This window comes from Lepus europaeus, chromosome 20 (assembly GCF_033115175.1).
Source record: "Lepus europaeus isolate LE1 chromosome 20, mLepTim1.pri, whole genome shotgun sequence".
NCBI lineage: Eukaryota > Metazoa > Chordata > Mammalia > Lagomorpha > Leporidae > Lepus > Lepus europaeus.
The window spans coordinates 28,613,372-28,899,732 of record NC_084846.1 but is presented as its reverse complement, the minus strand read 5'-3'; the positions used below and the strand labels follow the sequence as shown (position 1 = coordinate 28,899,732).

The window sequence follows — 286,361 nt, the reverse complement described above, 5'->3', positions numbered from 1 at the left end:
GCACAGAATACCCGATGGAGCCAATACCCCTCTGGCTGGAGCCGGCTGCAAATCTCAAGTCCGGGAACAGAGCTAGGAAAGGGAAGGAAGCTTGCCTTGGGAGGGCTGTCAGGCAGCGCCAATGCATCCTTAAAGTTTTGAATAAAAAATGATTCCCATTTTTTCAAGAGCAGCATATTACCCTTCTCCTCCTAGTTCTAAGATTTTCCGTTTCTGTGTTTCCTTCTTTTGGATCTATAATGCACTACGTATGTGTGCAGAGAAGCCTGGGAACTGGGTGGCCGTCTTGTGGTGGGCTTTAGGGATGTGAAGCCTCAAGCCCACAGGCAGCAGCTGCACCTGTCGCTTGAGCTAGCAGAGCCTCCTCTGAGTAGGGACTGCCCTGGGGCATGTGAGAGTCACCCACTTTTCAGGTCCCCTTTCTGATCACACCAAGATGTCTCAGACAAGCACAGGCCCTGATGCCAGTCATGTAAGGCTCATGTGCCCTCCAGGCTCAAGGACACTCTCATTTTTTAAAAAAGGTATTCATTTAGGGGTCAGCACTGTGGTGTATAGGGTAAAGCCGCCGCCTGCGGTGCCGGCATCCCATATGGACTCCGGTTCTAGTCCTGGCTGCTCTACTTCCAGTCCAGCTCTCTGCTATGGCCTGGAAAAGCAGCGGAAGATGGCCCAAGTCTTTGGGCCCCTGCACCTGCTTGGGATACCCTGAAGAAGCTCCTGGCTCCTGGCTTCAGATCAGCTCAGCTCCAGCCATTGTGGCACTCTGGGGAGAGAACCTGCAGGTGGAAGACCTCTCTCTCTCTCTCTCTCTCTCTCTCTCTGCCTCTGCCTTTCTGTAGCTCTGCCTTTAAAATATCAGAGTTACAGAGAGGTGGGGAGAGACGGAGATGCCAGCATCACAGGAGGCAGCTTTACCCACTAGCCACAATGCCAGCCCCCTCAAACACTCTTAAAAATGGGCCACAATGGTGCCAGGGATACAAGCAATCATGAAAACGGATCTTGATATTTAAGAAGCCCGGTCTGCATATTGCAAGAGGTTGAGGGCAAGGAGGACACATAACTAAGTGCATCGATATGCATCGGTGTGTCCCCATGGGAGTCAAGTTTCAGTCTTCAACAGCTGCACCACACACATGTGTAGTTGCCGTTAGAAGTGACCAGAGTCCTGTGACTGTGAGAAAATAAAGTCCCCTCTGCCTGTGGCTGTTGGTGACAGGGATGGGTGACAACTGTCAAAGCCTGGGGGTGCAGGAGAGGGAAGGGCTGGCTGCTGTGCCCACAGCTCTAGCAGGGTTGGAATCGCTGCTCCTCCTGTTGCTGCCATTTAGTTAATTAGTTAGGTACATGCCTGGGCTCTGCAGTTAGATTACGTGTTCCATTAAGGTTTCACAAGGAAAGCCCTTCTTTCTCCGAGACTGGGACACTCCTGCTCCTTCTCGTTCTCCAGGATGATGGATTATTTGCACTTGGTCAGGGCTGAGCCAGTGAGTGGAGCCTGTTAGCTGTCCTCCAGGAAATCCGCATACTAGCCTCATTCACCTTGATGTGGTTATCAGCTTCATCCAAATGACACAAAGTTCTGTGACCTTGGCCAGTCTTTGCCAAGTATTTATGAAGAACTTCCTGTGTACCGCATATTAGTCCAAGTGCTTTAACTAGGAACCCATCCAATCTTGATAAGGACCCACATCACAGAATACAGTAAAATCACTCGCTTACGGTCACGCAGCCCAGGCTCTGAGTGCGGTGTCTGCACTGCCATATCCCATATCAGCTGTATCCCAGCCATAGCCCAGGTCAGGAGGGGCCTGGACTGTAGCAGGCACTCAGACAGCGATCCAGCCTGGCTGCCTGGCCCGGGGCTAAGCCACTGTCTGGAGCACCCGGGTTTGATGCCCGGCTCTGGCTGCTGTTTCAGACTCTGAGGGAAGCACTGATGGCTCAAGTCATTGGGCCCCTGCCACCCATATGGGAGACCTGGATCGAGTTCCTGGTTCCCAGCTCCCAGCTCCAGCTGTTGCAGGAATTTGTGTAGAGAACCAGTGGAACCAGTGGATAGGTTCGCTCGCTTGCTCTCCAATAAACAAGTTTTTCTTTTTCTTTTCTTTTAAAAGATTTATTTATTTGAGAGGCAGAGAGAGAGAGAGAGAGAGAGAGAGAGAGATCTTCTGTTTGAAGTAACCTTGACAGTAGGGACCCCATTTTGGCGCATCTGAGACTCCGTCTTGAGAAAGCACCCCACCACCCTCCACCCCCACCATGAGACTCTGGTCTGAAACCATAATCTAAAGCACTCAGACAATAGCAGTCCCCTACATCACACTTGGCAAAGCATAGAAACCCCCTAGCATGATTGCTCAAGCTTAAAAACAGATAGGCTGCACCCGGGTTAATGATAAAATTGTAATTTGTCTATGTTCCACATATGATATAGGCCAGTACCTGGATTAATGTCCAAATTATAACTGGTATTGTTAAGATTATAATTGATATTAGTTTCCCATAGGTTTTAGGTCAGCTTGACCCCAGTAACCATGTATTCCCCCCTGATCCTAGCAACCATGTATTTGCCTCCCGATTTGGTGGGTTTTGCCTTTATAAACCCTGTTGCTTTGAGCTTCGGGGTCGAGAGTTCTCTAGGGCATGAGCCCACTCTCCACCATGGGCAATAAAGGACCGTCAAATTTTACCAGTGTGTGGTGCTCCTCTGTTTGTACTCGCTCAGGTACAATATATTCAAAACTTCACCACCCCCCACCATGGCTGCATCAGGTGGGTCAGGGCCAGGCTGAAGCCGGGAGCCAGGAACTCCAGGAGTCCCACATGGGTACAAGGCCCAAGCACTTGGGCTATTTTCCACTGCTTTCTCAGGTACATTACCAGGGAGCTGGATCAAAGTTGGAGCAGCCAGGACTCAAACTGGCACTCATATGGGATGCTGGTGTTCCAGGTAGTAGCTTAACCCACTGTGCCACGACACCAGCCCCAATAAACAAATATTTAAAAATTAAAAAGAAATAAAGTACTCTGTACACAATCAGATAGCTCAATCCTTTCAACAACCCTACAAGTGTGTGTACATATATATATACAATTACAATATATATTGTATATAATTTATACAAGATACAATATATAATATATATGGGATGCTGGCACTGCAGGCAGCAGCTTTACCCGCTACACCACAGCACCGGTCCCTTAATATAGTCTTAAGCTTCTTAATATAATTATTTAATTACACAATACATACAAAATGGTTGTGTCAAATATGAATAATATATTGGTATAGTAAATATAATCAGTTAATAGGAAATATTATGTAACACACTTATAACATAGAAATCAGGTGAGGATGTTTCTCAGTATGATTTGATTTCCTCAAAAGGAGTATTTCCAGGGTCTGTGTGTGCCTTCCCAGAACAGACCATGGGATCGTTGCACCAACAAGTGCACATGGTATTGGCAATTTTCCCATTCATAATTTCCTGTAAAATACCATGCTCTGGGGCTAGCGCTGTGGTGTAGCAGGTTAAGCCTCTGCTTATCGGCACCAGTTCACGTCCTGGCTGCTTGTCTTCTGATCCAGCTCTATTCTTTGGCCTGGGAAAGCAGTGGAAGATGGCCCACGTCCTTGGGCCCCTGCACCCACACGGGAGACCTGAAGAAGTTCCTGGCTTCAGGTGGGCCCAGCTCTGGCTGTTGCAGCCATTTGAGGAGTGAACCAGCGGATAGAAGACCTTTCTCTCTCTCTTTCCCTCTTTCTGTCTGTAACTCTACCTCTCAAGTAAATAAATAAAATATATTTTTTAAAAAGCATGCAGCTTTTTTTTTTTTTTTAATATTTCTATGGGAGAAAGAAATCTGGCCCGTCCTTGTCTCCAAGAGTTATGACGGGGTCTCCTACCTGTGTCACGTGTTCTGCCCAGAGGAAAGTAACATGGCCAGAATCCTCTCCCTTGAGTGGAGCACACTGGCAGCGCGGCGACAGACCCACCTGCTCGTCACTCACCAGACAGGCCCCGGCCCTGGTGCCCTGGGCTGCATGAGTGATTGAGATTCGCACCTGCAGGCAGAGGCGGGAGCGGCAGAGATGACAGCGGAGTCAGACCTTCTCCCTTGCCTTGTGTCGGCAAGAACACACTAATAGCATCCTTTCGGCCACTCTGTCCCCGCGAGTCCAGAAACTTCCGTCTCGTCTCATAAATAACAGTAGTGATGACATCGGCAGTGAAGGGTCGGCCCCGGAGAGCAGGATCTTTTCCAATTTTGACAGATCTTAGAACAGAGGCGCAGGGGATGTGGCAGGTCCTGTTTCCCACTTCATTAATTTTATTTGCCACAGCTGTGTTCGCCCCTAAGGAACGCCTGTCATCAAAAATAAAAACAGAAACCTCGTAGCAGTCGGCTCTTGACAAGTAAGGTTTTCTGTTGTTAGCAGATTTGAACTGAGGGAAATTTTGGTGGACATCTTCACTTTGGGAGAACTCGTCCCCTTCTTCAGTAGCCAAGGGTTCCTCTTCCAGGGAAGATACGTGGCGCTCTGTATTACAGTCTCTCGGAATGTTTCGTTCTCACAGACCATCATGTCTTGTATAAAACATTATGAGCAATTAGCAGAGGGAGTTCAAGGCTGCCTGGAAAATGATACCTCCTGCTGGCATTGCGGCGTGGTGGGTTAAGCCACCACCTGGACTCTGACACCCCGTAGGAGCGCCGGTTTGAGTCCTGGCTGCTCCACTTCCCATCCAACTCCCTGCTGATGCGCCTGGGAAGGCACTGGAAGATGGCCTGACCTCCCATTGGGAGACCCAGATGGAGCTCCAGGCTCCTGACTTCAGCCTGGCCCAGCCCTCACTATTGCTGCCATTTGGGGAGTGAACTAACAGATGGGAGATATCTGTGTGTATGTGTGTGTGTGTGTCTGCCTTTCAAATAAATAAAATAAGCACACCCTTCTTTAAATGTCTCCTCCCCTCCCCCGGCCCTGCCTCTCTGATCACTCCAAGGTTTTCTCTACTGATCCCTCTTCCTCATCCCCATCACTGGGGCTTTAGGAAATCTCTAAAAATTCCCCCCTCCTTCTTCCTCTATCATGCCCAAACTCACCCTTCTGCTCCCCTACCCCTCCCATCTGACTCACTCCGAATAAACGCTCGTGATGTCTTGAGCGGGTGAGTGACCTCAAACTCTCCTGACCGACAATTTCCTCTCCTTCAGGCCCCAACTCCAAGCCCTCTGCTGCTTCACCCTCAAACACACGAGGCTTCAGCTTGAAGCTTGGGCAGCAGGAGGGGAGAACACAGCCTGCCAGACATCCGGACACTCTGAGGACTGCACCCTGGTCCACCATCCTGCACCCTGGTCCACCATCCTGCACCCGGGTCCACCACACCGCATTGCTGGGAGCCGGCTTCCTGAGGCACCTGCTGTGAGCGATTACAGGTGCGCACACAGCTCCCTGCCCTCTGCCCTCCCAGGTGTGCAGGGCCCAGGGTGGGCCCCCAGCCTTGTTCTTAACACCAGTGGCTCAGTTACAAACTGAAATAAGAGGAGAGGAAGCATTCTTCTCATTCTTTTGGATGGTAAAAGAAAGTGACTTCTCTGAGCTCTTAGGAAACCAGGTTTGTCTGCCTTGAGCTACACATGACCAAAAGCTCTGCCCGATTTCCGATGAGAGCCCCGGCCTTCCTCCTCTTGTTTCCGACTTTCTAAAACAAAGGCCATCCAAAGCAGCGTGCACCCCAGGGCTCCTGGGTCACGTTGATCACTCTGCCGTTCTTCTCTGGTTAATTCATAGTCACAGGCCGGATGGGAATTACAAGGAATTTCCTTACTGAAATTTCCCTTTCCAAAATATATTTCAATCAAGGATTGTGGTTTCCAACAGAGACAATAGGAAGAGGGCACCCCGTGCCGTCTAACCAAAGGGAGCGTGTTCTTAACGTGCCGTGTTCCAGACTCTGGAAACCACTGGCTGATGGGCGACCCAGTCGCAAACCCAGGCCCAGGCAGGCCCAACTCTGAGTTTGGGACATCGCTAAAACCCAGGATTTCCCTAGATCAGTTGTATTTTCTCAGGGATACCTCATACCATACTTTTTAAAACAGCCTATGCCTTAAGAAAATTTAAATGGCATATTTTATGTGATGTTCATTTTAGTGCAATTTTTTAAAAAAAGTCTATGAGACAGGAAGTTTTACTTCTGATCTTCCTGTTCTCATATTCATAGAATATTATAGAATGTCAGCATAGGAAAGAGCCCGAGGGACTGCCTTTGACTATTAAGTACTTGCTGTTATTTGTTTATACCCCAATCTATAAAGTGTGAGGCACCTGGAAATTTATATAGAACATAGTGAGGTGTGGGGCAAGGGTGTGGTCTAGCGGTTAGGTTGCCCATGTCCCACACTGGAGTGCCTGGGTTCGATCCCTCCCTCAGGCTCCTGATTTCAGCTTTTTGCGAATGCTGATCCTGGGAGGCAGCAGTCGTGGCTCAGGTAGTTGGGTTCCTGCCACCTTCATGGGAGACCTGAGTTGAGCTCTGTGGGTCCCAGCTTTGGCTGCTCGGCTCTTAACAGGCATTTGGGGGAGTGAACCAGAGAATGAGTGCTCTCTCTGTGTGCCTATCTGTCCCTCTGTCTCTCAAATAAATAAATTAAAAATTTCTACCTTTTTTTTTTTCTTTACAGAGTGGATAGTGAGAGAGAGAGAGAGAGAGAGAGAGAGAGGAAGGTCTTCCTTTTTGCCATTGGTTCACCCTCCAATGGCTGCTGCGGCCGGCGCATCTCGCTGATCCGAAGCCAGAGCCAGGTGCTTCTCCTGGTCTCCCATGCGGGTGCAGGGCCCAAGGACTTGGGCCATCCTCCACTGCCTTCTCGGGCCATAGCAGAGAGCTGGCCTGGAAGAGGGGCAACCGGGATAGAATCTGGCGCCCCAACTGGGACTAGAACCCGGTGTGCTGGCGCCACAAGGCGGAGGATTAGCCTGTTAAGCCATGGCGCCGGCTAAAAATTTCAAAAGCATAGTAAAGCAATATAAAGTAGTAGTAGGTAAGAACTTTTTAAAATACCAAAACTGATAATTTTCAAAAAACATTCAAAATAATTATTTTGTGGGGCCGGCACTGTGGCACAGCAGGTAAAGCCGCCACCTGCAGTACCAGCATCCCTATGGGCACCGGTTCAAGACCCGGCTGCTCCACTTCCAATCCAGCTCTCTGCTATGGCCTGGGAAAGCAGTGGAAGATGGCTCAAGTCCTTGGGCCCCTGCACCCATGTGGGAGACCTGGAAGAAGCTCCTGGCTCCTGGCTTCGGATTGGCACAACTCCGACTGTTGGAGCCATCTGGGGAGTGAACCAGCTGATGGAAGACCTCTATCTCTCTCTCTGCCTCTCCTTCTCTCTGTGTAACTCTGACTTTCAAGTAAAATAAATAAGTCTTTAAAAATAAATAAATATTTATTTTGCTAATTTAAAAAAAAGTCCATTTCCAAAAGATAATTTTCAAAATAGTGTAGAATCTAGCATAAATATAGATGTAACCATGAGAACACATTAAAGATGTTATGGGAGGCTGGCACTGTGGTGTAGTAAGCTAAGCCTCCACCTGCAGCACCAGCGTCCCATATGGGGACTGGTTCAAGTCCCAGCTATTCTTCTTCCGATCCATGGCCTGGGAAAGCAGTAAAAGACAGCCCAAGTACTTGGGCCCCTGCACTCATGTGGGCGACCCAAAGGAAACTCCCAGTTCCTGGGTTTGGATAGGCTCAGCTCCAGCCATTACAACCATTTGGGGAGTGAACCAGTGGACGGAAGACCTGTCTCTCCCTCTCTCTGTCTGTAACTCTACCTGTCAAATAAATAAATAGAATCTTTTTTAAAAATGCTATGAATACTGTCTCTCACTGTCTATAACTCTCTGTCTCTCTCTGTCTAACTCTGCCTGGCAAAAAAATAAAATTAAATTAAATTAAAAATGCTATGAATAAGGGAGCTGGGAAAGATCTTGGAACCAATTTACGTGAGAAGTTGGAAATCAGACACACCAAACAGAAATAATTCTTTTCAAAGATTTGTTTATTTATTTGAGAGGCAGAGTTACAGAGAGAGAGGGGAAGAGACAGAGAGAGGTCTTCCATCAGCTGGTTCAAATGGCTGTAATTGCTGGAGCTGTGCTGATCCAAAGCCAAGAGCCAGGAGCTTCTTCCGGATCTCCCATGTGGATGCAGGTGCCCAAGCACTTGGGTCATCTTCTACTTCTTCCCCAGGCCATAGCCTGAGAAACTGGATTGGAACTGGATTAGAAGCAGAGCAGCCAGGACTGGAACCGGCACCCATGTGGGATGCCGGCAGCACAGGTAGAAGAGGCTCAGCCTACTACATCACAGTGCCGGCCCCACCAACCAGAAATATTGACATGAATGTGAAAACGGGAGCACACTGGTGCCTTAGCCCGCTCCTGCCACTATAACAAACTACGTGAGAGCAGGTTACTTACAGAAATGAGGAATGCATTTACACAGTTCTGGAGCCTGGGACCAGCATCTGCCTGGCACTGGTAAGGGCCTCTTGCTGCATCCCAACGCATGGCGAGACAGAGCCAGCGTGCTGGAGAAAGCCCCCTTTTATAACAAAGCTGCCTCCCTTAATAACCCACTAGCCCATTAATACACAAATGGATCCGTTCCCTCACCAGGGCACAGCCCTCTGGACCCAATCACCCAAAGAGGCCTCACCTCCAAATACCATTAACACATGACTTTGGAGATTAAGATTCCAACATATGAAACCGTAGCAATGACCTCCTATGCTTTGGAAGGAGGAAGTCCATTGACTGCTAGACAGAGTTTGCCTGTCTACAGAGCGGAATTATTTTGCATTGTTATCAGCAATCTACAATTTACAAAGCTACAAGTCAGCGTCCATGTGCTTGGACTCAGATACCCCCAGGAGCTGTCCTGTAGACAGGCGATGCAGTCTCTGATGAAGCACAGGTTTCTCCTGTACATTAAACCAAGGGGAGAGTGAGGAGAATGTAAAACACATGCCACATTGGCGTAAGTAGGAAAAGAATTCTGTTTTCACAAAGAACTTGAAAAATGCAAACTGCTGCAAACCTAGACCCTTATTGGCACTTTTAGAATCCAACTGGGAAATTGATGTGCAAGTTCAACCCATGAATTGTATTTATCTTCTCTTTCTAAAAAAAAAAAAAAAAGATTTGTTTATTTGAAAGTGTGTGTGTGTGGGAGAGAGAGAGAGAGAGAGAGAGAGAGATCTTCTATCTGTTGGTTCATTCCCCAGATGCGAGGGCTGGGCTCTGCCAAAGTCCCATACAGAAGCTGGAATTCCATCTGGCTCTCCCAAGTGGGTGGCAGGAACCCGAGTTCTTGGGCCATCTTCTGCTGCCTCCCAGGTGAACTTCAGGAAGCAAGCACTCTGAGACATGCTGTGGGCATCCTAAGCCCCACAAAATTGCCTTTATTTGCCTTCTAATCTCTGTAGTGATCCCACGTGCATGAGAGAGAGCGCGCGCACGAGAGAGAATCTTCCATCCGCTGGTTCACTCCCCAGATGGCCGCAACGGCCAGAGCTGTGCCAATCTGAAGCCAGGAGCTTCTAGGTCTCCCACATGGGTGCAGGGGCCCAAGGATTCAGGCCATCTTCCACTGCTTTCCCAGGCCATAGCAGAGAGCTGGATCAGAAGTGGAGCAGCCAGGACTTGAACTGGCGCCCATATGGGATGCTGGCACTACAGGCGGCAGCTTTACCTGCTATGCCACAGCGCTGGCCCCTTAAATCTGTTTTAAAAACAGAAATTTGCTAGGGCGGGCATTTGGCACGGTGGTTAAGACTCCAGCAACTCACACCAGAGTGCCCAGGGCTCCACACGCAGCTCTGGTTCAGGAATCCGGCTTTCTGCAAGTGTCCAGCCGGTGGGCAGCAGGCGATGACTAAGTGGTTGAGTCCCTGCCACTCACGTGGAGAGGCCAGGATTGCGTTCCCAGCTCTGGTGGTTTCTGGCATTTTGGGAGTGAATCATCGGATGGGAGCTCTCTCTGCCTCTCAAAAATAAAATAAAAATTAAAAAAAAACTTTTTTAAAAAGAAATTTTCCATACAAAATCACAGCTGAAGAGATGTCTGGAACATTTTGGGAAACACGGACCTACTTGTCATATCAGAGTGGGGACACACCCAGGGCGAGAGGATCAGCTCCCCAGGCCCCTGCAGGCACCGTGATGCCGCCGTCAGGTGCCGTGTCTGTAGCAGACACCTCGCATCTGGTACCGCAGCGCCAGCAGGGCATGTCCCAGGGTGCTTTCCTCTAAGCAAAAGGAAAAGCAGCTAAAGCTTCTCTCCAAGAGAAATGAGACATCAAACACAGGTCCCTGAGGATAAAGAGTGTCTTCTGCATTTTCACTTTTTAGTTATTTGCTGAATGCTGTTATTTCTTATCTGAGATTCAGAATGACCTGCTTGAAACTTTGATACATATTAAAGTATATGATGCTAGTAAACCTGCAGCTTTTTGTAGGACCAAAAAACAAACAAAAATAACGGCTGAGCACCTGCTGTGCCCCTGACACTAACGGGATTGGGGGTTGTCACAGTTGGGGAGCTGTGGCTTCTCCAGGACCTTTTTTTTTTAAAAAAAATATTTATTTATTTGCAAGTCAGAGTTACACAGAGAGAGAGGCAGAGAGAGAGAAAGGTCTTCCATCTGCTGGTTCACTCCCCAGTTGGCCAGAGCTGCGCTCATCTGAAGCCAGGAGCCAGGAGCTTCCTCTGGGTCTCCCACATGGGTGCAGGGGCCCAAGGACTTGGGTCATCTTCTACTGCTTTCCCAGGCCACAGCAGAGAGCTGGATTGGAAGTGGAGCAGCTGGGACTCGAATCTGCACTCATATTGGTTGCTGGCACTGCAGGCAGCGGCTTTACCTGCCTCAGCGTCAGCCCCATAAAATTCATAATAATAATGAAATAATTGCACAGAACAGCAGGAGATGCTTCTTAGAAAATTCAGGTTAGAGGCGACCCCAGTCCTGGACACCACGGAAGAGAAATTAACCTCTGAAGACGAAGGGACTCTAAGTCCTATCACTCAGTTACACTGTGGCTCTGGACCCCCGTTCTCTCCTGCAGCAAAACAGCCTTCTCTGGGGACCGCCCTCTTCCAATGACTCTAGAAACCTGTAAGGATGTTTTCACGGGAAAGGGGGGTCAGCTCTGGACGTGTTAATGCCGCTGTCATCCAACAGGGCGAAAATGGAATTATTGGCTCAGGATCGCAGTACTTTTCAGCTAGGCCTATTTTCTACCACAAGGTGGCGCTATTGAAACCCGAGTTACTCCACCGGGCTGAAATGCAGTTCTTTGCCTGTTTCAGTTATTAAAAAACATCTATTCGTTCATTCATTCAGTTGAAAGGCAGAGTAGCAGAGAGAGAGAGAGAAAAAAAATCTTTCACTCATTTCACTCCCCAAATGCCTGCAATAGCTGGGGCTGGGCCAGGCCAAAGTGAGGAGCCAGGAACTTCATCCGGGTCTCCCATGTAGGTGGCAGGAACCCAAGTCATTGGACCATGATCCGCAGCCTCCTAGGGTGCACATGAGCAGGAGGCTGGCTCAGAAGCGAAGACGGGACTCCATCCCAAGCGCTCTGTGATGTGGGCTTTCCCCACAGCAGCTACACCCAGCATGTCACCACGTCCGCCTGCTGGATTGATGGGCTGAAGAATGGGAAAAAGATTGACCCTTAAACCCTGTTGCTAGGCGCTGTGAAAAAAACAAGGTAGTCATTTACCTGGGGGCATCTCAGACATCTGAGTGCAAGTGCTGACCCTTGGGCCACTGCCTGCTCCAACCTCTAACCCTCACCCACCGTGCTTTACACAGATGGGGAAGAATTTGGAGCAGGTCCTGGGACCCGGGAGCTTTGACACGCCCAGTTTGTTTTAGGATCCTGGCTGTTTTCTGCCCTGCCGAACCTCTCCCAACAGCTCCTGCGTGCAGCCAGCCCAGTCCTCCGCTGGCCCGGTGCCGCCTCCAGGTGGGGCCTCATTTCCCTGCTGCCACTCACAGGAAGGTCCAAGAGCCGACTACACTCACGGTCTCCACTCGCCGTCCTCTCATTCTTTCCTAGCAGGCTTAGGGCACCGCAGTGTCCCCTGAGAAATACGCGTGACCGGACCCTGTGTCCAACGTGACAGTGTCATAACCGTCATGGTGACGGCCTTGCTGGGCCACACCCTCCTCCCTGCTGAGTGCCCTGGGTGCACCTGCCACCTCCTTGGCCTCTGCTTACCTTTGCCTGACCCCTCCCCACCTTCAAGCTCTCGGCACACTGGCTTCCGGGTGACCTCATACAACTGTGTGGCTTTGTGTACCCTAAACACACCGTGGCTCCCAAACCCATTCTCACCCCTGACCTCCGCCCTCTGCCCCAGTCCCCGTGTCAGCCACCTGTGTGACATCTCCACCTGGTCACCTAACCGGTGTCCCAAACGCCACAAAGCAATCCAACTCTCTCTTTGCCCCCAAAACCATGTTCCGGTCGTATCTGGTCAGCACCTGGGGTTTCTGCTCACCCCGCCTCCCAGGCAGCTCATCCCCAGCTCCGCCCTCAGTCTCCACCCCCATGTCCAATCCAACAGCAACACCCACTGGCCCCAGCTTCAAAATGCACAGCCCCTCTCGCCCCCTCTCCAGGGTCACACTTCCACAGTGTGGCTGCCCACTTCTGCCCCTGGTGCTGACCCCCTGGCCCCAACCCTTGCCCGCCACTCACCCTCCATTCTTCACGCGGCAAACACAGCGGGCTCCGAGGGAAGTGAGACCGAGTCACCCCCCTGCCTCAAACATCCCACCGACTTCCATTGCCCAGCGATGAAACTGACATCCCCGTGTCTCACCATGGTCTGCCCGGGCCCCACCTGACCCTGTTCCCTCCACCGTGGCTCCCCAGGTGGTCCACGGACCCCCACTGGGCCTTCCACTGCCCCGAATCCCCCTCTCCTGCAGGGCCTAGCTCACGTATGGCAGCACGAGGGGGGCCGTGCTACTTACAGCGACATCTGCTCCTCTCTTTCTCTGCTTTCTGTCGTTACCGCGCCCGCCACGGCCTGATGTTAGCTTAGGCGTCAACACACCTCTTTGTGGTTTACTTTCTTTTGCTACAAATACACGGGTCAGGTGGATCAGGCTTTACTGAGGGCTGTGCTCCCAGCACCTAGACCCACAGCTGAGAGATAAAGCGCACTCATTAGGTATGGGAGGGCTGGCCGTGTTGTGTGGGGGCAGCTGGCTATGACTCCAGGTCACTGGAGCTGGAATCAAAGCCTTGTCGGGACACTTTGATCTGCTTTCAGTGTTGTAGGTGTTAAAGACAGCATTCGCCGCCGTAGCACTGACATTCCTGGGCCTTTCAAGCCAGCCAGTCACGTTCTGTATTTCCCACAATCCTCTCTTAGCACCAACACAAAATGCTTCTAAAATTTCAGTCTTCGTTCAGGCTGACTCTGCCAGCAACAAACCAGCACCAGTGGTTATGATGTCGTTGGACAAAAGCATTCTCAAAAAAAAGATCAATTAGGAGCCAGCATTGTGGCTCTGTGAGTTAAGTTGCCACCTGTGATGCCAGCATACCATATGAGCGCTGGTTCGAGTCCAGGCTGCTCCACTTCCAATACAGCTCCCTGCTAATACGCCAGAAAAAGCAGTCGGAGATGGCTCAAGTATTTGGGCCTTTAGCATTCATGTAGGAGACCGGGATGGAGTCCAGGCTCCTGCCTCTGGCCTTTTTGACCTGGCCTAGCCCCGGACATGGTCATTTGGGGAGAGAATCAGCAGATAGAGGATCTCTCTCTTTCTCTTTCTCTGTAACTCTACCTTTCAAATAAATACATCTTTTTAAAAGTCCATTAAACTTATTGCATTAGATATTTTGTTCCTACTAATAATCAATTGAAAACCATTCAAAATGACTTTTTTTAGGAATTCACAACAGTGTCTTTATCATTCCCAAGTTCATTAGTAATTTCTCTGAACTTTCACTCTAACCATATATTTTTTTGTATTTATTTATTTATTATTCATGTGAAAGGCAGAGCCACAGAGAAAGGAGGAAAGATGGAGTGAGTGGGAGGTCTTCCAGCTGCTGGTTCCCTCCCCAAATGTACCCAACAGCCAGGATTGGGGCAGGCCAAAGCCAGGAGCCCAGAATTCAATCCAGGTCTCCCCCATGGTGGCGTGGACCCAAGTACTTGGGCCATCGTCTTCTGTCTTCCCAGGTGCATTAGCAGGAACTAGGATCAGAAATGGAGCTAGGACAGGAACCAGGCAGTCTTGATATTCAATGCCGGCAACTTAACCCTTGTGCCAAACCCTCACCCCTGCCTCTACTTAAAGAGATGGAGTCATCCACTAACCCACGCGTTTGTAACTGTAAGGCAAGGTAGGATTTTCTCCTAGGCAGAAGGCAAGCAGCAAAAATTAACTACCGGGGCTGACATCATGGTGCAGCAGGTTGAACCACTGCCTGTGCTACCAGCATCCCAAATGGGCACCAGTTTGAGTCCTGGCTGCTCCACTTCTGACCCAACTCCCTGCTAATGGGCTGGGAAAAGCAGCCAAAGATGACCCAAGTGTCTGGGCCTCTGCCACCCATGTGAAAGACCTGAAAGAAGATCCTGGCTCCTGGCTTCAGATTGGGCCAGTGAGGCCATTTGGGGAGTGAACCAGCAGATGGAAGACCTCCCTCTCCCTTTCTCTGTGGAACTCTGACTTTCAAATAAATAAAAAAATCTTTAAAAAAATTAACTACTGAATCTGGTTTGTTCTTTTTAGAAAACAGAAAAGCCAAAATGTAGGTGGTTTTCAATCTCTTAGATTATATGCTAATTCTCACAGTTGTAAAAGAATAGGGGAAATGTATCTTGAGTCTCCTCCCAAGGGGTGAGATAATATGAGGCATGGAGGGGTCTCCCCAGGAGAAGCATGAGTCTGTGCATCGGCTAAAAGGTCAAGTAAAAAAACCAAATTCACAAAATGACTTTGTGACAGAGTTGGTGCCATGAGGCCTGACAGCTGCACCTGTGAGCAGCCTGTCCATCCACGGCTTCGAAATCTTTTTTTTTTCTTTTTGACAGAGTGGACAGTGAGAGAGAGAGAGACAGAGAGAAAGGTCTTCCTTTGCCTTTGGTTCACCCTCCAATGGCTGCCACGGCCAGCGTGCTGCAGCGGGCGCACCGCACTGATCCGAAGCCAGGAGCCAGGTGCTTCTTCCTGGTCTCCCATGGGGTGCAGGGCCCAAGCACTTGGGCCATCCTCCACTGCACTCCCTGGCCACAGCAGAGAGCTGGCCTGGAAGAGGGGCAACCGGGACAGAATCTGGCACCCCGACCGGGACTAGAACCCGGTGTGCCGGCACTGCAGGTGGAGGATTAGCCTAGTGAGCCGCGACACCGGCCAGGCTTCGAAATCTTTACCCTGCTCCTTCCAGTTGAACAAGGTAGCATTTAAAGAGGTAGAACAACAATTTAAAGGTGGAGGTGGGACTGATATTAACAGATTTATGGCAGCTCATTTATGGTGCAAGCACTTAAAACCTCCTAACACTGTTTTCCCTTAGAATCCCCCTACTGGGATTGCCTAGTCTTTAATTATTTACAAAGCACCTTGCCATCCCCCCTTGTTTGTCTTCATAGTTCCCTAATCTGATAACTTTGCATGGGATCATATATGGAAAAGAATTTTTTATATTTGAGAGGCAGAAACAGAGTTTCCATCCACTGGTTCACTCCCCAGATGCTCACAACAGTGCAGGCTCGGCTCAGCCAAAGCCAGAAGCCTGAAACTCAATACAAGTCTCACTTGGATGGCCACGACCCAAGTGCTTGGGCTATCCTCTGCTGCTTTCCCAGGCTCGTTAACAGGGAGCTGGATTGAAAGTGGAACAGCTGGGATTGGAAGCGGTGCTCTGATGTGGGAAGCTGGCATGGCAGCAGCATGTTAAACCCCTGTGCCACTACACCAGTCCTCCTGTCCCTCCTGCTCACTCTAAACATCTTCCCTGGAGAAAAGCTCTCTCCCACTGGGGTGTGTGAAGCAGGAGTTGGGAGCCTGAGCTGAGAACTGAACCCAGGTGCTCCAGTGCAGGCCCAGGCAGGCAACTTGAGTGGTGTCTTCACCTCTGAGTCGAATTCCTGTCCCAGGAAAGATCTCAAAGCACACCAAGCCAGCTGTTAGTGTGTCACTAGGTTGCTCTGCTTTACTTCTTTTCTATATCCCTGGCAGAGCTACTCATCTTTCCAGAAAACACTGGTCGGAAGCCAAACCGTCATCAGGACGCACCGCCCTTTCCAGGAAAGGCCGGGAAGTGGAGCACACAGGCACCTCTGCTGCCGCTGTCTTGACTCCACGCCTACGGCACAGGGAGACAAAGGACTTGCACGGGATCCTTGCTTTCACAGAGCACGCGTGCATCTGTGCCTGTGCCTGTGTGTGCACACCACACCTCGCTCAGCTCGCGGTGTGAGAGAAGAGAGGCAGAGGGCCTGGGAGTTTGCACCTTCCCAGGAATCTGCTGCTGGTGGCCAAGCTGTCACTCACGGGTTGGAAACTTCATCACTCCTTTCTTTGGGAGTTGCTACTACTAGCTGATGTCCTACAGCTTGAGTTCTTCATTGAAATCATCTCTCTCTCTCTCGTCACCTGTTCTGCTCTTCCAGGCAGCCGCTAATTGATGTAATTGGCTGCTGACAACTTGCTCTCCGTATGGTGACATCCCACCATGCACTGGGGCGGGGGCGGGGCCCTAGCCTCCAGGTCCATAGCTTCGTGCCGCATCAGACGCCCAGCCCCTGCCTCCCGGGGCAGTGTTTGGCAGCTGAACCACCGAGGGCTCTGGGCTGTGCTGCTGGCTGCTTCCCAGCCTCTGCTCAGTGGGGCCAATGCTGCGATAACAGGCACGTGCTCTTGCCCAGGCCTCTGACTCCCCTCTGAGCACAGCGAAGGCCTCTGGAGACACACACGAGTCTCTCCTGCAGGCACGTGCAGGCAAGCCCTTGCTGGCAGTGCTGAGGAGCCAGGAAGGGAGACAATTCTGCTTCTGGGAAGTGCGACCAATTTCTGGCCCGAGCACATGCAAGTGGTGGTGACTTTAGTGGCTGTGGCAGGGGAGAGGGGGAGACCAGCGGCGTTGGGGGTGGGGGTCCTTCATCCTCTCCTTCACACACCCCAGTGGGAGAGACCTGTTCTCCAGGGAAGATGCAAAGAGTGACAAGGAGGACAGGAGGACTGGTGTAGTGGCACAGGGGTTTACCATGCTGCTCATAAACCCAGCATCCCACATCAGAGCACCGGTTCCAATCCCAGCTGCTCCTCTTCTGATCCAGCTCCCTGCTAACGAGCCTGGGAAAGCAGCAGAGGATGGCCCAAGTGCTTGGGTCTCTGGCACCCATGTGCAAGATCCATACATAGGGAGTCCCAGGCTTCTGCCTCAGCCTGGCCCAGCCCTGGCTGTTGCAGCCATTTGGGGAGTGAACCAGTGGATGGAATCTCTCTCTCTCTCTCTCTCTCTCTCTCTCTCTCTCTCTCTCTCTCCATCTCTCTCACTCTGCCTTCCAAGCAGGTAAATGCGTTTTATTTTAAAAGGCAACTCTGAAAGAAAAAAGAAGAGGGACAGTGCCTTGGGTACCTGCTGGCTGGATACGTTAGCCTGGGTGGGAGCCCGTGCCGGGCAGCTCATCCCCAGCGCAGCACTTTCTCTCTGGATCCTTGGTGCCTGGGAAGATTTCTGGGGTGGAGAGCACAGGGCCCTCAGGGCTGAATCTGCTAGCACCTTTCTGTGGATCGCAAAGGAGCCCTCAGGACTCCCGACTGCCCTCTGGTGGAAAGTTGTTGTAATGCAATGCCCCTGTGCAGCAACCAGCTCCTGGGTGTGCCCTTGAGAGGATGCAGTGTGGAGGCAGGAGGCGAGGACTATGGTGAGGAAGGCTTTGGTGATTTCAGTGGAGACCAGGCCTGCAGGGGCCTCAGAATCTTGTGGATCCGGCATGGAGGCGGTGGTAGGAAAGGTGTTGACAGGGGTCCAGAGCAGACATCAGAAGTGGTGGCCCCAGAGCAGACTTGGCCCCCAGTGTCCCATGCATCTCTGAAGTGGCCAGTGCACTGGCCGAGGAGGGGGAAGAGTCCCAGGGCCGGGGAGCTTACTGCCTTATGAGCAGTGTGCAGTCTGCAGCAGGAGCAGCTGGTAGGGTGCCCCGACCCCACAGGAACCAGAAGACTCTGGTGGGAGTGGGGCGAGGGTGAAGGGTCCCACAGTTCTGCAGATAGAGGCCTAAGCCAGAGAAATAGTGCTTGGTTGTCCACCTTGTGCCAGTGAGAACCTGTGCCAATGTTGCCTTACATGGCAAAGGGGACTTTGTCAGTGTGGGTAGGTTAAGGACCTTGAGATGGGAAGGGTTCAAGTCCTGGCTCTGCTGCTGAGTCGTTTCCTGCTAATGTGCACCCTGGAAGACAGCAGTTTTTCCTTGGGTCCTTGGCATCCACGGGGGAGACCCAGATGGGGTTCCTGGCGCCTGGCTTCAGCTTGGCTCAGCGCTGGCTGTTGCAGGCAATGAGGGGAGTGAATCAGCAGATGAAAGGGGTCCCTGCCATTGCTGGCTCTGAAGATTGAAGGAAGCCCCCAGTCAAAGCACGCGGGAGGCCCTAGCATAGGAGAGGGCAAGGACGCACAGGACCTGCTGCCATGGCTGACCCGGCCCAGGGGGACCCCGGGAGAGGCACGGAGCTGCCGCCCTCATGGAGCTGGCCCAGGGGGACCCCCGATGGACTTGCGGCCTTGAGAATTGCAAAAATAACAAGTGCACTGCGGTTCATTTGTTAGAGCACCAACGGGAATGTATTCAACTTGTCTCCCTTTGACGGGCAAGAAAACTGAAGGTTGGAAGTTTTTTCTAAGCCAGGATTCCAGTGTCATTCCCTGTGACTTCCAAGGCCTTACTTTCCCCTATAGTCTATTTATGCCTTTTTTAAATTTTAATAACTGATGTCCTTACTGAAACCATCAAATGTCTAATTGCCACAAATACTTTAATGGGATGCCTCTGAGTGTCTTGCTGCATGTAACTTGCTGAGCGGAAAGACAGCATTGGTTGAACCTTGCCTGGAGAGCTATGAAAGGAAAACCGCCGGTGCCGTGGCTCACTAGGCTAATTCTCTGCCTTGCGGCGCCAGCACACCGGGTTCTAGTCCCGGTTGGGGCGCCAGATTCTGTCCCGGTTGCCCCTCTTCCAGGCCAGCTCTCTGCTGTGGCCAGGGAGTGCAGTGGAGGATGGCCCAAGTGCTTGGGCCCTGCACCCCATGGGAGACCAGGAGAAGCACCTGGCTCCTGGCTTCGGATCAGTGCTGTGCGCCGGCCGCAGCACGCTGGCCGTGGCAGCCATTGGAGGGTGAACCAACAGCAAAAGGAAGACCTTTCTCTCTGTCTCTCTCTCTCTCACTGTCCACTCTGCCTGTCAAAAAAAAATAATAAAATAAAAAAACAAAGAAAGGAAAACCATTTCCAATCAGAAGCACTTTAATCTAAGAGCCAAAATGTCCATCGCTGTTTACCTTGTGTGCTCATTTGGTCCAATTTACCCCTGTATACTTAACAGAACATCGGTAGTAGAAAGATGACAACTCTAGAAAATACGAGGGAAATATAAAATAAGACCACAAGGAAACAGGATTTCGTACCCACAAGAAGAGTTATGATTTGTTCATTTATTTTATTTATTTTTAAGACAAAGTTACACAGAGAGAGGAGAGATGGAGAGAGAGAGAAAGAGAGAGGGATCTTCCATCTATTCGTTCACTCCCCAAATGGCCTCAATGACTGGGACTGGGCCAGGCCAAGGCCAGGAGCCTGGAACTCCATCCAGGGTTCCCGTGTGGGTGGCAAGGCCCAAAGACTTGGGCCATCCTCTGCTGCTTTCCCAGGTGCATCAGCAGGGAGCTGGATTGGAAGTGGAGCAGCCAGGACTCGAACTGGCGCCCATCTGAAATACTGGTGCCACAGGCAGGAGTTTAACCTGTTATGCCTCAACACTGGCCCCAAAATGAAGTTTGTTTTTTTTTTATTAAACTTTTATTTAATGAATATAAATTTCCAAAGTACGGCTTATGGGTTACAATGGCTTCCCCCTCTCCCATAACTTCCCTCCCACCCGCAACCCTCCCCTTTCCTGCTCCCTCTCCCCTTCCAATCACATCAAGATTCATTTTCAGTTCTCTCCCGTTGAGCCAAAATTCTTGTACCCCTGCAATGTAGCCTTGGGCCCTTGCACCCCTGTAACCCTCTTTAACTGCCTGACACGCCCACTTTCCCAGGATGCACCGGTCACATTCGGGACCAGGGAGCATGCGCAGACCCCACACCCTTCCTTATGAAAGGAGGTGGACGGCTGGAGAGGGGATTTTGCACCACGGGATCAGCCGTTGGCAGCGCCGTCCCGGTTCACTTAGCGATGCCGTTCCCTTCTTTTTCTCTCGTTCATGGGCAACCCTTGGGCCCAGTCATGTTGGGTGATGGCGTGCGGGCTCGCCCACACTCACACGTGAATATATGTTTATTCACTCAGTGTTAAATAACTCCTGTTCCTGTCTGTGCACGACACGGGTCTCTGCGTAGACTTTGTCTCTGCGGGAGACAGCAACCCGAATTAAAAATTAATGTGTCCTTGCCCACGTCAGGATGAACCCGCGGTAGCTGGAGCAACCGGGGTGAATCTCGAATCACTGTGCCGAGCGTCAGAAGGCGCTATGGTGGGCTTCATAAAGACGGAGAGTTAGTGATGGAAAGCAGGTGCGGCTGCCTTTGGCTGGGCCGGGGCAGAAGGAATGGCCGGGTAGGAAGCCTCCAAAGAAGCCCTGTGTGCTGAACGGGGACTTGGGTGAGGCAGGCGCGTGGCGTCGGGGGAAGCAGAGGCCGCCCTCTGGTCTAGTGCCCTTGCTGGCTTGAGACCTGCAGGGCCCCACAGGATTCTCTTCGCCTCTCTGGGTCTCTGGTCTGCTCCCGCGGAATGACTGCGCTGTTTCGGTGACCTACCCCCTCGCCCCGGAAGTGGTAACGCAATGACTGGTGGAGGCAGCGCAGGTGCATCGAATCTATGACGCGGTTGGCTTTGGGCCCGTGGTTAGCAAGGTGATGCTCAGCTATTTTCCCATGGGAAGCCTGGATCCACGTGACCATATGGATTCCAGGAATACGTCTCAGGGCCTTGGCCCTCTTCAGGGGAAGCAGATATATGCATATTCACAGAGACACTGGTGGCACCAAGAACATGTTGTGTAAAAAGCTTTGAGCAGCAATACTGCAACATTGTACACGTCAATGCCAGGGGTCGTGGGGGCTGTGGCCTCCCTCACACAGCCCACTCCTAGGAGTAGAAAACAGCTGCTCACCACACTGTCTGCTTCCCCAGGGTCGTTCAAAGACGAAACGAGATCGCGTCAAATAGGTGAAAGTGCTTTCTTAACTTTCTTTCTTAAAAATGATCTATTTTTCTTTTTATTTGAAAGATATAGGAATAGAGAGATACAAAGATCTTGCAACCATGGGTTCAATCCCTAAATGCCTTTGGGTCAGGCCAAAGCCTGGAGCTAGGACCTCAAGCCAAGTCTCCTAAGCCTGTGCCAAACGCCTGCTCCCAAAGCACGTGTCCACCTGCGAAATATTAGACACATAATAAAGTGGTTCTTCATTGAGACTGGGGTGGGGAAGGGACGAGTGTCAGGGAGGGGACCATTCTACAAACGTGTTAAAGTCAGGTCAATGCCAATTCCAGGGGCTGAGAGTCGTCCCCTCTTGGACCCTGGCATCTCAGAAGCAGGGGAGAAGAGAGGGAGGCCGGATCCAGAGATGATGATAAGACCGTCCTGGGAGACCTGCTGTGTGGCGTAATGGGTTAAAACCCCAGCCTGCAGTGCCGGCATCCCATATAGGTGCCGGTTCTAGTCCCGGCTGCTCCACTTCCGATCCAGCTCTCTGCTGTGGCCTGGGAAAGCAGTAGAAGGTGGCCCAAGTCCTTGAGCCCCTGCACCCACGTGGGAGACCCAGAAGGAGCTCCTGGCACCTGGCTTCGGATTGGCCCAGCTCCGGCAGTCGCGGCTACTTGGGGAGTGAACCAGCAGATGGAAGACCTCTCTCTCTGCCTCTGCCTTTGCCTTTCAAATAAATAAATCTTTGGAGGAAGGAATGTCCTGGTTCACACTGAACTTACCCAGATCTCTGCTGCGCCCTGCAGTCTCTCAGCTGATCCTGGACGTTTTCTCCAGCAAGTCTGGTCACACTTGAGCTCCAAGTGCGCTGGGCTTTGGTTTGCCAGACCGGCTGGGGAACACGTCAGGGCAGCCACATGTCCCAGTGTGGCTGGGGACGGAACCACAGAGTGACTGCCAAAGACAAGGAGGCTGCACACTGTGGAGCCTGGGCGTCGCTGGTGATTTGGAGAGGGGACTCAGTGGGAGCGGTCAGTGGATGAGGTAGGGGGACTCGCTCGTCCACAGAGCACAGACCTTCCCGAAGAACCGCCAACACGTGACGGTGCTGCTTCCTCTGTCAGCTACGCAGCCGGCAATTAATAAATACCGCTGGAGGGGCCGGTGTTGTAGTGAAGCGGTTTAAGCTGCTGCCTGGGATACCAGCATCCTATGCGAGCGCCGATTCAGTCCTGACTGCTCCATTTCCTCCAGCTCCCCGCTCGTGTGCCTGGGACGGCAGCGCAAAATGGTCCAGGTGCTTGGGCCCTTGCACCCACATGGGAGACCCAGACGGGGACCCAGTCCTGGCTGCTGAGGCCCACTGGGGAGTGAACCAGCAGATGGAAGATCTCTTTGTCTCCCCCTCTCTCTCCTTCTCTCTGCCTTTTAGCTTTGATGTAATAAATACATACATGCTAGTTGCGTGGACTGAACGCATGCGTGAGGAATCGCAAGGGCAGCATTAGCAGTGCCCACCCCTTGCTGTGCTCAGAGGAGAGGAAGCCTGGCCCAGCTCTCAGCATGAAAGGCTGGGACAGGGAAGGATTTGGCAGCTGCCCACTGCCCACAGACCTAAGCTTCAAACCGGGCAGTGCCCCTTTCCCGACAGTCCCAACCCCGGAACATATCTTTGCCTTTCCTCCACGCTCAGTCATGGAGCGCTGCCAGCCGTGCCTTCAGAAGGGTTTGTCTTTCTGTGTTCACTGTGACCCTTACTCCAACCCTCGTCACCTCCCATCTAGATCACTGGGAAAGCCCCCCAGCCTTCCTCTTTATAGTACATAGCGAGGTATTTATTTAAATGTATATATAATTTGGGTAGCTCATGTTTTTATATGAGATTTTAATATTTATGAAGTAGTCATATAACTTTCCCATTATATACTATCAAATACTTTTATGTCAGTCATGTATATAATGTAATTTGCATGTATATTCATATATATATATATACCCTTTCTTTCTTTTAAAGATTTATTTATTTTATTTGAAAGGCAGAGTTACAGAAAGAGGGAGGGAGGGATAAAGAGATCCATCCTCTGGTTCATGTCCCAAATGGCCACAGTGGCCAAGGCTGGTCCAGGCCAAACCCAGGAGCCAGGTACTCTATCCAGGTCTCCATATGGATGGCAGGAGCCCAAGGACTTGGGCCGTCTTCTGCTGCTTTGCCAGGCGCATTAGCAGGGTGCTGGATTAGAAGTGGAGCAGCCGGGAGTTGAACTGATAGCTGGTGTCACAGGTGGTGGCTTAACTCACTGTGCCACAGCTTGGGTCCATATTTATCATTTCTATAGCCACTCCTCTGTCTGACTTCACCCGGTTGCTTCTAATTATATGTAGGACATTGTCCTGACTCTGAATTATATTAACCCTTGAAGTTCTGGGATTTTTAAAAAAATTTCATTTAGCCGGCGCCACGGCTCAATAAGCTAATCCTCCGCCTCGCGGCGCCAGCACACCGGGTTCTAGTCCCGGTCGGGGTGCCAGATTCTGTCCCGGTTGCCCCTCTTCCAGGCCAGCTCTCTGCTGTGGCCAGGGAGTGCAGTGGAGGATGGCCCAAGTGCTTGGGCCCTGCACCCCATGGGAGATCAGGATAAGTACCTGGCTCCTGCCATCGGATCAGCACGGTGCGCTGGCCGCAGCGCGCCAACCGCGGCAGCCATTGGAGGGTGAACCAACGGCAAAAGGAAGACCTTTCTCTCTGTCTCTCTCTCACTGTCCACTCTGCCTGTCAAAAAAAAAATTTCATTTAAGGTATACAAATTTCATGTATACAGATTTAGGAACATAGCGACACTTCCCACCCTACCCTCCCTCCCATCCACACTCCCACCCTTCCTCTTCCTTCCTTTCTTATTCCCGCTCTCAATTTTTACAATGACCTACTTCCAGTTTACTTTATACTCACAAGATTAACCCTGCACTAAGTAAAGACTGCAACAAAGAGTAAAAAGAAAAAAAAACCAAACCACTGTTCAGGACTGTAAACAATCATCAAAGCTTAGAATGTCAATTTCATTCCTATAGATTACATTTTTGGTCCTTTATTAGTTACCACAGGTCAGGGAAAATGTATAGTATTCGTCTTTCTGGGACTGACTGACTTCACTAAGTATAATGGTTTCCAGTTGCATCCATTTTGTTGTGAAAGACAGGATTTCATCATTTTTTGTTTTTACGGCTGAGTAGTATTCCAGAGTGTATACATAGTACATTTTCTTTATCAGTTGATGGGCATCTGGGTTGATTCCCTATCTTAGCTATTGTGTATAGATAACTCGTTCATATGCTGATTTCATTTCCCCTGGGAAAATTGCCAAGAGTGGGATGGCTGGGCCATAGGTGGATCTGTTTCCAGCTTGCCAAGGAATCTCTGGGATCTTTTCTACTTTGTCATCCTTACTCATTCCCCAGTGCAACTCTGGCCCTCTCGCTCCAGTCTTGCCAGCCCCTGTGTGCCTCAGGACCTCTACGCCCACTGTTTCTCCAGCCCCAGCTTACGTCGCTGGCTTTTTCTTGTCATCTGGCGAGAGCTTCCTAGCTAAGGTGCCTTCCCCAGTCACCCAGTGCTGCTGTCTCTTCACTTTCACAGGACTCGGCTCTGCCTGAAGACAGTTCTGATTGTGTGCTGTTTCTCTACTCTTGTCTCTTCAGGAATGTGATCCTTCCACCAGCAGGGTCAGGGATTTGTAAACTGTTTGTCTGCTACACAGTAGGCACTAAAAACAATGCTCAGTGAGTGCCTGCTCACCAAGTGACCTGAGTCTGAGTCACTTTTCCAAACAGATTGTCCAGAGAGTGCACCATCAGGAACAGGTGTCCTGCCTCCTGACCAGCTCCGTTTCTCCTAGAAATAAGCACACAGACGCTTGTGGCTGTATACTTGAGTACCTGTGCCTTTGGTTACTGCGGGTCTGTCCCCAAGAGGTGGGTTCGATGTTGGCACTACCAGGTCAGGTGTCAGCAGGCACACCGAGAGCCCTGCTCCACACTGTGGGGACAGTGATCTCAGAAAGCATTTTCCAGTACCTTCCCCGAGAAAGATCATCACCTTCACAGCCTTCCCAGGAATGTCCTCTGCCTCCTTTTTGGAGCTTTTAAAGGAATAATTGGAGAAATCCCGATAGGAATATCTCCGGGAGGTGAGGGAAAGCTGTGTAGACACAGCACAGCTCTTGCATCCTGAGCTCTTGTGCTGTGTGGAATCTTTCTGTTCCAAACACAGTCACCACATGGTGGCCTCCTTTTTCTTATTTTCTCTTCACAACCAAGCCAAGTTTATGTTTCTGACAGACAAGAGAAAGAATAAACTCATAACCACTGAGGGCTTGACTGTGTATCAAGCACTAGGAACTTCGCTGTTATCCACTCACTAAAGCAGTATCTCTAAGGGCAGTGGCTCGCAGTCCCAGAGGCTGGAAGTCCAGGCTCGAGAGGCCCGCACCTGCATGGGCCTTCTTGCTCCGCCCTCCCAGAACAGCAGGGGAAAGAGGAGGGCAGGGAGTGAAGCAGGGCAGAGCTCACTTCTGGGACGGCTCACTCTGGGGATGACGAACCCCGTCCCGCAAACAACCATGGCAAAGCATCGCTGGCCGTTGGTGAGGCACAGGCCACCCCTGGACACCTGAGTCCACCAGAGCTGCTCCCTGGGTCCTTTTCGTGCCTCATCAGGGTGCGTTCTGGCCAAACTATAACATGTAAAACCACAAAGCATGTGGTTATCGCCAAAGGGAAAAGACAATTAAAACACGCCAATCTCATGCTCGTATATAGTTATGTCATGTATGTGACATCTTTCAGGAGCCGTGTGCTATATATAAGTGCATGGATTCCAGGTGTGTGGGTCGTGGGCCATCCTACGTGGACCTGGTGGATCCTGCTACAAGGGTGTTTTCAGTAGATGTCGTGTCTCTTCCTAGGAAATACAAGTTTTCCCTTCCAGGAGGTCTGTGTTAATAAGTATACAAGAAGGTTTGACCAGGACAACTAGCGTCCTCCCTCCTCCTCCCCCTCCTCCTCCCTCTCCTCCCCCTCCTCCTTCTTCCTCTCCATCACCTTCATCTTCATCTTCATCTCCATCATCTTCTCTCTTTCCTGTGGCTTCCCAGGGAAGGAGAGACAGACCAGCTGCTAACCTTGTCCATCCTCCAGGGAACAGGTTTCCAACCCTGAGACTTCTACTGAGTGCAGTGCAGTGATGCTTCCCGGGGCCTCCCGCAGGCTTTCACCTCCCAGGACCCTGCCTCTGGCCAGGGAGAGCGAGCACAGCCGACACAGCCTCTCCTCGGGCAGCCTCTCGTCTTCCACACCTGTCTGTGCCGTCCTGTTTTGCTGCTGCAGGCATGGTGTGATATATCTCACTGTTCAGTAGATTTCCAAGGCAAGGTTGACATGGGGTTATCCTTCCGTGTGGTCCTTGATTTTTCTAACAGTGTTCATCTCTCAAGCAGCTCTCAATAGCAATGTCTGTTTCTTCTGTTCCATTGATGAGTGTTTACCAACCAGTGGAGTTAGAGTGATGGACAGTGGGAACACGCCAGTCCAGATTGTATTCGAATGTACTGAAAGCCCACCACCTACTGGGTACTGAGAATGGAAAAGGGGACTCACAGTCCATTGCGGGGAGAAAAATGTGATTATCCCCGAAATCCCCACTGCTATAGAGTCACCTTGCCTTTCCAAGCTAAATAAAAATGGCTCATAAAAAGGGACATAAAAACAGTTCTCTTCCTAATGGTGTTCTGGAACAAATTTAAAACAAACACTCTGTCCTCCTCGGCACATCAATAAATAAGTAATAGCAATAGACCGTGTTTGCTGCAATATATGCATTTATATAGAGCAGAGGGAGGAAGCAAATGGTACATTCTCATTAGCATTGTGCAAGAGTCTCAGAGGGGAGGAAGAGGTGGAGCTGGGTCAGAAGAATGCCTGGGGCTTTGTCCACTGGGGGCAGGGCATCCAAGCAGTGGACTTGCACATGCACATGGCAGAGAGATGGGAAGCAAGGATGTGTAGGCCCTGCCTATGGTATGACAGGATTAGAGTAAAGACACAGGTAAGACAGGATAAAATCTACAGTGGTTGGTGGTTGATGGGGAATGGAGAAGAGTCAAGAATTCATCTAGTGGCGGCTGGCGCTGTGGTATAGTGGGATAAGCCTCTACCTGCAGTGCTGGCGTCCCATATGGGTGCCATTTCATGTCCCAGATGCTCCACTTCTGATCCCGCACCCTGCTGTGGCCTGGGAAAGCAGGGTGGCCTGGGTGCTTAAGCCCCTGCTCCCACATGGGAGATCCGGAAGAAGCTCCTGGCTTCTGATCAGCCCAGCTCCAGCAGTTGCAGCCATTTGGGGAGTGAACCAGTGAATGGAAGAACTTTCTGTGTCTGCAACTCAAATAAGTTAAAAAAGAAAAAGTAATACCTTAAAACAATAAAGAGCTGGCGCCGTGGCTTAACAGGCTAATCCTCCGCCTTGCGGCGCCAGCACACCGGGTTCTAGTCCCGGTTGGGGTGCCGGATTCTATCTTCCAGGCCAGCTCTCTGCTATGGCCCGGGAAGGCAGTGGAGGATGGCCCAAGTTCTTGGGCCCTGCACCCGCATGGGAGACCAGGAGAAACGCCTGGCTCCTGGCTTCGGATCAGCACGATGTGCCGGCCGCAGCGGCCATTGGAGGGTGAACCAACGGCAAAAGGAAGACCTTTCTCTCTGTCTCTCTCTCACTATCCACTCTGCCTGTCCAAAAACAAACAAACAAACAAAAACAATAAAGAATTCATCTGGGAAAACTGTGGTAGCTCCTCAAAAAGGTGGGGGGAGGCTACAATAATCCAGCAATCCCACTTCTGAATTATATACAAAAGAATGAAAAGGAAGGTCTCAGGGTGGTCGGTTAGCCTAGTGGTTAAGACACTGGTTAAGACACTTATGGCTCATAGAGAGGACCTAGGTTTGATACCTGGCTCTGGCTCCTGACTCCAGCTTCCTGCCAGTGTAGACCCTAGGAAGCAGCAGTGGTGGCTCACATCACTGGGCTCTGGCCACCCATGTGGGAGAGCAGCACTGAGTTCAGAGCTCCTGGCTTCAACTCCACCCAGCCCCAGCCATGGGGAGCATCTGGGGAGTAACCCAGTGGAGGGGAGAGCACTTTGACTCTGTCTCTGCTCCTCAAATAAATAAATAAAAACAAAAGACCATAACTTGCACTCCCAAGTGCCTGAAAAATGATATCAAAATTCTTTTTAATTTTTTTTAAAGCGGAATCTGAAATAGATATTTCTGCACGGTGTTCATTGAAGCCTATTCACAGCAGCCAAGAGGTGGGAGCAGCGCTACTCTCTGGCAGTGGGTGGATGCATAAACAAAACATGAAGCACACATGCAGTGGCAGTGTTGGCCGTAAAAAGGCAGGAGATTCTGCCGCACACTGCACACACATGAACCTGGGACGTGGCATGCTAAGTGAAATACGCCAGTCACCGAAGGGGGAACACGGCCTGATGCCACTTGTATGAGGTACTTAGAGAAGACACAATCACAGAGACAGAGAGCCGAGTGGGGGCCGCCAGGGGCTGAGAAAAGGAGAAATGGGGAATCGGCATTCATGGGTACAGAGTTTCAGATTTGGAAGATGAAAAAGCTCTGGAGATCTGTCTCAAACAGCCTGACTGTCCTTGGCCCTGCTGAGCTGTGTACTTGGACAGGGTTAAGGTGGTAAACTCCATGTCATGTACATTTCACTGTAATAAAATCATCCATCAAGGGGGTCTGGGAGACCAGACAGGGTGTCCTGGAGGAACTCTGCTGTGTCCAGGAGGAAGACTGGAGAAACAGTGTGGGTGTGCACGTACGCCCAAGTAACAGGTGGGGGACGCAGGATGCACAAGAAAGGGGTGGGGGGAGCAGGATGCCCAAGAAAGAGGTTGGGAGTGTAGGACGCCCAAGTGAAGGGTCAGGGGTGCAGGGATGTGCCAAGAGCCTGCCAGGCTGCCAGGCTCTGGTCTGCTTCAGTCCCTCCCTGTCTGACCTGGGTTTATTTCCTCTTTTTTTTTTTTTTTAAAGATTTGTTTTATTTATTTGAAAGACAGAGTTACAGGGAGAGGGAGAGACAGAGAGAGAGGTCTTCCATCCGCTGGTTCACTCCCCAGATGGCCGCAACGGTTAGAGCTGCGCTGATCTGAAGCCAGGAGCCAGGAGCTTCTTCTGAGTCTCCCATGCAGGTGCAGGGGCCCAAGGACTTGGACCATCTTCTACTGGTTTCCCAGTCCATAGCAGAGAGCTGGATTGGAAGTGTAGCAGCTGGGACTAGAACCAGTGCCCATATGGGAATACTGGCGCTTCAGACCAGGGCGTTAACCCACTGCGCCACAGCACCAGCCCCTGTTTCCTCTTTAAAGTGGGGACTGTGAAAGCACCCACTTCATAAGATGCCATGAGGATCAACAAGACGTCCTTGTGGTCCACAGTAAGTACCTGGTGGCTTTAGCTGTCATTACAGTTCTGCGTCTAGCAGGCAATGGGCTCTGGAGCTCAGGAACCAGGCAGGGATTGGAAACAATTATAGATGTGGTTGTTAGCAAATGCATCAAGATTAGCCAATCAGAATCAGTTTTGAAATCTGACATTGTCATCAGCTCACCTGTCCTTGTCATGGGTAAATACAGAGTTTGCTTTTGGGCTTTGAGAAATACTGAAAAACAGCTGGAGGACACCCTCGTCTGCCTTCATGGATCCTCCAGTATCCACAATTGCTCTCCCGACCACGACTCTCGTTACACAGGCGAATGGCAGCTGCCCTGGAATAGCTTCCTCTCCTATGTCTTCCCTCTGAGTCTGGTTTCCAGGGAGACCAACCCTGAGTTATAATGAAGTCTGGCTCATACTGTTTGATGTCCATTGGCTCCTTTGAAGGAAACAAGACTGTCTTACCTAAGGTTATTAATTTCCCCATTTCTGACATAGCCTTGGAAGGTTCACAGGCTTTCAAAAAGCTTGTAGGTCAAAACCCATGGAAATAATTTTAGAAAAGCCTCTTAACTGCTAATTGACAATAATCCAGTACTTCATTCAGCAAATAGCCTAATATCCTCATAAACAACATAGCGGGATGGGCATTTAGTCTAGTGGTTAAGCTGTTGATTAGGATTCCTACATCCTATCAGAGAACCTGGCTTTGAGGCCTGGGTCTCCTCCCAATTCCAGCTTCCTACTGATGCAGACCCTGGGAGGCAGCAGATGATGGCTGAAGGCCTTGGTTCCCCACCACCCATGTGGGAGACCTGAACTGAATTTCTGACTCCTGGCTTCAGCTTTGCTCAGTCCTGGCATTCCATGCATTTGAGGAGCTATCCAGCAGATGGGAGAGTCTTTTCTCTCTCTCTCTCTCTCTCTCTCTCTCTCTCTCTCTCTCAATAAATAACATATAAATAATGTTACAGCCATTACAGCCATGAGAGACAAGAGAACACTAAGGAATTGTCACAGACTGAAAAAGATTAAGGAGACATGATAACTAAATATAATGTGAAATCTTGCACTGGTTCCTGGGACAGGAAATAGACCTTAGGGAATAGACAAGAAGAATTCAAATACTGAGTTTAAATGAACAGCATTATGCCTAGTTAATTTCTTTGGTTTTTAATTTTTAAATCTTGTTTTTTAAAATACCCATCCTGATTTGTATTGCTTAGTGAACAATGATGCCTAAGTCTCTCTTCTTTTTAAAAATTTTTTAATTTATTTTCCTTTTTTACTTGAAAGAGAGAGATTGATTTTCCTTCTGCTGGTTCACTCCCCAGGACCCACAACAGCTAAGGCTAGGCCAGGCTGAAGCCAGGAGCCCAGAACTCAATCTGAGACTCCCACATGGGTGATAGGGACACACCTACTTGAGGCATCACCGCTACTTCCCAGTGTGTGCACCGCCAAGAAGTTAGCTTGGAAACAGAAGAGTCAGAACTTGAACTAGGAACTCTGATGTGAGATCCAGGAGTCACAAGCAGCACCTTAACCACTATGCCAAACACCTGCCCCTTCTATTTTTTTTTAAAATAACACTACTACAATTATTTAGGATGTTAATATTTGTGGAAACAGGTTGAATGCTATTGGTGAACATCTCTGCAATGTTTTCGCAACTCTTCTGTATGCCTCAAAATCATTTCAAAACAAAAGTTATGGGCCAGCATTGTGATAGAGAGGGTAAGGTACCTTTTGCCACACTGGCATCCCATATCGAAGTGCCAGTTCAAGTCCTGGGTGTTCTGCTTCCTATCCAGCTCCCTGCTAATATACTTGGGAAAGCAGTGGAAGATGGCCCAAGTACTTGGACCCCTGCCACACACGTGGGGCACTCTGATGGCATTCCTGGCTGCTGGCTTCAGCCTGGCACAGACCTGATTGTTGTAGCCATGTTGTTGTCATTTGGGGAGTGAACCAGCAGATGCAGGATCTGTCTTTCTCATTCTCCCCTCTCCTGCCTTTATAAATAAATAAACAAATAAATAACATTCCTATTGACCACAACTTCATTAGGAAAAAACCCACAACATATTCCATTCTTTATGAATTAGCTCCAAATGCTTTTTGACATTTTGTTAAACATTTCTGAATGTCTGGTTATAACCACAGTGTGTATTAACCCAGTGACCTCGTTTTTTTCCTCTTGGGTAATTTCATTGATCCTTTGAATAATGTGATAAAGCTTTAGTAGCACCAGCTATGAGCAGTCCCGTGTTAGGCACAGGGAATATGAATAGTATTTAGTTTCTGCTTTTGAAAACTTCACTGAAATGTGGAGACAATAAACATGAAAAAAGAAATCAGTATGAAAATATCATAACAGATCAGCAAAGGGATATGGCATGTAGAGAAGCTACTGTTTTCCCCCTTTAAAAGAATTTAAAGTCTGATGTACTAGCAATTTGCATAATTGTGTATAAAGAGCATACAATTTTCCACAGTGAAGGACACTGCATTTAGCAGAGCTGTTCTCTAACCAGAACAGAAGTGCTGGGTTTTTCTTTTAGCTCTTCTTACTTTTTAAAAAATTATCATTACCAAGTATTGTATACTGTACCTAGTTGGGTATGCTGTACTTATATTTTTTTGAATTGTCATTGTATTTGAAAGAGAGCTTCTGTCTGCTGGGTCACTCCCCTAGATGCCTGCAACAACCAGGGCAAAGTCAGGAGCCTGGAGCTCCATCCAGGTCTCCCAGGTGGGCGGCAGCCTCCCAAGCACTTGAGCCATCACCTGCTCCCTCCCAGGATGCTCTTCAGCAGAAAGCTAGGTTGGAAGAGAAGCCAGGACTGAAACCAGGCACTCTTACCTGAGATGCTGGTGTCCAAGGGGTGACTTAACCACAGTGCCAAATGCCCCCCAGCCTCTCACTTTTTATTTTTTGTTTGAGAGACAGAGGGGGAGAGAGAGAGAGAGAGAAAGGTCTCCCATCCATCAGTTAACTCCCCAAAAATGTGCATCAGATTGGGCTGTCAGGCCAAAGCCAGCAGCCAGGAACTCAATCCAGGTCTCCCAAGAACGCCAGTACTTGAGCCATCACTGCCACCTCCCAGCATACACTTTAACAGGAAGTACAGTCAGGAGCAGAGTCAAGACTTGAACCTCGGCACTCTGACATGGGTTGTGGGCTTCGTAACCAGTAGGTTAAACACCTGCTGCCTCCTCTCATCTTTGAAGGAAGAGAACATCGCCACAAGTTGTCCTTTGGGTCAGCGAGCAAGAGCAGGGAGAGGAGGCAGGAAGACTTTGCTTTGCAGACAGAAGATGAGTCCGCGCCACCTGCCTCTGCAGTTGCAGCCTGCACATCTACTGGAGTCCAGCGTTTACAACCAGGATCAATTCTCCTGCAAGAAGGAGCCTTGTGAGATGACCCGAGCAATTAATGACAGGAGAGGTCGATCCACTGCTCGTCAAAGAGCCCAGCTCATTTGTCGCATTTGTGAGACACAGGCTCCCCTGAGTACTGACTGCCATGCCACTTTTTATAATCGCAGGTAGTTGAATAATAGGCACAATTCATTCACACACCAAGATGTCCCCTAGGTAACAATGGAAGACGGAAGACCCTACTGATGGTGGCTGCTTAAGTCTCTGCTTGCACACATCCCCACTGATGTCCCTGACAACAGCCCAGGTTTCTGTCCTGAATTTCCCAGCATCCTTGTGGAATTAACTCCGATCTCTTGAACAACAGGCAGATGGCTGGGGGCAGTAGAGAAAACATTTTGCTGTGCCCAAACAAAGGCAGTAAATAAATGACTAAATAAAAACAACTCTCCCCTCCCCCGCCACTCCCCTCTCCATCTCCATCCCTTCCCCAGTCTCTGGTATCTCAAAGTCATTTGTCTCCACACTTGTGAGCAAACAACCCACCCTCCCAAACCACAGTTTCCTTCTTTCTGTTTTAAAAAAGATTATTTATTTGAAAGAGCAGCAGAGAGAGGGCAGGAGGAGGGGAGAGGGAAAGAGATCTTCCATCTGCTTGGTTTACTCCCCAAATGGCTACAACAGCCAGGTTTAGGCCTGCCACATGGGTGGAAGAGTCCCAAGCATGTGGGTCATCTTCTGTTGTCTTTCCAGGTGCATTAGAAGGAAGCTGGATTGGAAGCAGAGTAGCTGGGACTTGACCCAGCACTCCAATGTGGATGCCGGCATTGCAAGCGGAGGCTTAACCTGCTGAGCCATGGCACCAGCGCCTCCTTCTACTTCATGATATTGGTGGGTGGCTCTTCAGTCAACCAAGTTGCCCAAGCCAGATCCTGTTGTGTGGTCTCAGCTGCTTGCCCACCTCTTGCTCCTCACATCTAGGTAGCCAGCAGTTTCTCTCAATTTTACCCTCTTAAATGCATTGTTTCCCATCAACCACCGTCCTCACCACTGCTGCCTAGCCCCGGGCTTCCTGTCTCCCCGGGGCTATTGAAGCACCACCCCTGTGTTCCCTCTGCTACTCTCTCACTCCAACTTCCTTCCATCCCCCATGAGGCTCTCTGGGTGCAGAGCTGCCCTGCAAGCCCTGGAGTGAAACAACTCAGAGCTTCCCTCAGTGAGGTTTACATGGCTTTTCTTGATCAAGCTCTTGTCAACCTCAAGTCCTCACAAGAATATGTAGCAAAAGTTTTCTTCATGCCAGAAGGTAATTTAGTGTCCACAGAAGTCCTCTGGTGGAGGTATTACTTTGTGTCTCTCCCACCCCTGACAGATAATAAAAGTGAGGTCAAGAATTGTGTTCGGGGGCTGGTGCTGTGGCACAGCCGGGTTAACGCCCTGGCCGGAAGCGCCGGCATCCCATATGGGCGCCGGTTCAAGACCTGGCTGCTCCACTTCCTATCCAGCTTTCTGCTGTGGCCTGGGAAAGCAGTAGAAGATGGCCCAAGTCCTTGGACCCCTGAACCCGCATGGGAGACCTGGAGGAGGCTCCTGGCTCCTGGCTTCGGATTGGCACAGCTCCGACCGTCCTGGCCAATGGGGGAGTGAAGCATCAGATGGAAGACTCTCTCTCTCTCTCTCTCTCTCTCTCTCTCTCTCTCTCTCTGCCTCTCCTCTCTCCGTGTAACTCTGACTCACAAATAAATAAATATAAAAAAGAAAAAAAAAAGAATTGTGTTCTGGCCGACACGGTTTATAAGCAGTAAAGCCGGAACTTGAACCCAGATGATCTGGCATCAGGGTCTACTTTTGGCCATCCTAGACGTGCAGACAGCAATGAACTTGAATGGCCGCTGTTTGCATACTCACTGAATACTGTTTCGTGACTTGGCGTGGATAAGTGCATCGTATCTTGGAATACACAGCTTCCACTTCTTTGCCTAATGGGCTTATTTAGCTTACAAAACCCTGTGCTAAATCACTGTTCCTCTGAACATTTCTATTTCCTGTCCTCTCTCCACAGACCATTATCCATGTTTGCTATTGTCTGGTTCCCTACATAGAGAGATAACACGCAATGCTAAAATCATTTAATTTTCTCTGTCATCTTTGGTTTGGGACAAGTTAACTCTCTCATTTATCCCATTTCCCAGCAATTGGAAAAGACACAACAGCCAAAAGGTGTGAGCAGTCCTCAAGTCCAACAGCAGATAAGCAACTAAAATGAGATATACACAAGCAATAGGACAGTATTCAGTCTTAAGAAGAACAGAATCTTTGGGGCTAGTGTTGCGGCATAGCAGATAAAGTCACTGCCCACAGCTCTGGCATCCCATGTGGGTAGAAGCTCTACTTCCTACCCAGCTCCCTGCTAATGGCCTAGGAAAAGCACTGGACGATAGCCCAAGTATTTGGGCCTCTGCCATCCTCATGGGAGACCTGGATGAAGCTCCTGGCTTCAGCCCGGTCCAGTGCTGGCTGTGGCAGCCATCAGGGAGACTGAACCAGCAGATGGAAGGTGTCTCTCTCTCTGTAACTCTTTCAAAATAAATAGATGTTAAAAAAAAAAAAGAATAAATCTTGATACGTGTGACAACATGGATGAACCTTGAAGAAGTTACATTAAGGGAAGTATGTTGGACACAAAGGGACAAATCTTGTCTGATGCCATTTGTGCAATGTACCTAGAACAGTATAATTCATGGAGATTGAGAAATGGAGCCATGGCTACCAGAGCTGAGCAGGGGACAGTGTGGAGTGTGTATTTAATAGGTAGAGTTTGGGTGGAGGGAAAGTTCTGGGGTTGGGTGGTGGTAATCATTGCACAATCATGTAAATGGATTTAATTCCATGAGGTGGTTAAAATGGGAAGTTTTGTGTTAAATACATTTTAAATCTTATTTTTTAAAGGAACAACAAAACAAGCAAAAAAATGATCAAGGTAATCAAAACCAAGGAAAATTGCCACAGCCAAGAGGAGCTTAAGGAGACACAAGGACTGGACACAATGTGTCATCCTGCTGGGACCCTGGCACAGAAAAAAGAATATCGGGCAAAAACTGTGAGTAACGTATCAAGACTTGTTTGTTAGTGGTAACAGATCCACTGCACAAATGTGAGAATAGTGCTACTTATTAGTGCTCATTGTAGGGAAAACTTGGTAAGGGCTATGTGAGAACTTTCATACTATCTTCATAATTTTTCTGTGAATCTGGAACTATTCTAAACTTAAAAATTTATTTGCAGTGGTTAAAATGCACCCCGCCGAGGTCATATTGGAATGCCTGGGCTTGAGTCTGGCTCCACCACTGATACACACCCTGGGGGGAGGTGGCAGGTGATGGCTTAAGTACTTGGGGGCTTGCCACACATGTGGTTTGAGTTCCTGGCTCCTGGCTTCTACCTGGCCCAGCTCTGGATATTGTAGGAGTAGACCTATGGATGGGAGAGCTCTCTGTCTCTCTCTCTCTCTCTCTCTGTTTGTCTCTCTCTGTCAAATGAAAATAAATAAACATTTGAAATCTATTAAAATAAAGAAATGAGCCCTCACCCAGAGCCGGCTGCCCTGTGTTCATCACTGGCAGTGGCTCCCTGAGCAAATCTGCCTTTGGCCTTGCTCCCCTCTGCCTTTGGGTGCCCAGGTACTGTGGTGTGATGGCAGGCAAAAGAGCTTTCACATGGAGACGGGGCCCTGGCACCCCGCTTTCTTCAGCAAGATGCATGAGGCCCCAGGAGGACCATGGTGCTGACCAAGGCCCTTGAACCTCCTGGCCGTGAGAGATGACTCAGAACACATGAGACACTTGCAATGCCTCAGCCACGCAGGGTCAGGCTGTCTCTGGATGTATTGCACCAGTGCCATCAACAGGGACTCCAGTGAGGGGGTCATCCCCTGGGGGACCCATCTACGGGGTCTTCACCTTCCTGTTTGCCTTTCTGAATTGGTCCTGGTGGATTCCAGAAAATTCAGAGAACCAGCATGGCTGTGCTGCACCACCATGACCACGCCACATCAAGGAGCTGTGGCATGCTGCACCAGACCTGGAGTGGCATGCAGCCATGGCCACGTCCTCCTTGGAGAGGGACTATCAGCTGCCCATGGCCAGATGGGCAGCGCTTCGTACACCTGTCTAGTGCCACTTTTCCAGCCCTCCTTCCTGGCGTGGGATCCTGTGCCTCCAGCTCCATCAGGGTCACATTGACTTTTAATGGCACCATCCTGGCACCTAGCACCATGAAGATAAAGATTATCGCTCCCCCAGGGTGCAGGTGCGTGGTGTCCTGGCCTCCCTGGCTGCCTTCCAGCAAGTGCGCATCCACAAGCAGGAGTAAGACCAGATGGGCCCTCCAACTCCACTGCCAGTGCTGCTGTGCAGGCTGAGCTGACGTTAGCGCTCGTTGCCAAAGTCCATTCATTTGCAGGGGTCTTCAAAAGGTTCGTGGAAAGTATAGATTACAGGAAAACTCTGTGGCTTTCAGTTTTTTTATACTTAAATAAAAATTTTAATTCCACTTTTCCAGGAACTTTCTAAAGTCCCCTTGTAGATACCACATGTCAGTCTCACTAATCTGGAAAAGCCTTTGAAAAGAAATTTGTCCTTGAAGTTCATATCTGATAAACAGCCCTACATTGTAGACCTTATTGCTGATTATGACCTTGTAGTCAAGTTAAATGTTCCCTTGGCCTATGTTTAATACCTTTTACATATCTTTGGTTAAACTGCTGGTACGGTGTCCCTGTCACTTGCAGGCTGGGGCGAGAACATGCTTGCACAGCAGTCCAGGGCTTGGTCCCTCTGTGTGACCACAGTTACATGACCTGTGCAGGACTTGATGTGTCAGAGGTGACATTCCAGGATATCTTGGCGTGAGTTCCTAAGCCAGTTGTCATCTCAGTCTTGCCTGTCTAATAGACTTGGGAAAATGTGAGCCTAGGGGCCAGTGCTATAGTGTCACAGGTAAAGCCACTGTCTGCAGTGCCAGCATCCCTTATGGGTGCTGGTTTGAGTCTGGCTGCTCCACTTCCAATCCAGCTCTCTGCTATGGACTGGGAAAGCAGTGGAAGATGGTCTAAGTCCTTGGGCCCCTGCGCCCACATAGGAGACCTGGAAGAAACTCTTGGCTCCTGGCTTTGGATTGGCCCAGCTCTGGCCATTGTGGCCATTTCGGGATTGAACCAGCAGATGGAAGACTCTCTCTCTCTCTCTCTCTCTCTCTCTCTCTCTCTCTCTCTCTCTCTCTCTGTGTGTGTGTGTGTAATTTGTCCTATCAAATAAATAAATAAATCTTAAAAAAAAATCTGAGCCTAGGGATCCAGTTTCCTTTCTTGACTGGTGTTTTCCCGCCAGAACACTGTGAGTTGTAACTTTGAGTTGCAAATGATTTGCATTGCCACTTGTCAGTGCATTCATTATAATTTATGTAAGGTTTTGTATGCAATTCTCCATCTTTAAGAGATAATGACAGCTTTTTTTTTTTAACTGTTAAATGAGAACATTAGGCCCCAACAAGACATCCTTGTGAAAGAAAAATTTTTTAAAAGATTTATTTAGGCCGGCGCCGCGACTCACTAGGCTAATCCTCCGCCTTGTGGCACTGGCACACCGGGTTCTAGTCCCAGTCAGGGCACCAGATTCTGTCCCGGTTGCTCCTCTTCCAGGCCAGCTCTCTGCTGTGGCCCGGGAAGGCAGTGGAGGATGGCCCAAGTGCTTGGGCCCTGCACCCCATGGGAGACCAGGAGAAGCACCTGGCTCCTGGCTTCGGATCAGCGTGGTGCACTGGCCACAGTGCGGCGGCCATTGGAGGATGAACCAATGGCAAAGGAAGACCTTTCTCTCTGTCTCTCTCTCTCACTGTCCACTCTGCCTGTCAAAAAAAAAGAGATTTATTTATTTGAAAGTCAGAGTTACACAGACAGAGAAGGAGAGAGAGAGAGAGAGAAAGAGAGAGAGAGAGAGAGGTCTTCTATCTGCTGGTTCACACCCCACTGGCCGCAACAGCCGGAGCTGCACCGATCCAAGGCCAGGAGCTAGGAGCTTCTTCTGGGTCTCCCACATGGGTGCAGGGGCCCAAGGACTTGGGCCATCTTCTACTGCTTTCCCAGGCCATAGCAGAGAGCTGGATTGGAAGTATAGCAGCTGGGACTCAAACCAGCGCCCATATGGGATGCCAGCACTACAGGTGGTGGCTTTACCTGCTACATCACAGCGCTGTCCCCTGGGAGAAAATTAAAGTGCTGTTGTATACCAGAGAGAGAGAGAGAGAGAATGAAATTACCCCTTTATTAAAGGAATCCAGGGAATTAAGGGAATCAAGAGCATGTAGTTCCTCTGGCTGCCCTTGTGGAAAGATGTGCTGCCCTGGGCCATGTGATCCATAGGCAGAGGAAGGGAGTGGGTTCCGTGTTCCGCGCACACGTGAAGCACCACAACGGCGCCGCTCACCTTCCTGGACTTCACTAAGAAGCTCGACTACATCAAAGATATTGTGAAGGACATCATCCACGCCCTGAGACATGGCACGCCCCTCGCTAAGGTGGTCTTCTGGGATCCATACTGAAGCGGACGGAGCTGTTTATCACCACCAAGGGTCTCCACATGGGCTGGTTCGTGTCCTGGAACAAGAAGGCTCAGCTCAGCCTTGCTAGTGTTCTTCCTTTGGGCGCCAAGCCTAAGGAGGGGACGATCGTGTGCTGCCTGGAGGAGAAGCCTGGGCACTGGGGCACGTTGGCCTGGTGTCTGGGAACTACGCCACAGTCTTCTCCCACAACCCTGAGACTGCGAAGATACATGTGAAGCTGCCCCTGGGCTCCAAGAAGGCCATCTCTTCTGCCAACAGATCTGTGGTCGGTGTGGTGGCTAGAGTTGGCTGGACTGACAAACCCATTCTGAAGGCTGGCCGTGCCTACACCTATAAGGCAAAGAGGAGCTGCTGGCCGCGTGTGCGGGCTGTGACGACCACCAGCACATCGGCAAACCCTCTATTATCCACAGGGATGCCCCTGCTGGCCGCAAAGCGGGTCTCATCACTGCCTGCAGGACTGGGCGTCTCTGTGGAACCAAGGCTGCACAGGAGAAAGAGAACTAGGGGTGATGGGCTCAGTAAACTTTGCCCTTCAACCACCCAGGCAGTGCACATCTGTGCTTGGGGAGGGAGGTCTTCTGCTGGAGCCTCTTGGGTACAAGGCTGAGAAAATGGTGTAGACCTGTGGTGAGCTGCAGAAGCTCTGAAGGGAGAGTGCTCTGGGCCAGAGGCTTCCTTCGGACAGAAGGGACGTGGCATCCTGGACTTGGTAGTTCGATGGGCATCCCGGCCCTGAGATCTATAATGTTTCCAGTTAGGAAACAGGTTCGTACCCAATCCTGAGTCTGCCGCCTTGGTGTAGAATTCAGTGTGTCAGGTTAAAAAAAAAAAAGAGCATGTAGTTAAAAACCCAAATCCCAAATTAAGTTTATGCACTATGATCAAAAAAGAAATTTAGAAAGATACCTACCCTGCAACCTTTAGCTACTGACAGCAAATATTTCATGTAAAGGACAAAATTCAAATGGAAAATGTGGAACAGTGATTTCAAAGAGCATTGGTGCTCAACGTTCTGTCTGGTTTTGGTTAAAAGCACAACCCCAAGGTCAAAAGTTTCACAGTGTGATATTCTTGAAGATTTTTTCATGTCATAAATAGCTTTTGGTACTCTCTTGTTTCAGAGGACATTTGAATAGGACAAAGAAGTGACTAATTACTCAAAATGCAACTTGGAATAATCTGAAATATTTACTGGTATTCATGTAAATATAATCATTTCCATCCATTTCCTCCTCTTTCCACCTCCTCACTCTGATCTAAGAAAATCAGGGTAGGTAATGGGGTTCGGGTAAAAAGCAAACATTAAGTAGAAGGAAACAAACAAACAAACAAAAGGTGGTGTCATTTCTTTTTGCAATCACGATTAAGCGACCACAAGTGAGCCTCTTGGGGACTTCTAGGAACGCACCACACAAATTCCCAAGAGCTGTGTCCCCGGATCTTCCCTGTGTCTTGTCAACACAGCAACAGGGTGAAAAGGTGCTACTTCTGATCAGCAGGGTGAAGTCTTGCCATAGACACAAGGTGTTGAACTTGTTTCCAGTCTGGTTGGTTGTGGGAATAAATTTCTGTTTTCTGGTGGTTACCACCCAGTGCTTTTTTTTTTTTTTTTTTTTTTTAACTGCCTCTGGTGTGAGAGAGATGGAGATAAAGAGCATTAGGCAGGGCACTGATGCATTCAACAGGTGTCTACTGAGCACCCGTTATGTGCCAGGCCACCCAAAGTTGATGACGATGACATGGCCCCTTGCTGTGAAGGAGCTCCCGATCTGTCAGGATTGACAGACAAACACTGGTGCCAGTTGTGATGAGATCAGGGAGAGAGCAGAGAAGGGAATGACTTCATCCTCCAGGCAATGCCGGGACAGATCCCCAGAAGAGAGGACTTTTTTGCTGGCTCATGAGGGAGGACTGGAATTCTACTGGAAGGGGAAGGGGGGCTTCCAGAGAAAGGGAACAGTTCATGGGCAGGTTTAGATGTGCGGAGGACTGTGGCTGGCTCTGGGAGTTGGGGGCTGTTCTCTGTGCCTGGCGCACGATGCACGTGGACTTTATGTTGGGAAGCATGGGTTTGGGCCTATGGGTCCAGGCCTTGGAGGCCATGCTAAGGAAATGGATCTGTCCTAAAAGTTCTCTGGTGTGTTTGTTGTATGTTTCCATCCCTTCTACCCCCGTGTGATCATCACAATGTGGATCCTGCCAGGTTACTACTGATGGCTGCCCAGGGCTCTCGCCCAGCCCTTCATGCTCCCCTCCAACCTTTTCCTCACCTGCAGCGTGCGGGAGCACCAAGACCCTTCCTGTGACTCTAGAACAGGCCAATCCACTCTATAGTGAAGGGAGAAGCAGAGCAGTGGCTGCCAGGGATCGGGGACAGGGGACATGGGGGTGGGTGTGCTGCCCAGCATCATACGGTGTGCTGTCTTGACTGTGGCAGTGGCTTCTCACTGACCTGCACACTCAACACGGGGCATTTTATTTTTAAATGGTAGCAAGAACATTTGCCTGCCCTGTGGCTTTCTCCTGCCTCGTTCCACACCTCACCCTCCTCACCACTCTGCCCCAGCCTGGCCAGGTTTCTGCAGTTGCAGGACTCAGGGTGCCCCTCTCATCAGGAATTGTGACCAGAACACGTGTCCGTTCCCTCCTGCAGGCTGCAGTTTAAACCTTTGACCTGTCAAGGAGCCTCTATGGCACCTCAGGCTTCTTGTCAGCCCTGCCCACACTTCTCCTGCTTGACCTCGATGGGTAGCTGTCCAACATCCCCAACCCACACTGGACAGAGTGCTTCAGAGGGGTGAGGCTCTGCCTGGCCCGTTCACCACTCTTTCCCACTGCCTGACACAGTGAGGAATTAATAACATCTGTGGAACGAATAAACCCATCCAAGGGTTTTAAGCAGGCTTGAGGAAGAGGACCATTCGAGTGTGTGTGTATCTGTGTTTTACACAGAGGTTCTCAGCTACGACGTTTGAGAATGTGTGGGGCATTTTTGTGTCTCACAGTGACTGAGACTTCTTTTTTTTTTTTGACAGGCAGAGTAGACAGTGAGAGAGAGAGACAGAGAGAAAGGTCTTCCTTTGCCGTTGGTTCACCCTCCAATGGCCGCGCTGATCCGAAGCCAGGAGCCAGGTGCTTCTCCTGGTCTCCCATGGGGTGCAGGGCCCAAGCACTTGGGCCATCCTCCACTGCACTCCCGGGCCACAGCAGAGAGCTGGCCTGGAAGAGGGGCAACCGGGACAGAATCTGGTGCCCTGACTGGGACTAGAACCTGGTTTGCCGGTGCCCCAATGTGGAGGATTAGCCTATTGAGCCATGGCGCCGGCAGTGGCTGAGACTTCTAAGGCGGGACACGCCAGATGCTACTCAAGACTCAGTGGAGTCGCCTTGAGAAGCAAACATTTCACAAAGATCACCTGCGTGGAGTTCCGTCTCTGAAGTGAGGAAGGAGAGGTTGAAAGCAGAATGACCAGCGGACGACTATTGAAGTCATCCAAAACCAGGGGAGCCCGGTGGCTGGGAGGAAGCCTGTACTGAACAAAGAAGGAAAAGAGCAAAGGGGAGACACCCAGAGGAAACCCCAGAGGAGATGGAGCCAAAAAACTTGGTGATCAATGGGATGAGAGAGAAGAGAGAAGGGCTGTGAACACCAAGATGGGCAGTCACCGATACAAGGCGTGTGACCTTGGATCTCTCTTCTAATTTCCTCATCTGTAAAAGGGAGATAAAAATAGCACCAGATCACAGGGCTGTGGTGGGGACTACATTAACTGAGCTACTGATGAAAGCACATGGGGCCCTGTCTAACTCATGGTAAGCACTAGAAAAGTCTTCAATATTATAGCGACGGATAGAGGAGTAAATAGGTACAGAGCATGTCAATAAATTAAAGCAGGAATGGAGGGGAAGAAAGGATAGATGGATGGTGAGGAGATGGCTAAATGGATATTGAATGTGGGAGATTAAGGAGAGAATGTTACTCCTGGAAACTTTTTATAGCAAACACAGATTTGAACAAATCTACTCACATTCTTTCCCTTCTTCTTCCTTTATGTCCAGTGCTCAGGGTGCCAGGTGCTGTTGGGTTTATAGGACAGATCCAGGGGACGGCTAACTCACACAGGACCTCCGCCAGCACTAGCAGGCAAGGGGTAAGGAATGTGCCATGGGTGTCCCTGCAGAGGCCCACAGAGCAGCTGTCACTCTAGAGCATGCACAGGGGCTTCCACACAACTTCAGCTTTGTTAACTTTCTCTTTTACTTTGAAACATTTTTTTAAATTAAACTTTTATTTAATGAATATAAATTTCCAAAGTACAGCTTATGGGTTACAATGGCTTCCCCCTCCCAAAACTTCCCTACCACCCACAACCCTCCCCTTTCCCGCTCCCTCTCCCCTTCCAATCACATCATGATTCATTTTCAATTCTCTTTATATACAGAAGATCAGTTTAATATATATTAGGTAACGATTTCAACAGTTTGCCCCCATATAGCAACACAAAGTGAAAAAAATACTGTTGGAGTACTAGTTATAGCATTAAATAAGAGTGTACAGCACATTAAAGACATTAAAAATATTATGTAGGATTACTTTGAAACATTTTGTCACCACTTTCTCTATTCGCCATCACATGATAAGTGTAAGAGTCCAGGTGTAGGACCTAGAAGGACACTGAAGACTTGTACTGCTGTGTGGGCTCTGAAGCTCCTGGTTGGCCTTGAACTGCTCTTTTCTCCTCTTCAGTATTTGCACATGTGACCAACGCGGGCAACCCAAGGTCACATCAGACGCACCTTGCAGCTCTGGGGTGCATGGTCTTTATTAAGCACCTGCAACCTGTTCAGCAGCTCCTCTCTTACTTTTCTTACCTCTCAACCCAACTCTTTTCTCTCTCAGCATCTGTGCCTTTTTACGGTTTCCTTGGCCTGTGTGACCTCCTCTCCTTGTTTTTCTGCTAATCTCCTACACGGCCATCAGGTTTCACTGTGATTCATTGCTTTGCTCCCTCCGGGTCAGGTGCTGGCTCCTGCATGTCCCCAGTGCACTCTGTACACACCTGAATCATAGCATTATCCGCATGAATTCGTTTACACACCTATGTCCGCTTTAATGTGGGATTTACATGTGTATCAGGGGTCAGGTTCAGAGGATGGAATGCACTCTAACATGTTTCAGCAGGAAATGATTCATCACAGACTTTAAATGGCTGCTAGGGTCATTGGGAGGAAAAAAAGAAAGGATCAAGAGTAACCTTCCAGAAACCACTGGCAGAGCCACACTGCAGAACTGGGCCAACCAGGGAGCTGCTAACTTGTTTGGTATCAGGAAGTCTCCCCTTGGACACCATACAGTACTGCCATTAGCACAGTGAACAACTAAGTTCTCTCCACATGTGTCTGTGGCCAACCTCTCAAAAAGAGCAAGAGTCCGTTTAGCTATCATCATCCCCATTTGGGTGATGTTTCATGCACCGAGCTACCCCCGCACTTTCTGAGCTCTTGGGCCAAGTGCTGAGCATAGTCCCAGGGGCTTCAGTCCATGGAAGTTCGTGTGGTATGAACATGGTTTGAACATGAGGGTGTGGCCAATAGTTTTCCTTTCCTTTGTCAGAGATGAACTTTACCCCATCAGTAGAGTTCTTGGAGGTGACTGATGGCAGGTCAGTGGACTGGCTGGATTTACATTTACACCTGCTCTTAGCCCTAATGAATCTCTTTGGCTCAATCCCAACACACAACAAAATAGACCAGCTTAATAGAATATAGAGACTAGGAAGAATTCATGAATCATAGAATCTAGTGAAAGGAGGAAACTAGGGCATTGTGATGAGTTTTATTTTATCTAAATGAACTCAGTTTAAAGATTTAGCCTTATTTCCCCCTCTTTTGGTCCTCCTCTTTCTTCAGTGATGTATGGTATTTGTAGTTCATGGTTTTTGTTTGTTTAGGTTTTCTTGGCAAATTAAGAATTAGGTTATTCTTTGTTGGTCTTCCCTTCAAGTTGCCTGTTGATTTTTAATTTTATTCTGATCCTGCTCCCGGAAGTCAACGCTGCAGCCTCCCTCCGACCTCTTGTGTTGCTGTTTCTTTGTCCTTTTCAGCCTTCATTATCTGTCATCATCGGCTGGGTTATTGACTCTCAGCTCTCAAAACTTGAACTTGTGCCTGGACAGGTAGTGACTCTCAAGACAAATAGAGTATTACTTATGTCTCTTTGTCTCTGCTCCCATCCCTTGTCACATCAAAGGAATTGTTATGTCATAGTACACTGTTACAGATGAGGCTCAGCTCATTTGTGAGAAAAAGAGGTGTAATTTGTAGTTTGTCTTGATATACTTTATTTACTTATTTTTTATTTTAATCTACTTGAGAGGCAGAGAGACAGAAGGAGGCAGCGATAAAGAGAGATGTTGTCTATCTGCAGATTCACTCCCCAAAGGCCTGCAACAATGAGGGTTGCTCCAGGCAGGAGCCAAGAGCCAAGAACTCCACCTGAGTCTCCCATGTGGTGGCAGGGCCATCATCTGCTGCCTCCCAGGTGCATTAGGAAGCTGAATTGGAAGCAGAGCAGCCAGGACTAGAACTGGTACTTCTTGGCATGCTTTATAACAAGGGTTATTTCCTTTTTTAAAAAAAAAAAAGATTTATTTTATTCATTTGAAAGACAGAGTTACAGAGAGAAGTGGAGACAGAGCGCAATGTCTTCCATCCACTGGTTCACTCCCCAAATGGCCGCAATAGCCAGAGCTGAGCCAATCCGAAGCCAAGAGTCAGGAGTCAGGAGACTTCCAGGTCTCCCATGTGGGTGTGGAAACCCTAGGACTTGGGTCATCCTCTGCTGCTTTCCCAGGCGCTTTAGCAGAATTGGAAGTGGAGTAGCCGAGACTCGAACCGGCACCCATACGGGATACCAGCGCTGCAGGCCAGGGCTTTAACCCACCACGCCACAATGCCAGCCCTGCTCTCTTTGTTTTATCATTCATTTATATGTGGTCTATTCTTAATTATCCTAATTCTGGCTTTATTCCACCCATCTTTCTCCAGTTATATGTTCCAGGACTTCTTTTTCTGGAATGCCTTCTGATGATCTGATGCTCTTAAACCCAAATTTTATAATTAAGTATAAGAATATGATTTCATATACCCATTTGCAAACAACTTACTTACTGAAAAATAAATTGTTTCACTGTAGGTTGCTTCCCTGGGCCAGTGAGTGTTCTGACTCACTTCTTGGCCTCCTCCATTCCTACTTTCTCTCCCAGGGCTCAATGGATTTTTGCAGGCTGAGGATCAAGATGAATTCTTTAATTTGAGAGAGAGAGAGAGAGAGAGAGAGAGAGAGAGAGAATGCCCCATCTACTGGTTTATCTCCAAATACCCACAATGGCCAGAGCCGGGCCAGAGTCGAAGCTGAGAGCTGGGAACTCAATTCAACCCATGACCCTGCCTCCCAGGATCTGCAGTAACAGGAAATTGAAGTCAGGAGCCAGAACCAGGAATCCAATCTGGGCACTCCAGTGTGGAATGCTGGCATATTTACTGGCGTCTTAACCATTAAGTCAAATGCTTTTTTTTTTTTAATTCATTTGAGAAGCAGAGAAAGAAGAGGGCTCCCAAATGATTCACTTCCCAAATGCCCACAAAAGATGGGGCTGGGCCAGGCTGAAGCCAGGAGGCAGAAACCCTCTTTCCACATGAGTGGCAGCAACTCAACCACTTGGACCATCACCTGCTGCCTGCCAGGGTGCACACAGAGTGAACCCAGGACTCAAACCCAGGCACTCTATATGGGAAGCTGGTGTCCCAGGTGACACCTTAGCTGCCACTCCCAAGTGGCCCCCCTGAAAGACTTCTTGACAGTGCTCAGCTCTGGGCTCTGCTATAAATACTCAGATGGCTTTCTCTTTTCCAGGTCAGTCTTGAGCTGACGTAAAGATAAGCTCTCAGAAGAGGAATTGCTGCATCATGTACTTAGGGACTCTTGAGCCGAAGTATTGAGAGACATCTTCCTGTTTTTCTCTCCCTTGAGGTCCACCTAGCACCTGTATCTCTGTGTGCTGTCAGGCCCTCCCCAACCCCCTTCTGCCATCCAAGCCTCTGGGCATTAGACTGTTCCTCTGGTCACGTTGCCTTGTTTTTTTTGTTTTGTTTTGTTTTTTTTTAATGATAAACAGATAAGGGGAAAGCCACCATTTCCTGTGAAAATTGATATCTAGGCTTTTAGAACATGCCCAGGCCAGTGGAAAGAATAAGCAATTATCTGGGTGGTTCAAGCAAACATTGACTCCCTTGTCTGCCATTAGGAGAACTGGAATTAATTATTAACATCTTAGAATTTGCGGAGAGTTACTGAACTCCCCACTTCATTTTCCATCTGGAATTTGGTGAAATAGTGTATGGGCAGCCATTTCAACTGGGCCGCCAGGTTTCGAATCTGGGTAGAGCAAGGCCAGGGTAAAGAAGTGGCATCTGCCATTCCTGGAGTTGAACGTGCTAATGACTTTGACTCCACATGCTGAATAGGAAGGCTGCAGGTGCTGCCTCCCTGGGCAGCAGAGAGGGTTGGCTGTAAATCTTCCTGCATCTTTCCATTGCATCAGACATGGCTCTTGTTATAAGCAAGGCCATCCTCAAACACAGGTAGATGTCTGCCTTCGTGTTGCAATTTATCAGACAAAAACTGCTGTCTTTCTTCCATCTACCAATGTACCATTAGCAGTTTCTGAGTTTGTAATCCTTAAAAACTGCTTATTTAGCAGTGTCATACATGCATGGAAGATTATTTGTCTTGTAAGGCATTCTTTAATGCAGAGATTGGGAGTCACTTGCAAATGGGGAGAGAGAGCCGCAATCTTGCAGTCAAGGCCTCCTGAGTTTGAGTTCTGGCCTTGCCACTCACTAGCTTAACATGCAAACTCAGTGATTCCATCATGTTGAGTTTCCTGTCAGTTAAAACTACGTGCTGTGCATGGACAGCATTGTGGCATAGTGGGTTAAGCCATTGCTTGAGATGCTGGCATCCCACATGGGTGCTGGTTCAAGACCTGGTTTCTCCACTTCTGATCCAGCTCCCTGCTAATGTGCATGGGAGAACAGCCATGCCTCCCACATGAGAGATCTGGTTGGAGCTCTTGGCTTCAGTTTGGACCAGCCCTGGCCATTGTGGTCATTTGGAGGAGTGAACCAGTGGATGGAAGATTCTCTCTCTCTCTCACTCTGCCTTTCAAAATAAATAAATCTTTAAGAAGAGAAAGCCTGCACCGGCCCCGTTGTGAAACTGAATTTAACATGAAAGAGTAACATGTAAGTTCAATAGTATTATTGGATTTTTCCAATATTGATGGTGAATTTGTGCTGAACCGCAGGCTGTTTGCATCTTTCATTAGTCCACTGTTAAGAGCAATTTCAACAACACACGTGTTAGGGTAACTGGGCAGGTGTTACTGTCCACATGGCTGCATGGAAGAACAGCAAAGCCATGGCCTCTTGGTTTGCTAGTCTGGTTTCCAAATAACACACTGACAGAGTCAGGCCTGGATGGAAGCCTTTCCCCATCTCAGTCTGTCCTTCCTGACCTCCCATAGTGCCACTCTGGTCATTCTGGGTCCCCGTCAGCTTTCCTACTGTTGTGCAGACAGGGTCCCCACTTGGGTTTACTCTAAATTCTTTCCTCTTCATGAGAGAAGAATTCAAAGCAGAGACCTAGATAAGGTGCAAGAAGGAGAGCAGAACTTATTTAAAGGGAGAGCACACATTCAGATGTGAATGTAGGCAGCCTCCATCCACTAGGAAACAGTAGTTACTTCTGTTCCTACCAGTTGAGGTATTCCTTTTATGGGAAAAGGGGGTAGTGCCCTAACTGAATATGCAAATAGGACAGACTTTGGGTGGGGCTTCAATTCAAGGAAGGGATCATGGTATCTCCACGCGGAGCTGCAGCATACACCTGGTCATTGTGGTGTCTTCCACATGATGAAAAGTGAGGCTCAGGTGCACGATGGGGGAGTGGCCATGCAGCCACGTTGGTTTGGCAAGGGAGGGGGCAGGGTTTTAGGTAGAGCAGGACCATGGTGCAGAGACTGCTGGCAGTCTCTCAGCTCCTTTGCTCACCAACTCCTTGTCTTACCCATATCACTACCAGACTATCATGGGGACAGGGTACCCTCTGCAAGCCAGAGCTTGTCTCAGGCTACTGGAGGTCAGTGAGCATGAGAAAAGTCAACAACCTTCTGCAACAGACCTAGGTGACAACATTAAGCCAGGTACAAGGTGGATGTCATTTGTGATCTGGCGTGTGGTATCAAGGGAGCAAAAGCACTTTAACGGTCACTGTAGCTTTATTGTTCCCAACCTGAGAAAATTACTAATGAGAGAATCATTAGGAATGCATTTACGTGTTTTCCAATCTGCTCTTGTAAACTCAGGATGAGAGTTGTTGCTTCCATTGCCTCCATCCCGTCAGTCCCCAAGAACATCCCGTGGTCACTCGTCTTCCCAGAGTGGTAAGGAGCCCAGTTTCACAGGTGTCCTCGAGAGATTTTTCTCCTTAATCCAGGAGGGTTTTCTGAGTGCTCCTATGGTCCTTTCATACCACGAGGGCCACAGAAAGAGCATAGACTTTGGAACCAGTTCTGAGCTTCATGAACTGATTAAAGCAAACATTTACTGGGTGCTTTCTTTTTAAAACATTTTATTTATTTATTTTAAAGATTTATTTATTTATTTGAAACACAGAGCTGCACAGAAAAAGAAGGAGTGGTAGAGAGAGAGAGAAAGAGAGAGAGAGAGAGAGGTCTTCCATCCACTAGTTCACTCCCCAATTGGCCTCAATGGCCGTAGTTACACCGATCCAAAGCCAGAAGTCAGGAGCTTCTTCCAGGGTCTCCCACGTGGGTACAAGGGCCCAAGGACTTGGGCCATCTTCCACTGCTTTCCCAGGCCATAGTAGAGAGCTGGATTGGAAGTGGAACAGCCAGGACTCGAACCGGCACCTATATGTGATGCTGGCACTGCAGGTGGCGGCTTACCCCTATGCCACAGTGCCGGCCCCCGAACATTTTTTTTATTTATTTGAAAGACAAAGAGACAGACTGAGATCCTCCATCTGCTGGTTTGCTTCCCAAATGCCCACAACAGCCAGGGCTGGGCCAGGCTGAAGCCAGGAGCCAGAACTCAATCTGGGTCTCCTACGTCCGTACTTGGCAGAGACCTAAGGACTTGAGCGATCAGGTGCTGCTTCCCACAATGCCCATTAGCAGGAAGCTGGAATCAGAAGTAGAGGCAGCGCTCAGACTGAGGCACTGCAGGACGGAATGGGGGTGTCCCCAGTAGCATCTTAACCACTGCTCCGAAGCCTGGCTCTACCGGGCGCTTTCCATGTGCCAAGGACAGTTGGTACCCTGAAAATACAACAACAAATAAGAGAAGTGATCTCAGCCCTCTAGGAGTTTATGTCCTGGTGGAGGGAGTTAGATAAACATACAAATAAACATGTAGTATAAATTCAGGTAGGGATAAGTGTTAAAATAAATAAATGAAGCCTAGAAAAGAGTTCGTGACCATTTTAGTTGGGGTTTTCAGGGTTGGTATCTCTGAATGCCATTTGTATTGAGGCTGAGGTGTGGGAGTGGTCTTAAAGGTTGTTGCTGCAGGGGAGACAGGCGCCAATAGGATGGGCATGAGCTGGGTGTGTCTGAGCAGAGTAGGGCGGGGGAGCGTGAGGAGTTGGGTTTGGACTCCAGCTCCCACCACTCACTACTCGAAGGCCTTTACTCAGCATATTTAACCTGCAGAAGCTTCCCGTTCCTTGTCATGACAGTTGTCCCTTGGTATCCACAGGGAACTGCTCCCAAGACCCCTCAGGGTACCGTGGATACTCAAGTCCCTTTTATAAAATGGTGCATTATGGGGCCGGTGCTGTGGTGTAGCAGGTAAAGCCACCCAGAGCTGGCATCCCATATGGGTGCCTGTTCGAGTCCTGGCTGTTCCTCTTCCGATCCAGCTCTCTGCTATGGCCTGGGAAAGCAGTAGAAGATGACCCAAGTCCTTGGGCCCCTGCACTCACAAGGGTGACCTAGAAGAAGCTCTAGGCTCCTAGCTTTGGATTGGCCTAGCTCTGTCTGTTGCAGCCATTTGGGGAGTGAACCAGCAGATGGAAGACCTCTCTCTGCTTCTGCAACTCTTGAAAATAAATAAGTACATCCATTTTTTTAAAAAAAAGTTATATTATTTGCATAAATCCTATGACATCTTCCTGCATATTCTGAGCCATCTCTGGGTTGCTAATTACTAACAACCTAGATAGCTGTTAGACTGCGTTGCTTAGGGAAATTTGGCAAGAAGCAAAGCGCACGCCTGTGCAGTACTGCACACTTCAGGAAATGCTCTAAGTCTGCAGTGTGGACTCCACAGTGCACACTCTGCAGGGGGTGATGCTGACTGCACTAAAGGTTTTGGGTGGCTGTGAATAAAGCCCAATTTTGAGCAAGGCTGAATTGAAAAAGAGGATGTACACTAAGTACAAAAATGGCTTGCAGAAAATAAGGGCAGGGAAGAAGCTGGACCTCACGTAAGATCTAGAACCAGGACATCACCCCTCCAAATACTCCAACAAAGCATGCACATTCTCTCTCTTTCTCTCCTCTCTCTTTCTCTCACCTTTATTTCTGTCTTCAACCAGAATTTTGCTTTCCTTGCTACAATCCAGCCTTGCATCCCTGCACACAGAGCCCTCCCACAGGCCCTGAGCTCACCCATTCAGCCCAGATCCCAGCAGTCCCCACGTTCAGCCTCACTTCCTGTCCCGCACCAGTGTTGATGCAGGGCTCAGCACTGTTCCACCAACAGCCTGCACTTGCCCAAGTCAGAACCTTGTCTGATTTCACCGAGAATTCCCTAGGACAGTGCAGGGCATGACTGCACACTGCCAGAAAATTCTGCAAGCCCCTTCTCCGCTTCCAGATCCCCCCAGCTGCACCCCTTCTGCACACCCATCACCCAACTTGCTCCTGGTGTCCCCTCCCCACTTCCATGTGGTTTCTCAGTCTCTCAGCTCTGCCATGTTGGGGGCATTCCTTCCCCCCCCCCCCCAGCCACACCTGTCCACCAAGGTAGCCAGCAAAGACCCTCCTGACACCAGGCCACTCTCTGACAGGCTTACTCCATTTGCAAGTAACAGTTTCAGCCACTGTAGCACGGCACTGCCCTTCCAAATTTTCCCCCAAGGGAACATCTGACTGGCTCACCCGTGACCTACGCACACCTCTGATCCAGTCAGCTCGGGCCGGAGAGGAAGGGGGCACTTGTGCGTGGGAGGATTTGGCAGGACTGTTCCCAGGGCACCCAGCGCTTCTGTGAGCTGGACAGATGGGCATTCCTCACACGTGAGACAGAGGCAGAGATGCACCCCCTGAGAGCTATCGTGCTGGCTAACGAGGGGCACTGCCCAGCATGGTCACTCATCAGATGCTGCGTCCCTCCTGTCTCCAAAACACAAAGCCACAAACTGCAGACCATCTTCTCCCTTGATTTTCAAAAGTCATCCCAACTTTAATAGGCTGCCCCGTTCTGGAGCTTGTCAATAGTAAGTATGGTCAGCCGGCGCCGTGGCTCACTCGGCTAATCCTCTGCCTGTGGTGCCGGCACCCCGGGTTCTAGTCCCGGTCGGGGCGCTGGATTCTGTCCCAGTTGCTCCTCTTCCATTCCAGCTCTCTGCTGTGGCCCGGGAAGGCAGTGGAGGATGGCCCAAGTGCTTGGGCCCTGCACCTGCATGGGAGACCAGGAGGAGGCACCTGGCTCCTGGCTTCAGATTGGCGCAGCGCGCTGGCCATAGTGGCCATTTGGGGGGTGAACCAATGGAAGAAAGACCTTTCTCTCTGTCTCTCTCTCTCTCTCTCTCTCTCTCTCACTGTCTAACTCTGCCTGTCAAAAAAATAGTAAGTATGGTCTCGAGGTCAGTAGAACAAGTACAAGAAATTCGGAAGGGGCCAGTGTGTGGTGCAGTGGGTTAAGCTGTCTTCTGCATGCCAGCATCCCATATCCAATTGCCAGTTGCCACTCCTGCTGCTCTGCTTCTGAGCCAGCTCCCTGCTAATGCACCTAGGAAAGCAGCTGAATATGGCCTAGGTACTTGGACCCCTGCTACCTACATGGGAGATCCAGATGGAGTTCCAGGCTCCTAGCCTTGACCTGGACCAGCCCCAACCATTGTGGCCATTTGGGGAGTGAACCAGTGGATGGAAGATTCTCTCTCTCTCTCTCTCTCTCTCTCTCTCTCTGCCCCCACCCCCGTCTCCCCTCTCCCTCTCACTCTCCCTCTCTATTGCTCTGCCTTTCAAATAAATAAGTATTAAAAAAAGAAAAGAAAGAAATTAGGAATCAGAAGTAACCAGATCTTGTTTTCATGTCTGGTGCATTCTCCCCTGGTGCCAGGTGTTGTCTTATGGGACTGTCCTCTCTCACATCCTATTCCAACTTCACTTGAACCTTGTCTCTAGGATGCGAACTATAGGTTTGGGACAATCCACTGGGAGAAGAGAGAAGCAGGAATGTGAACTGGCTTTGAAGTTTGGGAGGGCAGTGCTGTGGCATAAAAGGCTAAGCTTCCACCTGCAGTGCCAGCATCCCATATGGGCACCAGTTCAAGTCCCAGCTGTTCCACTTCCGATCCAGCTCCCTGCTAACACTCCTGGAAAGCAGTGGAGAATGGTCCCTGCACCCACGTGGGAGACCTTGATGAAGCTCCTGGCTGCTGGCTTCAGCTTGGCCCAGCCCTGGCCATTACAGCCATCTGGACAGTGAACAGCAGATGGAAGATTCTCTCTCTCTCTCTTTCTCTCTCTGTATATCTGCCTTTCAAATAAATAAATCTTAGGGGGAAAAAAGGGGAGAGAGGAGAGCAAGGAGTAGGGAGAGAGGTTTGAGGGAAGGAGCCAAGAGGAAGGAGGCAAGTGTGTTTGGAGAACTTGCTGCGGGCTTTGCATTGGATCCTCTTAACTGTATCTAGAGCTGCTGTATGATTGGAGTCCTGCTAATTACCCTTGACTGCTAGAGTCAGTGTGCAGCACCCTGCTGAGGGAGCAGGTGGGTGCCTGGAAATCTGGGAGATGCAAGTTTTAAATACTTAAGCTAATGAGGCATGAAATGATCGGAACAGAAAACAAAACATATTTAGGAATGTACAGAAATGAGTACCATCAAGGATTCGAGCTATAGCTAAGTAAGATAAGGGAGGCAAATGGGATTTATAAAAATCTTCCCAAACCACTGTTTTCTGGGCATGAAGGATATCTACAAAAATTATGGAGATTCCTTTGACATTTGGACAAATCAGCCATTCTGTGTGAAAAGCAAGCTTCCTCAGGGGAGTCTCTAGATAATCATTTTTCTTTTCCACTCTGCAAACAGGAGTCTTTGTTGATGTAGGCTTCGGTATAAGAATGCCTTCCAGATCACCAATGCGTCTTTTCACAAGCCATCTTTGATGAAAAATTAAACAGAGGCTGAAAGACTTCCTGCTTCATAGCTAATGAGCAAATAGGAACACATTCAGGAAACAGATCTAACTGAAAAATGGGAATCTAAATGCCTTCAAAATGAAATAATATTTGCTTTAAAAAAATTCTGATTATAAAAGTCACGTGTACTATCAAATACCATGTAGAAAAAAAAGAAGTCTAGACGTACTGACATGGAACTATATCGATTATTCACCGTGTATGTGTGTGTTGTGTGTATTTAGCATTTTACAATATGTTAAAGAGACACAGGCTGAAAAAGTGAAAGCATGGGGTCTAAGAAGGTATTGAAAATGTGCAAGGCAGGAATATGACCTTAGATGCTAAGCTGATTATGTGGTAGGAAATTACTGCTCGTGTAGCTATGTAGCTTTTCAAATCAAACAAAACTCTAAACAGGGAGTAACCAGCTTCCCTGTGGTTTTTTTGTTTGTTTTGTTTTTTTTTTGTAAACAATGCTTTTTAATTTTTTTATTTAGAGAAGTATTCTTAAAATTTTTTTTAAAAAATTTATTTACTTGAGAATCAGAGACAGATAAAATGCCCATTTCCTTGTTCACTCCCCAGGTGCCTACAAGCTGTTCTATGAGCCATGTGCTGGAAGTTCAGTCCTGGTCTCCCACATGAGTGGCAGGAACTCAGCTGCTTGAGCCATCACTACTGCCTCCCAGGGTCTGCATCACTGGGATGCTGGAATCAGGAGTCAGAAGCAGGCGTGGAAAATGTGGGATGTAGGCATCTAAACTGCTGGACTAAATACCCGCTCCAGCAATAATTTTTTTAAAGACTTACTTATTTATTTGAAAGTCAGAGTTACACAGAGAGAGGAGAGGCAGAGAGAGAGAGAGAGAGAGAGAGAGAGAGCACGAGAGCGAGAGCGTGCGAGAGAGAGAGGTCTTCCATCCGCTGGTTCATTCCCCAGTTGGCCACAGCAGTGGAGCTGCTCCAATCTGAAGCCAGAAGCCAGGAGCTTCTTCCAGTTCTCCCATGCAGGTGCAGGGGTTCAAGGACTTGGGCCATCTTCTACTGCTTTCTCATGTCATAGCAGAGAGCTGGATCGGAAGTTGAGCATCCGGGTCTCGAACAGGCGCCCATATGGGATGCTGGTACTGCAGGCGGCGGCTTTACCCACTACCCCACAGCGCTGGCCCCCATCCAGCAATAATTTTTTAAAAAGTCATACTCTGACTATGCCTGTTTCCTTCCATAGATTTGCATGTTTGTGTAGACAAAGTAGGAAACCTGGAAAAATATATGTGTGTTTGTGTAACAGTTATTGACGCTTATCTTTGAGAAACCAAACCCACTGAGAAGAACTGTCAGGAGAATATGTTAAAAGAGAATTTTTATGTTCTATTCTATATTTCTGTTTTGTTTTTTACAATGGGAAGGTAGTTACACAGTAATAAGTAATTAGGTCTTATAAAAATTAAAGTGAAAATCACGAAGTTTGTGAGAAATGGTGGAAAATTATGAACAGAACAAATAAAAGTTGCCCATAACCTCACAAACTCAGATGTGACTACTGTTCATTGTCACCATCTGCTTGAGCTGCTGTAGCAAAGTACCACAGACACATTGTAGCAAAATACCGCAACAAGCATTGATTTCCCACAGCTCTGGAATCCAGGAGGCAGAAGATTAGGGAGCCAGCGTTGGTCAGGTTCTAGTTCTGGTGGGGGTCCCTCCTGGGCTTCTACAGGGCCTCCTTCTTCCTGCAGCCCCACTGGGTGGAGAGGGCTCTGATGTCTAACGGACACTAATCCCATCGTAAGGGTCTTACCTCATGACCTCATTGAAACCTAAAGCCCCACTCCTTGATATCAGCACACCAGGGGGTAGGGCTCCAACTAATGAATTTGGGCCGGGGCGGGGGACACCCTTGCCAATCCTTTTTGGTATATTTTGTTCAAGCCTTTTTTTCCTAAATGTACTTAAAATAGCTTGCCTTATACTACATATGTGCATGGCTTTATCCATAGTTTTTTATCCTGCCATATTTTTTCCTTTTGTCATTTCATTGAGTGGATTATTACCTTAAGATAGATTCATGTAGGCAGAATTCAACAGCACAGACTTTGAAATATTTTTTGTGTACATTGCTAATTAGCTTTCCAGGAAGGCTGAATCCAAAAGAGTTCTGCCAATGCTAGGTAGAAGGACTTGCTATCCTGCACCCTTCCTAGCACTGACAATGAACAGTACCAACCTCATAGACACAGAGGACATCGTGCATGGGGGTGAGAGAGAGAGACACAAGCATTCACGCCTGATTGTTCTCACCCTGGCTGATCCTCAGTTCCTTGCTCTGCAGAAATTACTTGGAGATTTGTGTGGCTCATGAGAGTACTAGCATGGCACCAGTCCCTTGAGCTGATGGAGGAGCAGCCTCTGGCCTTCAGCTGCACACAGGGCCCAGCCCAGCTCTGCAGTGTGCCTCACGCAGCCACGTGCCGTGCATGCTATCCACTTGAACGTTCCAGATACACAGCTAGGATCCCCACAGCTATGCAGTTTCAGTGACTGCTCTGTAAGGAGACGGCAAGGACAGAAGGGGCAAGTAGTCAACTCCTGTGCCCAGTTTCGCAGGTCTCAGAAAGACCCTTCTCCAGATAATTCCTTCTATTCAGGGCTCTAGTTCTAAACATGCACTACTAGAAATTGATTATATATTTAAAATATTTATTTTGAGAGAGAGAGAGAGAGAGAGAGAGAGAGAGAGAGAGTGCTCCCATCCACCGGCTCCTTCCTCATATATCTGCAATGGTTGCAGTTGCAGCAGCCTAACTCCAGGATCCTGGAACTCAATCTGGGTTTCCCATGTGGGTGGCGGGGACCCAGGTACTTGAGCCATCACCTGCTGCCTCTTCAGGTGCACAGGAACAGGAAACTGGAATCAAGAGGAGGGCTAGGACTGCAACCCCAACATTGGGATGTAAGATGTAAGTATCCTGCTGGCGCCATGGCTCACTTGGCTAATCCTCCACCTCTGGTGCTGGCACCCCGGGTTCTAGTCCCGGTTGGGGCGCCAGATTCTATCCCGGTTGCCCCTCTTCCAGTCCAGCTCTCTGCTGTGGCCCGGGAAGGCAGTGGAGGATGGCCCAGGTGCTTGGGCCCTGCACCCGCATGGGAGACCAGGAGGAGGCACTTGGCTCCTGGCTTCGGATCGGTGCAGCGTGCCAGCGATAGCGGCCATTTTGGGGGTGAACCAACAGAAAAGGAAGACCTTTCTCTCTGTCTCTCTCTCTCTCTCACTGTCTAACTCTGCCTGTCAAAAAAAAAAAAAAAAAGATGCAAATATCCTAACCGGGGTCTTAACTGTCAGGCCAAACACCTGGCCAAGAAATTAATTACTTTGGGGCTAAGCAATACTATTTCTCTGCAGATATTCTTTAATATGGAAATTGTCTCTGGAGGTGTAAAGTCATTAACACCCTGCTAGGAAATAGTTTCTCAAAATTGAAGAAACTGAGAAAACCCAAATGCTCAAGCCCTGGAAGATGAGGTCCTCTAAAAAGCGTGGCGGGGGTGGGGGGTGTGGAGGAGCAGGGAGACATGGAGAAGACAGACGGACAGCTTTGTGCCTTTGCCGGGCACAGGCCTGAGCTGTGGAACCCTGACTTCACAGAAACCAGATAGATGTTTGGCGGTGTTATTTCAAGATGCTTTAAACTTTTAGTCCAGATTATGAATAGAACCCTTAAAATATTTCTTCTCCCCTTGTTTTAAATCCCTCCTACTGCAAGGATCCATTGGCTGCTATTGTAAATCCTGTATGCTTGAGAAGATTAATGTATCAGTGAGGGTTTTCCCGAGACACAGAACCTTCTGGGGATGTGTGTATATTTGGAGAAAGAGATTTATTTTAAGACACATGATTGTGGAGGCTGACAAATCCAGAATCTGTAGAGTGGGCGGGCAGCCTGGAGATGCAGGAAATGCTGATGATTCAGATCCTGTCTGAAGACCATCTGCAGGCAGAACTTCTCCACGTTGGGGTCAGTCTTTGTTCTGTTAGGACTTCCAATGAATTGGACACTATGCAGGATAATAGGCATTGTTCAAGGCCCACTAACTTGTTAATCTCATCCACATTAAACACTCTTACAGAAATATCCAGAATAACAATTGACCAAATATCTGGGCACATTGGCCCAGCCAAACTGATGCACAGAAATGAACCATCTTGGTGAATTTCCCATATACTCAAATTTCCTTCCCATATAGTCAAATTTGATATAATGCAAACATAATTCAATAAAATGTTCAAAACTTTCCCCAGTGAGGGTTGTGGTAAGGGCCAGGATCCCTCATTAACTAAAATGAACTGTTTACCCTAAGTTCAGAATCACTTGTCTCTTTAATATTAGACTAACAGTTTGCAAAGTTTTTAATCCCAGGGCCTCTTTGCAGTCTAAAAATGATTGAGAACCCCAAAAGCTTTTGTTTATGTGGGTTAAATTGCATATGACCTTTATCGAATTGGACAATAAAATTGATAGATTTATATATTTTGTCTTTATTTATCTGGGAGGCAGAGAGACAGAGAGAGAAATCTTCCATCCATTGATTGACTCCACAAATGGCTGCAATCGCTGAGGCTGGGTCAGGCTGAAGCCGGGTGCCAGGAACTCAAGCCAGGTTCCCCACGTGGGTAGCAGAGAACCAATTACATGAGCCATCACATGGTGCCTTCCAGGGTGCACATTAGCAGGAAGCTAGAACCAAAATTGGAGCCGGGTCTCCCACTGAGGCACTCAGGTATGGCATGTGGGTGTCTTAACTGCTGTGCCAAATGCTCACCCATGATACATTTTTAAATACTTACCAATTCATGTAAAAATGATAACACATTCAATAAATACTACCATAAATGTTTAATGTTAAACAATTGTATTTTCTAACACACACAGACAAGCACACTAAGCAGAGGAGCACTGTTTTGCATTTTTGGAGATTTGATTTTACAAAAGGCAACTGGATTCTCCAATCTGTTTCTACATTCAATTTACTATCTGTTGCTTTGTTTGAAATTTATGAAAACAATCTGGTCTTGAACAGATACATAGTTGGAAGAGAAGTGTTTTGTTAGCTGTTTTTGATAATTGGATATCCTTGAGTATATAGTATGTGCTGCCAAGCAACCATTGTCCCTCTGCCAGTCGTGCTTTTAAGTAAAAATAATGTGCCACGGAACAAAAGAGGATACTGAGCCCACAACGCAGCTGTACGTAGTCAGGAGACTATGCTTGGACAACCAGTGATTTGTCCTGGCCCAAAGCAGGATGCAAAACTGCGGGGAGCAGCTCTGAGGAGGCAAGGGCGTGCATGGCTCCAGCACACCGTGGGTAGAGGTCCCAGAGCTGGAGGATCAATAGGATGGGTGCACACGAGGCTGTCCTGCTGCAGGTGACCAGGTTCAGTCAGTGTCTCCTCTCCTTGACTTTGGCCCCAGAGGACTCTTTGACTCCTCTCCTGACCTTTTGGGTTCCACCAGCTGCTTTGCTTAGATTCCAAGACGTGTTTACCGGGAGTCTGTCTTTGAACTTGGCCTCATTGTCTGGGTATGGGGTTCTAAGCTCAGAGTTCTAATGCGCTGGTCTCAAGCTTGCCCAGCTTCTAACCCTCGAAATGCCTTCCTTGTGACACACTATGTTTGGGTCTAGAATTTTTTTTCTTACAGAATTTATGACTCAGTAATTTGAAGTCATATTCTTTTTTTTAAAAGATTTATTTATTTATTTGAAAGTCAGAGTTACACAGTAAGAGAAGGAGAGGCAGAGAGAGAGAGAGAGGGAGTCTTTTATCTGCTGCTTCACTCCCCAATTGGCCACAACGGCTGGAGCTGGGCTGATCTGAAACCAGGAGCCAGGAGCTTCCTCAAGGTCTCCCACGTGGGTGCAGAGGCCCAGGCCACAGCAGAGAGCTGGATCGGAAGTGGAGCAGCGGGGACTCAAACTGGTGCCCATGTGAGATTCTGGAACTGCAGGTGGTGGCTTTACCCGCTATGCCACAGTGCCGGCCCCAGTGTCTTGTGTTTTAATGGAAATCATGCACATCACTGTCATATCCTTACATGTTACCAGACTCCAGCTCTGTTACATCATCTTTGAGCCCTGTTCACTGATTTTGTAAGTCATAGGTAACTGACAGATACGTAAATTCTGTCTTGTAAAGGGGTAATTTTAATTAGCTTCCTCCCCTTGTGGGAAACCCAGTTTTGTCTTTATTTGCAGTCATTCTCATAATTCGGCTACTCTCAGCCCAAAGCTTCCTCAATACCCTACATGCTGTGAATCAGGATCCGTAATCTTGTCCTGCCCACCCCACAGGGCTGTTAGATGAAAACTGTTGGATGAAACCTATTCTGAACCACACATACAGTAGCTGGAGGTGTGACACAAGGGCCCTTAGGGGATGGGATGCTTCATATCCACCTGAGTGCAAAAGTCAGACATCAGTTCACGTATTCACACGCTAGGTTTAGCATAGCTGCAGGTGTTGGTTTTGATACTAACTTACAAAATCAGGTCTTCCTCACATGTCTGCCTTTAACTTGAAAGTGGCTGTTAGAAAAAACTGGTTGAGTAGGACAGCCTGGAGTGGTGGGATGCTAAGGACACAGTGACCAATATGACAAGGTTTATTTACTGCTGTGTTTCATCACCAGCAGGTCCTCGTGTTCGATGATCTCTGCTGCAGGAGCTCAAAGTGTGGAACTGAGTGCTGGTTTCTAGCAAAATATCTAGGACCCTCCTAGCCTCTCCATGGGATGCCTCTTAGCTACATTTTGGGCAAGCTCTTCGTACATATACAATAGACCAGTCATTAAATCCCCTTTGGAGATCACAGTCACGATGGAACCCCTCTTCAAGGTCTCCCTCCCAAATGCAGGCATTTGGAAATGAGAGTCTAAACTCTTCTGTTGGTTAAGCATGTTCTGAAAATTGGGTTTCCTTTTAGGGTAATAAGAATAATTCTGGAATTACATAGTTGTAATGATTAGAGAAAATTGTGATCATATTAAATATCACAGAATTGTAAATTTAAAGTTGTTAAAATTACAACTTTTTTAAAAAAAAAGATGTATTTATTTATTTATTTGGAAGGCAGAGTTATAGAGAGGCTGAGGCAGAGAGAGAGATCTTCCATCCATTGGTTCACTCCCCAGGTGGTCACAAGGGCCAGAGCTGCACTGATCCGAAGCCAGGATCCAGGAGCTCCCTCTGGGTCTCCCACGTGGGTACAGGGGCCCAAGGACCTGGCCATCTCCCACTGCTTTCCCAGGCCATAGCAGAGAGCTGGATCAGAAATGGAGCAGCCGGGACATGAACTGATGCCCATATGGGATGCCAGCACTGCAGGTGGCGGTTTTACCTGCTATGCCACAGTGCCAGCCCCAAAATTACAACTTTCATGTCATGTGAATTTATACCACAAAAACTGGCTTAAATGACAATCAGAAGGCTTTCCAGTAAGTTAAATATGCAGCTGGGTTTGCGAACGTCTGGGTGAGAAGTAGCAGCTACACCTAAGAAATGATCGCTGTGGCCCAAGTCCTTGGGCCCTGCACCCCATGGGAGACCAGGAGAAGCACCTGGCTCCTGCCATCGGATCAGCGCGGTGCACCGGCCGCAGCGTGCCTACCGCGGCGGCCATTGGAGGGTGAACCAACGGCAAAGGAAGACCTTTCTCTCTGTCTCTCTCTCACTGTCCACTCTGCCTGTCAAAAAAAAAAAAAAAAAGAAAGAAAAAAAAAAAAAGAAAAAAGAAATGATCGCTGTTATCCCAGTGTCCAGCAGAGGCGGATCCCAGGACCCCTCTGGGTACCAAAACCTGAGGAGGCTCAAGTTTCTTTTACAGAATGGCATATTTGCTTATAACTACACATCCTCCCACATCCTTTTTAAAAAGGTATCTCTTTTTAAATTTATTTATTTATTTATTTTAAGATTTATTTATTTATTTACTTGAAAGTCAGAGTTACACAGAGAGAGGAGAGGCTGGTTCACTCCCTAACTGGCTGCAATGGTCGGAGCTGCACCGATCTGAAGTCAGGAGCCAGCAGCCTCTTCCAGGTCTCCCACGCTGGTGCAGGGGCCCAAGGACTTGGGCCATCCTCCACTGCTTTCCCAGGCCACAGCAGAGAGCTGGATTGGAAGTGGAGCAGCCGGGTCTCAAACCGGCGCCCATATGGGATGTCGGCGCTTCAAGCCAGGACGTTAACCCACTGCACCACAGTGCTGGCCCCTAAATTTATTTTTTTTAAAAGATCATTTATTTATTTATTTATTTGAGAGGTAGAGTTTATAGACAGTGAGAGGGAAAGACAGAGAGAAAGGTCTTCTATCCACTGGTTCACTCCCCAAATGGCCAGAATGGCAGGAGCAGAGCCAATCCAAAGCCAGGAGCCAGGAGCTTCTTTTGGGTCTCCCACACGTGTACAGGGGTCCAAGTGCTTGGGCCATCTTCTACTGCTTTCCCAGGCCATAGCAGAGAGCTGGATCAAAAGAGGAGCAGCTGGGACTCAAACCTGCACTCATATGGGATGCTGGCACCACAGGCAGAGGATTAACCTACTTTGTCACAGCACCAGCCCCTTAAATTTATTTTTGAAAGCTTATTATTATTATTACTACTACTCCCTTGAAAGGCAGAGAGAGAGAGAGATCTTCTGTCTACTGATTCAATCTCCAAATGCTAGCAACAGCCAGGGCTGGAACAGACCAAAGCCAGGAGCCTTGAACTCTGTCTCCCATGTGCGTGGTAGGGACCCACGTACTGATGTGGGCTGTGGGCGTCCTCAGCCATGGCTTTCCTCACTGCACCATGATGCCCGCCCCCTCCCTTATACTTTAAATTTCATCTCTAGATTACTTATAATACCCAGTATAACACCAATGTTCAAACAAAAGGGCATTTTATTTTTTTAAACGATTTTCTACCATAGATGCAGAGGGCCGATTGCACTTCTAAGAGAAGAGAGGTACACAAGCCTGACGCAAGAACGATCCTCCTGTTCAGAGAGGAGGGTAAGCTACAGGCACACTATGCTTTCTGTCACCAGACCATTCTCTAGCCAAGCCCTGTGGGTATGAATCCTAAAGAAAGGGGCCTTCAGATAAAGAGCAAGCATAAACTGAGGGTGCAATTCAAGTAGAACCCTGAGCAGGCAGGGAATGACCTTTCTCTCCCCTGTGAGGTGACAGCCAGAGACCAAACCCAGCAACAAAAGCCAGTCAGCTGCAGGAGGGCAGATGGGCTCAGCTAGAGCTCAAGTCAGAGGGGGAGGGAGCCCAGTGTTCTCCCAGGTAACTGGAAGCCAGAGAGAAAAGAGTCACAGAAGCTGGACCTAAAGCTTATTATGCACCATCTGGAGATGGGGAAAAGGTAAAAACAGTCCACCAAAAGTTGAAAATCTAATAGCTGAGAAAATTGGTCTTCAGTTTCAGAAGGGCCCATGGAACACCAACAGAATTAGTAAAAAAATTAAACCTATTGAAAATTCAGGCCGGCGCCATGGCTTAACAGGCTAATCCTCCGCCTGCGGCGCCGGCACTCTGGGTTCTAGTCCCGGTTGGGGCGCCGGATTCTATCCCGGTTGCTCCTCTTCCAGGCCAGCTCTCTGCTATGGCCCGGGAAGGCAGTGGAGGATGGCCCAAGTCCTTGGGCCCTGAACCCGCATGGGAGACCAGGTGAAACACCTGGCTCTTGGCTTCGGATCAGCGAGATGCGCTGGCCGCAGCGGCCATTGGAGGGTGAACCAGCGGCAAAAAGGAAGACCTTTCTTTCTGTCTCTCTCTCTCTCTCACTATCCACTCTGCCTGTCAAAAAAAAAGAAAAGAAAAGAAAATGCAGAACTGCAAGAATAAATTTCCCAGGTGCTCATAGTGGGAGAAGGATTTCCTAGACTAACAACAGATTGTCAAAGAAAATGGAACTGGCCGGCGCTGTGGCTCAATAGGCTAATCCTCTGCCTGCGGTGCTGGCACACCAGGTTCTACTCCCGGTCGGGGCGCCGGATTCTGTTCCAGTTGCTCCTCTTCCAGTCCAGCTCTCTGCTATGGCCTGGGAATGCAGTGGAGGATGGCCCAAGTGCTTGGGCCCTGCACCCACATGGGAGACCAGGAGAAGCACCTGGCTCCTGCCATCAGATCAGCGTGGTGTGCCAGCCGCAGCAGCCATTGGAGGGTGAACCAACGGTAAAGGAAGACCTTTCTCTCTGTCTCTCTCACCATCCACTCTGCCTGTCAACAAAAGAAAAAAAAAGAAAAGCAAACGGAACTATTCTCTGTTAGTCAAACTATAAATCAAGGATGAGAAAAAAATAGATATTTTCAGATATGCAAGAACTTGGAAAATTTTATATGAAGAATTCTCAAGGTTCAAGTTACCAAAACAAAAAATAAATTCAAGAAAGAGAGTCCTAGGACATGAGAAAAGTGAATAGTGACAATAGTAAAACTTCTAAGTCCAAATAATTTTTGATAATGTAGATGAAAATCTTAAGACAATTGTTAATAAGCCACTCTTAAGAAAAAAAAGGATTATGTTAAAAATAGAAACTATTACAGTGGGCTGTTGCTGCGGCATAGCGGGTAAAGCCGCCGCCTGCAGTGCCGGCATCCCATATGGGTGCTGGTTCGAGTCCCGGCTGCTCCACTTCTAATCCAGCTCTCTGCTATGGCCTGGGAAAACAGTACAAGATGGCCCAAGTGCTTGGGCCCCTGCACCTGCATAGGAGACCCAGAAGAAGCTCCTTGGCTCCTGGCTTCAGATCAGCACAGCTACAGCTGTTGCAGCCATTTGGGGAGTGAACCAGTGGATGGAAGACCTCTCCTTCTCTGTGTAGCTCTGACTTTCAAAATAAATAAATCTTAAAAAAAAAAAAAAAAAAAAAACTATTACAGTAACCCACTACAGCATTGGCCAATAGAAATAATGAAAGCTACAAATTTGAACCACATATGTAATTAAAAATATTATTTGATGGGGGCCGGCGCTGTGGCGCAGTAGGTTAATCCTCCGCCTGTTGTGCTGGCATCCCATACAGGCACCGGGTTCTAGTCCCGGCTGCTCCTCTTCCCATCCATCTCTCTGCTGTGGCCTGGGAAAGCAGTAGAAGATGGCCCAAGTCCTTGGGCCCCTGCACCTGCGTGGGAGACCAAGATGGAGTTTCAAGCTCCTGACTTTGGCCTGGCCCAGCACCAGCTGCTGCACCCATTTGGGGAGTGAACCAGTGAATGGAAGATAGCTTTGTCTCTTTCACATCACTCTGCCTTTCAAATAAATAAATAAATCTTTAAAACAACAATAGCATCCCCCCATGCCCCCATGCTATATTGGAGTACCGGGGTTGGAGTGCTTCTTCTGGCTCCTGATTCTAACTTCCTGCTACCGCAGACCCTGAGAGGTAGTGGTGATGGCTCCAGTAATTGGGTTCCCTCTACGGACTTGAATCCACCACCCCCAGCTTCAGCCCTGGCCATTGTGGGCATTTGAAAAAGGAAGCAGCAGATGGGAGCTCTCTTTGCCCCAAAAACAAATAAAGAAATAGTTGAGACGTGCTTGAAAGCCAGGGGGATGTAGTGAGGCCCAGGCTGGTGTACACAGCAGTGAGCTGCAGGTTCAGGAGCAACGGGAGCAAAACAGGCACAGACAGAGGTCTGTGATTCTGCACCTGAGCCCATCAGAGCAGCTGAAAGTGCAGTGTGTGGGCTGAACAGGGACATCCTTAAGGGTTCTCAAGAGATGGGTAAAAGGATCAGACATGCTTTTAAATGCAGATCTGTGGATGGGCTGTGTTTCTTTGAATAAAACTTTTTTCGGAGACTGCTTTATGTGAATCCTGAATTACTAAGGTATAATGTATATAGGTGAACACTGCTAAGTGGATACCTGGGAAGGAAACCCTGGAGGACTGCTTTCTATTCTCTGTCCTCCCGTGTTGGAAACTTCAGTAGTAAGTCTGTGCTGATTAAAACCTGAAGGGCAGGCCGGCGCCGTGGCTCACTGGGCTAATCCTCCGCCTTGTGGCGCCGGCACACCGGGTTCTAGTCCCGGTCGGGGCGCTGGATTCTGTCCCAGTTGCCCCTCTTCCAGGCCAGCTCTTTGCTGTGGCCCGGGAGTGCAGTGGAGGATGGCCCAAGTGCTTGGGCCCTGCACCCCATGGGAGACCAGGAGAAGCACCTGGCTCCTGCCATTGGATCAGCGCGGTGCACCGGCTGCAGCGCGCCAGCCGCGGCGGCCATTGGAGGGTGAACCAACGCCAAAGGAAGACCTTTCTCTCTCTCTCTCTCTCTCACTGTCCACTCTGCCTGTCAAAAAATTTTAAAAAATTAAAAAAAAAAAAAAACTGAAGGGCAAGGCTGGATGGACAGAGATGACAGAATCTGCTCTGATAGTGATGACACAAGCAGAGACAGGGCAAGAGAAGACAATGGGGGTACCACAGGTAACTGAGGGGCAGCTGCCAGCAATGCATGCGAGACCCCCAGAACTCGCTAGCAGGAGCTTCGAGGGGTGTGAATACCTGGTGGCTGCACATGGTGGGACAGCCAGAGCCGTCCTGTTTCCTGATTGACTTCTGGCCCAGTTTGAACCCCAGGATTGTAGACCCGGGAAAATAAGAATGTTCCTTTCCTAAGACTGCTGACAACTCTAATCCTCCCACAATGCTCCCAGAACCATCAGTACCTGGGTCAGCTCCGGGGCGCACAGAAATGGAAACTCTGATACTGCTAATGCAGTACACACTGGCAAAACCAGAACAGCTTTGTGGAGGGTGGCTTGGCTGTTAAAACACTGAAAGGAAAATAATTCTCACTCTCAGTCACCCTTTGCCTATGAGAGGCGTGCAACTTCTGGCCGCACTCCCCCAGGAATTAACTTGCTCTGATGTAATAGCTATAGCTGCTGAGTGTCTCCCTGTGCCTATCACTGTGCCAGAAGCATGGGATTCGAATGGCCTACAGTACATGTCCCTGCCCGCCAGTCTTTACTGTCTGGCCAAGGAGAGAAAACACATCATCCAGTGAGCCGGCGGGGACAGTGCTGGATATACCGACACTACTGGCCATCAATGGACAAGGCTGCAGTCCAGGGAAACCTCCCATTTTCCCTCCTCTTTCCATCTATCTATTCTTTTACCACATGGTTACTGAGTACTCACTACATGCCAAGCTCTGTAAATTCTCAGGATAAGCAGGTTAGCAAAACTCAGATGTCTTGAAGTAGGTGGGGGAGATAGAGCTAATAATCATGCAAAGAAATAAAAAATGATCAGTTTCCAAAGTTAGGAAGGAAAACAACATTGTGCTATGAGACTGTATAACTTGACCATGGGATTCAGGTCCACTTCGTCTCCAAATTCCCTGTTCCTCGCTAATCACCTTTTCCACTGGCAAACTCATCTTAAAAATAATATAGCTAATTCCACTCCTAAAAGTTCCTTGTTGTCAGGACAGATCCCTGGACTTGCCACGAAGCTGTCACTCCCGTGGCTTCTTAGCAACCATGTCAGCTTCAGATTTGTACAGCCCCAGTTGCAAACTTACTTAGTTTCCATCTCTGTGACGTTGGGCAAGCTGTTAGTTAGACTGTTGTGAACCTCAGTTTCCTCAACTATAAAATGGGAATAACAGTACAGGTCAAGCGTGTAGGGCATAATACACATGCAACCCGTGGCTGCTGTTAGTGAGAATGGCATCGCCTGTAAACATAGACTCAGCCTAAATGCAGGGAACTGGGGTAGTCTGTCCAGATTTAGAGCCATATCTGACGTCTGAGTTAGATTTTTGTGCCTTATGTTTATGAAAGCTTTCTTGAGTGTTTTAGGTTTGGAGAGAGAAGAACAGTGAAAAATTCTATTGATGAAAGAAGAAGGACCTTTGGTGCTTGTCGTCATGGAGCCATCATTTTCTAAATTAAAGATATCTTTTTTGTAAGACGCTTCCAGCGAGCGCGCTTTAGCTGCATTTTGGCAGCACTTCGGGGAGTGGTGCTGGGGCGCTCACACACCCTGTGTTTCTGGAAAGCTGCAGTCAGAGCTCTTGTTCCTGGAAGAGTGACGTTAGAGTGGCCGTTCGCTTCCAGAGAGTCTATTACGCCCTGATTGCAGTGTATCCCGGCCCCTCGAGAGGCGTGAGCATCAGCTCTATTACATTCTCGGCTCCTGGCCGCCACTTTGTCTTGACACCTCAGCTGTTTCCAGTTCTGACCAGTTCTCTGGAAGGAGGCTATGGGAGTGTGAGGGGCCCGTCCACCTGAACGGTCAAGGGTATTCTATGCCCCTCAGGCTGGAGGCCTGGCGGCACATAAGGGATGGTATTTTGATTGGGTCCTAATCCAAATACCAGCTCTCACCAACCTCTCCGAACATAGCTTCTGTGTCTTGGATTCCTGAACCTGGCACACAGTAAGTGCTCTCCAAGTGTTTTATTTTATTTTATTTTTTGACAGGCAGAATTAGACAGTGAGAGAGAGAGAGAGACAGAGAGAGAAAGGTCCTCCCTCCGTTGGTTCACCCCCCAAATGGCTGCTACAGCCTGCGTGCTGCGCTGATCCGAAGCCAGGAGCCAGGTGCTTCTCCTGGTCTCTCATGCAGGTGCAGGGCCCAAGCACCTGGGCCATCCTCCACTGCCTTCCCGGGCCACAGTAGAGAGCTGGACGGGAAGGGGAGCAACCAGGATAGAATCCGGCGCCCCAACCGGGACTAGAACCTGGGGTGCTGGTGCCGCAGGTGGAGGATTAGCCTAGTGAGCCTCGGCGCCGGCCTCTGCAAGTGTTTTAGGTGTTCCCACCCTGGCATGGGTGGCGTTCTCCCTATTTTCTTACAGGAAGATTGAGTGACATTCTGAAGGGTTAAACTCAAGACTGACAACTAACCAGGGTTTCTCAGCGGTGGCACTGTTGACATTTTGCCTTAGATATTGCTGGCCTTTGCCCAGTCGAGGTCAGAAGCATCTCCCCTCCTCATTGCTCCTGCTGTGCCAACCAAAAAATATGTCCAGACATTGCTCAGTGTCCCAAGGGGGCAACACTGGTCCTCAGCCCTGGCTAGAGAATCTTTCTGGCTACAATGTCCCATGTTGAAATGGCAACATTTTGAATATACTGTATTGTGTTATTAAAAATTTTTAGAAAATGAATGCATGGACACACTAGTACTTGATTTGAGCAAGACCTTACTGGCATGTCTTTGGCATGTTTGAGCAACCCTAGGAAGGTTCCCATGGCTAACTACACACATTTCCTCAATACATTGCTTCATTGCCCTGAAAGAGGCCATGGGAGCCGTGCCTCGGCTCCGCAATCAAGACTGTAAGGAGATCCTTGACAGTGCACCTGCTCAGCTCATTTTTTTTTTTCTTTTCTTAATTTATTTTAGAGGTAGAGTTACAGACAAAGGGAGAGACAGAGATAAAGGTCTTCTGTCTGCTGGTTCACTCCCCATATGGCTGCAACGGCTGGAGCTGGACCAATCTGAAGCCAGGAGCCATGTCTCCTATGTGGATACAGGGGCCCAAGCACTTGGGCCATCTTCTACTGCTTTCTCAGGCCATAGCAGAGAGCAGGATCAGAAGAAGAGCTGCTGGGAGTAAAAACAGTGCCCATACAGAATGCCAGTGCTGCAGGTGGAAGCTTAGCCTGCTATACCACGGCTCCGGCCCCCTCAGCCCACTCCAGGGAATGAAAGAACAAAGTTCCTTATTTCAAAGGAGTTAGTGTGTCTACGAGGCACTCTTTGAATGTAGAGAAGATATGCAGAATAGAGTTGTGGTGAACCCAGAACTGCTTTTCTTAGAAAGATCTGCTTGCAAGGTTGGTTGTTGGCTGGTGTCTGGGAACTTAGATTTAGGGATCTTTTCTAAGAGTGGCCTTAAGTATTGTGCAAAGAGTGTGGTTTAGACTGTACACCTGCCTTCCTTCTGCATTTTCCAATTGAACTTCGGTTTTTCTGTCATTCAGACATGAACCCTGTGGTCTGACTCAGCATGAAGAGGCCCATGCCCTGATTCTAAGCAGTGAAACCTGATGATAGCTCAGCTAACCACTTCCGGGGGAGTCTTCCTTAGTTATAGAGGGTGGCTTGAGGAAGAGGTATTCTTTTCTGTCTCTGGACATGGCTGTTTTCTGGGCATAATGTTGTTAAGTGCTGCATCTGTGTCAGATAAGGGAGCCCTCATGGTGAACTTAGCATAGCAGGAAGACAAAGGTTCTGGGTTTCTGTGTTTGAGCTACTCAGTAAGTCAATGCTAAAGGCTCTATATCTTGAGACTTTTTTTTTTTTTTTGCTATGTAAAATAATATATCTCTTCTTGTTTGAATGGTTTAAATTTTCTTTAATTTGAAAAGTGGGGAGAGAGAAAGAGATATCCTCTCAGCTGGTTCATTCTCCAACAGCTGGGACATGGCCTGGCTGAAGCCAGCAGCCTAGAACTCAATCCAAGTCTCTCATGTGGTTGGCAGGGACCCAGGTACTTGAGCCGTCTCCTGCTACCTTCCGGGGTGCATGCTAGTGGGCAGCCTGAATCAACAGTGGAGCTGGGACTCAAACCCAGGAAGGCTGGTATGGAATGTGGGCATCCCTGTACAGCCTAACCACTGTGCCAAATGCCTGTCCCTGCTTAAGTGGTTTTTAATGGAGTTTCTCTTACTTTCAGCCAAAGTATGCTAGCAGACAGTAGGAATCTAGTTCTGTTACCTTGTCAAGTGAACTTAGATAATAGTTTTGAGGAAAATACAATTTATGGAATATCTTTCATGTGAGGGGTTGACAGCCAAGAACAATAGTTTATAATCCAGAAGGGAATAAAAATCTATATCCAAGTAATATGCTGAGGTACCCATGAGATACCACAACGTAATGCTGGTTTTTTACACAAATATTCTGAGTTCATGATCTTCAAGACGTAAGTCATTTAAAAGCCCCGGGCAGAGTCCCAGCCAAGTTTCCTAGTGCAGATCTGAGGGCGCAGAGCCGTTCACATTTGGAGCAGTCATTGAAAAAGGCCCGACTGAGTCTCTGGAAGCAATCAGGGCAGAGCTGGTTCTGTTTGGCCTGATTCCCATCCAGGGAAGGGTGTAGGCAACCAGGGACCCCCCCTGGGCTGAAGTTTGTTAAAGCGATAGCTATTGTGGCTCAAACACTTGCCAGCCTTGGGCCGTTAGGCACAAATGGTCAATTCCACGAAGACTGATCAGGCTCCCAGAGCTAGGCTCCTTGGCATGTGGACTGTCTATGGTTTTCCATTCCTCTTGGTTTGTAGAGCTTGCCCAGGGGTCACTTTAATCAAGGAAGAAGTTTGACTTACAGTAGGTAAGTAAAACAAGTAGGTTTTCTGACTTTTATTTGTTCAACATATAACACATGTCCCTTAAATATGTGCCTCTAAAGGTGTCAGAGGGTGGATGTTGCCCCCCCCCCCACCAGGGTGCACGTTAAGAGGGAAGCTGGGAGTGGGAACAGAGTTGGGACTCTGATAAGGGACACAGACCTCCCAAATGGCATCTCAACTGCTAGTCCAAACACCCCCCCCCCCCATACCTTTCAATCCAGGAACTGCACCCTAGAAATTCCTCTAAGAAGGAACTAGTGGGAAGACAACTGCTTCACTGCTGTGCAACTAAAATGAAGACCTGGTAGAGTTCTTTGGGGAAGGGAGGTTTATTAGGTGGGCAATCACACAAAATAGTTTGTGTGAGCATCTTCCTTCCCTTAAAGGTCTACTTCAGCTGATCATTGCATTACTTTCAATTCCTTTAATAACTAGGGAGCAGCTATTCTAAACCTCACTTTAAAAATGAAGAGGCAAACATGTTGAAAGGTTAAATTCCTTGCTCCAGGTATGAAAGCACTACTAAATGGAAAAGGGAGTATTTAAACCTAGTTCTTTGTTGTCAAAATTCAGCTGTTTCTGTTGCGGTAGAAGTTTAATTGATATTATGCAGATTTTTCAGGGTTTTTCATAGTCTTCACAAGGATTGTGTTAATTCTTAGTTGTTAATTATGAAATAGCAATTAGGAAGTAACATATAGTATCAAATAAAAGAATGTTAAGTGTTTATTTACCCTAAAGCTACAGTTGCATTTTTTTTTTTTTAAACAGGCAGAGTGGATAGTGAGAGAGAGACAGAGAGAAAGGTCTTCCTTTTTGCCATTGGTTCACCCTCCAATGGCCGCTGTGGCCGGCGCATCTCGCTGATCGGAAGGCAGGAGCCAGGTGCTTCTCCTGGTCTCCCATGTGGGTGCAGGGCCCCAGGACTTGAGCCATCCTCCACTGCCTTCCTGGGCCATAGCAGAGAGCTGGCCTGGAAGAGGGGCAACCGGGATAGAATCCGGCGCCCCGACCGGGACTAGAACCCGGTGTGCCGGCGCCGCAAGGCGGAGGATTAGCCTGTTAAGCCACGGCGCAGGCCTACAGTTGCATTTAAAAAGAAAAAAAAACATACACCACTAAAGGGAAATAATGAACAATGGAAACCACTTTTGGGGGAGTGGTAGTTCCTGATACGTTGTTTTCTAGGCAAGAGATGATGGTGGCTTGGAGGAGTAAGGTAGGGCTGGTGGATTCACAGCTGGGAATGTGGGGGACTCAGAGAGCACTGGGATGTCTGTGTTACTCTATAAAAAGTGACACCAAAGGGGATATAACACAGAACCTTTTCACAACAGCATGTGTGTTGGAGATTTGGAGAACAAGGGATGGTGAATGCTGTTGTTGCAGGAGTCTGTGGCTATTCCGGTTCTGTCTGCCAGGTGTGTGTCTCACGTCCTTGAAGAATGAGGAGCACAGACAAGGCAGAGTGGTTGACTGACAGAAAGTAGAGAAGATAAAACCAAAATGAAAGAGAAAGCTCCTGGCAACACTGAGAGGGGTCCCTGAAGGAGGGAGGCATTAAAGGCTGATTGTCGAGGAGTTTTTATAGGTGATAAAAACATAGTTTGGGGCCGGTGCTATGGCATAGTGGGTAAAGATGCCGTTTGCCATGCCAGCATCCCATATGGGTGCTGGTTTGAGTCCTGGCTGCTCCATTTCCAATCCAGCTTTCTGCTATAGCCTGGGAAAGCAGTAGTATATGCCTGAAGTGTGTTGGCCCCTGCACCCATGTGGGAGACCTCGAGGAAGCTCCTGGCTCCTGGCTCCAGATTGGCGCAGCTCCTGCTGTTGTGACCATCTGGGGAGTGAACCAGCGGATGGAAGACCTCTCTCTCTCTCTCTCTCTCTCTCTCTCTCTCCTTCTCTCTGTGATTCTCACTTCCAAATAAATAAATCCTCAAAAAAGTGACAGTTTGGTTACTCAACAAAGACAACAGAAAACATACAAAACTTTGTCCCTAGATGCAGAGAATTCTCGTTCCCTAGATCACTTAAAACAGCAAAGAAAGACCTCGATGACAATCACTCACACATGGCATCAGCACCTGGCACAGAAGTCACCTGCCTGACCTTTCTCAAGTCCTGAGACTCAGCCCCAGATGGTGGAGGAGGGGCCTCCATTTCCATCTACCTCACTGGGAGTCTGTCTCTCTATTACTACAGCTTGGCTCATTCAACTTCCAACTCAAGACAGAGAAAGATCTCTTCCACCCTCTGGTTCACTCCCCAAATATGCACAGTGGTCAGGACTGAGCCAAGTGAAGCCAGGAGCCAGGAACTCCATCAGGGACTCCTAAGAGGGTGGCATGGGCCCAAGCACTTGAGCCATCTTCTAGGGCTTTCTCGGTTGCACTGGTAGGAGGCTGGGTCAGAAGTGGACCAGGGGTCGGCATTGTCACATAGCAGTTAAGCTGTCACATGGGACACCTGCATCCCACATGGGCACTGGTTGGAGTCTGGGCTGCTCCACTTGTGGTCCAGCTCCCTCATAATGTGCCTGGGAAAGCAGCAGAGGATGGCCCAAGTGCTTTGGCCCCTGCACTGTGTGGAGACCTGGATGAAGCTCCTAGTTCTTGTCTTTTCCAGCCTGGCTCTTGCAGATATTTGGAGAGGGAACCAGCAAATGGAAGATCTCTATCTCTCCTCTCTCTGTAACTGCACTTTTCAAATAATTAAATCTTGGGGAAAAAAAAAAAAAAAGCAGAGCAGCTTGGGCTTGAACAGGTACTATGATCTGGGATGCCAGTGTTGCAAGCAGCAGCTTAACCCACTGTACTACAACGCTGGCCTCACTGGTAAGATTACATTTGCTGGAGCTCTTGTTGTGGGGCAGCAGCTCAGTCTGCCACCCACGAAGCTGACAGCATATAGGAGTGCGGGTTCAATTCCCGGCTGCTTCACTTCTGACCCAGTTCCTTGTTAATGTGCCTGGGAAAGCAGCAGAAGATGGCCCAAGAGCTTGGGCCCCTGCCACCCACATGGGAGACCCAGATGGAACTCCAGGCTCCTGGCTTCAGCCTGGTTCAGCTTATTGGAGAGTGAACCAGTGTACAGATCGTTCTCTGTAACTGCTTCTCAAATAAATAACGGCATCTCAGGAAAAGAACATTATATCTCCCTGCTAGCTAGATTGGCAGATGTGCCTTGATTGTACCAGTCGGGTGCATTTGTGTAAGACATGAGTTCAGGTTTGAGTTCATGTGGGAGAGAAGCAGGGTTTGGGGCTTAGGTGTTGCCGGTGTGGCTTGTAGCAGCGGGAGGTCCTTCCAGTGGTTCTACCAAATCTTTTCCATTTGTTGGGAGGCTTCCTCATAATGGCAGGAGGGGCAGCAATCTTGGCAGCTCACTTTGGCTGTGCCTGGCACACCGATGCTTACTGCCTGTGGCCCACTGCTATATTAAATATTTACAGCAGATAACAGTCGAGAGTGTCCCGGCTCTCTACAGACAGTGCTTAAAGGGTAATGCAAGGCTCGGCCTGGCTTTGGAGGTTGTTCAGTCCTGAAGGAGAAGCCCTCTCCTGGTTTAATGTACATGACATTGGTGTCCTTACACCCTTATTATGTTCCTTTTCCAAGGATGCTCCTACAGAGTAACAGCTGCCTCTCAAAGGCTTCAAAAAGCCAGAATGTGCTCCCTAGAGGTGAACAATCGCAAACATCCCAGAAATCTTACATATCTGATTAAAAAAAAAAAAAGTGACTCAGAAGTAGGTTGAACTGTGACCTTCAGGATCCACTGAAACTGAGCAGGGCCTGTGTGAGAGCCGGGAAACTGGGCAGTGTGGCTGCTTCCTCTGCGAGGGTAGCTTTCCTGTAAGAAACACGGATTTTTGATCAAAAGTTAGAAATGGCAATGAAGACATGCAGGAAATGACCGCCTGCTTCTAATTCCCCAAATATCGCTCCCTTCTCAAGTACAGTGTTGGTGCCTCCCTCAGGACATCTTCCATTTCTCAGCTCCTCTTGCAGTCTGATGAAGCTGTAGAAAGGAGGGCAGGACGCCTGCTGATTCTTCCCCTGTCTCTTAATGTGCTTGTTACGAGCAGCCAAGCAGCCATTTTTTTCAAAGGAGACAGCCGTTCCATATTTAATGAACCGTGAATTCTTGAGCAGTCCTTGCTCTTGAAAGGATGCTTCTGAGGTGTTTGCAACGGAGAACTTTGATTCAATTTCCAGACAAAAGTGAAGGAGGAGGAAGACGAATGGGTGGTTACAGACCTCCGAGGGCCGGCAGGTGTTCAATCTGCCCTCCCACTCCCACCCCCGACTCCCCACCCTGTGATGCATTTGGCCAACAGGATGGGAGACCCAGCCTCTGGCCGCTCACAGCAGTATGCTTATGGTCACGGTGCTGGAGCTTTCTGAGCCTTGGTTCACCCCACTTCCCCATGCTATTAAAGGGATTGATAGGGCCAGCACTGTGGCACAGCGGGTTGACGCCCTGGCTTGAAGCGCTGGCATCCCATATGGCATTGGTTCAAGACCTAGCTGCTTCACTTCTGATCCAGTTCTTACTGCTATGGCCTGGGAAAGCAGAAAATGGCCCAAGTCCTTGGGCCCCTGCACCCGTGTGGGAGACCTGGAAGAAGCTCCTGGCTCCTGACTTCAGATTGGCACAGCTCCGGCCGTTTTGGCCAATTGGAGAGTGAACCATTGGATGGGAGACCTGTCTCTCTCTCCCTCTCTCTCTCTGCCTCTCCTCTTTCTGTGTAACTCTGATTTTCAAATAAATAAATCTGAAAAAAAAAAAAAAGGGATTGATAAAGTGATGAACTATCCTCCACAGAAATCACCATAGCAGAAGACAGGTCCACCCCCCACCCCCCACAGTTACCTCGGAGAGAGTCAGGCCACCTGGCCCTTGTTCTCCTACAGATGGTCAGACTCTCTCTGCCTATTGCCCGACAGGTACAGCTACTGTCTGGTTGTACAGGTAAGGAAGGGTGAACTCAGGAAGACCCCTGCACCACCCTCAAACCAGGCAGCACCTGCTCACCTCCCAGGCATATCAGAAGCTGAGGACGCCCAGAGCCAGCCAGGACCCATTCCCACGTGGCCTGGCTGTCCCCGGAGATGGAGGTGCTTCTTCACGCTTGGAGACGAGAAGCTCCACAAACTCCCAGCACAGCCCCACTGAGCTGCTCTCGCAGACATTCAGATGGTGGCTTTAAAATAAAACTCTCAGGAGGAAGCTAATTTTAGGGCATTGACAAGCTTCTTTCAAGAATAATTAGCTCTGTGTGGGCTTCAACTTTGATTACCCCTCCTCCACCACCACCACCACCCCTGTCCGCTTCCGATCGTAGGAGCTGGAAAGCTTGGACGCTTCTTTCGGAACAGAAGGGGAAATGAGACTACGAGAAGGCGCGGCGCGGTCCCCCTGCTCCCGGAGGCGTGGCGCCGCCCCAATACGCACAGCTCCCACCGAGGAAGAAAACGCCAAGGCGGGGCTGCCGGGTGGGACCACCAACCCCCGCCTGTAGCGTGCGTTCGGAGCTCAGGCTCTGGTTTCTGAGAACTGCCTAGGAGAATCTAAGGAGGAAATCAGACCGCGGGAGCGCACGCAAAGCTGGGTACGCCGGCCGGTAGCTGGGGTCCGGTGCCCACCTGACAGGTGCTCCCGCGCGGTTCTCCGCGAGCCCACGCCGCGTGAGAACCCCACCGTCCCCCGGATGCTTCCGAAAGCCCAGAGCTGCGTGCATGGCACAGCTAGGCCGACAGCCTCCGGAACCTTAGTCAGGGGTCACTCTGCAGGCTGGATATGTCGTGCCGCGGAGGGGGGCGGTTGGCCCCGGGGCCGGTGCTCCGGGCGCCACAAGGGCCTCCAGGGCCGTGGACACCTGGCATTGCCGTTCCCGGGCTCAGGAATCCGGCAGGACGGCACCGCCGCCGAGAAGCCCTCAACACCCTTGTCTCGGGGGCTCCTCGCTCCCGCGTACTCGGAGCGGAGGGAGCCGGCTAGCTCGCCTAGTGCGCGCTCCGTTCCGCTGGGGACCTCGGGCCGTCCGCGGCTCGCGCTGCAGCGGGGACCCCGGGTGGCCGGGGAGCGAGCGGGCGTAGCCCTGCCCGACCACCAGGGGGCGCCGGCGGCCCCAGACCCCGAGAGCGAACCGCGCCTCCCTCCTCTCCCCGGCCCCGGGTTCTAATCCGTTGATGGCTCTCGAGGGCGCGCGGCCTCCGCGCCCCGGCCGGCTCCTCACCGGTACCGACCCCTTGGTCGCCGTCCGACTTCCTCACGAAAGTCGCGTGCCCCTGCTCGCGGGGAGACACGTGCGCCCCGACACCGCCTCCGTCCACCAGCCCCTCCCGCGGCCCGGAAACGCACACGTCGCGCAAGGCCGCCCCGGGCCCCCTCCCCAGCCCCGCAGTGGCTGTCGGCTCCCGCCACCCCTCCAACCGGTCCCAAATCCCGGGCTCCCAGCTCCCGGGATGCGTCACTGACTCCGGCGGCCTCTTCCCTGCGCATCGCCCCACCTCCTTCCCCGGGGACGACTCTTGATTGGTAAGAGTTGGGTCTCCCCGCCCCCACGCGGCCCCCGCCCCCACGCGGCCCCGCCCCCTCGTCGGGCCCCTCCCGTACTCGCCCCGCGGCGCGCGCCGAGAAGTTCTGGGCAAAGTCCTAGGAGCCCGGCTGCGCGGCGGCAGCTCCCGCGAGCCGGCCGGGGCCAGGGCACCCGAGCGCAAGGCTCCGGTCCCGCCGTCGGTGCCCGAGGGGTCGTCCGCGCCGCAGATTCTTGAGGCCGATGCAGGAAGTGGCGGCGGGAGGAGCCGGGCTTGCCTCCTCCTCCTCCCGGGCGTGTGCGCGGAGCCCGGAGCGGAGCGCCGGGGCGCTGGGCGGCGTCCCCGGCTGCGGAGCGCGCAGGTACGCGGCGGGGCGTCCGCCCCGGCGGCGCGGGCTGGGAGGGGCTGCACTGTCGGGGGGCGCCGGCAGGCTCCGCGGGCTCCGTCTGCCTGCTGTCGCCCGGGAGGAGCCGGCCAGCGCCCTCGGGGTCACCTCCAGGGTCCTGGGAGCCGGACCCGGAGTGTCGCCTGGTGCCTCGAGGACGAGCGGGCGCGGGGACCTGGGTGCCGCGGGAGTCCGGTTTCGCTGGGCGCGGCGCCGGGCTTCACCGCGGTCAGCAGGATGGGACGCTCGCTCCCGCACCCGCCCCTGCGGGCTCCCCGGCGCCCCGAAGTCTCTGCTGGCCGTGCGTTGTGGGAGCGGGAGGCGGCTGCCGAGCGGCGGCTCTCCGGTGTGCGGGATCCGCGCGGGAGCGCCGGGATGGGACGTTAGCGGATGCCCTATTTTACACTGCAGCCCAGAGATGAAGCGCCCAAAGGCGGGACTGGCTTCGGTCCCCCAGCCTGTGTCCTTTGCGGCCGAGAGAGCGCCGCGGAGCAGGCCTGGGCTGGGCTGCTCCCCGCAGGAGGAGCTGCTTCCGAAGTAATATCCTGGGGCCCTTCGCCGCCCGCCGCCTGTTAGCGCCGGAGCGGGGGGAAGCCAGGGCTGGATCCGTGCTGCCGCCAGCTGAGCCCCGGGGCCACGCGCAGCCCGACACGCGGGAGGTTCCCGTGTATGGGGCGGATGCGTGGAAACACTGCTGGTTTCCCAGCTGCTGCTGATTTTCACCTTCCTCTTCCTTTTTTTTTTTTTTTTTCCCTTCCCTTCCTGGGAAAATTCACAAGTAACAGTAACCACTACTGACTGAGCACCCGAGTCCCACAGTGTACACTAGATGCTCTGGGTAGCTTGTCTCATTAAGCATCCCCGTGGCCTCGTTAGCTGAATATTTTTAACCGGATGGGAGATGGAGGCGCTAGCAGGTTCAACCAGGTTTCCCAAGGTTCTGGAGCACTAGGATTGCCGCCCGTATTCTCTCTCTTGTGTTGAGCCACTTCCACGAATCTAAATGCTTTCCCCCTGTTGCAGCTGATACACATTTAGCGTTATTGGTAACAAAAGCTGTGGCTTAGCCAGAACCAGATTTGTTGCTTTATTATGACACAGGTTCAGCAATGGCAACAATGTTGCAGGCTGCACAGTACCAGGCTGCTTCGGGCAGTGTTCTGTCCTTTCATCTTCACAGTCTGGGACCGGCAGCCCTGTGAGGCTGTTTGCAGATTTCAGATGAAGAAACTGAAGCCTGCTTCAGCCCCTTGCCCAGACTTAGTAAACTGCTGAGTTGGATTTTGAAAATGGTCTTTCTGGCTGCAGACACGGAGGTCCTTCTGCTCTGTAAAGTCTCTTGCTCTACTGTTTAGTGAGTCCTTAACTCATTATGCAGGTGTCTGTGATACAGTATATATTAAAACCATCTGAGGCCAGCGCCGTGGCTTAACAGGATAATCCTCCGCCTTGCGGCGCCAGCACACCAGGTTCTATCTAGTCCTGGTCCGGGCGCCGGATTCTATCCCGGTTGCCCCGCTTCCAGGCCAGCTCTCTGCTATGGCCTGGGAATGCAGTGGAGGATGGCCCAAGTGCTTGGGCCCTGCACCCGCATGGGAGACCAGGAGAAGCACCTGGCTCCTGGCTTCGGATCAGCGCAATGAGCCGGCCGCAGCGGCCATTGGAGGGTGAACCAGCAGCAAAAGGAAGACCTTTCTCTCTGTCTCTCTGTCTCTCTCTCACTATCCATTCTGCCTGTCAAAAAAAAAAAAAAAAAAACCATCTGAGGCTGGGCTGTAAACTTCTCCGTGCCAGTGCCGAGCGTCTAATTGTGCTGAGTTGCCGAGGCTCTTCCTGGCATTGATTTTTGTGGCTGAGTGTGTGGTTTGTGGGCCTGGTAGACTGGGGTCGGGTTGGGGGCTGTAATAGAGGACGGAAGGAAATCCTTTCACTTAAATCTAAGGAGAAATCTCTTTGGTTTTAGCCATAGTGACAGATGAGCTCTGAACAGCGCTTCCTGTCTCTCTAGGGCAGTCTGGAAGTCTGTGTTCCCCTGCACACAAGGGAGAGTTGCAAACGCCAATTCCAAAAGCATCTTTTAGGAAAATAACTGCTTTTCTACTCTTTCTGCCCTTACATTGCAGCTGGGGGGTGAGGACAAGCCAGGGAAGCGTTGCCTGGTCACCCACAGGGGGCACTGGCACCCTGGGGCTGGGGAAAGGAGCTGGAGACCCCTGTTTCTGCTGCTTCATTCCGGTTTGGAGGGTGTTGCTGTGTTTTTCCCCACAGGAGGCTGTGGGCAAATCACAGTGTTGGTTATAATGTGCGTCTTGGCAGCAGTGCGTTTTCTCAGTCACTAATTCCATTTCAAGAGTGCTCCAGGGAGTGCCCGTGCAAGTGGAGGGGGTGTGGTACGCCAGGGAAGGTGGAGACTGTTAGCCCGAAGAACCTTCCATGCATCATGGAAAGTTGTTTACGGGCGCTCTGCAAATTCCTTCCCTATCTAAATCTCATTCATCAGTTTTCCAACTCTCTCATCTGGAAACTTTCTAATTGACTTTCCAGTTACTGCTTTGCAGACCACGTTCATATTCACCCCAATGTTTGTCTCAGTGTCTTTCGCACCGGGCGCTTCCCATTGCCCCTGTAGCATCTTGGTTCAGGGTCTTAGGGGCGTCTCTGAATTCTGCGCCAACGTTGCCTACAGGGGGGTTTCTGAACACCATGTCCTAACACAGCACACCATGCTCAGGTGCTTTCCTGAAGTACTGTCATATTGCTGAAAAGCCTCTGGTGGCTCATATCATTAATAAGTCATAATATTCCCAACAGCAGTAGTAGCTGCTCAACTTTTATGTGCTGGATGCTGTTATAAGTGCATTTGATTCTCAGAACAACATCAAAGGCAGGCACTGTTATTATACAGCCCCCCTCCCCCCCCCCCCCATGAGGCTGGGCAAAGTTCACAACTGCTTTGCAGCTAGTATCTGGTGGGGCTCAGACTCAGACCCCAAATTCTTTTTCCTGCTCATTTAAGCATAGATTTCTTCACATAAAGTCAGGCTTTGTCTGCCTGGACTCAGCCTTGGCCATCACTCCGTCATCCTCTGACCCCTGTGCTGCTTGTCTGAACTTCATTGATAAAGCATTTTGCCTTTGTCCATGCATTCCTGTAACCTAGAAAACTCCTTCACCGTCTCTCCCTGTGAAAACCTAAGTCTTTGAAGAGGACCTCGAACTATGCCTGCTAGCATCATCTCTGAACCAATTCTCAGAGCTGTTTTTTTTAAAAAGAGTGTGTCTCCAGTTTTTTTTTTTTTTTCTTAATATTTATTTATTTGAAAGGAAGAAACACATCTGCTGTTTCACCCTTCAATAGCTTGGGCTGGGCCAGGCCAAAGCCAGGAACTCAATTGGGGTTTCATTGTGGATGGCAGGGACCCAACTTCTTGCTTGGGCCATCATCTGCTGCCTCTGAGGGTGTACAGCAGCAGGAAGCTGGGATGGGGAGCAGAGCCAGGCTTGAACCCAAGCTCCATGGGGGTACCTTAACTGCACCATCAAATGGTCCCCCCTCCAGTTAAGTTCCGATCCCTGAGAATGCTTCTGATTCCTCCCCTTCCCTTGGCACTTTGTACCTCTTATTCCCCGCCCCCGCATTACCTCCCAGCCTTGTTATTTATTCAGTGTATTGCCTCCCTTCCTAGATTTTCAGTACCTCGATGGCAAGACCAGTATGTGTGCCTCGTGTTTCTGTCCCTCCCTTCGCTAAGCATGGGGTCCTTCCTGCAGTGGGTGCTCAGTTAGGAAAGGGATACCGAATCTCTGTTGTGTTGCTTACATTCTGTGAAAAATGGGAACATGGCATTTTGCGACCTGGGGTTTGGTCTGTGATGCTTTGATGCCTTCCTCAGCTTCTGCTGAAGCAGTGGGCTCTTCAGTGCACGGAAAACCCCTGTTTGGGTTGCCCTCCTCTTTGGATGCTAGAGCTACTGTTGCGAGGATATCTCAAAGTCATTCATGCAGTCAACAATATCTGCAGGATAAATGCCTTGCGTATGAAATGCACTGCTTTTACATATCTGTGGTAGTGTTATTATTAAACATGTGTTAAAACTTAGGGGATTCAAACCCAGTCTTTGGGAATATTTTATTGATCAGTAGATATTTCACAGTTTTTGAGCAGATCTATGAGATCCTGAATCAGCTCCTGCTTCCAGAGTGCTGCATCAGCAGCTCATTCCTTTTTTTATTGCTTAATAATATCCTTTTATATATCTATAGACCATATTTTATTTATCCATTTGCTAGTGGATGGAACGATTGTTTTTTTTTTTTTTTTTTTTTTTTGACAGGCAGAGTGGACAGTGAGAGAGAGAGACAGAGAGAAAGGTCTTCCTTTTGCCATTGGTTCACCCTCCAATGGCCGCCGCGGTAGGCGCGCTGCAGCCGGCGCACCGCGCTGATCCGATGGCAGGAGCCAGGTGCTTCTCCTGGTCTCCCATGGGGTGCAGGGCCCAAGGACCTGGGCCATCCTCCACTGCACTCCCTGGCCACAGCAGAGAGCTGGCCTGGAAGAGGGGCAACCGGGACAGGATCGGTGCCCTGACCGGGACTAGAACCCGGTGTGCCGGCGCCGCAAGGTGGAGGATTAGCCTAGTGAGCCGCGGCGCCGGCTCTTTTTTTTTTTTTTTTAAAGCTTCGCCAGGTGGTCCTAATGTGTAGGCAGGAACCAAAGTAACTGGAAGTTCCTTTGAGTCTTGTTCACTGTTGAGTCTTAGGGCACAAATTGTGCCTGGCACATGATAGATGTCTAATAAGCCTCTGAGCAAATGAAGCATTTTACTAAAAGTCTAGCTCCTATAATGCTGAGGTTATCGAAAAATCCTGGCATTAAAAAGAAGTCATCAAAGTTGATTGTTTAGGGTGCCAGCACCGTGGCTCACTTGGCTAATCCTCCGCCTGCGGTGCCGGCATCCCATATGGGTGCCGGGTTCTAGTCCCGGTTGCTCCTCTTCCAGTCCAGCTCTTTGTTGTGGCCCAGGAAGGCAGTGGAGGATGGCCCAAGTGCTTGGGTGCCTGCACCTGTGTGGGAGACCAGGAGGAAGCACCTGGCTTCTGGCTTCGGATTGGCGCAGCACAGGCTGTAGCGGCCATCTGGGGGGTGAACCAACGGAAGGAAGACCTGTCTCTCTGTCTCTCTCTCACTGTCTAACTCTGTCAAATTAAAAAAAAAAAAAAGTTGATTGTTTAGATCCTGATATGAACAAATCATTGTAAAAAAAAAAATCAAGGAAATTTGAATGTGGATGGGACGCTGTCATGGTTAGAATTTGTTTCAAAAGGATCTGGGGTTGAGGGAAGCTCAGAGGAGACTGGGATGTCTGTGAGTTCATGACTGCTGGAGCTGGGTGAGGAGTTCTGGGGTTTTTAATGCTCTTCTCTGTATCTGAGCAGTTACAGGGCTGCCTCTGGCTACATGCGGATGTTGAGTGCTTGAAATGTGGCCACTCCCTATCGATGTGCTGTTTGTGTAAAATAGAAACTGAGATTTGAAGGTTTGGTTTGAAAAAAGAAGATAAAAGGGGCCAGCATTGTGTTATAGCTGGTAAAGCTGCTGCCTGTGACAGCAGCATTCCATATGCACACCGGTTCGAGTCTCAGCTACTCCATTTCTGATCCAACTCGCTAATGGTCTGGGAATACAGCGGAAAATGGCAGAAGCTCTGGGCCCCAGGCTTTTGCCAGGGTGGTTGTGGCCATGGGGGGAGTGAACTAGCAGACGGAAGATAAATTCTCTCTGCCTCTGTCTTTCCTTCTAACTCTGTAACTGACATTCAGATAAATAAATCTTTTTTTAAAAAAAGATAAAAATGCCTCAATAAACTTTTATGAATTTATATAGGTAATATTTTTGGATATATTAAGGTAGTAGATAATAAATAATGAAAACTAATTGCACCTATTTCTTTTTACTCTAAAATTGACTACTTAGAAACAAATTTTTCTGTATATGACTCATAATACATTTCTTAGATGGTATTGTGCTACACTGTATATACATGAGCATTTTCATAACAAAATATTTTTAAAAATTAAAGATGTCTGATTTTATTTTTTAAATATTTATTTATTTTAAAGGCAGAGAGATCTACTTATCTTCTATCCGCTGGTTCACTCCCCAGTTGGCCACAACAGCTGGGGCTGGACCAGGTTGAAACAAGGAGCCAGGGACTCTCTGGGTCTCCCATTTAGATGGCAGGGACCTAAGTACTTGGTCCGTCTTCGGCTGCCTCCCCAGGTGCATTAACAGGAAGCTGGATCAGAAGTAGAGGCAGCTGGGACCAGAACTGGTGCTCCAATACAGGATGCTGGTGCTGTAGGTGGCAGCCTAACCTGCTGGGCCGTAGTGCCAGCCCCGTCTGAAGTTTGTAAAATTCTGGAGTAAGGTATGTTTTCTTAGAGAGTTCCTTGAGAAGATGAGGAAATAGTGACTTATTAAAAAATGCTCCTGTTCAGAAGCTGATAGGTAGGATGTACCCTTTCATTCTCATTCCTGGACTTATTTCATCTACATGAAAAATTTCTAAAAAGATTTATTTATTTATTTATTTATTTGAAAGTCAGAGTTACAGAGGGAGAAAGGAAGAGACGCACAGAGACAGAAATCTTCCATCTGCTGCTTCATTCTCCAGATGGCCAGGGCTGGGCCAAGCCAAGGCCAGGAGCCAAGAATTCCATCTGGGTCTCCCACATGGGTGCAGGGTCCCAAGCACTTGAGCTATCTTTGCTGCTTTCCCAGGCACATCAGCAAGGAGCTGGATCGGAAGTGGAGCAGCTGGGACATGAACCAGCGCCTGTATGGGATGCTGACATCCCAGGCTGCGGCTTTACCTGCTACGCTGCAGCGCTGGCCCCTTCTATATGAAAATTTTTTTCTAATAACTGGAATGGCAGCACAGGGAGTAGAAGAATTGCTCCTGTAGTTATTTTTCACCTGGTTCTTTTGTTCTGAGGTTGATAAAATCGTTCCCACACTTTGGAAGAATCTAGAAAACTCAGTGGTAATTCCATTGTTCTTAGTCACATTGTTCACACCCATGAAATTGAATCTGCCCTAGACTTGGTTTCTAACTGCCTCTACCTAATTCTGTTGCTTGGGAGCACGGATATGATTGTTTCCCGTCTCCCTAAGAGCCCTGGTGTATGAGTGTGACTCTTCAGTAAGAAGAATGTGTGGACTTAAGCCTGAGACGCAAATGGCCTTTGTAGAGTTTGTTTAGGTGAGAATTCGGTTGCTGTCTGATGTCTTTGTTTACCCACAAAACAGCAGTAAACCCAGTTCCCTGAGGCCGTGGGTGCTGGGTGACCAGGAGACAGGTGCATGGTTTCTAAGGCTGTGGAGGCTGTGCCTGAATCGACAAATGGCCCTGGGTTTAGGGCAGAAGCACGCTGCCCGGAGCAGTGCCACTGGGGATCCTCAGCAGAGGCTCACCGACTGTCAGCATCCAGTGTGCTGTGTCGTGGGCTCTGTGGCTGAAACACTAAAATCTATGTGGATCAAATACTTTTCTCAACATAAGCATTTCTCCTGGTACTAAAATGTACCAGGGCCCGGCGTTTTGCAGTGGGTTAAGCCACCACGAGCAATGCCAATGTCTCAAATTGGAGTGCTGGAGTCCTGGCTGCCCTGCGTTTGGTTCATCTCCCTGCTAACGTCCCCAGGAAGGTAGTGGAGGTGACCCAAGTGCTTGGGTCCCTGACATCCACGTGGGAGACCCACGTGGAATTCCTGGCTCCTGGCTTTGGCCTGGCCCAGCCTCCTCTGTTGCTGCCATTGGGGGAGTGAACCAATGGATGGAAGATCTCTCCCCTCTTCCTTCCTCTCTCTGTCACTCTGCCTTTCAAATACATAAATAAATCTTAAAAAAAAAAAAAAAAAAGTAGTAGGAGTGAAGATTCCCATACATGTTCCCTGGCTTTATAGCAAAATTATAATATTTACAAGAAATTGAAAATTACAGTTTGAATCTCACAAAACAAAATATTCTTCTGGAAATGATCTGTAGTAGGTAATGAACTGAAATGTTTAGGGAGCAAAAGCTAATTTTTACACACACACACACGTAATTTTCATCTCACAAGTGTTCTTGAGGTAAATGCCTCCTTCAAATTAAAACTTGCAGTAAGATTTCTGTTGCTACATTTGCTAGGAGCTCACGGAGCATATGCTGGGTGCCAGGCCCTGGCTGGTCTGGGGGCCGCGGTGATGAGTTAGACGTGCAATGTTCTTTCCAGGCTTCCAGTCCAGGAAGGGGAACAGACACAAGACAGGCGCAGAATGCTCACTAATGACAACCAGGACGCCTGGCTCAACGGGAATGAGTCTGGGTTTTGATTGGGACCCCAGAGAGAACAGTTGCATTCTACCCAGCATGGTTCAGGATGCTGGGGCTCTGAAGGAGGCAGAGAGAAGAGAGTGTGGCTGGGGAGTTCTCAGGGCAAGAGGAGGTGAACAAGGCCCTGCCTTTTGTATCTTGCTCCCAGTTGCCGGAGGCCGGGTGGACCTGAGCCAGGGAGGAAGGTGCTGCCTCCTCTTCCCAGCGTTTGAGCTTCTCACTGTGGTGCTGCATGGGGCTTTATTTATTTGCTGATGCAAAGTTAATTCTAAGTTGAGTTTTGGCCTCCCTCCTCGCTCAGCTGAAGCTGAACAGGACCCCCAACAACCTGTCCTCCAGCCCAGAGCTTCCACGTGGTGCAGCTCCCTCCAAGATGCAGCGAGCGAAGCTGGTTGAGGTCCTCAAAGCTTATAGGGAAAGCCCCCCTCCCTTGGGTTTGTCTTACAGGTGCGGAGCTGCTCCAAGCACGTTTCTGGAGTTTCTACAGAAACTCCCTGGGGAATGGGGAGTGGGCCTGCTTTTCTGGGATGTGCTGCTACTTTAGAAGAACAGTAGTGGTAGCAAGGGCTGAGCGCTGGAGAAGAGCCCATGGTCCTCGTGCCGGCATACCAGCCACCAAGCTGAAGCCGGGAGCAGTTCCTTGTTCTTTGGTTGTCCAGCATCCGTTTCCCCTTCCTGATTTCCATTTGCAAGGTCACTTGCATTTGGAGTCAAAATGAAGGGCCCCATTCTGCACAGCCTCGGGTGGTCCCGTGAGCTGGGACAGTGAGATGCCTCTTCCTGAACTCTGGGTCCAATGCCAGGGTTACAAGGACTGCGTGGAGAGGGTGCACCCTGTTCTTGCCAGAACATCGTACTCATGGTGTGGCTTTTGGTCGCAAGGAGATGCCCCAGGCTTGTCTCTCCAGCTTCCTCATTTGCCAGGTTGGTTTCTGTTGCTTCCACTCAAAAACCCTGGACTATCGCAGACCTAGAGAAAGTTGAGTAGTTTACCGGGGGCACAGAGACAGGGGTAGCCAGCTCATGCTGTCTCTTGCCTAGCCCTGGACCAGGAAGCTCTGTGTGTGTGTGGAGGGCACTAGATGAAGAGTCTGAGGGTCAGAGCGTAGCTCTGGGTCTCATAGTGCCTCTACTTGGGGGTCTGGGGCCACTGCCTCATTGGGCTGGGCTGGGTGGGTGGGGTGAAATCTACACATATCTCAATGGCACACAGTGTGATGGGACTCCTCCTCTATACGATTTTTGGGTTTCCTGTGCTATAGGTTTCCAAAGGCTTTCAGTTTGAGCTCGGAGGAATGGTTTCAGGCCATGATTGTCAAAGTGTGTGATTCCAGCAGAGGCTGTCCCAGCACCCCTGGGGACTTGAACTCTAGGGGCGGGGCCCAGCAGTCTGCTGCTGTGAGGCCTGCAGGTGACTCTGATGCACAGCAGAGCCTGAACCTTTGCATCTTCATTTTGTCGAAAACAGTGTATTATGTATGAGGGTGCTGGATTTCAAAACTTTTTAAAAAAAGTCTATTTGGAAGTCAGAGTTACAGAGAGAGGAGGAGACACAGAGAGAGATCCTCCATCCTCTGGTTTGCTCACCAAGTGACTGTTGTCAGCTGGGACTGAGCCAGGAGCTTCATCTAGGATTCCTATGTGGGTGGCAGGGACCCAAGCACTCTGGCCATTTGCTGCTGCCTTTCCCAGGCCATTAGCAGGGAGCTGGATCGTAACTAGAGCAGCTGGGACACCAGTTGGTGCCCGTATGGGATGCTGGTGTCATAGGTGGTGGCTTTACCTGCTGTGCCACAATGCCATCCCTCAAAACTTTTTAAAACTTGGCCGGCGCCGCAGCTCACTAGGCTAATCCTCCGCCTTGCGGCGCCGGCACACCGGGTTCTAGTCCCGGTCGGGGCACTGATCCTGTCCCGGTTGCCCCTCTTCCAGGCCAGCTCTCTGCTGTGGCCAGGGAGTACAGTGGAGGATGGCCCAGGTGCTTGGGCCCTGCACCCGCATGGGAGACCAGTAGAAGCACCTGGCTCCTGCCATCGGATCAGCGCGGTGCGCCGGCCGCGGCGGCCATTGGAGGGTGAACCAACGGCAAAAAGGAAGACCTTTCTCTCTGTCTGTCTCTCTCTCACTGTCCACTCTGCCTGTCAAAAAAAAAAAAAAAACAAAAAAACTTTTTAAAACTTATTTTAAAAATCCCACTTTTCCTGTACTTTTTGATGTACCTTTGCACATACCCTGTTTTGAAGTAGGGAGCAGGCAAAAGCTAATTAACCACAGCCTCTGTCCTCAGCAAGCATGCAGTCTAACTGGGGAGATGAATGCAAAAACACATGGTAACAGAGGTGCTTATAGACAAGTGTGTATATACACACAGGCATACGCATGAGCACAGGTGCACACACATACACATCCATGATATCAAGGTCCTGCAGGAGCACAGGGGGAGGGAGGGGGGGTGCTTTTGCTGGGAAGTAGACATTGGAACCAAGCCTTGAAGGACACACATGAGTGAGATGAAGGGAGGGGTGGAAGGCTTGATAGAACATTCTAGACAGAAAATGTAGGGTGAGGCCTAAGATTTTAAGGGCGGACTGTTTTAATGGGAAAGGGGACAGGCTATGTATTGGCCTGGAGAGGTATGTTGGGGACTGGCTGGGATGAGTTCTGAACCGCAAGCCCCCTAGAGGTGACTCTGTTGACAAGGAAGGGAACTCGGAGAAAAGTATCCTCGTGTTGGGAGAGGGCTCAGAGGCTGGGAGTACAGGCACAAGGTGATGACCCCTGAACTAGATGTCCCCAGTGGGAGAAGACAGGAAGGAGACGTGGAAATATTGGAAAGTAAGTAATACAGCCCCTAGGAATCTGGGGTCAGGGTCGGGGATTAAAGGGAAGGTAGAGAGGACCCCATGAGAGATCTCAATAGTGTTGGTACTATAAGGACAAAAATAGAGTTCGAATTTTATATCACATCTGCCCCCCAAGGAAATTCCACATGGGTCAAACATTTCACATTAAGACAACTAGGAAAAAATAGAATGCCATTTCAGTAATAACAGAGACGGAGAATGATGGCACACAAAATCCAGAAGCTATAAAAGATGAAGTCGTTTTATTACATATAATTTTTGCAGAGCCAAGGTTTATTTTGAAAAGCCATGTGAAGGGGCTGGCGCCATGGCTCACTTGGTTAATCCTCCACCTGTGGCACCAGCATCCCATATGGGCTCCAGGTTCTGGTCTCAGTTGCTCCTCTTCCCATCCAGCTCTCTGCTGTGGCCTGGGAAGGCAGTGGAGGATGGCCCAAGTCCTTGGGTGCCTGCACCTGTGTGGAAGACCAGGAGGAATCACCTGGCTCCTGGCTTCAGATTGGTGCAGCGCCGGCCGTAGTGGCCATTTGGGGAGTGAGCCAATGGAAGGAAGACCTCTCTCTCTCTCTCTCTCTCTCTCCCCCTCTCTCTTTCTCTCTCTCTCTGTCTATAATTCTACCTGTCCAAAAAAAAAAAAAAAAAAAAAAAAGTGCCATGTGCAACAAATTTAAAAAAAAAAAAAAAGAAAAGCTATGTTAAAAAGCAACCAATAAATTGAGGGGAAGAATTGCAATTTATGTCACAAAAATCTACTTTTATCAATATATAAAAAACTCCAACAAATTAAGAAGAGGAAGACCACTGATGCTTGAGGGCAAGGCTACGAACATGGAGTTCGCCAAATGGAATACAAATGGCTCTTAAACATGCAAACACTAACCTGACTCATAAAAAGAGAAATACAAATGAAAAATTCAGTGAGTCCTAGTTTCTGCCTATCAGATTGGCAAGTATCACAAAATTAACTATTGCTAAAAGTTTGAGGAAATAGGTGTGTGTACATTGGGAATGGAAGTATACATTGGTCCAAGCTCTGTGGAGAGTCATTGGCGGTATTTGTCAAAACTACATATGCATGCACTCTTTAAATCAACACTAACAATTTCTTGGAATATTATCATAGCGATATGCAGATACACAAGATGATGTATGTGCAGTTATTTATTGCAGTGTTTGAATAAAAGATTGCAAGTAACCATTTTTATCAGGAGGTACTGGTTAATAAATAATGGAGCCAGCTTGCGTCTGCTGATAGGCAGTGATTGTGAGATTTATGAAAAGTGTAAGATGCATAGGCATGCAGAATACATACCACAGGTACAAGGATATGGGTGGTATGCTTCCAGTTCAGCAAAACTAAGTCTATATATGGTTTACACCTTAGAAGCATTCACACACATCTGTTTATGTACATGTGGGCTAAAGCCAGCTCACACTGGTTTTGAGAACCAATTGTTTGTCTGTCTTCCCATATTCTTGGTCGGGAAGTTGGAGTTGATGGGCTGAGATCAGCAAGCCCAACACATCAGGGTGGCTTTGGCAGATGGCTGGTTGGTAAACATTTGCTGGGACTCTCTGTGTATATATGGATAAGACAAACTATCTCTTGATGGCTACAGAAGAGGTTGGTGACAGAGTCTCTTTGGAAGGGGTAGTGGGAGGCAGAAGGCAGATGTGAGAGTGACATTGACATTGTACCTTACAGATGTTCTGAGCAAATTGCATTGTTCTGAGATATATATATATATATATATATATATATAACATAAACCCAAAGTAACTGCAAAGTTCCAGGCCTATGTGACTGCATTATTTGTGGTGCCACTTGTTACTACTGGGGAATATAGAAAGAGGAGTTGATCTTTGGGGGGAAAAAAAAAAAACTAACACTCTCTCTCCCTCTCTCCCTCCCCCTCCCTCCCTCCCTCTCTCTCTGTTTTAAAGATATGCTTAGAGCATCATGGCTCTGTGAGTGAGGATTTTAAGACCCAGCTACTCTGCTTCTTATCCAGCTCCCTGCTAATGTGCCTGGGAATCAGCAAATTACGGCTTAAGTGCTTGGGTCCCTGTCACTTACATGGGAGACCTGGATGGAATTCGTGCCTCCTGGTTTCAATGTGGCCCAGCCCTAGCTACTGCAAGTGTTTGGAGGATGAACCAGAGGATGGGAGACTCCTTCTTTTTCTGTCTCTCCATTTCTCTGAGTCACTCTGCCTTTCAAATAAAATAAATCCATGCAGTTTTTTCATCATATGCATATTCATGAACTTTTAAAAAATATTTTATTTGAGAGGTAGAGTTACAGAGAGAGAGAGACAGAAAGAAAGGTCTTCCCTGTGCTGATTCACTCCCCAAATGGCCACAACAGCCAGAGCTGGGCTGATCTGAAGCCAGGAACCAGGAGCTTCTGCCAGGTCTCCCACACAGGTGCAGGGACCCAAGTACTTGGCCTATCTTCCACTGCTTTTTCAGGCCATAGCAGAGAGCTGGATTGGAAGAAGAGCAACCAGGACAGGAACCCGTGCCCATATGGGATGCCGGCACCATAGGTGCAGACTTAGCCTACTGTGCTACAGTATCAGCTCCTCATGAACCTTTTGATGATCCCTTATATGCATAGATTTCAAAAATTTTTTGCGATTTTCAATTCAATTTTCCACAAACTGTCTGAAGTCCGCTTGTACAGGCATTCAGAGTATCTGCAAATAGGTGCTGTGATGGTGCAAACTGGGTTTCTAAGTAGGTTGCTGATATAAGCTGAATTTACCTACGTGGGGTATATCATTTGTCTTCTCACCTGTCAGCAGGTTGTGGGATGGAAATGGAGAATAAGCAAGGTGGATACGTAACTGATCGTTTGTTGACATTTATTTGTAGGTTTATGATTTATGTATGTTGTGTCTGAGAAATAGTGCTCTGGCCTTAGAACGCATACCCAGGTCCTGCTCCGTTCTTTAGAGGGACTCTGTCTTTATACCAGCAGTTCTTTTACCTTGTAAACCTGCAGGTGCACAGGGTACAGTTTCACCCTCGTGAGGTTTTTCAGCTCAGGCTTTCTCCAGTCCTTTACTGTCTGAAGGTGTTGTCCGTGTGCCATTAGCGAATGACACCCACTGTAAAGTATCAGAGGAAATGGACGAAGGCTGTGGCCTTCCCAGGCATGGTTCCAGAAAAGGACTCTGCTTGCCAACCTGGGCATGCCTCCTCCTACTGAGCTGTAATTCCTGTTTTTCTAGTCTTGGATCTTACAGGCCAAAATCACATTCCACGTAGTTTGTGACTTTGCATTCTGCACCATTTGTTCTTGTTTAAGGGCCTGGAAGCCTCTTTGGTTCCCTGGCATCCGCAGGTCTCATGTTCCCAGGTGTAAGTAGTGGGTGTGCATAGAGGCTTGCATAAGATCGCATAGTTTTTCTGACCTGCAGTTTAAGACACCTTTGTGTGATGAATGCCAGGGAACAGAAGGACAGGATCTGAGAGTTTGGGTTTCCTGTGTAAGGTGTGAGCTGTGAGGTTCCAGCAGGTACCCTGGTTTTCCTTCATTGCTAAGAACTTCAGAGACTAGTTGGGCAAAACAACCATGTTCTAGGAAGCTAGCTTTGTGGGTCTTGCACAGCTGGTTACTCACTTCAGGTAGGCAGTCGTGGACTTGTCTATACTCTGTGGGCAGTGCTGTTGCTCCCTAGCCGCACGTTTATTGTTGGCGCGGGGAGTCTGGAGGAAGTGAGGGCCAGCTGCAGGGGTGATTGCGTGAACAAGATGCGTGGTGATAATGTGCCTGGGAAAGCGGCAGAAGATGACTCAAGGGCTTGGGCACCTCCCACCCATGTGGGAGACCTGGATGGAGTTCCAGGGTCCTCGCTTTGGCTTGGCCCAGCCTTAGCCACTGAGGCCATCTGGGGAGAGAACCAGCAGGTGGAAGATCTCTCTCTAACTCTACTTTTCAAATAAATGCATAAATCTTTAAATACACATGCATACACACACACACACGATTGGACCTCACCCCCAGAGTTTCGGATTGAATGGATCTCTGTTGGGACCTCAGATTCTACATTCTCCAAGGTTCTCAGGGTAACAGTACTGATGTGGCTAGTCCTGGGACCACTTTGCAAATCCAAACATTGGTTCAATAGGCAAAAAACAGATTCTTCCTCAAGTCTGTCCTGAATTATTGATTCTCGTTTGGATGATATAACCTCCTTATTTTGTGTACCGTTTCTATGTCTATGAATCACTTTACCATGCTTTGCTTAACTTTGTTGGACTACTGAGAAAGGTCAGTCTGAGGACAGGTGAGTGACTTCCCTCAGGGCAAATGGTTGTACTGAGACATATCTGGTGGGTATTGAGACATATCTGGTGGGTATTGAGACATATCTGGCGGGTATTGAGACATATCTGACAGGCACTGAGACATATTTGGATGTACTGAGACATATCTGGTAGTAATGAGACATACCTAGTGGGTACTGAGACATATATGGCAGTACTGAGACATATCTGGTAGTACTGAGACATATCTGGCAGTACTGAGACATATCTGGCAGGCACTGAGACATATCTGGTAGGTACTGAGATTTATCTGGGGGTACTGAGACATATTTGGATGTACTGAGACATATCTGGTAGTAATGAGACATATCTGGCGGTACTGAGACATATCTGGCAGGCACTGAGACATATCTGGCAGTACTGAGACATACCTAGCAGGTACTGAGACATATCTGGTTGGTACTGAGCATATTTGGTGGGTACTGAGACATATCTGGTGGGTACTGAGACATATCTGGATGTACTGAGACATATCTGGATGTACTGAGACATATCTGGCAGTACTGAGACATATCTGGCGGGTATCTAGTGTACACCTCGTGCTCCCTATCTTTGCCTTTAAAGCTGGTAAAAGCTGGCGGTTAAGGCACCCGTGTCCCACATCTGAGCCCTGGGTTTCATGCCCAGCCTCTGGCTCCTGACATCAGCTTCCTGCTCAGTACTTGGGTCCCTGCCACCTACTTGGGAGACCCAGATTGAGGTTCCTGGCTCCTGATTTCAGCCTGGCCTACCCATGGCTGTTGTGGGCATCTGGGGAGTGAACCAGCAGATGGGAGATTCTCTCTCTCTCTCTCTGCCTTTCAAGTATATAAGATCAATAAATCTTTAAAAATTTACTAGTTTTTTTTTTTAAATCATATCATCCCAACATAAAAACACCTTTATATTTTAGAACGTTTTAGAGTTCCAGACATAGAAAGCTCCTGTATGCCCTGAACCCAGTGTCCCTATTAGTAACATCCTACATCAATGTGGTGCACTTGTAACCATTAATGAGCCTGTGATGATACACTATTATTAACTGAAGCCCATACTTCATTCGGATTTCCTTAGCTCTTCCCCAATGCCTTTTTAAAAATTATTATTATTTGAAAGGTATAGTTAACAGAAAGGGATAGAGAGAGAGAGAGATAATCTATCTGCTGGTTCATTCCCCAATGACCACAATGGCCAGGGGTGGCCCAGACCAAAGCCAGGAGCTTCTTCCTCCATGTGGGTGCAGGGGACCAGGTACTTGTGCCATCTGCTGCTGCCCTCCCAGCCGCATTAGCAGGGGGGTGGATTGGATGAGGAGCAGCCAGCACTCGAACTGGCACCCATGTGGGATGTCGATGTCACAGGTGGTGGCTTTACCCACCCGCCCCTCCCCCTCCACCCCAGTTTCTTTTTGCCACGCCACCGTCTCCTCCAGCACTCCACGTCATGTTTAGTTGCCATGTCCCCTGGGGTCCTGCGGGGCTGTGAGAGTTTTCCAGATGTCTGAGTCCGCTTTGTGCTGCTGTAGCCGAATACCAGAGACTGGGTGATTTATAAAGAACAGACCGATCCTTCCCTGGAGGCACCAGGTATCTGGTGTGGCCTTCACGCTGCAGCCTCTCGTAGCAGAAGGCCGAGGGGCGAAAGCGGGTGAGCTCAGAGTTCTCACATGGAAGAGCAGAGGAGCAGGCCAGAGAACCTTCTCCTGCAAGCCCTTACGTTATTTTTTAATTTGTAAAAATTTATCCTTTGGAGAGGCAGAGAGTGAGAACGTGCACAAACAACTTTCATCTACTGATTCACTCCCCAGGTGCTGACAACAGTGCCAGGCTGGGGAACAGGAACTCAGTCCAGGTCTCCCACATGGGTGGCAGGCACCCAATTACTTGAGCCGGCACTGCTGCCTCCCTGGGTCTGTGTTAGTAGGAAACTGGAGCTGGAACTTGAACCTAGGCCCTGTGATGTGGGTTGCAGGCATGCTAAATGGTGCCTTCTTAAACTGCTAGGCCAAACATCCAACCTCCTGCCAGCCTCCCCCTCCTTTTTTTTTTAAGAGAGATTGATTTTCTTTCTTTCTTTCTTTTTTTTTTTTGAAAGGCAAAGTTACAGATAGGCAGAGGCAGAGAGAGGGAGAGGTCTTCCATCCACTGGTTCACTCCCCAAATGGCCGCAACAGCCCAGAGCTGCGCTGATCTGAAGCCAGAAGCCGGGAGCTTCCTCTGCATCTTGCACATGGGTGCAGAGGCCCAAGGACTTGGGCCATCCTCTACTGCTTTTCCCAGGCTGTAGCAGAGAGCTGGATTGGAAGTTGAGCAGCCAGGACTCGAACCGGCATCTATATGGGATGCCGGCACAGCAGAGGATTAACCCACTGCGCCGCAGTGCCAGCCCCACAAGCCCTTTTTTATAACAACATTAACCCCTTGATGAGGCAGAATGCTCATGACATAAATACCTCCTGAGATGCCCCGCCTCCCAGCACCGTTGCCCTGGGGATGAAGTTTCCAGTCCTTGAGTTCTGGTGCTGCATTGGGACCGTAGTATCATTGTTTTTGATGACCCTGGCAGTTCTGAGGATTGGTGGTCAGAGCTTTTGTAGGATGTCCCTCCCTTGGGATTTGTCTGATGTTTTTGTGAAAATAAGAATGGGCTGCAGGTTTTGGGGAAGATCACAGAGCTAAAGTGACATCACATCACATCGTGGGGATATGCTGATCACATTTTTCTGTATGTTCACGTTGAATTTAATGATCTGGATGAAGTAGTGTTTGTCAGGTTTCTGCAGTGAGAAGTTACCCTTTTTTCTGTAATGTATTCTTTGTAAGTCACCGTGCACACCACAGACCATCCCCCATCCTTGAGGGTGGAGTGTCTGTACGTAAATTACGTGGCATCCTTCTGTGTGGCAGATTCGGCCCCTCTTCCTATTTGTTCATTCAGTCAGTGTTGTCTCAGTCTGGGTTCATGGATGCTGTCTGCTTGCGCTTATAGCCCAGTAGCACTTTGCCATTCACATTCTTCCAGCCTCGGCTGCTAGGAGCTCTTTTGGTAGACTCCTGTGTCCCTTTGACATTGCCCATCAGTTTGGCTTTTCAGGAGCCTGTCCCTTCCTTTCTGGCTCTCTGAGGTGCTCCAGGCTCACCTTGTGTGAGGGTACTTCAGAAAGGACGTGGAGAAATGGAGTTGAAAGTACGAGTTTATTTTGATGCAAAAAAATGCCAGTGATGCAAAAGCTGCGCACAGATTTCAAAATCGGCTCATGTGTCTTCTCCCAGCCCCAGAGTCACTGTGGTGTTAGTGCTGCGCTTGATCCCTGAACTGATTCTGCTACATTCTATGTGGTTTACCATCCACAGTGGGGAACCCGGATCCGTTGCCACCCTTCCCAGTTAAAGATGAGAAAATTGGCACCCTGAAAGGTGAACTGGCTCATCTGGAGCCACTCCTAGTTGGTGGCAAAGCTGGGTCCAGGACCAGGTCCTCTGGTCTTCTTACCCTTTAATACTGGCACATTCTACCACTTAGACCTGGTGCAATCATTCCTACCTCTGCCAGGTCCTTGGGCCCAGGCTGTTAGTGACCTGAGCTTCAGATGCAGCCATCAGCAAACAAGGCAACGGGTGCTGGCCATGTCGCTGTGCTGGCCACGGCATGGCAGGTGTTAGCCAGCAGAGGGGGGTTTGTGGTGGCGACCTGGTGACTCACTGGCTGTGACTGCTGACATCAGAGCCATGCAGCTCTGGTTTGACCACAGGCTGGCTGGCCTGTCTTTTGTTGGGGAAGTGGGCGGCAGAGCAGTGTGTATAACCCAACACGCCCTTGTTTTGGGTTCTACTTTCCACAGGGCAGGCTGAATTTGAGAAAGAGATGACTCCAGGCAGCAAAACCTTCAAATGTCTTCATCTTGCGAACTCTGGGAACCCCTAAGACAGAATCCAACAGACAAGAGTTTTGGTGTTCAGAAATCTGCAGTTAGGCATTAGGATTAGGTATTAAGTAATCATTTATACCAAGAAGCACATTTTCTTTGATGAGAAGAAATAAGTTCATTCGTCAAAAAAGTTTCTAAGATGCAGGGAATAAGAAAGAGCAGGCTTATTTCATGTTCATTTCTGGGTGTTCCATTGCTTAGATTATTTGTTTCCATCATTGAGGCTGGGTGCTCTGGCTGCAGAATGATTCCTGTAAAGGGTTTCAGGTAAGAAGGCAGAGTGGGAGGGCACTTGTTTGCAAGTGGCAGAAATTCAGCAGAGTGAGATCAGTTGGAAAGAACATGCCTTGTCTTATGTTGCTAAAGCACTCAGGGTAGATCCAGCTTCAGGCATGGCTGGACCTAGAAGCAGAAGTCGGGTCCTCCATCGCTCTGTTTTTTGCCATCTCTTAGCTTAGCTGCTGCTGCTGCTTTTTTTTTTTTTTTTTAACTCTTGAATTGTCTTTCATTTTATTTAAAAATTTTTATTAATGTAAAGAGAATCAAGTTTCATGTATTTTGTAGGTACAATTCTAAGAAGATAACCGTACTTCCCTCCCTCAATCCCCCCTCCTTCCTTTTTTTTTTTAAATTTTTTTGCAAAAACATAATTTTACTCCACTTAATATGTACAGGCTTATTGCACAATTAACCATTATATTCAACAAGTGAGACATAGGAAGAGCCCAGTTCCACGGGAGTATAAACAAGGGCTAAGACCAACAACCGGGTCACAAGATGTCTGTTTCATTCCTGTATGTTTTTGGATTCTATACTGACTGCCGCATAGCAGAGCAAACACATACTGTTCATCTGTTTCCATTCCTGGGCAGGTTTTCTTCCCCCGAGGACCTCGTACCAGTGCAGGCTTATTTCCTGTGTGCTGAGCAGGTGCTTTTTTGATTCTGATGGTTCTTACCTGGGTTGTGCGCCTGCCCCTGAACCAGTGACTGGTGCCAGAGTTCCCAGGGCTGTCACCAGCCTGGTAGGGTCACGTGTTCCCTATGGAACCACAGAGAGACTCAAATGCGGATACTAAGAGGAGGAGTTTGCCGGGCAGGCAAACGCTCAGGTGGCCTCTACAGCTCTGGGTAAGTGTTGGTCAGTGCAGTCATGCCCAGCCCGGACTCTGTCCACGCATTTGCTTATTCTGTCCCTTACTAAGCTACTCATTTACACGGTGGCCTTTTGAGTGTTCTGGAGAACTCCTGGTCATTCCTTGACTAAGGAATGGCCAGTTTTTGTTAGGCCTGTGTTACGTGGTTTTGTCCACAGTTCCGGGCTCCTCCTAACTCCCTGCCAAGACAGGGAGGTCACCAGTCTCCCCTCACGGGACCCTAGAGGAGGGAAGCTGGGTCTCCCTGCTCGGTCTGGTGAGCAGCCATCCCGGTGCAGAGCAGTCTCCATAAAGACGCACCAGGACCCGGTTCCCTGCTGGAGCTTCCGGACAGCTGCACGTGGAGGCCCTGGCGGGTGGTGTGTGTGGGAGGGCCTGGCCGCTCCGCCCCACTCTGCTCTTGCCACACCATGTCTGATGTCTGTCTTAGCCTGTCTGGCAACCAGACGCTGGGTTTCCCTGCGCGTTCCTATGTGGGATGTGGTCAAGATTCACAGACCGTTTGGATGAGCTTTCTCATCCACTTGGATACCGCACAAGCAGGGCAGCCTTTGTATTCCGGGAGTATTTTTAGACGACTAATGAGGTGCAAGGATGCGTGTTTCATTGCCCTTGGTTTTCCTCTATCCGGACACCTGCATCTGCTGTTAATCACTGCTCCCAGGCGCTCACTCTCCCTCTCCCCGGCCCTCCCTCTCCCCCACCCCTTGGTTGTTCACTGCTTTGGTTAGGGAAGCTGGATGCTGAGGCTTGGGTCTGCATTGTTAGCTTTAAGAGTAATAGCTATTTTGGTACCATTTTAAGAAAATTCTTTTTCATTTTTTCCCCACAAACTTTGCTTATTCTCAATAGCTGATCTCCTCTGGTCATCTTGTTGGTTTTTTTTCCCCCTTAATTAGACGTTTGAGTACCGTTTATGATTCCTGCATCATTTCAGAAATAGGAAATTGCTTCCTCTGAGTCTCTTTTCAGTAGGAGCCCCTCGGGCCAAGTAGTGAAAGTCCATTGTGTTTTGCAAGTGGCTGATAATCACTGCAGTGTTTTAAGAACATGTATTCATGAACAACATTTTTTTAATGTTTATTTTCATCTGCTTGGAAGGCATTTTAAAAGGAATATGTTCTTTGGGAGGTTAACCTGTTGCTTCTCTTTTACTTTAGGGAAGCTTTTAATTGAGGTGTAACATCCATGCAGAAAGTATACAAAGCGCAAGTGTGGTTTAGTGAGTTGTCCGAGGATGAGCACACCTGTGTGCCCAGCATCCAGATGAAGACACAGGAGGTCATCAGCTCCTCAGAAGCACCCTTCCCCCCAGGGTGTAATGCCTATGTCCATGTTGAATAGCGCGAGGTTAGCTTTGTTTATTTTTGTGATTTATACAGGTGGAGTTGCATGGACTCCCTCGGACTTTGGCGTGGCGTCATACTTGTTCATTCTCATTGCTGTTAGAATTCTCTTGTCGGCCCCCTCCGTACTCTGTTTATGCAGTCTACCACTGAGAAACTGTTGGGTTATTCCTGTTCTGGCTGTTAGGATTAGTGCAGTTGTGAATCTACTCGGATGCACGTTCTGGTGAGCATACGTGTGTTTTAAGTGTATATGTGAGGTGGAATTGCTGCGTCACTGGTAGTCCTAGGTTTAGCTCTAATTGAATCTTGAGTTACAATTTTCCAAGATGGTTCTATCAGTTGGCGTTTCCTGCAGGAGGATGCGAGAGTACTACCTGCTCTGCCTCCATACTTGGCTCCTCTTTCTCATTTTATCCATTCTAAATGTCTCATGGTATCTTGTGATTTTTAAATTGCATTTCCTTGGTTAGTAAAGAAGGCAGGCAGGCAGGCATCCAGCCTGGCAGTGACGATGTCTATATCTCCGTATTGCGGTATCTGGGATTGTACCAGCTCTGACTCTGGCCTCTGGTTTCTTGCTAACGAAGACCCTGGGAGACAGCAGTGGCTCCAAGTAGCTGGATTCCTGTCTCTCCAGATTTGGAGACTGACTTCTGGCTTGGACCTTGGCTCAGCCCCCTTCGTTGTGAGCTCTCTTACCCTCTCAAATAAATGAATGAAAAAAATTAGATCATCTTTTTATAGGTCTATTGCACATTAATATTTCTTTAATAAAATACTTTGATGTTTATTATGTTCTTCAGTTATTTAAGTTGTAGCCAGGATTTCAGTTAAACAAACATTAAACCAAAAACTTAAGAGCAAAGATTTATAAGCATTAAGTAGTGATAGGAACCTCTAGGCCAAAGAACAGGTCTCTAGATTTTCACTTGATCTTGTAACTGTCCCTCCCCTACCCCCCAGCTTTAGAATGTTAACCTGGAAATTCAGGGGCACATATGCAGTTAGAAATTCAGTCTTGGGGCCTGCACTGTGGTCTAGTGGGTTAAAGCCCCAGCCTGCAGTGCCGGCATCCCATATGGGTGCTAGTTCGAGTCCCAGACGCTCCTCTTCTGACCCAGCTCTCTGCTATGGCCTGGGAAAGCAATAGAAGATGGCCCAACACCTTGGACCCCTGCACCTGCGTTTGAGACCCAGAAGAAGCTCCTGGCTTCAGATCAGCTCAGCTCTGGCCATTGCGGTCATTTGGGGAGTGAACCAGCAGAATGGAAGACCTCTCTCTCTGACTCTCTCTCTCTCTCTCTGTAACTCTGTGTTTCAAATAAATAAAATAAATCTTTAAAAAAACGAAATTTAGTCTTTCTAATTCAGTCTTGCATCCACATTCATTGAGGGAATGTTCTGCATGTCACAGGAGATGCCCAAATGAAGACTGTAGCGTCAGCCTTCCAGTGGCTCCCACTTGTGCGTCACTTGTAGCATAATGACATCATGCTGTTCTGAAGCTTTAAACATGTGCCCTGGGCATCCTGAGGAGGGAGGGCTTAAGTCTTCAGAGAGGAATGGAGCAATATGTAATCAACATCAAAATGCCTTTGAACTTGACCATCAAAAATTATGTAAGTGATGCCGTGAGAATGGCCATTTCCTAAACTGTAGCCCATTGGGATTAGCATGAAGCTTGGGGTGGCTGGATCATAGGATGTACAGAGAGTTTTAGAGGAAGAAGGTTAGAGGTGGTGAAATATGTTTTCTTAATATTCAAGGCTATCAATTAAAAAACAGGCAGGAACTCATTAGAAAAAGCAAACTAAAACACACGGAGATGCTACTATATTGGCTGAGAGTTAACAGTGTTTGGTGATAGATTCTATTAGCAAGCATATGGAGTAACAGACTCTGTGTATGGCTGGCCAGAGGGCAAATTGCTCTAGAGTACTGGGGAGGGAAATCTGGCAATCTCCAGTATGGAAAGCGTGCATACTTTTTGACCCTGTCATTCTCCTTTGAGAAATGCTCTATACAAATAGGCTTATATGTGAGCAGAAGAAAATGTGGGATATATACACAATGGAGTACTACTCAGCCATAAAAAAGAATGAGGTCCTATGCTTTGCAACAAAATGAATGCAATTGGAGACCATTATGCTTAGTGAAATAAGCTAGGCCGGCACCGTGGCTTAACAGGCTAATCCTCCACCTTGCGGTGCCGGCACACCGGGTTCTAGTCCCGGTCGGGGCGCCGGATTCTATCCCGGTTGCCCCTCTTCCAGGCCAGCTCTCTGCTATGGCCCGGGAAGGCAGTGGAGGATGGCCCAAGTGCTTGGGCCCTGCACCCGCATGGGAGACCAGGAGAAGCACCTGGCTCCTGGCTTCGGATCAGCACAATGCGCCGGCCGCAGCGGCCATTGGAGGGTGAACCAACGGCAAAAAGGAAGACCTTTCTCTCTGTCTCTCTCTCTCTCACTATCCACTCTGCCTGTCAAAAAAAAAAAAAAAAAAAAAAAGAAATAAGCTAGTCCCAAAGACAAATATTATCTTTTCCTGATTTGTGGTAGCTAATATACAGAGTACAAAAAAAGTATATGAGGAAAACTGGCCTTTTGAAATTTTAGTGTGTATAGCTCTTGTCTGTACTCCTGAGGAACACTTGTTTTTCTGCTTACTATTGTTGAATTATTTCTTTAGTGGATGGTTAAACTTGTGATTATGAAGTAAACTGAAAGGATGTCATTGTAGGTACCAGTGTTGGGCGTAGTGGGCTGGGTCTCTGCCTGCTGTCCTGGTGTCTGATATGGATTCCAGTTCAAGTCCTGGATGCTCCACTTCAAATCCAGCTCTCTGTCTGTGGCCCAGGAAAACAGTGGAGGATGGTCCAGGTGCTTGGGCCCCTGCACCCATGTGGGAGACCCAGAGGAAGCTCCTGGCTTCAGATTGGCTCAGCTCTGGCTGTTGCGGCCATTTGGGGAGTGGACCAGCAGATGGAAGACCTTTCTCTGTCTCTCCCTCTCTCCAAATCTCTGCCTCTCAAATAAACAAATATTTTTTAAAAAGTATGTCATTGTAAAAATTAAAAATGGAGGAGGAAGGAGAGTGGGAGTGAGGAAGAGAGGGTAGGGCAGGAAACATTATTATGTTCTTGAAACTGTATGTATGAAATGCATGAAATTTGTCCCCTGTACATAAATAAAAAAAAAATTTTTTTAAAGGCTCTAACAGTAAACATTTGGAAATAACCCCAGTGTGGGAGATGGCTGAATGAGTTGAGATCCATCCCTTCAGCGGCTTCCCATGCAGCCAATAAAAGGAGTGGGAGAGCTTGCCCTGCACCGACGTGTGGATACAGCGCACTTTGAGAAGTGTTCAGTGGGAAAGCACACGTAAGGCAGTGTTTCATGTGACAGCGTTTATGGAAAAAGTGGAGAGAGATGCACACGAATCTGAAAAAATATATAGAAGTATGAAATCGATGATCCCAAGCGCTTCCTGAGAGAACTTGGTGGCCGGAGGGCAGGAATGGGAGGGGGACTTTACTGCACCCCGTTGGGCAACTTCAGGGTTTTGGATCATGTCACTGTTCTGCCTGTTCACAATGAAGCTGGCCCCTGCTGCCCCACCATGCTCCCCAGAAAGGAAGGAGCTCATGGAGACTTGAGTTGTAGTCTAACAGTGACGTTTCTTTTCAGGTTTATAAAATCCACTCAAGTGCGTCCCTTCTCTAACCCCACAGTGGCCAAGGGAGAAAGCTGAGTCTCGGGTATTTTAGCAATTTGCCTTCAGGGCTGATGCTGGATTTGTTGCTTAAGAAGTAACTTTTATTGCTGTAGTCTTGTCATGAAAAGAACCAAAGGTAAAATACTAGAATATTTTTTAGCAAAATAGATATATTTGGATAATTGTAGTTAAAGCGTTGTGATTTTGGAGGTATTTATCAGCAATTTTGATCTGTATCTTTGTGAACCCAACTATGGCTCAGATCAAGTCTCAGCTGTTCTACACCAGAGCCTGATTTCAAATTCTCTATCACTGGGTGGAAAAGGTGGAAAGAAGGTGGTCAAAGACTTGATGAGTTATTATGTAATGCAACCTTGGCTGTGTTTGTTTTGAAGTTTAGAATTGTAATCCTGTCTTTGGATTGATGAGAAGGTAGGCATTGGATTTGTTTCTGACATCTTAGACTGGTGATGGCAGTGTTCTCTTTTCTGTCTGTTCGGCCATGGTTCAGCAAAGACCACGTGTGGGTTAGTGTGGCTTCAATAGGATTGAGCCGCCACTTTCGGAGCACTGAACTCCTGTTTTATCAGAAGCAGTAGGCCTATTCAAGTCTAGAGACTGGAACTTCGTAGAATCCTTTAAATAGCAGTTCTGCCTGCTTACTCTTATTTGACCCTTATAGTGCCGGGTGACGCAGGTGGAACATGACTTACTCCAGTGACACTGACGATCAGCAGAACTCAGGGACGAGACAGGGTGTTCCCCGGAACTTCCTCTTGACTTGGAACAGGCCGTGAATCCAGGCATCAGAAACTGAGTAGGACAGAGAGAACCTATTTCAAAAAGACATTTCAGCTGCCCAGAGAGTCCATGAGAAGAAAGGCTTGCTTGAAGGGCAGAAGAGAGAAAACAAAGCTAGATTTCCCCACAAAGAAACAAAACAGTATCTTTGCGTTGAAAGATAAAATGTTAATATTGAAATAAAATTGTTCAAATAGTTGACAGACAGCTGAGCAAACCACACAGTGTAGAAAGGGGCCAGATTCTCCTGGGAAAATACGGAAGACTTTCGAAGGTTTTGAGTCTAACAGTGGGATCGAGGTGATAATCACAATGAGTGCACCTTGCACACAAGGCAGTGGAAGGTGCTTGTATAGAGCTCGCGTGGGAAAAGGGCAGCAGCTGTTCTCAAGCTGCTTTGTCGGCTCCTCTCAACAACAAATACAGGGAATAGGAAGGTGGGAAATGAAACCAGAGTGGAGAAAACGAATGAAGGGTTTAAAAAAAAGCCTAGGGGCTGGCGCCGCAGCTCACTAGGCTAATCGTCCACCTGCAGCGCTGGCACCCTGGGTTCTAGTCCCAGTTGGGGTGCTGGATTCTGTCCTGGTTGCTCCTCTTCCAGTCCAGCTGTCTGCTGTGGCCCAGGAGTGCAGTGGAGGGTGGCCCAAGTGCTTGGGCCCTGCACCCCATGGGAGACCAGGAGGAAGCACCTGGCTCCTGGCTTTGGATTGGCACAGCGCGCCAGCTGTGGCGGCCATTTGAGGGGGTGAACCAATGGAAGGGAGACCTTTCTCTCTGTCTGTCTCTCTCACTGTCTAACTCTGCCTGACCAAAAAAAAAAAAAAAAAAAAAGCCTAGGGCATAGTGGTGCCAGTGCATTTGGGATGACCAGCTCCACTGCTGATTCCAGCTCCCTGCTAATGAGCACCCTGGGAGGCAGCAGGTGATAACTTAAGTAGTTGGGATCCTGCTACCCCATGTAGGAGACCTTGATTGAGTTCCTGGCTTCTGGCTTTGGCCTGGCCCTGCCCTGGCCATTGCAAACATTTGCAGTCAATAAACCAGGAGATGGGAGCTATGGGTCTCTCTCTGCTTTTCAAATACCTAAATAAATTTAAAACAGAATAGCAGTTAGTTGTATTGTTATCTGAGTGGCCTGCGCTTGTGGTGAGTGAAACCATTCTATTCTCCGGCATCTTGTGCAGATGTGAAAGTATCTCAGAAGGTCAGAAATGAATTTGCTCACTGGGAGCCAGTTTGCAGCCTGGGACAGGCCTTGCCAAACATCAGCGGCAGTGGTTTTTCTGAAGCCTTCATGACCAAGTGGGTTCAAGGGTGGTGGGAGTCAGCACTGGGTTCATCTCCAGTTGTTGGCTGTGGGTCCCTGTCCTCCTGGAAGGAGTCAGCCAGAGTTTTCCATGGAGACTGGCTGAGGACCTGGTGGAAATGAGCATTTGCATTTGTGATCTGGAATGGGAAGTGGGAATTGTACTCTTTTGGGTTGCAGGTGGTGCATCCAGTGGATAAGCTGGAGGTTGTCGGGAAATAGCCAGATCTCAGAGCCACAGACACAGGGTTTTCTCAGCAGAACCGAGAACTAGTTAGAGTGAAGACGGTCTGTAAGTCACAGTGATAAAGCAGCATGGCTGTGGCTGTGCTGAAGGAGCTGACGGTGAGACGTTTGTGAATACACTCATTCTGCAGATACTTGTTCAGTGAACATCTGCTGTGTCAGGCTCCCTTGTGGGTCCTGGGCATACAACAGTGAACCAAGTCCCTGCCCTCATGGAGTTTGTATCATAAACAGAGAGCTACATACATCAGTGGTAGTGTCGTGGAGACCATCGAGGGAGGGAGAAGGTTAGAGTGTACAGGTCGCTGGGTTGCTTACATAGAGTGATCCAAGGCTTCGCGAAGAAGGTGACATCTGCACAGAGACCTAAAGAGAGCAAGGAGGCAGGTGGCACAAAGCTGGGGAAAGAGGGATCCAGGCAGGGGAAACAGGATGTGCAAAGGCCCAGGGGCCATCCTGATGCTCCATCCTCCACCAGCAGCAAGAGTCGCTCAGTGGGAATTTTGGAGGACAGGAACTCCACCCAGCTGGTCCACCACTGTCTCAGCACCAGAAACATCCCCCACACACCGTGGGCGCTCAGGATGTCTTTGCTGGTGGAATGAATGAATCCCTTAATGACGCAGCCACACCCACTGTAGACAGATTTGTTTTTTGCCTCATTGGAGGAGAGTTAACTGCTGAATTAATCTGGTGTCCAATAATTCACAAGTGATGGAGCCATAACAATTTATTGATTAAAAATGAGTTATGGAAAGCCCCTTAGGCTCTAGATGCAGTTTGGGTGCTGCAGTGTGTGGAGCAGGGAACCAAAAGAAATCCCTGCTCCCAGGAAGCATCTGGTGGCCAAGGTCCATGAAGGGTCCTCGAGGCCCTGGTTATGGGGGGTGTGGTTCCATGTCCCTTGTGCGCCCTGCTGCCTCCCCTCCATCCCATCTTCAGGTCCATCGGTTAGTGCTGGCAGCAAGGGCCCTGGGCTGGATGGACCACTCATCAGACCCTGCATGGTGCCTGCTTCAAGTGTCTTCCTTATCATTTCTAGGTAACGCGGTGTGGTCGTCATGTTCCTGCCAAAAGTGTCCAGGCTTGAGGTGAAAAGCAGAGTGGCAGTGCAGGATGATTTTGCGGTTGTTTGCCGAGGGTGTGTCTTCGCCCCTTGTCTGCGGCTGGGTTATGCATAAAGATTAGAAGCTCATTTGGCCCAGTTGTGGAAGCTGGGAAGTGGAAGAGCTGGGCGAAGGCATCACACGGGGAGATGGAGCGAGGGTGCGCAAGTCTGCTTCCTCTCTTTATGGGGCCATTCAGGCTGCCTGTGGGCCCCACCCTCATGAGCTCATCTGATCCCAGTGACACTACTAACATAAATTTCTTCTTACTATGAGCATATAACTGTACTGTCGTGTCCAGCACCAGAAAAATCCCCAGCACACTGAAGATGCTCAGGATATCTTTGTTGGAATGAATGGATCCCATAATGACACAGTGGCACCCCGCGTCATTGTGGGTTTTTTTTTGCCTCAAGATACGATTAGCATACAAATGTCAGTTTTCAGCACATCCAAAGGGTGGCAGGATCAGAGTCTTTAATTCTCTGTGCTGTTCTTGGCCAGAATCCATGGTTCTTTGCAGGCAGGAGGGTAAGGAAGATTGCAGGCTTTGGTTTTTGCATTCCTCTCCTCTTCCCTGTTTTTCTTTTGATCTGTGTGGGATTGGCCAGGTAGCGCTGAATAATATGATTGGAATGGAAAGAGGACCATTTGTCAAGCTGCTTTCTTTGGAACAGACATGCCCAGGTTAAGTGGGTTTCTACTGGATGTGTTTATATAATTCAAGTAGTATAAATGATCCCTGGCCTGAGTAGCTGTAATGGCATTCAAAATCATAGAGAACTTTTAAAGCTGTTTTGGCTTTATGCCTTACCTTGGAACTAAAGGATTTTGATTCCTTATGGAGAAAGTATTAAAAAAAAAGACTCTCTGGGTGCAGAGAATAAACAATGACTTCATGTCTGAAGTTGTCTTAATTTGCAAAATCAAATTAATCCAAAGTGTTTGACGAGGCGGATTTCTCAGTGCTTAGGAAAGCAGCCCGATGGTTTTGGCTCGAGTGGCTGTGTGTTTAGACATGTGGCTGCTGTGTTTGCCTCCATGAAGACTGTAGCTCTTGTAGACAGTGGAAGAATGGAGTTCCATGGAGGTGGGTAGAGAAGCGCTTCACGTGGCCTGTTGGGGGCCACTGCCTCCTGGTCCCCAGACTCACTCTCAGGTGTGGCTAATGAACTGGGGATGGGCTTCAGGTTTTATCACTGTGGCCACGTTGATGAGTGTCCAGATGATTTTCTGCTAGAACACCTTTGTCTTGCAGCCCATAGCAGCAGCTAGCCATCCAGATCGCACCACTGAGCATTTACTGAAGTTTGAGATGGCATCAATTCTTTATTAAGGAGGCCTCGATTGTGCCTTGATCTAAAGGGACCTGAAGTTTTATTGTCATCCATTCATTTAGTGAGCGCCTACTCTGCTGGGGACTGAGATAGGTAGTGGGTACAGATTTGCAGCTTCTGTGTAACGTGAGCTTGCGTCCTTGGCTGTGGACCACTGGGATCAGTGATGCAGTCTGCCTGCTGCCTCACGTGCCTAACTCTCTTGTGAGCATCTATTTGGTTTTCAGACTCAGAGCCATGATGGGGGCTCAGTTGAATAAACTTTTTTTTAGACCGATATTGGAAATTTGGTCATAATTCAGCAGACATGTAATATTTTAATAAGAAATGTTTAAAGCCAACTTCTGGCCAGCGCCGTGGCTCAACAGGCCAATCCTTCGCCTTGCGGCGCTGGCACACCGGGTTCTAGTCCCGGTCAGGGCGCCGGATTCTGTCCCGGTTGCCCCTCTTCCAGGCCAGCTCTCTGCTGTGGCCTGGGAGTGCAGTGGAGGATGGCCCAAGTGCTTGGGCCCTGCACCCCCATAGGAGACCAGGAGAAACACCTGGCTCCTGCCATCGGATCAGCGCGGTGCGCCGGTCGCAGCGTGCCGGCCGCGGCGGCCATTGGAGGGTGAACCAATGGCAAAGGAAGACCTTTCTCTCTGTCTCTCTCTCTCTCACTGTCCACTCTCCTGTTCAAAAAAACAAACAAACAAACAACAACAACAAAACCAACTTCTGAGCAGCCTTTCCTGCAGGGATAGGAAATTAGAGTCTGTTGGTGTAATTTCCTCTGGAAGAAACCACAGGGGAGAGTTGCTTGGTTTGGAAGGATCTGGGCTAACTCCCTGACACAGTTGGCAAAAGTTTGGCTGTCGGTGGGCTGCTGGAGCATCCAGGCTGATGTAAGAAAGTATTCAAGTGAAGGCTTCGATTCCCCTTTTTCAAAAATTTTTTTTGTTTGAAAGGCAGAGTTAGAGAGGGAGAGACAGAGAAGTCTTCCATCTGCTGGTTCACTCCCCAAATAGCCTCAGTGGCAAGAGCTGGGCCAGGCTGAAGCCAGGAGCTTTTTCCAGGTCTCCCACATGCGTGCAGGGGCCCAAGCACTTGGGCCATCCTCTGCTACTTTTCCAGGTGCATTAGCAGGGAGATGGGTTGGAAGTGGAGCAGCTGGGACTGGAACCAGCGCCCACAGGGGATGCCAGGACTGCAGGCAAAGCCTTTACCTGCTACGCCACAGCGCTGACCCTACTTTAATCCTTTCTTTTTTTTAAGGTAGTAATGGATTTGAAAAGGCCCAGTTACTTTGGGTGAGGTGGAGGCCCAGAATTGTTGGTAGGGGATTTGGGGGTGGTATTTTAATATGGGATCCCTGATAGTGCTCTTATCTCTTATAGATTCAGCTTATGGTTTGCCTAGGTTAGGGCTTGGAAGTGTCCTGGCTCTAATCTCCATAGTGTTACTGCTATGTGCAGAATTGGGAATGTTGCAGGATTTGCCTGTGTATACACCACACAGATATGCCTGGCATGAATTACGTAGAACTACATGAAAACTTTGAGTACCTGGCCTCCTCAGGCAGCTCACAGAAGTATCTTTCCTTAAGGGTAGAGCAACACCTAAAATTTCATTTAGCATCGGGTGTTTGGCAGAGGTTAAAGATGTTGCTTGGGAGGCTTGCATCCCATTTCAGAGTGCCTGGCTCTGCTCCGATTCTAGCTTCCTGCTTATTCTTACCTTGAGAGGGAGCAGAAAATGGGCCAAGTGGTTGGGCCCCTGCCACCTATGTGGGAGACCCAAATTAAATTCCTGGCTTGTGGCTTTGGTCTGGCCCAGCTCAAGCTGTTGCAGGCATTTGTGAAGCGAACCAGCAGATGGGAGATCTCCATACGTCTTATCTCTCTTCCTCTTTCTGTTTCCTTACCTTTCAGATAAATAGAGTTACATTTAAAAAATAAAAAATGTCATCCAGTTTTGGGTTATACGTCAAGGATGTTAGAACCGTCTTTTAGAAAACAGGGAGTTTTTAGACATGGAAGATTAGATCATGCATTGTTGAGTTTGAGAGGTTTCGGTCTCCAGTGCGCCGTGTGAGGATCGAGATGCCCAGATGACCAGGTGTATGGTTAGTGACCTCAGGACTCCTGGCAGATGCTGGGTGCTGGGAGTCTTGTTTCCTAGCCCTTAGAAGCGTGGGCTTACCTATGTCTGGCTGAGCTTCTTCAGTTTCTCCTTGATCCCCTTTCTATAGCAGATCCTAATCCATGTCAAGTAGCAGCCTTGTAGAACAGAATTTTGCACAGTTCCAGAGTCTGCATAGTTCAAGTCCCTCCTGACTGCCGCACTGGTGTCTGAGCTCCTTGCCCGAGGACTGCAAGGCCGGCCACAGGAGGCCCCTCCGTGTGCAGTCTGCCTCTTCCTTGTATTGTTCAGGGATACAATCCAGTCAGTGGTATCCCAGCAAAGCGTTGCTCCTGTCAGCACTAAAGCCCTCTACAGTCTCATTCATGCTCGAAGAAAATGATTCCTTTTTATGCTAAAAAAGAAAAAAAGAAAAAAGAAAACATTCGAGGGAGGTCTCACGGCAAGTGTTTATTCATTCAAGCTGATGTCCTGTGGGTGTTCTGTCGGATTTGGGCGCACTGCTGCAGCAGGTTTATGTCCAGAGTGCTTTGTCCCTGTGTATTTGTGTTTATTTAGACTGAAATTAATACAGAGCTTTTCTTGCAAACTGTGGGGAATCATTAATACATGTTTCTCCCCCGTGGTGGGCTTTTTGTCAGCTCTCATGTGGAAGAAGAGTGAAAAGTGTAAGCGCTAAGCTTACTATATTCATCTGGAGGCTGGGAAACTTAGGAAAATAGAATCGGACAGACATCCTGAGTATGGGAGTGTGTGTGTGTGTGTGCATGCATAGGTTGGTATGAGCACAGTCTTAAAGTTTGAATTGTAAACACTGATAGTCTTCTGGCGATTATAAACCAGATTTCTTCTCTGGCCTTCCAAGTAGTTTTATCTTTTATACCAGCATTCGTAGTCATGAACTTGAACTTGACGTCTATATATTTAACAATACTCAGTGACCTTTTGGTTTGCCTTTGCTTTAAATTCTCTCCCATAGCTGTCCCTCCCCACCCCCTTTTTCTACCAGAAGGGGTATGAAATTTAAATTCTTTATGTATAATTTAAGAAGTGATTTTGATTTATTTTTTATTTGAACAGAGTTGCTTTTAGTTAAAGTTATTTTATATTGTTAAATAACTTGGGGGGAAAAAAGACCATATAGGGACCCACTTGTGTTAGACCATTTAGAACAATTTCAACCAATGTCTGTCACAGTCTTATTTCTACATCCCAGATTTCTTCATTTCTCCCCCTTTCTGCTTGCCATTTCCAGATGCTGCAGTCACAAATACTTGGAGTTGGGAAAGTCTTTGTTGTTAGCCGGGTTTCCAGTGGAGAGTGAGAGTTGACTTGGGGCTTTGGTACACTTTCAAATGAATGCAACATTAATCTGTTCATTATGATTTAAGGCTTAGACTTAGACTTTGCTCCAACCCAGGTTCAGTCTCCTCTGATTCTGTAGCTTGGCTTCCAGCTGTGGGCATAACTTACACCTTCCTTTGTGGTGACTTGAGTCCCACCACTGGCAGTTCTGCACAGATGCATTCCAAATGGCCTTCTGTCTTTCCTTCATCCTTTGCATCTTTGGCCCAGAAGCTTTACGTGTTTTGTATATTGAACAAAAGTATCTGCTTTTCCCCTTTAGGGCGTTTTGATGAGTTTAACCTTTTTCATCTTGGATTTCAAATTATAGGTACCAGTTGTAAGGATGAGTATTGATATAAACATTTTGATTCTCTAGAAATCTTACATTGATGTGTGTATTTTAAATATTTATTGATTTATAGTTAAAGTTTTTAACATTTTTCCATGTTTACATCACATGTAAATATTATATGTATACATACTATTTTTCTTAATCTCCTTACACTGATGTGTATATTTTAAATATTTATTGATTTGTATTTAAAGTTTTAACATTTTTCTGTATTTATATCATGTAAATATTATATATGTATGCATACTATTTTTCTTGGAAGATATTAATATACTTGTAATGTGGGATTTATGATCTCCAGTTCTATCCATTTTGTTGCACATGTCAGGATTTCATTCTTTTTTATGTCTCAATATATTCCACCATGTATATATAACTGATTGTGTCTATTTTGGGTTTTGATTATTTGCATTTCCCTGAAGGCTAGGGATACAGAGCATTTTTTTAAATCCAGTCATTAATTGATAGGCATCTAAGTTGATTCCTTATCTTTTTTTTTTTAAAGGTTTATGTATGTATTTGAAAGTTAGAGTTACAGAGAGACAGAGGCAGAGAGAGAGAGAGAGAGGTCTTCCATCTGCTGGTTCACTCCCCAAATGGCTGCAATGGTGGAGTTGGGCCAGTCTGAAGCCAGGAGCTTCTTCCGGGTCTCCCATGTGAGTGCAGGGTCCCAAGGACTTGGGCCATCTTTTACTGCTTTCCAGGCCACAGCAGAGAGATGGATCAGAAGTGGAGCAGCTGGGACTCAAACCAGTGCCCATATAGAATGTTGGCACTACAGGTGGCTGCTTTACCCACTACGCTACAACACCGGCCCCTGAATCCTTATCTTGCTGCAGGAAACTTGGGAGTGTAGGTATCTTTTTCATATGCTGACTTCATTTCCTTGGGATATATTCCCAAAAGTGGGAAAGATGGGACATATGGTAGATCCATTTTTACTTTATTGAGGAATTTATTATTTTGATACTGGTTGTGTTAATTTGCATTCCCATCAACAGTGTGTTGGGGTTCCTTTTTTCTCTGCATCCTTGCCAGTATTTGTTATTTTTTGACTTTTGGATAATGGCCATTCTAACTGGAATGAAATGATAGATTCTTGTGGCTTCTATTTGCAATTCCCTGATGGCTAGCGATTCTGTGCATTTTTTCATATGTTTGTTGACCACTTGTATATCTTGTTCCACAAAACATCTATTCATACCCTCTGTCCACTTCTTTACTGGATTGTTTGTTGTGGTTGAGTTACTGAGCTCCCTATGTTTTCTGGATGTTAATCCTTTATTAAATGCGTGATTTGCAGATGCTTTGTCCCATTCTGTCTGTTACCTCGTCACTATGTTCTTTACTTTGTTTGCCGTGCAGAAACTTCTTTGCTTGATGGAATAGCCTTTGTCTATTTTTGCTTTTATTGCTTGTGCTTTTGGGGCCTTATCCAAAAAGTCATTGCTCATGCCAGTGTCTTGGAGTGTTTCCATTGTGCTTCCCTCTAGTAGTTTGATAGTTTCGAGTCTTATGTTTAGTCCCTTGATCCAGTTTGAATTGATTTTTGTATAGAGTGTAAGGTAGGGATCTCGTTTCAGACTTCTGTATCTGGAAACCCAGTTTTCCCACTGCGTGTGTGTGTGTGTGTGCGTGCATGGGTGTGTCAGGATGGGTGTTGATTGAATTACTTGTGTTTTTTATGGTGAAGAAGTGCAGTGTGGCGGATTCAGGTGTTTCCTTAAGAGCTTCTATACTGGTGCTGCACACTGCTGCACAGTGAACACTTTCTGTGGCCTGGCTTGGGAACCCAATTATCTGATAGCTTTCCTGTGGGGAAAATGGATTGTACATTCCAACCAGTTGAACTACCCACATATCTCTAAAGCATGTAGCGTCACGGAATCAGAGAGTGTTTGAATAGCATGCAAAGGCTGAGGTTTAGTTTCAGTTCCCATGAACGCAGAGCCCTACAGAAGAAATTGGATGCAGTTGGTTTGTTTGGGAGGTGGCTCCTGGAGGCAGGGGTGAGGGGGCAGGGGGCAAGGCAGGGAAGAAGGAGTCTGCTCATGGAGGTTGGTGGTGCAGGCAGTCCGGGCTTGTTTCTGCCCTCAGATGCGCGCTTCTGAGAGAGAGGAGCTGGAGTGTCTACACAGCCGCCTTTGTAGTGCCCTGCGGAGACTGCCCGGGACAGTCCTGCTCCACACTTCGGGGCTGCTCTTGCCTTTAGGCTGAGCTGAGGCCCAGCTTCAAAGAAGGCCCTGGGGAGCAGCCTGGCAGCACGCTGGCAGCTTGAGGCCCTCCCTCCTCAGAACCCCACTACGGCCATGGCTGAAATCAGAGCTGGGACATCCAGGGTGTCGACTGCCCACACTCAAATGGTTGATTATATGCAGTGCAGCCATCCTATTTCATTGAACCAGACTTGATTCTAAGATCCACTAGTTTATGTACAACAAGAAAATGTACCACTGAGGTAGAAGCATGTGCTAAGTAAATTACCATGGCCGTTAAGTGTGGTTCACGGCCAATATCAGAGATAGGAAGAAGCAGGAAAAAGGGTCCTGGTGTTGATGAACCCCAACGTGTGATGAGCACCATGAAGCCAGAATCCACAGTTAAGTAAAAGCTGCAGGCTGTACAACATGCAGTAAAGCTGCATCCCAATCGTGGGGGTGAGCAGATCCACAGATTCTAGGTGGATTTACCCCAAACCACTGACGTTAGTCCTCCCCCTCTCCTAGTGAGAACCTATGTTGTGCCATGAACTCGAGCAGAAAGAAGAAAGTAGAATAGGAAAGAGAAGCAGCAGCAGGAAAGGCCCGGATTTGCCGTGAAGGTTTGCAGTCTCAGGTCGGTCGTTGTCAGATCACAGAGGCCAGATCTGGGATCTTCCCCTGGATTTTGTCCCTTTAGCTACTCTTTCTGTTGACGGGGTGATGGGGGAGCATCACTGTCGTTAGGTGCAGATGAGCCGTGTGCAGCCGGCCACACCCCGGCAACACTGTTCCCCAGGGATCTCTCCTATTTCCCCGTCCCCACCCTGAGACACAGCGCTGAGAGAGACCAGCAGCCTCCAGCGTTAGCCAAGACAGACGGACAGACAGACCCCAGGTGGAGATGCGGTGTTGAGGATCCCGTGACCTGCAGCCGATGACTCGGGGACCAGCTACACGGAGGAAGGATGGAGACCTCTTCTGGGGGGAGTGGAGAGTAGAGTCTCAGGGTTCCAAGGAAGGATCCTCAGTGCCACCCCCCAGCGCAGCCCACCCTCCACTCTGCAGGCTCAGACCCCCCTTGCTGACGCATCGTTACCCACTCCAACCAGGAGCCCTCCCGTCGTTCCGAGGGACTTTGTTTACTCGTGAGGGAAATCTGCCTACTTTGCCTTCTACCCACAAGCCTTGAGCCTACCTTCTGGAATAGAATAAATCTGATGTCTTCTGTACCTGGTCCTCTAAGAGTTTCTTTTTTAGGGTGACATTCTTGTGCTGAAACCACCAGAGTTTCCTGTCTCTCTGCGTTCGCAGCTAAGGGAGACTGTGATGTGAGACTGTGATGTGAGCCTTGCTGGCGTCAGCCCAGAGGAGTTTTTGACAGGTCTGTGGGTTTGCTCTGTGGTATTTGATAGGTTTTTAAAGTTTTTATTTCCAGTAAAAGATTCAGAAGTGAGCACTGGGGTGTTTTTTTTTTTTAAGTATTCTTTTAAAAATTATTTATTTCATAGGCAGAGAGAAAGAGAAGAAAGAACTCCCATTTACTGGCTCATTGCCCGAATACCCCCAGCGGCCCCAAGTACAGCTAAAACAGCAACCCAAGAACTCAATTCTGGTCTCTCGTGTGGGTGGCAGGAGCCCAGTCACCTGAGCCATCCCACCTGTTCTCCAGGGTGTGCATTAGCAGGAGGCTGGAGGCTCAGCAGAGCTGGGTGTTGTCAGGCAGTCGGATGCTACGTTGTTACTCTTAAAGTTGCATCTTAAAGCTGCACAGTACATGGGTGGAGCTCTTGGGGGCTGTTGCAGTGTCTGCCTCTCTACTGTCAAATCACCCACACCCATCACAGAATCTGGCACATGGATGTCACACAGTATCTATATAAAAGTCAATTTAATATGTATATATATTCACACACATATTTATTTCTTGTGTTTAGACCACAGTTTAGTTTATAGCTTATTTCTGACATTCAGATCTCAAGAAACAGTGCGCTGTTACTCAGAATAGTATCTCCTAGATATTCTTGGCGCTACTGGGTCCTTCCCCCGCTCTGTAACTGTGCTGTCAGTACGGTAAACACGTGACCAAGAGATTGACTTCTCCTAAGGGACTGTGGGATGTGCGACTGTCAGGGGCAGCTTCTGGGGGAGTGAAAGCAGCGTGGGGAAGCACTGCTCTGGGCTTCCTGGTGCCATGGGAAGCCAGCTTGTGTAGCTGCGTGGTCTGATTCCTCCTGTGGACCATGGGTTGTACCTGGAAGAGCTGTACTCGGAGGATTTCCTAGCTGCTGTTCCCTCTGTTTTAATTCAGGAAGGAAGGAAATAGTGAACAGTCACATCCCACACATTTATAGGAATTCAGTTTTGTTTTGATTTGCTAAATCCTGTTTTAAAGAATACTGGAAGTTTTTCTTAGAGAGGACCTTAGAATCTTCGAGTCTAACTTCCACCAGATGTTTTTTTTTTTTTAAACTTATTATTTATTTATTTATTTGAAAGGCAGAGAGAGAACAGAGATTGATTGATCTTGCATCTGCCGGTGCATGCCCCAGTCCAGGCTGGGGTATCCAGGCAAAAGCCAGGAGCCTGGAACCCCATCTTGGTCTCTCACCCAGAATGGCTGGGACTCAAGTAGTTGAGGCATCATTTGCCGCCTCCCAGCGTGACCATTAGCAGGAAGCTGGACCGGAGGCAGAGCAACCAGGACTGAAACCAGGCATCCTGGATGTGGGATGTGGGCATCCCATTGTGCCACAACACCTGTGCCCCACCTGATGTGTTAATCCTCACTACAACACTTTAAGTTGACTATCATCAGGGATGGGAAACAAATTTTTTTATAAAGATTTATTTATTTATTTGGAAGTCAGAATTAGAGAGAGGGAGACACAGAAAGATCTTCCATCTGCTAGTTCACTCCCCAAATGGCCACAATGGCCAGGGCTAGCCTAGGCCAAAGCCAAGAGTTTCTTCCCGGTCTTCCACCTGGGTGCAGGGGCCCAAGGACTTGAGCCATATTTGCTGCTTTACCAGGTGCATTAGTGGGGAGCTGGTTCAGAAGTGGACCAGCTGGGATTTGAACTTGCACCCATGTGGGATGCCAGTGCTGCAGCCAGTGGCTTAACCCATTGTGCCACAGCTCCCGTCCTAACTGAATGTTTTTAAATGGCTCTCAGCCTTCCTAGAATTCAGCAGTCTGGCTTGCTGTGGCCTAGGTTGTTCTCTTTGTTTTTAGCAAATTAAAGATAGGAAAGGGGTAAGACAAATGAACAGTAGCACTCATCCTTTTTACTTTGAGCACAAGCTAAACAACAACCTTCATTGGATACCTGTTGGGTACTATGAGAAATAAAAAGAATAAAGCAGTTTTTATCCTCATATAGCTAATAATGTAGACAGTCTCTCTCTGTCATATAGCTAATGATATAGATGGAGTGAGTCTCTCTCTCTCTGACACACACACTGTTACAACTCTAATGAATCTAATGAAGTGAAGTGTGCAGAGTAGGGGAGAAACCTTTGCCACCTGGAATGGGTAAGGGAGGCCTGAGCTTGCCCTTGAAAGTGGCCAGGACCCCATCATTGTGTGGCCTTTTGTTACTTAAGAGTCCAAAGTCCAAAAACTGTTCTATAATCAAATCTCTTGCTGGCGCCACGGCTCACTAGGCTAATCCTCTGCCTGTGGCTCCGGCACCCCAGGTTCTAGTCCTGGTTGGGGCACCGGTTCTGTCCTGGTTGGTCTTCTTGCGGTCCAGCTCTCTGCCGTTGCCCGGGAAGGCAGTGGAGGATGGCGCAAGTGCTTGGACACTGCACCTGCATGGGAGACCAGGAAGAAGCACCTGGCTCCTGGCTTTGGATCGGCCCAGTGCGTCAGCAGTAGCAACCATTTGGGGGGTGAACCAAAGGAAAAGGAAGACCTTTCTCTCTGTCTCTCTCTTTCACGGTCTAACTCTACCTGTTTTTTAAAAAAAAAAAAAAAAAAAAAAAAAAAAAACTCTTGCTAAGCTAATCAATTGAACTTAGCTTATTTATTAAGATATTTTTATTCAGTATAATAATAGAAAACATTTCCATCATAGTGACTCATGTGGAATGCAGTATTCTACCCAACCCCATTTTTTAACTAACTGAAACTTAACCCTTGTAAGTATCCTGTCTCTTGCAAAAACTGGTCAGAACTTCTCCCGTTGGTAAGTGGGGTTTGTGTACCTGCTCTCGAATATGAGTTGGTTTATGACTGTGTCAACCACTAGGACTTCGAACGCAAGGTTGTAAGCACCCTGCAGCTTCTGCGTGCTCCTCTGGACCTGGGGGAGCTAACGGCCATGTGGACGTACAACTGCTCTGAGATCTCTCTGCAGGAGAGGCCAGGAATCGGTGCTGCAGCCAGCAACCCCAGCCAGCACCAGCTGGTACCCTGGTGAGGGAGGAGTCCTAGATGCCCACCCAGTGGTGCCTTCAAGCAAATCCAGCCCCACCCGGTATCTGATCACAGCCATGTGGGAGACTCTGAGCCAGACCCTGAGCTCAGCTTTTGCTGAATTCAAGTATGAGCCAAATAAAGCAGTTATTTCTTTTTTGCATTTTCTTTAAAAGGCAAAGAAACAGAGAGATCCCCAAATGCCTGCAACAGCCAGACCTGGGCCAGGTCAAAGTCTGGAATCCAGACTTCAATCCAGGTCTCCTAGGTGGGTGACAGGGACACGAGTACTTGAGCCATCACCCCCTGCCTCCCATGGTGCACATTAGCAGGAAGCTGGATCAGAAGTGGAGAAACTAGGCACTCCAGTATGGGATGTGGGCATCCAAGTGGATGGAAGACAGTTCCATCTTCCATCTTAACCACTGTGCTAAATCCTTCCCTGAAACAATTATTTAAAACTACCACGTTTGGGGGTACATTGTTACTTAGCAATAGTAATTGGAACAAATACTAAGAAATGAAAGTACTTAAAAGCTACTTAAAAATCCATCCCTCTGTAATGTATTCTTTGCTGTGTTTCCTTTGGGCAGAGCCTAAATGTGGTTTGACCTCTTATGAATCAGCGTTTTACATCTTGTGATTAATGTAGTTATGCCCTCAAGCTGTAAAATGAGTTGGAAAGAGACTGTAGATTGTGTTTTTTTTTTTTTTTCTCTTTTCTTTTTAAAGATTTGTTTAATTGAAAGGCAGAGCAACAGAAGGAGAGGGAGAGGTGAGGAGAGAGAGATCTTCCATCCACTGGTCAACTCCCCACATGGCCGCAACAGCCAGGAAAGGCCAGGCTGAAGCCAGGAGGTAGGGGCTCCATCCTGGTCTCCCACATGGGTAGCAGGAGCCCAAGTATGTGGATCGTCTTCTGCTACCTTCCCCGTATGTTAGCAGGAAGCTAGGTTGGAAGTAGAGCAGCTGGGACTTGAGCCAACATTCTGATATGGCATGGCAGCCTTGTGGACACTTCTCACTGAGCCACACCATCGACCCCTAGTTCTTTCTCTTCCCTTGCTGCCAGTAATCATTTCACCCCATCTATATCTATATGTTAACCCACTTTTGGACTCTGAATTCAGCTCCAGGTACAGCAAAGTTTCTTCAAAAGTTCATAATATAGTATGAGAAAACTATCCCTGAATGTCAGGGTTTTTTGTTGTTGTTTATTTTTTGTTTTTTTGCACCAAAATAATCTTTTAGTTCCATTTTACCTTGAACTTTTTGACATACTCTTGTATGTTTTGTGCAGGATGTTTTCAACAGTGTTTAGTGAGTGCTTGCTTTGTGCTTTGCCTTGTTTTGGGTGCCAGATGAAATGCCAAACATGAAGAAAGCAGTGATTTTTCTCACCGAGGTATCCCCAGTGTTCACTAAGGTTTGTTGAATGAATAAACACAGGACACGGATTTTGGGTGTTCAGAACACATGAGTACTAAGTAGGGGATTCTGTCCCTGGAGGAGTGAAGGGGACGGAAGAGGGGCTGGGAGCCAGGTTGTGTGAGAAGTGAATTCGGTGATGTTTCCCCTGGATGTAAAATGAGTCACTTGAAAGAGGGTAAGAGAAAGGTGCCAGGTTTGAGATAAAGTGTTTCTTCTTTCTTTTCTTTTCTTTCTTCCGTCTCTTTATTGTTGAGTGCTAAAGAGCAGTCAAGTCTTGGGTGGGGTTTACCATCGGATAACCTGATAGTGGTGGTTTGGGGCTTCCTCCAATACAAGAAAGAAACCTTGGGCTTCATCAGGAACCACTGGGCCAGAACCACTGCCTCGTGTTTTGTGGCTTCTGAAACATTTTTGGACAGCACTGCGGTAGATGTGGGCTGTTCAGCCATGCACAGTGTCACCACCGAAGGAATCAGGATGGCAGCTGTTTGGTTCGGTGGTGAAGTCTCTGCTCGGAACACCTGCATCTCATATCAGAGTGCGTGGTTCGAGTCCTGGCTCCTCTGCCTCCAACACAGCTCCCTGCTGATGTGGATTCCAGGAGGCAGCAGGTCACGGCTCAGTTCTGTGGGTCCCTGCCACCTATGTGGGGGACTCAGACTGAGTTCCTGACCCTTGGTGTCAGCCTGGCCCAGTTCTTGTTGTTGTAGCCCTTTGGGGAGAAAACTAGCACATGGAAAATATCTCTCCCTCTCTGCTTTTCAAATAAAGTGAAAATAATAATAGTAATAGTTATTATTTATTTAGTTAGTTATTTTATAGGTAGAGTTATAGACACTGAGAGAGAGAGAGACAGAAAGGTCTTCCTTCTGTTGGTTCACTCCCTAAATGTCCATTACAGCCAGCGCTGCACCAATTCGAAGCCAGTAGCCAGGTGCTTCTTCCTGGTCTCCCATGCAGGTGCACCTGGGAAGTGCCTTTCCGGGCCACACCAGAGAGCTGGACTGGAAGAGGAGCAGCCGGGACTAGAACTGGCGCCTATATGGGATGCCGGCGCCGCAGGCAGAGGATTAACCTAGTGAGCCACGGTGCCGGCCCAAAAATGATAGTTAAAAAAAAAAAAGGTGCTTCATGGATGAGTGCTAGATGAGAAAAATAGGAACACAAATACCATTTTGTGGTCCCCACCTTTGGAGAGAGTAGTGCATATAGAAGTCTCTGTGACATTTCTTCTTTTTCAGGGAGAGAAGAAGCCAGTCAGGTTTCTTGAGCTTTACATTTATAAAAATATTGGGATCAGTGCTGTGGCATAGCTGGTGAAGCTGCCACCTGCAGTGCTGGCATCCCGGATGGGCACCGGTTTGAGTCCCGGTAGTATCAGAAGTGGAGCAGCTGGGAATCAAACTGGTGCCCATGCCAGCCCCTACAGCTGCTTTGGTAACCAGAATGTGATAGCTTGGGATATAAAGAATTCAGTCATCCCTCAAAATCAGATTGGTATTTTGATTTTTTTTTATTTTCTCCAATATAATTCTTTTATTAAAATTTTTTCCACTTTAGAATTGGCAAGTTTTTAATTTCTTCCTTGGTTTTCTTTGTCTATTAAAGGAAATTATTAGGATGAGCATTTGGCCTAATGGTTACAATGCCAGTCACTTGGGACACCTGCATCCCTTATCAGAGTGCCTGGGTTCAAGTCCCAGCTCTGCTCCCAACTCTAGCTTCCTGCTGATGTGCACCTTGGGAGGCAATAGTAAAGGCTCAGGTGGTGGAGTCCCTGCCACACATGTGGGCAACCAGGATGGAGTTCTAGCTCCGGGCTTTAGCCTGGCCCAGTCCTAGCTGTGCAGACATCTGGGGAGTGAAGCAGCAAATGGTGCTCTGTCCCTCAAGTAAGCAAGCAAGTAAAAAAAAAAAATTTTTTTTTTTGACAGAGTGGACAGAGAGAGAGAGAGAGAGATAGAGAGAAAGGTCTTCCTTTTTGCCGTTGGTTCACCCTCCAATGGCCACCGCGGTTGGTGCGCTGCGGCCGGCGCACCGCGCAGATCCGATGGCAGGAGCCAGGTGCTTCTCCTGGTCTCCCATGGGGTGCAGGGCCCAAGCATTTGGGCCATCCTCCACTGCACTCCCGGGCCACAGCAGAGAGCTGGCCTGGAAGAGGGGCAACCGGGACAGAATCCGGTGCCCCGACCGGGACTAGAACCCGGTGTGCCGGCGCCGCAAGGCGGAGGATTAGCCTATTGAGCCGCGGTGCTGGCCAAGCAAGTAAAAATTTAAAGGAAGTTATTAACCACTTATAGCCTTGCATACGTACTAGCAAGACTACAGGATTCTTAACTGTTTTCTAGCCTATATTTAATCTGAAACCCCAGGTAAGCATCAGAAACTGCCTTCTTTACTGATAATCGCCCAGGAGGATTCAGAATGGAGCAGCCAGGACCACATGTGTTGATGACTCCTATTGTAGGCATGTGGGCAGGGACATCCTGAGTCCACACTTAGTGGTCCTGCAGTGGGGAGCCGCAAGGCGTTTCTTAGAGCCCCATTTCCGATGTATTAAAGTCTACTTGTCTGATTTGTTTGAATGTGTTTCTTAATAGGACTCTAATATCACGTGGGTTACCTTGGAGATTTTACACACACACACAACACACACACACAGTGAGTGGCAGTCGTAGTGCTAACTCTGATCTTGCACGTCTGGAGATTCTTCTAGAAAGGTGTGTTTGTACTGAGGTCATGAAAATACTCCACAAAAGCTCGTGTAGGAGCTATGCAGGTAGGACTTGAGATGTGTTTCTGGTTGTGGATGTGGTACTTTGTGGTGGGGACGTTTTGGGGGGTAGAATGGGGATTGGGGGAGATGATGGTATTTTTCAGGAGTCATTCCGGATGGATTTTCCAAAAGCGAAGACTGACGCAGAGCCCCATCCCAATGCCGGCAATTGAAGGAATTCATGTCACCGCTGAGAGAGAGCCAGCATGTTACTGACATTTTGTGTTTATTAATAAGAGAAAAAGGATTCTGCTCTCTCACCCGTGATGCTTTGAAGACTTTAGAGAAGTGCAGAGGGAGCCTGGAGGGAATTTGTGACATCTTGTTCAGAGACGAATCGAGCCTATTTCTTTTTAAAATATTGTGCCTCATTTCCTTTTAACTGTGTCCAACACGGGTGCGCCTCGTTACACTGCAACCCAGTCTGTGAAAATGAGAACCGACATTCCTCATGCATAAATCATGGGAAAATCTGACATAAACACTTGCTAACTATTTTTGTAATCTGCGGGCTGTTTTCTTTTGTCGTGCATTTCAGCAAACGTGCCCTCCGACTGCAGCCTTCATGTCAGTGGGGGATGCGTTTGCCCTGTTTTTTTCTGCCTCGTTTTTGTTCATTTCCTTTGTGGATTTTCAGTGTCATGGCCATGAACTTGTTAAGACAGGAGCTGGACAGACAATGGCTTCCATCAGCCCTGGTTGCAGGTGGATTACATGCTGTGGTCTGGAGCTGTGGATCCTAATGTATTTAGAATTGCATGTCTAGTATAGCAGTCATCTAAAACAATATTTAGTCTTAGATAAGGTGATCCAGCTCAGGCCATATTGCATGAGTTCCATTCTTCTCAAGGATTCCCACATTTTCTTTATAAAGTTCCAAGGTTAAAAAAGAAAACCTCTTGAGATGCTACTTGGGTCGGTCGGGCCCAACACGTGTTTCTGGTGGTGCCCACGATACAAGAGCATTTATGCTGCAGTCCCAGGGAACAAAGCTTATTCCCCTCTGCTGTGTTCCCTGTGACATCAGAGAAATGGGATCCAGATACAGCCCCGTGAATTTAGAAAGACAGATAGGAATAATGGTGAGGCCAGCCAGCTTGCCTTGCATTTAGGATAAGTGGAGGGAAATGCGAGAGAGAGAGAAAGTTGGAATAAAAGGTTGGGTCAGAATTTGGAAGGGCTCTGAATTTCTCCCCTGCATAGTTGGACTTTATTTTGTACATTGTTTGTTCAACAGTTTTGCATGTAGAATTCCATGTAGTGATGTGTTCAAGTTGCTAAGTGTATTATTTCTGGCCAGATCTGATGCCTCTTCCATGGGATGCAATTACGGACAAGTGGGAGTAGGTGCCAAAAGTTAGGAGAATTTAAAGAGAGAGAATCTTAAAATGGAGAAAAAGTATCACTTACATCCCCCCCCCCTCCCTTTTTTTTTTCCTTTCTGCAACTGGAGAACAGATTGTCCTGACTTGCTTTTTTTTTTTGGGGGGGGGGGGGGCGCTGTGGCCCACTCCTTGGGATGCAGAGGCTGAAAGAGCTCAGCTGGAAAGCCATTGCTGCAGGCCAGAATGAGTCCCGGCAGGTCCTTGCACAGAGGGGAGTGCTGTGAGCAGAGAGATGCTCTAAGAAAACTAATTTGGTAACCATGGGGGTGGGGAGGTCCAGAGGTCGGCAAGCTAGGCGGGAGCTACTGCAGCCATCTCTGATGGAAACAGTGATTGCTGCCTGGACTTAGCAGGTGGTGGTGAGAATCACAGGGGAATTGCTGGAAGCGGAGGCTTCAAGGGATACCTTAGGGGGATCTGACTTATTTCCACTTTTCTCATTTCAGTCCTCAAGGGCACTTTGAAATTGGTTTACCGGGAAGATCCAACTGGAAGAAGTTGTCTGATACTAGAGTGAATTTCCTAGGATTTTCTCAGGGCTTGGGGCCACGTTTTATATATGAGGGGACTTGAAAATGTTCGTGGAAAAACGGAACTAAAAGATAAACTTATTTTGGTGCAAAAAATCTCGAAATCCAGGCATAATTTTTCATAACACACACTTTGCATGAATTTCTTGAAGATCTCTTTTCTTCAACTCCGGTTCAATGCAACAGCCTACTGCCCTCCTGTCTCTAGTCTGTTCCTCTCACGATTGCTTCCCTTACAAACTTAGGGTTTGTATATGAATACAACCTCATGATATTACCTTTGGCAGATTCAAATTATATACCTTTTCCATTTTTAAAGATGCTGTTCTGAATCTTTATTCTTTTTTAAAGATGTAACTTTCTTCCACAAGCTTGTGCTCATTGTTTGCATCTGTTTCCATTGTATCTAAAGAGAGACCTGTAAGAAGAAACTTTCCCAACTTTATTTTCAGCCCTCGGGGTTCTTGACTGGTTTTTGTTTGTTTGTTTGAACTTCCCTGTGTTGGAACTGGGCCATTCCATTCCAGTTCCTGTTGCTCAAGGCCTCCTGATGACATGCTGGCCCTGAGAGACCTTGGCTGCCCCATCAGAACGTTCCAGCTACAGCAAATGAACACCCAAGCACAAGAGGTCACATAAAGAAATCTGCAAGTGGGGTGTTCCAGAGATGCCTATGTCAGTGGTTTGACAGTGTCTCCAGGGAGCCAGTTTCCTGTCTTTTCTCCCTGCCATCCACAGCTTGTTACCCACTCCCACCTCCACGCCCACCCCCACCCCCCATCCCATTCCCATCCCCAAACTTTCTATGGAGTCTTATTGGCCAGGCTTGTATTCCACAACTTTGTCTAATCCAATCAATAGCAAGGGGAATGGAACTGCCTGTGGGCTTAGAACTGTCCAGATTGAGTGCCTGGGGCAGGGAGGTGCCCAGGCTGCCCTCAGGCACTTAGCTCCAGTAGCTGCACCAGATTGGAATTCTGTTAGCAAGGAGCTAGCACAGGGAACAGGGCAACTTCCAGAAGCTTCCACAGCTGCTGCCCCTGTCCTGAAAGACTTGATTATCTTGAATGACCAACTTTCTTCTTTGTCTGCATGTTCTCTGTGCCTTGGTTTCCTCCATTGGCTTTTCTTCAGTCTTCCTGTACCCTGGCTCTCCAGGGTACCTGTACCCTGGCTGTCCGGGTGTGCTCACCCCTCTCATCCTGCACCTGGCTGTCCCAGTGTTCTCACCTCTCTCATCCCACACCTGGCTGTCCGGGTGTGCTCACTCACCCCTCTCATCCCACACCTGGCTGTCCAGGTGTGCTCACCCCTCTCATCCCACACCTGGCTGTCCAGGTGTGCTCACCCCTCTCATCCCACACCTGGCTGTCCGGGTGTGCTCACCCCTCTCATCCCACACCTGGCTGTCCAGGTGTGCTCACCCCTCTCATCCCGCACCTGGCTGTCTGGGTGTGCTCACCCCTCTCATCCCACACCTGGCTGTCCGGGTGTGCTCACCCCTCTCATCCCACACCTGGCTGTCCGGGTGTGCTCACCCCTCTCATCTCACCTTCTCTTGCTGAATGGTGTGTCCTTGGCTTTCTTTATCATCTGGTCCCTCTGTGTTGAAAATTCTTAAATCTCTGTTTCCACCTGCAAGCTCCATTTCCTTTCTTCTCATTTATTCTTGTGGTCTGCGTCTTGCTTAACCACATCATTTACTATGGCAAATAATGTGGCTTCCCATGATGCACTTTTCCCCTAGTAACAGAATCCACCCTCCTCCCCCTCGCCAGGGCACATTAACTACAAAACAAAACACAACACAACACAGCAGCAGCAGCAGCAGCAGCAGCGGCAAAGCCTCATTGCCCGGTTTCCCTTACATGCAGATAACGGCTGTGTGGCTAAGATCTGGCCTGTGTGTGCTGTTAGGCACGTTGTATGGGACTTCCAAGATGAGTAGAAAATACAGCTGTTCACTGGGGAGGCACAACCTTACAATTAAACATTATTTTAATTGAGACAGAGAACTCCCATATATTGGTTCACTCCCCATATGCTTTCAGTGGCCAGGGCCAGAGCCAGGCAGCCCATGTGGGTGGCAGGGACCCACGTACTGGAGCCTCTCATGGTCTGCATGAGCAGGAAGCTGGAGTCGGGAGCAGGAGCTGGGATTCAACCCAGGCACTCCGATGTGGGATGGGGGGGTGTCTTAACTGCCAGGCTAAATGACTGTTCCAAGGGGTCTGGGCTGTGTTCACCCCTCTCATCCCACACCTGGCTGTCCAGGTGTGCTCACTCCTCTGATCCTACACCTGGCTGTCCTGGTGTGTTCACCCTGCTCATCCCACACCTGGCTGTCCAGGTGTGCTCACTCCTCTGATCCTACACCTGGCTGTCCAGTCCTTTTCCCCATCAGTGTTTCCTTCTGGCCTTCAACTTGGGATGATGAGTAGAATTTAGAATCCAGTTTGGGCCCTGTGGTGATTCAGAAGATGGAAGCCAAGGCGGGAGAATGCCAGGTCCTTTGTGACCGTGGAATGCCTACCTCTGGAGTTTTACAGGGCCTGTGGCTTGGGTAGTTCAGGGTGCCCTAACAAAACACCCTGAACTAGATAATTTGTACTCCCCTTCTAATCCAGCCTCCTGCCAGCGCACCTGGGAAGGCAGCAGGTGATGGCCCAAGTACTTGGGCCCCTGCCACCAAGACCAGGATGGAGTTCCCAGCTCCCAGAAGTGGCTGTTGTGGCCATGAGCTGGTGGGAAGTGAACCAGTGGATAGTAGAGCTCTTTCTGCTGCTCTGCCTATTGAACAGGTAAATATTAAAGCAGTAGAAAGGTATTTCTTTCAGTCCTGGAGGCTGAGAAGTGTGAGATCAAGGCACCAGCAGATTTGATGCCTGGTGAGGGCTCTCTGCTCCATAGATGCCCACTCCGTGTGTCCTCACGTGGCAGGAGGGCAAGACACATCTCTGGGGCCTCTCTCACATGGGATCAATCCCATGCATGATGGGGTAGGGACCCCTCGTGACCTAATCACCCCTCAAAGGCCCTACCTTCTAATGCCGTTACCTTGGTGATGAGATTTCAACATAGGAATTTTAGAGGGTGACAAACATTGAGACCATTAAGTTAGCCTTCATCCATTCATCACAGCTAACTGTAGTTCTGACATCGATTTCTGCTCTCATTACACAAGCTGCACGTGCCAGTTTTCCACTCTCATCCTCACTGTCCTCAGCCAAGTTCATGGCTTGTACTTTGGAGATCTCTCCTGATCCCGGAAACATAAGGTAAAACCAAAGCAGGAAAACAAATTTGTTCACCTGAAGTAGGTTGACCCTACAAGAACATGGGCAAGAATATGTAAAATGTAAACTCCTGCTTCATTAAGGGGGGGATGTAATTGAGAGTAATCAGCTTAGAGAGTGATTAGGCCATAAGCAGATTGCTTTATGATGTTTCCTGCGTTACACCATGAGCCTGAAGTTCAATTTTGAGATATATAGAAGTCCTGTGCACGTATGTTGGGAGGTGTGTGTGCTTTGTCCTGCACCATGTTCGCCAGGGCAAAAAAATTGTAGGCAACCTAAATGGCCATGAACAAGATGAGTGATAATCGTGGTGTTCAATGAGCTGAATTCTCTAGGGTAACGAAAGAAGGAGGACTCCGTGTATCCTGATGAGTAAATCTTGAAGGTGATGTTGTGGGTGGTATCTAGTGTGACGCCATTTGTATAGTTAACCATGCGAATAAAAATTGATTCACTGGTACCCTTCTCTGTTACTTCTGCTGCTACAGCCCCTGCCCACCGTCTTGTCTTTCACCTGTTAACAGCTCAGTCATCCATCCTCCTGTTCCATTCTGTCCATTTCAGCTCACTTGGGACACTGCTGCCCGTCTAGTTGTCCTATTAACCCTCCGGGTTTCCTACTGTGTGTAAGACACTGCAGGCAGACTTGCACCACGGGATCCAAGGTGTTCAGCATCACCTCCGGGAGCATTTTAACCTGTCCATACCTGTTCTCCAGGAAGCCTTCAGAGTCCCCGGGCCTGTGGGCAGTGTCCGTGCCCCCAGGGACTCCCTCCCTCATGCCCACTCTCTCTTTTTCAACTGGCAGAAGCCCAAATCAATGCTTTCCAGGCCCAGAGACAGGGCTTCCTTTCTCCAGAATCTGTCCCCTCTCCCATTCCTTGCCACAGTTGGTCACTGCCTCCTTAGACTCCAGAGCTTTATTTTCAGTGGTGGTTTATGAATTTGACTCATTGCATTAGATTTTTTTTTTTTTTGACAGGCAGAGTGGACAATGAGAGAGAGAGAGAGAGAGAGAAAGAGAGAGAAAGGTCTTCCTTTGCCATTGGTTCACCCTCCAATGGCCGGCGCACTGCGCTGATCCGATGGCAGGAGCCAGGTGCTTATCCAGGTCTCCCATGGGGTGCAGGGCCCAAGCACTTGGGCCATCCTCCACTGCACTCCCGGGCCACAGCAGAGAGCTGGCCTGGAAGAGGGGCAACCGAGACAGAATCCGGTGCCCTGACCGGGACTAGAACCCGGTGTGCTGGCGCCGCAAGGCGGAGGATTAGCCTGTTGAGCCACGGTGCCGGCAACTCATTGCATTAGTTCTCTAAGAAACAGAGGGGTGTGAGAGAGAGACAGACACACTGCATCTGCTGGTTCACTCCCCAGATGCCCACAGTGCGGGATTGGATCAGGGCTAAAGCCCAGGGTGGGAACTCAATCCAGGTCTCCCACATAAGTGAGGGAAACCCAGCCACGTGAGCCATCACTGCTGCCTCCCAGGGGCTGCGTTAGCGGGAAGCTGGGGTCAGGAGTTGGAGATGGTGCTGACTGCAGGGACTCCACTTTGGTACATCCGCGCCTTCACCTCCAAATACCCATCCCCGCACTGTGGATGGGCCTTGTTCAGCACAGGGGCTGTGTCTCCTGCGTTTCCTAAGTCCTGGAGGAGCTTTCCTGATTGTAACACAGCATGGTCAGTAAAGGTTATATTGGAAGCTACACCAATCCGAAGACAGGAGCCAGGAGCTTCCTCCGGGTCTCCCACACGGGTGCAGGGGCCCATGGACTTGGGCCATCTTCTTTTCTGCTTTCCCAGGCCACAGCAGAGAGCAGGATTGGAAGAAGAGCAGCTGGGACTAGAACCGGCATTCATATGGGATGCTGGTGCTTCAGGCCAGGGCATTAACCCACTGCGCTACAGCGCCGGCCCTAAAATTAACATTTCAGCCAGGAGAAATTGAAGAATGAATTAAGTGATGATTTTTTAAAACTAAATTTCTTCTGTGAGAATACACATTTTGTTTTGCATTTTTCTGCTTTATTAAGGCAATTCTTACTCATTGAAAATAAACATCAGAAAACTTGAAATAGAGTTTATAGAAGAAAATTAAATACTGTTGTCTGGGAAGGGTTTTCCAGCACAGAGAGACACATTATGTGAAAATGCAATTACTCCATAAATACTGTTTTGTAACTTTTCTTTAGCATCTCTCACATCTACCAACAGGGCTTCCTCACTGTCCTTTTTAAAATTCTGGAATAGCTTATCACCTAAACTGCACAAATCTTGAATGTCCAGCCTAAGCAGCTCTCAGATCAGGGCGGAGATCATTTCTGGTTCTGCACAAGGCTCTCAGAGCTCCTTGGTGGCCGTGGACCAGTTGTGTAAGTGCGTGGCAGTCACATGGACAGACGACCGCATTTCATACAGCGATGCCCAGTGCACGTCCATGCGCACCTTCAGGTGCACACACACTGGGTCTTGTCAAAACTGGTGATGTTCCCAGTAAGCTCTGTAGTACAGTGGTCTGAGTAAATTCTGTAGTGTCAATAGTAATTTCCTGTTTTTGACTGTAGTTGCATAGAAGTTACCATCAGTGGGGGGGCTGGAGGAAGGGTACATTGGGCTGCTCTGTACTATTTTTGCAGCATCTTATTTAATTACTTTAACTTAAGGTACTCCCTTATGCCTATCTTATTATTTTGAATGTCTTATAGGTTATTTTATAGCTGCACCATAAGCTAGTTAACCGGCTTTCTGCTGGTGGAGACACTTTCCAATTGCTTATTAGTACAACCAACGTTATGATAAGCTGCTTTGTCGTTGTCAAAGGGGGTCTTGTAAGTTGTGTTCTGTGGCTACATCCATGTTCATCCATGATGAACATCATGCATTACATGAAATGGTGCAAACCTGTAACCACAAGGATCATGAAGTCCCCCAGAAGACAGGCATTTCAGCAAAATTATAATTTCTGGCTTTTCCATCTACCTGTTGCCAAAAGCCAAGGTTATCGAACCCTGAGCCAGGGAACACAAGATGTTCGTGCAAGTTGGCCTAATTTCAACCCACATCATTACCTGCTGCTCAAGGGTGGAATATTTCTAGAAAAATTCATTCAAAGGCAAGCTGCGTGGCAAAGTCAGTTCTGCGGTCTTTGTTTAGAGGATGAAGCCATCCGAGTGGTTTTGCCGAGTTCCCTGGTGTCGTCCATCCGGTTTATGACCCGTGTGTCCTGGGCCTAGCAAACGTGCTGCGAAGATTGTTTCCCCCTGAGCACAGTGGGTCCCTTCTACTGCAGCTGCAGGTGCTTGCTCCGTCCACTTATGATCTCTTATTGAGACTGAGTCTTTTTTTTTTTTTTAAAGAGTTGCACAGAGAGGAGAGGCACAGAGAGAGAGAGAGGTCTTCCATCCGCTGGTTCACTCCCCAATTGGCTGCAATGGCCAGAGCTGCGCCGATCTGAAGTCAGAGCCAGGAGCTGCTTCTAGATCTCCCTTGTGGGTACAAGGGCCCAAGGACTTGGGCCATCTTCTACTGCTTTCCCAGGCCGTAGCAGAGACCTGGATTGGAAGTGGAGCAGCCGAGACTTGAACTGGCACCCATATGGGATGCTGGCACTGCAGGCAGTGGCTTTACCTACTACACCACAGGGCTGGTCTCTGCTGCTGTGTCTTTGAGTCAAGGACCTTCATCATTAACACTCATCACTGGGGCACGTGAAAGGATTCTGGTGAGAGATGATAGCTTCTCCAGCCTCCGTCAAGGGAGTCTTGCCTCTAGGAAGATCCATGTTGCATATGCTGTGTTCGTGTAATATCTGAATAGAGACGTGTTGAGATGACCCATCCTGGAGTTCCTCAAATGAGGCCTGTACTCACTGGTGCGGGTTGTCTTTGCACATAAAGAACTGCTCTCCTGTGACCTTTTCCATCACTTCTAGACTTTGACTCTTGGTTCCAGCCGAGAAAATGAACTCTGATTCCTGTTTTAGATATAGCACACATACGTTCTCCAGAAGCTCCAAGTCCATGCCTTCCTTCTTTCAGACTTTGCTCTTCTCGTTTTATCTGTGGAGCTATTTACAGAACAAATGGATGAAAGGCTGACAAGTCTCAGTATTTTCTACCCTTTCTATTTGTGGCCTATGTAACACTGTGTGTATCCTGTATAGGCCTGTTTTACTCTATGCTTGCTTGAAATCCCAACACTTGATGGCAAAAATAGTGATTAACTCTTTGAGTTGCCCGTTGGTTTTCTCGTCTCATAACTGTACTATTTAAGCATCAGCTGCAGCAAATGCTTGCCTCAACTGGAATGTAAGACAAATTGTGGAAAAGCAAAATGTCTTTCTTTCTTACATAACAAGCACAAAGTTCTGCTCAGCTACAAGTCTTCTGGGGTTGGAAGTCTGATCAGAAATAGCGTGAGTCACCTGTGCCCTGAAGTCTGAGGTCGGTCTAGTTCGGGTTTCACGCTGGCCTGTGACTGTCACATTGTGTCATTTTCTGGGTGGTGTTCCCGTGTTTTGCTTCCTTTTATTCATAAATGCAGATCCTGTTATGCACATGGAATTATTGTGTACATTTGGGAGAGCACGTGTGTGTATGGTGTACATTTTGGGACAGCACGTGTGGTGGGTGTGGCTTTTTTCCCTTCAGGAATCTCTTGTGGTTTTTTTTGGTGGTTCTTTCTCCTCTAGGACAGTGGTATGAATGGTGAGGCCTCCTCACGGCTCTCTTACCTGACTGTGTTTCGGGGAGTGTCCGTGTGGTCTGGATGACCTGCCCCCATGTGCACGTGTGTGGTTGGATGTCCCTGGCCTCTGTCTTCTCCACTTTGACCTTGAGCAGTCAAAGCCCCAGTCAGCGGAGCCCCGCGTCTGCAGCACCTGCTGGCTCGGCCGTGACTGCTCCGTGAGTCATCGCTGCCCTTATTAAACTATTTTGGGCCGCAGCCTTTCCATTCTCTTGCCACGAACCGTGAACCGTGAAGCTGAGAGCAGCCACAGCTGCTGTAGCCTCAGGTCCAGGGTGGAATCGGAGACAGGAGCGGCGATGCTTCACTGGTTTGTAGCAGGGCAGCCCGCCTCACAGACCCGGATGAGTCTGCCTCCTGGGGCCATTTTGAGGCTTGAAGATTTTCTTTTGTTTTAAAAAGCGAGCTCAGAAATACCATCCTTGACTGTGCAGCATTTCCGGTGCCTGACTGTAAGGTACACTGATGTTCCCCCACGTCTCGTCCGTTCTGCCTGTCGTAACAAAATGCCGTGCACGGTGTGGCTGGCTTTATGAGTGGAAATGTCTCTCTCGTAGTTCTCGAGGCTGCAAAGTTGAAGATCAAGGCCCTGGCAAATTTGGTGTTGAGAGAGAGCTTGCCTTCCCACTGTGACCTACCAGAGGAAGGTCAAGGGCGCCTGTCTTGCTTGTGAACTGTGCCTTCATAGCCCAGTTGCATCCCAGTGCCATTGGTGATGAGGTTTCGACACCTGGATTTGGGGTTCACCTTTAGACCGTAGCACCTCCCCCCTTTCCCTGCATATGCAGGGTCCCCACCTGTATTGGTGGTGGTCTCCCAGCCAGAGTCCCACAGTGTGTGAGTCTTGACCAGGAGAGATAGCACAGTGCAGTGGATCAGTGGCCTGGGCTCAGACAGGCCTGTGTGCAAATCCCAACGATGGTAGGCAAATGAAATAACTTCTGTAAGCCTCAGCTGCCAAAGCTTTAATTGATTGATTTGAGAGAGAAAGGTTGAGAAGGAGCCTCTTTCTACTGGCCCTCCAGGAGGCCCATGCCAGGAGCCAAGAGCTCAATGCAGGTCTCCCTTGTGATTGACAAGGACCAAGTGACCTGAGCCGTCAGCACTGCCTCCCAGGGTCTGCATTGACAGGAAGCTGGAGTCAGGAACTGGAGGCAGGCATTGAACTTAGACGCTCTGATGTGGGACACCTGCTCCTGCCATAGCTGTGCTGAGCTGGGGGACGTCCAGCTCACAGGCCAGCGGAATCATTTGGTCAAGGCAACCGCAGGTGGGACGTGAAATTCAGTAGGTCTACAGCAGGCTAGTGGGTTTTTTTAAGATTTTATTTATTTACTTATTTGAGAGGTAGAGTTATGGACAGAGAGAGGAAGAAACAGAGAGAAACGTCTTCTACCTACTGGTTCATTCCCCAGATGGCCACAATGGCTGGAGTTGGGTCAATCCGATGCCAAGAGCCAGGAGCTTCTTCCAGGTCTCCCACGTGGCTGCAAGAGCTCAAGCGTATAGGCCATCTTACAGTGCCTTCCCAGGCCATAAGCAGAGAGCTGAATCGGAAGTGGAGCAGCCAGGACTTGAACCTGCGCGCATAGGGGATGCTGGTGCTGCAGGCAGAGGCTTAGTTCACTACACCACCACTACAGCCCCAGTAGGCTAGTTTTTAAATCGATTGTTTTTACGATGTGCGAATGACGTTACAAATATCCAAGTGGCCCTTGGCAGAAAACAATTTGCCATCACTGCAAGTTTAAACTGAAAACTGTGCCCGGCCTCCCGGAGGGTACAAGGATTAATCATGATGAGCTGGAACTGGTTAATGGGAACTTACCCGCTGGTCAGAGCTAGCCTGCAGAGCAAGTCCTCTGGCCTTTGCCCAGCAGGTGATGGTTGCAGTTCACCTGGTCTAGATGTTTTGTTTCACAAATCAGTCCCTGAGCCGCAGGGAGGCTGTGCCTCCCCAAGGACACATCTCAGCCTGTGGAGGAGAAAGGACGGGAGCCAGAGCTTCTGACCCACCCCCCACCCCCCCCCCCCCATCACGATTTTGCACCAGACCACATAGCTTGCCCATTTCTCACTGGCTCAGGCCACGCTGAGCCATTTTCTGTCTTGTTGGTCAGAAAGTGCTTTTTCCTTTTGCTCTTTCACACTTCTCTTCATGTGCTTTCCTCCCTCCCTTCCTTGAAAGGCCAGATAAGCCATGAATTAGCTTCCTGTCGCTGCTATCCTAATTAAGTTGTTTTAGCCAGTGATACCGAAGCTTAAAACAAGGCAGCTTTGTTCCCTTGGGGTGGGGTGGAGTGGAGGTGGGGGACGTCCAGCCCACAGGCTGTATAAGGCCCAGGAAATCTTTGCTCCGGTCCTGCCAAGGTAACCACAGTCACCTGAAATTCAGAACCTATAGCAGGCTACCTTTTAAGCTGAGAATTGTGTGTGACCTGCAGATGATGTTATCAATGTCCAAATGGCTCTTGGCAGAAAACAGGTTTCCCACCTTACCTCTGCCTTGGGCTTTGGGGACCAGAAGTCCAAGGTCAGATGTCAACAGGGCTTTGCTCCTCCTAGAGGCTTGTGGAGAATCCATTTGCCTGCTTCTCCATCTTGGAAAAGCTGCTCCCTTCCTTGGTCCCCAGCCTCCTGTCCATCCTCGCTTCCATCATCATGTGTTTGCTAAGGCTCATCCCCTGCCTCCCTCGGGAGCCCTGGTGATTGGGCCTAGCCTAGAATATCCCGGATAATCTTCCCATTTCCAGGGCCTTTGCTTTAATCGTATCTGCGAAGTCCATTTCGCCACTTGACAGTTCTTGGGACTAGGACATGGGCATATTTGGGAGCCATTATTCTGCTTATCACACAGAGGCACCTGCCCATCACCCAGAAGTCCCCAGATTATCTTTGTTTCACTTTCTTACAGTTCTGAATTTTTCCAAATTAGGTCACATTTATCAGGTTGCACGTAGAAGTGCGAGCTGCTTACTCTGCTGCGCTTGGTGCCCTACAGTGAATGCCTCCTGTTAGCAGTGCCCTGTGTTGGGGCGGAAGGCACTGAACCTGCACGCCTCAGAAGCCTTTGGGCTTGTCCGTCCACGCACCCTCATGCCGGGGAATGGCCATCTGGGACCCTTCTGTCTCCCCATAGCCTGTTTTCTGCCTCTGAACATGAACTTCCTGGGCCAGTGCTCATTAATTCTTGGAATTAAAAATAAACTCTATATTCTACCTTGTATATATTTGATATTTGGATTGAGGAGAGGTTTGCTTTCTTTTGTTTTTCCACCCTTAATTTTTATTTCTTTTAATTTGAAAGGGAGAGACAGACAGACTTGCAGAAATATCTTTGATCAGTAGGTTCACTCTGCAAATGCTCATAACAGCTGGGATTGGGCCAGGCCAGAGTTAGGAGCCCAGAACTCATTCCAAGTCTCCCATGTACATAGGTGGCAGGAACCCAAGCGTTAGCAAAGATGAGTGGAATAATTTAAGCAAGGGAGCAATGTTTAATGGGGTCAGGCACCTGTCAGAGCCCACGGGCGCTTCTCCAGACAGAACCTGAGAGTGAGCGCCCAGTCTCTGACTGAGGAGAGCAAGGTTACATGGTTTAATGGAGAGAATGTGGCAGGCCAGGTGGGCAGCTCAGGAGGGACCTGGGAGCTGAGCGCACCGTCTGTATCCAGACTGGGGCTTATAAGGGTAAGGGGTCCCGGTCTCCCCACCATTCCCCTTTCCCCTCCTCTCTCTCCTGCAGGACAAAGGGTTTGCTGAGTGTGAATTAGGTGAAATTTCTCCCAGGGGTTCACTACTCTGTTAGCAGACTGGGGAGCCCGCCTGGCACCAGGGTAGGGGCGATTGCCCTGGGGTGCCTGCCCTGGAGGAAGGCGGGGAAGGTTTCATTTTCCAGTGTTCCCAGGCTGGGTAACCCATGTGGTGCTGAGCAGAGAGGATTCCCCTTGGAGCTTTCCTGGGCGGAAGGCTGAGACCACCTGTGAAGCCACCAGGGTCTGGGCACGACTTGGTAGTGTGAAATCCTGGGGAACCCCACAGGGGTGCTTCCAAGGCTCTCCCTTCCGCAGCAGCTTTGCTTTCCTTAGGCCCCTCCCCAACACAGGCTGCTTTCTCACTAACTTCCTACCTACCACAAGCATCTGAGCCATGGTCTGCTGCCTCCCAGGCTGTACGCTGGCAGGAAGCTGGACGAGAAATTGAACAGCTGGGCACTTGAACCGGGGATGCGGGCATCTCAAACAGCGACTTGACTGCTGCAGGAGCACCTGTCCCTGCCTCCGTGTTCTTGATTATAGTTCATATCTGAAGTCTCAACGGCAGAAATCTCTGGGAAATTCATTTAATCAGAGGACCTTCATCTCAACCAACACCCCCAAACCCTTAGAGGATCCATGAAGGGGCTGTCAATGAGCTGGGGCCCTTGGGGCTCTGCAGAGCCATCTGGGTCTTTTCTCGGCGAAGACTGGACCAGAACCTTGGTTTGATTTCCAAGCGGTTAAGGTTAAGGGTCAGCGAATTGATGGCAGGTGGATTCTTTCCAATCCCCCCTCCCTCCAAGGTAAAAGGTCCTTGGAAGTGCACACGGCACATAGACTTTTTTATAATGTGGTCTTTTTTTAGCTGCCACTCCTGCCTCCCCATTCATATTTAAACAGACCTCCCCAGTGTCTTTTTTTGCTGTCAGCCATCAAAGGTTGATTCTGTTTCTGCTGGCATATTGTGCGATATCTTTAGAACAAGATACCGGGAAGCCTGGTGAAGTGTAATCTGAATACGGGATAGGCAGTATGTCATTTGTTTGCTTAGACAGGAATCGGAAGACAGAAAGTGTGGGGTGCTCCCCTCCCCGCCCCCCCCCCCCCCCCACCCCACAAGCACCAGATGTTTTATTTGCCATTTTTCCCTTTCAGTACATATTTCTGTGGCACTGAAGAAAGCCATTGTAAGGAAAAGAGTGCAGATTGGTGCCTCCTCACACGGGGCACCAAAACGCAAGGAAAAGAAGCCCAGAACAGAGAGGCGGCAGGATACAAATTTACAGCCAGAGCGAATTTACCCAGAGAAAATAAATCCGCGGAGGTGGGTGACCAACCACTGGTGTGCACACAGACAGAACCCAGAACCCACGGGCAGAGGCCCCGCCCGACCCTAGCAGTCTGGGCCTTTTTATCTCTGGGGTGGGCTGGGGGTCCGGGGCAGTAGGCTGAGATGAGCTTCCCCATACAGGTTCTTGGTGTTTGGGCCGGGGGCTTCCAAACCTGAGGAAGAATGCAGGGGGTGGGGTGGGGAACAGTATAGGGCGTGAGACTGAACTGGTCTCTTGAAAGAAGACAGGGGTAGCAAAGGCCTAAAATGGCTGAGGCTTGTGTCCATGTTCCGTCAACCATCAGCCATCCCACAGCGGATGGTAGTGCACCTCTCCCTCGCCTGAGATTCCCGTGTACTCCTCCTCCCATGTCTTCAGGTTTCCTGTGCCCTGGCTTGCCCTGTGGGCATCCAGGGAGCCAAGGCCTGGCCTTCGGGGTTTGCTTATTCCCCTGCATTGCTGGATGCCTTAACAAGACTCGGGAAATACCCTGAACCATAAGGGAACACAGTTCATGGAGTCGCTCCATACAATTTAAAGCTCAGTGACTGACCAGGTGTGTTTCAATGTGCTTCTTGGTTACAAAGGTTTATCTTTATTCTTAAAAAATATTTATTCATTTGAAAGGCAGAGTTACAGAAAGAGGGTGAGATCTTCCATCTGCTGGTTCACTCCCCAAATGGCCACAACAGCCAGGGTTAGGCCAGGCTGAAGCCAGGAGCCAGGAACTCCATCTGGGTCTCCCACATGGGTGTAGGGACCCAAGCGCTTGGGCTATCATCTGCTGCCTTCCCAGGTGCATTAGCAGGGAGCTGGATTGGTAGTGGAGCAGCTGGGACTTGAACCAGTTCCTGTATGGAATGCTGACATCGCAGGCAGTGGCTAAACCCACTATGCCAATTCGCCAGCCCAGAAAGGTTTTTCAAAGCACGTATAATTTGGAATGAGGCTCAGATGGCTGTGCAAGGGAATCTCATTAAAACTCTGTGATTTAGGCCGGCACCGTGGCTTAACAGGCTAATTCTCTGCCTTGCGGTGCCGGCACACCGGGTTCTAGTCCCGGTTGGGGCGCCGGATTCTATCTCGGTTGCCCCTCTTCCAGGCCAGCTCTCTGCTATGGCCCGGGAAGGCAGTGGAGGATGGCCCAAGTGCTTGGGCCCTGCACCCCATGGGAGACCAGGAGAAGCACCTGGCTCCTGGCTTCGGATCAGCGAGATGCACCAACCACAGCGGCCATTGGAGGGTGAACCAACGGCAAAAAGGAAGACCTTTCTCTCTGTCTCTCTGTCTCTCTCTCACTATCCACTCTGCCTGTAAAAAAAAACAAACAAACAAAACAAAACAAAAAACACTCTGATTTGGCAAAGCAGCTCGGAAGCACCAGGCCGAGGGAGCCTTCCATTCAATGAACCTGCTGCTTGGCACAGAGACAGCGGACACACAGAGCTGCTGTCCAAATGCCTGTACCGGCTGGGGCTGAGCCAGGCCACCACCTAGAGCTGGGAACTCCATGCAGCTCTCCGTGTGGGTGATAGGAGCCTGATGGCTTGAGCCATCACTGCTTCTTCTCAGGGTTCACATTAGCAGGAAACCAGGACCCAGAACTAGAAATCCAACCCAGGTACTCCAGTGTGGGGTGTGCCTGTCTTCCACTGGGCTGTTACTGGAAATTGGCCTCCTTGATGATGCTTGTACTTTCTCTGATGTGTGTGTGTTGTTTTGGCATTATGTAGCGCATATACAGATTCTCTTTGAAAACTGTGGGGCATTATGCAATAAAATTCTTTTTTTTTTTTTTTTTTAATTTTTGACAGGCAGAGTGGACAGTGAGAGAGAGAGAGACAGAGAGAAAGGTCTTCCTTCCGTTGGTTCACCCCCCAAATGGCCGCTATGGCCAGCGCACTGGGCCGATCCAAAGCCAGGAGCCAGGTGCTTCCTCCTGGTCTCCCATGCGGGTGCAGGCACCCAAGCTCTTGGGCCATCCTCCACTGCACTCCCTGGCCACAGCAGAGAGCTGGCCTGGAAGAACAGCAACCGGGACAGAACTGGCGCCTCAGCCGGGACTAGAACCTGGGGTGCTGGTGCTGCAGGCGGAGGATTAGCCTAGTGAGCTGTGGCACTGGCCCGCAATAAAATTCTTAACTGATATTTTTTTTGTTACAAAACTTATTTCTGTTCATTTTTATTTAGAGCAATAATTTAAACCTCATTTGACCTGATTTAGTCATTTTATTGGTAGGGAAAAATAAAAAAGGGCAGGAAAATTATCTTTCTAACACTATACAGCTGTTTTGTGGCAGAATTGGTAATAAGATTCAAGACTCCAGACCCTGCCCTGGTGGTCTTTTCTTATACCTTTTTGTCTGCCGTAAAAGAGGAAAAGCTTGAACATTGATGAAAGCACATTTCATCCCTTATAAACTGAATTACAGTGAGGTACACATTTCTGTGTACCCACTAGCATGCCTGGTATTTATTCTTTTTTTAAAAAGATTTATTTATTTGAAAGAGTTACAGAGTGAGGTAGAGAGAAAGATCTTCCATCCGCTGATTCACTCCCCAAATGGCCACAACAGCTGGAGCTGTACCAGTCCAAAGCCAGGAACCAGGGGCTTCCTTGGGCCATCCTCAGCTGCCTTCCCATGCACATTAGCAGGGAGCTGGATTGGAAGTGGAGCAGCCAGGACTTGAATAGGTGTCCACATGGAATGCTGGCACTGCAGGCCAGGGCTTTAACCCACTGCACCACAGCACCAACCCCAAAATGCCTGGCATTTATAAGACTGGCAGTGCCAAATGTTGGCTAGATATAGAGCAACCAGAGCTGCCAGGCATGGCTGATGGGAGGTTTTAAATATTTAGCCACTTTGGAGAACAGTTTGGCAATTTTATAAAAAACAGATTGATTTACTTATTTGAAAGGCAGAATTGCAGAGAGAGAGAGGGAGGGAGGGAGGCAGGGAGAGAGAAAGAAAGAGAAAGAGAGATTCTCCATTTGCTGGTTCACTTCCAGGCATGGAAACAGGGAGCCGGAGCAGCTGGGACTCAAACTGGCACTCACGTGGGATACAAGCAGTGGCGGCTGCTCAGTCCACTGCGCCACAATGCCAGACCTGATGTTTAAAGTTAAATGTAAGTTAGGGAACAGCAGTTTCACATTTACCCTAGAAAAAGACCTGCAAACAATTGTTCATAGTAGTTTTGTTACAAAGGTTGAAACGTAGAAATGGAACCAGCATTGTGGCGTAGTGGCTTAAGCCTCAGCCTGCAATGCTGGCTTCTCATATGGGTGCCATTTCATGTCCCAGTTGTTCCACTTCCAGTCTAGCTCCCTGCTAACAGCCTGGGAAAAGCAGCGGAAGATGAGCGACCTTAGGTCTCTATCACCCATGTGGGAGATCTGGAAGAAACTCCTGGCCTCTGGCTTAGGCCTGGCTGTTGTGGCCATTTGGGGAGTGAGCTAGCAGATGGAAAGATCTCTCTCTCTCTCTCTCTCTGACTTTCAGAAAGGTAAATAAGTTAAAAAAAAATCTGAAAACAGGTCATATGTTCATCAGCTGGTGAACAGTTCAATTGTGTGTTTATTCCAAGGAATACTATTCAGCAGTGAAAAGGAAGAGTCTGCTTATACAAGAACAGTGCGACTGAAACCAAAAACATTATGTTGAGAGAGTGAACATTATGTTGACTTGAAAAGAGTATACACTGCATGATCCCATTTGTGTGACATCCTAGAGTAGGTTCTGATCAGTCATGGTAGGAGTCAGAAGGGGGAGAGAGCACAAGGGAGCTTTGTGAATGAGGAAACATTGCTGATTGAGGTGGTGCTCACATAGGAATAGATATTTTTCCAAACCCATCAGACTCTAGGATAACAAGAAAGGGAGGTGTTGAACAGCCAAGCCAAGTTGGTATAAAGATAAAATACATTGACTATGCCATTGAATTGTCTTCTGTTCCATTTTGTCTCTCAGTACGGTGGTCCTGGGCAGGTGGTTAGCCTAACATCCCATATCAGAGTATCTGAGTTTGAGTCCCAGATGTGTTCCTGATTCCAGCTTCCTGCTAATCCACACTCCGTGAGGCAACAGGCAATGGCTCGAGTACTTGGGTTCCTGCCACCCAAATGGGAGACTCGGGTTGATCTCCTGGCTCTCTGCGTTGGCCTGGCCCAGCCTTGGCTGTTGTGGGCATGAACCAGCGGGTGGGAGTCTCCATGTCTGTCTCTGTTCCTCTCAAGTAAAACAGATAAATATAAACCAGCCCCCTAACTGGTCCTTCTGTTACTGTCCCCTTGCGACTCCTCCTCTGTGAGCACGGCTATGACTAAAAGCAAGCACACCACTGTGGAGAAAAACTGAACAATCCAACATTTCCACGAGCAAGTTTCTTCTGTGCCTGAGGGATATTTTGCCAACTTGAACAGTAATCATGCGAATTATGTAAAGCTTCAGTTATTAGTGATTCTTTAGTTACCAAAATTTTACTAGCATAACTATGTATGCAAATCATATAATACCCCAAGAAATGCCAAGTGCTTTTCTGTCTCCAGGAGGAAGTTGAAAGGATTTGTAGACTGAGTAGGTTGGATTTATTGCCATATCCTCTTCTACAAAGCCTAAAAATAAAAAACGTTGGCACCCCAGTTGGTATTCTGAGTCATATTTTAAATCCTGTAAGCCAGGAGCTTAGAAAAATGCTATTCAGAAAACTTGAAACTCCACATAAAATAGATCTTCGTTTTTGCCAATTCCCCCGCCGGCTCCTTTCTTCCGAGTTTCCTTTCAGCAAAATGCAGGACTAGCGCTGGAGCCCCCGGAGTCCCCTGAAGGGAGTTCTAGATGAGTTGAAAGCAGCTTTGCTTCTAACCAAGTCAGCGATTCGCAAGAGCTTTCTCTTACAGCTTGCTTGGGGATGATGAGCTAACTCAAGGAATCCAAGACTCCCTGCTAAAGTCTCATGGAATAAAAATTAGTAATTGTATCCATTCTAGTTTTCTTTTGCCTAAGTACATCAAAATAATGCCTGCAGTGTTCTTTGCTACAGTGTTGATAGCATTGCCCTCACGCAGGTGCATCTGTTAGTTCCTGCATCAAAAATTGATGGAGCACCATTATCACAGGGCAGGTGTTTTGTAAGGCAGGATGTAAAGAGTAGGCAGCTCTGTCCTCCTGCAGCTTGCAACGGAATAAAGAGATAGACATGCAAAGATCTTTATGGTAGTGGCATTGTTACTTTATTGCTAGTAGAAGGGCTGTGTGAGGCCAGTGTGGTGTGTATCAGCCTGGGAACATTAGGGAGAAATGGATCAACCTCCTCTGAGAGCTGGCGTGGCAATTGAGAGAGCCCAGGGGGAGCGGTGAGTGGACTGGAATTACTGGAAGGTGAAATGTGAGATGACTACTGTAGTTATGGGAACCAAGGCTTGTTGTAACACAAGCTTCCTTTTGTAAGTTGGTAGTCTGGGGTCCTGAGTGTCTACATGATTTGGAAACCTTTGCTTACAAAACATCCACAGCTAGATTCCAGGACTGTTGAACTAGAGTCTTGATTCTGATTTGCCCCACGACCTATTGTTTGTAGGTAAGAAATATCCACCGAAGAAAGGAGAGGAGAGGCGTGACTGGACATGTCCAAGCTGAAGACTGGAAAGCTTGTTGCGAAAGTGTGTCCGTCTTGTAAATACTGCTGCTCTTGGCACCAACGTGTCACTTGTTTTCTTCAGTTCAGAACACCTAGGGGGTGATCGTTCTAGACATAAATTAATACCTGGGATCTTCAGAAAGCTCATGGAAAATACATATTATGAAAAAAGCTATGCATAGATTTCAAAGATTTTTGCATCAAAATAAACCTAGGTTTTAATTCCATTTCCCCGCATGCTTTTTTTTTTGGACAGGCAGAGTGGATAGTGAGAGAGAGAGAGAAAGGTCTTCCTTTTTGCCGTTGGTTCACCCTCCAATGGCTGCTGCGGCCAGCGCATCTCGCTGATCCGAAGCCAGGAGCCAGGTGCTTCTCCTGGTCTCCCATGTGGGTGCAGGGCCCAAGGACTTGGGCCATCCTCCACTGCACTCCCGGGCCATAGCAGAGAGCTGGCCTGGAAGAGGGGCAACCGGGATAGAATCCGGCGCCCCAACCGGGACTAGAACCCGGTGTGCCAGCGCCGCAAGGCAGAGGATTAGCCTGTTAAGCCACAGCGCCGGCCCCCACATGCTTTTTTAAGTCCCCTGATGGCTTCCAGCGTTCACAGCATTCCAAGCCAGTCGCAGGAGCCCCCAGAAATCCTGTCTGTGTCTCCATCACACTGTTGCAGAGCTGAAAGCTGATAAGATTTCTCTCTCCAGCTATTTAAGAATCATTTAAATTTTAAAAAATTTATTTTCATTGACTTGGAAGCCAGGGAGACAGAGATCTTTCACCTGCTGGTTCACTTCCCTGCACATCCAGGAAGGCTTTCTCCCTCTGTGTCCTTTACAAGGAAAACCTTTCAACTCCTCTGTGCCTGCCCACAGGCCGCTTGGAAGGAAGGCAGGTTTTGTTATTAAGTGAGAGATTCGGCACAGAGAGATGGGGAAACTGTGCTGGGTCTTTGGCATTGGGATGTTTCTTCTGTTCTCGAAAAGGCACCCAGCCACGTATTTAACATAGGTAGGCGTCATGCGCCATGAGAAGTAAGTGGGGGAGAGGAACACGCCCACGTCGGCCCAGCAGGCTTGCCCCCTCCCTCTGAGCATGCTTCCGGGTTCCTCTCCAAAGGGCCAGCTTGTGGGGGTGGCGGGGAGTGCCATGGCTGCAGGTCAGGAAGGAGTCTTCCCAGGATAATTTCGATTTCTACTGGGGACTTCTTTGAATCCAATACTGCTCAGACAATGCAGTACTTAACACACCCAAACCTGTGGTCCTGCTGTTTAGTCATCTCTAATAGCAGGTGTTGCATGCTCCTTCGCTGTGTAGTTCCAGGGTGATGCTAAAAGCCAGAAGACATACATGAAAATGATGCATTGCTGGGCCTCTTCCGTGCCATCCCGAAATGGGGGGGACAGCAGGACCCCCCCCCCTCCCCGACCAGGACAGGTCTGACTCGTGGGCAGAGCTCTGGGCAGCTGTGGGTCTCCGTGTCCCAGGAGAAGGGGAACCCGGTGGCTGTCACACTGCCTTCCCTTACCACTGTCAGACTGGGGAGCTGCTCCCACGGGCTCTGGACTAGCTCGTGAACTTGGAGATCATTGACGTCACTAAAATACGTAATGGAATTGGCTGCCTCAGAAAGTAGTGAGTGTCCCTCAGAGAGGGACAGCAGCAGTTGACCTTTGCACTTTGTGCACTTGGCACAGGCACTATGGAAAAGTGTACTACGTACCTGTCCCACGCGGCGTTGGGGAGGAGTTCGCCCAGGTGTCTACGGCTCTGTGTAGGGATCCACGTGGGCTCTAGCACTGGGGAAGTCACGGCTGCAGACAAGCAAGCAGAAACGTGCATAGGGGATAGACTCTTCGCTGCTTTGTGCATTTATATTTTATCTGCTTTTAAGCACAAAAGTATTATCATCCTGACTCTGTTTTCATTATAAAAATCAATGAATAAGTCTTTTAAAGTCTGTGTCTTTTAAATAAAAAATGTTAAAAAATTTGTATCCTAGGTTTCACTGGATGATGTAAGAAGTTGTTGTATGAACTCAAAAACTGAAATCCAGAAATTGAAGAAGGAATTAAGTGACCTCAGGAGACAAGTATGTTGAAATTTATTGTGTCAATAGAAATACTAAAGTTGATTATATATTGTAAGTTTTTGGATAGAGTTTCACAAAACATAACATTTTATATGTTCATTTTTAAAAAACTTTTATTTAGTAAATATAAGTTTCCAAAGTACAGTTTGTGGATTACAATGGCTTTTCCCCCATAACTTCCCTCCCACCCGCAACCCTCCCATCTCCCACTCCCTCTCCCATTCCATTCACATCAGGATTCATTTTCAATTATCTTTATATATCAATTTAGTATATATTAAGTAAAGATTTCATCAGCTTGCACCCACTCAGAACATAAAGTGTAAAATACTGTTTCAGTACTAGTTAAAGCATTAATTCACATTGAACAGCACATGAAGGACAGAGATCCTACATGAGGAGTAAGTACACAGTGACTCCTGTTGTTGACTTAACAATTTGACACTCTTGTTTGTGGTGTCAGTAATCTCCCTAGGCTGTAGTCTTGAGTTGCCAAGGCTATGGAAGCCTTTTGAGACTTATTTAAAAGACTTACAGAGAGAGACAGACAGGTCTTCTATCTCCTGATACACTCTCCAAATGACCGCAATGGCCAGGGCTGGGCCAGGCTGCAGCCAGGAGCTTCTTCTGGGTCTCCTATGTGGGTACAGGGTCCCAAGCAATTGGGCCAGCCTCTGCTACTTTCCCAGGTACATAAGGAGGGGGGCTGGATCAGAAGTGGAGAAAAATAAATAAATAAAAATCAATGAGAGAGGGAGAAAGAAACCCCTTGATTGGCTACCCAAACATAGCTTCTAGTCATCTCTTGAATACTTTATTTTCTTTTTGTGTGTGTGTATATTTTTTAATATATTTTTATATATATTATGTATATTTTTTTATATATTTTTATATATATTTTTATATTTTCTTAGATGTTTTCTGTTAATCAAATATTTTTAGAGGCACTGCTATTCACTGGGTGGAATATTTATACTGATCTGAAATTGCTTAACTTTTTTCCTACTGTTGAGCATTGAGTCAAATTTATAAAATTTTGTTAATGGTGACTAAACAGGTTTTTCAAATAATTTTACCACTTCATACAGCTCTCCACAATATGTATCAGCATGACTAACCATTTTCCTCATTAGGTATTGATATTTAAAATTTTTTTTTAAACTTCATTATTGAAACCTAGTACCTGAGCCTGGATGAGGCAAGAGATAGTTTTCTTAGGATGATGTAGGCGTGGCTCCTGTAGCTCCAGGCAGGCAAGAGGAAGCACAGCTTTGATTTGGGAGAGGCTAGGACATGGCCAGCAGGAGGTGCCACAGGGCTCTCTCCTCCCCACCAGGCCGCCCACCCCCAGGGGCCTGCCCCCTTTGCGTGTCTGTTGTTTGCTTGCCTCTGTCTTATGTGTGTTGTCTGTCTGTGTTCAGCTGGGTCAGCGCAGAGGCTGCCTTAGGTTTGGGGTCACCCCAGGGTCCAGGGAGGCACAGGGCACACCTGGATACTGGCCCACCTTGGGAGAGGCTGCTCCTGGGAGCTGGGTGCAGAGGAGGGGAGCTGCTCATCCAGGAGCCAGTGATAAGGGCGGACCTGCTAAGCCCCACTCTGCCAAGACAACCTGCAAACCCTGTGTTCCTGGAAAGGCCCAGTGCCACCCTCTCTAGAGAGCTAATCCATCACAGTTGATCAGTTGATAGAAACCATCTTCTAGAGTTAGATCTTTTTTTTTTTTTTTAATATTTGTTTATTTATTTGAAAGGCAGAGTTACAGAGAGGCAGAGAAAGAGAGAGGTCTTCCATCCGCTGGTTCACTCCCCAGATGGCCACAACTGCCAGAGCTGGGCTGATCCGAAGCCAGGAGCTTCTTCCGGGTCTCCCAAAGACTTGGGGCTCAAGGTCTTGGAGCATCTTCTTCTGCTTTCCCAGGCCACAGCAGAGAGCTGGATTGAAAATGGAGCAGCCAGGACTTGAACTGGTGCCCATATGGGATGCTGGCACTGCAGGTGGTGGCTTTACCTGCTATGCCACAACACCAGCTCCAGATCTACTGCTCTTACAGTGAGATGGGGGTGGACGATGTGACACAGCAGGGTAAGCCACCTCTCAGCACATCTGCGTCTCCTATCGGAGTGCCCCTTGGAGTCCTAGCTACTCCATTTCCGTTCCAACTTCCTGTTCATGTACCTGGGAGTCAGCAGTTGATGGCTCAAGTGCTTGGGCCCCTGTCACCCACATAGGAGACCTGGATGGAGTTCCTGGTCCCCTGGCCCAGCGCCAGCTGATGCAGACATTTGAAGAATAAATCAGTGGATGGAAGATCTCTCTCTGTTGTTCTGCCTTTCAAGTAGATAGAAATAAAGAAGCATTTTGCAATGAGGTGGGTTTTCTCACCTGGCGCATCTCTGATCCCGTGGGTGTTGGGGGTGGGGAGAGGTTGTCCTAGCAGTCATGCTTATGGTAGGTTTAGTTTTTTACTTAAATCAAACTTGCTTTTCGTTATACGTGTTGCATTGGCTCTGAGGTCAGAGGCTTGCTTTGCATTCTGAACTGACCCCTGCAGTCTCCCCAAGAAAGGGCATCCATCACTTTGACCTGGGTGCTGGGGGTTGCAGGGACCAGGGATGGGCAGCGATCCTTGACCTGAAGACCAGAAGCTTTGCTGGGAGATTCATCACAATGAAGGGAGTTGATTGCAAAGCCGTGTGGGTCAGAAGCAGGGGGTTGGGCCAGAAGGAGGTCAGAGGGTGCAGGGCAGAGAGATGGGGCAGAGGGCCCCGGGAGGGTGGCCTGGCGTTGTGTACTCATAAGCACTGCTCTGCTCCCACGTGGGGTTTCGTGTCACGATGGACCGCATGATGTATTTTCTCTCTAATTGGCTTCATGAGAGACCCGTGTTTGTGGAAACACACCCTACAAGCACCAGGGATGGACTGCCAAGGTGATTTCCCTCCCGCCCTGGTCACCCAACCACCTAACTCCCTGGGAGGGACCTGGTCCCCGTTGAGGGAATGAAGAGGCAGATTGCTGTGCTCAGGTCACACCACTGGCAAGGACATGCCTGCCTCACCGGCTCCAGAGTCTGAGCTCTGGAGATGTGAGCAGTATGGAGACTCCACGAGTACTCGGAGGCGGCGGCCATGGGGTGGGCTCTTTGCTGGGTGTAGGACATGATGGGGGTGAAAGAGGAGACTTCCCCAGCCAGAGGAGATGCTTAAAAGTTTGGCAAGTCACTGACATCCCCTGAGCTACTTGTTGCACTTCTTTCCTCTGAAAAACCCAGCAACTTGGCTTTCTCTTGAAAATCCCATCCCCGGAGCTCTTTTGTTTGCCTGCATTGCCGCATAGGCAGAAATGTACCCAACGTAGAACGTTGAGAGGATAGCAGAAGGCCTCAGTCCCTCCCAGGCTTCCGAGACCCCTGTGAAGGGTCTGTGTGTCCTGATGGGAGCAGGCGGGATGCCCCGTGAGGGCCAGGCCCTGTGCTTGCCCACCCGTGTTGGACTCCTGGGGCAGGATGGTACCGGGCAGGGCCCTGATGCTGCAGCTGGGTTGTTTGCTCCTGGAGTGGAACTCTGAAGCCATCTCCCCTAGAAGATGTGTGGTCTGCACTCTCCTTTGAGGGCGCTCATGGCTGGCCACGCGCTCACACACTTCTGTGACAAAGTGGGTGTTGCGTAGGGTCAGACAGCTGGTTTACGGTGACCGTTTGGAACACAGTCTCCCAAAAGTAGAAGTTGTGAGTGTTTTCTCTCCTTACCTTGCTCTTTGGACAGCAGGCAGTGGAGTTCAGGCCTTTTATTAGCTTGTGTTATTTTTTTGACAAGTGATGTTTGATGAGTGTATGTGATTATGGGCATACATGTGTGTGAATATTTTTCCTATCTAGTGGTATTTCTGAGAATTAGGGGTATAACTTAAAAAGATAAGGGCTGAGTCACTGCTCCGTGTAACATAGACATACAGATCAGAGACCAACCGCTGTTCTTGGAGTGTGAAGGTGGTTTTAACATCACATTCAGAATTGGCCTTTTCTGTATGGATTTTAATTAGACCCGCTGATTCCATGGATAGCCCTCAGAGAGCTAAGCTAGTGCTGCCTCCCTGGGTAGCAAAATGTCTCTGAGACTTTAAAAGACTCCAGATTTCATTTCTGGATGTGATTGTCGGCAGCCACTCACATGAGGCGTCCCCATGATGTGTGAGAGATCTGGAGACGGAATGTGGAGGCCAGGGCTGACAAGTCTGGTCGTGTTGGTATGGGTTTGCCACGTGCTGGAGTTGACTTTGACCTCTGACTTGGGCTGTTTCATTCTTTGCCTTGCATGAGCTCAGTGGATGGTGCAGATTCGGAAGCATTAAGTGCTGATCTCAGCTGACTGGCTTCTGTGCTGGGGTTCCTTTGCTCATTTGCTTGCAATTGAACGTACTATTTTAAAGCAGTCCTGATGGGGTGTTTTGAAACTTTCCTGTTGGCATTTTCAAGGGATTTTTAAAAAGTGAGATCTAATTCATACACCACATGATTTACTCTTTTAGAATGTGTACGTCAGTGATTTTTTAATATATTCACAAGATTATGCAACCATTACCACTGTCTAATTTCTATAACCCTAAAAAGAAATCCATAGCTCCTCCATTTCCTCCTGTTTCCAGGCCCTGGCAATGCTAATCTACTTTCTATCTCTGTAGATTTGCTTACTCTGGATGCTTGGTGTAAATGGAATTCCATAACCTTTTAAAATCTGGCTTCCTTTGCTTTGCTGTGTGTTTTCAAGGGTTATTTTGTCACATGACTCAGCACTTGATTACTCTTTGTAGCTGAGTAGTATTCCATTGTCTTTATATTTTACTTTTTATTTATCCATTCACCAGTCGATTTGAATTTTTCTACTTTTTGGCTATTGGTGTATGTCTAGGGTCAGAATTACTGGGTCACATGAGAACTCCAAGTTTACATTTTGAGTAACTGCTATCCTGTTTTCCCAATAAATTTGGGAAGGTTCTGGTCTCCTCACAAGCTCAGTCACAGTTGGCTATTGTCTGCTAAGTAATAAATGACTCACTACATAATTTTTTTATTGTAGCCATCCCCAAGTATGAGGTAGTATCTCACTGTGGTTTTGATTTGCATTCCTTCTGGTTTATGCTGTTGAGCATTTTGTTTTTCATGTAATTATTGACCATTTATATGTCTTCTTTAGAAAAATAACTGTTGTAGTTATTTGGTCATTTTAAAAATAGGGTTTGTTTTTGATGTTAAGTTATGAGAGTTCCTTATATATTCTAGATGCTAGATCCTTCACAAAACGTATGACCTGCAAATATTTTCTTCTGTAGGTTGTCTTTTCCTATTTTCAGTATTGTCCTTTGAAACATAAAAGTGTTGTTTTCTTTTTTTTTTTTTTTTTTTTTTTTTTGACAGGCAGAGTGGATAGTGAGAGAGAGACAGAGAGAAAGGTCTTCCTTTTGCTGTTGGTTCATCCTCCAATGGCTGCTGTGGCCGGCACATCTCGCTGATCCGAAGCCAGGAGCCAGGTGCTTCTCCTGGTCTCCAATGGGGTGCAGGGCCCAAGGGCTTGGGCCATCCTCCACTGCACTCCTGGGCCATAGCAGAGAGCTGGCCTGGAAGAGGGGCAACCGGGATAGAATCTGGCGCCCCGACCGGAACTAGAACCCCATGTGCCGGTGCCGCAAGGCGGAGGATTAGCCTGTTAAGCCACGGCGCCTGCCCTATGAAACATAAAAGTTTTTGATACTGATGAAGCCTGTTTATCTTTCCCCTTTGTGGCTTATAGTTTGGGGGTCATATCTAAGAAACCATTACTTAACCCAAGTTCAGGTGGCATTAGCCCTATTCTAAGAGTTTTACAGTTTTAGCTCTCATTCAGATTTTTCTGTCCTTCTAGGATTAGCTTTTTTTTTTTTTTTTTAAGATTATTTATTTGAAAGGCAGAGTTACAGAGAGACAGAAGCAGAGAAAGAAGTCTTCCATCTGCTGTTTCACTCCCCAGATGGCCGCAACGGCCAGAGTTGTGCCGATCTTAAGCCAAGAGCCAGGAGCTTCTTCCAAGTCTCCCATGTGGGTGTAGGGGCCCAAGCACATAGGCCATCTTCTACTGCTTTCCCAGGCCATAGCAGAGAGCTGGAGCAGAAGTGGAGTAGCCGGGACTCAGACTGGCGCCCATATGGGATGCTGGCACTGCAGGCGGCAGCTTTACCTGCCATGCCACAGTGCTGGCTCTTTGAATTAGTTTTTTTTTTTTTTTAAAGATTTATTTATTTATTTGAAAGGTAGAGTTACAGACAGTGAGAGGGAGAGACAAGAGAGAGTCTTCCTTCTGTTGGTTTACTCCCCAGATGGTCGCAATGGCTGGAGCTGCACCCATCCAAAGCCATGAGCCAGGTGCTTCTTCCTGGTCTCCCATGTGGGTGCAGGAGCCCAAGCACTTGGGCCATCTTCTACTGCTTTCCCAGGCCATGGCAGAGAGCTGGATTGGAAGAAGGGCAGCTGGGACTTGAACCGATGCCCATTTGGGATGCCGGTGCCACAGGCAGAGGATTAACCTACTGCGCCACAGAGCCGGCCCCTTGAGTTGCTTTTTATATATGGTGTGAGGTAGGCAGGCCCACCTTCACCCTGTTGCATGCAGATACCAAGTTGACCTTGTTGGGATGACTGTTCTTTTCCCCGCTGAGTTGTCTTGGCACTGTTGTCAAAAATGAGTTGACTATATTTGTGAGGGGTTAGTTCCTGTGTTCTTCTACTTGTGAGGGGTTAGTTCCTGTATTTGTCTACTTGTGAGGGGTTGATTTCCGTATTCTCATTCCTATTTTGATACCCACGCACATTGTCTTGCTTCCTACAGTTATGTTACAACTTTTGAAAAAAGCAAATTTAACAGGATTGTTTTTTGGATCTGATGTTTCTGTCCACCTTTCTGGCCTGTGTGCTTCGTGGTCCCTTTTCTCTGTCCCAGTGAGGTCGTGTTAGGAATGTTTCGGGTCTGACATCACTGTGTTTGTGTGAAAGGGGATGGACTTGGGTGCAATCGGCTGTATTCCGGAAGTTTGGTCTCTGGCTCTGTCACCAAGTCCAAGGATAATCCTGTGAATTACGTAGCGTGGGAGCGTCCAGGCTGGTGCCTGGGAAGTACATGACTTTCTTGTTGACACAGGGGCTTTCCTTGTGCCCTGTGCTACACCCCGGATTCCCCAGAGTCAGCCTTTGTGCATTTAGAAACCATTGTCTGTAAGGTGGGCACGCAGACTGGTAGTGCTGCGTTTCCCAGTGTGTTCTGAGCAAAGGTTTGTGGTGTATTGTTTTAGATGTAGCTCACTGCTCTGTCTCCAGTGTGTGGAGCCCTGCCTGGCCCAACAGGAAGTGCTCAGTGAGCAACGGTTAAATGAATACTAAATTTGAATCCCATCTTCTTGTGTTCTATGGTAAATGTAATGCTAGCTGCCTGTACTTATGTCTCTGAGTAAGCCCACATTAACAATTGTGTGAATATTTAATTACCAAGGTCTTTTCCATAAGATTTTTTGGGGTACTTTATCCAGCTAACTTAGTTTAAAATCAATTCTCATTCTCTCTCTGCATGTTTTTTACCCAGATGTTTCCTCCTGACGATAATTACAGACTGAAATAGAAAGGATCGAGTCAGAGTAGTCAACTCCAGAGAGCAGGTGGAGAGGGGACTGTGGGGAGCGGAGGAAGGCGTGACCACGGTGGGGAGGTGGCCCTCCGGGGGAGGGAGGGTGGGGTCCGACAGGAAGCAGATCCTCGTCAGTGAACTTGGCTGTGGTATTGGTGCATGGTCGCGGTTTCTCACCGCTCTGCAGACCTCTTGGGCGTGAAGCTAGCAACAGAGAGTGCCCAGGTGTTCTCACTGGCGGCTGCTGCCAGGCTGATTCATGACCCGGAAGTGGTGCCTGTGCTTGCGAAGTTCACGAGGTGCATCACAGATCAAGCAACCTCTGAGTGGAAGAGTTGAAGTCCTTTCACGGGCTCCTAGCACGGCTGAGTGTGGAAGCTGGGCGGGACAAGCTGAACGGATGTTTTCGGTGGGTGAGACTTGCCTCAGAATTTGGCGTCTGGTGTGGCGTGGCTTTGGAACGGGTTCAACAAAGCCTGCAGGTCTGGATTTTGCTGCTGCTGCTGCTGTCTAATTGCAGGATTTCTCAGCGCATTGAATGTGCTATGCGATATTGCACAGTGTTTTCCAGTGTACCCAGAGATGACAGCTCTCAGGGGTCTGGTCCCCTCCCCCCAAGCTCCTCCTGGAGCCCTGCGCCACTGGTGTTGAGCAGGACACATCTTGAGTACGTCTGCTCCAGGGCAGCACCTTTAGTTTCCGGACGTGAGATCTGGTACCTTGGACTTTGTGAGCTCTGTTTGCAGGAAGGGCCATGTCTGCAGGTGCACCACATGGAAGCTGACTGTGTCTCTTGAGTTACTAAGCAATATCACAGAAGTCAGAACTTAAATGAGGAGTTACCCCAAACGGATGGAACTCTCTGTGTGTGTATATGCTCACAAGCTTGGGCTGTAGGACGCCTGATAATCCTTGATCTCATGAACTTGCAAATCAAATTTCTGAAGGCTTTGCTCTGATATACACCTCTTACCACGGAGGACAGGAGGGGCCAGGAGGAGGACCCATATAAATCAAGACCACTGGCTGCTGCTGTGGGATACACAGACCGTGGGTAACTGGTTCTTGTGTGTAATAGGTGGAATATGTTCCTGGCATTCAATGGTCAAGCGAAGGCATCCAGTTACAATTGTGGGTGCAGCCACTCTACCCCTCGGAACTGTTCCTTCTTCCCTCCCTCCCTCCAAGTCATCTAACCAGAGTTGCTTATCTGGTTTTCTCAAAAAAGAGAAAGCAAGGTGGGGAGAAACCGGAGGGCATCTTCAGGGTGTAACCACCATCATTTCCAGCCAGTCCGATTTGTGTGGGTTGGTGCACGTCACTGTGGTGGGGGAACCACAGCACAGCCGGGATGCCCAGTGTGGGTGGGTTCCCTGCACTCCTGTAGATACTGCTGCTTTCTTGTCTGCATGGTGGGCAGTTTCCACGCCACCCTGTGTGTGAGCCTGTGGATGAGCGAAGTGAGCCAGATTCCCTTGTCCTGGAGCACAGGCTATAACGATGTTCCTCCGACACTCGAGCCACAGCTGGAGAAAGGGGGACCACTTAAAATCCAGCTCCTCAGTAGTAGCAGCCACACTTCAGGCTCCCCTGGGCACACATGACTAGAAGCTGTGGAGTCAGATGGCACCCTGGGTCCTATCGAATAGCTGTGGTCTCCATGCTACTCTTTTATTTCTGTGATCATTCAGGGCTCATTATGCCCTGATGAGTTAGTCTCTGTTTTTCCTTGTCGTTCCCTCTGATTTCACTCGTTCTTCTGCTCCAATTCAACTGCTGGAGCGCTGCTCCCTGTACTGCCCTGCTGGCATCCTCTGTGGTTTCTGGGCACCGGGAGCCCTTAGGGAATCCTGCCTGTGTTTGGGATTAGATCTTTGCACTGCAGGATTAAGACTGGACTCCCCGGGCAAGGCCCAAGAGTTCACACGTTCTCTCCGAACTGAGAGGTGCTTGGGATGTTCACTCTTTAATTAACAATAAATCTGCTCTTGTAGAAATATTTCAGAAGACACGTGGGATGGGTTATAACCGGTGTGGTCATCTTTGAAAAACAAGTCTTCCATACCTGGGTAATGATGCCTCAGGATCGGTGTCAGCTCGCTCTTAGCCACAGACAAACCTTGAGGCCCGCCACGGGTCAGAGACCGGGCACCTCTCATTTCAGGAGGTGGGGCTGCCGTTGCTCTGAGCTGGGCCTGCTGACTGTGGTGTGAGGACTGTGGAGTTGCCTTCGCGTAGCACTTGGGATCCTTTGATGAAAGACTCTTGATGTGCCAAGCGCCCTATTCTGGCTGCAGAGAATGCATAATGTGAGGGAATTCACAACGAGGGTCAAGGTTCTGGTTGTGAATTATATATATACATATTTATTTATATATAATAAACATATAATATAATATAATATATATTAATATAATATTAATATAATATATAATATATAAATATATATTTATTTACTGGTGTAAATATTTACTGGTGTATTTATTTATTTACTATGGTGTAGTGGTGTAGTGGCATCACCACCTGTGATGCCAGCATCCCATACGGGTGCCTGTTCCAGTCCTGGCTGCTCCACTTCTGATCCAGCTCCTGGCTAATGGCCTGGAAAGCAGCAGAGGATGACCCAAGTGCTTGGGCCCCTGCACCCACATGGGAGACCCGGATGAAGCTCCTGGCTCCCAACTTCAGGCTACGTCAGCCCTGGTCATTGCGACCATTTGGGAAATGAGCCAACAGATGGAAGATCTCTCTCTCTCTCTCTCTCTGTAAACTCTGCCATTCAAATAAGTTAATAAATCTTTAAAAAATTATTTATTTGAGCAAAAGACACAGACAGGTATCTTCCATCTGCTGATTCACTCCCCAGATGCCTGCAACAACCAGGGGTTGAGTCAGGCTGAAGCCAGGAGCTTAGGACTCCATCTGAGTCTCCCACTGGTGGCTGGGATCGAAGCCCTTGAGGCATCATCTGCCATGTTCTAGTTATTAGCAGGAAGCCGGATTGGAAGCAGAGCAGCCAAGGCTCAAACCCGCACTCTGATGTGGGACGCAGGCTTCCAGAGCAGCGGCTTAGGTTTGAGTTTAGACCCTCAGTTTCAGGGTTATCTTTAGTTTGGCGGGCCAATCAGCGTGAAGTGTGTCCACCTGATACACTGGCCACTGGGGTATTTAGTTTCTTGTCATTTGAGCATGTACAGCTAATGTGCTGTGGGGCACGCTTTATTGTAGGTGAATGTCTGCATTTTGGAACATAGGATAAGTCGGTTTCTTTAGGAGAGAGAGAAGCTTTAAACATTCACACCCATGCTCACATTTCAGTGTTTCCGTTGGTAGTCTTTTTAGGCAGCAATGAAGTGCTGTCTGTGGTCGCCAATTGTTGAAACTCTACCCTGCTTCCGCCAGCAGCTGTTGGTTAAGGGCGGGTAGCAAAACCCACTGAGAAAATTCAAACCACTAGATGTTATTTTAAGTTCTTGCGTGATGCTCTCTGTTCTTACCCTTTAAACTGCTAAGTCACATCCTGCTTTGCATTTTAATTTGATATAAATTAGAGGCAGCAGACAGAGGTCTGGCATTCTATACTCAAATGAAATTACAGATCACAACAAAAGAGGGCAGTTGTGTGGAATTAATCTATCAGGTCTGGATGCAGGATCATGTTAGAGCCAGACTGGCATTGTGGCATAGTGGGTAAAGCTGCTGTCTGCAATGCTGGGTTCTCATATTGCCAGTTTGAGTCCTGACTGCACTACTTGCAATCTAGCTCCCTGCTAATGGCCTGGGAAAAGCAGCAGAAGACGGCCCGAGTTCTTGGGCCCCTGCTACCCATGTGGGAGATCCAGAGGAAGCTCCTGGCTTCAGCCTGGCTCAGCCTTGGCCATTGTGGCCATCTAGGAGTGAACCAGCAGATGGAAGATATCTCTTTCTCCATCTCTCCATCTCTCTCTGTTAACTCTGACTTTCAAATAAATACCTTTTAGAAAAGTAAAGATTATGTTAGAGCCATGGCTGAACCCCCACTGTGCACCAGGGTCACCCAGGGAGCTTCTCACGCTGTCCTTGGCCCTGGCCTCCTTCCCAGCACGGCTGGAAGAGTTGCAGCCAGGTAAGCTGAAGCTGCCCAGAGTTGAGCAGTGTTGCAGCAGGTGCCCCTCCCTGCCCAGCCCGCACCTTTGCCCTCCACATTATTCTCTCTCTTTGGGTCCTACCACATCTTCAAGACTGCAGCCCCACAGAGCTCTCCCTGGATTGTGTTCTGGCTGGTTACATTTACCCACGTCTCAGCTCCTGGCTTAGAGCGGTTTCCTCCTCGGTTTGAGTTTCTGCCACTTAGTTTCTGTTGCTGAGTGTTTGGCTTGCCAGGAGACACGTGGTAGGCACCTTACAGATAGACAGACTCCTGTTGTGGCTTGGATGCTCATCCGTGTGGCCGTTCGCCTTTACTGTCCTTCTCATTGTCACTTTCTGTATCAGCCCTCATTTACCTGTAAGTCCTTCTTCCTTTCCAGACGTGGGCAGACAAGTAAGAACAGCTAAACTGCTGGATGAAGAGGAAAACAACCCATTTCTGATATTTCCACTTGGCAGTGGAGGGATTGTCATCCAACCCGTAGCTACATCCCTGTCCCATCAGAGCGTTCAGTCATCCTGATCTGTCGTGGCCCTTAGGGTCACATGGGTGACAGAGGCAGCATGCAGGGCACTGTCCTTTTGGGGAAGGTGAACATGATTGGGGCATGGCTGTCTTCCACCTGTCCTGTTTAGAGAATATGGGGTGACTTCTGAGGATGATGTACTCCTAGAACTTGAAAATATGAAACTGTTTGGCTTTCCAGGTTCTGTCCATCAATGAAACAGTTCTCGTTGCCTGGGATTCCTGCTTCTGGCTCTGGAAGCCCATCAGGAAAGAAGCACTTGGCCATTTCCCATTGAGGGGTTCAGAGGCGATGCAAGATTCCCAAGTTTCAGGCATACACTTTCTTAGGGCCTACAGTTCTGCATTCAGTCTCTGTAACAGAGATGCAGGAGTTCAGTGGCTTCAGCAAGATGGAGCTTGCTGCTCTCTCCTGTAACTGTTCATCTGCGGTTATTCCTGGATTGGTGGCACTGCCATCTTCAACTCATGGCTTTCATTTCTACATCCAGTTGTCACCATCTCCCTGCTCTCAGGAGTGGGGAAAGGATGGGGAACACATACTCATCCCTAGTTAGGATCTTATCTCAGGGAAGCTCAGCCCCCACTCCCATCTCAGCAGCAGCAAGGCCCCCACCACATTGCAAAGGAGGCTGGAAGTGAACATACACCCAACAGAAACCCCAGCGTTTGTTATTAACCAAGGAGAGAATGGATATTGGTACCACCAAAGCATGCACAATAACCTTCCAGTGCATCAAGTCTGTTCATTGTTATGCCTGTTCAGTGGTTCGGGAAAATAAGCTAAATAGCCAAAGAGGCCTCACATCTGTCCTGAATACTGTGAAGTTATGGTGGGAAACTGTAGGACTTGGGGGGAGTGTGTGTGTGTCTACTGTTCCAGGGAAGGTAGGCCATGTCGGAGCAGGATATGGGAGGTGTGCAAGTCATTGTGGTACCTGTGGAGCTTGCATGCGGGCTTGGATTGATGGGAAGGAAAAAACATTAAAACTTGATTGAATGGAGAACATGTAACAAACATAGCTAAGATAAGAAGCCCGGTACCAAAGGAGTTGTCTTCAGTAAGTCATTGAAAAAATACATGGGAGAAGGTTGGTTCCAACACCTGTAGCCACATTGCACAACCTATGAGGACTAAGTAAAGTAAACTTCGAACATTAAAACCTGGGGCCAGCATTGTGGTGCAGTGGGTTAAGTTGCCTCTTATGATGCCAATATCCCATATTGAGCTGCCAGTTTGAGTGCTGGCTTCTCTACTTTGCACCTGGGAAGGCAGCGAAAGATGGCTCAAGTGCTTGGGCCCCATGACTCATGTGGCCAACCCAAGTGGAACTCCTGGCTCCTGGATATGGCCTAGCCCAGCCCTGTCTGCTGTGGTCATCTAGAGAAGTGAACCAGTGGGAAGAAGTTCCATCTCTCTGCCTCCCCTCTTGTCCCTCCCTCTCTCTTCTCCCTTGCTTTCTCTCACCCTCCCACTATCTCTGTTGCTTAGACTTCCAAATAAATAAATAATCAAAGAAACTGGAACATTTGGTTGTCTCCCCAAGAAGGTTAGGTTGGTTTTTGTGACTAGATATGATTCTAGAAGGGAGTGTTTGCCTTTATTTAATTTTTTAAAAAGATTTTTTTTTTAATTTATTTGAAATTCAGAGTTACACACAGAGAGAAGGAGAAGTAGAGGCAGAGAGAGAGAGAGGTCTTCCATCTACTAGTTCACTCCCCAATTGGCTGTAACAGCTGGAGCTGCGCCGATTTGAAGCCAGGAGCCTCTTCCGGGTCTCCCATGCAGGTGCAGGGGCCCAAAGACTTGGGCCATCTTCTACTGCTTTCCCAGGCCATAGCAGAGAGCTGGGTCGGAAGTGGAGCAGCCGGGACTTGAACCGGCACCCAGATAGAATGCCAGCACTGCAGGTGGTGGCTTTACCTGCTATGCCCCAGCACTGGCCCGGAGTGTTTGCCTTTTAAGAAGCTGTCTTGTGGAAATCTAGACTTTTAAGAATGAATCCAAGAGTGAGGGGCTATGGGCCAAGGGTAGGAAAGAAAGACTGTAGAATCCGTATTGTGGGTGGACAGAGGCTGTGGGTGGTACTTTCTTCTGAGAGATTCTGAGTCCAGAATGCAGCCACTTGTGCTGAAAAAAAGGCGACTCAACCAATCGCCCCCTGAAGGTTTCATTCTGCTGGATTCTGATAAACTCTGGGCTTACTGTGTCGACCATTTAATTTTTTAAGAAGACTAGGGAACAAGACAGGGAATGTTCTCTCTGGCTTTCCTTCTGACCCAACAAAGAAGCTCTGGCCAGGATGTAAAGTGACAGGAGCCAGGAGATACATCCCCCAAAGAAAGATACTTCAGGCATAGCCGTGTCCTCTGGAAACATTTCAAACAAGCAGAGAAAAGCAAGGAAGGCTGTCTCTTGTGACCCAGGACTGAACATGGCAAGGAGGCCTCCAAAGGGAGGGAGAGCTGAAATATTCTGAACTACTTAGATACTCCCAAATGGTTTCAGGCCACAGGAAAGGAGGAAGGCTCCCACGGAGATAAATACATGGGCTCACACAGAGGACTTTTCCTGGTTCCCCAGTGCTCGCTGCCAGCCCACCAGTGACTTCTCTGCAGGGCATAAAGGCGAGCACAGTGCAGTCCCTGAAGGGGATGTAGCCCCAGCACCTCGCGGTCAGGTTCAGAAGAGTGAGTCAACATGACTCAGATTTTCAGATAGCGCGGAAGTAAAGTGGAGTCCGAACGAGAAGCAAAACCATGCCGGAGGGGGCAGGGGCGGGGAGGGTTGAGAAAAGGTTTTGTGGGAAAGGTGGTGCTTGCTTCTCTGGAGAGTGGAAGAAACTCCTACAGTGCGTAGAAGTCAAGTGGGTGGGGCTCTGTGTGCAGGACCAGCTGGGATGAAGGCAGAGTGGCGTGATGGCGGGAGAGTGCAGAAGGTAGGGGTGCGGATGTGAGGTTTTGGAATAACGTTTGAGTAGTTCCAGCTACCATGCAGGTGAATGAAGTCTGTAGAGGACTGTGCTGAGAGCTTCACCTGCCTTATTTCAATCCATCGTCACAAAACCCTGCGAAGTTCACGCTGTAACGTGTGCTTATGTAACCACTCAGGAGCTGAATAGCATGTGGTAAAAGACAGATGAAGCCAAAGCTGGACACCAGGTGACTGTGAGTGTGACCATATTGTGGAGGGTTTTGCATGCCAGGCCTTGCAGTTTTTTTCTTGGTTCTGTAGGCATTGGAAACACGGAGCAAGGGAGAGGGCCTGGAGGTGGGTTGTGCTAGGGCAGCGCATGGTGGATGAAGTGGTGGGGGAGGAAATGTGTAGTCAGGTGCAAGACGTAATGAGGCTCTAAGTGCAGAGAAAAATAGAAAATAAGTTGGAGAGTGATGAGTTGGGTGTCAGAGCTGGAATCTACAGTTGTAGGGGTGTCTGGGGTTGGAAGTTTGGTTGGATTAGGAGAGGGTGGATCTGTTAGGGAAGTCAGCAGCAGGTGCTGGCATGAAGGAGTGATGAGCTTGCCCTTGGAGTTGCCAGTAGCCTGGTGTCCCAGCGAGAGATCCAGGGGCTTCCCTCCGCTCCATCCAGTCTGTGAAGGCCAGCTGCCTCCCTGTGGTCATGGGTGTGGGTGAAACGGCCAGGAGCTGAAGCCGCAGGAAGACACACATGAGGGACAAACCTTGGTGAAGCCCTCTGTACCTGGGGGAGAAAATGAGGAACCAGTAAATAACACCTTCAAGTTCAGAGGATATGAACACCCCCGTGTCCTTCGCTGTACTGCCCACAGCAGCCACGCTGTGGAAACCACCTGCATGGCCATCAGTGGATGGTTGCGTGAGGACAATACAGTGCACGCCTGCAAAGGCCTGGTGTCCAGCCTTCAAACCAGGTCATCCTGCAACAGGTGTCGCTGTGTGTGACCCTAAGGGCATGAGGCTGAGTTCTGTAAGCCTGTCCCAGGGGGACAAATACTGCATGGTCCACCTCCATGAGGAATCTCAAATAGATAAGCTCATAAAAGCAGAGAGGATAATGGTGGTGGCCAGGATCCAAGGGGAGGAGGCAATGGGGAGTACAGTCTCAGCTTTCCAAGATGAGTAACTTGTTGAGATCAATGTGCAGCATTGTGCCGCTAGCTAACAAATACAGGGCTGTGTGCTGAAACTGTAAAGTTCATGCTAGGTGTTCTGACCACAGGGAGAATTCTTATAAGTGGGAATACACACAGTTAAGAGGAACTAGAACGTCTGTGTCAGGCTCATAGCTGAGCGTGAACGCAAGCATGTCACGCAGGTGCGCTAGAAGCATTATCTCCAGAACTAGCATCAGCAATGAGCTGAGGCTTGCAAAAAGCGGTTACAAGCTGGAAAACCGCTTTGCACACATGTATCCAGAGCCAGATACCCAAATCAAAGAGAAGCTTCTGGCTGTGGAGACCTCTGTTTGCAAATGACCAGGAGTGAAAGGAAGGTTCTGAGCCCGGTGGTGGTCCCTCTTGCGCCTAAAGGCGGGACAGTGCCTGGCAAGCATTGAGGAAACCTAGAGAAGGGGGCTTAAGTCCCTGGCAGCACAGGGGTGGGAAACGCGCACCTGGCTTTGTTACCTGGGTCCTGGGGACCGAACTGCTTCAGAGTCCACGGAACCTCCCCTGGTAACTGTGCCAGGCAAAGGAGATGGATATTAGAAGCCTAAAAATGGGCAGATCCAGCAGGTTCATTAGAAAGAGGATGTTTTAAGCACTGGGAACCAATTATTCGCAAAATCCTGCTACCCAGGTCAGCCCCCGGTCCCAGAGCTTGTGATGAGAGTGGAATAAGTTCCTGAGGACAGTCTTCCAGGGGTCAGAGTCACAGCTCAGTACTGAGGAGTTCTGTCCGCCTACCGCGGTGTTCCTGGATGCATTATGACCAAACGAGCACAGCTCACACTTAGGATTCACTTGAGATAAGACGTGCTGAGTTATACGAGTTCCCTTTTGTGCATAGGTTCCTGGGTCATAAAAACGCTGCCGACGGTAGATCTTATTTCTTCAAGTTTGTTCCTGAGGACTGGGGGAGGGTCACCTCCCAGTGACCCTTTAGAGCCAGTTAGAGCCAGGATGGGACGATGAGTGAAGCCTGCCACACCGAGACTGATGGAGATGAAGCATGCTTGGTGAGAATGTGGTTCTGAAGCAGAGGACACAGCCTGATGAAGCCAGTCACTGCAACAGCAGATCCACTGGCCCAAAGGAAGTCTGGTCAGGGGTGGGGGGTGAGTGCCAGGCATCAGTGCTGTGACCTGGAGCAAGGGATCCTCAAGGCAGCCAAGCCCGAGGCCTCTCGGTAGCCTGCCAGTACCGCCATAAATGCAGGTGTATGTGCAGCAAGCTCCTCCCCAATTTTTTTTTTTTTAAGATTTTTATTTATTTATTTGACAGGTAGAGTTACAGAGAGAGAGAGAGAGATAGAGAGAGAAAGGTCTTCCTTCCATTGGTTCACTCTCCAAATGGCTGCAATGGCTGGAGCTGTGCCGATCTGAAGCCAGGAGCCAGGTGTTTTTTCCTGGTCTCCCATGTGGGTGCAGGGGCCCAAGCACTTGGGCCATCTTCTATTGCTATCCCAGGCCATCACAGAGAGCTGGACTGGAAGAGGAGCAACCGGGACTAGAACTGGTGTCCATATGCTTCCCAATTTTTTGAAAGATTTATTTATTTGAAAGTCATAGTGACAGAAAGGGAGAGACAGCTATTTCATCCACTGACTGATTCATTCCCCAGATGCCTGCAACAGCTGGGGCTGGGCTAGGCTAGGCCAGGCCGAGGCCGGGAGCCTGGAACTCCATCTGCGCCTCCCATGTGGTTGGCTAAGATTCAAGTATGTGAGCTGTCACCTGCTGACTCCCAGGAACATTAGCAGGAAAAGCTGCAGCAGAGTAGCCAGAACTCGAACCCGGCTGTCTGACGTGGGGTGTTGGCATCCCAAGAGCCAGCTTAACGAGCTGCACAACTCCCACCCCTCCCTGCTCATATTTACAAGAAGTCAAACTCTGGAAACACCTATTTGAGGTGTGCATCAGCGAACCTGTGCTGTGATCTCCTTGTGAACAAGGGTGAAAATCCATGGTCTGAGCTCACAGCTCTCCTGGTGAAAGCCAGGATTCATCCAGACGTCTGACAGAGTTTTCACATTCATCATTTGGAAATGTTCTTTCCTTCTTCCCCCATGCCTGCCTGCAAGTGCACTCTCCCAGGATTCCTGCCAGCTTCAAATTTCTCTGAATCTTCCTTTTCATTACCAAGTGCCTTGCTTGTTGCTTTCAGGCTCAGTTAATAATTTGTGTCTGTCTCTCTCTTATTTCTCTCTTGCTCTGAGCATGTCTGAGGCCATTGGAACCGTCAGGCTGAGGCTAAGAGTCTTAGGACTCTCCCAAGAAGGTGGAAGGCATCCCAGGGGTCCAAGCCAAGTAGAAAATTCCTGGTTCCAGGACAACCTGTGGACAACCCCACAGCAGATTGTCTTACTTTCTAAGAACAAAAAGGCGATTTGTTTAAGTATTATCTTATTTCACAAAACATTTGAAGTAGTTTCCAAGAATGCATGTACTACACAAGGCAGTAGTTGGTATTTGGGAGAATTGGAGCCTAGTGACAATAAGGGAAACCTGTGCATCCACAGCTGTGCCTCTTCTTCCACTGAAGCTTATCAGCAGGAGCCCCGAATCCGACCTTGTCTGTCCTGGACCCCGGACACGAAGGAGCAGAAGGAGAGGCTCTCCGGTACACATTCTCAGGTCTGAAAGCAGAGAACAAGGCAATCATTTAGGAGGGGCCCGGATGCTGGTACTGTGTGCATTGATGCCTTGGTGCTGTCTGAATCATTGTGACCGTGTTGAACAGCAGTTTAGGAACTCACCAGCACAGCCTCACAAGCAGCTGACATGGGGATGTTCACTACGGCATCATTTTTCTTTAAAGATTTATTCATTTATTTGAAAGTCAGAGTTACACAGAGAGAGGAGAGGCAGAGAGAGGTCTTCCATCCACTGGTTCACTTCCCAATTGGCCGCAACAGCTGGAGCTGCGCCAATCCGAAGCCAGGAGCTTCTTCCAGGTCTCCCATGTGGGTGCAGATGCCCAAGGACTTGGGCCATCGTCTACTGTTTTCCCAGGCCATAGCATAGAGCTGGATTGGAAGTGGGAGCAGCTGGGACTTGAACCAGCACCCATATGGGATGCCGGCACTGCAGGCAGCGGCTTTATCTGCTATACCACAGCACCGGCCCCACAGCATCACTTTTAATTGCAAGGAATCAGAAACAAACTATGTAAATTCAGGCATGTTGTACCATGGGCTAGTGCTACAGGGAGGAACTGGAATGCATGTATTTTTTAATAGTTCTGAGTGATAATAAGCCAGATACAGATAGAAAATGTATGGTCTGATACCATTTATTATACAACATTACAAAAAAGCAGTGTGTGTGTGTGTGTGTGTGTAAGGAGGGAGACCCACTTGTCTTGGGTGGTGGGCACTTGGATATCTGCACATACCGTCTGTCTTTTCCTGATTGCAAGTGTGAAGCAGCCTTGTGCTGCACAGGACAGTGACCTGTGGACCCTGCCGCTGCCTGACTTGCTGTGGCGACAGCCTCTGCTGAAGGCTTATAGACAGGTTAGCTCATGAGATCGCATCCCCAGCTCCCTCCGGGAGACCCTCAAATGATTCCCATTTAACAAACGCGAAACTGAGGCTTACAGAGGCTAAACGTTTGCCTAAAGCCACTGAGTAAGGCTGCTTTGAATCCGGGGCAGGTTGAATTCAGAGCTTAGAGTCTTAATGATGATGCTACTCTACAAAGTTTCCCAGTATTTTAAGATGGCTTGGTTATTTATTTATGATAACTTCTCTCATTGTAGGCCAAGAGCATAAACCCAGAGGCAGGAAAAACAGTTTAGAGATCAGCTCAACCAGTGGGTGGTCTGGCTTGAGCTAAGTGTTCTCATCATTTGACATTTGTAGACATTTAACAGTGACTCTTAACCCTGATTCCACAGCAGAATCACCTCTGGAAGTTTAGGAATACCAAAGCCTGTCCCTACCACAGATTCCAGTGTGGTAGATCTGGGCTGGAGCTTGACCAGCAACATTTTTTTTTTTTTTTAACAGTTCCCCTTGTAATTCCAGGGTGCAGTCAGAGTTGTGACTCATTGCTCAATAAAGTCTGGGCAATTCAGAAGTCAAGGTTATAGTATTTGGTGAGAGACTAAAGGACAGATATTACTTTGTATTGAGGATCAAGGTCAGATCTGTCTGTGTTGACTCTCAAGACCAGATTGCACTTATGTCTTGGGAAGTTCAGATGCCTAATCAGGCTAAGGGAGTGCACGGATCTCCCTCCACCCCCACGCCAGTGTGGATCGCTACAGGACTGGATGTGTCTCGCTGGCTCAGTCTGTTAGTTTTCTGGAAGGCTATTCAGGAAAGGTTGCTGTGGTGGTTGTGCATGGGAATGGGGACTGGAAACACAGTGTATGTGCCACGCCCACATACAGAGTCTCCAAGCAGCAGCAGAGAATCTTCTTCAGGAAGGAGCTCAGGGTCTACTCCATTCCCTTGACAAATGGATGCTACAGGCCTCCAGATTCCATGCCATTGATAAGTATGAACCTGTGTAAATGATGGTTCCGATACTTGTGATCAGAACCACCCGCGAAGCCTGTTAAAAACACATCTTTGGGGTGGGCGTTTGGCCCAGCTGTTAAGAGGTCTGTTCAGACACCCACATCCCCACAAGTGCCTGGATTTGCGTTCCTGTTCTGGCTGTTGATTCTATCTTCCCACTAATGCAGACCCTGGGAGGCAGTGGTGATGGCTCAAGGTTGGGTTCCTGATATCCACGTGGGAGACCTGGATTGCATTCTTAGCCACAGCCATTGCAGGCATTGGGGAAGTAAACCAGTAGATGGGAGATCTCTCTGTCCATTAAATAAATAAATATTAAATAATTAAAACAGAAAGCAGCTTACTGGGCTCCACACTCAGTTCCTGATTCTGTGGGTCTGTTGTGGGATCCTACTGCTGCTGGTCTGAGGACCACTCTTTGAAAAACACAAATGGAAAAGGGTTTGGCTTCCTACCCGCTACCACCTTACACCTGCACAGATACTCCTGGAAGGATGGGATCTGAGTAGAAAAGATTTGAAGACTGCTGGCTACATCACGTGATCTCAAACTGAAATGTGCACAAAAATCCTCCCGGGAATGCGTTCAACGATGTGTTCAACATTCAGGCTTGTCCCTAGATGTTCTGCTCCAGTTCATCTGAAGTGGAATAAAATATGCATTTCTAACAAGGATCTTGGAGACACTGAAGAAGGTGGATCTAGACACTTTGAGAAGCTGGTCATGGCAGTTACAATGATGGGGATTTGTGGTGGGTTGGGCAGTATGTACCCAGCAATGCTAATTAATGATCAAGTTCATGTCGGGCCTGTGGAGAAGACTTCGGCGCCCTTGGTTTTCTTCTCCAAATATGCCAAGAACACTTGGAGATTAAAAAATCTCTAAGGACAGAATCACAGGCCTGTGCAGTCGAGGGATGCCACAGCCAAGGACATCCGCCCCCAGAAATGTCCAGACAGGGGTCAGCATCAACACAACGATGTTTAGGAGCCATTGTCAAAGAACAGTCAAGTCCTGGATTTCAGTTCCAGGAGGCAAAGGAGCCTCGCTCAGGAGGAGCAAGCCCGGCTTCTCAGCAGCCCCTGTGACCTGACAGTCCCAGTGAGCCCAAGGACGCTCAATGCTGGAAGGAGACATGAGGGTCCCCAGCGCTAGGGCACGCTCAGTGTCAGCAGGTGCAGTGTGTTCAAGGCCGGGGAGGTGACTGCTGTCCTCTCTCCTGCCTGGGCACCATTGTGAGGGAAGCACAGACAGACACAGGTTGGCACAGTTGGACACCTGGGATCCTAAGGGCTCCAGGCTGATGCAAATGTGACTGGGGATGGGGGTCGGGGCAAGTGGGCGTGGCAGTGGCTCCAATGTGCATTATGGTGAAAAAATGGCGAATCTTGTTCTCTGCACTTACAGAGGGCAAATCTAGGGTCAGTGCTAGGAAATGAGAATGAGACAAATGTCAACTCTCAATAAGGAGAAGCTGTCGAATAGACCATTTCTGAATAAACAAAACCCGAAATGGAGTTTCATTCCCATTTCTGTCATGGGAAGTGGTCGAGCGATTAGGACCTGGCAATATTATGGAAGGAATTCTTGCTTCGAGTAAGAAGTTGGGCTCGAATTCGCTCTTGGATTCCGTGATTGTGGAATGACTGGGTTTTTGCGTTTTATGTTCTCTTACTCAACGGTGGCAACTAAATGGCTCAAGTGCCAACCCACCGTCGGGTGCCACCAGGAAGCTTCAACTCTGCATGTGGGTGCATTTCTGTTGAGGGGCTGGGCTCTGAGGAATCGCCGCCATCTTCCCTGAAGAAGTGGCTTGTGCAGGGCGTGGTTGGGGCAGGAGCCAGCTGTGGATATTGTCTTTGTGTGAGAGCAAACACCTCCGTCTTCAGGCCTCTTGACTTCTGTCTTCCTAGAAAGAGAAGTTACGACACGATGTGTTGTGTCAGGGGGTCATCCGCCCTTGGAGGTGTGGGCATGGAAGTTCTTCGGACCCCGAGCCTCAGTATCTGTCCTCCAGGGGTGGTCAGATTTGGTTCCCTTGGAGCAGACCAGGGGTCCAGATCGTCCAGGCAGATCATCCAAGGCTTCATGCAGAGAGAAGTCTGGGGCCACTCACCAGTGTCTGGGGCTGTCATGGCTACAATCTGCTTCCAGCAGCTCCTGCTCTCTTCACTCTCTGGTCTGGGGCACTTCATGCCAAATAACCAAAGCCCTACTTTTGATCATATAACACTTTTTAAATTCCAGAGGGTACCATTTTTGAAAAAGACATTTATTTTGAAAATATTAGGGAAAGATGAGAGAGAGAGAGAGGGAGAGAAAAGGAGAGACTGATTTTCCATCCTCTGATTCACTCTTCAGATGGCCTCAATGGCCAGTGCTGGGCCAGGCTGGAGCCAGAAGCCAGGAGCTTCTCCAAGTCTCCCACAAGGGTGGCAGGGGCCCAAACACTTGGGCCGTCTTCTGCTGCTTTGCCCAGACCATTAGCAGGGAGCTGAATTGGAAGTGGAGCAACCAGGACATGAAACGGTGCTCATATGGGATGCCAGCATGGCATGCAATGGTTCTACCTGCTACACCACAATGCCAGCCCCTAGGGTACCATTTTTTAAAAGATGCAGTTCTAGAATTGAAATAATTTGTCTTTTACCAAAGTCCAGAAATGGGTATCTCATTATACCGTGTGTGTGTGTGGTGTGTGTGTTAATTCAGGGCTTTGTGTGCTTATCTGTTACTGGGATGTTGCAGATAAACTGAACCATATGCCATCTGGTCTCCTTGAGAGCTGTTTCCAAGTATGGGAGCAAAGCCTGCTTCTGGTCTGAGAGCGCAGCTCCTGCGCCTAATGGATTAATCAGTAGCTGTGTTGCAGGCTCCCGTTTCCAATCTACTAAGTTAACATTCAGTTGCTATTTTCGGACAGCCAAGGGTGATGAATTATGTGGCTTTTATCTTTCTGGGTTTATGTTTTCTTCCAAAGTAAGCATGCTGCTTTCATAATGGAAAAATGGTCGGTTCACACTTAGTTAGGGATTTGGGGAAATAGTCATGTGTTGAAAAGACATAGTGTTATAGTTCTGTAGACTGCTTTTCTGGCTTTGGTTGAAAGAGGCATCTAGGTTCATCTCTGGTACTGCAGTGGCCACTCTGAGGGAGCCGGGAGAGGATGCGATGGGAACTAGTCTCTGTCGGGTGTCCACTCTCTTCAAGCCAGGTGCCCTGTCTTCCCCTTCTCGCACTTCATCCTCACAATGTCCTGAGAAGTGGCTATAATTATTCCCCTTTTAAAAAAAATTGTTTACTTATTTTGAACGGCAGAGTTACAGAAGGAAAGAGAGAGGCAGATAGAGAGATCCTCCATCCATTGGTTCACTCCCCAAATGACCGCAATGACCAGGGCTGGGCCAGGCTGAAGCCAGGAGCTTCAACCGGTCTCCCGTGTGGGTGGCAGGGGCTCATACGCTTGGGCCATCTTCTGCTGCTTTTCCCAGGTGCATTAGCAGGGAACTGGATCTGAAGTGGAACAGCTAAGATCCAGCACAGATATGGGATGCCAGCGACACAGGAAGCGGCTTTACCTGCTACACCACAATGCCAGCCCCTATTATTCCTCATTTTATACAGGAAAAAAAAAAAAAAAAAAAAAAAACACCTACAGATCAGATACATTTGTCAGCATGTATAGGATACATAGTGAGGTCTGACTCCTCCCAGGGCATCCTTGGGTGTCCATGTGTCCTTTGCATTATTCCCTCAAATTGCATCTTCTTTTAAATGAAATTTTCTAAGATAAATCTTAACACCAGCCTTGGCACGCCATCAGTTATTTATTCTTCCTGTTCTTCGTTGAAATCTCTTCTGTTACTGATGGAAGCCCCAGGACGGTGTTGGTTTGCACGTCTTACACCCATCTCACTTTTAACCCAAACGTTTTCACATGGGTGTGGCCATCCCCTTCTCAAAGGTGGGTGGCAGTGGGGAAAGAGGAGCCCGCTCCCGGGCACGAGCCAGGGCGTCTTTGCATTGGCCTCGGTACACTGGCCCTTCACTCCTCTTGGATGTTGTGGCCTCCACGACTTTGAGGAAGTAGAGTTCCAGGGCCTCCTCCACCTGCTGGTTTGTTGGCCTGAAGCAGGTACCCAACTGAATCCCACCACACATCCCCAACGTGTTGTGTCGTTAGATAGAATGCACCAAAGCCATAAAACCTATAGGGTCCCTCCCGCATGTTGACAAGGATTTGTGGGAGTGATTGGCTGAGGACAGCTCCCTGCAGGAGGACCAGACCCCAGGGACCAAGTTAGCACCCTGCGGGGGAGGCTGGTTCTGGATGGGAGTTAGGGGGGCGAGCTGTTTCCTTACTTGCAGTGTAGGAGAGGGAGATGACTGGATTTGTTCAAGCCAATGGGCCCGCTGAGTCAGCAGTTTTCCATGGGTGGGGGTCTCTGGGCAGGATGAGCACCCTGGGCACTTGTCAAGTGCACAGCTGGGTCAGCGGCCAACTCCCTGGCCCTGTGGCCATCAGGGGTTTGCAGTCAGTGTCGTGCTGCAGTCCAGTGACGCTGGCTGTTGGTGTAGACAGTACCCTTTCATCGAGTTCCCCTGTCTCGGGACTCCGGCCAAGGCCTCTTCCCTCTGGTGATTGGGCTGAGCCCTGCAGAGTCCCCTAGAGCGGGACAGTGGCTGCCACCTCTGATCAGAGGCCACCTGGGCACCTGGACCACCTCCCTGGTGCATTGCTGTGGCTTCCATTCTTTCTCTTCCTGTTATAGGCATAATCTTCTCCTGCCATTCGACGGCTTTGGCCATGTAAGCCACCCGTGGTGACTTCCACTGTATTTCTGTGGAGACGAGGCAGGGGTGTCCTGGGGAGGAGGAGTGTATTTCCCAGGCACCAGTCCCAGGCTCCGCCCCCGGAGGTGGGTGTGGGAGGGGCGTGGCGGTCCTCCCTGCTTCTCTGAAGGGAGCAGTGACCCGGGTTGGGGGCTGCTGGGGGTGGTGCTGGCAGGGGCCACGCAGCGAGCACAGGTCTGGCCCCGGTGGTGCTGCCCTCTGATGTGGAATCCGGCCCGGTTAAGCCACAGAGAGCACCTTTGAGTGGCAGGGCTGTGGTGTGTTTGACTTGACACCACTTCAGAATTCCCGGGTCTCATTTTATTATCCAGGTGTTGCCGCCTCCTTCACGTTTCACACAGGCATCTTGTCCTGCACTCTCGATTGTCAGCACATTGGTGTTTGAACAAATAAATCACATGCACACATGCACACACACATGCATGTACGCTCGCGTGCACACACAGCCCATTGTTGCTATTCCCAACCCACTGTGGATCCGTTGCCATAGCAACAGCTGTCCCCCACCCCATTTCATCATTTGGGGTTCCCATCAGGTTGTTTTTCTGTCCTTTCTCAAACACTGTTATTCAACACACTATTTTTTTTTTTTTTGACAGGCAGAGTGGACAGTGAGAGAGAGACAGAGAGAAAGGTCTTCCTTTTGCCGTTGGTTCACCCTCCAATGGCCGCCGCGGTAGCGCGCTGCGGCCGGCGCACCGCGCTGTTCCGATGGCAGGAGCCAGGTGCTTCTCCTGGTCTCCCATGGGGTGCAGGACCCAAGGACTTGGGCCATCCTCCACTGCACTCCCTAGCCACAGCAGAGAGCTGGCCTGGAAGAGGGGCAACCGGGACAGGATCGGTGCCCCGACCGGGACTAGAACCCGGTGTGCCGGCGCCGCAAGGCGGAGGATTAGCCTAGTGAGCCGCGGCGCCGGCTTTTATTCAACACACTATTAATACGCCTTTATAGCTTCTCTTGGCAGCCGTGAGCTAGATCACATTCGCTCTGACTTCAGGTACACGCCCCTAGAAGTAAAGCTAACTTTCCTTCACTTGTTTTCTTAGTCTTATTTATTGTAGGGTCTAATATAAATACAGAGATTCAGGGGGCTTATAGGAGGGTCACATGGGAATTGAGTTCTATTGCTACAGAGGCCTTAATTTTATTTTCAGAGATGTGGATAGTTCCCTTCGTTGTTTTGATTTTAGTTTATGGCTTTGGCATTCATTGAAGCATTAAGAGTTAGGGAAGACATAGGAGATTTTATTGGTTTGATAATTAACCAAAAGTTTGATGCCATATCTATCTTGCTGTTTCCTGGGCAGTTAAATAACATCCTTCCTAGTAAATTAGACCATGTGAACACCACTAGCTGGGTGGATTAGAGACGATTTTTATCATCGTTGTTAACATGCCTGGGAAAGTTGTGGAATTTACTTGGACTTAGTGTTCCTAATGAAGTCCTGGCCTTCTGAAACCCAAACCAAACCCAGGACTCACCCTTCACCCAGGGCTGTGAGTCAGACAGTGAATCCAGGGCCACGTTTTCCTCTCCGAAGACTGGGGAGCTTCCATCAGGACAAGAGTCCCAGAGAGGTGCAGAGCGGCCGGGGACAGCCCAGCTGGCTCCTGGCAGGGTTTCTGCCCTGGTCACCCCCCGCCCCACCCCAGGTCCTTTGCTGTCTTGCAGACTGGCATTGTGCTACAGAAAGGAACAGCGGTTAAGTCTTCAGAGTGGGCCTGGCCTGTTTTCCCTCCCATCTTCCCAGTCAGCTCCTCACTTAGGTCTCCAAGGTGGGCCAATCGCTGCTGTTACCAGATGCAACCACTAGGGGAGTGCTGGTTTACAGCACCGCAGCTGTGGGGCTGGGGTCGGGCCCTAAGGGGGCCCCTGGCAGCCGTGTGGTTGGCAAGCTTCCAGACTTCTCAGAGACTCACTTGTCTTCTTCATAAAATAGAGATAATACTTTCCTGTCAGACCGTGGATTAAATGAGACGCTTGGAGGAACCCTTTTTTTTTTTTTAATAAAATTTTTTTTTTTTTTTTGACAGGCAGAGTAGATAGTGAGAGAGAGAGACAGAGAGAAAGGTCTTCCTTTTTGCCATTGGTTCACCCTCCAATGGCTGCTGCGGCCGGCACATCATGCTGATCTGAAGCCAGGAGCCAGGTACTTCTCCTGGTCTCCCATGCGGGTGCAGGGCCCAAGGACTTGGGCCATCCTCCACTGCCTTCCCGGGCCATAGCAGAGAGCTGGCCTGGAAGAGGGGCAACTGGGATAGAATCCGGCGCCCCAACCAGGACTAGAACCCGGTATGCCGGCGCTGCAAGGCAGAGGATTAGCCTGTTAAGCCATGGCGCCGGCCTGGAGGAACCCTTAATATAGTGCTTGGCAATAAGTGGTATACACACAGTAGATGATTTTTGTTTTAATTACTAATATGCTGATAGATGATATGGGAAACTCTGCTCTCCCTGCAGTTTTGGCCATATTATATTATAGAGGTTTTGGAAGATGTTTTCAAGAGTCTTTGGGTGAACAAATCTTTTACTCTATTCCCCCAAAACCAGAAAGGAATTTTTTTAAATTGTGGTAAAGTACACATAACATGTTCACCCTTTAGAACACTTTAAGTGTATAGTTCAGTGATATTTAGTACTCCCTCACCACTGTCTACTTCCTTGACATTTTCATCACCCCAGAAGGAAACCTCGAAGCCATTCAGCACTCACACCCCATGCCTCCCTCCTCACAGCTCTTGGAGGCCACTAATTGGCCTCCCATCTCTAGCTAGTTCATCTAAATCACAACATGTAATATGTGGTCTTTTGTGTCTGGCCTCTCACTTAGCATACTGTTTTCAGGATTTTTCCACCCTGTGGTACATATCAGTACTTCATTCACTTTAATATCTGCATAATATTCCATTGTATGGCTGTATCATATTTAGTCTGTCCATTCATCAGTCAATGGACATTTGGGTTCTTTCCACATCTGGCTATTGCAGATAACATTGCTATGAATATTGGTCTACAAGTTTTTCTTTGCATGCAGGTTTTTGATTCTTTTGGCTAAATGAGCCTACCTAGCAGTGGTATTGGTGGATCGTATGATAGTGCTATGTTTACATTTTTTGGAATCTGCCAAACTTTTCCACAATGGCTGTTCTATTTTTTGTTCCCACCAGCAATGTCCGAAGGTTCTCATTTCTCTGTACCCTTTCTGACACTAGCTCTTTTCTTTCTTTATGGAAATCTTAGCTATCATAGTGCATGCAGAGAGGTATGGGTTTTTTTTTATAGTACTGATTGGTCTGTGTCTGGACTCAGATTTCCATAATAATGTTCATAAGTTGGTCAAATCACAAAGCAATGTGAGAAACTACGTACACAAATTTCCCAACAACACAAAGATGTGAAGCATTTCTTGCTTTACAGCCCCTTGTGTGGCTGCCTGTTGTGGCTCTGTGGTCTGTAGTGGGCTAAGTGTCATGGCTCTGCGGTCTGTAGTGGACTGCACATTGTGGCTCTGTGGTCTGTAGTGGGCTGCACCTCGTGGCTCTGTGATCTGTAGTGTAGATGAGAATTGTGGCTCTGTGATCTGTAGTGTGGATGAGAGTCGTGGCTCTGTGGTCTGTGGTGTGGGTTAGAGTCGTGGCTCTATGGTGTGTAGAGTGGATGAGAGTTGTGGCTCTGTGGTCTGTAGTGGGCTGTGTGTCATGGCTCTGCGGTCTGTAGTGGACTGCACCTCATGGCTCTGTGATCTGTAGTGGGCTGCACCTCGTGGCTCTGCAGTCTATAGTGGACTACACATTGTGGATCTGTGGTCTGTAGTGGGCTGCACCTCGTGGCTCTGTGATCTGTAGTGTAGATGAGAATCGTGGCTCTGTGATCTGTAGTGTGGATGAGAGTCATGGCTCTGTGATCTGTAGTGTGGATGAGTCGTGGCTCTGTGGTGTGTAGAGTGGATGAGAGTCGTGGCTCTGTGGTCTGTGGTGTGGGTTAGAGTCATAGCTCTGTGGTCTGTAGAGTGGATGAGAGTCGTGGCTCTGTGGTCTGCAGCGTGGATGAGAGTCGTGGCTCTGGTCTGTAGTGTGGATGAGAGTTGTGGCTCTGTGGTCTGTAGCGTGGATGAGAGTCGTGGCTCTGTGATGTGTAGTGTGGATGAGAGTTGTGGCTCTGTGGGGTGTAGAGTGGATGAAAGTTGTGGTTTTGTGGTCTCTAATGTGGATGAGAGTCGTGGCTCTGTGGTCTGTAGAGTGGATGAGTGCTTCACAGACGATTCACAGCTAATTACAGATGATGGCCACTGCCTCTGACCCTCTCTCTGTTTTTCTTTTGGTTGTAGGGCTTTCCAATGGGTTGTCCAGACTGCATTTTAACGATGTCGGGTAAGAGCTGAGCTACCTGCCTGTGTGGAACTTCTGCACCCTTGGCTCCACCTCTTCTGATGGCATTTTGATGGTGTTAAGGCCACGTGACCAGCCGCTCATGATGAATGAGGAGAAGAATCTTGGCGTGTCCCAGAAATTGGTCTCACCTTCAAGAAGCACCAGCAGCTGCTCCTCCAAGCAGGGGAGCCGACAGGTAACGGATAACTCATGCAGGTGTCGAGATGCAAATGTCTGAGTCTTTAAGAAGTTAAAATGTGTACATTCACGGAAGACTTCCTCCTTCCAGGCGAGGCGTTTCCAGCCACGTGTTAATTATGGAAAGCGAGTAAATTACAGGTGTTTTAATGCAGCTTGCATGTGTGACAGGTGGGAAGAGCTATTTTTGGCCCTTTGTGTTATTTCATTCAGCCTTTGCTTTTCAGTGTAGACGGTAATAGTCCCATTCTCATGGTCAACAGCGGATCCAGAGGCCAGAGCTAAACTTTGCTTTATACCCAGCTAACCCAAATAGAAAAGCAATCACGTTTCTAGTAATTATCGTATCCATCCCTCCCTCCCTTTCTTCACCAAGCCTTTCCTGACAGCCTGTGACCACCATTGCCCTGCTGGGCACCGTGTGTTTCCCCTGCTGTATTTCTCTGATGGATGTGGGAACCGAGTCAACAGAGAAATGGTCAAAAGGAATTAAGGAGGAGCAAGAAAATCGTGAAACAAAGGACTGAGTAATTAACTCCCCAGTAACTGTCAGTTAATGATAGGTTGTATCTCAGCTTCCTTTCTGGTAAATCTCTGTTGGCAGAATTTGCTGGTTTGAGATCAGTGGCAGTAAATCCACATGAATCATTATACTTCTTCCTCCTTCAGTTAGGTGGGGAGAGAGAGGGAGAGAGGGAGAGAGAGAGCGAAAACAAACACGCAAGCTATTCAGAAGCTGGGCTTACAACCCATGGGGTTTGGGAGCCGAGGTGGCACCTGCTGGCTCTGCTGGCCTGAGAACTTGCCCAGACTCCATGGTTCCAGATTTGGAAGCAACAGTTAAGCACCCTCCCCGCTCAGGCACACGCTCACATTCATGATGCAGCGTCACGGCTCTCTGCATTTGAACTTGTCTGACACCCATGAATCAGTGATCTTAGGCAAGGCTGACACCTGGGGTCCCTCCAAGATCCCGCCCGAGGGGTTGAGAAGGAGAGTTTTGTCTTCACTTCCTTCTGGGATCTTTAAAAAAAAATACTGAATTAGTCATTGAGCAATGCATCATGTCCCCTTGGAGTTCAGTTTTCAGAGAGGTACCTGCTTGCCTCTGTCACCTCTCCAAAGGGGTGCTTTTCTCCTTACGCTGACATTCCGGCCAGGGTTAGGGCGGAGCTGAGATTTCTCCCCCGCACCTGTCTCTCCTTGGCACCTGGTAGCATCTGTGACTCCATCCTCCAGCGATACACGGCGACACCTGACTCAGCCAAGGAGCAAGTACTGATGACACCAGAGGAACAGGAGCTGTTCGGGGCATTCTCACCTTAACACTACCAGAGCCTTTCCCGTGTGCTGGCTGAGATTAATTAGTTTGGTTTACACAGAGCTTTTTTTTCTTTGAGTTTCCGTCACAAAGGGTAGGAGGAGCGTGCTCGGTGCCTCCGCTTGTCTCCTGGCTTCCTACGCTTGCTCGGGTGTTCCTTCATCCACTGGTCACCTGTCTGTGTAGGAGCTGCCTCTTTCATATGCGTGTCATGTTTAGAAATGTAAACACCTGTTTTGTCTGCAACAGAGAAGGTGGAGCTTTTCATACACTTCTTTCACCTTCAGCCTGGGTTTAGTCATAAAGCCCGTGTTTAATTTCTAGGAGACATTTGCTTAGTCCACCTGCTCTCCCACCACTGTCAGAGAAAGCTGCTGTCTCCCATGGTGGCTGAGCTCTTCCACCTGGCGCTTCCACCTTGGCTGTCCCGGGCCATTCTACCTTCACAAACCATCCCAAGATTGCCCTCAGTCTGTCAGTGCACATGGACCTCAGAAGCCCTTGCCTTACGGTGCTCGGGGGACACAGCCATCCCCAGTGGTCTCCTGGTTGCTGAGTTTAGGGGGGTGCCACTGTGTTTCCAGCCAGTCACTGGGAAGTGCTAGGTCACCCTCTCATACCTTGACAGGCATCAGCAGGGGCACACTCCCGCAGGAACGCAGTGCAGCCTGTGCCATGCTGTGTGGACTTGGAGCTCCAGAACCGTGAGCCAACATAAATCACTGGAAACTTCACCATGTACGTAGTGAGAAGTTTGAGGAGGGCTGGCACTGTGGCACAGGAGTCCTGACTGCTCCACTTCCGGTCCAGCTCCCTGCTAATGCACCTGGGAAACAGTGGAGGATGGCCCAAGTCCTTGGGCCCCTGCACCCAAGTGGGAGACCCAGAAGAAGCTCCTGGCTCCTGGCTTCAGCCTGGCCCAGCCTCGGCCATTGCAGCCATTTGGGGAGTGACCCAGCAGATAGAAGATCTCTCTCTGTCTCTCTGTCTCTCTCTCTGTCTCTGTAACTCTTTCAAACAAATAAATAGATCTTTTTTTTTTTTTTTTTTTTTTTTTTTTTTTTTTAAAGAAATCTGAGGAACGTTAGAACAGAAACAGTCTGTGCAGCTCGTTCTCCAAGCCAGCTTCAGATCGCTCTGTTCTGTTCCTTTCCCCTGGAGCAGACATGTCCGTGTTGATTTGTCGGCCATCTTTTCAGTGCTAATTGTTCTCGTGTGCTTTGGGAATATGCTTCGGAGCCTCCTCTTGAGTTGTTCCCTCGTGTTCTCCCCATGCACCCACCGTGGCCCATCAAGGGGTTGTCCCTTACTTCCTACCTATGTGGATGCTGGCCAGAGTCACGTCTCTGCAGCCAGAGTCTTCGGTCCCTGGTGGTGATGGGATATCCAAGATCTGCCACCGGGCCACACCCAGCAGGACCCCAGGCCTGCGTGAGAGGCTGTGTCTCTTCCTCCCCAGGCAGGCACGTTTTAAAGCCCCCTCCTAATGCACTGCAGGGGTCTCCCCCCCCACATTCCCTGATGCCCAGCAGTCAGCCCGGCTCCAGCCTCACAGAAGCAGGCTAACGGACGCCCATGTCTATAGTATACTTTCATTTTCATTTTGTTTCTCATCTTTTTTTTTTTTTGGTGAAAGATTCCCCCCCCTAGTTTTATTGACATATAAAAGTCACAAATAAATTATATGTATTTATAATTATGATATTTTGCTAATTTGGTGTTTGATACCTTGTGTAATAATCACCACAATTAAACTAATTAACGTGTCCATCACCTTACCTGGCTATCTTTTTGAGTGTGTGTGGTGAGACCATGTAAGATCCCCTGGTACAGCAATGTTCAAGGGCAATTGTGCCTTGGTTAGGAGATTGGTTCCAGGACCCTCCATGGATGCCAAAATCCACACTATTCACGTTCCTTAAATAGCAAGGTGTGGGATTTTTACATAACACGTGCACGTCCCCTGTAGATTACTTACAATACGTTAGACAGTGTAAATGCTAAGCAAATAGCTGTTATATTTTATCAGTGTTTAGCAAATAATAACAAAAAAAATTCTATACATGGACAGTACAGATGGGTTTTTTTTCCCCAAACTGTTTTTATTCTGTGGTTGGTCCACTCCATGGATGTGGAACCACTGGACACCGAGGCCTGACTGCATCCGACGCGGTCTTGTGGGCTGCAGTCCCCACCTGTGGGTTAGCTCTCCTGCCCGACTGGAACTTCGTGTTCCTGGGCCAGTTTCTCCCCGTTTCCCTGCCCTTCAGCCTGGTAACCGTCATTCTGCTCTTTGCCTCTGCATGTCCAGCCTTTGCAGACCCCACATGTAAGTGAGATCCTGCAGAATTGGTCTTTGTGGGCCAGGCTTATTTCACTTGGCATGATATCCTCTGGGGTCATCCATGTTTTCACAAATGACAGGATTTCCTTTTTCAAGGCTGAGTAGTATTCCTGCATGTGGATATGTACGTGTGTGTGCATATCACATTCTGTTTAGAATATTTAATCTTGGTTTTGTTTTATACAGACACAGAAGAACTCTTATTTTTATTTTAATTTTTTGATAGGCAGAGTTAGATAGTGAGAGAGAGACAGAGAGAAAGGTCTTCCTTCCATTGGTTCACCCCGCAAATGGCTGCTACTGCTGGTGCATTGCGGCTGGCACGCTGCACCAATCCAAAGCCAGGAGCCAGGTGCTTCCTCCTGGTTTCCCATGCCCAAGGACCTGGGCCATCCTCCACTGCCTTCCCTGGCCACAGCAGAGAGCTGGACTGGAAGAGGAGCAACCGGGACAGAACCCGGTGCCCAATCGGGACTAGAACCCGGGGTGCCTGCGCTGTAGGCAGAGGATCAGCCAAGTGAGCCACAGCGCTGGCCGAAGAACCCTTATTTGTGACTGTATATTTCTGCTGGATTTGGAGTGGGAGTGAGGGTGGGGAAGGGGCACTAAATGCCTAAACCTGCAACACCATCTTGCCTGGAAAGATTGGGTCTTCCAAAGTCATGGTGACATTGCCAGGTGACATTGGGAGTCTCTGTAGTCCCACACCAACTTTCTCCAAGTTCCTTGAACTGGTTTGGTGCTTACCCTTGTTTCATGAACTGAACTTGAACTTGTTCTTCCTATCCCAGAGCTACTCATATAGAATACCTAGGGCCTGTGCATTTTTGTGTGGATGCACCCCTCTCCGTGTGTATTCATAGAGCTTGCTTTCTTGGAGGACAAAATGAGAAGCAAATGAAATAGTGGGTAGGGTGCAGCCAAGATAGCACAGTCCGTAAGTGTGGGTTGGATTAGTGAATGGACCAGCGTGCATGGATCTGTTAGAGGGAAAGATTATTATTCAGAGTTCTGCAGATAACATTAAGTGGGTTGGCGTATGTCTAAGTGGAGGGAGGGATGTTATTTAAAAGCCTATAAAATATGACTAATTTTAATTTCCTCTTTTTCTCACTGCCCCATTACACTTTCTTCCTGGAACTTTCAAAATAACACATCTCAGAGCCAGTGGAGCTAGAAAAAGCTGAACGACTATGTTTTGTCTTTATTGAAAGAGTCTTTTAGCCCCAAGTCTGATTTATTCCGCCACTTTCTAGAGAGAACCAATTGCTGCAAAGCCTGGGCAGGGAGATGTGAAGCTGAGGACAGGGTAGGTACACAGACCATCACGAGGAAAAAGGCAAAGTTGGGGTTGGAAGGAGAGCACAGCCTGCAGTCTTTTTTTTTTTTTTTTTTAAGATTTATTTATTTATTTGAAAGGCACAGTTAGAGAGAGAGAGAGAGAGAGAGAGGTCTTTCATCCACTGGTTCACTCCCCAGATGGCTGCAGTGGCCGGAGCTGTGCCGATCCGAAACCAGGAGCCAGCTGCCTCTTCCAAATCTCCCATGCAGGTGCAGGAGCCCAAGGACTTGGGCCATCCTCTACTGCTTTTCCAGGCCATAGCAGAGAGCTGGATCGGAAATGGAGCAGCTGGGACTTGAACTGGTGCCCATGTGGGATGCCAGCACTGCAGGCGGCAGCTTTACCCGCTGTGCCACAGCGCCAGCCCCCAGCCTACATTCTATTATGTGTCATTAGTGTTTGGCATGAGTCAGAAATCAGAAAGTGAATCCTGCCAAAAGGATTGACAGGTGTTTTGCTCACCATTGCAGGGAATCTGAGATGGAATTTAGAACTAGGTAAGTTTCCACGCAGTTGTATTTCTCACTCTCATCACCCTGCTGTCCCCGGGCTAAGCAAAGGCAGTGTCTGTTCTCTCCTAGGGTCACCTGAAGAGAGCTTATTTGAGCAGGTGATTAGATGCTGTTGTACCCCAGAGAGCCCAGCCTGGCTGGACCTGGTGCCAGAAGCCATGGAGGGGGAGAATTTGCTGAGAGGGAAAAGTGAATCAAAGCTGTAATGTGCAGGTGTTTGTAATTTGCTTAATCCTATTTCTTTCAATTCATCATGTTTTTAATGTTTTTTTACATTTTGTTTATTTGAAAGGCAAAGTGGCAGAGAGATGGGGGAGGGGGATGACAGAAATGTCTTCCATCTGCTGGGTCACCCCCCCCCCCCCCCCCACACACACACATAATACCCGCAATAGCCAGAGCTGGGCCAGGAGCCAGAAACTTCATCCTGGTCTCCCACGTGCATGGCCGAGACCCAAGGAATTGGGAAAATTCTGCTGCCCTCTTAGGCATATTACCAGGAAGCTGGATCAGGAGCAGAAGCACTGTGGCATAGTGGGTAAAGCTGCCACCTGCAGTGCTGGCATCCCATATGGGCGCCGGTTCGAGTCCCGGCTGCTCCTCTTCCAATCCAGCTCTCTGCTATGGCCTGGGAAAGCAGTAGAGGATGGCCCAAGTCCTTGGGCCCCTGCACCCATGTGAGAGATGTGGAGGAAGCTTTGGATTGGCCCAGCTCTGGCTGTTGCAGCGAATTGGAGAGTGATCCATCGGGTGGAAGATCTTTCTTTCTCTCTGCCTCTGCCTCTTTGTAAGTCTGCCTTTCAAATAAATAAATGAATCTAAAAAAAAAGCAGAGGAGCTGGAATTCAAACTGACCCTGGTTTGGGATGTGGATGTTTCAAGCAGCAGCTTACTCTGCTGTACCCTATTACCCACCCTGTTGTACCTTTTTTTGTTTTTTTTAAGATTTATTTATTTATTTATTTGAAAGGTGGAGTTGTAGAGGCAGAGAGAGACAGAGAGAAAGAAGTCTTCCAGCTGCTGGTTCACTCCCTAAGTGGCCACAACGGCCAGAGCTGGGATGATCCAAAGCCAGGAGCTGGAGTTCCTCCACATCTCCCACATGGTGCAGGGCCCCATGGACTTGGGCCATCCTCTACTGCTTTCCCAAGCCATAGCAGAGAGCTGGATCAGAAGTGGAGCAGCCAGGACTCGAACCGGTGCCCAAATGGGATGCCAGCACTTCAGACGGTGGCTTTACCCACTACGCCACAGCACTGGCCCCAGGCGGTGTCTCTAACCAGCTGCACCACAGCGCCTACCCCCGAGTCGTGTCTTTACAGACACTTGTGAGTATGGGCTGAGCCAGCATCGTAAGATCAAAGGGGAGGGACTCAGAACATCATGGTTGTGTCACATTGTTGTATGATGGTGTTTTCTGTTGCTATAACAGAAAACCCGAGTCTGGGTAAAGAAAATCTTAGCCCTTGACATTGAGGCTGGGAGTGCGAGAGCATGGGGCTGGCACCTGCTCTGCTGACGGTGAGAGAGCCCCGTGCTGCTTCAGCTCATGGTGGGGGCGGATGGGAAGGAGGCACAGGCAGAGGAGTAGCACGAGGAGCAGCCTCACTCTTGCAGGGACTCATCCTGACCCATGCCAGTGAGAATAACTCCTGCACGGAAGGCTTCATCCCTCTTGGCCCCCTCATCACTCCTTCAAAGTCCCCTCTCCATGGCCAGCGCTGCAGCTCAATAGGCTAACCCTCCACCTGCGGCACTGGCACCCTGGGTTCTAGTCCTGGTTGGGGCGCCAGATTCTGTCCTTGTTGCTCCTCTTCCAGTCCAGCTCTCTGCTGTGGCCCGAGAAGGCAGTGGAGGATGGCCCAGGTCCTTGGGCCCTGCACCCGCATGGGAGACCCGGGGGAGTTACCTGGCTCCTGGCTTCTGATCGGTGCAGCGCGCCAGCTGTGGCGGCCATTTGGGGGGTGATGGAAGGAAGACCTCTCTCTCTCTCTCTCTCTCTCTCTCTAACTCTGCCTGTAAAAAAAAAAAAAAAGAAGAAGAAGAAGAAGTCCCCTCTCCCACCACCGCCGCAGTGGCAATGGAAATGTTCCAGTAGGCGTTTCAGAGGGGACAAGCCGTATTCAAACCAGCAGCTGTCACAGGAGATGAGAGGCAGCGAGCATCAGCTCTGGAGCCAGACAGCCTGGGTTTCAATCTCAGACTTCGTATCCCACCCTTGGGCTTTAGGCAGGTGATGTCTTACGATGTTGTGTGAATTGCTTGCCTAGCTGCTTGTAGGAAGTGCTCTGTGTTTGATAAATGAACCGCTCACCTCCCACGAGCAGTGGCTCACCTCCTCACACAGTGCCACAAGTGACTGTTTGCCTATGCCATCCGTTCAGCTGCGTGTGTTTAGGGGGCTGGGAGCACAAGGCAGAGGTGGACCCCTGGCTTCTGTCTAGGCTGCTCCCCGAGGAGGCATCAGCCAGGGACCCCGGGAGTTAAAACCATCACATTGTGTCTCTATAGCTCCTAATATCCTGTGGCACTGTCCTTTGGAGTCTTGAAACAAGCCCGTGAGGTCTGTGTTATCTGCTACACCGCAGAAAGAAAAGATCACCTGGAGATTTTCCCCAGCTCGCTGAGAGGGGCCAGGTCACTGTCTGTTTGGAGAGTCCTCAGACGTTAGTTCATGCTCTGGGTGCCTTGTGTCCAAATGAGTGTGAAACAAGCCTCCATCGGCCAGCAAACACCTCTGAGTTCAAGGTCAAGAGCACACGGATGGTTGAGGCCACTCAGGGGAGGCTGTTTGCCTGCAGCTGATTTTTTTCTAGTGGAGCCAACAGAGAAAAATAATTAGCAATACATTTCTGTCTTATTTATCTGGAGTCCCGGAGGTCTCCTTATAGCCGACCTTTTGGCTGTGCGCTGGTTGTGATGGTACATCCCGAAGGCAGGAAGAGTGGAGGAAGAGGACTCGATTCCCAGTATTTTTCTCGTCTGAGGAAGTTGGAGGGAGGCAGGGAGGAAAACAAAAAGGAAGAAAGGGAGATTTGATGTTGGAAGAGTCAGCTAAAGAGGCACATTCCGGATGTCAGGGCTTCTCGGGTCCAAGCAAGGGAGGAAGGTGTGGTATGGAAAGAGGTTGAAGAGGGCGGCTTTGTCCTCCTCCATGGCTGCAGGTGACAGGGAGGCTGCGTCTCACGTGCAGAAGCTGAACTCACAGGCGCTGGAAGTCACTGAACCAGCTGCTCTGCAGCTGCGGCCCAAGAAGCAGAGCAGACACGTCAGGGTGCACCTGAGAAAGCCCACCTGGATGAAAGCTAGCGAGGGGCCTTAAGCAAACGAGGTATTTTTTTATGGTGGGCGGTGGCCCCTGTGCAGGACCCAGGGAGACTGTACCCTGACCCAGAGGCTTTGGTTGACAGTGTGACTTCACTGTTGTGCAGTTGCTGGAATGTTCTGGAGACGCTCTGGAGGCCCAGATGAACTGAACTCAGAGCCTGTTTCCTGGAGGGGAGAAAGTCTACTTCCATCGCTTGCTGAAGTTCAGGTACCGAAGGCTCAGGCAGGACAGTGTGAGAGTAGAATAGAGGTGAACAGGAGGCTTCCCTGGAATGAGTTGATACCCCTGTAGGATCCGTCACCCCTGGCCCACCGTTGGGTCCAGCTGTGGGTCTTCTGCACCTGCACACAAGCCCGCGTCCCAGCTAAAAACACCTGCTCTCTGTTCCTCCCCCTGGGGAGCCCACACTCCTGGCTCGTTCCAGCCCGGTGGTCTTACTTGCCCCGTGTGGTGGGCTGCACCGTGGCTCACTGCAACATACATCTGCTTGCTGACCCTCAGAACCGTGTCACCTTATTCGGGAAAAGGGCCTTGGCAGGTGTCATTCATTTAATTATCCTGGGATGAGGAGACCACCCCGGATTATCCTGGGGGCCCCAAATTCTCTGTCCTTAGTCCTTATAAGAAATACACGGGGGGGGGGGGCTGTGAAGGGGGAGGCAGAGACGGCAGTGGTGCAGCTGCAAGCAGGGAAGGCCCCACGGCGCCGACAGCCCCAGAAACTGGCAGAGGCATCGCAAGTCTCCCTGGGAGCCGCTGCAGAGGGCTGGCCCTGCCAGTGCCTTCATGGTTGATTCTGGCTTTCAGAACTGTTTGCGAATCCATTTCAGTGGTTTTGAGGCATGAAGTTTGTGATAATTTATCAGGATAGCCTTGGGAAATGAACGCACTCTGCTTTCTATGCATCAATTTTTCTCTGAGTTCCAGCTGCGGCCCCTAGTCCTGGCTAAGGCAGATGGAGCCATTGGTGATGTGCCTGCCTGAGCTCCTGCCCCAGGTTTCTTTGAATAGCGCCCCCCACTTTTTTTTTTTTGCCAGGCAGTTACAGAGTTAGACAGTGAGAGAGAGAGAGAGACAGGTCTTCCTTCTGTTGGTTCACTCCCCTAATGACCGCTATGGCCGGCACTGCGCCAATCTGAAGCCAGGAGCCAGGTACTTCCTCCTGGTCTCCCATGCAGGTGCAGGGACCAAGCACTTGGGCCATCCTCCACTGCCTTCCCGGGCCACAGCAGAGAGCTGGACTGGAAGAGGAGCAACCGGGGCTAGTACCTGGCACCCCAACCGGGACCAGAACCTGGGGTGCCAACACCACAGGTGGATGATTAGCCAAGTGAGCCATGTCGCCAGCCTAAGAGATACCTTGAATAGTGCCCCCCCCCCCTTTTTAAAGATTTATTTATTTATTTGCAAGTCAGAGTTACACAGAGAGAAAGAGAGAGAGAGAGGGAAGTAGGTCTTCCCTCTGCTGGTTCACTCCCCAACTGGCCACAACAGCTGGAGCTGTGCCCAACCAAAGCCTGGAGCCAGGAGCTTCCTCTGGGTCTCCCACGGGGGTGCAATAGCACCGCCTTTTAAAAAAGACTTATTTATCTGGTAGAAAGAGATCTTCTATCCACTGGTTCATTCCCCACATGGCTGCAGCAACCAGGGCTGGATCAGGCTAAAGCCAAGAGCCAGTAGCTCCATCTGGGGCTCCCAAGTGAGTGGCAGGGGCCCAAGTACCTGGGTCATCATCTGCTGCCTTCCAAGGTGCCTTTGGCAGGAAGCTGGATCAGAAATGGAGCAGCCCCTCCAAACTGGCACTCTGATATGAGATGCCCTTGTTGCAAGCAGTGGCCTAACCCATTGCGCCACAATGCCAGCCCCTACATCTTCCATTTGGCATTTAGAAATATCTGACCTGTTGATGTCTCTTTCTCTTCGATGCATATCAACACCTTGAGGCCAGCACTTGGTTTTTCATCTTTGCACCTCCAGTGGGCTGGTACTGCCCTTCAAACGCTGAGTAAGGACAACCCTGATAAGGAGAAGTCAGTCATGACCTGGGCTGCAACAGATCCAACCCTGAGGTCGTTTCTTCTTTGACATTGGACTGAGATCCTGGGTGGCTCTCCAGCCTTAGTCCTTACTTGGGTTCCACTGTGAGGCAGTTTGATCCTGGATTAACTGCGTTGGAGTTCCCATGTTTGCAGCTACAGAATGGGTATAATAGGACTTTGAGTTTGGAATCACTTCGAGGCTCATCTGCTGTTCAGTGGCAATGGTTACTTTCACCACTGTCATCACTATGATTGAAACATGTAAATGGCCTGGCTAGGGTGGGTGACATCTGTAGTTAGGGGTTACCCTGGCGGCCACACCTGCAGAGTGGAGCACTGTGTGCAGAGAACAGTGCATAAAGAATGCTGCTCATGGCCTGCAGTTGCCTGATAGAACTGCAGGGGTGGGGACATTCTTATTTGAAAGAGTTTTGCAGAGAGAGGGAGAGACAGAGAGAGGTCTTCTATCTGCTGGTTCACTCCCCAGTTGGCTGCAACAGCCGGAGATGTGCCGATCCAAAGCCAGGAACCAGGAGCTTCTTCTAGGTCTCCCACAAGGCTACAGGGGCCCAAAGGACTTGGGTAATCTTCCACTGCTTTCCCAGGCCATAGCAGAGAGCTAGATCAGAAGTGGAGCAGTTAGGACTTGAACCAGCACCCATATGGGATGCTGGCACTGCAGACAGCGGCTTTACCCACTACGCCACAGTGCTGGCCCCATCTGGATATCGATAACATCCTTTGCAGGCCATACAAAATGATTGACTTAAAATAAGCCTGCTTAAGATTTATTGGATTTGGAGTCCCGCCTGTGATTGCCTTGGCAGGGTTAGACCTGATGATTCTGTGGGCTTTATACATCCCAAGGGTTGGGCATTCCCCACCCCTGAATTAGGAGAATATGAAGGACCTTCAAAAACTTGGTGGAAGATGCATGATAAAATTATGTGAGAGTTGCCAAATTTTTTTGCATCGGCATTGAGTATCTTTTAATACTGTTTTCCATGAAGTTTTTGAAATACCTTCATCTTCAACAAATATTAATGACCTCTGTGTATGAAGACCTTAAACCGTGCCACAGATGCCTCATGAGCCACCAACACTCCGGTGCGTTAAAGGTTTTTATTAAAATGGTTCCAACTATGCATCCATCCACGGTCAGTGCACTTGGAAAGGCACGATGGGTGTGACCTCAGGTGCAGCGGCCAACAGCTCCCATGGGGGTCATCCCCCCAACACACATACATAACCCGTCAGTGTTAACCGAGACTGGGTGTGCGTTCTACCATCGTCTTGGGCTCCAGTCGGCCGGGCTCCAGCAGTTTGGTGTATGTGGCCTGGCCAGCTAGGCAGACCTGACGAATGCAGGGGCCTGGACACCCAGATGCTGGCTTCCCCAGCCCTGGCCCGGGATTGGCAAGGCACACTGCTGTGTGTGCAGGGAGGGAAAGGACAGAGGCCACTGGCAGGCGATGACTCCTCTCCATGTAGCTTCTTTTTCTCTAATCTGCTCAGGCAGGTCTGCAAGTCAGTGGCTCCTACACTGAAGCTAATGCTCCTGTTTGGACCTGTGTTGGAAGATGTTGGGTCCACTCTTGCACAGAGCAGCCATGCCATTTTTGTCATTCTTTCCTGCACTAATCATTGACCCAGCACGGGGCCTGTGGGCAGGCCTAGAATCTAGGCCTTTTACCTCCCACGCCTTAGTCCTGGTTCTGCCTTCGATCTGTCAAATCAGATCCCGGTTCTTCCCCAAACAGCCCAGTCTTCTTGACCGTGGTTACTCTCGGTGGACTTGTGGTCCAGCAGTAGCAGGTGCAGAGTCTTGGGCCTTCCCGCCAAGGTCTGCACCTGGTTGGTATGAACATTACAGTTTGAGAAGTTTTGAATTTGACCTGCTACGTCACTGCTCCCCAACTCACTTTTTTGTTTGTTTGTTTGTAAATTGCTATTGCTATCAGACCTGCAGGAGCTCAACAAATCTTAGCTGAGAAAGAAATGTTTAACCCAAAGCAATGGCTACTACCCTCAGTGACTGAAATGAAAGTGCAGAATTGCTCCGACCCCAAGGTTGTCATTCTACTGCCTGGAAATCTGTTGATAAATATTCCCGTGTGTCCGTAGCATAATCAGGACAGGTAACAGTGAGGATCATTAGCCTTTCTTCACTTTAGGAGATCGCGGATGCCTTTGAAATCGCTAACGACAGGTTGAGTTATGCTCAGCTTAATTTCATGCTGGGTGTTGCCTGGTGATTTTTACAAGACGGTCATGAGAACAGCTCACTGCAGCCGTCCAGTTGGGGTGGCCACAGCGCTTCCTTCCGCGAGAGGAGTGAAAGCGTCAATCAGTTCCCATGTCCAGCATCACTGTCAGGACAGCGACTGAGAATTCTGCGTGTGAGAGACGTGCCTGGTGCAGACAGCTGTGCTGGAGGGAAGCGCTTCCAATGCGTGCACTCAGCAATATGGAAATGCGCTTGGCCAGCCCCCGAGGAGGAAGGGAAGAAACGCTTAGTTGCCTTTCCAACCACAAAGCAGCTTTCTATTTTGGGTACTTTTGAGACATTTAGAAAAACAGACCAAATTTAATGCCAGATGCCAGTGCCAGACGGTCTTCAATTAAACTCAAGCAAAAACCTCAGGAAGCCACTTCCCCCAGCCCCATCGTCTTTCTCTCCCCATCTCTTCCTCTCGGTGACCTTTGGTCCCATCGTGTGGGCTGAGTTGGCAGGGCCTGGGTCTCTCCAGGAGCCCAAGTCCACCTCTGCTGCGTGTGTCAGGGTCTTCAGCTCAAAGGGCTCGCCCTGCTCCCCTGTCTCCTGGTATGTGGATGGGAGCAGGGGCCACTCCCTCAGACCTGGTCCTTTGTGTCAAAAGAAACCAGCGTTCCTATTTTTCTTTTCTGTCCTGAGTGCCGTTTCATTCTCATCAAGGACACAGCATTAAAGTTCTGCCCCACGGGGCCAGTATCATGCAGCCACTTGCAATGCTGGCATCCCATATTGGAGTGTTGGTTTGAGCTCTGGTTGTACCACTTCTGACCCAGCTCCCTGCTAATGCACCTGGGAAGGCAGTGAGAGATGGCCCAAATGCCTGAGCCCTTGCCACTCATGTGGGAGACCCGGATGGATTTCCTCCCAGCTTCAGCCTGGCCTAGCCCTGACTCTTGAAGCCATTTGGGGAGCAAACCAATGGAGGGAATACCTCTCTCTTTCTCTTTCCCTCTCTCACTCTCTCTCTCTGTGTATGTGTTTGTGTGTGTGTGCTGCTGCTGCTGCTGCTCTGCCTTTTAAATAAATAAATAAAACCTTAAAAAAAGTCTACTCCCTGAGGGTTCTGTAAAGCCCCTTTTTAAAAAAATATTTTTAATTTTTTTATTTTAAAGTTTCAACAGACACATGAACTGTGCATGTGTATAGAGTACTGTATGCTATTTCATTATATGTATACATTATATAACATCCACTCAGGTTAATATATCTATCCTTTCAAGCATTTACTGCTTCTTCTTGGTGAGAACATCTAAAGATCCCATCTTCTAGTTTGTTAAAATAGGGAAGTATACAGTACCTTATTGTTATCTACCTCCACCCTACTGTGCAAGAGAATCCTTCGGAAAGCCCTGTTATACCCCTTGCTCCTCAGACTCATTGAGTAGATCCAAGGATGCTTCAAAAAGTTTGTGGAAAGTGAAACTCAAAGATAAGTTGATTCTGTACAAAAATGTCTTGAAATTCTTGCATACAAGGGATAGTCACAAAGTTCATGGAAAATGCATATTATAAAAACTCATAGGGGCCAACTCTGTGGCACAGCTGTGCTGTAAGCCACCTCTTATGATGCCAGGATCCCATGTTGGAGCATTGGTTGAGTCTCTGCTGCTCCACTTCCCATCCAGCTCCCTGCTCCTGAAACTGGGAAGGCAACAGAAAATAGTCTAAGTACTTGGGTCCCCGCCACCCACATGGGAGACCCGGATCGAGTTCTGGGCTCCTGGCTTTGGCTTGGCCAAGTCCTGGCTGGTGTGGGCATTGGGGGAGTGAACCAACAAATGGGAACTCTGTGTGTCTAGCTCTTTCTGTCTGTCTCTCTTTCTCTCCTTCTCTCTCTCAAATAAGAAAACATTGTATGTAATTTCTACTCTCAGGTGGTCTTGCCAACCAGAATCATAACATTGGGAAGTTATGTAATTCTTTTTTTAAAAAAGATTTATTTATTTATTTGAAAGTCAGAGTTACACAGAAAGAGGAGAGGCAGAGAGAGAAGTCTTCCATCTACTGATTTACTCCACAGATTGCCACAATGGCTGGAGCTGCACCTATCAGGAGCCAGGAGCTTCTTCCAGGTCTCTCATGTGGGTACAAGAGCCCAAGGACTTGGGCCATCTTCTGCTTTCCCAGGCCGTAGCAGAGAGCTGGATTGGAAGTGGAGCATCCAGGTTTCGAACCTGCTCCCATATGCAATGCCGGTGCTTCAGGCCAGGGTGTTAACCTGCTGCGCCACAGCATTGGCCCCGTTATGTAATTCTGTCTTCTTCTACTTCTGCATTCATGAAATAAGACTACTAACAAGTCCAACCATGTAGGTTTGTGCAAGGAACAAGTGTGATAATGTAAGCATAGTGTTTAGCACACTGACAGATCATCCCAAATGCTGCAGACAAGAAGTTTTCAGGGTTCTGATTTTTTTTTTTTTTTTTTTGGTTTTGGAATATCTGTTGTACATATAACTTTTTTTTTTTTTTTTTTTTTTGGACAGGCAGAGTGGATAGTGAGAGAGAGAGACACAGAGAGAAAAGTCTTTCTTTTTGCCGTTGGTTCACCCTCCAATGGCTGCTGCAGCCGGCGCATCGCACTGATCCGAAGCCAGGAGCCAGGTGCTTCTCCTGGTCTCCCATGCGGGTGCAGGGCCCAAGGACTTGGGCCATCCTCTACTGCCTTCCCGGGCAATAGCAGAGAGCTGGCCTGGAAGAGGGACAACCGGGATAGAATCCAGCGCCCCAACCGGGACTAGAACCCAGTGTGCCGGCGCTGCAAGGCGGAGGATTAGCCTGTTAAGCCACGGCGCCGGCCTGTACATATAACTTGAGATATATCAGGGATGAGACCCAACTCTGAACACGTTTCACACAGACCTTACGTGCATAGCCTGGAGGTAATTTTCAACAATATTTTTAGTGCCCCTCTGTTTTGACTGAGACCTCTTACCTATTTCAAGTGTGTGGAATTTTGCACTCGTGGCATCATGTCGGCACTCAAAAATGTTTGGATTTTGGAGCATTTCAGATCTACAGTTTCTAGACTCGCCCCGCTCAGCCTGGTTCAGGTGCTAACTGGAGAGTCGGGAAGAGCCGTGGCTCATAGACGTGTTGAAGGTAGAACACTAAAGCCCACCTGTAGGAAGATACCAAAGCTCTTGCAATTTTCAGAGTGACTTCACATGCACCGGGCCCTGAGCACGTTTTCTTTCTCCCAGTGATGCACAGCATCTGTGCCAGGTTCCTCCCTTCTTTTTTTTTTTTGACAGGCAGAGTGGACAGTGAGAGAGAGACAGAGTGAAAGGTCTTCCTTTTGCCGTTGGTTCACCCTCCAATGGCCGCCGCGGTTGGCGCGCTGCAGCCGGCGCACCGCGCTGATCCGAAGCCAGGAGCCAGGTGCTTCTCCTGGTCTCCCATGGGGTGCAGGGCCCAAGGACTTGGGCCATCCTTCACTGCACTCCCGGGCCATAGCAGAGAGCTGGCCTGAAAGAGGGGCAACCGGGACAGGATCGGTGCCCCGACCGGGACTAGAACCCGGTGTGCTGGCGCCACTAGGCGGAGGATTAGCCTAGTGAGCTGCGGCGCCGGCGGTTCCTCCCTTCTTAACCTCATCCTCCCCTTAACCAGCATCCCTTACTCTCAGCGATATTTTAAGACCCCTTTACTGTGTCTGAATGAAAGTTGATAAATTTATGTGTTTGCATACATAATTTTGAAAATATCAAACTTTAAAGGAAAATTCAAAGAATGTGGTTAACATTAAAATGTGCTGGGGGCAGGCGTTCGGTGCAGTGGCTAGAATGCAGCTTGCGATGCCTGCCTCCCTGTGGAGAGCCTGGGTTTTAGTCCTGGTTTTGCCCCCTTTCCCAGCTTCTTGCTAATGGGAATCCTGCAAGGCAGCAGTGATGGCCCAAGTACATGAGTCCCTGACCTGGGTGGAGTTCCAGGCTCCTGATTTTGTGCTGGTCCTTCTGGCTGTTGTAAACACTTGGGGAGTGAGCCAGAGGGTGGAAGATCTGTCTGTATCTGTTTCTCTCTCTCTCTCTCTCTGCATTTCTTTGCCTTTCAAATAAAAATAAGTAAATAAATATTTTAAATACACACTTTATTATGTAAAAGCCCAGACATGACTACACCAGAAGACAAAGTGGAGTAGTCGGGCAGAATGTGAGTGACAGTTACCGACCAGATGATGTAGGGCATGTTGTGTTAACTCAAGTGGCACGGCCGTCTGTGATGTTCTCTCCAGGGGTGGGTGACATTGGTGAAGTTCAAAAAAGAACAGGGTGTGTTGTCGTCTCTTAGTTATTCAATTACTTTCATTCCTGAGAACTGACAGTGTATACAAACCACACAGACATCCTCATTATACGTGTGACACCGAGGTCAGTGCCACCTTCAAGTCGTTTTAAGCAGATTTTCACTTACAAAAATGTCTGATGGCACTTTGCAAAGCCTCTCAGGGCTGTGGGACACCTGGCATTCCTGCTTCCTGTCCGTGTGATGCCAGAGGCATCCCTGTACCCCCAGCTCGGAGGGAGCAGCCCCAGCCTCAGCCCCAGCGGGAACCAGCGGCCTGGGTGACATTGGCTGTCAGGTTTGAGCCGCAGTGAGGCTGGTGACAGACATGGGAGGACCTGGATGCTGTGCCCAGGAGAGGAGCTGGCTGTATAGCTTTCTTCCAGCCAGGAGAGCCGTCGTTCTCCCAAATGGTTAGCTCTGACTTTTCCAACCTGCTCACCATTTCAAATCCTGAGCCCTGGTAGGGGATAAAATGAGAAAGACAGATAATTTATAGGGGGCAAAAAATGCAAACCCTTTTTGGCTTATTATGGTAGGGGCCAACAGATCCAGTCTACCTTGGCTCATTGATAGGCATCCATGTTCTGGGTCTGCAGTGGTTGGGAGCCATCTCGTTCTAACATGAAACAGTTCTGAAGTTTAATTCTTGTCTCCCTTTAAACTCTAGGTCTGCACGCAGCCTTTCTCCTTTCCCGGTTGGTGAAGTGCACGGTCGCATCTAATCCCTCCTGGCATTTGCCTTGTGCACAGTGGAGCGGGCCCAGCCAATGTGCCTGATTGTTCAGTATTAGCACGCTGCAGGCTGCCGTCTGCTGGGCATCCTCAAGCAAACAAACCCAAAGGCCAAGCTCCCAAACCCGAGCATCGAGCATCGAGCCTTGGACTTTTCCTTTAGTGACACCCACACACCTTCCCGTGGTTCACAGATAGGGTGTGCTGTAGCTAATTTGTCAACAGCGATTTGTGTCAGACCAGGCGCACTTCAAAGGCATGCTAGATTATACTGTCCCAAGGCCGTAATTCTGTGTGCAGCCTTAGCCTAAGACAAAGCGTCTTTGTTGGCCAGTCAGGTGCACGCTGTTAGCAGGGCAGCAGCTGGGGGCCTTGTGAGAAAATCAGAAGTAAAGCAGACCTTGTGAACTCTCAGGGAGCCTGTTGTAGGGCTGGGAATACTCATCTGTGTTACAAGTGCTGAGCGTAGAAAAGAGAGGGCGGGATGCTGATGGAGTCTCCGGGCGGCTGGCCATTTGCTCTGGGGGAGGTGGACTGGACTTTCAGGCTTGAGGACCTTAAAGATTCATTAACGCTTAGACAGGTAAACCACTTTAAATGTTGAGGACTGATTTTCTGAGGAAAGTGTCCTTCCCTCTCTTAATCACGTGCCCTCTCCAGTTCCTGCAGAGCTGACTTCGCATAGTTGTGATAATTTCCATAAAGAGATAGCATTCAGCATTGCGGCCTTTCTGGAAAAGAGCGCTCTCATTTAAAACCTGATCCTTTCTTCTAAGCTTTCCTCTCCATTGAGGAAGTCCTTTCACGTCACCATGATGTTTCAAAACTCTGAGGTGCCTTTGACTCAAGTTAAGGTGCAGTCACCCAGAAGGCAGGTCGGTTGTACAGTAGGAAAGGGTTCTTGTTCCCAGGTGAGTCCCAGGTGTTAACTTGAGGACAGCATAGGAGCCATGTCAGGGCTACCCAAGGCTCCCTGTGTGGTCTGTGCTGGCCTCATTTGACTGTGTGTGGGGACTTGGGGCTCCCTGCTGCTGGCCTAGACTAAGTATCTCCTAGCACTTCAGGTCTCTGTCTGCTCTGCCTGCCTAGAGGCTGGAGCCTTTTGGTAGAACATCTTAGTCAACGTGGAATTTTGGACAGAATGACACATTTGCAAAATTTAATGCCACGTGTTGGAAATATATCTGATCTGGATGAAGGTTCCTGGGTGCATATGTGTACATGTGTGTATATAGTTATTGAGTTGTAATTTTAAGGTGTGTACATGTCATAGATGTTATATCTCAATTAACAATGTAAAAATAATTGGGGTTGGCATTGTGGTGTAGCGGGTAAAGCCTCTGTGATGCTGGCATCCCATATGGGTGCCAGTTCAAGTCCTGGCTGCTCCACTTCTGATCCAGCTCCTTGCTAATGGGCCAGGGAAAAGCAATGAAAGATGGCCCAAATACTTGGTTCCCTGTACCCATGTGGGAGACCTGGAGGAAGCTCCTGGCTCCTGGCTTCAGGCTGGCCCAGCCCTGGCTGTTGCAGCATATGGAAACTGAACCAGTGGATGGAAGATCTCTTGTTTCTCCTTCTCTCTCTCTGTAACTCTGAGTTTCAAATAAATAAATAAATTTTTTTATTAAAAATATAAAAATAATAACAGTAAAACTCAACTATCCCAATCATGGGAGGATTGTCAATTTTGATTGATCCTGGAGGTAGTTTAGCAAGGGTTGATGCATTTTTGGACACTCTGAAGTAAATTTTCAGAATTTTAATGTTTTTCTTTTAAAACTCTTTAACAGTTGAAATGACCAAAATGGCCAATAAGGGAAGATTAATTGTAATAACTGTTTGTTTCTTTTCCAAACTGGGCACAGTTTAGTAGAATAATAGAAAAAACTTTGAACCCCAAAAAAAGGATGGGGGAAAGGAATTTTCTGGACAAAGAGGATGAAAATACTTACTGTACAACCATTCTCTGATGCTTCAAGATTTCTGAAGTTTAAATACCTAAAATGTGAAGATATTAAATTTTAGCTAACTCACTATTTTGATCTAGTTGTCATGTTTCATGTTTATTCCCTTGTATCCACTCTCATATTTTTCAGCTAATCCTTTTTTTAAAAAAAAAGATTTATTTATTTATTTGAAAAGCAGACTTACAGAGAGGCAGAGGCAGAGAGAGAAAGAGAGAGAGAGAGATCTTCCATCTGATGTTTTACTTCCCAAATGGCTACAACAGCCAAGGCTGGGCCAGATTGAAGCGAAGAGCCAGGAGCTTCATCCAGGTCTCCCATGTGGGTGGCAGGGACCCAAGCACTTGAGCTATCTCCAGTGCTTTCCCAGGTGCATTAGGAGGGAGCTGGATCAGAAGTGGAGTGGCCGGGACTTGAACCGGCACCTGTATGGGATGCTGGCACTGCAGGCAGCTGCTGACTTGCTGCACCACAGCGTCGGCCCCTCAGCTAATTCTTAAACCAACCCCCACCCTCGCACAAACACACACAACTTCTGACCTGAAACCAGTAGTGTTTGGTTAGCCTTCGGATGAAGCCCAGCGGTGCGTGAACAATGACTACATGATGGCAAAGTGAACAAAAGCAGAACTTGCAGTAGAATCTTTCCTTTCAGCATTGGTTGCCAGAGTTCAGACACTAAGGAGAGTGAAGTGCCGTTTCGGGGAGAGCTTTCAAGAAAATCAAATTTGATGTCACTCCATGATCACATTACATCTAGAAAGTGCAGAGGCTGAACGGCAATTACATTTGCATTTCCTCTCCCCAGCCAAGCCAGCCAGGCTGGCCTTCTCCCAGGCCCTTGCAGATAGCGTGGAGTGCTTCGTAACGTCATTATGTTTTCTGAAAGAGTGACATTGAGCATGAACTCTTGTGTTGCAACAGGACAGCTGGGAAGTGGTGGAAGGCCTGAGGGGGGAGATGACTTACACCCAGGAGCCGCCCATCCAGAAAGGATTTTTGCTGAAAAAGAGGAAATGGCCCTTAAAAGGCTGGCACAAGGTAAGACGTGGACCCTGGCCTCCCCTTGGCTCGTATCTACCTGCAAGGCCCCTTTGTGTACCCGGCTCAGAGACTCTGACCTGTCATTTGGAGCCGACACTTGAGACGAGAGGGACAGCATTTCAGTGCAGTGTCTTAATGAGCCATCCTTTCTTCCCCATAGAGGTTCTTCTATCTGGACAAAGGAATCTTGAAATACGCCAAGAGCCAAACCGACGTAAGTGTCCCTGTTGGTGCAGCGTGCTACGAGGAATTGTAAAGGCTGCTGTCCATCTGAGCCCTTCTGTTCCCTGAACCGAAACCTTGGTGGCTCTGTCTTCCCTGGGGGGAACAGCAGGGCTGGCTCCCCAGTGTCTTGGTGCCGAGTTCCAGAACGGCTCAGCTCACCTGCCAGGTGGAGCGCCAGGGGCTCCTCCACTACCCCACTGAGTATCCAAAGCATGTTTTGGTCCCAGGGGTTCACTAGCTGGGAGAAGGAATCTTTGCTGGCTGTGTGACCTGCTTTCTCCTTAACGCCCCCAATCCTCAGTCTTCTCATCTGTAGGATGGGGAGAGTGCTTCCTACCCCACAGATTTAGAAAGAGGGTGCAGTGTACCGGCACACACCAGGGACGTGACAGGCAGCAGCGTTTGTGTTTACTGCCGGTGGATGTGGAAGGAGAGGGGAGAGGACAGGATGGCCTGGGATGTCACTTTAACCCCGTGGTTCTCAAGCGGCCTCTTGGCACCCTGCAGGTGGAGAGGGAGAAGCTGCATGGTTGCATTGACGTGGGCCTGTCGGTGATGTCTGTGAAGAAGTCATCCAAGTGCATCGACCTGGACACCGAGGAGCACATCTACCACCTGAAGGTGAGGCTGCGGGGCTGCCGGGAGGGGTTGTCAGCGGCTGCCCGTGGGTGTTCCGCCAGCGTGAATGTGTGACGATCTTCATGGCCATCGTGTTTCTGATGGACACCACTGCTGTTTGGATGCACTAGTTCTTCATGTGCAGGATGTTGCGTGCACTGCTGGAAAGCTTAGCATCCTGCTGCCTCGTCCCTTCTCCCCAGCGACCTTTGTGTGTCCATCCCTGCCCCCCTCAGGCAGATGTACCATCTGCGGTGAAGCACCATTTACGCTAGCATAGAATGTGTGTCCTGAAATGCAATGTAACGGTTAGTCTGTGGGAACCTGTGTTACAACTTGAGCTAACTGTATGGGATTCCATTAAAGTTTCCATCTTCTAGTGAAAGGTTTTCCCCTAGGAAGTTTTCCCCCAAAGCGTGGGTCTACAGAGAGTACCTCTCACACTGTTTACTGTCTTGTGCATGCTTGCACAATCTCTCCTACAGGTGGTCTAGACGGTTAGAAGCAGGAAGAATGAGACCCAGATCTGGTTCACATCTTTTTTTTTAAAGATTGTTATTATTCATTTTAGAGATAGAGTTACAGACGGGGGGAGGGGGGGGGGGAGAAAGAGAATGGTCTTTCATTCACTGGTTTACTTTCCAAATGGCCGGAGCTAGGCTGATACAAAGCCAGAAGCTTCTTCTGGGTCTCCCATGCAGGTGCAAGGGATCAGGCATGTGGGCCATCTTCTACTGCTTTGCTTTGTCTCAGGCCATAGCAGAGAGCTGGGAAGAGGAGCAGCTGGGATATGAACCAACACCCATATGGGATGTTGGCACTGAGGTGGAGGCTTGGCCCGCTATGCCACAGCGCCAGCCCCTGGTTCACATCTTGACGTGGCTACCTGTTCACCTGAACTCTGGAAAATTATTTAATCTCTGAAAGTCTCACTTTTTTATTTTTGCCTAAAAAAAAGAAAAGTAATGACCATACTCGTCTTGTCAGACTGCATGTGGAGTCTTGACATAATGGCTGGCCCATAATACACTTGGTAAGTTTAGTCATTGTACATACACAGCGCCTGAGTGATTAGGTGGTACCCAAGTGATAGAAATTCATTGAGAAAATGCTCAAACTCTTGTCTTCCATGAGCAAACTATGTGGGATATTGAGAATGATGGCTGAAGATTAGGGAAAGGAAGGCACAAGGTCTCAAGTGTCATAACCTACCCCGTCCCCTTCATGGTGTGTGTGAGGGTGTGTGTGTGTGTGTGTGAGGACCCAGCAGCACGGGCCTGACACATGCGTGTGTGGTTGGTGGAATGGGCGATAGGGGCAAATCCACGCCGTCTGCCCCACTAACTCTGCCCCTCTGGGTGTGCTCAGTGGTGCAGAAGCCGGATTTCTCAGTCTGGGCACTGCTGATCGTGGACTCGGTAATGCCTTGTTGTGGGGACTGCCCTGGGCATCATAGGATGGTGGGGCAGTGGCCCTGGCCTCTCCCACTAGATCCTAGAGCATCCTTCCCCAGTGGTGACAACCAGAAATATCTCCAGACCGTCCCCCAGAGTCCCCTGGGGGGCCAAATCATCCTTGGCTGTGAACAGTTTGTGGGAGGCAAAGGAGGGAAGAGCTTGCGGTCTTAAGAGGAGGAATTAGGAAGCTGAACTAGCCCCGCCTCCCCTCCCCTCCCCCACCCCCCATCTCAGAGGTCAGTCTCCACCAGAATTTAGATTATTTCCTGCCTGTACTTCCAGTGGCTCTTAGTTCTGTGTTTTGACAGAGTCAGGAAATAATAGGTTCTTATCTATCTACTATTCTAGTTAATGGAATAAAAGCAATTTTGAATTCCTAGCTTTTAAAGGATCAGAGTGCCTTCACATAGGTGGCGTACTTCAGATCATGATTAGCAGAGTTTCTCGTCCGTGGGGTTCCCTTTGTGTGCTGTTTGGCGTCCTGCTCCTCTTCCTGACCGTCAGCCGTGACTGCCACTGTGGGCAAGTGCGGGTGCTCGGGGCTTGCAGTTTGGAGCCTCAGGGTCAGACAGTGTCAGTGTAAGACGTGGGCCATCCACGGCCGTTCTCTTCCAGAGATGAGTGGTGGTCTCGGCTGCACGGGAGAAAGTGGCTGTCCACCCACCGAGGCAGAGCGGCCCGAGGGGCTGGGACAGCACCCTGGTCAGTTACTCAACAAGCCCTTCCGTGCTTCCACTTTGTTTAACCAGCAGAGGGGTGTGTTCTTGGGCGCTGATCTTTAAGGGCTTCTGGAAATAGATCAGTGCCGACAAGATTCCTGACAAGTTCCTCTCCAGCACAGCTGGGAAATGCAATGCGTTCCAGGAACATAGTAGAGGGGAGGCGAATAGAAGTGAGTCTTTTCTTCCTGTAAGTGACACCTGCAGTGGCACCTGTCTTCTTGGTGTTTACCCGGTCAACACAAGGGCCCATCCAACAGTTTCTCAGTGCACGCCGCTGCTGCCATTTGCTGGCACGTCACTGTGCCGAGCTGTGGCCTTAGTAAAGCTTGACCTGGATTTCGTCCTGGAAGTCAGTTGTACGTGCATCTTTGGGGTTATTTTAAATTGCAGCTTCCTAGGGCTTTGTGGCCTAATAAACAGAGATCTATCATTTTCTCTGTGAAAGTATTAGTGCCGTAGTTCCCCCACGTATCATTTTCCATGGTGTTAGTCAGTATTGAATGCAAATATTAAAGGAAAATCCCAGAAGTAAACAGATCATCAGTTTTAAGTTGCATGCTGTTCTTAGGAGAGTGGTAAAATCTCAGGCCGTGGTGACCTGTCCCACCCGGGGCGTGAATAGCCCTCTGTCCTGTGTGCCTACACAGTGTATGGTATTCACCCGTTAGGTACTTGTAGCCATCTCATTTGTCAGATCTACTGGAGGGGTATCAGAGTGCCTGTGTTTAAGTCATCCTCATTTTACTTAAAATGGCCTCAAAATATAAGAGGAGTGATGGTGGCACTTTGTACAAGGGTATTTCAAAAAATTCACGGAAAATGAAATCAAGAAATAAGGTTATCTTAATGCAAAAGATATAAATCCATGAGTACAAACGGTCTTCAAAAAGTTTATGGAAACAGGTATTAAGAAAAAAAAGGGCACGAATTAAGTTATTTTGCACCAAAATAAACTTATCTTTTAGCTCCACTTTTCCAAACTTTTTGATGCACCTTGTATATGTCAAAGGGAAGCCCTAAAGTGAGGAGGTGAAAGTGCAGTAAGATAAGAGAAGATAAGAGAGACAGACAGACAGACACCATGCTCATTCAGCTTTTATTAAGGCATATTGTTACCATTGTCTATTTTATTGACAGTAATGGTTGTTATCCCTTACTGTGCCTGACTTACCACCTTTATCCTAAGTATCCACGCATAGAAAGAAACTGAGTACCTTGTGGGTCTAGTACTCTGCACATTGGTGGGTGTTAGTTGAGGGTCGTCCTGGGATGTAGCCTCCTTTGCATGAAAGGGGACTCTCATATGCTCTGATACACAAAAATACTGACTTTTAAGAAAAATATGTTGAGGGACTGGTGCTGCGGTATAGTAGGTTAAACCTCCACCTGTGGTGCTTGTATCCTATATGGGCGCCAGTTCAAGTCCTAGCTGCTGCTCTTCCAATCCAGCTCCCTGCTAGTGGCCTAGGAAAACAGCAGAAGATGGCCCAAGTACTTGGGCCCCTGCACCCATGTAGGGGACCTGGAGGAAGCTCCTGGCTCTTGGCTTCAGATTAGCCTAGCTCTGGCTGTTGCTGTCATTTGGGGAGTGAACCAGCAAATGGAAGACCTCTCCCTCTCTCTCTAACTCTGCCTTTCAAATAAATAAATAAATCTTTTAAAAAATAAGAAAAGTATGTGATATGTTTTATGCACTTGTTACATTTCTATTTTTATGAACATTTAAAATATTTTCTAATAAAAGTTACTCCTGATGGAAATTAGCAATTGCTAGGTACTCTCTGTGCAGAGAATGGCCAAGTGTTTGTGAGTGTAAAAACGAAGAGGTAAAACCCTGCAATGCTTGATCAGGCTTCTTTGTTCTGAGAGTGGGAGCAACGTTCTTTTACAAAACCCTCACGTTCATTGACCTACACTCCTTGGCAGGATATTCTTTGTCAGACAAGGTAGGCAAGGTTAAATGTTTTAGGAAGAATTTACTAATCCATTCCAGCTCAGAGAAGATGGATCTGAAAAGGTGGAATTGTAAAAGAATGGAGAAAGAAACATGATGCTAATCTTGTCAGAATGGTAGCAGAGGCTGGGGTTGGAGAACGTGGAAAGGCTCTAAGATTCAGATAGAAAGGGAGCGGGCATTTGGTGCAGTGGTTCCGACTCTACTTGAGATGCCTGCGTCCCACGGAGTGCCTGGTTGAAATCCTGCGTGCACTTACATTTCCCCTTCTGTTCATGCATGCCCTGGGAGAGACAGCAGTGGTGACTCAAGTGCTTGGGTCCCTGCCCTCCAAGTGAGAGACCTGGATGGAATTCTAGGCTCCTAGCTTTGGTCTGGCCCAGCCCTACCTATTGCAGGCATTTGGGGAGTGAACCACTGGACTGAAGATTTCTTTCTATTTGTCTCCCTTTCTGTCTGTGTGCCTTTGCAACAAAAGTGAGAATAAAATAAATAGGGGCTGGTGTTGTGGCGCAGCGGGTTAAAGCCCTGGCCTGAAGTGCCGGCATCCCATATGGGCGCCGGTTCAAGACCTGGCTGCTCCACTTCAAATCCAGCTCTCTGCTATGGCCTGGGATAGCAGAAGATGGCTCAAATCCTTGGGCCCCTGCACCCACATGGGAGACCTGGAGGAAGCTCCTGGCTCCTGGCTTCGGATGGGTGCAGCTCCCACCGTTGCGGCCATCTGGGGAGTGAACCAGCAAATGGAAGACCTCTCTCTCTCTCTCTGTCTCTACCTCTCTATCTGTAACTCTTTCAAATTAATAAAATAAATCCTTTTTTTAAAAAAAAGAATAAAATAAGTAAAAATATTTAAAAAGGAGATAGAATTGTAAATTTCAGTTTATTTAATGTGATTTTTTTGCTTTCTAAAAATAGCATAAAATTGGCCTCTTTCATAGAAATCCTGAATGTATACATAGTGAAAACTGTTTTTTTCTCTGCATTTCCTCCTGCAGCTGGTTTCAGTAGGCCATAGAGAGGCTGGTGCAGTGGCACAGGCAGCAAAGCCACTACCTCCAATACCAGCATCCCATTTGGGCACTGGTTCCATTCCTGGCTGCTTCTCTTCCAATCCAGCTCCCTGCTAACGTGGGTGGGAAAGCAGTAGAAGATGGCCCAAGTGCTTGGGTCTCTGCACCTAGATGGGAGACTGGCTCCTGGCTTCTTTCTAGCCCAGTCCTAGCCATTGTGGCTGTTCGGGAGTGAACCAGCAGGTGGAAGAACCCTTTCTCTCTCTGTAACTCTGCCTTCCAAATAACATAAATAAATACAAATAAAATAAAAAAGACTGAGTTGAAAAGAGAGAGAGGTCAAGAGTGAGCTCAGCTGGACAAGTACTTTCTCATTTCCGTGGGTGACCCTCTCGTTCCCTGGTGTGGACGTCGCTCTGTAGGTCAAGTCCGAGGACGTCTTCGATGAGTGGGTGTCCAGGCTGCGGCACCACCGCATGTACCGGCAGAACGAGATCGCCATGTTCCCCCGGGAAGTGAGCCACTTCCTCCCAGCATCCACAGCGACAGACCCTCCTCCTGGCGTGTTTGATCCTGTTTCCAGTAGGAAGGTAATGAGCGTTCTGCCAATTAGGAGTCGAAAAGAAGGGGGTGGCATTGTCCCAGGGGGGGACCCATCTCGGGAGCTAGTCTGAGGGCAGAGGTTTGCAGGGAGAAGCCGGGCAGTGGGGCTGGGGTTTTATTAGTCTCTGCCCAGTGAGGCCGAGCCAGGCCCAGACGGGCACCGTGAACAGAGGTACAGGGCCTGGAGAAGAGCAGAAGGAGGACTTTGGTGTCTCTGAACACTCCAGCTCGCTCTTGACCGGCTTGACATAGATCTCTCGTCTGATTACTACGTGCAGCCAGTACGTGTGCAGCCATAGTGGGTTGCAGACCGTCTCTATACATTTATATCATCGTTTTGATGTTTTACCATTGGACACAGCATGGGGGGAAGTCAGGTCTCTCCTCCAAGGCCAGATAGCCCGGGTTACCAAGCTGGGGTGACCGCCAAAGGTGGTAGGGGCTCCTGCGGAGAACGTTGCTAGAAGCTTCTCCGGTTCCTGGTACCTGGTGTCTGTCGGCGCCTGGCCCAGCCTGTGACCCCTGCCCTGGCTGAAGTGTCCCCGCTGCGTCGTCTTGCGTCATCTCCTATGCTTTTGTCTTTGCCGAACAGCGCAGCAGTATATCGAAGCAGAGCTCATTTCAAACCGGAAGCAACTTGTCGTTTTCTTGCGGTGAGACGCGGCTTCCTCTCTGGTTGCAGTCTTCGGAGGACATGGAGAAATGCTCAAAAGGTAGAGGGACCGGGAGCCCCTGCTCCTCCCTGCCCCGGCGGCCTTCTGTGATCCGGGATGGAGCTCAGCCCCGGGGGCCCTTCTGTGATCCGGGATGGAGCTCACCCCGGGGGCCGTTCCTGTCCTTCCCCTTCGCCCATCTGCACTCTTTCCCGGGCTACAGGCGTTGTCAGCAGAAAGTGTTTTCCATGTGACTTCACCTGGGTGTGCGTGCAGACAGTTTCCTCTTCTACTCCGTGAATACTGACTGCTGCTGCTTTCCCACATGGGCTTGTGACCTACACGCTCTGTAGGTCAAGTCCAAGGACCACTTTTCCATTTGGGCAGATACAGTCCTGGGGTGGGGACTGCCCAGCTCTCTCTCGCTCATTCTCGCTCGCTCTCTCTCTCTTGCTCTCTCTTTCTCTTTCTCTCTCTCCCCAAGTGCCCCAAATGATTCCAGTGCACATGCAAGATGGAGAGTAAGGATCCTGAACGTGAGCGGGTGACCACGTGGAACTCCCCACCTTGTAGGTTTTCTTTCCCCAGGCTGCATCAATCGAGCTTTTATTTGCTTGTTTATTTTTAAAGACATTTATTTATTTGAAAGGCAGAGTTACAGAGAGAGGCAGAGAAAGAGAAGTCTTCCGTCTGCTGGTTCACTCCCCAAATGGCCACAAAGGCCAGGGCTGAGCTAGACAGAAGCCAGGAGCCAGGAGCTTCTTCCAGGTCTCCCATATGAGTGCAGGAGCTCAAGGACTTAGGCCATTTTCTACTGCTATCCCAGGCCATAGCAGAGAGTTGGATAGGAAGAGGAGCAGCTGGGACTCAAACCAGTGCCCAGATAGGATGCTGGCACTGTAGACAGGGGCTTAACCTTCTATGCCACAGCACTGGCCCCCAGGAGAGCTTCTAAAATGCAGGGATGCCTATGCCCAGGCCTAGCTCCCAGAGACTCTCTTTAAATTCGCCTGGGGTGGGGCCCTGGTAGCACTGATTTTCCTGGGTGATTCTGAGCCATGGTTAGGACCCCCTTCCATAAGGAAGCTCGGCATTCTCCATTTTGATTAGCAGGGAACTAAAAGACAAAAAAATCAACAGTGGGACTGGCAGCATTCTCATTCAGTTGATGGCAGGGAGGACTTGGGCAGAGGCAATTTTCAAAATTTCTCCAATTGATCTTTAATTTTATTATTTTGGAGGTAGGAGTGGAGAGGAGAGAGAGAGAGAGAACTTCCATGTGTGAGGAGCTCTCCAAATGGCCTGCAGTGGCCAGGGCTGGGCCAGGCCAAAGGCAGGAGCAGGAAACGCAATCCTGGCCTTTTACCTGGGTGGCAGGAACCTGGTTACTTGAGCCACCGTCACTGCCTCCCAGGTTCTGCATTAGCAGGAAGCTGGAGTCAGGAACCAGATCCAGGGATTCAACCCATTCCAGTGTGGAACGCAGGTGACTCAACCACTAGGCAGAATCGCCTGTCCTGCAGTTGAGTTCTAGAAAGTAGAACCACAGTGGAGAGCCACTCATGGAGAGGCCGCCAGCTCCAGCCTTGAAGAAGGCAGGCGTTACTGCTGTCCAGTCAATGACACTCAAGGCCTTCGCTGAGTGATGTTTGGTCATGGGGTCCCTGAAGCTTGCCTCTGGGCCAGCAGCCTTGGCCTGGGACTGTACCAGAAATGCAGATTCTCAGGCTGAACCCAGATGTCCTGAATCAGAGAGCGGAAGTGGCTCCAGTGAGCTGTGTTTTTATGAGTGCTGCGCCCAACACTGGTGACACCAAGGTTTGAGAGCCCCTAGGCTCGGGCACTGGCCTCGATCCTCACCGGAGACACCCATCCACCTCCAGCACTCCCGAGTCTGTGACTGGGATGTGGCTGAGAGCACACAGGCAGCCTTGAGCTCCCTCTGCTCGGGCTCCTCCGGTCCTCGTGCAGGTCCAAGATTAACACAGTTGTTCTCAGAGACTGCTGCAGCCCTCAGTTGAGTCTCATCCATTGAGTGTGTATCGTGTCCTTATGAAAGATAACAGCAGCCTGTTATCGCAGGATTAGGGGTGATGGTGATGGTGATGATGGGCACTAATTTATCCTTGTCACATAGAAGACACTGTTCCCAGCACCCTGCATATAGCAGCTCCCTGACCTCTCGCAGTCGTATAATTATCCCCGCTGACCAGATGAGGCACGGAGAAGTTACTTCATCTGCCCAGGAGTCTCCGTTAAGTGGATTCCAACTGGGACAGCGTGGTTCTGCAGATCCACGTCCTTAGCCATTGCTGTCCACGGCCTTTTTTCTAGAAAAAGAAAGCAACATTTCCTACCACTCTAGATGAGAAGCAGTCACATAGAGGTGAATAAGGGAAGTAGCTTGGGGACTGGCATCATGCTGAGTGGGTTAAGCCAGTACCTGCAATGCCTGCATCTCATAACAGAGCACTGGTTCAAGTCCTGGCTGCTCCACTTCCAATCTGGCTCCCCGTTAACGTGCCTGGGAAAGCAATAGAAGATGGCCCAAGTGCTTATACCTCTGTCTCCCCTGTGGGAGACCAGGATGGAGTTCCTGGCTCCTGGCTTCAACCTGGCCCATCCCTGACTGTTGCAACCATTTGGGGAATGAACCAGTGGATAGAAGATCTGTGTGTGTGTGTGTGTGTGTTCATACCTCTCTCTCCGTCTCTCCTCTCTCTGTAAGTCTGCCTATCAAATAAATAAAATAAATCTTTGAAAAAAGAAAGAAAAGAAGAGTAGTTTGCACCAGCCCAGCAGTCCCCCTTGCGACTGGAGAATCCCGAGCCGTCTCCTTTTCTGCCCACAGACTTGGCACACTGCCATGCTTCTCTGGTGGAGATGAGTCAGTTGCTACAAAGCATGGACGTCCTGCATCGGACCTACTCGGCGCCAGCCATCAACGCCATCCAGGTTAGTGAGACGCCTCTCCTGCAAGCGCCCTCCCTGTCCACTCTCTCTTCTCCTCCCCAGTCTTTGACTAACAGTGGGGTGCTGTCTGGTCGGTTGCTTTAGCCAAACTCAAGGGGATGGAGGTGGCCACTTTGCTCTGTGTTTATCCCTGCTGGTTTGGTGGACCTTACTGTCTCTGCTCTCTTTCCCGTTTTGAAACAAAGGGTGGAGCTTTTGAAAGTCCCAAAAAGGAAAAGAGATCGCACAGGAGGTGGCGGTCCCGAGCTCTTGGCAAAGATGCTAAAGGAACGCTGCAGGTAACCGTTGCTTCTGCCAACAGACCGCTTGGCGCTGTGTCACCGTGTCCTGGGGCTGTTTGACTCAACCTGGAGAACACAGAAGTGAGGACTCAATAGTTGTTCTCCCCGGTCCCCCGGGCGGAGACATGGATTCAATCCTTTCCACTCTCTGGGGACTGGAATATGTGTGTTAGGAAGCCCTAGACAGGAGAGAGAAGATTTTCTAAGGGAAACGTGGCAGGAGGTTGGAGGAACTGCTTGGTTTCTCCGTGTGTTTCACCTACCTGCCCTCTTCCTGGGTTGGGTGTGTGCCTTGTTTGGTGGCTACTGTGGCCATGTGCTGTGACCCACCTCTCCTGGGGACGCTATGTGGCCTTGCCATCCCTTGGAGCCCCCAAGCCAGAGTCTCTGGGCTCAGGACCTTGTGCAGGCTCTCCTTTGCCTCTTACCACCAGTCCATCCCCTGTCCAAGCATCGCTGTGTCATGCTGGGGCCTGTCTCTCCCAATGTATCTGCTTGGCCTTTGCAAAGTAAATTGCAGCATCATCAGAATTACAGTCAATGTCAAGTGTTTAAGTGAATCATCGCATGTGCTGTTGGATATGTACTCTTTGGTTCAAGGCACTTTATGGGTTGAGGTTAAATGCTTCTAAAGTACTGAGTATCCCAATATACTGTGGGATTTAGTATATTACAGTATTTAGTATCCCTAAATACTGAGTATTGCCAGAAGTCTCAGGTGCAAATAAACGACCGCTCCCAAACTTAGCCGCTACTAACAGCCTGGGTACTGGTGGGTGCTTGCCACGGGGAAGGAATTGAGTGCAATTGAGAAAACCCATCAGCTTTAGCCGTCAGTTTCAACCCTCGGTGTTAGTGCTTCGTCAGTTCTGAAAGAACATGAGATTCCTCACCTATTTACATTTCACAAGAAGCAAGTGGCTGCAGCAAGGATCTCCCTGAGTTTTTGTTTATTTTTGTTCTTACGAGTCATGACTCGGGAGAAAGACTTACCTGTTCAGCGCTCTGGCTCAGTGCCCCAGTCCCAGAACCAAGGAAGCACTCGAAGCATTTGGGGACTGAAACGCCGTCTCTTGCTTTGGCATCGCTTTAGGTCCCTAAGCCCTTTCCTGGCCCCATAAGGCTGCACTCCTCCAATCCGAATTTGTCAACGCTGGATTTCGGAGAAGAGAAGAACTATTCTGATGGCTCGGAAACCTCATCGGAGTTTTCTAAGATGCAAGAAGATCTGTGTCATATTGCACATAAAGGTGAGTGGGCCCTGTTTCCTCCCTTTGTGTCTGATGACACTGATCCATGCGCAGCTGGACCTGGGGTGGCCGCACAGAGCACAGCGTGGTGGCTTCCTTTTCTGCGCTGTAACATTTTGGCCACCTGATTTCTATTTATTTCTTTGGTAGTGGAGACTATATTGGCAAGAGGATTCTTTTTCGTTTCTAAAGGAAGGCAGAATGTTAGAGATACAGTCAGCTCTCTAAATCTGTAGGTTCTACATCTACTGATTTAAAATACCAAAAACAAATTGTGCTGGAAATGTACAGACTTTTTTGCCTGTCCATATTCTCTAGGCAATGCAGTAATAATAAAGATTCTATAGCATTTACATTGTATTAGGTATTAAGAGTAATCTTGAGATGGTTTAAAGTATATGGAGGATATCAGGGCCAGTGCTGTGGCGCGGTCAATTAAACTACTGTTTGCGCTACTGGCATCCCATATCAGAGTGCCTGGTTCGAGCCCTGGCTACTCGACTTCTGATGCAGATCCTGGTTGATGCACGTGGTAAAGTAGCAGATGATGGCCTCAGTGCTTTGGCCCCTGCCACCCATTTGGGAAACCAGATGGAGTTCATGGCTCCTGTCTGTGAACTGGCCCAGACCTGGCTGTTGCAGCCATTTGAGGAGTGAACCAGCAGATGGAAGATCTCTCTCTCTGTCAGTCTGCCTTTCAAATAACCAACTAGATATTAAAAAAAAAAAAAAAGTATGTGGAGGGTATGATACCAAGGATGACTGTAGTTCAAGTGCTACCCAATTCCTATGATGCTATTGAGGCATCCGTTGATACTATCTAGAGGGCAGTATGACTTTATGTTCCAGCTAGTTTGTTTTTTAATTTGCCTGTCTAGTAATTACAGTTTGAAGAATCCATTTGTAGACTGTGTGGGATGGCTACATCCCATATCAGGGTGCTGGCTTGAGTCCTAGTGACTCTACTTCCAATCCAGCTCCCTGCTAATATGCCTGGGAAGCAATGGATGATGGATCATCCATTGCTTGAGTTCCTGTCACTCACATGGCAGGTCCAAATGGAGTTCCTGGCTCCTGGTACAGCTCTGGCTGTTGTGGGCATCTGGGGAGTGAACCTGTGGATAAATGATCTCTTTCTCCCTCTCCCTTGTGTGTGTGTATGTGCATGTACACTCTGCCTTTCAAATAATCTTTTTTAAAAATTAGAAATAATATCATTAGCATCTAGGGAAATGCAAATAAAAACTGGATCTCTTAGACCTTGCTTCTGGCCACATAACGTGGCATAGCCACTCTGGAAAGAGTTTGGCATTGTGTAAAACTGCTCATGTATTTACTATACAACCTAATGGTTGCATTTCTGGACATTTATCCCGCCTGAAACAATGATAAGCAAATGTTAACAGCAGGTTTATTTGCATTGGCCACAGACGGGAAACAGCTCCAGTGCCCCTCAGCAGACGAATGGTTAAACCCATACAGTAGAATACTACTCAGCAGTGCACGGGAGTGAACTGTTGATGCCTGCAGCAACCTGGATGAATCTCCGGGACATTACTCTGAGTGCAAATAGCCTGTCTCAGAGGGCTGCCTGGCAGATGGCTCCATTACCAAAGCACATTCAGCTTGACACAGGTACAGGGGTAGAGAAGAGACAGCTGTCCATCGCCTGAGTTAGGAGCAGGGGAGAAGGAAAGGGCAGGAGTTAGGGCGTGATCATAGGAGGGATCTTTGTGGTGCTGGGAAGCTCTGTGTGCTGACTGTGCATTTACATGTCCACACGTGTGGCCGAATGCACGTACACAAGTTAGTGTATTAGCATGTAAATCTGGCAAAATCTGAACAAGATCTATAATGTGAGTTTCCTAGTTTTTCAATTGTACCATTGTTAGCTGAAAGTTTCCCACTAGGAGACGCAGGCTGTAGGGTACACAAGACTTCTTTGTCCTGATTTGGCAACTTCCTGTGAGCTTATGATAATTTCAAAGTAAAAAGTTTTTTAAAAAATTAGAAGTCTGGCCCTGTGGTGCAGCAGATTAAGGCCTTGGTCTGCAGTATTGGCATCCCATGTGGGCACCAGTTCAAGTCCTGGCTGCTCCACTTCTGCTCCAGCTCTCTGCTATGGCCTGGGAAAGCAGTAGAAGATGGTCCAAGTGCTTGGGCCCCTGCATCCGCATGGGAGACCCAGAAGAAGCTCCTGGTTTCAGCCTGGCCCCTGTGGCCATCTGGAAAGTGAACCAACGGGTGGAAGACCTCTCTCTCTCTCTCTCTCTACCGCTCTGTAATTCTCTTTCAAAATAAAGAAAATAAACCTTTTTAAAAAATTAGAAATAATATAAATACCCAGTAATAGGGGATTGGGTTGTGTTAAATGCAATATAATTGTATAGTAGAATACTCAGTCCAAATAATAGTAGTAGCTGCCTTATATTGAGCATGCAACTGTGTTGGGCATTTGCTAAATTCATTAAATGCATTATTTTCTTTACTTCTGGCAGCAGTGTGTGGGGTCGATATTGTTGTAATCTCCTTGGCCTAGGTGAGAAACTGAGGCCTGGAGAAGCTAAGAACTCCCTGAGAGTCAGATGGTTTCAAAGCAGCCAGCCTGAGGCTTGAGTCCTAGCCTGCTTGATCCCGAGTCTGTACTCCTTACTTGGTTCCTCTGCTCTTGGAGATGGGCTAGCCAGGGGATGTCATTTCCATATATTCATATATATATTTATAAAAATATGAGGTTATAAAATAATGTATAGGCCCGATCCCATTTTGTGGGAAAAATAAAATATTTTTGGCATACGTAGGCATACTACAATGTCTGGAGGACCTGCACCAGTGTGTTGGTGATGGAGGCTGGGGTGATAAGGACTTTCCGTCTTTCCACTACCCTTTTTTTCTATTCAGTTTTCATATACTGGTTGTTTCCCTTAACGAGAAAAGGTGTTCAGTGGGACAAGTGCTTGCAGCCAAGGAGTTGATGCCGTCCTCTCTCTGGCCCACGTTTTTCTTCCCTCTCGTTACCGATTCCTTCAGCTCTCTCTCCCCTCAGCCTGCAGAGTCGGAGGGTGGTTAGAAGGAAAGCTTGTCGCACTTTTCACAGATTCCACCTGAGCCTCTTGTCCTCGCTGCCATGGCTTTCCTGCGATGTCGCTGTGAGATGAGAGGTGCACCCTGGCCCACACTCCACATGTGCCCCCTTGGGCCTGCTCTGGTGTGGAGTCAGGTGCAATGAGGGCTCTCTAGCTTCTGCGGGAGGAAGTTTCTATGCAGCACTGTGACTTTTAATAGCACGAGCTGGCTTGTTTGGCAATGAGGAGCCATGCCTTCCTGCAAACACAAGTGTGCTGAATGCTGCCTGCCGGGAAGGAGCAGGTGCCTCAGCAGGACACAGGTTGCTCTGTTGAGTGCATCCATGGATCCTGCCCCAGGGGAGCTCTCCGGCTTCTTGGAAGTCTAGAAGGGGCCCAGCCAGCTGTTCTGTCTTTCGGACCTTGTGTGTGTAAAACAGCTGGCGGCAGAGCTGCCACCTCCCTAGTCTCTGTCAAGGTTTGTGCTCTGAGAAATATCCAAGTACAGACAGTGACTTCCACATGGAGGCCAGCAATTCAGGCCTGTGGTTGTAGAAGGCGGATGTGCAGAGATGGGCACGTCTTCCCTCGACTAGGTCAGGGAGTGTCTTCTACAGCTGTCACTCAGGGCCACAGCTGGGCCCCGGGTCCGTGACCTTGGTGTGCTTTCTCACTTTTATATGTTCAGATTCGTTCAGATTCTGACCCTCTGCTCCTGTGTAAGCCTTGTTTGGTCACAGTGTCTGTTGTGCTTCCCCCACTGCGTCACTGTTCCATTGCTGGAACATTCCAGAACTGCTGGACACAAGGCGAGAGTGCCACAGGTGTAATATGTTCTCTGCAACCTTCGGCTTGCTAATGGCAGCTGAATTCTCCTGGTTTTGTAAATCAGGTGTGGCTGACAATCAATACTTCCCTAGTTTTTAGAGTCTTCAGTAGGGTGGGCATCGTGGTGCAGTGGGATCAGGCTGCCTCCGCCAATGCCTACATCCCATACTGGAGTGCCAATTTTTTTTTTTTTTTTGACAGGCAGAGTGGACAGTGAGAAAGAGAGACAGAGAGAAAGGTCTTCCTTTGTGCCATTGGTTCACCCTCCAATGGCCGCTGCAGCCGGCGCATCTCGCTGATCCCAAGCCAGGAGCCAGGTGCTTCTCCTGGTCTCCCATGGGGTGCAGGGCCCAAGCACTTGGGCCATCCTCCACTGCCTTCCTGGGCCATAGCAGAGAGCTGGCCTGGAAGAGGGGCAACCGGGACAGAATCCGGCGCCCCGACCGGGACTAGAACCCGGTGTGCCGGCACCGCAAGGCGGAGGATTAGCCTGTTAAGCCACAGCGCTGGCCTGGAGTGCCAATTTCGAGTCCTGGGTTGGCTCTGTTTCTGATCCAGCTCCCTGCGAATGCACCCGGGAAGCAGCAGACCGTGGCTCAACTTGAGCCCTCAGCACCCATGTGAGAAACCCATTCCAGGCGTCAGCCTGTCCCAGTCACAGCTGCTACAGCCAAGTGGATGCAATGGATGCAAAAAGATCACTCTGTCTCTCTTCTCTCTCCTCACCCTCTCTGTTCCCTGCCTCTCTGTCACTCTGCCTTTCAAATACATAAATACATCTTTAAACAATAGTAAAATTCCTTGTTAATATAGACTGTAGATTGGATTTCAATGGCAAAGCATTGAACTAATTCTTCTGGATTTGTGTTTCTGGTTTGTGTGGAACTGACTCCCACAAAAGCAAGCAATGAATGAAGTTGTAAATCCTGGAAGTTGTCAGTCATTTACGTTTCCCAAAATGTATCTTGCAGAACACTTTACCCACAAAATGCTTTAAAAAGGAACAAAGCAAGAATTTAATGCTATGACATGTTTGGAAGACACTGCTTCTGGTTCCCTTTGGATTTGCACAGGAAGCAGTAAATAGTAGAGGCTCTGAGAAGTCCTAGAGCAAAGAAACCTGTTAGTGTTGACTCAGTGATTTCCGGGGTTACTTGGGAAACCGTCCGCCCTGACAGTTAACATCCTGGACGGCAGTCACTGAGAAGCACCGTAAAGACCTGGGGAGCTGGCCGTCCACACCGGCGGGGTAACCACGCCTGCTGCTGCCCGGCTGTGGGACTCTGACTTCACTGCCGAGCTCCTCTGGTCCTCCCTTGCCTCCAGTGTCCAGTGTCCTGAGGGTCGCCCCGACTTCTGGCTCTCACATCCTGCAGTTAGCCTCCATGGCTGAGCGGTCCTGCACGGAACAGAGACTCCCTCCTGTGGCTTGTCGCTGCCAGAAGCTTTCGTGGGAATGTTCTGTCAGCGGCAGAGGCAGCAGTGAGCGGAGCTGGTGAGCAGAGTGAGGGTAGCAAAGGCAGGCAAGGGTAGGGCACAGGGTCAGAGCCCAGCTGGGACTTGAAATCAGGCACTGCAGTTGTCCCAACGGATGTCTTCACCTTCGTGCCAAATACCCTCCCCTGGGCTGGGGAATCTCCAAAGGCTGGGCTTGAGCAGAGCCTGATCAGCTCCAGAGCAGAGCTGTGATTGGTCCACAGTGCTCGTGGGCTGCCTTTGATTGGCCAGCAATAAGAGGCCACTGTGGCTTTTTTTTTTTTTTTAAGATTTATTTATTTATCTGAAAGAATTACACAGAGAGAGGGAGGGAGAGAGAGAGAGATCTTCCATCCACTGGTTGACTGCCCAAATGGCTACAGTAGCCAGAACTAGGCCTATCCTAATCTAGGAGCCAGGAACTTCTTCTGGGTCTCCCATGTGGGTGCAGGGGCCCAAGGACTTGGGCCATCTTCCACTGCTTTCTCAGGCACATTAGTAGGGAGCTGGATCAGAAGAGGAGCAGCCAGGACTCGAGCCGGCGCCCATATGGAATGCCAGCACTGTAGGCGAAGGCTTAGCCTACTACGCCACAGCGCCGGCCCTGGCCACTGTGTTTGTTTCAAGGTGCTGTGATGACAAAGTGGGCTGTGCCCCATGTGGGTTCCAGGGATAGATGGGGGGTTGCTTTGTTTGATCAGGAAGCTTCTGTGGAGAGTCTCCAGATAGAGCCTGGAGTTGGATGTTAGTTCTGGAAGTCACCACTGAACTCAATCTTGTAGAACGGGCCAACCTTGAAAGTTGGTTCATCTTCAGTAAGGAGCGGACTTGTAGTCATCAGAGGACAGAGGAACTGCAAGCCGGGGCAGGGGGCTGGGGCCTGATAAAGTCTACACCAGCGACGTGAGGGATGGGGGCTCGGCCTCACGCTGAGCACCTGGGTGCATGTGCAGTGCCGGCAGGTGAGGAGGAGCACTTGGTAAATTACCTAATGCACCTCAGCCAGTCCGGATGGAATTGGGGTTAGAAAGTATTCAAAATCAGAGACACCCTGTGAGGTTCGAAACGGGGAGCAGATTCCAGAAGATCCGATCATTCCAGGTGGTTTAGAAATGTTCAAGGGCCAGCGCTGTGGCATAGCAGGTAAAGCTGCTGCCTGCAGTGCCTGCATCCCATATGGGCGCTGGTTCGAGTCCTAGCTGCTCCACTTCCAACCCAGCTCTCTGCTATGGCCTGAGAAGGCAGTAGAAGATGGCCCAAGTCCTTGGGCCCCTGCACCCACATGGGAGATCCAAAAGAAGCTCCTGGCTCCTGGCTTCCAATCGGTGCAGCTCCAACCGTTGCGGCCAATTGGGGAGTGAACCAGTGGATGGAAGACCTCTCTCTCTCTCTCTCTCTGCCTCTCTGCCTCTCTGCCTCTCCTTCTCTCTCTGCCTCTCCTTCTCTGTGCAACTCTGACTTTCAAATAAAATAAATAAATCTTTAGAAAAGAGCATTGTAAAGAAAATGCACAGAAAATGTGTTTCCATGAGACAGGGAAGAAAAATGAGTCCTACTGTGTGTTCAGTGCCGTTTGATGGTCCACAGGGACTTCACAAAGCTCATGGAAGATGAGATGACAAGATAAGTTCAGGGCAGGCATTTGGTGCAGCAGTTAGACATCACTTGGGATGCCCACCTCCCATAGCAGAGCTCAGCTCCACTTCCAATTATAGCTTCCTGCTGATGTGCATCCAGGGTGGCAGCAGCTTGGGTCCCTGCCACCCATATGGGAGATCTGGATTGAGTTCTGGTCTCCTGGCTTTAGCTTGATTTATACTTGGCTGTTGCAGATAGAAGATTCACTCCCTCTCCCTCTCTCTCCTGCTCTCCCTCCCTCTCTAGTATTTCAATAAAATACATACATACATACATACATATGTTTTTGGAAAGAGATAAATTTGGACAACAAACAAAATTGAACCCCACGCATAGTTTGTGCATTAAAATGTTCAAAGAAAATGTGTATTTTGTGTAAACTATGCTTGAGCTTCAAAATTTTTGGAACCAAAATAAAATTTTACTCCATTTTCCATGAGCTTTTTGAAGTAGCCATGGATGTTTTCTCATTGTTTCCTGTCGACTTTATCTGTATGTGGAGATACGGAAGCAGATTTATTCCAAATCTGAATGGCAGGTCGGTGCCACGGCTCACTAGGCTAATCCTCTGCCTGCGACGCCAGCACACTGGGTTCTAGTCTCGGTCAGGGCGCCAGATTCTGTCCCGGTTGCCCCTCTTCCAGGCCAGCTCTCTGCTGTGGCCAGGGAAGGCAGTGGAGGATGGCCCAAGTCCTTGGGCCCTGCACTCACGTGGGATACCAGGAGGAAGCACCTGGCTCCTGTCTTCGGATCAGCGAGATGTGCCAGCCACAGCGGCCTTTGTGGGGTGAACCAACGGCAAAATGAAGACCTTTCTCTCTGTCTCTCTCTCTCTCTCACTGTCCACTCTGCCTGTCAAAAAAAAAAAAAAAGTTTCCAATCTGAATGGCAATGAAGTGCAGCAGCGGCAGCAGTAGGACTCCCCCTGCGGCTCTGCATCCCCAAAGGGGCAGTCCCGTGGCATTCATGGCCACGTTCCTCGAGGCCTTGACTTTGTAGATGCTGAGAAGCTGCTGAAGCCAGAGCTCAGGTCAGTTAAGAGTCCAGTGGTCCTTCAGACTTCTCTGTTGCCACCCTCCCCGTGGGTCCCCGTGACACCCTCGCTGTCCCAACTCAGCAACGGTGCATTACAGAGCCTGGAGAAAGGGGAAAGGTCGTGACCACTGAGAGTCAATCGTTTGAGGCTTGTGGTGCTCCATTCTGTGGATGCAAATTAAGGGGTTTTTTTTGTGGTCAGCCCAGGTCCCGGGCTCTCAGTGTAGCAAGAGGGTCTGCGGAGGGGCTGAGGACAGTGTGGACACGAGAGGAGTAAGCGGAGGTGCCCTCGTTGCCTTCCGATGAACATCTCATGAGAGAGGAGATGGTCCTTGTTGGCCTTGAGGGGACAGGGAGGCGGCTGATGTCTTGGCAACAGGAAAGACCGAGTTCATCCTGGGCAGAGCGTCCTGCCACGGGAGCAGGCGTGTACTGTGCTGGGAGCCTGGTGAGGGAGCCGGCCATGCCATAGAGCAGGTGCGGTGGTGCCTCTGAGGCTCTCTGTGGCTCTGAGTGTAGACGCTCATCAGACGTCCACAAGCCTGATACCCTCATCTGGATCCTGTACTTTTTAAAAAAGTTTTATTCATTTGGAAGAGAGGGAGAGAGACAGGTAGAGACAGACAGATCTTCCATCTGCTGGTTCATTCTCCAAATGCCTTCAACAGCCAGAGTGGGCCAGGCCAAAGCTGGGAGCCGGGAACTCCATCCAGGCCTCCTGTGTGGATGGCAGGCACCCAACTACTTGGGTCATAAACTGGTACCTCCCAGGGTATGCATTAGAAGAAAGCCTGAATCAGGAACAGAACAAGGAATAGAAACTGATGTGGCATGCTGGCATCCCAGGCAACATTGTAACTACTAACACCAGGTGCCCGCCCCATTGTAACTTTTGTGTCTGTCTCTGATGAACTTAGAATCATGTTAGAAAATAAGTAACACTGTTGTCACAGAGCTTACACCTAACTTCTGGAGACCTGTGCCTTTAACAATTCCTGTCTCCCCTGAGCAGCCTCTGACAGTGGCTCTGTGGGCGCTGGATCACTAGGTGGCTGGGAGTGACAGTCGTAGTGTCTGTCCTCTGTGGTCGTTGGAGAAACGTAGTGCCTGGGGAACTGGTTCTGTGACCTGTCGGCCAGATGCACAGTGGAGGCAGAGTGTTACCCTTCCAATGAAGCGTCCTCGTGCAAAAATTTCTGCTGATTTCATACTGCCTCAGTCTGATCAGCTATGCATTTTGAAAAAAACTGTATTTCCAGCCAGTTTTAAAATTTCAGTAGAAATCTTCAGTGTGGTTGAAAGCCAGAGGAATTCATCTGGGGCAACGGCGGCCAGCTGAGCACTGTGTGTATTTTATTTGGAGCAATAAACATGACAGGGAAGTAGCCGCCCCCAGAGCCCGCAGAGATGGTTGTGGTGAGCCAGTGCTGGGGGCTGGGTTTGGCCGCTGGTGCTTATCTAAAAAGCAAGTTCACTGCACTACTCGCTGCTCTCCCCGAGCCTGTTCTACTACTCAACAGATTCTGGCCAGTCCCTCATTCACGGACCCTCTGCTCTGTGTGCACTTAATTACAAGTGCAGTCCTAAAGCATTGACTCAGAGCTGGCGTCCAGATCTCCACAGACCACAGTCCCATTGCTCTCGTCCTCATGTAACTCTCACCACCCTCGTCATGAATGTGGGAATGTTCATTATGTGGTACACGCCGCACACTGGGTTCAATGCTTTCCCTGCAGCATCTTCTGGAATCCTCATCCCCATCGTGCATGAACCCTATGATCAAATAGCTCAGAAGTACACGCTCTCATCATCCTCACCTGTGACCGAGGATGCTGGGATTTAGGCAGTCACATACTTGTTCAAGGTCATGGTGTGCATAACTGATGGAGCAGGTACGAACCTGGTGCTGACGGTGGAGCCCTGAGTCAATACTTTGTCAGTCCGTTTGCTGTGCCCTCTTTGTCTTCTGTTGATTGAATCAGCACTGTGTGTGTGTGTGTGTGTGTGAGAGAGAGAGAGAGAGAGAGAGAGAGAGAGACAGATGTGTGACTTTGTGATGATGCTCTAGGTGCATCACTAAATGCCACAACCTCAGACAAGTGCAGTGACAGCGTAGAGAGGTCCAGCCAGCCATCTTCCTGGCTGTTAAGTGAAGGAAATAAGTCATTTAGTTTCTGTGCTACTACCTAGGCCACCCTGAGATACTAATGCTTCTAAAAATGAGAGCCTGTAGAATTCAGTCACATGCCAGGTCATTTGAGAAGAGGTCTGTCTCAGGCTCTTCCTTCTCCCTGTCCTTCTGAAACAAAGACCACACAGGAGACTGGAAAGAGGATATTCACACGGGATATCCATGGTCAGTAATTTAGATGGCAATATTCTCATTTCTAGCAGGTAACACATAATGCAATCAAACCCTGATGAGTTTTTGGCCTTATGTGTTAATCTGTTTTAAAATTTCCAGTTAGGCACTTGGGTGCCTGACAGTACTAAGCTCTCATTACCCCTGAATGCTCGCTCAAGGGTCAGAGCAGCTAAAATGCCAGGATAAGAAGTAGGGGATTCTTGGCCGGCGCCGCGGCTCACTAGGCTACTCCTCCGCCTTGCGGCGCCGGCACACCGGGTTCTAGTCCCGGTCGGGGCACCGATCCTGTCCCGGTTGCCCCTCTTCCAGGCCAGCTCTCTGCTGTGGCCAGGGAGTGCAGTGGAGGATGGCCCAAGTCCTTGGGCCCTGCACCCCATGGGAGACCAGGAGAAGCACCTGGCTCCTGCCATCGGAACAGGGCAGTACGCCGGCCGCAGCGCGCCTACCGCGGCGGCCATTGGAGGGTGAACCAACGGCAAAGGAAGACCTTTCTCTCTGTCTCTCTCTCACTGTCCACTCTGCCTGTAAAAAAAAAAAAAAAAAAAGAAGTAGGGGATTCTGGTTCTGCAGTTGGATGAGCTAACAAAGAGGGCAGGCAGCACCTTCTTTTGAAATAATTTCAAACTTAGAGAAAAGTTGGAGGAATAATATAAAAATTCATCACTTTTAGTATTTTACCACATGTATTTATTTGAAAGGCAGAGTTACAGAGGGAGAAAGAGAGACCTTGCATCTGGTGGCTTACTTCCCAAATGGCAGCAGCAGCCAGGTCTGGGCCTGGCCAAAGCCAGGAGCCCAGAGCTTCTTCCAGATCTCCCATGTGGGTGCAAGGGCTCAAGCACTTGGGCCATTCTCCACTGCTTTCCTGGGAGCATTAGCAGGGACCTAGATCAGAAGTGGAGCAGCTGGGTCTTGAACTGGTGCCCAGGGGATGCCAGCACTGCAAGCAGCAGCTTTATCTGCTATGCCACAACACTGGCTCCATATTTTATTTTTTAAAATTTAGTTATTTATTTGAAAGTCAGGATTACAGAGAGGGAGAGAGAGGTCTTCAATCTGCTGATTCACTCCCCACTTGGCTGCAATGGCCGGAACTGTGCCAGGAGCCAGGAGCTTCTTCTGGGTCTCCCACATGGGTGCAGGGGCCCAAGGACTTGGGCCATCCTCTACTGCTTTCCCAGGCCACAGCAGAGAGCTGGATCATAAGTAAAGCAGCCGGGACTTGAACCAGTGCCCATATGGGATGCCGGCACTACAGGTGGCGGCTTCACCCACTATGCCTCAGCATTGGCCCCGATGTCATTCTTTTTTAAAGATTTCTTTTATTTAGTTGAAAGACAAAGTTACAGAGAAAGGGGGAGAGACATGGCAAAGAGAGAGATCTTCTATCCACTGGTTCACTCCTGAAATGGCCACATCGGCCAGGGCTGGGCCCGGCCAAAGTTAGGAGTCGGGAACTCCATCTGGGTCTCCCCCACGGATTGCAGGGAACCACGTACTCAGGCCATCTTCCCCTGCTTTCCCAGGTGCGTTAGCAGGGAGCTGGATAGCAAGCGGGTAGGGATGCCATCATTGCAGGCGGCTGCTTAACCTTCTGGGCTACAACACTGGCCCCCGTCATGTCATTTCTTATGGCTTAATTCTTTATTTCTGACCAGGGATATTCTTTTATATAACACAGTATGGTTATGCAGTTCAGGAAATAATTGAAGCAATACTCTCATCTCTTCTACTTTCCACATTCCAATGTTGCCAGTGGTGCTAATAATGTCTTTAACACCCTTTCCCCTTGAGTATAGGATCTGGTCCATGACCACACCCTGCAGTGGCTGGTCATGCTTTATAGCTGCCTTTCACTGGGACCGATTCCTCGGCTGATGCTTTTGAAGAATACAGGCCAATTTAAAAAAAAACAAAACAAAACACCAGAAGGCTCCTCATCTTGGGTTGTCTGCATATCCCAGGGCAGATGTGCAGAGGAGCGACTGTGCCTTTTCCAGGGCATCACACCTGAGAGCACGCAGAGTCCATCCGACTCTCACTTGTAATTAATTCTGAGCCCCTGGTTAAGGTGCTGTGTAGGTTTCTGGCAGCATTACTATTAGCATTTGTCAGCTGATAGCCAATAATTTTATTCTTAATCATTTCCAGTCTCTGGGGACATAAAGCAAACTAAATGCTGATCATTGAGAGTGCAAAGCATATTCCAAGTATCAAACCATCTTGATGACAGGTTGTAAAATCGTGGGCTGTCAGAGTGCATGGGGGCCTTAGAATTGCCACATGTATGTGCATATGTGTGTTAACTTTAGTAGACTTTATTTTTTGAGCAGTTTTGGGTCCACAGCAGAATTGAGCAGGAAATCCAGAGGGCTTCCATCAATCCCTCAACTCCCTGCAGGTGCAGCCTCCACTACCCAGCACCTCACACCAGGGTGGTGCATCTGGTGCAGTACTTGAAGCTACAGGGACACATCTGTCCCACCCCAAGCCCATAGTTTATGTCAGGGTGAACTCTGGGTGCTGTGCCTTGCAGTGTCTTTCTGTAAGCCAATGTGGAGCGTACATTTGCTGTATTCAGAAGATTCAGGGCTGTCACTTTGCTAAATGCCATGAGAAGTGCAGTTTTCTGTGTTCTGTTATAAATTATGCCTCTTATTGCTTTTTGTAATGATTGTCTCTTTATAGTTTACTTCACTTTAAGGTCAGCTTTTAATACCATATCGGCGGAGAGAGAGAAACTGAGGCAGCTGATGGAGCACGAAGCCTCGCCCTCCCCTTCTGCTCAGGTCCTCGGTCTGAAGCACGCCCTGTCATCTGTAAGTTACATGTCTGTGTCACGCAAATGCCTGGAAATGTATCCAGCACATGAAGTTTTTATATTTTCCATGTCAGCAGTTGTGTTAAAAATGCATGAGAAACCAAACAAATGGCCCAAAGGATAGTCTAGTCTTTCATAGGATCTGGTTATCGAAAGCACCAAAACCCAGCCTACTCCGAATCTCAGTACCTAGTGTTTGGTCAATTGTTAAATTCTATACGTTTGGTTTCCTCTGATTCATCTCAGTTTTTCCATTCCTATCAGACTTGCGTGGTGTGTTTGTGTGTTTGTCTTACAGGCCTTTCTTTGTTAACATTCACAAAATCTGACAGTTGGGAAGCAGTTTTGTGGCCCTGAGACCCCACACGCCATAGACTGACCTAACAGATGCCAGGTGGCCCGGCAAAGCTCCCATTCATACTCTTAGCTGCTCTCCTGCAAAGCAGTGAGCCAGCTGAGGGCTCCTTCAAGGGCAGGACGTTATTCCATCTGATAAGACAGTGCAAAGCATCTAGAGCAGAGTCAGGCAGGTGTCTGTCGGGTTAGCCTTGTGTCTGCAACAGCAGGAAAACCACTGTCGATGCCTTCATGATCTGCACTCAGCCTTTCTCTTGCACGCTCTGTCTCCTCTTTTCATCAGCTTCGATTCGTTCATCAAAATAGTCGGGCTCCATTAAGGAGATTGTCCTACTGCTGTTGAAATAGCTGAAGTTATCTGATCATTCACTCTGTTGAGAAGCTAGAAAAGTTTAGAAGCATCATACTTCCTGTGTGTGGTCTTTGTTTATACTTTGGAATTCCTATTTTAAAAAAAGAAAGAGTGTGTGTGCATGCGAAATTGCCACCAGAAGCCAAACTGAATTTTCTATTTCAGATCAGGTAGGAGATGAGTTGTAGAATCTTGTTCCCAGAAACGAAGACAGACATGGGAGATCTAGAAAAAATGTCCATGTGTATTTTCTATTCATTATGTCACTGAGACGAGTAATTCTCTTGGTATAAAGTTAGTGGTAACTCTCTTACCAGTGGCACATATGATTGTTGTACAATATTTAAGGACTGCTCACTCAGTGAATCATTCCAAGCATGCTGCCTTTGAAAGAAAAATTAAATATAATGTTAAGAATTGAACAAGAGGGGCCGATGCCATGGTACAGTAGGTTAATCCTCCACCTGGAGCTCCAGCATCCCATGTGGGTGCGATTCTAGTCCCAGCTACTCCACTTCCGGTCCAGCTCTCTGCTGTGGCCTGGGAAGGCAGTGGAGGATAGCCCAAGTCCTTGGGTCCCTGCACCCATGTGGGAGACCAGGAGGAAGTGCCTGGCTCCTGGCTTCGGATTGGTGCAGCTCCAGCCATTACATCCATTTGGAGAGTGAACCAACGGAGGGAAGACCTTTCTCTCTGTTTTTCCCTCTCTCCCTCTCACTCTCTGTAACTCTAACTCTCAAATAAAACAAAATCTTTAAAAAAAAAAAAAAAGAATTGAACAAGATAGAGTCTTAATGTTGTCTCCTGGTCTGAGATAGAGAAATCCCTTTGCATTGTGGTAAACCGCAGGCTACACCCCGGGCACTACTTTGGTTTGAGAACAGCAAAGCGTTTGGGTTTCTAAGCTTATTTCTGGGTGGTCCAGTGCATGTCTTACTGTTCCCTTTAGGCTGGCTTTCAGTGCAATTAGGAGATGCCTCCACTGGGCTTCCCAAAGACATTCATTTCTCCATGACCGACCGTCCCCTCCCTGCCCTCTTCCCAGGGATGCGTGTGCTCACCTTGTTGATCTGCTCCTGTGCCCATTGAAGTATCTTGGGCCAGCGTTGTTCTCACCTTTGCTGAAGAACTCATTCTCACCCAGGTTGATAATTTTGGATGCATATGATGAAACAGAAGGGTCTTTCCCGCCCCCCTCTTTTTTTGGGGTGGGTCTTGGATTCCTAGTTAGATTCAACTTTGCTTTTTAAAAATAAAATGTTTAGAGTCCTCTGAGAATGATATATTGATGCTGTATTGATATAGTGACATCTTGGTGTACACACACACACACACACACCAATGATATATAGATGCTAGTGACATCATGGTGTACACACACACACACACCAATGATATATAGATGATAGTGACATCATGGTGTACACACACACACACACCAATGATATATAGATGACATATTGATATAGTGACATCTTGGTATATTTCTTTCTTCTGCCTGTGCTTTACAAAGGAAAGAGAAGCTACTAAAATAGTACAGTTTTCAAGCTCTGCTAAGATTCCAGCCCCTGTACCCATGGCATCCTGGCCATGAGTCCAGAGAGGTTGTCATGTGTGGGCTCCGTGGTCACTGTTTCCTAAGCAATCCTTGCAGGCTTTCACATAACCCCTCCTCTTTCTGTGGGTGCCCAAACCAAAACCTCCGCCACTGCTGGAGATGCAGGCGGTGGACAAAGCAAGACCCAGTGCTTCGATGGCAAAGCCTGACTTTTAGGAAGTCAGGAAGACAGACAGGGGGAACCTCCGTGCAGGCCCCGGGGGAGCTCACTCTGGGAGTGTCTGGGGGACCCCTCAGGGTACCTTGTCCCCTGGGAAGACAGACCACTGGGGGCCTGTGGGCTGTGAAGGAAACCTTTGACCTTTGAGCCAGGCCTTTCCTTGTCGAAGGGGCTGAGAAACGGGCCCTGTGCAGGGGAACACGAAGCAGGCCAGGGTAGCACCATGGATGCTCACATCTCACATCCGACCATTGCCATTGCCAGGGCTATGGTCCTTAAGTCCTTGTACAGGTAAGTGAAGTGCCATTTGTAATCTGGTTTTAAAAAGCAGTAGCCTTAATCCTAAAGAATGAGTGAAATAACCCACCACCTTTATTGGAACAAAGCAAAGCTGGTCTCCCACAAAGTTTTGCTTCTCAGGAGTTTTCTAAGGGTCTGATTCCACCTATGTGACCATTAGATCACATTGAAATTGGCCCAGTGGTAGGAGCAGGGGCCACTGTTCTCAAGAAAGAGGGAACAAAGAGAGTGGAAGTCTCAGAGGAGGAGGAGATGCTGGGAGACCCTGGGCAGGGGCCGGTATGGCCCAGGCCTGCCCTGTCTGGAGGGAGGACCCCTCTCCCTGCCCTCCACTGCCAAGTTTCCTGTCGGTTCCCTCTCGGGCAGCTCAGCCCCCACCCCTGTGCCTGCATTCAAGGGGGCGCCAGTGCATCCCCGGGAGGTTTGCTGGGCTCTCAGGGACCTCCTGGTGGGGCCCACTGCATCTCTGCAGCATCCACTCATTAATGGAGCCCACTATTTTTTTTTTTTAACATGTTCCAGGCCCTAGCACAAAACACTGAGCTTAAAGAACGCTTACGCAGAATCCATGCCGAGTCTCTGCTCCTCGAGCCCTCCGCTGGTGCCACGTCCGGTGACAGCCTGGCAGAGGTGGGTAGGTTTCCCCGGGCCGGTGACATCTCTGCCACGGCCACCCCTGCCTCCTGCCTGGCTCTCCGGATTCCAAAGCCTTCTTGAGCCCCTGCCGCCAATCGCACTTGCCAGCTGCTCTTGTCTTGCTTTGGCCTCCTTTCACCTCATGGCGTCCTAAACGTCGCCCCTCACACAGGTGTCGCTGCAGAGGGGCCTCCAGGGGGCGACAGGTGCTTTTAACCCCCACCCTCCCTGCCCTGTTCTCCGCGGCTTTTCCCTTCCCACTGGCGCCTCTCTCTGCACGCTCTCAGGGCAAGCACTGCCTTGAGACTGTAGCGGCTCGGTTGGTTCTTCTGAAGGTTGGGGGTGCGTTTCGAATGAGAAATTTGAGAGAGATACAGGTGCATGCCGCCACAAATAAATCAAAGGCACATGTGTATCTCTGGCTGCCTCCAATGCGCCAGATGTTTCACGAACCAATTTATTAGACCGAGTGCATTAAAAAACAAGGCAAGGGAGGTAAGAGACACAGCGCGTGTATGTATGGAAACTTTTTAGAGAAGCTTCCGATGTTTTGATGTTTTCTTATAATCCTTCTTCCTTTCCAGGAAAACGAGCCCCTCCCATCCTGCCTTCTTCCCACCTTGGGAAGCCGTTGAGGGGGGGCACTGACGTCAGTAGAGACCCCAGGTGGCTGCCCCAGTTGAAGTACAGACAGTGCCACCTGCTGACGGCCCTTCTGCCTGACAGTGGGGGGGGGATGGGGTGGGTCTCCCTGTCTCTGCAGGGGGTCTCTGGTTTAGTATACTTATGGGGCCAGTGGCAGTGGTGGACTAGGGAATTCTACAGACCCATTGTCCCCAGAGACAATAGAACCCAGACCCAAACAGCCACCTTGCAGGATTGAGCGCCCTAATGTGACGGGTGGCCTCTGCTTTAGACCTAGGCAAAGACACATGCTCACCAGGCAAGCCCCGCTTTGAACGTGCACCTCATGGGCCAGCACCAGGCTGGTCTCAGCCTTGAGTGGCCGTCCCTCAGGGCTGTTAGCTGCCAGGCCTTTCTCTGGTTTCATGCATATTTCCTGAGAGTGCTTGCCTTTTCAATGCCATGGCCACGTGAATCGCATTTATCCACGGAGCAAAGAGTTAGTTAGATAAGCTTTACCGGAGGCTTGTTGAATTCGTGCTCAGCGCGTATATATTTGGGGCTTTGTGTATCTTGGGAAGAAGTCCAGGATCACAGCTCTTTTAAAATGCATATGTTTAACCTGATCTCAAAAGGGACAAGGTCCCTGAGGGGTGGCAGCCACACCCCTCAAGCTCCCACCTCCCAAAGCGGCCTTCTTGAGACTTGAACCAGGGATGCAGTTGTCTCGTTCCCTCTCTGGGAGACTTTGCATCCCGTGTTTTATCCCTGTTGCCACTGAGTGACTCATGCTGACTTTCCCGGCAGAGGAAAAGCCGTTGGTGTCTCCAGGAAATGGTGCCGGAGTCAGTGGCAACGGCTGCCCACACGGAAAACTCCTGTCCGTGTTTGTGCTGACTCCCAGGCACTTTGAATAATGCTCTGCTGGGTCGTGCTAGCCCCTGCCCCTGTGGTCAGGTGAGGTCCCCGTTTTGAGGACCTCTCGCTGTCTTTGCTTACTTCCTGTTACCTCATTTTAGCTGCATTAATTACCCACCTTTGGTGTCAGGCCCTGACCACTTGAATTTTTTACAAAATGTTTTTATTTATTTATTTATTTATTTGAAAGGCAGAGTTACAGAGAAGCAGAAGCAGAGAGAGAGAGAGAGAGAGAGAGAGAGAGCGAGCGCTGCAATGGCTGGAGCTGGGCTGATCCAAAGCCAGGAGCCAGGAGCTGCTTCTGGGTCTCCCACATGGGTGCAGGGGCCCAAGGACTTGGGCCATCTTCTGCTGCTTTCCCAGGCCACAGCAGAGAGCTGGATCAGAAGTGGAACAGCCGAGACTCAAACCAGTGTCCATACGGGGATGCTGATGTTGTAGTTGGCAGCTTTACCACAGTGTCGGCCTCCACTTAAATTCCTAAACATCGGCCGGCGCCGTGGCTTAACAGGCTAATCCTCCGCCTTGCAGCGCCGGCACCCCGGGTTCTAGTCCCGGTCGGGGCGCCGGATTCTATCCTGGTTGCCCCTCTTCCAGGCCAGCTCTCTGCTATGGCCCGGGAGTGCAGTGTAGGATGGCCCAAGTGCTTGGGCCCTGCACCCGCATGGGAGACCAGGAGAAGCACCTGGCTCCTGCCATCGGATCAGCGCGATGCGCCGGCCGCAGCGCGCTGGCTGCAGCGGCCATTGGAGGGTGAACCAATGGCAAAAAGGAAGACCTTTCTCTCTGTCTCTCTCCCTCTCACCTTCCACTCTGCCTGTCAAAAAAAAAAAAAAAAAAAAAATTCCTAAACATCCCCCTTCCAGGGTGGGCATTTGAATCAGTGGTTGTAACACTGGTTGAGATGCCTGCATCCCATTTTGGAGTACTTGGGTTCAAGTTCAGGCTCCACTCCTGTTTCCAGCTTCCAGCTACCATGCACCCTTGGAGACAACCAGTGATGGCTCAAGTACTCGGGCCCCTGCTATTCATATTGGAGATCAGAACTGAGTTCCCAGCTCCCAGTTTTGGCCTAGCGTGGACTTGGTCATGGCAGTCATCTGGAGGAGGGAACCAGTGAATGGGAGCTCTCTCTCTGCCTGGCTCTGTCTCTGTGCCTCTCAGATAATAAAAAAATAATTTTTTATTAAAAAATAAAATACCCCCTTTCCTATTAGAAATCACCCCCATAACCTGTCAAGTCCTATTTTTATATTCCTGAATGTGAAGATTTACTATTATCACATTGTCAGTGCTTAGATTATTCTGTATTATTTCAGGTTTCAAATAAAGGCCAATTGATTTTCAGAAGTAGCATCCTGTAACATTTAAAGTTCATCTTTTAAAAATATATATTTTTCTGACCACTAGGAAAAGAAAATAAAGTTCATTTAAGATACCAAAACAGAAAGAACCTTAAAGAAAAATCTGAAAGAGAAAAAAAGGACCTAGTTCTTTTCTTCACCAACTGTTTTCTATATTTCTAGATTCCACAGGCATTTGAATGTATTAACTCACAACCCTAACTACTCCTTAATGTGGTAGATGGTGATAGATTCATTTAAGAGACAAGAAAAGTAAAGCCCAGAGGGTTTAAGTAGTTTGCCCAGACACATAGCATGAGAGAGAGAGAGAGAGAGAGAGAGAGAGCTGGAACTGAAATCCATGTGTAGTGAGGCCAAAGCACTGGTTTCCTCAATAGCATCACATTGCTACACAATGAAGAAAGCCACACCACGCTGGAAGACTTCCTGAAGCTCCAGGGTGAGAATCAGAGGGTAATGGTGTGAGAATGGGACAGAACAGCTACCTCACACACTGGAGCATTTTATATACAAAAGAATTAAGTATAGGAATACAAAAGGCATCAAAAACCATGAGAAAGCGATGGATAAATTAGGTCATTGCAGCCCAAAGCAATTTGAAAGGAAATTTAGATCTTTTACTTGCACACTAAAATGAATCACCAGCCAATTTGAGTTAAATATAAAAATTGACACAGAAGGATATTGATTTATTTACCAAACTTGGAGGAGAATTTCCTGAATTATGGAAAAGAAGATTACAAAAGAATTATTAATCTGAGAAAAAAATGATTGTCAAAAAATTAAGGCAAATAGTAGATTAGGAAAAATATTTTCAGAGAAATATGTCGGCAGTGAACAAATAATATCAGGAACTTATGACCTCAATAAGTAAATGGGAAAATGCCCATGGCACTGGCATCTTTTTTTTTCCTCTCTCTTTTTTTATGTTTTTAATTTTTTAATTTTTTTTTTTTGACAGGCAGAGTGGACAGTGAGAGAGAGAGAGACAGAGAGAAAGGTCTTCCTTTGCCGTTGGTTCACCCTCCAATGGCTGCCGTGGCTGGCGTGCTGCAGCTGGCGCACCGCACTGATCCGAAGCCAGGAGCCAGGTGCTTCTCCTGGTCTCCCATGGGGTGCAGGGCCCAAGCACTTGGGCCATCCTCCACTGCACTCCCGGGCCATGGCAGAGAGCTGGCCTGGAAGAGGGGCAACTGGGACAGAATCCAGCACCCTGACCGGGACTAGAACCCCGTGTGCCGGCGCCACTAGGCGGAGGAGTAGCCTGTTGAGCCACAGTGCCGGTGACACTGGCATCTTATATGGGCTCTGGTTCCGTTCGAGTCCCGGCTGTTCCTCTTCCAGTCCAGCTCTCTGATATGACCTGGGAAAAGAATGGAAGATGACCTAAGTGCTTGGGCCCCTGCACCCCATGGGAGACCCGGAGGAGGCTCCTGTCTCCTGGCTTTGGACTGGCCCAGCTCCAGCCATTGCAGCCATTTGAGGAGTGAACCAGCAGATGGAAGTACTCTCTTTCTCTAACTTTGCTTCTCAAATAAATAAATATTGTTTAAAATTATTTTATTTATTTGAAAGGCAGAGTTAAGGGGCAGGGGTCTTCCATCTGCTGGTTCACTCCCCAAATGGCCAGGGTTGGGCCTGATCAAAGCCCAGAGCCAGGAGCTTCTCCCACACCTCCCGTGTGGGTGCAGTGTCCCAAGGACTTGGGCCATCTTCCGCTGCCTTCGCAAGGACAATAGCAGGGAGCTGGATCCAAAGTAGAGCAGCCAGGACTCGAACTGGTGCCCATATGGGATACCAGCATTGTAGGCAGAGGCTTTAACCACTTTAGCACAACGCTTGCTCCCAAAGGTCGTAATTTTTTTTTGAAAGATTTATTTATTTGAAAGAATTACAGAGGGAGACACAGGGAGAGAGCTTCCATCCACTGGTTCACTCCCCAAATGATCACAATGACCAGGGTTGGGCCAGGCCAAATCAGAGATCCAGGAGCTTCATCTGGGCTTCCCACTTGGGTGCAGGGGACCAAGCACTTGGGCCATCCTCCACTACTTTCCCAGGTGTATTAGCAGGGCTCTAGATTAGAAGAGGAGTGGCTGGGACTTGAACCAGAGCCCACATGGGATACCAGCATTGCAGGCAGTGGCTTTATGCACTATGCCTTAGCACCAGCCCTAGCATAATTTTCAACAAATTCCCAAATGTAGATGGTTGTGGGATTTATTTTTTTAAATTCTTGCTCTTTATAAATTCACAGGAAGGTGCAAAGAAATGCAGTAGAAGGTCCCATTCACCCTTCTGCCCACGTTCACATCTCCAATAATCGTTCATTCATCAGCACCATGAAAGTTGAAGCAATTAGATTAATTTAAAAGTTTTTCTGCATTATAATGTTTGATGCCCTTAATGTAGAGTTGTAGAGAAAGTAGGGGTTTTCTTCCTCATGAGTGTAATTAAACATGTGTTGCTTACAGTATAGGTTTTGCCTCAAACATTTTTAATAATTCACCTGAAGATTGATTCTAAGAACTAAAATAGAAGCAAAGACAATGCTTGCAAATAGACTCCCCATCTTTGTAAATCCAAAATCGCCCTTAATTTCCAAGAAAGAGAATTGTTATTCTATGACCCACACATCTAAAGAAATATTAAAGCTCCTTGTCTCCAAGAATCCTTAGTAGCCCAAGAAATGTTCACAGTTTAAAGTTAATTAAACATAGCAGATGATATACAGGCTATGAACACTTTAATCCTAGTTTAATAAAAAATAAAACCTAGGCGCAAGTATTAAGGCACTGCTTGGATTGGCCAAATTCCATATCAGAGTGCTGGTTTGAGTACTCTACTCCATTTGTGATCCAGCGTCCTGCCAAGGTGTAGCCTGGGAGGGAGGCGATGCCTCCAGTGCTTATGTAGTGTGATTACAGTGATTTCCAGAGGGAGAAAAACGATATGCATAACAAGGATTGGACTTGTATCACAATGCTGGTCATCTGATGGTATTATGGGATGTGCCTTTCTGTTGATTTTGTTTGCAATATGAACAATAGCTTAGTAACCCCTCATGCAGTACAAACACAATGGACAATTACTGACTTGAACGGACTCTGTTAAGGTTGTAATAAATGAGACCCTGAATTGCTGCAGCCCTGCTGAGCTTCCTATTGGAGTTCCTATGAAGTCATTGGAGTAGGGGGACACCAGATAGGGCTAGGGGCCAGGAGTACAGAGTGAGCATCCCTCATCCAAAAACCCCAAGTACTCCAAAGTCAAGCTGAGCGCTGACAACACCACGAGTGGAAAGTTCCAGTCCTGACTTCACGTGATGAGTCACAGTCAAAATTCAAGTGCACTAAAAATATTGCATAAAATTTATTTTCAGGCCCTATGTATAAGGTGCACATGAAACATGAGTGAGTTTTGTGTTTACGCTTGGGTCACATCCCCAAGATACTATGTTTTATTTATTTATTTATTTATTTATTTATTTTTGGACAGGCAGAGTGGACAGTGAGAGAGAGAGACAGAGAGAAAGGTCTTCCTTTTCCATTGGTTCACCCCTCAATAGCTGCTGCGGCCAGCGCACCGCGCTGATCCCAAGCCAGGAGCCAGGTGCTTCTCCTGGTCTCCCATGCGAGTGCAGGGCCCAAGGACTTGGGCCATCCTCCACTGCACTCCTGGGCCATAGCAGAGAGCTGGACAGGAAGAGGAGCGACCGGGACAGAATCCAGAGCCCCGATCGGGACTAGAACCCGGGGTGCCGGTGCCACAGGCGGAGGATTAGCATATTGAGCTGCGGCGTGGCAATACTATGTTTTGTACATGCACCTATTCCAAAATCCAAAACCTGCTCCCAAGCCCCTGCTCCCAAGCTTTCAGGGTAAGGGAAACCTATAATGCTTTGATCAGCCAGGAATTCCTTCTGAGCCTTCAGGGTAGGAAGAAGAAGACAGGAGAGCACAGAGTGACTGGTGATCAGTTATTGAGTAGAACGAGTAAATAAATCATTGGCCTCTCACGCAGCCGACACATGAAGATTCCATTGCTTAAGTGAGCCTTAGAGAGCTCGGCTAATCACCGGGGTGTCTTCTAGCTCCTCGCTCTGTGCCGGTCTCTCTCTCCCCCGAAAGAGGACCAGTGGTCCTTATTTACAGAGTCTAAAGTGACCTCCTGGGGAGGGCAGAGGCACAACTACTTTTCAGAGGGCTGCTCGGATGTGACACGGGTCGGATCTTTAGGCTGTTGGCTTAGGCAGATGTCTCATTTAGGAAGAACGGGGGAGAAGGGAGGAGAAAGGGATAGACATTTCCCTGTTTCCTGAATAGACACTTCATAAAGGGACCCCTTGTGCTTTGTTGATTAGGAAAACCCACTGTGGCCCTCCTGGGTTGATGACACTGAGGGGTGTATTCATAAATCTACTGGGCAAGACCTTGCCTTTTGTTCCCCAAATTATCCCGGGACTTCCTTGTAGGATGCGTCACACTTCGGAATCAGCCCCGAGGGAAACATGAGCTCTCCGGGAGTGGCCTTTTCCTCTGACTCAAAGGCCTTGAATCCTCCTGGCCCCGATCTTTTTTCCTCAAGGGCGTGGCCAGGTGTCACCCCTGTGAAGTCTTCCCCAAACCAGAGCCCCCTGATCAGAGCCAGTCTCACTTCAGTGGCCCTGTCCCCTGCACAGCTTTGTTCTGATGGGTGTTGAGGTGCATCCTCTGCTCCAGGTACTGAGGCCAGAACCGTTCTCTGGCCCCTCATTCAATCCCTCCACGGCCAGCTCAGCTCAGTTGGTTGAGTTGAATTGAATTTTCAGTTGCAAACAGGTTGAAAGTCTGAGGATTTAGGTTCTTTCCAGGGGAGAGGTCCAGACCCAGAGGAGTGGAGGTGGGGGCCCAGGCGAGATGAGGAAGCCACCCCGTTCTCTGGTGGTGGTTGTGTAGAGCTTTCCCAGAGAGCTGGGGATCTCCTTCCCTGGATGAGACGATGTGGGCGGAGACAGACAGACAAAGAGAACTCAGCTCATCCATCATGAATAATGAGTGATCTGCCCTCAAGGGCTCTTCTGGAGCAAAACACAGTTTCTTTGTGGAGGGGCACCTCAAAGGCTTCTGAGTTCACCAGGGGCACAACCAGCCGGGCAAGAACACGCATTCAGTGTCATGCAGAGGAAACTTGGGATAAGAATAAGCATCCTGTAGCAGGAGAGAATAAGAGGATGTGATTCAGGACACGCAGGAATTCTCCCCTCCCCCCTTAGATGGAAGGGAGACTGGCCTGCTTGGAGATTAGTGGCATGCCTGACAGCGCCTGCAAGTGACGTGCTCTGCTGGAGGGACCTTCATTTTTCATTTTCATTTTCATTTTTCTCCTCTTTGGAGCTGACATCTGCTTTTAGTGGCTTGTTTGCATGGGCCCGTGACCTTGAGAGTGACACAACTGAATCGTGTTTCTTTGCCTGTGCTGAACTCTTCCTAAATACGTGTGGTTTTGTTTGGGTTCTTCTGATAGGAGAACTCCGGAGATGAAAACCGTGCCCTGGTCCACCAGCTGTCCAACGAGAGCCGGCTCTCCATCACCGACTCCCTGTCGGAGTTCTTTGATGCCCAGGAAGTCCTGTTGTCTCCAAGCTCTTCAGAAAATGAGGTCTGAGTGCTGTTCTCACTGAGGGGTCTCAACAGTCTTTTTGTTACTGTGTTCATTAACCTGTTCAGTAAATAGTGCCATTTAGACACGCTAAATTCCATGGCCCCTTTCCTCCACAGTCCTCTGGTAACTGAAGCCCCCAGACACAAAATGATACGATATACTAGGAGAAAAATGCTGTAGAAGTTGAGGGTGTTGGGTTACTCTTCAATTCTGTTACTTAATTTTTACTTTTCTTCTCAATTACGGATCAATAATTCTGACTTCTACCTATCTAATTATGAAGTATTTCCATGACAGGGAAAGTAATTACCCATTCTATGCATTCTTTAAACCATGAAATCTGTCCTATGTTAATTTATAATATGCAATTATATTAATCTTTGTAATCTGGCCATTATTGTGTTAATAGTAAATAGTAATATTAGATTGATGCATATAAATCATACTTTCCTAGTTAGCATTGCTCTGTGTGTACTGATAATTTCACCCCTTAAACATAGAGGTAGTGATCTCGTTTCTGTGTTAATTCTTATAGAAGATCTGTTTGCAAATAGTTCAAGAACAAATTGTAACTCCTTCTACCCAAACACTAGTAGCTTCTGAAAATGCAGTGTGAGTTGATAAGGATTTTTTAATACTAACAGGAATCTTGAGTTTACTTGCAGTTTTCCTCTGGAGAACTAATCAAGAATGTCTAGGAATTTTAATAACAGGTGTTTGCAGTGAACACCTCCTGGGTAAATTGTTGTATGAGCCTCTGAATACGGCAGCCAAATTATGTTTGTAGATTGGTGATGTGGAACTCAAACTATATGATCATTTGGAGTAAGGGTTTTATGAAAAGCTGCCTCTTCTTAACTCTTATCCTAACGTGCGAATTTCTTCCTCCTCCTAGATTTCGGATGACGATTCCTACGTCAGTGACATAAGTGATAATCTTTCCTTGGACAATCTCAGTAATGATTTAGATAATGAGAGGCAGACCTTGGGTAAGATTTCCATGATCTGATCTCTGAAAGTTTGCATCATTGTAGAATACTAATAAGATGTGTACCCAGTGCCTGCTGCATGCCGAGAGCAGCAGCATTCTTCCTACGGAAGAAAATTGAAACATGGTCCTCACCCTCCAGGATCTGATACGCTGGGTCAGAAGACAGCACCTACGTTTGGGAGATGTATTCATTCAACTAACAGTCTGCTTGTGCACATTTTTATTTTTTAAAATGTGAATAAGCCAATTATCATGTGAATATACTAACAATGCACCCGCATCCCTTATGCCATCAGACACTCTGCAAACGTATTAGTAAATAGCTTTTTGCCTTTAGGTATCTGGGGTGGGGGGGGGGTTATAATGAAAGAAGTTGGTAGAGTATATAAGATAAAAATCTGATCTAAGTGGTGCGTTAAGAGAACACATTGGAAACTAGCTTCCAAATTTCTGTCTCCTCTCAAGGCACCTTTACATGTCCTCTTGCTAACTTATTGATCCCAAAAGGGAAAGTGATGGCCAGACAAGGCATTTCATACTGCTACTTTGAACCATGGGGTATTTGAAGTGCCTACCTATTCCCAAAGTGCTCTGATTAGGACTTCAGCAAACAGGCTGAACCTGTTTAGGAAGATGCCCTAAAAAATACTTTTCCCTGCATGGGGGTTTATAACATCCAACTCTACCAGTCTGGGCACTCAGTGTGCCTTGGGGCCTCTAGTCTGTTTGCTGTGTGCACTAGATACCCAAAGCATGGCCCATTTTCACGTCACTGGAGAGCAGGGACCATATTATGACCTTTGTGATATTGCAAGGTTTCCCAGCTCAGGGGTTAGGTGTGAGCCATGATAATGAATTGTTGTCTGGACACTGAAGAGCCATCTCTTGGGGGACCACAGTACAGACAACAGGTGGGTAGTTCTCCCGCCCACTGGAGGAGCCGCCTTTCAGCATCGCACCTGCTATAAGTGAGATGATCGTCATGCATGGTGTTTTGCTTGCATTGTTTCCGGAGAGATGAACCTGAACCCCTTGGTGGAAAAGTGTAAAAAAACAAAACAAAACAAAACAATGGGTTCTTAGGAGAAGGCCAAGTTCATGTGCTACTTGTGTTTTTTAAAAGAAGCAGGGAGGCAGAATGAAAGAGACAGGAAGAAACATCACTTCCTCCCCTGGCAAATCGCCCTCAGAGCTCCCCCTGTGTGTGAGGAAGGCCACGCTGTCTCCTTGAGGACACAGGGAGGGAGCCAAAGAGGGCACAGAGTGAATGGAGGGTTCAGGGCTCAGAATTGGGAAGAGTGGACATGGTCCAGACCCTGAGATCATGGCTGTGCTGATACCAGGCAGGAAAAGCCCGCAAGACTCTCGGGCCCAGTCTCTCTTCCTCCACGGCTGTTTTGCTGGGACGCTGACCAGTGTTGTGTAGCCCACACCTGGCTTTCTGTTTGTGTTTGGATCCTGGGAACGCATGTTGTCCAGTGTTTTGTAGACATTGAGGAGAAACAGATTTTTTTTTTAAGATTTATTTATTTATTTTAAAGTCAGAGTTGCACAGAGAGAGAGAAGGAGAGGCAGAGAGAAAGAGAGAGAGAGAGGTCTTCATTCGCTGGTTCACTCCCCAATTGGCTGCAACGGCCGGAGCTGCACCGATCCAAAGCCAGGAGCCAGGAGCTTCTTCCAGATCTCCCACATGGGTACAGGAGCCCAAGGCCTTTGGCCATCCTCCACTGCTTTCCCAGGCCACAGCAGAGAGCTGGATCTGAAGTGGAGCAGCTGGGACTCGAACCAGTGCCCATGTGGGATTCCAGCACTGCAGGTGGCGGCTTTACCCATTATGCCACAGTGCCGGCCCCAGAATGGATTTCTAAACATCAGTACTCTGCTGAAGATAAGGGGAGTGGGAACACCTCTATGCCCTGTAGCACAGTTTTGCTTACCAAGGAACTAGGATGGGATCAAGGTCTTGATCCATTGTTACACCAGAATTTCTCTGAGGTCATCGTAAATGAGTAAATAATAAGTTTACAATGTTTCCTACTAACTCCCCAGTCCCACCCCGGTCCCCCAAAACAGTCACTGCACACACTGAAGCTCTGTCACTGTCCCGGTAGCTGTGGGAGTTAAATAGTTGAAGATGTTGATTGAGGACCACACTTCTCCGTTCACCCCAGCTTTGCCTCTCACTGGTTTTGTTTTAAAGCAAGTTACTTAATGTCTCTGGGCCTCATTTCCTTTCTGTAAAATGGGGATGATAATACTGCTTCCTCAGGAGGTTGTTAGAATAATTAAGAATAATACATGGAAATTGCTTAGAAGGCTGCCTGCTGGGGCTGGTGCTAGGACGCAGTGGGTAAAGCTGTTGCCTGTGGTGCTGGCATCCCATATGGGCGCCGGTTTGAGTCCTGGCTGCTCCACTTCCAATCCAGCTCTCTGCTATGGCCTGGGAAGGTGGTGTAAGGTGGCCTAAGTCCTTGGGCCCCTACACCCGCATGGGAGACCCAGAAGAAGCTCCTGGTTTCAGATAGGCATAGCTCCTGCTGTTGCAGCTAATTGGGGAGTGAACCAGCAAATGGAAGATTCTCTCTCCACCTCTCCTTCTCCCTCTGTGTAACTCTGACTTCCAAATAAATTAATTAATTAAAAAAAAAAAAAGAAGGCTGCCTCCCACGATGTAGAAGACAAGATGTGTGTATATTAATATTTGTTGATGGTGGTGGAGTAACATTCTGTGATAATTTAGATTAGTGTAATCAAAGAAAATATTTTGGTTCTCTACAGAAAGCTATTTTTAAAAATCACTATCATATGCACCCACTTATGTGTCAGGTTTTGCCTATGTTAAGCAATTAAAACAAATTCAAAAATTAATTGGATGCATAGATGAAAATGAGACTGCACAGTTTGACCTCAGTTTCATTTTTTTTCTGTTCATCAAAGCAGCCTCTTTATTCAGAGTGATTAGCTTCATAATGAGTATATGTTAAATATTTATGTTTAATAAACAAGTGCACATGAAGGAACTATGTTGGTATAATGCAGAAGACTTTATTTGGAAATAGGCACGTTTGGGATGGGAAAGGAACTTCTGAGTGCTAAGTAAAGGGAAGCTTAATAATAAATTTACATGCCCAACACGCAGATATTTCACTCACTAAAAAATCCATGCACCAGATTTACCAATACATTCCAGGTGAGGATTAAGATGTAAGACGGACATAAAAACCAAAGATTCTGCTCTTCTACTTAAATAGGAAAACATATCATTCAGCAAGGAAGAAATGCTAAAATGAAATGAGAGTATTCCAAGCCACACTAGAAGCTTTTTAAATGTGAGTTACAATGAGGAGACCACGCTGTCTGCCTAACAACTTGACAGGAATTTAAACCAAATAATGAGAGGCCTGGGAGGCCCTGGGAAATGAAACTTATGATGAAATAAAAATTATGAAATTATAAAAATTATGATGAAATTAAAATGAAATAGATGCTACCCTTAAATGGGAAAATCGGCCCAGCCTTGTTGAGCAGTCATCTGATTATGTGCATTGAAAGTCTAAAGACATCCACAGTCTTGGACGGAGTGGTCCCACTTCTGCGTATCTCAAGATCGTCAGGGATGCAGGCAGGCATTTGAGTGGGTGAAGATTCACTGCTGGTTTTTGTCATTGTGTCATAACAGAACACTAGCTCTGAAAGTCTGGCAGCAGATGAATGAGTCAGTAAACTGCGGCATGTCTATAACATGGAGGTATTTTTGCAGTCATTAAAAATGATGCTTCCATAGAATTTTAGGTAACATGGAAGTGACATTTCTGTTAAGTTGGACAGAAAACCGCATAGCGTAGGAGAGCTCTGTGGATGGAGCATGCTAAGAGATACTCCAGGATGTGAATGGTGGCCGTTTTGGGGTGAAGGACTAATGGATGACTGTGATTCCCTTTTAAAATGTTCTGTAATCAACCCAATTGTTTATCAGAATTTGAAGTGATTTCTTTGAAGGTGTATAAAGCTTTATAAGCAGTCCCCTGCTATAGGCATAGAAATCTATTATCCAATTTTATTCTAAGTGTATATGAGCTATGAGAAACTAGCTTTGGAGTAAGAACTGAAGGGCCCCTGTGAACAAACTCGTGAGTGTCCATGTGTGTGACATTCGGTGTTTAATTGCTCAGAATTCTTTTACTCCCTTCCTGACCTCTCATCCTATTGTGGACAACTCAGCGGAACAGCCAGATTGCACCCCTGCTGGGTAAAGGTTTGTCCACGGATTGAAAAGATAACCACAGAATGAAACAGAGAGCTCTGTGGACAACCAGGCCTCTCCCCCTTTCAGATCCCGTTCTCGACAATGGTGCTGGGGAAGTGAAGTCCACGCGGAGAACCTGCCTGCCGGCGCCGTGCCCCAGCCCCAGCAACGTCAGCCTGTGGAACATTCTAAGGAACAACATAGGCAAGGACCTGTCCAAGGTGGCCATGCCCGTGGAGCTGAACGAGCCCCTGAACACGCTGCAGCGCCTGTGCGAGGAGCTGGAGTACAGCGAGCTCCTGGACAAGGCCGCGCGGCTTCCCAGCGCCCTGGAAAGGATGGTGAGGGATCAGCCTGCCGCCCGGCCCACTCTCATCCCCTGGGGCTCCATGCTGATGGCACTCCCCAGAGATGCCTGGTTCTGCGGGGTCACCCTGGGCCTGCCTGGCTCCAGGCACCTGGTCAGGATTTGTCCCTGGGCAGTGGGGAGGGGAGGAACACTCCTCCCTGGCCCCAGTGCCTGGGGGCGTCGCGCTGGGTGGACCTGGCCGCCTCCTTTCTCCCAGGTCTTCCAGCTGACAGCTCTGCCACACCTGGCCGGAATTAGGGCTGCCTGCTTGTTTGTTTCTACTATCTCTAGGTGGACAAAAGTTAACTTTTCGAGCTGGTTTTTCCTTCCTAGGTAGATTTCCCTTGAGAATGTTTTTGTTTGTTTTTGGAATTGTCCCAGGCATTCCTGGGTTTTTGGACAGTAGCATTCCTAGAAGGGATTTCCACAATAGAAAGATTCCTTTTTTATTTTACTTTTTAAAGTAAATTAAAAAAAAAAAAAAAAAAGGTTCAGCTTAGGAAAATTCCACCTTCTGTCCTGTTCACCTTCTGTGCTGTTCTTGGTGTCACACACCTCCACTCACAGATTCTCAGCTTTCTTTTTTTTTCTCTCTCTCTTTTTTTTTTTATTAAAAACTTTTATTTAATGAATATAAATTTCCAAAGTACAGCTTATGGATTACAATGGCTTCCCCCCCATAACTTCCCTCCCACCCGCAACCCTCCCCTTTCCCGCTCCCTCTCCCCTTCCATTCACATCAAGATTCATTTTCAATTCTCTTTATATACAGAAGATCAGTTCAGTATATATTAAGTAAAGATTTCAACAGTTACAGATTCTCAGCTTTCAAAGGGGGCTGCAGATGTCTCTCATCCTCCCTGGTTTCGGACATTACTGGGTAGACAGCAAAATGGCTGTGTGCATGTGGTGCTGGGGTCATCTGTGTCCCCCAAAGGCTGAGTGTCCCCTGGGCCTTTGCCCGCTGGCTGAGTTGGCCTTGGGGTGCCCTCTGGGTTTCCCAGCGCTGCCCTTTTCTCAATGCTGGGTATTTGCACCACAGGGTTGTTTTTCGTTTTGTTTTTTATTTATTTATTTTTTTTGACAGGCAGAGTGGACAGTGAGAGAGAGAGACAGAGAGAAAGGTCTTCCTTTGCCGTTGGTTCACCCTCCAATGGCCGCCGCGGCCGGCACATCGCGCTGATCCGAAGCCAGGAGCCAGGTGCTTCTCCTGGTCTCCCATGTGGGTGCAGGGCCCAAGCACTTGGGCCATCCTCCACTGCCTTCCCGGGCCATAGCAGAGAGCTGGCCTGGAAGAGGGGCAACCAGGACAGAATCTGGCGCCCCGACCGGGACTAGAACCCTGTGTGCCGGCGCCGCAAGGCAGAGGATTAGCCTGTTGAGCCATAGCGCTGGCCTGCACCACAGGGGTTTTTACCTCCTGCTCTTGCCCTAGTTGTTTCACTCTCTCCCCAGGCCTCTCCCCATCACACTCTTTCTTCAAATCAGCCATAATACGGGGCAGAGAGAAAACAAACTGTGTTTTCTTTTTTAAAAGATGTATTCATTTGAAAGTCATAGAGAGACAGACAGAGAAATCTTCCATCCGCTGATCCACTCCTTAGATGACTGCAGCAGTCAGGGCTGGACCAGGCTGAAGCCAGAAGCTGCATCCGGGTCTCCCATGTGGGCCGTCTTCTGCTGCTTTCCCAGGCACTTCAGCAGGGAGCTGGCGAGAAATGCAGCAGCCGGGACTTGAACTGGTGCGCATATGGGATGCTGGCGTCGCATGGGCCGTTTTACCCCCTAACCCACAATGCCTGGCCCCAAACTGTGTATTTTTAAAATCTTTGTTATTTTTTTCCCTGAAAAAAGCCACTGTTAAGGCAAGTGTTACAAGTCCGCAGTCCTGATGGCTGTGTTTTTAAAGAAAATGATGGACTTGGAAGATCCAAGAAGTCTTTCCGGTGTTCCATGCTTGGGGCGATGAGGGGACCCTTAGGTTCAGATGCTTGATCCCGCTGATTGGCCTGCAGCAGGTGGCTGGGGAGGACCTTGCTTCTCAGCAGCAACCTTACCCCTCGTGGATTCGGTTCGCTTCCCTGTGGGTCAGTGTATGCTGTCATCGAGCCCAGCACAAAGGTGCTTCTCCTGCTACCCTGGGGCTCCCTTCTCCACTCAGGGTGCTGAGTGACACTGGGTTGTTTTGCCAGTCATTACTATTTTAAGCCACGGAGCTGATTGAGGGTTGATTCAGCCTCGCACACAGACCTGGAACCTCTGTGCCTCACGGGTCTCCAGCCCCAGGAGGCACGGACAGGAGCAGATACCTGGCACAGGTAGCATGGCTGCAACTGACGCCATGTCCGGTGGGCCGGCTTCTGTACTTGATCTTAGCCAAAAGGCCGAGAAGCGATGGGTGGGCTGGCGTCTGTACGCCACCCAGCAACTCCACAGCCATCTGCAGCGGGCCCTGGCAAGGTGGATTCTGCTGTGAGCAGCACCCAAAACCTTCCCAAAAGACTCATGGAGAAGGTTGCGTGAGCAGCGAACATTTCCAAAAGAGACTCGACTTGTTCTCAGCGTAAAATGTCACGAAGTGTGCTAGGAAAAAAAATGTGGAGATCACTGCGATTCGATTTTAGAAAGGAAAATCTGCCGTCACCACCTAGGTTTAACTTTTTTGGCTTGAAAAAGAAAAGAAAAAGTGGGCGTGTGCTCACATGTCTTCGCTGCCTTGCAAGGGGGCTGATGGAGATCCACAGGACGGCAGGGGCTGCTGTGTGGTACAGGCGGTGGGGCTGCTCCTGGGACTCTGGCATCCCACGTGGGAGGCCTCTTTGAGTCCTGGCTGCTCCTCTTCTGATCCAGCTCCCTCTCCCATGCCTGGGAAGGCAGCAGAGGATGGCCTGAGTGCATGGGTCCTGCATCCCCATGGGTGCTCCGGATGGCGTTTCTGGCTCCCAGCTTCTGCCTGGCCCAGCCTCTGCTGTTGCAGCCACTTGGGGAGTGAACTAGCAGATAGAAGATCTCTCTTCCTCTCTCTCTCTCTCTCTCTCTGTCACTCTGCCTTGCAAATAAATAAATCTTTGGAAAAATACAGAGGTCCACACAGTGAGGGCTGTGAAATGGTTTTGCCCATTGTCTTTCCTATGTACATGCAGTTTTGCCTTTTTGGGTTTTGTTGTTGTTTTTGTTTTCCCCTCCAGAAGAGGAGAGATTCAAGGCCCCCGTGTCCTGTGACTGCATGCCAGGCATGGGAAGTGACTCGGACCCATTTTTCTTTGGTCAGAAGGAGCTTTTAAGTTTCTAGGGTATCAAATTGTGAAGGATTACCCTTCAGCCCTTCAGTCCTGAATTCTGGGGGAGATTTGGCTATTAGAACAAAAGAAATCTCTTGCTCTTCCTTGTCCCCAAAAGCGACGCCAGCAAGATGCTCAGATAACATCAGTCTCTGAAATACTGGCGTCGGCTTAACAGTTCATAAAACAGCACGGTTCGTCTTGCAGCTGTCTTCGTGTTAATAGCATCTTCCGACTTGGGCAGTTTGGTTCATTTGTTTGTGGACCCAAATGAACACTGTTTGCACGACAACTTTAGGCCTGTGTGGGTTGGGTTTTCTGTAAACCAAGGACAAAACTTTGACTGAAATAAAACCACTCAGGGAGAAATCAAGTTTTTTCTTTTGTTTCTTTCTTTGTGAAAAATGGATTTCTCAGGGGCAGAAGTCACAGGCGCTTTTCTTCCCGTGCTCAGGTATACGTGGCTGCCTTTGCCGTGTCCGCGTACGCGTCCAGCTACTTCCGGGCTGGCAGCAAGCCCTTCAACCCGGTTCTCGGAGAAACCTACGAGTGCATCCGTGAGGACAAGGGCTTCCAGTTTTTTTCAGAGCAGGTGAGTGTGCACCCTTTTTGTTTGTTGGGCGGAGTTGCCCACCCCACCCCACCCCCCATTAAATATTTATTTTCTGCCGTTCCCTGGCTTCAGAGCAGCTGCAATCATGACATTGCCCTTGAGCAGAGAGAGCCAGAGATCCTTTCCCCTGAAACCCAGCCCCCGCCCTTGGATGGGGGGGGCACCGGTGATTCTGCGCTGGTACTTGGCCATGTGCACCTGCTGTGTCGTTCCTCTTTGTACTCTTTGGTGCAAGCATCGTCACAGCATCAAGGGTTTGCCCACACCGCTGTGTAAGCTCCCATGCTCCCTCCCATCATCCTCCGGGAGCTTCACTGCCCCTTCAGAACAGGCCCTAGAAAATAAATGCATTATTCTTGATTTGAAAGGGAATCAGTCATTCGGGCATTTATTTATTCAAGCCAATAACGTTATTAGTTGAAGAGCTGCCGTGCGCTCGGCATTGTTCCAGATGCAAAGATACCAGGGTGGAAGTTGAGAGGGGAGTTGAGCCAAGAAGCCGACTCTCCCTCTGATGTGGGTGGAGGTGTGTCGTGCTGAAGCACTCAGAGGCCCTCGACTCCACAGAAGAAGGTCAGCACAGAATAGCATTCAGGAGCCCGATGGGAGAAGCAGGTGTCTGGCGTGATGTTTAAGACACAGGTTAAGGTGCCTGCATCCCGGATCAGAGCATCTGGGTCCAGTGCCCACCTCCACTCACGATTCCAGTCTCCTGCTACTGCAAAGGCTTGGGAGGCAGCCTCCGGGGGTCAAGTCATTGAGCCTCTGCCTCCTGCGTAGGAAACCAGCATTGAGTTCTTGGCTCCTGGCTTCAGTCCCTGCCCCGCCGCCAACCACTGCAGACATTTGGCAGATCAATCAGTACAGGGGAACTCTTCCTCTTTGTCCGACTCTTGCATAAATAAATAAATAATCTCAAGAGGAGAGAGGCAGCCTAGGTTGAAATCTCAGCTCCACCTCCTGCCAGCCGTGTAACCCAGGGCCAGTTGCCTGACATGGGTGTGCTTTGGTTTCTCTCTAAAGGGACAACAGCCGTTATAGGCACCCCGGGTGGCTCTGCAGCGATTACATGAGGTCCACAGAGCACCCACTCCGTGTCTGCTACAGGGATCTAAACGTTAGGTGTGTGTCTGATGCCCCACAGCCGGGTTTGCTGCCGAAATGTCGGAAACATCCAAAAACATCTGTTGATGAGGAGCTGTTTTGCTCAACTGGAGTGTACATGGACTAGAAATAAGCCTGTCTCCCCTTAAGGCGGCCACTGAGCCTGCCCACCCTCTGTGTACGTCCTCGTGCCAGCCCGGGGACCCTGACCATCCTTGTCGTGATACATTGCTCTCCTCCCCGTTCTCAGGAGACCGAGGGAAAGGGCAGTGGATGGCCAACACCCCTCTCCGTGCTGTTGTCCTGCAGCCCACTTTATTAGTGGGATTGCCTTGTGGGGATGGCGTGGAAGGAGGGGTGTGGCTGACAGCGTGAGAAAGGGTGATGGTCTCAACTGTACATGACAGGCCCTATTCTCCAGGACTCAAAAATGAGTATGAATAATCCCAAAGCACACGTCAGTAGCTTCCCTGTTGGAAGCTAACATGAGAAACACCACGCCTGGGGAGACTGGGGGTGAAGCCTGCAGCTACCGAGGGAAGATAATCTGATTCAAATTCTGCCGGGTTATTTAAATACCAAACCGAAAATGGAATGAGAATACATGAAAATATAATTTGGTTACCATGGTATTATATGCACTCTCATAGAAAAAAAAATATACAAGCCCAAAATAGCCCCGCACTACAGCAGACTATCAGGGCAAGACGAGCAGCTGTGAGAAATGAGTGGTCCCAGGAGCCTGTGTGCAGTTAGGCTTCTGTCCTGGGGCTCTCCCCGGCAAAGCCAAACGCAGGCTCTGCTGTTTGTCTCCTGCGGGGCACAAGGGGACATCAGTGCTGGGGGCGTGTGCACAGGTGCACAGTGACAGGAAGAACTTTACGTGTCGTATGTGAACTGTGCTGTGAACTGGAGCCCACAGAGACAAATAAGAAAGGGATCTGGTCCTTGTTGGTAGCATAGGATGGGCAGGGAGTGGGGTTTGTGGACCTGCCTGGTTCAAACCCTGACCTTTCCATCTGCTCTGTGTGTGGCCTCGTCTGAGCTACTTTCACACGCTCAGCATCAACTGTTTCTTTATAAAACAGGACTGATGCCGCTTGGTTCCTAAAGGAAGTAATATGATGATATGAAGGTTCAGTAGGTCATGATTGTTGGTTTAGGGACTTTTAGGGGTGGCTTTAACTTCCTGCTGCTGCACACCCTGGGAGGCAGCAGACGATGGCTCAAATGGTTGGGTTCTTGCCACCCACAAGGAAGACCTACAGTAAGTTCCCAGCTCTCAGCTTTGACCCCAGCCCAGCCCCAGCCATTGTGGGCATTTGAGGAATGCAGATGGGTGCTCTCCTCCTCTCTCTCTGCCTGTCTCTCAAATAAATAAATAAATAAATCTTTAAAAAGTAAAAGTAATTCTTTTTTTTTTTCATTTTTTCTTATTTTTGTTTTTTATTTTTTTTAAAGTAATTCTTGTAAAGAAGCCAGGAACTTCCTCTGGGTCTCCCACATGGGTGGCAGGAACCCAAGTACTTGAGCCATCATCATCACAGTCACATTAACAGGAAGCTGGATCAGAAGCCAGAGTAGCTGGGACTCAAACCAGGCGCTCTGATATGGGTTGCAGGTGTCACAAGCAGTGGCTCAATCCCCGGTGCCACAGTGCCCACCCAGAAGTAATTATTTATAAAAAAAATAAAAATAAAAACACAGTAAGAGAGGTGTTGAAAAGGCAGAGAGGAGCTTCAGGAACTCCTTGACCCGAGGAAACTAGAACGGTCCACTCGCATTCTAATGCGTGCCTTGGCCTGTGATAACACAGGGCACCAGGCCCGCTCTCCGGCGATCTGAAGGCGGTGTGCTGCTGCTGGGGAGACCAAAAGCTGGCTGCAGGGCTGCCAGGGGCCCTCGGGGCTGGCTGCACACAGGGATCCTGCCAGTGTGGCTCACAGCTGTCTAAAGGTCACATGATTGGGTCTTTTTTTTTTTTTTTTAAAGCCTGACCATTGTTGTTATTTTACTCTTATTTTTTGATTTCAGAGCCACACTCTTTTTTTAAAAAAAAATATTTATTTATTTATTTATTTATTTGAAAGGCAGAGTTACAGAGAGGCAGAGGCAGGGAGAGAGAAAGAGAGAGAGAGGGAGGTCTTCCATCCACTGGTTCACTCCCCAGATGGCCACAACTGCCAGAGCTGCACTGATCCAAAGCCAGGAGCCAGGAGCTTCTTCTGGGTCTCCCGCGAGGGTGCAAGGGCCCAAGGACTTGGGCCATCCTCTTCTGCTTTCCCAGGCCATAGCAGAGAGCTGGATCAGAAGTGGAGCGGCTGGGACTCAGTCTGGTGCCGATGTGGGGTGCCGGCACTGCAGGCGGTGGCTTTTCCTGCTACACAGCAGTGCCAGCCTCGATGGGTTCTTTCCACGCCCCTCAGCCTGGATAAGTCTCTCTGGGGCTTATTCACGCCAACTCAGTTTACCAGACTAATGTATAAACTAGAATGCTGATCCAGAGTAGCATTTGTTGTGAAAAGTGGGCTTGCCATGGCGACCAGCGGCTTTGGCTGGCGTGGCCGGGGGTGATTTGGACTTGGGCAGCTAGATTAGGATCAGGGGTGAGTATTCGATGGGAGGAGGGTGCAGCTGGGGGATTGTGGTGCCAGACTGCCCTGTGCCCTAGGCTGGGAGTGGCTCTGGGCCAGGCCCTGTCTTCTGTGGCCTGCAGAAGATACAGCAGTTCGGTCCCTGCCCCCATCCCTCTGTTGACCCTGGTTTGTGCCAGCTCATCCGTGACCTCCTGCTCAGCGAGCACATCTGGAGAGGATGCCAGGCCTTCCGCTCTGGTTCATGCCAGTGCCTGCCGGCACCTGCCAGGTAGCTCCTTGTACCTCTACCCAGGCAACCGTCTGCCTGCATGGAGACAGCCCGACCGTGCCCCACCCACTGTGTCCGCAAGACCCTGAGCTCTCGTCGCCTGGGGGATCCTCGGGCCTCCCTACAAGTGCCCTTTCTGATCACCTGGGCAGGGCTCCCAAAGCACAATTTTTGGGTGGAATTTTACGCACATCGATGGGAAAACTCCTATCTGCAATTTATAGGACCTGGAAAAAAACAGCAACTTGGCTTTTCTAGATGACGGTCCGTGATTTGAAAAGGAACAGCTGTCTCTTCCTGCTGAGGCTTTGTCGTTTTCCTGGGGACGTGGCCGTTTGTAGAGAGAGTACGTAGGGCAGCTGGAATCTTTGCTGGCCCCAGAGAGGTCGGCCAGGAAGGCGCAGGAGCTGGAGTTGCTGGCTGTGCGTGTGAGAGTCTTTTCATGCGCGGGTCCCTGGGTGGGATTTTGCTGAGTCGTTGTCCCTTGAACCTTTCATCCCTCTAACTCACCTACCCGAGTACTTGGAAAAGTTCCTGGGGGCGGGAATGAAAACATAACCTTATTCTGATGCAGGAAGAATTCCAAAATCCGTGCACATGGGGGATCTTCAGCCATTTGTGGCGCATGCGTACCATGGACAAACTTTGTGTGGATTTAGAAACTTTCTGTGCCAAAACGTGCATGTTTTCAGTAACTTTCGGGAAGTACCCCGGGCAGGCCTTTGTGAAAGAGGAGCCCACATCCTCAGCCTGGGGCTGTTCCACCTTCCCCAGGGCTGCCTTTGTGCCAAGAAATCTGATTCAGCTGCGGCTCCGCTCGCTAACTCGGCCGGGAGAAGGGGAATTCAGGAAGAAAAGGCTTCCTGTCCTTGCTCGCCAGCCAGGCCCTGGGTCTCTGCTGGCAGCCTTGGCCTCGCAGAGTGGAAACACGGGGTCTCTGCTTCATCTCGGGAATGCGTGGCTCAGCGGCCAAACGCTGGTTTCAGTGGGCTGGCTTCCTCCCTTAGACCTTGAGGGAAGGTTTGCTGTCCTGAGCGGCCACCTGGTGGTTACTTTCCCAGGCCGGTAGTTGGCACAGAGAAGCCGGGTTTGATTCCTGGCTCCTGGCTCCTGCCATTGCAGACACTGGGACGCACCGGGCTGCGGCTCAGGTGACTGAGTTCCCGCCACCCATGTGGGAGGCCTGGCTTGAATCTCCAACTCCTGGCTTTGGCCTGGCCCAGTCCTCGCCATTGCAAGCCGACTGGGGGAGTGAACCAGGAGATGGAAGTGCGCTTTCTCGCTCTCCTCTCTCCCTTGCTGTCTCTCGGTCTCTTTCTCTGTCATTGTCAAATAGTCTGTAAAAGATAGTTCCCCTAGTTACACGAGATTTCAGTTGTGCAGAGCGTCGTCCAAGTAATTTTAACCGGTTATCCCCCCCACGCCAGACTGTGGACTAAGTCAGAAAAGTTAAAAGTGGTTATTTAAAAAGTTACTAAAATGTAGATTAAAATGAAGTCTTTGTTCAGGCTCAGCACTTCTTCCTCCTTGGTTACTCACTCGGGGAACTCAGGACGAACCTTCCTGGACAGACTTAGAAATGCCGCGCCCGTCAGCACACTCAGCCCTCTGGACAGTTCTTTGAACCGCTGGTGGACAGGGCTGTTTACTGCTAGGATGGCAGCTTTTTAAAAGGGGCTGTCACAGGGCAAATTCCAGCTGCTCAAATAAAACTAGCACTTCGCCTTCCAAAAAAATCCCAATACATCTAAAATAAATCAATCAAATGTAAGACAACTAAACCATTGCCTTATGGCTGTCTACATCATCACTTAAAATGTTTTGTTTTTGCAAGAAACCAGAGATCAGTGATTAACTCTGAACATGAGGAAGACAAAACTTAGGGCCAGTGTTGTGGCGTAGCGGGTTAACACCCTGGCCTGAATCACTGGCATCCTATATGGGCGCTGGTTCGAGTCCCGGCTGCTCCGCTTTTGATCCAGCTCTCTGCTGTGGCCTGGGAAAGCAGTAGAAGATGGCCCAAATGCTTGGGCCCCTGCACCCATGTGGGAGACCCGGGAGAAGCTCTTGGCTCCTGGCTTAAGATCAGCACAGCTCCAGCCGTTGTAGCCAATTGGGAAGTGAACCAGCGTATGGAAGACCCCTCTCTCTCTCTCTCTCTCTGCCTCTCTCTCTGCCTCTCCTCTCTCTGTGTATCTTGAATTTCAAATAAATAAATCTTAAAAAAAAAAAAAACAAAAAACAACTCATTGTCAGCTGCATTCTCCCGACAGTCAGTCTGGTGGCCTTGGCATCGTCCCGCGAAGCTCCATGTCCTGTTTATCAGCAAATCTCGGGTCTCCCTTCAGGAACCTGCCTTCCAAAGCCAATTATTTTCACTGCCACCCAACTGGTGCTGGGCCACTGGCCCGTGCCACTGTGAGCGATGGCTGGGGCTATGACAACAGACTCCTTGGCTGCTCTCTCACCCCCGAAGCCAGCTCCCCATCCACCTGCCGGAGTGATTGTTTTAAACAGAAGCAGCATCTGCTCTGCAGCCTCCAGTGACTTCCCATGGCACTTGGGACAAAATGCACAGCCCCAGCCATGGCCTGCACAGCCACCGAGACCCTGTCCCCAACCCCAGGCGTCTAACCGCTTCCCCTCCCTCCTTCAGCTTCAGCCACGGTGGCCTTTGCTTCTCCAGATTCAGCCGCTGGTAGGCGGCTGCCATGGCCTCTGCCTAGCCTGTGCTTCTCCCAGACCCCTGTGTGGTCACTTCCTTCCTGCTCATGGCCTCAGAGCTTCCCGGTGTTAGAGGGCGCGCCCCCCGCCAGTCTGTATGGAGTTGCACCCGTGCACCCCTACACCCTACCCTCCCATCTGTGGGCCCTGCTTAGTTTTCCCTAACATATGCCACTGCTGACGAATCAGGTGCCCCTGTATGTGTGGTGCATCTCATCATCTCCACACTGATGTCCACTCCAGCAGGGCCACGGCTTCATCTCTTTGGCTTGTCCTTACAGCGCCAGTGGCTGGGCCAGGCCTGGCCCTGCACTGGCAATGGACAGATGTTGGATGAGTGGCATGGGAAGGGGCACTGCTGTGGAGGGCCAGGAGCTGGGAGGATGCTGTACTTACAGTTCTGGGCTCTTGCAGGGGAAAGGTGATGTGTTTAAGGATGTTTATCCATACCTGGAAAAGAAAAGCTTAGAAAATGCATGAATATTGGAACGCATTCTTCCCCCATCTGCATCTCCCCGGACCTCATGCCTCCTATTTAAAGTGCAAAGTCTAAACCCAAAATGGTGAGGTCGGGTGAAGAAAAGCCTCTCTAGACAAATACACGGTCATTGGCAAGAACGTTTGCTCCCAGGGGAACTGTCCTGTGCTTTTAGACGGGTCGGCCTTGTCTCACCAGGAGAAAAGTCATCTGAGCTGAGGTATTGGCTGCTCGGGACTCCTTACCACCAGGGCAGCGCTCCCCTTTGCAAAGGAGGTGAAGGAGCAGGACGCTAAACACCAGTCTAAGCCAGATGGATCCAACAGGTGAGCCCAGCAGCCTCCAGGGCTGGATCGTGTGCACTGGAGCGCGTCTACTGCCCCTTCTCTGCCAGGGTGTGGACGTGATGAGAACAGACAGCCCAGGTTAGGCTGCCAGCAGACACACTGCTCTCAGCAGAGGTTCGGCCACTAACCACGAAGGGAAATCGTCCCTTCCTGTGGGAGTCAAGCTACTCGAAGCCTCAGTGTAAGACGTTCAGATACGTGGGCATCCACTGTCCTCTTTGATGCCACGGTTTGGGGAAGATGTTGCGAGCAGACGTCGGGGATCACTTCATTTCAAAGCCTGGACGGGTCATCTTACAAAGCAATAAACAAGACTGAGAAGAGCTTGGAAGTTCAGATTTCAAGGTTCTTTGTCTGAAGGCCCGTGAGAAGGGACTTCAGGGTGCTCTGGGGGCAGACAGAGGCCCAACTTTGAAAGCAGTCATGGAAAGGCTGTTGGACAGACAGCAGGGGCTGTGGGAGCCTGGTTTCACTGCTGCCTTGTCACTCATTAACAGTGCAGTGTTAGGTTTATCGTTGGGCAGAAACACTATTTCTGAGTTTATAAAACAAGACAAGGGCCAGTGCTGTGGTGTAGCGGGTAAAGCTGCCACCTGCAGTGCTGGCATCCCATATGAGCGCCAGTTCAAATCCCAGCTGCTCCACTTCTGATCCAGCTCTCTGCTATGGCCTGGGAAAGCCTTGGGCCCCTGCACCTGCATGGGAGACCTGGAAGAGGCTCCTGGCTCCTGGCTTCAGATCAGTGTAGCTCTGGCCATTGTGGCCATTTGGGAAGTGAACCAGCAGATGGAAGACCTCTCTCTCTCTCTCTGGCTCTCTGCCTCTACCTCTCTAACTCTGCCTTCCAAATAAATAAATAAATTTTTTAAAAATGGGTAAAGATACATGGTTACCATGAAAACTAAATGGAAATATATATATAAAAAAAAATTCAGTCTCTGCCTAACTCATACCTTGATCCTGGATGCTTTACAAGTGTTCTGTTTTCTGGTTAGCCACGTCAGAGCCATTGTGCCCATTTCATAGAAGAGGTAACTGAGGCCAAGAGGGCTTAAGAAACCTGTGCCAGGTCAGAAGCCAACAGGTGATATTGTGCAGTTGGGAGCTGGGTCGGTGGGAGATGGTCGCGCTCCTTCCCTGACACCAATGTGGCCATGGCAGGTGCTCCAGGAATGTGTCCCAAATGAGCAGCTATGGTGAGGAAATAATTGTCCAAGGCAGACAAGGCCTCTGGGTAGAGTCCCCTGCCCTGGGCAGCTGTGCAAACCTGGTAACAGCAATGGGAAGTAAATGAGCCGTCCTCTCAGGCCACTGAGCCATAAGGAAATTAGCAAAGTCGTTGGTATTTGAACGTTGAGCTTTGTTCCTTCAGAAAGCATCATTGGCCCATGTAAAGGCGCTGCACTGAACACCGATTCACCAGTCTGGCGCTGTAGTTTTATAAAGGGCAGACATGCATTTTTATGGGATGTGTGCATACTTGATGGTGTAAGAGGGCTGCTTTTGTGACTCAGGTGGACAGTGCATCCGGTTTTCTCAGATTTAAAATTGTTACAGAACAGGTGCATAGTTGTTCTGGCCTTATTTTGCTTGGATGTTTGTATTCGGCTACACTCATACAGAAGCCAAGTTCCTGATCAGGCTCTGATGCTCCCTTCCCCCGACCCTGCACTGTTTCTTTGACATCGTTGTAATCTACTGTATAATAATCTGCTGGAAAGTCTTCCTACATAGTGGGGGAGGGGGGCATTGCCTGGCGCCTCTCCCGCTGCACCGAGGGCGGGGTCTTGCCCTGATTTAGTTTCCTCTGATCCCATGGTGCAAACATTAGCTCCATTGATTTCATTGAGAGCTGGTGGTGTGTGTGGAAACTGGGGGTGGGGGGAGGTGGTTGTCAGCATTTTCTGATAGGAAATCTCTCCAAGGAGTTGGGTCTTTAACAAAATAATAAATGAACACAAAGCAAAGCCTGGCATTCTAGGAATCAGGTTTCCAAGTCAGGGCTTGAAAATTGCCTCTGTGAGTCCCACGGGAGAGCGCGATGCCCCCATTCTTAGGATGCACATAGTTACTCAGACCGCACAAACTTCAGCTTGCACCTGGGCCTATGTTCATGGAGCCACCTGAAAGATACCCATTCGATTGAAATCTTTGTCTCCACGTGAACAAGCTGGCGCAGTTTATTTGAAAAGCAGAGTGACAGAACACACACACACATTTCCATCTGCGCACTCTCACCACAACAGCTGGATCTGGACCAGGCCAAAGCTGGGAGCCAGAAACTCCATCCCATTCTCCCATGTGGGTGGCAGGGACCCAAGTGCTGGGACCATCATCTGCTGCCTTCCCAGGAGCTTTAGCAAGAAGCTGGTTTGGAAGCAGAGCAGCTGGGGCCCTGACGTGGGATGCTGACATCGCAGGCAGTGGCTTAACCTGCTGTACCACAGTGCCAGCCCCCAGGATTATCTTGGAGTGATCTCCTTGTAGGTGAATTGAAGAGGCTGGACTTCATGAGGCAGTTTTCTAGTTAGCTGTGCTGAGCCAGAGGGAGAGAGTATCCGTGTTGCCTACAGGTAGTCTGATAAGTACTTGCTCTTGCCTCTTAATCCAGATATTTGCAAGGGGTGGGCAGGTTAAGCTTCTGCTTGGGACACCCGCATCCCAGTTCTGAGCCTGGGATCCTCTGCTTCGGATCCCACTCTCTGCACCTGGGAAGCAACCGATGTGCTGGAGTTCCTGCCACCCGTGTGGGAGGCCTGGATGATGCTCTTGGCTCTTGGCTTTGTCCTGACTCAGCCCTGGCTATTGTGGGCATTTGGAGGAGTGAACCAACGGATGGATGATTTCTCTCTGTCACTCTGCCTTTCAAATGAATAAATCTTTATTTAAAAAAATTATTTTTTATTTATTTGAAAGACAGAGTAACAGAGAGAGAGGTCTTCCATCCGCTGATCACTCCCTAGATGGCCGTAATGGCCAGAGCTGCACTGATCCGAAGCCAGGAGCCAGGAGCTTCTTCTGGGTCTCCCACGCGGGTGCAGGGGCCCAAGCACTTGGGCCATCTTCTGCTGCTTTCCCAGGCCATAACAGAGAGCTGGATCAGAAGAGGAGCAGTGGGGACTAGAACCGGTGCCCATATGGGATGACAGCCTTTCAGGTCAGGGCTTTAACCAGATATGCCACAGCGCCTTTGCAAGTACTTCAGAACAGCCGATAGCGATCGTGACATTGGTGGTCATGTCAACTTACCTTGTTTGTTTCTGTGTCGGTAGACCTCAAATATCCCTGTTTTTACTTTTACATCTTTCAAGACAGATCTCTGTCCTCAGCACCCACCACCCAGCCTCCCTCATGCTCTCAGAGACCATCATGCACCTGTCTTCCTCTCACCCCATGCAACCTGAGCAAGTCTAGCTGACTGTGTCAGGAGCGCCCTCTGGAGGACAGGCTTGTTGAAGGCAGCTGGGGAAGTTTTCCTTCAGTTAATGCATGGAGCATTGGAGGAAGCCCCAGGGAGAAGGTATAGATTTCGAAGACATGGAAGTTCATTCATTTTTTGCTTTCTTGCCCTTTTTCTCCCATCAGGTCAGCCACCATCCACCTATCTCTGCGTGTCACGCTGAGTCTGAGAATTTTGTTTTCTGGCAAGGTAATATGCTACTATATTGGAACGGTGTCTTATGTCATGTTGTGGATTTATTTTGTTCAGGACTTGCTCTAAATCTTGCTAAGATCGGAAGTGGTCCCAGGACTTGGTCCTCATCCATTTGATGTTCTTGCTTCTCATTGATCAACAGTGACTAATACTTGTCAATGATGAATTGATATTAAGCATTTGATTTTAATTGGTTACTAATTGATATTACACATCCTGGGGGGATCATCCAGCTTTTCCCACTTTTAAAAAACCCTCAGTCTGTACTGACCCACCAGCATTTACTGCTGTGACTTTTTTCCCTGCCTTATTCCACAGCCATTGAACGACCTCACATGTTTCAGGAGACTGGTATCACAGTGTAGACAGCAAAGGGGACTTGGCCTTGGAAAAAGGAAGTCTGTTTTATTTCTGAAATCACATTTTACATTGCTGACTTCATTTCAGTTTGAAGTTGTTATTCCTAAAGTTTTGCTCAATTTATATTTTGGATTTGGACAGGGAGGAAATTATTCTCAAGATTATGGGTGGGAGTTTAGCCTAGCAGTTAAGACACTGGTTAAGATGCCACATGCGCCAGCATCCCATATGGGTGCCAGTTCGAGTCCCGGCTGCCCCACTTCCGATCCAGCTCTCTGCTATGGCCTGGGAAATCAGTAAAACATAGCCCAATTGCTTGTGCTCCTGCACTCACGTGGGAGACCCAGAAGAAACTCCTGGTTCCTGGCTTCAGATCAGCACAGCTCTGGCCGTTGCAGCCATCTGGGGAGTGAACCAGTGGATGGAAGACCTCTCTCTCGCTCTCGCTCTGCCTCTGCTGCTCTAATTCTGCCTTTCAAATAAATAAATATGTTAAAAAAATAAAAGGTGCCACATCCCACTTTGGAGAGTTCCATGCCAGATCTGGTTTCCAAGCTTCCTACCGTGCAAATCCTGGGAAGGCAGAGGTGGAGATGGTCTCAGTAACTGGGCTCCTGTCACCCCCGTGGGAGGCCTGGACTGCGCTCCCAGCCTCTGGCTTTGGCCTGGCCCAGTCCGCACCATTACAGGCATTCAGGAAGTGAACCAGCAGAGAGAATTCTCTGTCTCTGTTTCCCTCTTTCATAAATCAATACATAAGTAAATGAATAAACAAGGCTATAAATAATTCCTATGTAGATTAATTTTGTTAATGTCTTTGCTCAAAAAAAGAGTACTCAATAGAAACCGTGTAATATAGAAATGTAAACAGGTAGATATAAAGTTGTTTTCATTTTAAAAAAAAAAAAAGATTTAGTTATTTAAAGGCAGAATAACAGAGAGGGAAAGACAGAGAGCTCTTCCATCCGCTGTTCCACTCCCCAGATGTCTGCAGCAGCTGGGCCTGGGCCAAGCCAAAGCCAGGATCCTGGAACTCCATCGGCATCTCCCATGTGAGCCATCTTCTGCTTCTTTCCCAGGCGCACTAGCAGGGAGCTGGATTGAAAGCAGAGCAGCCAGGACTCGAGCCAACTAGGAAATGGGATGCTGCTGTGTCAGCTCAACCCACTGCACCACAAGACTGGCCCCTATAGATACATGAAATTTTTAAAGTACAGAAGAGTGAGCTGTAACAGTGTCCCCCATTTCCATCCACGTACCCAGTTCTCTCTGGCGGTAATCAATATTACTAATTTGAAGTCGCAAACATCATGATTTTCTTTCTTAATCTTTGCCATTGAAGCTTCTAGCATTGAAGCTTCATTGGAAACATCACTAACTTTCTCCAAACTCTTATAAGTTTCCTAACCCGGGGCCCGTGCTGTGGCATAGCAGGTTAAGCCACTGTCTGCAATGCCGGCATCCTGTAAGGGTACCGGTTTGAGTCCCCACTGTTCCACTTCTGATTTGGCTCCCTGCACCTGGGAAAGCAGTGGAAGATGGCCCAAGTGCTTGGACCCTTACACTCACATGAGAGAAATAGAAGAAGCTCCTGGCTTCAGCCTGGACCAGCTCTGGCTAGTGTGGCCATTTGGGGAGTGAACCAGTGAATGGAAGATCCCCTCTCTCCCCCCTAACTCTGCCTTTCAGTTAAATAAATAAATCTTTAAAAATAAAATTTATAAAAAGGTCCCTAACATCCTAATTGCTAAATCTTACCGACCTTATAAGTACCTCTTGGGTATTTTTTAATGAGAAAGATCCTAAGTAGCTCTGTGCTCTCCTAATCACCCCTTTCCTGAGCGGTGCTGCCTTTTCCTGTGGCCCACGACTCCTGCTTCTTCAATCCAGCTTGACCTTTCTCTGCCCTCCGATTAGACTGTTTGAAATGTTTACGTTTATTGTGATTATGGATGGAGGTGGATTGCAGTCTGCGCGCCTGTTGTTTTCTGTTTGTCACATTTGTTCTCTATTCCCCATTTCCTGGTTTTTTTTTTTTTTTTTTTTTTTGCCTTCTTTTGGATGAGTTGATTACTATTTATTTATTTATTTATTTGAAAGGCAAAGGTAGAGAGGGAGTGAGAGGTCCTCCATCCACTGGTTCACTCCTTAACTGGCTACAACGGCTGGGGCTGTGCTGATCGGAGCCAGGAGCCAGGAGCTTCCTCCAGGTCTCCCACATGGGTGCAGGGGCCCAAGCACTTGGGCCATCCTCTACTGCTTTCCCAGGCCATAGCAGAGAGCTGGATCGGAAGTGGAACAGCCGGGACTCAAACCAGTGCCCATATGGAATGCTGGCACTGCAGTCAGCGGCCTTACCCGTTATGCCACAGCGCCGGCCCCATAGTTGAATACTTTCTATAATCCCATTTTATGTCCTCTGCTGGATTCTGAGTTATGCCTTTTTTGTTTCTTAGTTGTTACTTTAGATTCATTCTATCTTTAATTTACTATAATCTGTCATCCAGTAATGCTATGCCACTTCCCATTTGGAGTAAGAAACCTGTCACTATGTATTTCCACTTCTTCTCTGGCACCTTTGTGCTATTTTTGACATTTTGCTTGTGTATGTTATAAATCCCACAACAACATTGTTGTTATTTTTGCTTTAAGCAGCCAGATTTTTTTTTTTACTTTTGATGACAATTTTATTGAGCTATATATAATTCTCACACCATATAATTCACACTGTGAGGCATACAGGTGGATGGATTTTTTAAAAATTATATTCACAGAGCTGTAGTACAGTTATCAGTACAACTGATTTTATTATATATTCATCACTCCAAAAAGAAAGGCCCTTAACAAATATCCTCACCCCGCATTTTACTCAACTCTCTATCTCTAAATTTGCCCTTTTGGGGGTATTTCATATTAATAGGATCATAAAATATGCAGCCAGGTGCTCCTTGGTCCCTGCCCCACCTCTCCCCAGACCCTGGCCAGGCCTCCTGCTGGTCCCCCACCTCCCTCCTCTATTGGTCCTCAGTGCTGTCGCCACAAAGGGACCCTCCCTACTTGTTCTTTGCCCTATGTCCTCACTGCCGTCCGTGCCACCATTCATGCTGGTTAGAGAAATCTGACGTCGTTGTCTTTGACAACCTGTGTCTGATTTGTCACCGAGTCTGTCTCTGTGGGATCGCTGCACACCCCCGCCTCACCCCAGCTGTTGGCTTTGTTCCCGTTGATGCCCTTGCCTGGCTCTGCTCTCTCCTGCCCCAGTCCCAGTCGCCCGGTGCCCTCCAGTTGTCCCTGCAAGGTCTGTGACCACGTCAGGCCCTGCTTGCCTTCCCCGCAACACACAAACCAGGCTGTTCAGCAAGCCCGCAGAGTCCACTGCTTCCTGGTTTGGTTTGTCTGTTTGTTTGTTTAATGTATGTATGTGTGTATGTATGTGTATGAAAGAGAGACAAAGCGAGATCTTCCACTGGGCCAGGACAAAGACAGGAGCCTGGAACTTCTCCCACATGGGTGCAGGGACCCAAGTACTTGGGCCATCCTCTGCTGCTTTCCCAGGCCACAGCAGAGAGCTGGATCGGAAGTGGAGCAGCTGGGACTCGAACTGGCGCCCATATGGGATGCTGGCATCACAGGCGGCGGCTTAACCCGCCGCACCACAGCGCCAGCCCATTTCCTGTTCTCTCTAGCCAGCCTCAGACCTGCAGGACAAAACCCTGCTGTGCTCTTATGTCTCCGCCCCCTTGAACAAGCCGTTTTTTCTTCCTGCCTTGCTTGTTCTTTGCCTGATGAACTCCTGTGCATTCCTCAAAGCCCTGTGTAAATGCCCCTTCTGAGGAGCCTCTTCTGGTACCTTCCCCAAGCATGCCTTTCATTCCTTGTTCTGCGGTCTCGCTCCTGCTGTAACACACTCGGCCACAGCCCATGGCCGTCCGTGTGGCCACTGTACTTTCCCCTCTGTCCGCCTCTGTTGCTGTTAACTTTACCCAGTGAAGGACATTTTTGGGTTTGGTTCTCTGTTCCAGGTCCCCAGCTGCATGACAAATGGTCCTACACAGTACTTAGGAGGCGACTGTGCTGTGCAATCGTGTATTTAGCCTAGGGACTCAGGCCCACCTGGCTACTCTGCTAAATGCATCGTATTTGCTGTTTCATTTCAGACGTGAGATGGAAAAACAAGTTCTGGGGCAAATCCATGGAAATCGTTCCGATTGGCACAACGCACGTGACTCTGCCCGCGTAAGTGTTTCCTCTGTGGTCGGGGACTCTGCAGAGTGTAGGGCCTGGGTTCTCGCCACCCCATGGCATCAAGTGCCTGCGCTTCCTCTGTGTGACGGTGGCTTTACGTGGCCCTCAGTTTGAAAATACCACGCTTTCTCCCCTTCAGCCGGGTATCACCCGGAGACCACCGTTCTCTGAGCTTTAAGATCACTCCCACTTCTTGGCTAGATGAAGAAGAGTAGTTTTTCCTTAGAATTAGTGCTCTGCCTCAGGACAGCATTTATTTTTTCAAAAAATATTTTTAATTTATTGATTATATTTATCTGAAAGTGAGTGAGCAAGAGAGAGAGAGAGAGAGATCTTCCATCTGCTGGTTCACTCCTTAAATACTGAGTGAACAAAAACTGAGGCTGGGCCAGGTGAAAGCTGGGAGCCCAGGACTCTGTCTGAGTCTCCCACACAGGTGGCAGGGGCACAAGTCCGTGAGCCAGCGCCTGCTGCCTCCCAGGTGCGCGTTAGCAGGGAGCCGGAAGGAGGGGGCTGAGCGGGCACTCCAGGATCAGATGTGGGCGCCCCCAGCCGCGGCTTCATCGCTGCACCAGACACCCCCCCAAAATGTGCCTTTCACAAAGACGTGGCTTCGATCTTCTGGGAAGGACGGGCATTTGTAAAGCAACAAGGGTACGAGCGGAAACTCCAGGGCCAGCTGCTAAGATCCGTGCCCCGCTGTGGGTGGAGGGAAGGGGCTGCCCCACCTTTTGATCCATGGCTGTCTCATGTGTCACACGGGGATAATAAGCACTCGCTTCATAAGGTTGTGCTCAAGACAGACAGACGGTCTACACCGAGACTCAAGACAGACAGATGGTCTACACCAAGAGCTTCAAAGAGTGCTTGGCACATGTTCACACCATACTAGGGTTGGTCTTACACGCTGTAGCACATAGTCCTACCCGAACACTTTCTCCTTATAAAGCTTGTAAGGCAGGCTGACACAGTGGCACAGTGGCCGACACCTCACTTGGGACACCCACGTCTCATATCGGTGCCTGAGTTCCAGTCCCTTCTCCACTTTCCATCCCAGCTTCCTGCTGTGCGCACCCCGGGAGGCAGCAGTGGTGGCTCAATGACTTGGGCCCCTGCTACCACAGGGGAGCCATTGCTTATGTTCTGGTTTGGACCTGGACCTGCCCCACTGTTCAGGTCCCTTTGGCTCTCAGCTGCCGCCAGTCAGAGGAGCCGTGGGTCCCCAGCACCTGCCTCTGGTGGGGGCCGGTGGGCGTCCCCTGTGGTCCACCGAGAGGGGGCGCTCGCGGACCGCCCAGCACGGGTGCCCTGGCTTCTCCCGCGAAGGCGGCACCGAGGAAGGAGGCCCCGTGGGTCAGTGCCTGCCGGCGACTGCTTCGGGGCGCTTCACGTCCGTGCTCTCGTCCTCTAGCTTTGGAGATCACTTCGAGTGGAACAAAGTGACCTCCTGCATCCACAACATCCTGAGCGGCCAGAGGTGGATCGAGCACTACGGCGAGATCGTCATCAAGAACCTGAGCGACGCCTCCTGCCACTGCAAAGTGACCTTTATTAAGGTAGGGCGGAGGGCGGGGGCGGGGGCGGAGGGGCTGCGGGCTCCTGGCTCCGGGCTCCGGCGCCACAGGGGTCTCAGGACACCGAGTGGGGTCGAGGGCGGAGGACGGAGGGTTATCTTTCCTGGTGGAGTTCCTGCTCGGGACGATGAGAATGCTCCGGAATAGACGGCTGTGATGGCTGCGCCGCGCTCTGCCTGCGTTTCCTGCCCCTGGATCGACACCTGGGAGTGGCGAAAGCGGCCGGCCTGTGGGTGTTAGCGGAGTTAACAGAAGGAACAGTCGTGCGCTGTGGTTCCCTGAGCCCTGCTCCCCAACAGCTTCCCGCTTTCTCAGAGAGAGAGCTGGCGTGCACAGCGCGCGCACAGGACACACCCACACTCTACATCACACAGTCCACACAGTCACACACCCATGCTGCACAGTCACACATGTGCACACGCATACATATGTTCACACATACACACTGGCACACATGTACACACACCCACACAGTACACACCACACACATGTACCTATACATGTGCATTCATGCACATATACATACACACATGCAGTACATACATGTACTCGTGCCCATACACACGTCCACTCACGTGTGCACACAGTGCATGCACATGTACACACATGTGTGCACACACTTGCACATGCATTCGCACATGTAGACACACAGGCACACACAAGCAGCACATATACACATGCACACACATGCAGTGCACACTTGCACACGTACACATATACACACATGCTCACTCACACATACATACACATTCACACACACTCATGCTCACAGCCCCCACCCCGCCTGCTCCTTCCTCACTGTCTGGGACCCCTGCCCCCGTTCTCTCCCTTTACCTCTCCTCTTGGGGCGTGCGCCCAGATCCCTGAGTCACCAGCCCCTCTTGTTGGCTGTCTGACCCGCCTTCTTAGGGTGGCTCTGACACTGAAGGCGCTCGCTGTCATCCCTGTGCCACTGTGGCTGCTCTCTGCCTGCTGCGCCCCAGCCCTGCAGCTGGGCTGAGCACACCCCTGGTCTGCCTTGCTCTCTGCTGCGGTCCTGGGGCCCTGACGGCAGTGGTGCCTGGTGCATCAGAGGCTCAGAACCATCCGGGGAATAAATGCAAGGACTGGCCAGGGGCAGAAGTACGGAGGGCTCTCCATCTTCCTGCCTGCCTTGATTAGAGGCCCGTGCACCTGCTCGTTCCGGCCCGGAAATGCACATGTACCGGAACCGGCCTTGTGGTGCTGCCCTCCCTCCTAGCATCAGAATCACAGGCTGGGAGATTGGCTCTGATGGTCGAATCCCATGCCTCCCTCTCTGCCTCTCTGTCACCCCTAGGGGATGATAGCCAAGAGGTGGGGTGGGGTCTTTATGATACCCTGTAGATCGGACTGGGTGATGGACAGACATAACGCTAGCAGTGACCTCACACGTGGAGCGGAGTAGAAGTGACCTTATCCTGAAAGCTTCCTCTAAGCTCTCTGTAAAAAGAGCAGCCTGGGAGGTGGGGGCGGGGCTTCACGTCCAATTCCTGCTGCCTGCTAACTGTGCACCCTGCTAGGTATCAGGTCATAGTTCAAGTATTTGGTTCCTGCCCTCCACGTGGGAGACCTGGGTTGACTTCCTGGCTCCTGGGTTTGCCCTGGATCAGCCTTGGCTGTTGCAGCCATTTGGGGAATGAACCAGCAGACGGAAGGTCTGTGTGTGTGTGTCTGTGTGTGTGTGTGTGTGTCTGATCCTCTCCCTGTGGCTCTGCCTTTCAAATATTTATTTATTTAAAAGATTTATTTATTTTATTTTGAAAGGCAGAGTTACAGAGAGGCAGAGGCAGAGAGTGAGAGAGAGAGAGGAGAGAGAGAAAGGTCCTCCAACCACTGGTTCACTCTCCAGATGGCCACAATGGCTGGAGCAGTGTTCATCTGAAGCCAGGAGGCAGGAGCTTCTTCTGGGTCTTCCATGAGGATACAGGGGCCCAAGGACTCAGGCCATCCTCCACTGCCCTCCCAGGCCATAGCAGAGAGCTGGATCGGAAGTGAAACAGCCAGGACTTGAACCAGCACCCATATGGGATGCTGGCACTGCAGGCGGCAGCTTTACCTACCATGCCACAGCGCTGTCCCCAATAAAATATTAAAAAAAAAAAAAAAGAAAAGAAAAAGGCACCCGGCCTCAGGGCTGTGTAGATCCGGGTGAAGGCCGCCTGCTCCTCTGCATTGTCCCCCAGAAGTGTGCACCGCTCCTCTGTCTGCCCCTGGCTCTCCTCCACTTAGGCCCAGGGAAGGGGCTGTTGTAGCTGGAGGAGGTGACGGGGACCGGGAACAGAGGTCCCGCCGTGGTTGCCGTGGGGCTGTTAGCACTGGACTTGTGGACAGTCATCTCGGAGAAAGTCTCACTCCTGCTTCAGAACAGACTCACGAGCTGGGTGGTCTTTATTTTTCTGTCCCACATTCTTATGTGGTGGAGGGGCTCAATTTTAATGGGTGGCTTTGCTGGTGAGGCACCCACGCCCTACCCACCCCTCCTGCTTATACCAGCCTGGGGATACAGACATCGAACCATCAGAATGTGGCCTGAAAATGCCACTCAACCCTGTCGGTTTCCAAATATAGGTCTGTTTCAGCTAAAAAATAGTGCTAGGATTTTTTGATTTATGGAGAAATGCCTTCTGAACTTTCATAGAATTTTAGGGCAGCCAGGTAGGTCGTTGGGAGATTTGAAGAAAAACCATCTCCGGAGGTTAGAGCTCCCTCTGGTGGATGGAGTGCGGTCCTGCATAGAACCAACAGGTTGGGCTGAGCTGAGCTGAGCTTTGCACACTGAGACCAGCACACATTGAGAATGAGTTGCACAAGGCTCTCCTGGGCCGGGTGAACATTCCCATTTTGGGGGAAAAAATAATAAACTGAAAATTCAAACTGCCTCCTTGATTGGTTTTTAAAAGGACCATCTAGTGCATTTAGAGAAAAAAATTATGTGTTAAGTTTCTTTCTTTTTTTTTTTTTTTAAGATTTATTTATTTACGTGAAAGGCAGAGTTACAAAGAGGCATAGAGACAGAGAGGGAGTCTTACATCTGCTGGTTTACTCCCCAAATGGCTACAACGGCTGGAGCTGGGCCGATCAGGAGCCAAGAGCTTCTTCCAGGTCTCCCACGTGGGTGCTGAGGCCCAAGGACTTGGGCCATCTTCTATTGCTTTCCCAGGCCATAGCAGAGAGCTGGATCAGAAGTAGAGCAGCCGGGACATGAACCGGAGCCCACGGGGGTGCTGGCCCTGCAGGCAGTGGCTCTACCCGCTACGCCACAGCGTTGGCCCTGAGTTAAGTTTCTTCTAAATTGCAATTGTCAGGGGCAAGATTGTGGCTCAGAGGGTTATACCATTGATTGGGACCCACAGGCCATACCAGGGTGCCTGGTTCAAGTCCCAGCTACTGCACACTGCCAGTCCAGCTCCCTGCTAGTATACTTGGGAAAGAACAGAAGATGGCCCAAGTGCTTGGATGCCTTCACCCACGTGGAAGACCCAGATGGAGTTCCAGGCTCCTTCCTGGCTTCAACTTGACCCAGCCCCAGTTGTTGCAGACATTTGGGGTATAAGCCAGCATCTGGAAGATCTGTCTCTGCCTCTCCCTCGCTTTCTCTGACCCTATGTCTTTCAAATAAATAAATACATGCATACATCTTTAAATCTCTAATGAATTATCTGCCATCATCACACCACAGTGGCAGCCGCGGGACAGCTGTTGCACAGGGGGGCTGACAGACCCAGCAGCCTGCGATGTCGGAGACCAGACCTGAGCTTGCTTTTTTTTTTTTTTTTAATATTTCTTCCTTTATTTGAAAATCAGAGTTATACAGAGAGAGGAGAGGCAGAGAAAGAGAGAGAGGTCTTCCATCTGATGGTTTACTCCCAAGATGGCCGCAACGGCTGGAGTTGCGCCAGTCCGAAGCCAGGAGCCAGGAGCTTCTTCCAGGTTTCCCACATGGGTGCAGGGGCCCAAGGACTTGGACCATCCTCTACTGCTTTCCCAGGCCACAACAGAGAGCTGGATTGGAAGAGGAGCAGCCAGGTCTCGAACCGGCACCCATATGGGATGCCGGCGCTTCAGGCCAGGGCATTAACCTGCTGCGCCACAGGGCCAGCCCAAGCTTGCTTTCTTATGTCAGAGGTTGTAAAAATAGGGAAAAAGGTATGTCTTATGCAAATGTTGATTATCAAGTTACACACTGCAAACAGAGTTAACTTTAGTTTTTGTTAATTAGCCAAAGAGCTGTTTTTCTTTAAAAAGCCAGAAACCACACATGAAAACAGGCAGATAGACCAAGAGGACAAAATAAAGAGCCCAGAAACAAATCCATGTGTTTACAATGAATTGATTTTTGATAGTGGTGCCAAGAACACCCAATGGGATAGGATAGTGCCTTGAATCACCAGCACTGAGGAGACTGGGTATCCACCTGCACAAGAATAAACACCTGAAAGTAGACATCTACCCAAAGCGGCTCAAAGACTCAGACCCGAGCCCTGAACCTCACAAGCAGGGCAGGACAGGAAGCTCCATGTGGCTGCTCTGAGCACTAGTTTTTTGGCTCAGACCTCCAAAGCTCAGGGAAATTAGCAAAAGCAAATTAGACAAATGGGATTGTGTCAGACGATCCACAGAGTGAAGAGACAACCTATAGAATGGGGGAAATATGAGCCAAATGCAGATCTAGTAAGGAATGCATATGTAAAATATATGAGGAACTCAGCTCGATAGCAAGGAAGCTAACTGAGGGGCTGGCGCTGTGGCTCAGCGGCATAAGCTGCCACCTGCCACGCTGGCATCCCATATGGATGCCGGTTCAGTCTCCGCTGCTCCACTTCCAATCCAACTCCCTGCTAATGCACCTCAGAAAGCAATGGATGACGGCCCAAGTGCTTGGGACCCTGCACCCATGTGGGAGACATGGTGGAGTTCCAGGCCCCCGGCTTTAGCCTGGCCATTGTGACCATTTGGGGAGTGAACCAGCAGATGGAAGATCTCTCTCTCTCTCTGTGTGTCTCCCCCTGTGTCTCTCTAACTCTGCCTTTTAAATAAATAAATATTTTTTAAAAAAAGAACTTATTAAAAATGGACAAAAGGCTGTATAGACATTTCTTAAAAGGCGATATGCTAATCCTCCGCCTTGCGGCGCCGGCATACCGGGTTCTAGTCCCGGTCGGGGTACCGGATTCTGTCCCGGTCGCCCCTCTTCCAGGCCAGCTCTCTGCTGTGGCCAGGGAGTGCAGTGGAGGATGGCCCAAGTGCTTGGGTCCTGCACCCCATGGGAGACCAGGAGAAGCCCCTGGCTCCTGCCATCGGATCAGCGCGGTGTGCCGGCCGCAGCGCGCCAACCGCGTGGCCATTGGAGGGTGAACCAACGGCAAAAGGAAGACCTTTCTCTCTATCTCTCTCTCTCACTGTCCACTCTGCCTGTCAAAAAAAAAAAAAAAAAAAAGGCGATATGCAAGTGGCAAGTGGGTGTAGGAGAAACGCTCCACATCACAGATCGCCAGTAAAACACCAGCTAAGGTCACAATGAGACACTGCCATGCACCTGTTACGATGGCCATGATCAAAAAGTGGAAAGATGAGAAGCATTGGCAAGTTTGCAAAGAAAAAGCAATCCTGGTACACCGTTGGTGAAAATGCCTGTTAGCACAGCCATTGCACCAAACGGTAGGGAGGCTCCGCCAGACATTAAACATAGAGCTCCCGTATGATCCAGCAATGCTGCTACTAGGGACGTGGCCAAAGGAAAGGAAGCCGGCGTGTTGAAGACCCTGCACGCCCACGTTTATTGCAGCTACTTATGATGACCGAGGTGTGACGTCACGCCAAGGGCCTGTCAGTGGGTAAACAGGAACAGAGGCTGTGCTGTGATCCTGTGGTTTGCAACAACACAGAGGATGTTACATTAGGTGAAGTCAGCCAGGCACAGAGAGACAAGTACCGCATGATGTTGCTCACATGTGCAGTCTGAAGAAGTTGAACTCAGAGAGGCAGAAAGTAGAACGGGGCTTACCAGGGGTAGGGTGTGCAGAGGGTCAGGATGCAAAAGCTCCGTTAGGGGAAGGCAGGCAGCCTGGCAGCCTGGAGACGAAGATGCCGGTTAAGATACTCATGCCACCCATCGGAGTGCCCGGGTTCAGGGCTCGGCTCTGGCTCCTGGTTCCAGCTTCCTACAAATGCGCACCCTGGGAGGCAGCAGGTGGGGGCTCAAGTACCTGGGTTCCTGCCACCCATGTCGGAAACCTGGGCTGAGGTCCCAGCTCCTGGCTTCTGCCTGGCCCTGGCTTACCTGTGGAGGGCACTGGGGGAGTGAGCCAGTGGATGGGAACTCTGGTTCTGTCCATGTGTCTGTCTGTCTCTCTCAAAAAAAAATAAATAAAAATTTATTTAAAAAAAAACACTTCAGTTAGGAGAGTTAATCTCAAAAGCTCTGTTGTACATTATGGTGACTATGGTTAGTAACGATGCATCATATCCTTGAAATTTGCCAAGAGTGGATTTCTAGGTGTTCTTACCACAAATCCGTGATACGTATGTGAGGTAACATACATGTTAACTAGCTCAATTTAGCTACTTGAAAGTGTATACGTATGTCAAAGCAACATGCTGTATGTGATATATATACACATTTTGTCAATTAAGAAAGCCCAGAACCCAGACCCAGCAAGCTTTACAAGCTTTATATAGTCTAGAATCACTCTTAATGATTCTTTAAAAGAAAAAAAGATTTATTTACTTGAAAGAGTTACAGAGAGAGGCAGAGAGAGAGAGAGAGAGGTCTTCCATCTGCTGGTTCACTCCCCAGATGGCTGCAGCAGCCAGAGCTGCACCAATCAGAAGCCAGGAGCCAGAAGCTTCTTCCAGGTCTCCTATATGGGCACAGGGGCCCAAGGACTTGGGCCATCTTCTACTGCTTTCCCAGGCCACAACAGAGAGCTGGATTGGAAGAGGAGCAGCCAGGACTAGAACCGGTGCCCATATGGGATGCCGGCGCTTCAGGCCAGGGCTTTAACTCACTGCGCCACAGTGCCAGCCCCGATGATTCTTTTTTCATATGAGATGCTGGTGCTGCAGGCAGCAGTTTAACCACTTGCACCATGGTGCTAGACCCTCCTTTTTAATTTTTTGTATTTATTTGAAAGAGTTACAGAGAGAAAAGGAGAGACACAGAGAGAGATCTACCATCTGCTGGTTCACTCCCCAGATGGCCTCAACAGCCAGGGCTGGGCCAGGCTGAAGCCAGGAGCCAGGAGCCAGGAACCAGGAGTTTCTTCCAGGTCTCCCACATGGGTGCAGGGGCCCAAGCACTTGGGCCATCTTCTGCTGCTTTCCCAGGCGCATTAGCAGGGAGCTGGATTGGAAGTGGAGCGTCCTGTATGGAACGCCGGTGTTGCAGATGGTGGCTTTACCCGCTGCACTACGGCACTGGCCCCTCCTAACGATTCTTTCACAAGCTTTTCTTTTGGCTTCCCTTCTCGTCTCCTTTCTTCCTCTGTAATAAACTTCCTCTGTAATAAGTACTAAGCAGATCACTCTCGTTTGAACCTAGGCCAAATACTGGAGCACGAATGCCCATGAGATTGAAGGCACGGTGTTTGACCACAGTGGGAACGCGGTGCACCGGCTGTTTGGGAAGTGGCACGAGAGCATCTACGTCGGTGGCGGCTCCTCCTCCTCCACGTGCGTGTGGAGAGCAAGTGAGTGTCCAGAGCTCTGCATCCCGGGGCGAGGCTGGGCGGTGCACATGGCAGGAGCAAGCACAGATCCGCTCCACTCAGTCTCCAGTGCCTGTGAGCTAGGTTGGAGGTAGTGGCTCCTTCTTCTCTCCATCTGATTGGCTCTCAAACACCACCCACGTGACTGTGCTGGGCCCAAGGTCAGAACCTCAGTGACAGGCAACTGCAGGCGTTGCTACCCGAAAAGCAGAGTGAGCTCGGTTTCTACAGGAGTTAGGGATCCCCTGGCTGAGCCAACGCGATGGGTCATCCTGACACCTGCTGTGATTCCAGAAGCTCCCTGAGCCCTTGGAGCAGCTGTGGGAAGCGGGGCTTGGGAAGCCCCAGCTCTCCTGGGCAAGTCTCCCCAGCACTTTCGCCCCTGGCTCACCTCCCTGAAAAATAGGCTGTTTGCAAGTCCCAGACCTATTGGGAAGCCCTTGTTGTAAGATACAGCACTTAAGATGCTGTGCCTGATCCAAGCCAAGCAACAGAGCAGCCACACTGGTGGTGGCTTCAGCCACGGGGACGCGTGCTATTGCTACAGGAGCAAGGGTGTGGATGGCCCCAGGCTCATTACCTGTGTGAGGACACAGTCTGTGCTCCTGCTGTGCTGTGTCCCCTTTCATAGATACCACATGATTCTCACAACTCACAGCTCTTCCTGTGAGCCAGTAGTGCACCTCGCGGGGAGGAAGTGGGGATGGAAGAACTTGCTTGCCCGCATCTCCTGCAATTCCTTAGTGAATTTATCTTTGCATCTGGTCACCCTGGGGTGGGTCCAGACCCAGCCCTGCAGGCAGGAGGGAGTAGGATGGGTGTGTGGGAGCCGGGAGGGATGTGGGGAAACCTGAACAGAACCGGTGTTCCATTAGCAAGTGCGAGAGAGGGGGACTGGAGCAGGCAGCCAGCAACGCCTCCTTGGGTGGGTACAGCCAAAGCCGCCCTGCCCACAGAGCTGGCTGGGAAGCGAGAATGAACCGGCCCAGCGGATGCCTTCCTAGCCTCGGAGGTGTGTGTGGGATTTTGTGAATGGGGCAGTCTTTTCTCTGCTTAAAGTGTGTGTCACAGTAAGAAATACCCCTCGTGCCGGATGTTTAAGTAGCATCACGGGGCCAGTGTTTGACGTAGTGGCGAAGATGCCACCTGGGGTACCTGCACCCCATATCCAGGAGCCTGGGTTCATGGTCCTGCTCCGCTTCCAGTCCAGCTTCCTGCGAATGTGTAGGAGGCAGCTGGTGATGGCTCCAGTACCCAGGCCCTGCTACCCACATGGGGGCCCCTGGTGAGCTCTGGGCTCCTGGCTTTGGCTTGGCCTGGCCCAGTCATGACTGGGCATTTGGGGAGAGAACCACCAAATGGAAGATCTCACTCTGTCTCTCTTTCTAACTCTCTCTCACTCTCTCAGCCTTTTGAATAAAAATGAAAATAAATAAAAACATTCTCTTCAGGTAGCACCATGACAAAGGGATGTCTTTTTTTTTTTGCTGAAATAAATGTTTTTAGTGGGATTATTGTAGATACAACCATTTCTATTAGAATTGGCATCTTACGTTGACATTTTTTGGATGTGGTATGACTTACCACTTAACTGTTTTCTTCATACAAAATGTAACTACTGTTGCTCCTTAACTCATGATGAGGTTACATCCTTGGGTTTGGTTTGGAGAGTGAAGCAATAAGTGGGCGCCTGTTGTCTGTCTCTCAAAATAAAGATTTGCACATTGCTTTCACACTGTTGTAAAACTCTTCCTATGCACAGGCCTGGGACTTGAAACTTGGCAGGTGCAATTAGGAGGGGCGCTTGTGTTTATTAACTACTACCTATAGCAGTTGGCAGCTTTGATATTTACAGACCAATAATCCTAAAAAGGGATGTCATTAAGTTGTTAATTTAATTTCATTCTGACTTCATGTCTCTGCACTGGCCAGGAGCATCCTTGGTCCACCTTTAAGAAAAGCCACTGTCAGAGCCAGTGCTTGCGGGCAAGAAAGGCACTGCCTATAGCACCAGCATCCCATATGGGCACAGGTTCAAATCCTGGCTGCTCCACTTCTTTTTTTCTTTTTTTAAAGATTTGTTGTTTATTTATTTGAAAGGAAGAGTCACAGAGAGGCAGAAGCAGAGAGAGAGAGAGAAAGGTCTTCCATCTGCTGGTTTACCTCCCAGATGGCTGCAACGGCCAGAGCTGCCCCATCTGAAGCCAGGAGCCAGGAGCTTCCTCCAGGTCTTCTGCATGTGTGCAAGGACCCAAGGACTTGGGCCATCCTCTGCCGCTTTCCCAGGCCATAGCAGAGAGCTGGATCAGAAGTGAAGCAGCCAGGACTTGAACCAGCATCCATATGGGATCCCAGCGGTGCAGACCAGGGCTTTAACCTGCTGTACCACAGCGTTGACCCCTGCTCCACTTCTGATCCAGCTCCCTGCTGATGGGACTTGGAGGGCAGCATAGGATGGCCCAAGTTCTTGGGTCCCTGCATTCTTGTGGGAGACCTGGAAGAAGCTTCTGGTTTGGGCCTGGCCCAGCCCCAACCCCAGCTGTTGTAGCTTTTTGGGGAGTGAACCAATGAATGGAAGACCTCCCTCTCTGTCTTTGTAACTCTGCTTTTCAAATAAATAAAGTAAATTGTTAGAAAAGAAAAGCCGCAATCTTCGCTGTCGGTAAGGGGTCTGGGGTGGGTATTTGAAGGCGGAGTAGGAAGCTTTGCTGTCCTCTTCAAACTCAAGATACACAGAGAAGTAGCCTGGCTACAAAGAGGGTCCTGGAACTGGAGCACCTGGGTGTGCAGCCAAGTTCACGGACAGCATTTCTATGTGTACTTAGGAGCGCAGGGCCCAGGGCTGGGTGGACTTTACTAGTCTGCCCTTGTGGATTAGCTTTTCATTACTAAACCAAAAGGAGATTCTTAGGAAGAAGGTTTCTGTGGGCTCACAGCCAAGACCTGGTGGCCTCACTGGCCAGGCCAGGGTTAAGCGTGAGCCGGGAGGCGCAACTCAGGAACCACCACCATCGTCTACCCTGGTGTGGGTTCGCCCATCAAGACCTCTGACTTGATCACGGGGCCCCACCCTCGTGACCCAGTTCAGACCAATCCCTTCCCAAGGCCCCACCTTGAGACGTCCTGATTGGACGAGGCCCCAAATCTATCAACCAGAAATCCATTAGCTGTTCACATGATGAGACCTTGGGGTTTAAAAGTCTGCATGTGGCTGGGCAGCCAAACCCTGTTCAGACCCTAACAGTCTGATTTACCCAACGTGGCTTGGGGTTTTCTATTGGCTGGAATTCAACTGAGGGCAATACACCTAAAGGTTTCATAGTTAAAATCTAAGGTCCTCAGAGGCGAGAGCGTAGGAATGGAAGAAAAGAATTGCACTCATTGCCTGCCTGCTGTGGAGTCAGCACTGTACTAGGTACAGATGGAGTTCCGGGGAATTGACCATCCCTTCAATAAAAAATGGATGAGAGAGCGCGAAGGGGTTATTTTTAATGTATTTGCTTGAACAACAAATTACCTTAGAGCTTAAACACTACAGGAACTTCACAGCATTGTATAAATTTGTTATATAACCACACAAAGGAGGCCGTTTTGCTGTAGGTAGAAAAAAACAGAGGAGGCAATTTATAGAGAAATATTCAGTACCTATTTGTTAGTCAGAATATTTTAATAGAAATGGAGCAGTTCAAAGCCCAGAGAGAGGAGAGAAACATTGTATCGGATATGAGATGAAAAGGTGAAGGAATTAAAATGAACTGGGGGCCAATGGTTTATTTTCCTTCCAGATCCCATGCCAAAAGGCTACGAGCAATACTACGGCTTCACACAGTTTGCACTGGAATTGAATGAGATGGACCCATTGTTGAGGCCTTTATTACCACCCACCGACACTCGATTCCGACCAGACCAGAGGTAAGAACTCTTTTTTTAAAAAATTATTTTTATTTTTATTTTTTAACAGGCAGAGTGGACAGTGAGAGAGAGAGAGAAAGGTCTTTCTTTGCCATTGGTTCACCCTCCAATGGCTGCTGCAGCCGACGCACTGCACTGATCCAAAGCCAGGAGCCAGGTGCTTCTCCTGGTCTCCCATGGGGTGCAGGGCCCAAGCACTTGGGCCATCCTCCACTGCCTTCCTGGGCCATAGCAGAGAGCTGGCCTGGAAGAGGGGCAACCGGGATAGAATCCAGTGCCCCGACCGGGACTAGAACCTGGTGTGATGGCGCCGCAGGCGGAGGATTAGCCTATTGAGCTGTGGAGCCCGCCGTAAGAACTCTTTAAAGAGCTTTCTCTCTGGAGATGTGAAATGCTTTACGGAGCCCCAGGCCATTGGAGGAAAGCAAAAATACATAATCAAAGTCGAGTAAGGTCACACAAGGCCACCCGTCAGGACAGATGACAGGTGCAGGTATTGCTTCTTTTCTTTTTTTCTTTTTTTTTTTTTTTCTTTCTTTGATAGGCAGAGTGGACAGTGAGAGAGAGAGACAGAGAGAAAGGTCTTCCTTTGCCGTTGGTTCACCCTCCAATGGCCGCCGCGGCCAGCGCACTGCAGCCAGCGGACCGCGCTGATCCAAAGGCAGGAGCCAGGTGCTTCTCCTGGTCTCCCATGTGGGTGCAGGGCCCAAGGACTTGGGCCATCCTCCACTGCACTCCCGGGCCAGAGCAGAGAGCTGGGCAGGTATTGCTTCTTAGCAGGGGAAGCCACTGCCTGGGATGACCACATCCTCTACACGGGGTCAGTTCAAGTTGCAGCCACTGTGTCCAGTCCAGCTCCCTCTGATGCATGCTGGGAGTTAGCAGATGATGGCTCAAGTCCTTGGGTCCCAGCTGTCCACATTGGAGACCCAGTTGGAGTTCTGGGCTCCTGGCTTTCGCCGGGCAAAATCTTGGCTGTTGCAGGCATTTGGGAAGTGAGCCAACAGTTGGAAGATCGATCCGATCTCTCTCTGTCCTGTTGCTCTGCCTGTGAAGTAAATTAAATAAGCATTAAAACAAAAGAGGATAAATAACAAACTGAGAAATCTATATTTGCAGCTCATGTCATGAATTAGTTCTAGAAACCAAGTGATCGATCAACCCTTTAAAAAGATGAACATAGGAAAATGACCCATTCATAAATCAGGAACACAGAAGCTCCTTAAACACAGGAAAAGATGTTAAGCCTCCCTCAGCATCTGGATCCATTAGTGGTTTTGCTTATATCGTGTAAAATATAATGATTTATTATAAAAGTACCTCCATTTGCATTTTTTCTATAGGAGTAAAGATTTGCCTTTGAAATGAACTTGATGTGATCTTGGCTTTTCTTTAATATGACAACACTACACTGAATACTGGGGAAATCAAAAACAGCACACTGTGTATACCATAGTGGCACACTTCAGATCGGCAGAGGCGGAGTCAGAGTGGCGGGAGGAAGGGGTGCTTGTTGCACAGTGGATGTGAAGAAAGGGTGCTTGTCGCACAGTGGCTGTGGACGAGTGTAGATTAATCCCCACAGAGAGCGGCTGGGTCACATACAGAGAACCAACTCATCCTTTAACCTGCAGTTCCACTTCCAGAAATTTCTCCTATGGATACATTTATCCATGTGCACATGGTGGGAATACAAGGTCATTTATTACAGCACTAATTATAATACTACAAAATTGGGTACGGGGTGCCGAGGTCTGCATCAGACAGAGTAGCTGGGTTCCATACCTGAGTCCAGCTCCCAACTCTTGCTTCCTGATAATGTAGACCCTAGGATACAGCTGTGTTGACTCAAATAATCGGGTTTTTGTCACCCATGTGAGAGACTTAGATTGAGTTTTCAGCTCCCAGCTTCCACCTAGCCTGGCCCTAGTCATTGCAGGCATTTGAGGAGTGATTGAGTGGATGGGAACCCTCCCTTTCTGTCTGTCTGTCTGTCTGTCTCTGTACTCCCTTCCCCCTAAAAAAGAGGAACATGGCCGATACTATGGCACAGCAGGTTAAGCTGCTGTCTGCAGTGCTGGCATCCCATATGGGTGCTGGTTCGAGTCCTGACTGCTCCACGTTGGATCCAGCTCCCTGCTAATGTGCCTGGGAAAGCAGCGGAATATGGCCCAAATTCTTGGGCCTCTGCCACCCACATGGAAGACCTAGCTCCTGGCTTTGGCCTGTCCCAGTCTCTGCCTTTGTGGCCATTTGGGGAGTGAACCAGTAGATGAAAGATACCTCCACACACCCCCCCCTCCCAATAATTCTGACTTATAAACAAATACAATAAATGTTTTAAAAAAAGGGAACAATTCAAATGTCTGTCACTAGGGAACAAAATTAAAGTATATCCACATTGGAAATTACATAGCTACCGAGAAATGAAGATGTGTGTATACAGTATGGAAAGGTCTCCAGTCATATTGTTAGGTAAAAAGGCAAACGAGAAATCCAGGAGTATCCATATGTGTAGTGTGCTACCTTTTATGTTCTTAAAAGCGAGAGAGGGTAAGAATGTTTGCATAGAATGTTGTAAGAATGTATTTGCATAGACAGTCTCTGGTTGGATGCACAAGACACTGGGAATGACGGTTCAGTGGGGAGGGGGTAGCAGGGATGGGAGGAGACAGGTGGAATCAGAGACCAGGAGGAAAGGGAGGCCCTGCCCCGACTCCTTTCCATAGCTGTGATGTCTGAATGCGGGACCGTCCTCAGCCCATGAGATGATGTCTGGCTTAACTCCCTCAAATGTTGTGTTGGGGCGGAGGGAGGGTCCCACCAGGAGAGGATTTTGATTGTGCGGTGTTGGAGACGTGCGGGTTTAGTGGTAATGATGGTGACCTCGTCTTGGAATTCGCCTTCCTTCATTTCCCTCCCTCCCTCCGTGCCTCAGGTTCCTAGAAGAAGGGAACATAGAGGAAGCTGAATCGCAAAAGCAGAGGATCGAGCAGCTCCAGAGAGAGCGGCGGCGGGCGCTGGAAGAGAGCAACGCGGAGCACCAGCCTCGGTTTTTCAGGTCGGTGCGGGGATGGGGCGGGGTGCGTTGGTCGGTCCCCTGCACAGGTCTTTATGTGACCTGGAGAGAGGGCAGCAGAGCGGCCTCCCGGGGTGAGAGCCTCGCCGTGGTGGTGCTCACAGCCCCTCCTCTGCGCCAGGCCCTGGCACCCTCTCGCTTGTCCCTGGACAGTCCTGGGCGGGAGCTGCGGCTTCGTCCTGCATCCTTGCACATGCGCAGCTGTGGCGCCATGCCCTGGTGGGATTGCGGGGCAGGCTGTGGGTGGAGGCCTGGGGGAAGTGTCCTTTGTCTCACCACCATGAAAGGTTATGATGCGGACAATAGGGGGTGGAGGGTGAGCAAAGCAAGTGAACGTAGATTTTACTGAGAAACAGAGACCCCGGCTTGCCGGAAGGGGTCCCCAGGTCTGGGCACTAGGGAGTGCGGATCAATTGCTCAATTCTTCCGCGTAGCTTCCACACTGCAGGGGTCTGCCTTGTTTTTTCTGTGTCTCTTGAGTAGCGGTCATGGCTCCTGACCAGTTCAGAAACATTGCCATGTCCACCACTTGGGACATGTGACAGCTGAGAATTCTTGTTGAGCTGACCAATTAAGGCAGGTTCTGAGCACTTGGGAGGTGCTGCTTTGTGGAGCGCTCCAGGGTTGATGCCAGAGCCTGGTTTCTCCTAGGGTGACTGTGGGTGTGGGACCCACTGTGTTCCTAACTACCAGTCTTTTCCTTGCCTGGGGCGATGTCTGAGGGCTGTCTGATCAGCAGGTTTCCCCATCGGTAGGGACCGCCTGATTCCTTATTCCCACAGAGGCCTGTCCTAAATGCCTGTTCACCCTCCCCAGTCCTCATAGAAGGAGCAGGGGGCACTGTTGGAGCTGGGGCCCAATACCAGGCCAGCCTATGAAATTCGTGGGTAAAGTTGGTCACCCCCTTTACCTGTGTTGTACGTGACGGGGATAATTAATGATCACCCAGTGGCTACCAGAATAGAAATTCCAAGTGGTCTCATTCAGAACCACAGAGGTTCTGGTGTACTTGGGTTTGGATTTGGAACCCTTGCTACTATTTAACTTTCTAAAAGGATGTACGAGTTCACCAGCCTCCTCACCTCCTATGCCCTCTTTAATTTTAACAGAGATGAAACAAAGGCCCAGGGAATGTGGGGGATTGGATGTAGGACCCCGAGTGACAGTGCACACTGGAGCTGGGCTCTGAAGATTTTTAGCCTTTTCCTTGGTTCTTTTTAAACTTTTTCAGTCGAAGTTAAAATAGGCGCATGGTAGCGAGTGTTTGGCATAGCGTCTAAGACTTGCATCTCCTGTCTGAGTGTTTGGGTTTGAGCCCCGGCTCTGCTCCTGATTCCAGCTTCCTGCTAATGCTATCCTCAGAGGCAGCTCAAGTGCCTGGGTCCCTGCCACCCCTGTGGGAGACCTGGGCTGCATTCCTCACTCCTGGCTTTGGGCCTAACCCAGCCTTGGCTGTTGCTAGCATTTGGGGAAAGGAACAGTTGATGGGAGATCTCTCTCTCTCTCTCTCTCTCTCTCTCTGTCTCTTTCTGCCTTTCAAATTTAAAAAGAAAAAAAAAAGTGGGCATATATAGAAAAAGCAGAAAACACCTGCCCTAATTCTTATTTCAAGGCAACCAATATTACAGGATGCTGGCTCACTGCACCACAGTGCCGGCCCATGGTTGTTCTTAATGGACAGTAGAAATACTTTCAGGAAGATTTAGCTACCAATGTAGCAACAGCAATAAAAGATGTATTCAAAAACTCACAGTAGCAGCAAGTAATATTTAATCTCCAGCAGAGAATCTGTTAGATCTCTTCTGATCATTTCTACAAACTCAGAATTCGTGATCATAGATCAGCTGGCCAGAGTTTCACCCTAAACTATTTGTAACTTTGTTTCATCATTGTAAAACTGAATTTAAAAAAAGAAAGAAAGAAAAAAGAAGCGAAGCACCTTAAATTTTCCTTTGAAAAAGGCAAGGATGGGTTAAAGGACTTGTCTATTGATTGATCAGTTGGTTGATAGATGCACACATACACACTTAAGAAAGTCAGTTCTTATTTTCATAATCACGTAGTTCCATTAAAAAGGATAATTTACATTTTTATAGGTGTTCGTTACAGTATATTTTAGAATCATCTAAACTTGTGGTTAATCAAACTGCCTCAAGCACTAGTTAAGGGAGTTCATCCGCTCGATCCAGTGTGAAAACCTCAACAGTGACTTCACAAAGTCTATGAAGCTGATTGGGAAATGAATTAACAGTGAAATGCAGAATAATGGGCTGTTATTTATGCGGCCATTGTAATTACATAAGAACTGTGTCTGGAATGGTGCTGGACTCAAACCTCAGCAGCCAGGTGCTCATCACTGCATTTCCTTTGGCTTGTCCAAAAGAAATTGGGAAACAAACATTGGAGGAAAGGCAAGAGTGACCTAGCAGCCGTAGCAGCCCTCCCCGGGGCTATTTGAATTGGAAGACTGGCAAAGAGACTGCAGAGAGAGCTGTGGGCTTTGGACTCGACTGCTGACCCTTCTGAGCAACGGGGAGATTGTTCTGGAAATTCCAGGAGGAAACTGCCTCTCAAGCCACACCAGTGAACCCTGGGATAGGCAGTGTGGCTCGTTTGAGACACATCCCTCTCTTGGAACTGGGAAATAGGTGTGACCAAGTACCTGTGTTTCTGAGAGCGTGGGACACAAGCATTTAGGGCCTGATTGAAAAGCGTATGGCAGGGTGGGCGTTGAACCTAATACCGATTGGAGTACCCGTGTTTGATTCCTGGCTCCAGCTCCTGGTTCCAGCTTCCTGCCAGCACAGATGCTGGGAGGCAACAGTGATGGCTCGAGTAATGGGGTCCCTGCCATCCACATGAGAGACCTGGATTGAGCTCCCAGCCCCAGCCTTTGCAGGCATTTGGGGTATCAGCCAGAGGATGGAACCACACATGTACTCTCTCACTCAGTTATCTCTATCTTTTTTACCTTTCAAATAAATTTTTAATATGGCAATAGCATTCAAAATCACAAACACACATATTGTTTGACCCAGCAGCACGGGTTGTAGTGGTTTTTAATGGAGCTATATTCACACACACATGCAAAATAGCATATGCTTAATTTACAACAGCTGTAGCTTAAAAACAACCCAAGTGCCCACCAGTAGGACACCTGTTAGGTGAAAGTGTGGCCCATCCATGCAATGAAATATCATGCTACTGTTTATAAAGAAAATGCAGAATCCCTTCTGCCCCCAAACTTGTTCTGTAAAGAGTAGCTGATAGACTTGCTAGAATGAGAGTGCCGAAGACAAGGGAGGCGAGGCAGCACTGAGAGAGTGGGTGTGACCATGTTTTCAGGAATCTACCAGAACTTGTTTCATCTCCCACAGGAAATCCAGTGACGACTCCTGGGTGAGCAACGGCACCTATTTGGAACTGAGAAAAGATCTTGGCTTTTCCAAGCTGGACCATCCCGTCTTGTGGTGACAAAGGGAAGAAGGAGGTGTGCTTCTCTTGTGTTTGCTTCCGGAAGCAGCACACAGCCGTCTACATATCTAAGAGATTATCCAGAATGACCACTCGTGCTTAGCTTAGCATTGTATTTAAGTACATACTTCTTCAGTGGGTTTCTTTGTAATTTTAAATGTTATCATGGTTTGTTGATATGAATGTAGAACACCTTGACATTTCTTTTTTATATACAAACTATTTAATAAAAATGAAAGGTTGAATGTTACTGTGTGGGTTAAAAAGAAGCTTTAACACTAATTATCCAAAGGATAGGGAAAATTCAAATTAAATTGATGCCTTATAAGATTATGTTGGAGGGGAAAGAAAGCCAACTTCTCCCAGGTGCATTAAGAACTAAGAATACCAGGATGCGCACCCATGCATAAGCTGCCCGCGTGTAATTTGGTAGCTGAGATACTTGTTTGCTTCAGCCGGCTCTTGGATTGCTCATACAGAACAATTCTAATGGTGCTGGAGTCTGGAGAAGATGTCAGTGGTTGGGGAAAGGCATGAACCTAGTGGAGTGTACCTTTTCCTATAAGGTAGACACAGCGCCTTCTCCAAGGGGAAGCATTTGAACGTGTTCTTCGCAGTAGTTCTGCCGCCTCAGGTGCAGAGCTGTGCCCTCCTGCTCAGCGATTGTCGTTACCCAGAGAAATCTCTGTGCATTCAGTGTCCTAACGACGACGTCCCAGGGAGGCGGGAGGAAGTTCCTCCTAAGAGCTGAATCCCTGATCAACGATTTCCTGCTTCCCTCCACTCCCTAGCTTTCTGCCCCCGCCTGGTTGGCTGTGTCCGTCTCTGCAGAGGATCGAATGTCCCATTTTAGGATAAAACACACCGTACATTCCAACACAGCAGTTTGGCTTTCAAAAAGTTTAGCAAAATAACTAGCTGTTCTGAACAACCCACCATGATTTTTCTGAAATACTGTTTGGATATTTTCTACCTCTTAATAAACACTGTATTTTAGATCTTGTATAAAAAGTTTGACCATCTGCCTTATAGACACATGTCGAGACTTGATGATATCTGTGTTGTATTCTGTGTCTTATCCCTTTCCTACACTTCTTATTCTTATCACTCTTTTGTGAGCTTTGCAGCAGTCTCAAATAACACAGATTATAACTACTACAAGGGGGAACTTTAAATGATAATAATATGAATTGTGCAGTAGCTGAATTGTGTTATCACAGCAGTTCCAACTACTGCCCAGATGACATTAAAACCAAAGTCTACTTGTTAAGCCTTTAATTCCCACGACAATCCTATGGAATATCACATGTGTGGCAAAGTGATTTCTCCAGGAAACATTTTTATGCGTGGCAAAGAATTTCAGAACAGGCAGAATGGATGAACGAGGAATAAACAAACACCAAGACAAGGCTGCATGTCCAGCGTCATACCAAATAATGACTTGAGCCGCATTGCATTTTCAAAATGGAGAGTTGTTTCTGGTGGATCAGGAGCGTGTTGGAATCTGCAAGTGACTGGCATTTTAAGACAACTCATTAAATATTGGATTCACTTATTCTATTTTATGGAGACATCAAGAGGAACACAGTATGCATATCATTTCCATCTCTAAGCAGCAAGATGACACACTCTTTGGGATGTGCTTTGTTCTTTGCTTCTCAAGCATTGATCCAAATTCTGCTCACAGATCAGAGGAAGTGAGCTGTGGATTTAAGGGCACTCCAGGGGAAGACAAATCTGGTTTCCCAATGTGAGGGGGAGTGTAGAATTTTAGTAATATTGGCCGTTAAATAGGCCTGCTTCAGCGGCTGGCTCAAAAGAGAAAACCATGACGACATATAACCAAAACACACCACCCAAATGGAAGCTTCATCACACAGTTTTTGGAAACTCCTTAATTGTCCTAAGGCAGTTATTTCAGTTGATCATGTTTTTTTTTTACTTTGGAATCACAAGGATGACAGGACCAAAGGCCACCTTTGTATGTCACCTTCTTTGAGATGGAGCTGAAGGGCATTAAAAGAGGATGTAGAACTACATGAATTTAAGCCTCCCATTCAACCCCAGGGCTTTTCTGAAGGTAAACAGCATGGTGTTACTTCCTGATATTTGAATTTTAAATCTGCACTGAGGGGGAAATGGCTTCTTTTTTCTTGAGTCCCTTTTCTCACTCAAAAGCACTTTTCTACCAAATGTGTGCTCCTGGGGTGTTAGATCATTTTTAAATGAAAAAAGCAGAAACATGGCATTGTTTGGGAAGACTTGAGGCAGAATTTAATTTTCTGGACTTTGAACCTACCAATTAAGCAATGCCAATCACCGCTGCTTCCGAGATCCGTGTCTGAACCTCGATTTCATTCCTGCTAATCTCATCCCAAATGAGTGGTGAATTTCACAGATATTCCTGGAAATGGGACTTGGTGCAGGCCACCACGCTGCTTTTCTCCTGGACTGACTGCGCCCAAGTGCAGGGAATGTGATGGGCTTGAGCCCACAGGCTCCAGTGCAGCAAGGAACAGACCAGCGCCCTCCCAGGCCCTGAAGCACCTGGTACTTTCCAGGCCTGAGATAACACTGAGAGTCCCGTGCTGCTTCTCCATGCACCTCCGCTCCCGGAAGCCAGGCTGACTCTGGGGCTAGCTAAACAGGTGGGAGTTCGCTTCAGGACAGCAGGCCAGATACCTTCCAAGTATCCCCAGGGCCCCAAGAGCCCCCCACCCCATGCTTCACTGACTCCTGGGGACTCCCTGGGGGAGAAAGCCACAAACTGGATTTTTTCAAATATTTACTTCCTCTGGCTGCTGCTTTTCTCATGTTCTCCTTTTCTTGACTTCCAACCAATCTTTCGCTTGGGCTTCAAGCACTGTTCTTCATCTGTATTTTCCAGATTCATGACTATCTTGTTCTGTTCAAAACAACAAGCCTAAAAGAAAAATAATGATGTTTTTATTTGGCTATTGGATCTTGATGTAGGCCTACTATGTGTCCAGCAAGTTGTGTTGTGCCTTCTGGTTATCGTAGAATTTCTGCAGACCCGTCGGTTAAGAGTTGGAGCAATAAGTTGTTCTTAGGATCATAGGAATGATAGTTCCAGTGTATAGGCATAATTTATTTGGAGGTCTTTAATTTTGATATTAACCACGCATAAATCTATTTTTGCTACCAAATGATCGCTATTTTCATGTGCTCTATTTCCCTCGGCATTGTATTCATCTGGTACTCAGTGTTAGCCTTTGTTTTTCTGTGTTGGAAATGTGTAGCACATAAGTATATGCAAATCACAACCATCTAAAATGCAGCCATTTCTGCAGACTCTGGTTCAGGGGCGTGCAATGATCAGAAGTGGCTGTGTTACTTGTGGCGATTTTACCTTCTCCTATGCCTCTCGGGGGAAGCTTCTTTTTTTTTCATGGATCTTTGTATGTGCTCCATGGCACCATTTGTACAGTTATGTTCTGTTTAAATCCCATCCTTCTACCCATGCCCCTCCAGCTCCCCACAAGCTCTTGTTACTTGTTTCTTCCCCTCATGTACTAGTTGAATAAACAACATTGGGAAAAGGCCACCTATGTCTGTTTTTCAGGGTTGATGGGTATATGTGGTTGTACAAGGGGACAAGAACAAGACTCTTACCCAGGCTCTTTTGAGCAAGAAACACACCAGGTTACCTAAAGAGATGGGGATTGGAGATAGACATTGGGACACAAAGGAACTTAGAAGGCAAAGAGTCGCTACAGTCTTGGTCCCAACATTTCTGTGTCCTACCAGCGAAAAAGAAAATGCTAAGTACCATTACCAGTAGGGGCACAGTTCTTAAAGTGTAGTCCCCAGGGCAAGAGAAGGGCCCAGGAAAACGCCAAAACAAGCACCTGGACTTTAGAGTCACCAAAATAGTTCATGGCTGAGCTTTCGGAGGCTTTTCCAGGAAGCCTTGGCGGGGATAGGACTTGTGAAATGATTTAAGTGCCTGTGTGTTTTACCAAGGGTGAATCATGATTAACGATGCCCTTTAAAAACTCTTTGGTCCTTTGTGGTATCACTACTGTTGTAAAGGTTTTCATGAACTAAGAGCAAGCTCTCTCCCTTATTAACTGCCATAATTCAAACAGATATCAGACCAGGGAAGATAAATCAACATACGCAGCTTTTATCAAATTTGGCTAATGTCCTGAGGGTAATTGGCACCACACACACACACACACACACACGTAATCCAGGGAGGAAGAAGCCCAGACAATCCAAGATAGGTCTTCTCTCCAAAAGTGCCTGGACATGACCAGAACAGACTAAATGATCAGATTAGACTACATCAAAAAAAATAGACATTGGTTTGTACCACCGTCGCCATTCCCAGGTGCACAGGTTGGTGGCATTACACACATTCCGGCTGTTGTGCGGCCATCACCACTGTCTACTGCCAGCACTCTCCTGTCATCCCACACTCCCAATACTACTTTCTAACTAAATCTAAAAACCAAACCTTTATTTATTGGTTTATTTATGTATTTATTTATTTTGCTAACCAGTAAGTGAAGGGCATATGAAGCCACTCAGATCAGTGTTTGGCAAGATGACAGAGCTGTGTTTTTCTCACTTCTGAATTATAGTGTGAAGTTGCAGAACCCATTAGGCAGCCCCCATTCACCGAAAAAGTTCACTGACAGCCAGAGGTTAAGCCACTCGACCCAGCTGGCATAACTCATCAGGGACTGTGCGGGTGCTGGTATGTCTGCCGTCTTTCCAAACCCAGCTCCTAATGCTGCACAGTGACATGCAGCATGGCCCCAATGGCCTTTTCTAGCCCCAGTTTAAGTGCAAGTTTTCTCATCTTTTCAAAAATCTATTTATAGGGTCAGCGCTGTGGCATAGTGGGTAAAGCTGCCACCTGCAGTGCAAGCATCCCATGTGGGCACCAGTTTGAGTCCCAGCTGCTCTACTTCTGATCCAGCTCTCTGCTGTGGCCTGCAAAACCAGTGGAAGATGACCCAAGTTCTTGGGTCCCTGCACCCGTGTAGGAGACCCAGAAGAAGCTCCTGGCTCCCGGCTTCAGATTGGCACAGCTTTGGTTGTTGTGGCCAATTGGGGAGTGAACAAGTGG

General features: G+C 49.0%; 1 protein-coding gene and 1 pseudogene across 5 annotated transcripts; both read left to right on the top strand.

Moving 5' to 3' along the window:
* Nucleotides 1-37,654: 37,654 nt before the first annotated feature.
* On the top strand, nucleotides 37,655-40,506 carry LOC133749378 (large ribosomal subunit protein uL2-like; annotated as a pseudogene).
* Nucleotides 40,507-79,677: 39,171 nt separating this feature from the next.
* OSBPL3 (oxysterol binding protein like 3) lies at nucleotides 79,678-284,826 on the top strand. Of its 5 annotated transcripts, none has more exons than XM_062178451.1 (24): nucleotides 79,678-79,765; nucleotides 147,623-147,712; nucleotides 177,860-178,098; nucleotides 199,171-199,287; nucleotides 199,451-199,504; nucleotides 200,023-200,136; nucleotides 205,702-205,869; nucleotides 206,475-206,595; nucleotides 209,387-209,490; nucleotides 209,694-209,786; nucleotides 210,883-211,039; nucleotides 224,135-224,265; nucleotides 227,577-227,684; nucleotides 236,102-236,236; nucleotides 237,135-237,228; nucleotides 241,564-241,817; nucleotides 245,561-245,698; nucleotides 256,823-256,886; nucleotides 261,410-261,488; nucleotides 262,909-263,053; nucleotides 270,633-270,780; nucleotides 274,584-274,710; nucleotides 277,649-277,771; nucleotides 281,167-284,826. In XM_062178451.1, the coding sequence occupies exons 3-24, from the start codon at nucleotides 177,973-177,975 to the stop codon at nucleotides 281,261-281,263; spliced, it is 2,697 nt and encodes an 898-aa protein (XP_062034435.1). In that variant the 5' UTR covers nucleotides 79,678-79,765; nucleotides 147,623-147,712; nucleotides 177,860-177,972; the 3' UTR covers nucleotides 281,264-284,826. The 5 variants fall into 5 exon arrangements, with proteins under 5 accessions (XP_062034435.1, XP_062034437.1, XP_062034438.1 ...); XM_062178452.1 differs by lacking the exon at nucleotides 79,678-79,765 and adding an exon at nucleotides 139,926-139,976; XM_062178453.1 differs by lacking the exon at nucleotides 209,694-209,786.
* Nucleotides 284,827-286,361: the final 1,535 nt, after the last annotated feature.

Excerpts from the sequence above, each read along its gene's own strand:
- OSBPL3 (XM_062178451.1), top strand. The coding sequence starts at position 177,973 with ATGGTGTTAAGGCCACGTGACCAGCCGCTCATGATGAATGAGGAGAAG. Across the intron at positions 205,870-206,474 it reads ATCCTGTTTCCAGTAGGAAG|CGCAGCAGTATATCGAAGCA; the intron begins GTAATGAGCGTT and ends TTTGCCGAACAG. Across the intron at positions 209,491-209,693 it reads CAGCCATCAACGCCATCCAG|GGTGGAGCTTTTGAAAGTCC; the intron begins GTTAGTGAGACG and ends TTTGAAACAAAG.